We start from the raw sequence: 288,358 nt of genomic DNA, 5'->3' as shown, positions 1-288,358 counted from the left end.
AGACAGAGTTACATTGTTTGTGTTCTTGGCCCTCTGTGACTATTCAAAACCAATGAGTTCTATAACTCTGAATGAAATTGGCGACCAGGAAATTTCTGTGATTGGCCGAGATACGAGAATGACTAAAAACAAAAGATTTGCTCAAAACATAAAATAAATCGGCGAAGTATAAAAAAGAAACAAAAACAAAAACATGATGCAAAAAAAAAGCCCTAATTAAAAAATAATCCTGTTCTTGGAGTCAGTTTTCGAAAAGTATCTCTAATAATCGACAGACTAGATCAGATAATATCTTTAACATAATTACTTTTGAAGTTTGGTAAAATCTGATGGCTTGGCTGGGTGCCTATTGCTTCTGTTGTTATCAAACAGTATTTAAATTGTTGACAGTATCTTAATTCAACTTAAAACATTTTTAAAAAACCAACCCTACTTTTTCTACCACCCATTCCCAAGTTTCCTTGCAACAATCACACCCACACTAGGGTGGAGTGAGAGGAAGCCATAACTGTAGCCTTCAGAGCGGGACAAAGGCCTCCGTTACTGTTTCCATGTACATGTGTGCACACACACCTAGAGGCCAGAGGTTGATTCAAGTATCTTCTTCAGTCGTGCTCCACAATTACTGAAACAGGGCCTCTCCCAGAACTCAGTGGCAGCCTGGCTAGCTGGCATGGAGCTCAAGGAATCTGCCTGTCTCTCCCTCCCCAGGGCTGAGCTTGTAGACATGCACTAGAATGCCCAGATTTTTCCCATGGGTCCTAGGGGCCTGAATCCAGGTCTTCACACCAGGGCTACAAGCACTCTCCCAACCGAGCCAGCCCCTCTGCCCCCAGCACAACTTTCTGATGCAACACACCTGGTGAGTAGAGTGCCGGGTCCCAACAGAGCACACCTGCTGGAGGAAATTACCCATCACTCTTTAAGCTCGCTGAGTGCTACCTGTATGAAAGCCATACTGACTTGGGAGGGGAAGGGGAGAAGGAGCGTTGAGTTTGATAACATCTTGCTTTAGACAACCATAACGAGATGCTAGTGAAAGGCATCAGCTTTAAAGTCGGTACTCCTCAGGAGCCTTGTGATCCAACCGATAGCCGTGATCAGGCACCTGCTTGCCGTGAACTTCAGGGGTGTGCACAGCACCTTCTAGCTGAGGCTGATTTTGCCTGGTTCTTGAAGCTCTGCCAGCCGTGTACACTTTTGCTTGGCTCCCCTCATCCAGCTGCTGCCTCTGGTCCAAGAAGTCTGGATAGGAGTTTCCAACGTCAGTAATGGGAATGATTGGAGATTAGGCTCAACTTCCAATTGGAAAGGAGAGAGAGTGTGCTCTGAGCTGGAGGAGGCTTTAGAGCCCTGACAGAAGATTCTAGTTTGCAGGGAACTTGGTTCAAAGCCAGGAAGTATGATGGCTCTAAACAGCTGGAGCAGAGGCAAACAGGAGGTCATTCCAAAGGGTTTCGGGGGAGATTTTCCATCATGGATTAACAGCTTGAGGGAGGCAGGCTCTTTCTTATTTAGCTCAAGCATGCAATCTTATTTAAACTGCCTTCAAGCACACAGCATTTTAGAGTCTCCATTACAGTAAAATACACTTGATTTTCTTTGGCACATTAAAGCAGACATGGGAAGGGAATTGTATAATAAACACGTAAACTTTTCTTTTTAACTTGAGTCGGGGTTTTCTGTAGCCCAGGATGCCCTTAATTCCTGACCCTCCTGTTTCAGCCTCCCAAACACTAGGATTACACGCAGGCACCACCATGCCTTACTCCGAAAGCAACATGTTTCTTAAGTTGGAGAGCGCATCGAAAGTCTTATCCCATGGTCAGTTTCATCACTACTGTAACCACAGAGGTTGTGGTTCACCGTGACAAATGACAAGCAGAAGCGGTGGTGGGGAGAGCAAAGCATAGGAACCTGTGCTCAGTGAGCTCCTTCCTCAAGCAGAGCCCCATCCCCTGCTGCTCACCTCATCCACAACCATCACAGCACGAATCCATCACTACAGCCACTTAAGAAATCAGGAGCCCCGTGACCTGTCTCAGCGAATAGGCTCTCTGATACACACAAAGGTCTGTTCTCCTCATCGCTGGCATCCAGAGCCACGGGGCAGTAAATTTCCACCCAGCTTACAGAACACTGTTCCGGCAGCGCAAGTAAACTGATACACTCCACTTCTGTGAGCCCCTGTTTCCTCATCTGCAAAATGGGAATATTAAGAAACCACGCCCTTAACGGGTTATCGGAAAAGTCAAATGGGGATCTTTAACAGACGCTTTCGAAAACAGCAGGTCAATGCATCGGGCTTGCCACTGCTACGACAGTCACAAAATGCTATCTAAGTCACGCTTCAAATCTTCCCGTGAAGATTTTTAAATCTGTATAAGAACTCTACAAAAGAGATGAATCTTTTGTTGTGTACTAGTAGGCCTTCAGCCATTAGTCATGCATGCCCCGGTGACTTTTAAGGAGCATTTAAAACACTATACAACAGCCGAAGGCAATGTTATGTATAAACCTGAAATTCCAGCTCTTGGGAGGTGGATGTAGGAGAATCGAGAGTTAAATGGCATCCTCTACCTGGGGAGTTTTACACCAGCCCAAGCCACAGAAGACCCTGTCTCAAACAAGCAAACGGGAAGCTGGTATGGTGAGTCAAGAGGCAGGAGCAAGCGGACCTCCATAAGTTCAAGGCCAGTGAGTTGTAGATCTGCCAGAGAAACAGAGAGACTCTGACGCTAATAAATAAACAGGCTGGATAACAAACATCCACATACAAGAAAATTAAAAACGGCTGGACATTCGGTGATTGCCTGGGGTTGGGGTTGGAGTTGGGGTTAGGGTTGGGGCCAGGGGGTGGCTATGGCCGTGTGCATATGTCAGCCAAGTCACAAGGGTGCAAACGAAACGTGCAGGGTTGAATGAAGTAAGGTAGTGCAATGTTGCTACGTCGTAGTGCAGAGTAGATTTTCTTAGAAGGGAAAGTGTGCACCTTAGTCAAGAAAAGGAAGCTCATCCATCAGAAAGCTGAATTGAGCTGGTCACTCCCTCGAGCACTTGCAGGCGAGCTCTGAACCTGACAAACCAATGCAAAGAAAGGGCATGGGCTACTTTGTGGAGTCCGTCTTATTAAGTGGAAAAGGCACAGCGGCTCTTTAGGTGAGAAGTGCTTTCCTTTAAAAACTAATTTATGAGTGACAGTATTGGCAGTGGCAGTAGAAGGTTTAGCCTGCATGTTTGTCTGTGCATCATGTATTTGCCCAAGGAGGCCAGAGGGGCCCTGAGTCACCTGGAACTGCAGTGACAAACAGTTCTGAGCCACCATGTGGGTTTGATGCTGACAATCAAACCCAAGTCTTCTGCAAGGGCAGCCAGTGCTTCAACCACTGAGACACCTCTCCATCCCCAAGACGTGCTTTCTTTTGTTGTTGTTGTTGGTTTTGTTTTGTTTTGTTTTGTTCTTCAAGAAAGGGTTTCTCTGTGTAGCCCTGACTGTTATGGGTCTCACTCTGTAGAACAAGCTGGCCTCAAATGCAAGAGATGCGCCTGCCTCTGCCTCCCGGTGCTGTGATTAAAGGTATCCACCACCACCATTCAACTCCAAGATGGGCTTTCTTAATGGCAAAAGTTTACCAGACGAGCATCTTATCAGAAAGTCTTGCTCTGTAGCTGGCCCCGAACTCACAGTAACCCTCTTGCCTCAGTGCCCTTGCTGGGATTACAGACCTACACCACGATGGCAAATGTTTTCTGTAGAATATGTCTTAGGTTTGCTGGCCAGCTCTGGTGGTGAGCTGCGAAAGCAACTGTGGATGACACACAAATGAGCAGGTATCCCGGTGTCCAGTCATACTTTGTTAGACTAGACCTGACAAGGCTAGGGTCTGGTCACGTGCCAGTTGGCTGACCTAAGGAACAAGCAATGCGCTTTTATACATTTGGTTCTATACTGACCTGAAGCAAAATGAGAACAAAGCTCTGGATGTAGATAACCTTGACTTACAGAATTCCTCCGATTAAACTAAAAAAATTTAAATTACAACAGCCCAGATCCAGGGCTCAAACAGGAATAATAATAATCAAAGAAAGCTTAATTTTGGACAACTTATAAATTTCTATACAAAACACATATCTAGGGAGAATCTCACTAAAACAAATAGAAAACAAACAAAAAAGAAATAAGTATCCTATTTGCATCAGAATCTTACTGTGCTGTCTCACCCCCTTCTTTCAGCCTCCCCTGATTCTTGTGGCCCCTCATGGCCAATCTGGGTGTTAAACTACATCCTGCCTCCCATCTCTGTGTAGTGGACAAACATGTTGATTTGGGATCCTGGAATTCTGGAAAAAGCCAACTTAAATGAATTACAATGACTAATGTGTTGATTCTGCTTCCAGTCCAACAAAATGTTGATGTTAACGGCCCTCGTCACATGGTCCTGTGTGTTTTGGTTCAAATATAACACCCAACGGTTGAATGAGGCCACTTCTTAGTGAATGACTAAACTAAGAATATCCCTTCCTCTTTGCAGGATCTCCATCGTGTTCAAATGAGTGAAATCTGGAACAACCTTGGTCAGATCAGCCTAAAGGAGAAATCGGGACGGTGGGGCCTCTGACATCCTCAACGGTGTTGGCTCCAGTGGGCAAATGGGAAGCTCCCAACTGTAAGTGGGGTAGAAGGGTCCACTGCAAGTCACTAACTCATAAACCACAACTTCACAGGAAGGCTTACACACCACAGCTCAGGAACATGGCACCCCTCTGGCCTGAGACTTAATCTGAATCCGCCGAGATCCCACGGAGGATGCTGCTGTGTGTGCGTGTGCAGCTCCCGAGGTCGAGCTGGGGTAACTGGCTCTCTCCTAACAGGACAATGCTCTGATGGATGTTCATGCTGCACTTCTTCTCCATTGGCTGAGGAGTTCCAGAAGTTCTAACGCACAGAGCGTAGCTTTATCTTCTATACACCAATGTTAGTTTTTCATCACGTAATATGTGAGTATTTACTGTGTCCCCATTCTCTTTTAAAAGCTGTTAAATGTGTTACGGAGCCTGAACGTGATTCTCTAAGTGTTTCTCACCTACTCTCTATGAAGAAGACATTAAGGCCTTGGCTATGAACCTCATTCTGAGAGCCAGTCCTTCAATTCCCTTAAATTAATTACACACATTGACCATTGAAAGGGGCTACTTTATTAATTACCTACAGTGTGAATATCAAATTTGTTAAGGGATTATAAAATAAGGAAATCAATAATTAGAGGTCTCGTCTTTCAAAAATAAAAGAAATTTAAATTTTTATAAGGAAGAATTTAGAAATTCAGGGTCTAGAAATGGAAACTACATAGAATATATGTATTTTGCCCCTAGGTTTTAGATTCAACCATGACAAGCTGTCAGTGACTGAAATTTTTTTTTTTATTACCTGCCAGTTATTTAGGAAATTTCCATTGTTTAGCAAAGTATAATTTGGAAATCAGTAATACTTTATTAATTACATACCAATAAATTTCTATTGAAAGCATATCCATTTAAAAAAGAGTTTAAAACATCCACAGGCATATTTTTCTTCCTTATCCCGTTTGATGAATTTGTATGGATTAAAAGGGGGTGGGAGCAGACGTAGACGTAGAACTGTCACTGGTGACTGCGACTCCTTGGAAGCACCGGGATTGCTTCACCCGGCATCCAGGAGTTAGCCCCTTCCTCTACTCGAAGACTGTCCACAAAGGTCTATCTGTGGATACAACTCTTCCTTGGAGAGAGGACGGAGCTATATTCTCAAAGGAGCACAGGATGCAAAACAAAGAAAAGAAAGAAACTAAGGGGACGGGGGTTACAAAGATAACATCCAAAAGCCTGGGATGATTTTAAGCAGAAACCTACAAATACACTCTGTTCCCCTAAAAGAAAACAGAAGCCAAGTGCAGGGCCATCCACGTGTGTAGGTCACACCGTCAAAGCATGGGTATGACCACCACACACCTTCAGTCCAGCCCAGCTCAGAAATCACCCTGAGATGCAGCACTCTGCCCAACCTGAGCACTTCACCACTGGCCTGGGTGGGAGCCCAGGTGCTCAGGGTGGCAGCTGTGTTCGCCCAGAGGGCACACACCCACTTAGTTCCTAATGGGTGATGGAAACTAGACCAGGAGCAAATCCCTCTGAAACTCACCTTCCATAAGAAGGCCAGCCCCACAAGGCAGGAGCAATCTGCACTACTGATGAGTCCTCATGGTCCTTAGATGGGTTTGTACATAATAGGTATTCAGTAAGTTGGTTTGTTCTTGCTGCTGCTGCTGCTGCTGTTCTACTGTTCTTGGTGGTGGCAGTGGCAGTGGTGGTGTTTTTGAGACAGGGTATCATATAGTTCATCCTAGCCTGGGGTACCGTGAACCCCTGATCCTCTTCCTCTGTCTTCAGGGTGCTGGGATTACAGACACAAGCCACTGCAGCAGGCATATTAATATTCATCACGAGCCTCACTGGACAGCTGCTATTTATCTGAACAGCACCCACAGCTGAGAACATGTTCTGTTTGGTACCCTCTGAACTGTATCCCTCCCCAGGACACAACACAGTAAAGAGGCTGAACGCAGACCTCTACTCTGAGCACTTTCCAGGGTGTCATGTGGACATAGTCAAAGCTAGGGAGCAGTGAGACGGCGCGGCAGTAAGGATGCTTGCTAGCAGCCTGACAAGCTCAACCCCCAGAGCCCACATGGTGGAAGGAGAGAACTAAAGCCTGACAGTGTCCTCTGACTTCCTCACATGCATTGGGGCACATGCACACGCGCACACACACACACACACACACACACACACACACACACACACACATGCATACACATGCATACACACAGAGAGAGAGACTTACACGCATTAACAGGTGTATGCACATACAAGGAATAAATAAATGTAAATTTCACTGAGACCATATGGAAAGCAAAAATAACTGATGTGCTTTGGAGAAACGGGGGAGATTGAAGACAGACTCAGAAGGAAGATAATGTGAAGGGGTGTGGCGAGATAATTGTGCTGACACAGCAGTGGCTGGGATTGTTAGCACAGCCAGTGGACCTCTGACACGGATGCCCAGCCTGCCAGCTTCTCAGAGCCATGCCATCATCTACAAATCTGATATTTAAGAACATTACAATCAATCTAGCTATCAAAACACACACACAATATACACATACGCACATGCATAAACACACACACATAAATGCACACATATACACACATCTCATTATATATTAAGTTTACAGTTGTGTGTTGGTCTACATGTACTGCTATCCTGGGCTACATGTGTCCTTCAAGATGCACATGTCATCACATCTAGAATCTGAGAAAGAATCCTTCGCTCCAGGTGTCAGTTGGACACTGGCCCTTACCCACACCTTGGTTTCAGTTTTCTAGCCTGATATAACACCATGTCCTAAGCTACCACTTCCTGACTTGTTAGAGCTGTCCTTGCAAGCAATGTGTAAGGCCCCAAAATTGACAATCAAATGGGACTGACTGGTTTGTAGTCCTCATACCCTTAGCCTGAAGGTCACCTGGGATGATGTCCTTTACCACCTCACAGAGCACGAAGAGCACGAACGGCAGGGCAATGGGTGGCAGTGTTAGCTGTCTCTCCCTGGCACCACTTCAGATGCTCCCAGCTTCAACCTATTCCACTGACTACAACCACCAGCCCCTCAAAGCCCTCAGCTAGCTCCAGATAACAATGCCCCCCATTTCCAATTTTGGAAATCCCCTGAAACTGGACCTACAGAAAGCTGCGTGGTGCCGACACACTCTGGGGCCACGATGGCCTGAAAGGGACAAACACCCATGGACAAATGCCTCTCCTTTTCCAACAGACGGTTCTCAGATTCATTCCATGGGCGCCTCAGAAAGTCCTTCCCAGGTGAGCAGTAGCTTCTGCAGCCCTGCGCCAACTCTGAAAACACGTGCTTGTACATTCTTTCCCTCACCTCCTTGCTGACTTCTCACAGCCTCCTCCCCCGAGTTCCCTGAAATCACATCTTAAATGATTTGAAGCCTGCCTTTGGCTCAGGTACTCCCTTTGAGGGAATAAAAGCTAAGAGATAAAAGACAAATTCTTAAACCATTTCCATAAAAATTATAACAGTTTTTATACAACTTGAAATTACTGCCCCCCAAATATACACCAACTTCTGATCACTTAAAGACTGTGTCTTATAGAAGAATTATGTCTGTCACTTCCGGGTCTACCCTTAGAGCAGTGGTTCTCAATCTTTCTAACGCAGAATAGAAGGTATTCAACCTCTGTGAAAGGGGGTTCTTCCCCCCACAAAGGGAATGTGACCCACAGTTTGAGATCCACTGTCTTAAAGTATGTTAAATTTTTCTCTGTCCCTAGTAGTGATCAGAATTAATTTATATAAATCTCTCCTACCAATTCACTAGCCATTCACTCTCTTCCTTTAATGGTGTGCCCAGAACACAAATTTCAGCAAGCTTTCAGCTTATCTGTGCTCCATCCAGACAAGGACAGACCAGTCTAGATCAGTGTTCTCAACCTTTAAGTTTCGACCCTAAGACCATCAGGAAAACAAATTTTTTTTACTTTACAATTCATAACAATTGCAAAATCCCAGTTATGAAGTATCAATGAAAATAACTTCATGGTTAGGGGTCACCACAGCATGAAAGGGTCACAGCATTAGGAAGGTGAGAACCAGTACTCTAGATGTCTACTTCCTTAGCCACATGTGTGCAGATGCCTGCAGAGTCCAGAAGAGGGCGTCAGATTCCCCTGAAGTCAGAGTTACTGGCAGGGGTGGGTGCTGCTAGGAACCAAACCAGGCCCCGTGCGAGGGCAGCAAGCTCTCTTCACCACTGAACCATCTCTCTAGGCCCTGTCAACCTTCATTTTCAACAAACTGTGATAGTTTGGAACAACTAAAGGTATAAATGGTGGGTCTGCGTCACGGACCGCATGGCTGAGGATGTCAGGAGTTGGTGCAAGGCAGCTGCATGGCGGAAGCATCCCAGAGCAGCTGTAGTCAGAGCTGCCGAATGCTGATTGAGCCCTGGAAGGAAGCTGGCTCTCTTTGTCTGTTCCCCTTTCACATCAGTGGAGAGGTGCATTAAACACTTCACTCCGGCTCTCCCGCAGGGCAGCGCAAGCTTCTCGCAAGCGTGATTACTGTCTACCGGCAGTTCAGTGATTGCTACAGTAGTCGGCAGCCAGCCACCTGCTGGCTTCTCGGGGTGGGCTGCCCCCAGTGTGTTCCATTGTCATTCTGGGGTGAGGAGAGTAGAGAACCATTTGAAAGACTCCCACCCAGGAGGGATGGCTCCTCAAAACATATTTACTTCTTAGAAATGACTAATTACTCTTCAGGGCCCCTTATTCTCCCGCGGCAAATCACAGATACCAGCACGGACAGCGAGCCTGCATTTGGTCACCACTGAAGGTCAAGGGCCAGACTCGGGCTGCGCACCTTCTCCTGTGGTCGACACATCTGAACTCGGAGTCAACAGGATCACACATACCTCTGCTGCTCACTGAGTTCTAAGGACTCTAAAAAAAAAAAAAAAAAAAAGGCTGCATATTTCCAATATCTGTTGGCAAGTATCCTAGCCTGGTTCTTAAAAGGGAAAGCGGATTTAATAAAATTAAGAGGAAATATTTCACTGCAGACAGAATAATTAAAAGGCATACAGTAGCATCGGTAAAACTAGGCCGGCTCCTGTGGGAGTACGGGAGGGACCGGTGCCGGCCTGTGTCCACTTCTTCTCCTGTCTAACCTTTGACGGCAATGGAGCAGCCCTTCACCCAGCTGGCACCATCACCAACCTGCCGGGCAGATTTCATCCCCACCACCATATGAGAGCTGGACCTTTCAAACGCATCCTCTTTCTCTTGACCTAAACTCCAGTGCCCTAACAGGACTGGTTCACCTGTTTCTCCTCCTTCCTCTCGTGAGTTCCCATGGTCACCCACTACAGAAAAGGCTTAGTTCTAAAATGCAGATGTGCCAGGTCCAAGACCTGCTTATACTAGAGCGAGTTCGAGGCCACTCTGAGCAACCGACCAGGACCCTGCCGCCAGACATGTTCACTTCCGACTGGCATTGCGGTTCGGTTACACAGCATTTGCCCAGCATTCCTGATGTGATGGGTTCAATGCTCCATACAGAAAACCACCACAAGGGAGCTTTGGCTGTTGTTACAATACAGCACACAGAACTGAAGCTTGGGCAAACTCCCTCCAATATCCACTGGTGACGCTGTGTAATCAAGAAAGGCGTGCCAATGTTTCTAAAACTGTCAGGGTGGCCATGACAGTTGTACGTACGGCTGTCCCTCAGGAGGTCAGCTTGTACACAGGAGGTCACACAAGTATTCCTTCCCAGTGTTAGTTAAGGGTACATCTGACAAAAAGAAAAAGGAAAGAGGATAATTCTGTGTTGGCATGTATTTGAAATTGTCTACCATAAAAAGCCAAGGGGGAAAAAATGTTAAATGCTTGTCCTAGAAATAAGGTCTTAAGCCCACGGTGCTGGTGGTGGCAGCGGCCAGTGGAAGTGCATGCCTTTAATCCTAGCATTCAGGAGGCAGAGGCCGACAGATCTTCGTGTTCGAGGTCAGCCTGGTCCGAGTTCCAAAACAGTCATAGTTACACAGAAAAACCCAGTCTTGAGAAACAACCAAAAAAAAAAAAAAAATAAGGCCTTAAACACAGAAATTCTTAGTGAGCAGTCAGTCACAGGCTGCTAGGTAGACAGATACTGTGCTGAGTGGCTTTAATTTTTTTTTCCATTGACCTCTTACAAATCCAACTGCTGGTGTCTTGGGCCCCACTTCTCAGAAAAAGAAGCTAAGGCTTGGGATAAAGAATACAGTTCAGAGTCCCAGAGTTAACAAACTGGAAAATACAGAAGCAGAAAATAATAAAATAAAATAAGAAAGGATAAAAATTCTAATTATCTGAGTGGCAACCTTTAACCCAAAAGCAAACTAGAAGTCTGCATTTATTCATACTAAAATTTTACTTTCCCAAGGCTTCTCTGTTTTGTCTTGTTTCCTTAGAGGTTTATTGCGTGAGTGCGTGCGTGGATGCGTGGATGCGTGTGTGCATGGATGCGTGCGCGCATGCCTGAGTGTATTATGTGCACCATGCACAGACATGTACCAAGGAGGCCAGGGTTCCCAAGAACTAGAGTCATAAGCTACCATGTGGTGCTGGGAGCACCGAGGCCCTCTGCAAGAGCAGCAAATGCTCTACCACTAAAACTCCTCTCCGGCCCACGCACTGCATGTTCAGAGTTTCTCATTGTTAGTGTGGAAGAGGAAAGCTTCCCAGTTCAGAGGTGTTTTCCTGGGGGAACCTTCTCCATCTGCATCCTCATCCCTTGTGTGCCTCAAGCATTCTGCCCATGGGAGACGATGCACCTTGCGCGAATTGGAATCCTGAGAGAATCAGACATGCGAACAAAGCCTTGCCTCTCTTTTCCCAAACAGCATGCGCTCAGCTCTGCCTCCACGTCTTGTGCATGCACCAGAGACAGGCTCTGCGAACCAGCAGGCCCTGGCCCAGTTCGGTGCTAACCTGGCAGCTCCCTGTCTACTTCCGGTGCTCGGTGACCACTTTCTGACAGCCTGTCCATAGAAGTCAACGACAATGTGATTCCAGAGATGTTTCGTCCCCCAATTTCATCTATTGCTGGTCTCATTTCTCCCTTTGCTCATAACTCGGAAAGGAAAATGTACGTTATATGCTGGGTCTCTCTAACCCTAACACCTCCTTATGCCTTTACAGACCCACCTATGCTGAGGCTTTGCCAGTAAGAGCAAAAGTCTGTGTCGCCGAGGTATAGTTCAAACCGGTCAAGTCAGTCCAGAACAGTAACATGCTGATGTGGCACCATTAGACCCAAACGGGTTCACCAGCCACATCAGGATGGCTGGATGGATACAGTCATACTCCATGTTGCCTAGAACTGGAATACCCCTGCCATAAATTAGGACCTACATCCCAAGTGAATCTATTTCTCCAGGTGTGTTGATTTCTTGTTCTGCTTGAACACTGTAATTTTTCAGAATCAGGGGCATATCAGGAAAGCCCGTGCTCTGGGAAAGAGTCCATTGTCGGAGTCTCGGCTGTTGAACCCTTTACCCAGATGTAATTTCTTACATGTTACAACAAGTCTGGCACGCATTGTGAATTTCAGCCAAGGCTGATAAAGTTCAATAACTCGGCTAACCAACCATGTGTGCGGCTCATTAGAGGAGTAATAAATAGATTCATCACAGTGGACATGAAGAAGCCCTGGGAAAGTCAGAGGCCGTTGTCAGCACACATCATAAAAGCACCTTTTGGGTCTTAATGTAATTTTATATGTGGCTACAGCACCTACCCATCGTTTAACACGCCATACACATATTTACATGTGTGTAGTTAATAATCAGCCAGACACACTTGCAAGCTGAATGCATTCTAGTCACAAGGGTGGACCTCCTGTGGTAGAGACCTAAAGCTGCGTTAGTCTAGCCATGTTCAAGTTCAGTCCTCAACAAGCCAGACCAGCAGAAAGATAACCCAACAGACGTCATTTTTACCTGTCTTTTGTTGGGTCCGATGTGGCGAGATGTTTGGGTTTTTTTAAATAAAATCTTTATTGGTAAGTAATTCACATAGCATACAATTTGCCTGTGATATAGTCAATGGTTTTCAGTGCAGAATGTAAAGACATCACCGCTTTCACCATTAAAACAATTTGTGTCAATTTCATATATAAAGTGGGAGGAGGAATTGATTTAGATAAAAGTCATGGGTGGAAGAGAGAAATCTAAGTTCACAGAACAAAGAGATCCAACATTCAGGTGATCCATGAAGTTGGCCTCTGGCGCCTGAACACCACTAACAACATTTAATTTACTCAGATAATAAACTCGAGCTAGGAGAGAAATGAAAACCTAAACTCTCTCTCCTGTTGTGCTTTCTTGTATGCTCCTAAAAGGAAACTGTATTACAAGCATCCCCGAGAATACCAGTCCACGCTTCCCAGGAAGGAACTGTGGCATTCATGGCAAACAGTGGGCCAGGAAGGGGTAGACGCTGAAGAGGACACAAGAAGAACGTGGGGCTCATCTTCAATAGCGGGCTGTGCTCTGGGTGCTCCTTGGGAAATCACCATTCGTGAGCTGTTGCACTGCTCTCTCCTGAATTCTGAGGAAGCCAGGGGAGCATGTGCACCCTCCATTCACAGTCTACAGGGGACAGACCGCATTTAGACTGTCTGGCACACAGGGGACACCATCTCTCCTGTCCTGTCCCAGTCTCCTGTGTCAGCAACATTGTAAGTCACCAAAAATCACTCTCTTCCTTCAGTTTAATGCTCCCTTCTGACTCCTCTGTGCATGCTTCTCCACGGCGGGATTACCCTGTGACGACACTATTAATATCCTCAGACTTGCCTGCTTCCTTTCACATCTAACACAGATGAAAACAGGATCGAGCTATCTAACACAAAGGCTATGAGCTCAACTCAGCAAGTAAAACATTCTGTGCCCTTCATTCTAGGCAGCACCTAAATTATCCCTACCTGAACCTAACAATGGGGATTTTTAACTCTGCAGAGAACAACAGTAGGGCGATTTATGTTCTTAGGCAGGCAGCAACTGCCAAAATCTTCCAAGAGCTCAAAGACTGTCATGGCAGGCACTGATGTGCAAAAATAAAAGTAAGAGATACAACCCAATAGGATGAAGAGACGGGCTGAGGCTGGACTCCATGACATGAGCTAGGAAAAGGCACCAATTCTCTTCATAACAACGGACGGTGAGCCAATCTAAAGAGGAGCGCGAGGCTTCCCTGAGACTGACAGTACGAATAAAGCAGCGGGTGTTACTAAGCACAGTGTACTAGCCCATAGCTTTTCCAAAGTCCCTACTGCTTGCAGTAATGCCCAGCACTGACGATAGTTTCATTCCTAAGTAAGACTTCCGATGGCACCCAATAGCAATTGTCACTGCTAGCATGTGGATGCTGACGGCCCATGCCCAAGTTCGAGCAAAGGCTCCAGACCACATTAACGCTTACTTTTCTGTATTAGTCACAAGTTAAGTCCCCACCACCACCTGAGAACACTCGTGTGCGTCTGCATGCTCACAGACATGGAGGGGTGAGAGAAGGGGAGCACTATGTTAGCCATTCCCAAAGGAAACCATTAAGAAGTATTTAAGAAAACATATATGGTGCTCTTAATATCTGAACAAGAGTCACACAGTCTGCAAAGACCGTGGAAGAATTTACAGCCTGCTGACCGTAAATTCGGAAAGTCTTATTTCTAAGGCTACCAGCTCCAGACTGATTTGTCCCCTTGTGAGTTCAAGCTCAGCTCTGCAAACTCGTCGGTCCCCTGCCCTTGTGAGCTGGCTTCTCTATGATGAGGCTCCTGTTTGAGCAATGCAAATGGGGAGGGGGGCGGAATTCAGCCGGTGGGATCCATCTGCATTTAAATCCATCTGCATCTGCAGGAGGGTCTTAAAAATCACTTCCCTCCCAAGTACTTCTCTCCGGTGGACAGCTCAGACACAGCACAGAGTTTTAAAGGAGTGTCCTTTGAAAAGTGAAACACTTCTAAATTCTTCACGGCACGCAAGACCACCTTTATGACAACTGAACCATGAAATCCAGGTCACTCCCTGAAGATTGACTATGCTATCCTGATTTGGTTTACCTTTCCATTTATATGGCAGGTCATAAAAAGTTTGCTTGGAATGTGTGGATTGGAATAGTAGCTGACACCATGACCAGCATCTCCACAGCCCTGACAGAAGGCACGACCATGCGTTGCCGCTCCGTGCCTCTCCCTCCTGCTTCAAATCCTGTGCTCGGAAGTAACTGTAGCACTGGAAAAACGCAAAGCGGGTGGCGTCGAGAATTTACTGCAGTTATAAAACCTCCCTGTGGACTGTCAGATCCATCCGCAGCCAGCATTCGCAGAGCTCGGCTACACCATCGGGCCTGAAGAGCCCAGGGCTACGATGAACCACAGAGTAAAGCCTGGGAGCTCACTAAAGGGAAGCCGGAGAGAAAAGAAAAGGCTATCAGGCCATGAAATCAGGCAAGCGGGCCTGCCCCTCCGCCTGGCTACTTGTTCTCAGTAGGTGGAGAGTCACTGCCTAGGTCAGAAGCAGATACTTGAGACTGCTGGTGACCTTCAAAAGAAAAAGCAATGTCCCTGTGTGCTTATCAACACGATGTGGGCAGCAGAACTGTGGGGTTGAGCTGGATCACAGATCACACACGGTGTTCAAGTTCATGGTGACCCACCTGGTCCCGTCCTCTAAACTCCTTTGTCACCCCTCAGACAGACGTGGGACAAAGCCCAGGAGAACTGAAGAGCACCCACTGCTGGCAACTGTTCTCTTCGAAGTAAAGACTCTGTCTGCCTTGTGATTTCCTTGTAGACGGTTCAAGTGTGAAGTGTCTGTGTCTTTAAATGCAAAGGGAGAAGCGCAGGAAGAGGCATTCATACGCAGACATACTCAGAGAAAGCGCACACACACACCGTGGAGCACATCAACGGAAATGCTCTGGAGAGGCACAAAGATCCACCTCCCCGAGAATAAAGGCCAAGGCTGATTCTACTGAAGACTGAGCAACCAGTACCCAGGGGTTGATAGGTGTACACGGAATGCACAAAAGACAGTAAAGGGGAGTTTGTGGGTCGACCTATCCAAACTTGCCTCACAAGTAGGTCACATGAGCACACACAGCAGGGAAGAAGCCTGCAGGGGGCATCAGTGCTCAACAAGCAGCAAACACTGTCCACTGTCCACAGAGGGTTTAGTGACTGTCAGCCAGGGCTGCAGACACCTGCTACAGACTTGCTGGCTGCCTCCAGGAGCAAACAGCTTTCTTACCTCTCTCACTGAGCGGAGGAGTCCAAGGTCAGGCTGCTGGAGAGAGCCCTCATGCTGGCTCCCAGGCTACCTTCTCACACCACACTATACCCTCACTAGACAGAAAGAGAGCTTGCTCTCAGGCCCAGTCTTGAAAGGGTACAAATCCATTCACACTCCACCTTAGGATTTAATCACATGCCTAAGGTACCTATCACTTCCACTCAGGGTCACTCAGGATTTCTTTTTAATTTTATTTATTTTATGCCTATGAGTACATTGCTGCTGTCTTCAGACACACCAGAAGGGGGCATCAGATCCCATTACAGATGGCTGTGAGCCACCATGTGGTTGCTGGGAATTGAACTCAGGTCCTTGGAAGAGCAATCAGTGCTCCTAACTGCTGAGCCACCTCTCCAGCCTGTCGCTCAAGATTTTAAAACACTGTGAGCATTTGGTCCAGAACACTAACTCTGATTTCTCAAAATTCCTCAGAAACTTTAGATTTAAGTAAAATATCCTGATTTTAACTTGTTGGCAAGAAAATAAATAAATAATTAAAATAGGTCATTAGTTTTTACCTGTCCTGATAACCTGGAGCTCTGCTCTTAGCCAAATATCCCTACACACACACACACATGCACACAGACCACACACAGACACATACACACTACATACATGCACATACATACTATACACATGTACACACAAACTACACACATGTACATATACTATATACACACACACTACACATGCATGTGCCCATGCACATATGCCCATACATGTGGACACACACATACTACATGCACATGTGCATGTATACACATACCTGTAAACAGGCATCCACACTACACACACATGGACACACCACACACATACAAATGTGCAGGCACACATGCACATTCTCACATAAACGTGACCACACACATCGATCACGGGATTCCAGGGGACTCAGCAACAGATAACACAGCACATTTTTAGGTCTCTGTGGACCTTCCTGCCCTGGAGACACTCACACTGGTATAGCTGCGGTTCCAGGGGACTGCTCCCAAAGCATAACTTCTCTAGACAAAACTTCCCAGACCAGAGACCCACTGAGGAAAGAAGTACAGAGGGACAGAGGTTCTTAAAGCTGTCACAGTCTAGATGTGAAATGTCCCCCACAGACAGGTGGCTGAACACCTGGTCCCCAGCTGGTGGTTCTGTTTTGAGAGGTAACGGAGCCCTTTGGGCATAGGATCTTGCTGACAGAGACGGGTTAGCCATGAGGGACAGGCCTTGAGGACCAGAGTCCAACTTTACTTCCAACTGAACTTCCAGCAGGAGGTCAGTTTCCTGATCAATCTAGATACCAACAAAGCATATCACAAGCTCTTCAGCCACCGAGCCTCCCCCACTATGGTGAGCTGTACCCTCTGGAACCCGAGCCGAGGATCACGTCTGTCAGGATCTGTCACTATGACAAGAAATGTACCTGGTACTCTAACGCCGTTTCTGGGACAATGCATTGGCTATCCTAGGTATAGTAATGTCCCTCCTCGGACAATGCTAACATCCTGATCTTTGGGAATGTCACCTGACACAGCAAAGGGGATTTTGACAATGGGGTTAAATGAGGGGTCTCGAATGGAGGAAGGGTGATCCTGGATTAAGGGGGAGGGGAGAAATACTGAATATCATCACAGTAGTTCACAGACGGAGGCACTGAATGGCTAGACCACAGAATGGAAGAATGGGTGGCTAGAGTGATGTGCTGGAAGGTTGGAAGGTGGAGGATGGGGCTATGACCGAGGGACACGGGCAGCTGCCAGGAGCTTGAGGAAATGGGTACCCCGATCCCCACCCCAGAGCCTCCAGGAGGACCAGCCCTGATAGCACCTTGACTTTAGCCCAGTAAGATGAACAAAAGTTCTGACCTCTGTATCTGCGGCGCAGAAACTTAAGTGTGTTTTAGGCCGGCAGGTATGTGATGATCTTTCAAAGCAGTGACAGGAAATGAATACTAAACAAACAGGGAAGATCCGTATGACAGATGCCGTATATGTGTACAGTCCAGTCAGTCTCGGTGCCTGGTGATGACGCACAAGCACGGCTGGCTCGCTCCATCCCTGATCAAGGGAAAAATACAAAGGAAGGACAAAACGCGGGAACCCTGGCCAAGCAGCAATTACACTTGGTGAAAAAGGAGCCTCGTGCATGCAGACAATCAGCTCTGCAGGCAGAAAAGATGGTGTCTCTTGCCAAAACTCTGACTTGGCTCCTGAGACGTCTCTTGGAATGGATGTGTTACAGCACTCCCCGATGGATCTGATACTCAGCTTGGTAACTGTACATGATGGAAATGTCTTCACTAACTACAGATCAAGCTGTAATGGCACGGGGGTTTGTTTGGTTGGTTTTTTTTTTTTTTAATACATTGATGATCTCTCGGCCAAGACAAGCTTCTTACACCCAGCTGCCGAACTGAGAGCGTACAGCTGGTTACTCTACAACATGGCCGCGCAGAAGTGCACAATGCAGTTAGAGGACAAGATGCTGGGCGATGCAGAAACTTTGGGAGGTTCATCCTTACAGACAGGGGTGGCTAACAGTGAGGTCCCTCCTTCTGTTTGTTTTTCTTTCTCTTCCCATTTGTGAGTGTGAGTGTGTGTGAGTGTGTGTGTGTGTGTGTGAGTGTGTGTGTGTGTGTGTGTGTGTGTGTGTGTGTGTGAGTGTGTGTGTGTGTGTGAGTGTGTGAGTGTGTGTGAGTGTGTGAGTGTGTGTGAGAGGGAGTGTGTGTGTGTGTGTATGTGTGTGTGTGTGAGTGTGTGTGTGTGTGTGTGTGTGTGTGTGTGTATAAAACATCCTCCATCACTCCTCTACCATACTCACTGAAGCAGAGACTCTCAGTCCTCATAACCCAGAGCTCACTGTTATGCCTAGTCAGGCTGAAACGACTGCTGCTAAGCCCACTGGCATTGACTATGAGGATTTGAACTATGGTCCTCATGCTTGTCAGGCAACCATTTAACCATTGAGCCATGTCCCCAGCTCCTTGAAGTCCCTCCTTTAAGATTATATTCACCCTTTGCTTCTGTGATCATCAGGAAAAGCTTCCAGAATCAAGGTGGAACTCCCAATTGACCAATCAGAAGAGAGCACCCAGTTCACCAAGAATTCTGCATCTCCCTGTGCACCGGCTCCATGCTGTAGGCAGACCAAAGGCTTAGAAAACTAAAGGTCACCAGCATGAAACCACGTGGCCCAAGAACGGACAGCACCTCCACCTGTGAACTCTCAACACAACTCCCTCAGGGAGCTCCTGGATCTATGAGGAATCCCCTTCTTCCTACATCATTTCTGCTTCTGACCCACTGGATATCACTGTACGCAGGTCAACACCTGGTTAAGACTTTCTACACATGGCTACCAAACCAGCCGCATAGCACAGGCCAGTCTTCAACATCTGGCTCCCTTTCTGAACCCTCAGCACCCCTGAGGAAAAGCTATCGAGAGCTCCTAGAATGTTCCATCTACTAAAGGAATTAAAACACTCTCTCTCTTCCAACCTCAGGGCTCTTTCCTACAGCTGTGAGGTTATTTTCCTCCACAACCATAAGCACCCTTATCCTAAAGAACTTTGTAGTATCCATTATTTGATCCATGCAAAACAGGCACAGAACCAGGAATGGTGACACATGCTTGTTACTCTGCACTCAAAGTCAGCCTAAGCTACAGGACCCCATCTTAACAGGAAAATGTGGGATCACTGAGATGGCTGAGGAAGTAAGAGCGCTCACCATCATGCCTAATGACCCGAGCTGGATCCCTGGAACCCACATAGTAGAAAGAGAAGTGACTCTTCAAGCTATCCTCTGTCCATACACACATATGTATGTGCATGCACACATGCACGTACGTGCACACACACACACACACACACACACACACACACACACACAACTACAAAATGTTTTAAGAGACAGAGAAATTATAGTATCTAAATTTTACAAATGAAGAGCCTTATATTTAAAATACTAAAGTGGCCTGCCCTAGGTCACTTAACAAGCTCACTGCAGTCCTACTCGTTTTCTTCCTGCTATGTCCCAAGAGCCTCCAATCAAGGTGTGAACCTCTGGGTGCTGATAAAATTACACTCCAGCACTGACTCACTCTTGCGTATTCCAGGAGAGAGGAATAGCAACTCTGGACATTTAGTCTTAATGCAGTAGGCAGTCCTGCAAACATCAGTTACTTGAACGAGTGTCCTAATGCCAGACTCAGAAACAACTGTGATCTGATTCATACGAGGGCTCATAGTTCAAGTCCCTCCATTCCCCCGCTGACTGTGACACCCTTCTTCTCCCAGGCTACAGAAACAGCCTCATCGGATTTTATTTTTTCAGTTTTTGGGGGGTGTTTGTTTGTTTGTTTGCTAGTAATGGTACTATCTGACTTCTAACCAAAAGGGGTAAAAATCTTTTCAAATTAAAGATCAGTCAATGCAGTTGTACAAATGATCAAAAAGATGACCCTGGGACCAATGCAGAGCTCCTGTAACAGCCTCGGGAGGACCTCAAAAGCATGAAGCTTGGAAACACCAAATTAATATAAGGACTCATTCTGGGCCCTGGCAGCTCCTACAGAAATGGCTGCAGGGTTAAGTGTCTGCAAGGGACCCAGATCTCCATCCTGAACAACTGCACAGAGACAGAAAGACGGAAGGAACTATCTGTGTTGCTCATGCGCTGGAGGAAGTCACCTGGCCTGAGTCACTCAGGTAGGAAGAGGTGAGCAGTTTGAAAACTAGGTCATGCCTGCTTCCAGAGTCAGAACTCCTTGCCTGCCCCTCTCCAGACTGAAACCCGCCACCAATCAAGCCTGCCCTGCCTGTCAGCAGATCTATTTTCGGCATTGGTACAATTTCACTACGCGGGAGGCGGGCTCATCACATGAACAAGTGCACAGGAACGCTCCAGCGTGGTGTTACTAGCTTTCACAGATGGGGGGGGGGGCTGCATAGCCCGGAATCACCAATTCCTGGCTACTGTTTACCAGCCCCTCAAGCCCCACTGTGAGCCAGCCAGGGCTGAGCTGAGCGTCCCTCCTCCATTCAGTGCTCAGGATGCGAGGGGTAGGGGGTGGGCTAAGCAAGGCGAAGGGCCGAGAAGCCTAGTAGAGGACTTCACAGAGGCAGGCTGGGAAGTCAGGCCGGCTTCTCTATGAATTGCCTCTTGATCACAGGATTGAATATGTACTTAGAGTAACGGACACTGTGAGATAAATTAACTTCTAAGAGAAAGGGACATTTTGAAAATTAAATTATACTGTATGGAACGAGCAATCAATCAGCAATCAATATGTATCTGATAGCCATGCATACAAAATGAAAAGGCAATTCATAAAAGAATAAGTACAAATGGCCAGACGTGAAGAACCGCTCCATCTTAGGTGTAATCTGAGGCACGAGGATTTAATTGACAGGTTTTCTTTTCTTTTCTTTTCTTTTTTAACGCCCATCCCAAGATTGGCAGGGGCATGGAGAAACAACTGGCAATCAGATTGGTACAACAATTTAGGGGTGCAGTGTCACAAATCAAGATATTAAGATTAGTGGGTAAATCAGTTGACTCAGCAATTCTCCTTCCACAGAATAAGGCTGCAGAGTGTCACAGATGGGTACAAACATTTAATTGCAAAATGTCTGCCTCCATTCTGCGGCTATTAAAAAGCTGGCATCTACCCAAATGTGGCACACTGGGGAAATAGCTGGGACCATCTGATGGAGTACTATGCAGCCATTTAAGAGGTGGAGTATGTAATGGCAGGGAAAGATACACTTCACAGCCCAAAAGAAAAAAAAAATCACAAAGGAAAAGAGGACAGCCACTGCCTAGCATCGCAGATGCTGAATGCTAGCAACATGCTTCTCGCTGGAAAGGATTTTGAGTTGTTGCTGTTTATTTGGGGGGGGGGTCTCTATTTTCTACATTTCCCATAGAGAATACATTTAATAATAAAAATAAATCTAAAATTCGTTGAATGAGAAGACACAGAAAGCTAATTCCACGTAATGGCTTGACTCTAATGGCAGGTGTCTGAATACAGTGTATAACAATATCCAAGAAGAAAGAGAAGCTAGGCAGCCTGATACGCAAACACCATGAGACCTGGAACTGGCTCACGCCACGCACACCAGTGCTTGCCCTGTATCCCAGTTTGGCAAATCACTGTGGGGGGCTTCATTTGCTAAATCGAGGGAAATAATATGGGCAGGGGGAACCCCAACTCTGTGAGGAACTTCTTGGTAACCTATGGGTGCCTTACATTAAGAGACCCTTGAAAGACGCCCCCGTACCCCAAATGCAATTCTGGAAAAAGTTGAGAACTCACACGGGGGCAATGTGCATGGCTGAGAAGGCACAAAACAGGGTAAGACTCCTTCACACTGCCCGAGGGACAGCCAGAGGCCCCGCCCGCAAACGTCACCTTTATTATCAGGTCTGTGATAATCCCAAAGCCATCTAGTTTTAACAGTTTATTTCTTAAACAGGAGCACCTGCACTTGAGCGAACGGAACATCCTCACTCTGGTGAAACAGCTCCGCTCTGGTACAGACACACACACACACACACACACACACACACACACGGCATTTGTAGGCTCGCCCACTTTCAAGAGAAAGCAAGAAGTCACTGAGAAGGAACATACTATACACAACAGTATATGACAGAGCGTCATCCTGTCTCCCCTTAAAGTCTGAAGACAAACAGTTTATCAAGCCAAGCCTACGGTCCTTTCTTCTGGGCCACAAATGACCTGCTCAAACTTTAATGGTAATACCACCCCACCCACCGACGGTGCAGAGGACTGGCTGCCTGTTTCACAGTCTGGCTGTTGTGACTTCTTATTTAAGAAACAGACACCAAGTCCAAAAGGACGCATTTTCTTCTAGTAACAGAATGTGTATCATAAACAATCTAATTAAAATACATTATATCACACTAGATAAGACTGCTGGGCAAAAATTAAATAAATAAATAAGGTCACTGAGGCATTCTAAATGAACCTTAAACACAGGCATTAATATTTAAATATTACAATACCCACTTAGAAAAAGAAATCAGATAATTGATAGGCCAGCACACTCAAAACCGATAATGCCAAGAAACACTGTCCTTGTGTAATTTGGCGGAACAAGCTGCTCCCTGAATACAATGGACCTTTTTGTTAAATGGACCTCTTCGTCTTTGGCATTTTATACAAACAAAACAAAAATGCAAAGCCAAGAAAGAGAAAGAGAAAGATGACACCGGTCCTAGTCTTCAGCCAGGGTTCTATCACTGAGACGGACTTGCCCTGAAAGATACTTTAGGGAAGGAAAGGGCACTATTTAACAAAAGGGAAAGCCAGGCTAGGCAACCAGGGAAGAAAACCATCCAAGTTCAACTGTCTCGAAGGGCAACAGTGCCCTCTAGTGGGGAACGGTATAAACTAGGTAACCGTGGCTGCTTTTAGGTTAATTACAGAAAACAGTTGGGTGCATACTGTGCCATTCCATTACATAAAGGCAGGGAAGAAAAGAATCGCTTTAATTTTATGTAGAACCGTTTCCAAGTTTGCATGTGACACACCACCTCACCTTAATAAGGGAGAAATCAGATTTGTAAACATTTCTTTAAGTTAGGAGTTTGAGCTACTTTGTCATTTAAGCATAGCAAGAAGAACGTCACTTATTAAGCTGACACTATAAAAAACTGAAAACCCAAACCCAAACGAAAATACGGAATTACTGGGGCCTCGGAGGACAGACATATTTGAAACAGACCAGAGCAGTACCCATGGACACATATACAAGAGTACAGACTAATCTGGGGCTGTGATTGACACACGCTCTCTCTGCACCTACCCTGCTCCTAGCCAAGGTCAGCCAATTGCACCACAGCCATCGCTGTGGCTTTTCTAACTGGGCCCTGGTTTGGGTATTAAGCTTCCCAAGTACTATGATATCTAGGAATATTTGATAATTTTTAACTTTTGTGTAATGCCACTCAAGGACTTTTCAATACTATGAAAAGAATCTCAAGTTTCTGACCAGGTGTGGAGAAGACTGAGGCAGGAGAATGTCCCTGAATTGTAGGCTAGTCTGGGCTCTGTAATGAGACTGTCTCAAAGAAAAACAACTTCCAGTAGTTTCTCAGAAGAAAATAATTTCAGATCGCTTTAGCTAAGAGAACAGTTGCTACAGATATATTTAATTCCCTAGGGGTCTCGTTGATGATTTAGGGGCTTCCCCTTAGCTTAACAATAGAGTTCCCACAACTCTGATGATACCCAAGGCTACATCAGCTCTTATGTCATCAACAGGAAAAGAATAGAATTGGGAATTCCAGGACCCCAAACACAAGGATGTGGGCTTCACTCAAAAAAGGGGACTAGCAGGTCAATTCAGGCAGCCCCCTGCCTGGGCTCAGGGATCCTCTCAGTTCCTTAGAAAAGGCCGGTGCTGCTGTGTGCTCTCAAAGCAAAGCAGATGAGAAAGGGCAGGATTTACTCCGGGCAGGTGGGAGTCCATCGCAGTGACGACGTACAAGACAAAAGTGTAGCTCTAACTTTGTGTGGGAGCATCAACACTGTGCTGTCGGAGTACTGCAGGGCTCTCAGCAAGAACAGCTCCTGGGTTTACTCTGCTTTAAAGAGAACAAATTGAGGGATGATTCACCTTCAGTGTGAACCTCTTTTATCTCAGAGGGTGTGAACCTGGTGTGTGTGTGTCTGTGTGTGTGTGTGTGTGTGTGTGTGTGTGTCTGTGTGTGGGTCTGTGTCTGTGTGTCTGTGTCTGTGTCTGTATGTGTGTGTGTGTGTGTGTGTGTGTGTGTGTGTGTGTGTGTGTGTGTGTGTATGTGTGTGTGTGTGTCTGTGTGTGTATGTGTCTGTGTGTGTGTCTGTGTGTGTGTCTGTGTGTGTGTGTCTGTGTGTGTGTGTCTGTGTGTGTGTACCTATGTGTGTATGTGTGCCTATGTGTGTATGTGTGTGTGTGCCTGTGTGTGTGTGTGTGTGTGTGTGTGTGTGTATGTGTCTGTGTGTGTGTGTGTGTGTGTGTATGTGTGTGTGTGTGTGTGTGTGTGTGTGTGTGTGTGTGTGTGTGTGTGTGTGTGTGTGTGTGTGTGTGTGTGTGTGTGTGTGTGTGTGTGTGTCTGTGTATGTGTGTGTGTGTGTGTGTGTGTGTGTGTGTGTGTGTGTGTCTATGTGTGTGTGTGTGTGTGTGTGTGTATGTGTGTGTGTGTGTGTGTGTGTGTGTGTGTGTGTCTGTGTGTGTGTGTATGTGTGTCTGTGTGTGTGTGTGTGTGTCTGTGTATGTGTGTGTGTCTGTGTATGTGTGTGTCTGTGTGTACCAGCACACGTGAGGGTGCAGCTCTACAATAAGTCCTGAAGTGATGACCACATAATAGAAATACCCAGAGAAAAGCTACCTTTGTTTTGCTGGACCTCTAGCTTAAAAATCAAAACCAGGCCAGGCTGTTTCAGAAGGAGACCACATATGATGCAGCCCAACATTATAAAAGTCCAGAAGGGGAGAGACTAAGCTCAGAAAGAAACCTAAAATCAAATCTGAACCACTCCGGGCTTCAAGACAGGCAGAAGAGAGTTCTGTCATTAGCACCAAACACCACACTGGAAATGTCTGATGTGCTCATAGCTGCTGTCAGGTTTCCAACAGAGTTTACCAAAAGCCTGACTGTTCCTCCAGGAAGACAATGGCAATATATCGGTCTCTATGAAGCAGCAATCGTATGGAACCCAGATGCTCCTCTGACAAAAAGATGGGCAGCTGCTGTCCAAGTCAAGGGACGTGTGACTGCCCTTGTAGAATGTGCTGCTGGACCAGAAAGTCAGCCTGAAGGTTCAAGGAGAGCAGCTTCACACACCTCTGTGCACACACAGCCAAATCTGCTCTGGGACAGGTTTAGCTTAGGAAAATCCACAGGCCCCAGGAAGGCGGGAGACTCCCTAGTCTAAAACATTCCCTTTCCTGAGACTCCCCGGGACTTAGATGCGGTCATCTCCGTGTAGAAGCCGTTTCCTTCTTTTACAGAATCAGAGCCAGCCATGTGTAACTCCAAAAAGCCACAACCTCCTGCCCCCCTGCCCTGCTGTGCTGCACGCAGGGCAGTGAGCTTCTCCCTCGTCTACTGGTTAGCAGGCTCCGGCTCTCGATCTGCCAGCAGCAGCTCTGGATGAAGGGATGGCTCCCCCTGGAGCCTGAGATGCTGATCTCCACTGAGGTCCACAAGCTACAGCTTTCAGTCTAAGTCCTCAGGTTCAGAAAGCTGGTTGAACAAAGGTCAAGAGGAGAAGAGCGTTAGTTCCTGCGGAGACGACATTCTAATCTTGCAGCTCACTAAGAACACGGGTAGGGGTAGGTAGATACTGGTGGGACAACCCTTCCAGCTACTCATGATGTGCCGGTTACTCTTCCTGCAGCCTGGGCATCCGACGTCAGCTAAATGGGCGCAGACAAGATGCTGAGGCAACCTGCTTTGGGTTCGGCCGGACCACCCAGTGCAGGGAGAGTAAATGCTCTAAGTGCAGGCCCCACAGTAAAGACTTTGGGGGCCACATGATCCCTATTGTAATTTCTCAACTTCTGGTGATACCCTAAGTGTGCATGGCTGTGTTCCAATAGAAAACACCTACAAAATCAGGTAGGTCCGATTATGCCTGGAGGGCTGTAGTTGATTCACGTCCAATACAGAAAGCTGAATTCAGCTGACAGCGGTAAAGCCAGCTCACATCTGTAAAGGGAAGGACTAGGAGCTGAGTGTGGTGGATACGTCTGTAATCCTGGTGTTTGTGGTATGAAGATCAGAAGGTGGAAGCCAGCCTAGGCTATATCGCAAACTCAAGGCAGGGACACACAGCAAGACACTGTCTCCAAAACTAATGTTTTTTGCACTCCATTGTACTTCTGCATTGCCTCTGACTCCTCCTACATTCTAGAACCATCCTGACCTTTCCTTCCTGCTTGGAACTGAGAATTATTCAATTGCCTTAGTACTATCAAGTATAAACATTCAAAAGTCAGCTTTGCATTGCTTACAGACAATGTGAGAGTCAGGGACAGAACAGTCTGCTCAGAGCTCACATCAGAGGGGACAGGGCCCTGGGGAACCCAGTTTGTCAGTCAGGGAGCACACCCCTCCCTCTACCTCTCCTAACTCCCACATGGAGGGGAGTGTGGGAAAGGCACTGCCACAACAGCACTCATGGACAGACAAGGAGTCTGTCCAGTCACAGGGGAGCAGACAAGGAGTCTGTCCAGTCACAGGGGAGCAGACAAGGAGTCTGTCCAGTCACAGGGGAGCAGACAAGGAGTCTGTCCAGTCACAGGGGAGCAGATGAGGAGTCTGTCCAGTCACAGGGGAGCAGACGAGGAGTCTGTCCAGTCACAGGGGAGCAGACGAGGTGTCTGTCCAGTCACAGGAGGGCAGACGAGGTGTCTGTCCAGTCACAGGGGAGCAGACGAGGTGTCTGTCCAGTCACAGGAGGGCAGACAAGGTGTCTGTCGGGTCACAGGGACTGTGCTCAGCATCCATGCTCTGCTTCACAGTCTGAGGACGTCTCCCTGCTGTGGCTCAAAGAAAGGATGGCCCAGGCGGGGCTTTCACAGAGGGCAACACCAGGAGTCTTGGGAACGGAGGCTCATTCCGCTCTGCATTACACAGGCAAAACAAAGCAGCAATGGCAACTTATAAACGGGCAAGTTACACCGCTCTGGAGAAGGAAGTCTGTTATCTAGAAGCCACAGACTACCTGGACAAGGACACTTTCCAAGACTGCCTTTAAGGACAAAAGCCAACCCTGATATGACTAACAACCCCATGCCTATCAGCCTCCAGCTTCTTTAAGTCCGATCAACCTGCTGAAGAGGGAGGCTGATTTGTACACACTCCACTGCCTGCAATTTGCAATGTATTATTCCAAAAATTAAGAATCAAAATTTCAGCACTGGCCGAGTTATGCTTGGTGTCTGGAGAGGGAGGAGGAGTGACAGGCAGTTTCCTGAGGGAAAGTAGGGGCTGGAAACACGGCTGGCCTTCCTAAAGCCTTCTATAATCCATTCTTATGAGTAGCCACACCAGTGGGACACCCACACCTCCTGCAGTGTCCAGGACTGGGGCACAAGAAGGAAGTGTCAGGAGGAAGGGGAAGAGTGGAGAGGCAGCACTTCTGCCTTTGCTCCTAGGGTCTGGGGAGCCTTCGGATACACACATTTCTTCCCCACACTTCAGAACCTCCTTATCTCTCACCTCAGTCTCACGTGAATCTTGTCCCATGCTCATCCAAGCACCTGAGCTGCAGATGGAGGACAGCAGACTTAGTCAAAGGTCTCCTAGCTCACATCAGACAGAACAGGCTGACTGGAACCATCACACACCTCACTGAAGAAAGGCTATCTGGGGGCTGGCAGGACGGCTCCCTGTTTAACCCAAGTACCAACACGGCAGCTCATAACCATCTCTATCCAGCTCCAGATCCGAGTTATCAATAAGCTCTCAGGACTTTAAATGTGGTGTACATACATGCATGCCAACAAAAAACTGATGCACATGAAATAGAATAAAGTTAAAATAAATAAATAAAAACTGCCCAACTAAAAGACCAAGATCATTTCATTTAACTCCTAGTGAGCTAAGTGTTAAATAAACAAAGGGAAATTTTCTTAAGTCCTCAAATCCTTTTTTACAAACTCACTCTACAGTATCCTGGGTCCACACCCAGACCCATAACAGTGCTTCTTGGCCTGGGGAGCCAGTCACTGTCACTAGTTCTGCAGCTCCACTGACAGCGTGAGAGTTATCCAGGCTCTAACCCAAGGCAGAGACTGAAAAGGACAGACTGGATGTACTCTGGGCTCAGGATGAGGGCTGGGAAGTGACTTTATGGAAACGACTTCCCATTGTTTAAAAAGCTTTCCCTCAGGAGCAGTCTGGTCAGGAGACCTACTCTGGGATGTCAGAGTCAAGCTCTGAGAGCCTGCCACACTGCAGAGTGGCTGGTCTGATCCACTATGGTACCTCGCCTCCTGAGCTTGCTAGAAGAGGACATTGGGACTCCAAAATCAGGAAAAAAAGAGGAAAATAGAGAAAAGCTCATGAGGGAGCCCATGGGGGGCACTGTGACAGAGAGACAGATGGACAGAGCAAAACCTGACAAAGGACAAGCAGAGGACAGAGATGCAATTCTATTCTTCAATCTGAAGATACATATCCTATCCCACAGTTCAGGCGCTGATGTCAGATGTCAATGGACCAAAACAAACCCCATCCCTCGAGATGGCACAAGTGCTCATCTTGATGCTGTCACAGCACCAACCCAGGAAGCCACTGACCTCGCCATGGTCACTGTGGTTAAACAGAGGCGACTAGGAAGGTTCCTGCAGAGGTGAAGACAAGGACAAATTCTCCAGTTTTAGGAAGAAATACGATACGGTCACCAAGAGAAACCGATAGGCTCGGTGGCCAGTGGGAACCTGCAGTACCCTTGGATCCAAAGTCACAATTGCCGCCGTCCAGGATCCCATTACCAATCAATTCTGGTCTGAATAAGCCAGGTAATTGGAACACATCCATGCACCTCACAGACCGGGTCAAAACCTCTTAGCCAGAGCCTGTTGTCTCCAGTCCCTGAATACCAAAATAGCCATAGGCTTCTGCTGACTTCTCAGCTTTGAGCAACGTCAAGGTCAGGCCCCACAAGCCTCGCACTGTAACACTGGGGTGGAGAGGGAGTGCGGTTTTAATGAGACAGCAGCTGAGAAAGCTGTAAGAGCCTCTGTAAATTGGAGATTCACCACCACCATTTCACTACAGTTACATTTAAGTGGAATTCAGTGCAGCACTCACAAAACATAAATAAATAAGGTAAGACGACAGTAAGCTACAGGCCTACCTATTCCTGAATTGGCTCCGGTAACCAGGACCACCTTGCCCGTGAAGTCTCGGCCCTGCAGTATCTCCATGGCGGTGGTGCTCCCGTCGTATCTCTGTCTGGTGGTCGGCTTGGTCGGATTATCATCCACGGTAAATGCCAATCTTGGATCCAAGTAGGTAGTTCTTTTATTTATGTGGCTGCAAAGAACAGGGAGAACATTGAAATCTATACAGCAAGGACCAGCAGTACAAGATAACCTAATACTTCAAACAATGCACCGGGGCTTACTGTCAAACATGGGGAGACCCAGAACCCATTTGATCTACATTCTGGCCTACGAAAGGATGGTACTCTTGCCTGAAAATAGAGCCATGGAAACCTCTCAGGACGACCTTGAAGGTACTGGGACACAGTAGGCCTCTTGGGTCTGACAGCAGCTTGCTGAAAAGCCTCTGAGTTTTTACTGAATCCACATTAATATAAAAGCATCTATAAGATCTGTCAGCTCCTCTTGTCAATAGGTGTCCATGTAATTTCACTGGCCTGTGCTAGGGCCTAAACACACTGGTACACGAGGAGAAAATGAGATGACAGAGTCTTAATAACTATAAAGCAGGCCAAACAGCAAGGTTTCAATTGCTTGCACTGTCAGACCATAGCCAAGCCACCTATGATAAGCACTGAACTTTTGATTTGGAATTAATCTAGAAACATTAAAATATACTGGCATATAGAGATTATTGAATTACTCCTTTTAATACAGCTTTTACATTTTAAATGTAGGACCTGGGTTCAATCCCTGAAACATACATGACAGAATGGAACAATTAACTCCCAGTTGTCCTGATATCCACCTGTATGCCATGTGCATGGACACATTCACATACATACACACTCTACACATATAAAATGTAGTACAAAAGTTATGTGCGTTTTTGGGATTTGAGATAAAGGCCTTGAAATGCCATAATAGGAAGCCTCCTGAAATGCATGGGGTACTATCATTTAAGATGCTTGTATATGAGCACCATGGCGTAAGCCCTGTGATCCCAGCTACTCAGGAGGCTGAGACAGTCAGACTATGATTTCAAGGCCAGCCTGAACAACTTTGTGAGATCCTGTCTGACGACACTGATATGTGTCAGTGCTGGCTGGTATTGTGGCCTCCGCTCCCCCTGGGATTCCACCTTGGTAGCCTGTAAGTGGCTACCAAGTACTGGAGACAGTATTTGCACATGGAAACAAATCTACACTTCCTTTCTCTCAAGAGCTTGCCTTATGCTTATCCCAGCACACCCTACAGCAGGCTAGAGAATACCTAACCTTGTTCTAGCTTGCTTCCATAGTCCATACTCATTTTCCATTAGACCAGTAACTGGCTGATTCGGCCTACTGCCTATTTCTGTAATGGTGTATTAGGACACAGCAATGGCCGTTATTTTTGTGTTAAAACAGAAACCATGTAGTGCCACAGCCTAAAACATACCTGATCCATTACAAAAAGGCTAGCTGATTCCTCTCTAGAGTAGGCCAAACAAACAAGCATGCTACAGAATTCCCTAGAGGGCAGTGGCTGCCTGTCACCACCACAAACACACCCCAAGTTGAGATTCAGATGGTAGGGGTCTATGTGTATATCTAGTCGGTTCCTAAGAGCTGCCAATGGCGTGAGTCGGAGCATCCCATCTTGGAACCACTGCTCTGGGCCAGTGAAGAGGAAAGGACTCCAGAGAGCAGCTTTACAGGCACGTGTGTGCACAGGAGGAGTCTGGCTGCACAGAGCCTAAGAGTTTCGACAGCCAAGTTGTCCAAGGAAAATGCAGGAAGGGATAATTGTAGCATAAAACTAAAGAAGTGACATTCCTGTCTAGATAAGTGAAAGAACTTTTACAAATCAAGGAAGAAGAAATCCTTTATAATCTAATAGGCAGTGAAGAACGTCCACCTAATCACTTGCCAGAGAGGCTGCCCTGCTAGGTCTGCATATGGCTGCTCAGACTGCAAAGCAGGCCCTGGCCTACCTGCTCCCAGAGTGGGAGATGAAGTGGGAGGGAGCGATTAGGTTTGCTGACAAAACACTCCTCCAGGTGAGCATATTGCTACAACTATCACTATTACTTCATGGATAGTAATAGGCGAGGCCAAAACGAATTACCCAAGATGCAATCCACAGACCACAGGAAGTTCAAGAAGGATGACCAAAATGCAGATACTCCCATTCCTTCTTAAAAGGGGGGGAAATATCCATAGGAGGGGATATGGAAGCAAAGTTTAGAGCAGCGACTGAAGGAACAACCATTCAGAGCCTGCCCACATGTGGCCCATATATATATATATATATATATATATATATATCCCACCAAAACTAGATAAGATTGATGAAGCTAGAAAATGCATGCCAAAAGGGACCGGATATAGATCTCTCCTGAGAAACACATCCAGAGCATGTCCAATACAGAGGTCAATGCTGGCAGCAAACCACTGAACTGAGAACAGGACCCCCCTGGGCGGAACTAGAGGAAGGATTGAAAGAGCTGAAGGATCTTCCAACCCCATAAGAACAACAATGCCAACCAACCAGAGCTTCCAGGGACTAAACCACTACCGAAAGACTATACATGGACTGACCCATGGCTCCAGCTGCATATGTAGCAGAGAATAGCCTTGTTGGGGCACCAGTGGAAGGAGAAGCCCTTGGTCCTGCCAAGATTGGACCCCCAGTGCAGTGGGGGGAGGGGGCACTAAGGGGGATGGATGGGGGGGAACACCCATATGGGGGAGAGGGAGGGGATGGGGAGCTTATGGACAGGAAACCAGGAAAGGGAATAGAAATGTAAATAAAGAAATATATCTAATAAAAAAATGAAACGAACTGTCACTGTAGTGCTAAAAATCTGGAAGATGAAGTTCCAGAGACGGCACAGCAATTACAGAGCACTTGCTGCCCAACCCTGAGGACTGGGGTTTGGAACACAGCACCCATGCAACAGTCTGGGACCCCATGTTTGCACACCTGTAACTCCAGCTTCAGAGGCTGAGGTTCAGGGAGAGACCGCGCCTAAAGGGAGATTTGTAGACTGATGGGAGAGGAGCCTGACACCCTCATACAGCCACACAGACATACCAATCAATCCTTTGTAAAAATGTTAGGAAGGCTCAGGATGAGCAGCTTAAAGAAGAAAAGGAAGGAAAGAAAGAAAAGCAGTGGTCCAATCAAGAACAATGAAAACCCAGGGAAATCTTCACGCAACTCCCAAAAAAATCATGCTGTCTCTGAAAAGCTAAGTTTTTGTTCAACCTTAGAGGAACGACAATTATATTATATTAGGGGTGTGCTTAGGGAATACCACACCACAATCCACGTGGCAGGTGAGTCACGTGTGAAGGGCTGGGCTGGCCTGACCCCAAAACCTTAGTGTACAAAGAAGGGCGGAAGCCTGAAGACTAGAAGAAAAAAAGAAATCACAAAGCTCGAAAAGGGGGTCACTCTTGCTGGTAAAACAGGTCTGTACGGCTTCATATTTTCCTACAGTCAATGTAGGAAATTAAAACGGAAAACTCTTCTTAAAAGTCAAACTGGCTGTGCTTCTACATAGACACTTACTCAACAAAAAACACTTGTCCGTTCTCGTCGGTCTCCTGCTCCCATCCATACGGCAAGTCTGAAACACAAGAAAGATTAACAGTGTATGTGTAGGGAATGAAGCCAAGTCGCACCCCAAGGTCAGGAAGGATATCCCTCTTATCTCTGGTCCCCTAAACCCTCTGTAACAGGATGCTCTGGTCACATGCTTCAAGGGTGGCAGTCAGAGAAGACCCAGCATCCCATCTGGAATTCACATTCTGCCTCCTGCTTTAACCGAAACCCCGAAACCCCGTTACACTCTTGATCACTCTTCAGCGTTCTCTCAGCTCCTGCTTTTACACCAGGCCTCAGCAGAGGCTCCCAAAGCTCACAGCCATGGCTGCATTACACCAGACATGAGCAATGGAGTGCTGACCCAGGCTGCCTTGCGCCATGCTGTAAAGCCATCCTGTCATTTTCATGAACGAGCTCATCTGTCTTCACTTAGACCCTGAGGGGCTTCAACCCCTTTGTTTTCAGTCAATACTTCTACTCCATGGACTGTGTACTGCTTCAGAAACATCTTTCTCTATCACCTACACCTAGAGCAATTACTCCCATGGTGCAACTGCAGAGAAACCCAACAAGTCAAAGCTCCAACTGTCTCAATAAACTTTGCTGAAAGCCATAAGGCATCTTCCTGTTCATCTCAAGATCTTATCTTCTCCTTCTGCCAAACCCACCATGCTCTCAGACTGAGAGCCTTGCTCCTTAATGGCCACCCAGCAGACAGCCAGGGTTAACTGCCACCTCACCACCTCCCACATCTCCCCTAGCTGATAAATGCTTCAGACACAGGCTTCTGGGCTTCAGGCAGCATACGGACCTCCTGCAACTCGTTTTCTCTTCCCAGTTTTCGGATGTTCCCACTGGGTCTTTTCCTCGGTGTGACTGTAAGAGACCCACAATAGAATAAGTTAACACTGCTAAAATGTAGTCAGTGTACTATCTGTGTCTCTTCCTGGTACAGCTGAAGTAGTGAGAACAGACAGAAGGAAACACTCAGAACAGAAAGCTTGCTGACTACATCAGGTCAGAGGCCTCAGGTTGTAGGTCAGAAGACTCAAACCTGAAGGAATCTTGCAGGACAGGTAGGGAGCTCACCGGGAGAGCAAAGGGGACTAGGTCCCAGCTAGAGTCCACCTTACAAATCTCTGTGAAGCACAGTTCTAGAAAGACATTTTGCATTTCTTCTCCCTTTATTTAAGGATATACTGGTAATCTTCAGTATCTGGTTTATAATGATCAAATTTAAATACTAAATGCAGCTTAAATATTGCATTGTTAAAGTTTATGTTGCTTGTTCTTTTTACTTTGTTGAGTTTTGGTTTTTTGTGGTTTGTTTTGGTTGTGTTAAGGGGACAAGGCTGAACTCACCATGTAGCCATGGATGACATTAAACACTGACTTTACTGTCTCTACTTCCTAAGTACTAAAATTGCAGATGTGACTTTTAAAATGTACTTTCTGGGCTTGCAAAATGGCTCCGGAGGAAAAAGGGCTTGCCATGCAATCCTGGGGACCCCAGTTTGCTGCCTGGATCCCACGGAGGATGAAGAGATGCGGTTCCTGGATGCTGTCCTCTGACCTCCACCAATACCATGGCATGCACACAGACACAGTTACACTTACACACACACACACACACACACACACACACACACACACACACACAGACATATTTTAAATCTACATTCTGGCCCCAGGTATGACTTCCGTGTCTCATTAATCTCTGGGTCCTGAGGACATTAAGGACATTCAGAGTGTAGTGAGACAGTAGCACAGGTCACTTAGCTATGACAAGATGACCATGGATCTGTGTACACTCGGTCTGACAACACAGTCCCCACGCAACACTGCTCCACTGACTCCATTTCTCAGCCATCACTTCCTGTCATTTGCAGAATGGGGCTGTCTCAAGGGCACTGTTCAAATGGTCTCTTGGAGCAATCATTATAATAAAATGGTAGCTGTCATGCATTCTATTGGTAAATTGTCACATGCTGTCCAAGCTCACTGAAAGTAGACTCTGGTATCAAGGAGGCTCGCCCTTACAAGGCTCCAGTGTGTTTATTTCACATGCCCTTCAAAAGCTCCCAAGAGACTAATGGGCTCCCCAGTCTGTGACAGGAAGAAAGGAAAACAGCAGACAGCTAAGGGTATTAAAAAACACTTTGTCCTTGAACAGAGCTAAAAGATTCCCAAGTGCTTTCCATCAGCTACTGTTTATCCCACAATATAAGAAATGCCTATGGCTAAGGGAAACATGGAGAATGCATACCAGGCAATAGGAACTCCACCATGGCCTCAGTCAGGGCTCCCAGATGTGGCCTGATGCTGTACACACCTGACTTAAAGCTTTACTTCTCTCTCAGTTGGGCTCTTCCAGCCAGTTTCTGATGGCACTGTGAGTACTCTATTGATAATATTTTGCCACCCACGGCTTCTCTCTGTCTGCTACTTGCTGTTCATTCTTTTACTTTTGCTCGATTCACATTTAATAAAGTGAAAGTACAGCTGTAATAGATCATTCTCCTTAAAAAATGGAGCAAAAGCTAGAACCTCCTGTCACCAGTGAGAGGGCATCCTACCGTGAGGGAAACAGCCAGGCACTGAAGGAGGCATTCAAAGGTTTAGCTTGATTTCCTTAAATGTGCCCTCAAAAAGGGAGTAACTGCATTACTTCATCATCAGCTGACGAGATGCCCACAGTCTCTAGGGCTGAGACTCCGCACACAGAGGTCCAGGTAGGAGCACCCAATGCAGGATCCCTGGCACACCTGTACCACTGTACCCCCTGCTCATACAATCCGATTACGTTTGCAGAGCCATTCAGTCCTTCTGAAGACTCAGAATCAATGGCACTGCCTGGCTCCAGAACATCATGGGCTCTAGAGTTGGATAATAGGATCCGAGTCCTCGGTGAAGCACAGGAGGGCCTCTGCAAACTGATTCCTTCCTCGCCAGTCTTGGGCTTTACAACCCCGAACCTTATACCACAGAAAGAGGCCTGCCTGGGGTCTCTCCTCCCACTGTCCCCTCCACCTGCCTGACTTCCTACCACCTGAACCCACCTTATACAGCACTCTGAGACACAGGGCAAGTGACACTTCTCCTAGGCAACCTCCCTTACCCATTCACACACCTCATGCTGGACATACTGCCCTGGAACTGTATAATTACAAGTCATCTGTCCGTCTTATAGGGCTCCTTAAGAATGACAGCTGCATCACACTTAGCTGGACATCACCAGTGCCCACCAACCAGCCCAGCACTTGAATGAACGAACTCACCAAAGCTTTTCTGTTTTCTATTCCTTTCTATCTGGCCGCCAGGGGCAGCAGTGAGTATCTTTGAGTAGCTGCAAATCTCAACCTCTTAGTGGGAGACCCCAGGGCACAAACTAACTCCTAATTTGATAATAAGGCAAGAAAGCTGTCTTTTAAATTTTTCTGACACCAGGTAGGACGGTGCAAACATGTAATTTCATATCTGGAAGGTGGAGGCAGGAGGCATCAAGAACTATGTCATCCTGGTTACATAAAAAAAAAAAATTCTAGGCAAGCCTGGGCTACATACAGGAAGCACTGAGAGACAAAACTGTAGCACATGCCATTAACCCCAGAGGCTGGAAGATCTCTGTGAGTTTGAAGCCAGTCTGGTCTACATGGTTTTAAGTTAATTATTAAAAACTAAAAATACACATTATAGATGTTAGTAGAATAATTTGATTTCTGAAAGCCAAGAGATAATATACTCTCATGGAAAGCTTTTAAAAAGATTGAGTCTCCTAGCTTCTGGTGTGTTCATGCATACTCTGACCCCAGCCCAGGAGAACTGGGAGCTCAACCTTGGCCAGCTAACAAGTTAAGGACAACCTGAACTACATGAGACTCTGTTTTAAGAATATTTTACAGATACATAAGAAAATAGATGAAATATTTGAGAAGAACACCAGGGAAAGTACACAATATACATAAGAAAAAAGAGGTCGTGAAACTCAGGGTTGGAGGCAGACAGACATCTTGGAAGGCAGATAGGGAGAGGGACCATGGCTAGGTAACACGAGTGGTGAACTTCCAAGATGGCCAGCTTCTACCTCACCCTTCTTAAGTGAGTGGAACGAAAGCCTGGCATCTTAAAACAAAGTCCTTGTGGGTTTCTTCTCCTGCTATTCAGCTCCTGCTGATTGACTGGCTCAGTAAGTTCAAGGCCACAACAGGACAAGTTTGTTACCCAAGAGTTGTGGGCCAACCAACGGTCTTATCTTTTTTCAAACCAACTCTTAAATTAGGGTATGAAAACTCTTCAGTGACTTAAAACAAATAAAGGCCCCCAAGAAGAGGCTGGGTCTCTTGGCTTCCGCAGTTCCCACTCTTGCTTTTCCAGTCCTTTTCTCCATGTGTATCTGCCCTGTGAACATGATTCCTCCCCAGAGAAAGCCTTTCAGCCCACTGACTGTGCCTGCTGCATGCTGTCTGAGGTGCTGAGGAGTTCTCCACTGCTGCCTGTTCCATTGTTAACTTCCCCCTGCCTTTCAATTCTCTAAAGGGCAGAGAAAAGAAACCCCATCAAGATTCCGAGGCTGTCTCAAAACCCATCACTTTGTACATTAAATATCTAGTTGTTAAAAACGAACAGATCACCCCAAGCGTAGAGTCAGCTGCAGTCGGTTCTCTATGGAAACTCAGTGTCTGTATTGAAGACCCTACCCGGATACTGGGGGTTGGGGGTGGGATTACACAGGCCTACATACACAGTGAGACCCTGTAAAAACAGGTGGATCTGTGAAAGTTCAAGGCCAGCCTCATCTACTAAGCTAGTTCCAAGCCAGCAAGTTTACATAGTGAGATCCTGCCTCAGAAAAGGGAATATGTATGGGGTAGGGAGGAGGGAGAGACGACACAGGTAATTGGATAATTCCAATTATCAGGCCTATGCAACTTTGCCACAGATTCAGGCCCAACTAACAGAAAATACCTGCTGGCCAAGTGACCTACAACCCACTAGCCTCTCCACTGAGTGCCTTATGCACAGCATAGACTCATTCTTGGGTCAACTCATCTCACAGATAAGGAAAGCAGAAAGCCAGGGCTTTCAGTGGCCCAAGGTCACAGTTAGCCAAAGAGAAAGGCTCTGAAGTTTCCAAAACTTCCCTGGGAAACCACTGTAAGCCATCCAGGCCATCTGCTTAAAAATACAGACTGGTGGAACCTCCAACTCGGGTCCCCTTGGCGGGAGTTTGGCTTTGAAGTTTTCTCTATTTCCTCTTCAGAGGAGGAGTAAGACGTAGGAGCCACAACCGCGCGGTGCAGTGCCACACAGTGAGCAGCAGGGGGCGTGCTGCGGGTGGCCAGGTAACCGGACCTTGACCCAGACCCCATAACAACGGGGGACCCTGGGACAGGAGACTGGCAATCTGGATGCGCGTGCCCGCCCGGCTGGGCAGCGCAGGGTCCAGGCCTCGCAGGACACCGCTCTCAGGAACGCCGCTCCAGGCCGCTTACTTGGCGTAGTACACCCAGCCGTCCTTGGTGGTTCTCTCCTCCCAGCCCGGAGGCAGCTCATCCTCACTGTCCGTGTCATCCAGGCCCGCATAGCGCAGAGCTGCCATGCTGGAGATAGAAGTAGCCGCCTGCTCTCCTCAGCAACTCACTCTGGCTTCAACCGCGCTGCGCGCGTCAGGAACCAGACCGCTCGCGCCTGCGCGCTGCTCACCCAGCCGGTCCGCAGCTGCAATCCAGTTTCCTGGTTTCGCGGCGACTGGCGGGAAAGGGGGCGGAGCCTGAGAAGAGCGGTGGTGGGAACGCGGAAGAAATCGACCGGCCGTCAGGCTGGAAGGAAAAACAGGAACGGCTCAGAAACGGGATTAAGCTTCCTCAAGGGGCGTGCTCACCCAGTCACCCTGCAGGACTCTGCACGTTGCTGGGCGACCCGAAAGCACTTCCTTATTGTTTTACCCAATCCCGAATGTGTCCCAGCAATGGGGTATCCTGGGAAATGTAGTCCAAGCTCAACTAGACTCTACAAGGGAAAAAAGGGAGGTTCTGATGAGTCTGTCCTGAGCTCCAGCTCCTTTCCATGCCATGCAGGCGTGCATGCTCAACCTTATGACACTAAGACACGATACTGCGACACTGTCATATCCAAAATTTACACTGGAGCATCCCTGAATCGAATTCCAAATAAGAAAAAGAAAAGAAAAACCTCACAATGTTGAAACTTTACAACTTTTGTATTGGGTCGTATTTATTCTTATCCTGGTGACGTGCTGCCACGAGTCTCAGGTTGGACACACCCGTGAGAGTAAACATCCCGGCTTGATACTATCCAGGGATTTTTTTTTTTTTTTCCATCCACAAGATGTGCTGCTCATGTAAATGTGCCATTTAAAAAACCTACACTTGGAGAATTAAGTAATTCCAGAATTTGGGAGGCTAAAACAGAAGGATCACCACAAGTTCAAGGCCAGCGTAGGCTACAAAGTGAGCCAAAAATACAGAACACACAAGTTCTTGTGCCTGCAGATTCTCTGTCAACAACAGAATGGTCTTCCAAACATAACTTGGTTCTCTTGTTCGTAGGCATCACCTAATTACAAACTTGCAAAGTAGACTTTTAAAGCACCTGACAAAAATCCTGATTATAAAATATCCTAGATTCACAATGTGAAGCCTACTTTCAGTTTGGCCTTACTGAAGCAAGTTTCCAAAACACGATCTACTCATAACTTCCTTCCCAAGCCTGGCCCAGCATTGAGAGAATGCAGGCCTCCGTGGGAAGACTGCATATTTTATGGGTAGGTTGGGGACAATGACAATGTTGCTTTTGTCTTTAAATCCTGAAAAGTGTCACTGCTATGGGGTAGCTCTCTCCTTCCATATTCCTTGGGGACAGACCCACTTCCCTGAACATGTACAGTGAAAAGCTAACTCAATGAAAACAACATTTACTTGGGTTTCCTTTTTCTGCACATATGCATGTGTATGTGGTAAGCATGTGTATGGGAGCACATGTGTGCACATATCTGAGCCGATCAGGGCTTCATCAGAAGAATATCTTCTTCAACTGCTTATTCACTGAGGCAAGGTCTCAGTTGTCGCTCCAGGGATCCCTGCCTCAGACTTACCAACACTGAGATTATAGAAAGGCACCCACCCGACCTTTCTTCCGGTTGGCACAGGAAACACTTGAATTACAGAGCCTTCTCCTGATCCCAACCACTTAGCCCTAACAGTGCTGCTCTCCCATTTGAATAGTGTGCCTCTTTTCAAATGTGTGTGTGTTTGTATCTGGTACTTTGAGTCTACTGTGTCTCTGCCCACCCTTTCACCTCTCAACTTAGCCCACTGACTCCTCTGATATGAATAGGAAGTGTGGCCATGGAGTTCCCTGATTGGCAGAGAAAATGAATAAGGTCAAAATGAAGAGTCTTGGTGTCTCTAGTGACCTGGAACCTCTACTCAAGGCATAAGGGCTTAGGTTGATCCTGGATTGCTCTAACCAAAGTCTCTCTTGCCACCTGCTTCTGGTGGACATGGTATGAAGCCATTGGATAGTGATAATGTATCGTGTCCTGTTGTAGTTTGATTCAGAAATATCCCCAAGAGGCTCACAATTTGACCAGCTGGTGGTACCATTCTGGAAGTTTCTGAAAACATTGGTGGGCCGGGTGTAGCTGGAGGATCTGGGTTACTTGGTGGGGAAGGTCCTGGAGGGTTTATCATCCCTGGATGACTCTATCTCCCATCTCTCTGCCACCAATCCTGTTTTCCACCTCACTGTTCTAGCTAGTTTTTATTGACAATTTTACATACACAACCAAAAGTCACCCGAGAAGAAGAAAGAGCCCCGACATGATTAATTGAGTCTCCTGTCTATAGGGATTATTTATTGATGTGCCTTGATTATTTATTGATGTGGGAGGGTCCAGCTCAATGTAAGAGCCACTCTTCCTTGGGTGGGTGGTCCTGGGCTGTACAAAAAAGGTAACTACAAGTGAACCAATAAGCAGTGTTCTCCCACTGCCTCTGCTTCAGTTCCTGCCTCATCTCCTGCCCCGACTTTCTTCAGGGATGGGCAGTCCCCAACCTGGAAGCGTAAGGCAAATAAACCTTTCCTCCCAAGGTTGCTTTTGGTCATGGCGTTTTTGTTATAGCAGCAGAAAGCAAACTAGCATGGCCCCAATGATGTGACACGCCTTTCCCATTCATCGGCTAAGTCCCTAGCAATGATAAACTAATCATATTTTATCAATTAAGTTGGTTCTGTCGGGTATTTACTTCACATTGGTGTGAAGCGACAATACACACTACATCTCTAGGCAGAGTATTGGTTTCCATGGTGGAGTTCCAAGCCTCTGGGAGGCCAACCTTCTGCGGCTACAGAACGTCCTGTATACAATCCTGTAACATTGTTAATGCAGTCCTCCAAGGTGCTCCTGTCACCAACACCTGACTTCTCAACCTCGGCACTGCTACATTTGGAGCAAATCGTAACAGAGCTGCCTTGTGCATTATGAGACAGAATTATTAGCAGAATCTTTGTTTTTTTCCAGTAGCATCTCCCCTCCCAATTATAAAACAAAAAGTCTCCAGATGAATGTGTACCCAGTCTGCCAGGCCTGCAGTTCTATCACTCAGAAAACAGAGGCGGATGATATGTTCAAATCCAGTCTGAATACCTTGCCTCAAAAATACTAAAAAGACCAAAAACAAAAAAAGAAAAGAAAAAGAGAAAGAAAGAAAGAAAGAAAGAAAGAAAGAAAGAAAATTGTGTCCCTAACTAGCTATTCGAGTTCCAGTTAAGAGACGTTCTTTAAGCCAGGATGGCGGCTCATGCCTTTAATCCCAGCAGAGGCAGGCACATCTCTGAGTATAGGATCAGCTTGATCTACAGAGTCAGTTTCGGACAGCCAGGGCTACACAGAGAAGCCCTGTCTCAAAAGCAAAACAAAGCAAAAAAAAAACAAAAAGAGAACTCATCGATCCCCAGCTCCAAAAAAAAAAAAAAAAAAAAAAAGAGAGAGAGAGAGAGAACTCATTTATGTTTACAATAACATATTAAATTGTGTATTATGGCAAGTGGGATATACCAAGATTTATTTACCGTGCCACGGAGCAGGTTTCTGGCAAGAGTTTTAAAATGGTAGACTGGCGCTACCACCCCACCCCACCCTGGGTGGCTACATCACAGGATCTGAATGCAGAGTTCTAGAGCATCGTCCCATAGATTCTGAGACCTCCTGCAGGTCAGAGAGAGATGTCTGGCTGGCTGTTCGGCACTCACATACTGTTTATCTCAAACGGTTAATGTGACCTTGTCTTTTTCTAATTCTCCCCTCATCTGACTGGTTGATCTCTATTTGAAGGCTGGCATAGAAAACTATGCAGCCGTCAGCTGGGGCTGTAATTCGATAGTAAATTATGCCATTCCAAGTACTGACAAAATAAAAACCATAGGATCCCAGAGATGGCTCTGTGGGTAAAGGGAAGGTCTAGTGGTTAGTGTATTCATTAATTTTCTATTGCTGTGATAAAACACCATGACCAGTCAACTTGTAAAAGACAGGGTTTGATTGGGTTTATGATTTCAGAGAAATAAGAGTCTATGACAGTGGGGCAAAGGCATGGTGGCAGAGAGCATGTTAGGGTGGGTAAGAGGCTTCGAAGCCGCTAAGCCTGCCCCTATGACACACCTCCCCCAAACAGGCCACACCTCAGTACTTATTTGACCCCTTCTTCTCTCTGCTTATCCTGTCTGGCTCCCGGACGTTTAGCCTCAAGTTTGATCTAACACGGATCTGTCTACCTGTTACCCAGGCAAAGAAAGATTATAAAAACTTGAAGAAGTTTGAGACAAAGCCAACTCCCACATTCAAACCCTGAGGAGATTTTACGATCCGCTTGTTCCTGTAAAAACATCTGCACCACGATGGTTATTAAGTGTTTTTAAGTACCCATGCTTGTACTTACAGAGCTGACCGCCAGGTGGCTCTATTTGCCCGCAGTTTAAAGCCTAATTCCCAGCAAGGACCGCTGCCTTTGAATCTTACCCGTGTTTGTTTGTTTGTTTGTTTGTTTGTTTGTTTGTTTGTTTGTTTTCTTTTGGTTTGGTTTAGTTGGAGTTTTTGTTTGGTTTTTTGTTTGGGTTTTTTTTCAGTCAATTACTTACTTCTTTCACTAAGTAGAAATTTGCAATGACAAGATGCACTCATTCTTTCTGAGTAAAATCTGACACGACTCAAAAGAAACAAAATGTATGCAAAGGGACACAGACTTTGGAAGGATTTTCCTGGAACCCTAGCTCTATAATTTATCAATACCAGGAAGTTGGTAATTTCAACACCTCCCCCCCCCCCAGCTCTCTGCAGACCTGATTTAACTTAAAACAGGAGCCCTTGCTAAGTCAAGCTTGCCAGTTTGGTGCCAAAGTTCACATACAAAAGAGATCTGGGAGGCTTCCTGACTTCTCAGGTTAGTAAGAAAAAATATTGAAGCTTAGAGTGGTGGCTCTTGCTTGTGACCTCAGCACATGGGAGATTAAAACAGAAGGTTAGCTGGGCTACCGCAAGTATTGGTGTTTAGATAGATAGATAGATGATAGATGATAGATAGATAGATAGATAGATAGATAGATAGATAGATAGATAGATAGACAGATAGATGTTTGATAGATAGATAGATGATTGATAGATAGATGATAGATAGATAGATAGATAGATAGATAGATAGATAGATAGATAGACAGACAGACAGACAGACAGCTGCTGCTGCTGCTGCAACAGGATCCTTAGGAGAAACTCCTGGTCAGTGTGACCTGACTTATGTTTGTCACAGGTGCAGAGTTGTGTCTGGTAAGCATATGCTGGAGTTCCCAGGTCCTTGCACCTCTTAATAATGAATTGTACAAAGACGCACTAAAACTTTACAGGAATGGTGATGATTTATGAAAAACAAGATAAAGAGTTAACTGGAGATGTGCCAGGCTTCAACCTGTAGTCTGACTCCAAACCAGGAATAAACCCTAATCCTAACCCTAACCCTAACCCTAACCCTAGCCCTAGCCCTAGCCCTAGCCCTAGCCCTAACCCTAACCCTAACCCTAACCCTAACCCTAACCCTAACTCTAGCCCTAACCCTAGCTCTAGCCCTAGCCTTAGCCCTAACTCTAACCCTAATGGGCTGAAGTTAGGGCTGAAGTAGTTCATGGGCCATTAACCAAGAATCTACTTCTCCCAAGCTCAGGGCTGTTCTGGGCTTGCTCTTTTTGGTTCAAGAAGCTCAGGTAACTTAGGGGCTTCCAAACTTTCTTCTAAGGCTCTCTTTCATATGTTGATCTCTGGACCCTCCTCCTCCATGGTTTCCTATTTTCCTGTCTCAGAAATATGCACTTATGTGTACGAATTGAAACGCACGGTGCGGACGGCTTCCTGAGACCAAAGTCAAAACCAAAACAAACAAAAAAGGATTTTGAGGACAACCAGGGCTCTGTAGTGAGTATAAGGCCAGCCAGGGATACATAGTGAGATCCTGTCTCAGAAAAGATATCCCAATGCCTTGGTTTTCTTAAATTTCTAAAGAAGTCAGGGGACAGAAATACACACTGGAAATGTCCTTGCTTGCATTTATGCAAACTGGGAAGAGAAACAACTGAGTTGCTCTCCCCGCCACCTGTGGCAGTCTTACCCTTTACAGAAAACCATGAGGCAAAAGCCAGAAGCTATGTGGATTTGCTGCGAGACAGTTTTACCAGACCACTGGATGGGAGGGGTTTGATTTGGTCTCTGGTTGTCCTCACTCTCGGAAGGCTGCCTCCTGGATTCTCAGAATGGAGAGGCTGTTGTATATTATCAGATAAAATATGCACGGTGCGTCGGCGAAGGCCTGTAACCCCAGAACTCTGGAGGAAAAGCCCAAAGAATCAGAGGTGAAAGGCCATTCTTCACTGTATAAGCCCGAGTATAACCTGGGGTACTCATGAGACCGGTTCAACCAATCCACAACTGAAAATAGTTACTATGGTTACAACTAAAGGTTCCAAGGCAAGAGAGAGCTGCAGTATTAGGGTTTCCTGTAATTTGTCACTGGAGTCTAAGCAATGACATGTATAAAGTAAGTGATAGTCATCAAGCCCCAAACTTCTCTTAGCCTGTCTGAAACAATGAATCCGGGGAGCTGGAAAAATGGCAGCCTGGGGGAGCACTTACCAGAATAGATACAATCACAGCAATCCAGTTCCAGGGTCTCTGACGCCCTCTTGTGGTCTCTGCAGGCACCTACCCTCATGTGCACACACACACAGTCACACGTAAGTAAACATAAAGGACATCTTTAAAATAAGAAATTAACATCGCTGCCTTCCTCGAGCGGTATTGTTTCCGTCAGAGTTGAATCGGTAAAATAAACTAGTGTTTTAACATGTGGTATTTAATGAGAGAGTTTACTATACAGAGAATTTAAAGAGGGAATGTACTGGGGCTAGAGAGATGGCTCAGCGGTGAAGAGCACTGACTGCTCTTCCAGAGGTCCTGAGTTCAATTCCCAGCATGGCTCATAACCATCTGTAATGAGAGCTGACACCCTCTTCTAGTGTATCTGAAGACAGCTACAGTGTACTCATATACAGTAAATAAATAAATAAATAAATAAATAAATAAATAAATAAATAAATAATAATAGGGAATATGTTATCCAAAGAAACCACTGAGTTGGTTCACATGAATAGTTAGGTAAGTGTTGTACTGCTTCTTTTTAATTTTACTTTTTAGGCTTTTATTTTATCCTGCATGCATGGATGGGTAGGTGGATGAAGAATGGATGGATGGATGGATGGATGGATGGATGGATGGATGGATGGATGGACAGACAGACGGACAGTGTGCATGCCTGGTATGGAAGGAGGTCTAAAGAGGGTATCAGCCTCACCTGGAACTGAAGTTACATACAGATAGTTGTGGGTCACCGTGTGGTTTCTATGATCCAAACCAGGGTCCCCTGCAAGAGCACCAAGTGATCTTAACCTCTGAACCGACTGACTCTCCCGCCCCTTCATATTATGTCTTAAATTTTCCTGGACAGCTTTCTTGCATCTGTTTTTTGTTTGTTCTTTTTGTTTTTAACTGTTCAGATGACAGACAAGTCCCATTTGGATCAACTCCTAGGAGAAAGAGTAGCATTATTTCTTTGTTCTTTATCAGAAAACCTCAAGCTAGATAGTAATCTTAGGATCTTTGTACAGGATTTAAAAAAAAAAAATCAAGCCTATGCCCCAGGGCCAAAGATAGCACTCAGCCTCCATTCTTTTGACCAATAATCAAAGTCCTGTGGTTTCAATTCCTGCTTAAACAAGTTGCTGATTATGAGGGAAGGGCCCCTCTTCAATGGCCTAAGAACTAGTTTTATATCCATTTACTCTTATATTCAACCCATGAATTTTGAAGAGACAAAGAAGTTGTCATTAAGACTCGGGAGATGGTTCAGTAGACAAAGTGCTTACTCTAAGGTTCAGTAGATAAAGTGCTTACTCTAAAGACTCAAGTTCAAATCCCAAACACCCACTTTAAAAGCTGGGCGTGGCTGAGTGTAGGAGTGCTGCTAACCACAGCGTTGAAGTGAGTGGCAGATCCCAAGAGCTCTGGCCAGCAAACCTAGCTACAAGAGATCCCATCTTAAGGCCAAAGGTGGGGAGTGATGAAGGAACACATCGTACTATACTCTTCTGGCCTCTGGGTGCAGACATGCCCACACGGGTGCACTGCATGTGTACATGTATGCCACACTCACGATGACTTGGCCCCTCTGCTCTGCTTCCTGCTCCCTGCCAGGATGCTCATGAGGATAAGAGACCATGGACTTGTAGCTTCTAGAGCCGTGAGCCAAAATAATTTTTCCTCCTGGGTCCTGGATAAGTTTTGTTGTTGTTGTTGTTGTTGTTGTTGTTGGTGGTGGTGGTGGTGGTGGTGGTGGTGGTGGTGGTGATGGTGGTGGTGGTGGTGATGGGGATGGTGGTGGTGGTGGTGATGGTGGTGGTGGTGGTGGTGATGTGATGGTGATGGTGGTGGTGGTGGTGGTGGTGGTGGTGGTGGTGGTGGGTGGTGGTGTGTGGTGGTGGTGGTGGTGGTGGTGGTTGTGGTGATGGTGGTGGTGGTGGTGGTGGTGGTGGTGGTGGTGGTGGTGGTGGTGGTGGGTGGTGGTGGTGGTGGTGGTGATGGTGGTGATGGTGGTGGTGATGGTGGTGGTGGTGGCAGTGGTTTGGTTTGTTTGCTTTCTGTCAACTTAGCACAAACTAGAGTCACCTGGGATGGGGGACGCTCAACTGGCCTTTGGGCCTGTCTGTGGGGCATTTTCTTGATTTCTGATTGATGTGGGAGAGCCCCAACCTACTGTGAGCAGTACTATTCCCTAGGCAGGTGGTCCCATACCATTTATAGGAAAATAGGCTGAGCAAGTCACGAAGAAATCAGTGAGCATCATTCCTCTACCTCAGCTCCTGCTCCAGGTTCCTGCCTTGGCTTTCCTCAGGAATAGACTCTAACCTGGAAGGTATAAGATAAAATAAACCCTTTTACTCCAATTCGGTCTTTGATTTGGACAAGCAGGTTGCTGCTTTCCGGTGACTGAGGAGGAAGGACCATTGGGAATCAGAAATAAAGAAGATAAGAAAGGCAGTCTCACAAGATCTTTCCTAAACTATGCCATATGCCAAGCAAACCTTTTAAGAAGTATAGCATCTAGCCAGGCAAGGGACGTTCATACCTTTAATCTCAGTACTGAGGAGGCAGAGAAAAACAGATCTCTGAATTCAAGGCCAAGTCTATAGAATGAGTTCCAGGACAGCCACAGGTACACAGACAAACCCTGTCTCATGAAATCTAAAGAAGGAGGAGGAAGAGGATAAGGATGAGGAGGAGGAGAAGGAGGGGGGGATGAAGATGATCTAATGCACAATTTTCAGGGGCAATGACAGTCAACAGACAGCTGTCATACAATGGACATTTTCAATAGGAAGTGAATCAAGCAATACTGCCCAAGGGGACACAAGGTATCCAAAGTGTGTCACAGCCCAAGCATACAGAGGCTTTGGACCTATAACTCTAGTCTCTTCAAGAGGAAAAGCCAAGTTCCCAGGAACAAAAACTTTAACTCCTTTAAGGCCCTGGCTCCAGCCTCAGACTAGACCTTGCCATTTCTGCCCTTGGGCAAGGCCACAGAACTGGATTCCCTTCATGGGGGTCTCTGAGAAAGCCTTGAATCAGCCTGGCTCTCACCAGGGTTTGGTCGGTGTTTTAACCAAACTAGAACATGTTATCAGTTCAGATATTTGTCATAGAAATGAAAAGCTAGCACAGGTTGATGTCAAGGCGATACACGATTGGACAATAGAGAGTGGGGCGGGGACAAAGTTTTTGTAAATCGGGAGAGAGGAGGAGGAAGAGAGATCATGATGGAGTCTACGGAGATTGAGATTTTGGTGAACTAAGTCAATTTTATTTTGTCTAAGTAGGCAGTTTATATCTTTATCAATTGGCAGTGAATTTATCGTGTGGGTGAATTATGGATTGAGGATTGAACATGTAAATCTCATTGCTAAACTACAAGTTTCTGGAACTTTGATTTTACTAGGCTAAAAAGGACATTGTGTGAAAGAAAGGGCTGACAGGCAGTTGGAGCGTTTGGATCTGGTTCTGTTACCTGTGTGGAGAACTCACAGGGCCCAAAGAATGAGGTGTGTGTGTGTGTGTGTGTGTGTGTGTGTGTGTGTGTGTTGTTGTGTTGTTGTTGTTGTTGTTGTTGTTGTTGCTGTTGTTGTTATTGTTGTTGTTGTGTGTGTGGTATCGTAAATTCTCTGTAGTACCAGTAATGCAGAAAATGTTCACTACTTAAGCGTCTCTTTTGCTAGAGAGGAAAAGTCAACACTGATGGTCACATTACAATTGGTATGTTAGCCACAAGAAAGTAATAGCCAAGAGTGGGTTGTACTCTCAAGTCTCAAGTGTCCCTCTAAATGCCAAGGGAATAAGGACCGCTTATGGACTTCGTGGGTGTTTGCTCTAACATGTCCAGCTTGGTTCATCTAGACCTGTTGATCTTTGTTAGAAAATGACTATGCTAAGAAAAGTGTCTTGTGTTGGTTGTGGTGGTGCACACTTTTAATTCCAGGATTGTGAGTTTGAGACCAGCCTGACCTACATAGCAAAATTCCAGGGCAGCCAAGGTTACAGAGTGTGGCCCTGTTTCAAAAATTTTTTTCTTCCAAACATCAAACAATGAATTTAAATTACCAATAGCCCCAAGTAAATGAATAACTACCAGCAAACCAGACCTAGAGGCTCTCTCAAGCTGGTAGCTCTCTGATTAAAGTAATTTTGTCATTAAGCAGTAACCCATACCTACTTGAACTGCCTGTTTATCAATGGATGTTTTCTCTGCTTTTAGCAGTTGCAGTGGCTGTTGGGGACTAAGAGAATTGGCACTATAGATGGCAAAGAAAGGCAGAAGGGTTGTTCTGATGCTGAGAGCAGAGGACTCCAGGTACATACCAAGGATCCTTTAGTTAACAGTTAACAAGAAAAGGTTTCCAAGTTAACTAGGGCAATTCAACTTCTCCCAGGCCCATTTTCTCTCTTGCAGATGTGCATAAAGCCTCTCTAGGTTATTATAAGTATGCAATGAATCAGTGTCTGTAGACTGCATGGCAGGTAGAGAAGTGTATGTGCTGATGCAAGTTAGCTACTCTTCTCCTTGCCTGGGTCTTGTGACAACAAAAGTTTTACCAGGGTTATTTGGGGTGGGGCGGGGAATGGGGCAATGGCATAGAAGGCAGAGAGATAAAAAGGTTTAAACTGTCATTAGTGGCCTACCCAGCTATGGATTCTGTGAGCCAACTACCCTAGCTGTCAGATCAGACGTGACCTGTTAAGAGATTTGCTAGTTGTGCTGAGACCTCTAGAGATGCCCTTTGTATGAGTCACCACCCATTCTGGGATGGTTTATCTATAGCTTTTGGTATTTGTTCAAAATTGACTATACGTTAAGGAATTTTTTAAATCACATAAACCTTATAATGTAGTCAAAGGTCAACCAACAGCCACTCAGAATGAGTGAATGGCCACCAGGAAACATGACATCAGGGAGATCATGTCAGGTTGGCAGCTCTCTGATTAAAGTAGTTATTAAGCACTAAGTGTGCTTGTTCAACCCATCTATCAACAACAAAGGTTTGCTGTGTTTTAGCTGTGGAATTGTTGGGGACTGTGCTGGGAAAGTGTTTTTCAACTATAGAAAAGCTAGGGCCATCTGGGAGGAGGAAACCTTAACTGAGAAAATATTTCCCTAATATTGGTCTGTAGGCGAGTCTCTGAGGAATGCCTTAACTATTGATCCATGTGGGAAGACCCAGTCTACCATCATTAGTCCCACTCCTGGGAAGATGGTCTGAAGTTGTACAGAAAAGCGACTTGATTAAGCCAGGGCGAGCAAGGCAGTAAGCACACTCTTACATGTTCCTGCCTCTAACTTCCCAGTTTGAGTTCTTGCTCTGACTTTCCTTCATGGTGGGCTACAAGGTAAAGATGAAATGAACTAATTTCCTCCTCAAGATGCTTTGAGTCACGGTGTTTAGGAAAGAAACAGAAAGCAAATTTAAAAATTAATAAGCAAATAAAAGATTTTAAAATTAAACGAGCACAGAGCACTGATATTCAGATGCTTAAGTGAAAGAGGACTCAGGGCTGTGAAGGGAAGGAAACTATGAGATAATGGTTGTCTAACGTGGGTCTGACATCTTTCCAGCTTTCCATGGGTGTTGATGAACCAAAAGAGTCACTGTTGGATGCAGATACTGAGCAACATGAGTAGGATAAAGGAACAACAGAGACAGTAGTGAAGGATAAGTATGCCATGTGTTTGGAGGAAGGACTTTGGTTTCTTTCGAAACTCAGAAATGAGAATAGGTTTTTTGTTTAATCCCAACGATGGGGCTGCTTCACAGCTGGTGACTCTGATTTGCTTCCAACACTGACAGAAGCATGGTTTTGCCAGCTATAGATAATGTACGTGACTACATGACGTTGGGGACTCTGGGGAGTTTTCAGAGGGTATATAAACTCTAGGGCCCCAAGAGGTGAAAGTGAGGGGGTTGCTGTTGGTTGTGGTTTGTTATTATAACCATATGCAAAGAAGAAGAAGGAAAATTAGATATCCTGACGCTGAAGATCAAACTTTCCCTAAGAACTCAATGCCCCTAATCAGCAGGAAGTAGTCTAACCATAATGCCGCTCCCTTCCCCTATGTCCTTTTTTTATCTCCTATTTAGTGCTAGGGGATTGAAAGGGTAGAAAAAGAGAAGGGTTAAAGAAAGAAGAACTACTAACTAGCCAAAGTCTGGCCGTGTGTGTGTGTGTGTGTGTGTGTGTGTGTGTGTGTGTGTGTGTGTGTGTGTTTTCCTATTCTTTAACATGCTCCACAATGTTAGATATCACAGTGTGTGATAGATTGGTTTCATAACTCAGGAAACATATTTTCTCAAAAGGTACTCTTTCAGTTTACTTACTGTTGCTGTGATAAACACTATCATCAAAAGCAACTTGAGGACAGAAAAGTTTATTTGGCTTATATTTCCAGGTCATAATCCATTATCCAGGGAAGCCAGGGCAAGAACTTGAGGACAACAAGTGAGTCAGAGGTCATGGAGGAGCACTGCTTACTGGCTTGCTCCCTTAGACTTGTGTTCAGTCACCTTTTTTATATACCCCAGGCCCACCTGCCTAGGACTGGTACTGCCTACAGTGGGCTAGACCCTTCTTCATCAGTTAGCAATCAAGAAAATGCCCCAAGAATATGCCTAAAGCCAATCTGATAAATGTAATTCTTAAATTGAGATCCCCTCTTTTTTAGCTGTATGAATTATAAAAGAAAGCATTTAGTTTGGGCTTGTGGTTTCAGAGGGTTAGTGTCTATGATGGTGGAGCAAAGGCACAGGAACGGCTGAGAGTTCACGTCTTGATCACATACAGAAGGCAGAGAACACATGCTGGGAATGGCACGAGTCCTCTGAAACCTCAAAGCCTGACTCCAGTGACACACTACTCCCATAAGACATACGTCCTAAAGTACCATTACATGGCGGCCAACTGTTCAAATGCCCCAAGCTATGGGGGACGTGTATCTTTCAAACCACAACAGTATGGTGATTTCAATAAGAATGATCTCCATAGGTTTGAATACTTGGGTCCCAGTTGGTGGAACTGTTTGGTAAGGATTAGAGGGTGTGGCTTTATTTGAGGAGGTGTGTCACTTGGGTAGGTTTTGAAGTTTCAAAGTTCCTCACCATTTGCAGTTTGCTTTCTCTGTTTTGGGCTTGTAGTTAAAGAGATGCTAAAACGATGATAATAATTGCCCACTTTTGACTTTTTGTAATATAATGAAGAAAAAAAAAATCACTCTTAACTTTATCTGTTCTTGTTTCTCTCTGAAATGCAGAATGTCCTAGGAGGCAGTATGTGCTGCACAGCCTGGATTCCTCCTCATAATTCTCCTCCTTATCCTCTTGACTGCAGGGATTACAGGTGTGAGCTTCAATGCTTATCTTGACACTTACGTGTGTGGGTGTGGGTGTGGCCTGCTTGTCTTTTTGTACACCACTTGCATACAAGAGCCCATGGAGATCAGAAGATGGCATCTAGTCCCCTGGAATGGTGTTACAGGCAATTGTGAGCCAGTGATGTGGGTGGGAGGAATCAAACTTAGGCACCTGGAAAGAGTAGCAAGCACTCGTAACTACTGAAGCCATCTGTCCTGTCCTCCATCTTGGGTTTTTAACCTAAGTATTTCATGCTATAAATTTTTTCTCTAAATGCTGCTTCATTTCAAACAGTGAATTCTGATGTGTTGCATTTTCATTTGAGTTTATTTTAAAGTATTTTCTAATGTCTCCCAAACTTTGTTTTACCTGTCCTTTGTGGAGAAATCTGTCATTTAATTTCCAAATATTTAGAGATTTTTACAAGAATTGTTCTGTTATTTCTTTCTAATTTGATACCACTGTGGTCAGAGAACGTACTTTAAATGACTTCAATGTTTTGAAAGTGTAGTAAGTTTTGTTCTGCGGTCCATTCGTGGATGGTTTCTGTGCTCTTGAAGAGAAAATGTATTGGTCAAATGAACTCTTCTATAAATGTCCCTGAGAGCCAGTTGATTGGTTGTGGTGGTTAGCCCTCTATTCTTGCAGATTGTCCTCCTGTTTTATCAATTACTGACAGTCAAATGGCATCATCTCCAGCAGTAAATGGGGGTGCTCTGTCTGTCTTCCATTTCTAGAAGTTTTTTCTCTATTCATTCTGCGGTTATGTTATTAAAGTTAACATCTCATTCTGCTAGAGTTCTAAAAGTAAAGTTTGTTTTGCCTCCGTGGCATCCATAAATACCTTCATTGTGATGTTATGTATCTTTGACCTCTTAGCGTTTTCTTGGCTTCCTACTCTATCCTGACACCATCTTTGCTCCGTTTGGTGGTTTCTCTCTGCATCCTTATATGTTGTTGCATTTCAGTTAAGAATTCTTCTTTGACTTGTTGCTTGATTTGGTTTTCAAGTTTTACACCTTCGTGGACTTCCCCATTTTGTTCCCCTGTTCATTTCTTGACTCTCTTGTGGACAAGAGAGGAGGGATTGTGTGATACCAACATTTTAAATTTATTGAGACAAGCTGTGTGCCCTCAGTTTAGCTGCATAGAAAGGGGGAATGTCAGATACACATCTGTCAGACGTAGATGGCTTACAGCCCTGATCAAGTCTTCAGTGCCCACACTGAACTAAAATCTTGGTATTCTACATAGATTGTTTGCAGAAATATTTGGATTTGTCCCTCATGTGTTTTCATGTTCATTTTGGGATCTGGGTAACAGTTACTTTTCTTTTGCTGTGATAAACACTGTGACCAAGGGAACTTTTAGAACAAAGAGCTTATTTTGACTTGTCGTTTGTCTTAATTACTTTTCTATTGCTTCAAAGAGACACCACAATCAAGGCAACTTATAGAAGAAAGCATTTAACGGGAGCTCGCTTACACTTTTCAGAAGGTTAGTCGTAATCATCATGGAGAGGAGGATGGCGCCAGGGAGGCAGGCATGATGCTGAAGCAGAAGCCAAGAGCTTACATTTGATCTACAGGCAGAGAGGCAGAGACGGAACGAGCTTGGGTCTGACTCACAGTGATACACTTCCTCCTCCAACAAAGCCACACCTCCTCTGACAAGGCCACACCCCTTCCCACAAGGCTTGCCACCTAATCTTTCCTAACAATCTGGGAACTAAATATTCAAAATACCCATTAATGGGGGCCATTCTCATTCAAACCATTGTGTTCTGCTCCTTGACCTCTATACTTTTATAAGCCATCATAATGCAAAATACAATTTGTTCAACCTCAAAAATCCCCTTAGTCCTTCACAGCCTCGATACTGTTTAACAAAGTCCAAAGCCCATCTCTTCTGAGCCTTAAGGCAATCTTTGTAACCCCCTGTAAAACCAAAAAGCAAATTACATACTTCCAACACAATATGGCACAGAATGTACACTACCATCAAGAAACGGGAGGAAAGTGGATACAGTAAAAGAATTCTGGACCAAAGCAAAACTGAAACCCAGTGGGGCAAACTCCAAATCCCGCAGCTCTGTACCCAGAGTCTAGGGGCTTAGGTGGCTCTTTGGATCTCTCATTCGGTCCAGCTTTGCTGATCGCAGCACACTTCTCTTGCTCTTGGTCTGGTTGGCTCCTTGGCAGGTATCCCCCAGCCCTGGCACCTTCACTAGCTTGGCATCTCCAACACAATCCAGGCTTTACCTTCTCAGCTTCATGCAATGGCCTTTCTATATCCATTTTGCAGATCAGAGGTAAACTCAGCTACTGCTCTGGCACCGTTCCTGCCTGGCACAAAGCTCCCTATCATGACGATCAAGCAAACTACCAATTTGGCGATATATATATATATATATATATATATATGTATATATATATATATATATCATATACATACACATATATCATATACATACATACATCATATACATATACACACTATATAAATATATTTACATATTTATATATTTATATAGTGTGTATATGTATATGATGTATGTGTATATGTATGTGATGTATATGTACATGATGTATATGTATATGATATGTGTGTATGATGTATGTGTATATGTATATGATATATATGTGTATGTGTATATGCAAGTGGTGCATATGTATATGATATATATCTTGCCTTGGTCACAATGTCTTTTCACACAGTAGAACAGTAACAAGTAACTAACACATCCTTCTATAGGGAGGAGTGACCATCACCACAGGGAGCTATGGCAGCAACCATGCTGGCAGGAACAGGAAGCTGAGAGCTTATCTTCCACCACCACCATGAAGGGCCGAAGGGACCAGATCAGGGATGCTGACGAGGGTGCCTAACGGGTAAAATTGTGTTACCAGCCTACCACCACTCTACACTGGCTTTTCTCCAATCTGCTCCGGACCCCTGACACCATTTCTGGTCCAGCTCCTGCCTCCAGTGATGAAGCATAGTAGGCTTCTAGGCCCTTGATCCTTTCTGTCCCTCTGTCTTCCCTGAGAGCAAGTTTGTCCACAATCCCTGTATCTCTTTTGACTCCCCTTTCTCACTCTATTTCTCCACGTAGGGCCTCTTGGGGTTCCCACACACATAACTGAAGACCGTAGCTGAGGACCCTCCAGGAGTCTCCAGCACCAACCTCCCCTGCTTTCTTTACTTCTCCTCTAACCTGGGCCCTAAAGAACTCCCTCCTACCCCAGCAACTCACGCATCTGAACACAACACGCTGGATACAGACACAGCTCCCTAATCTGACACTGTGGAGTCCTCTGCCATTCCCCAGACACCACACCCTGGCTTCCATGCAGCAGGAGTTGGCTGAAAACATCACAGTTTCCATCGCCCAGTGACACTTAGGGCTCATCCATCCTAGGGTCACCTCAGACTTACATCTTTTCTTATTTATAGTCAGTCATTCGTTCATTCATTCATTCATTCAATGTACAAGTGTGCTCATCTGCAAATACACCTGCATGCCAGAAGAGGGCATCAGATCCTAGTATAGACGGTTGTGAGCCGCCATGTAGTTGCTCCTGGGAATTGAACTCAGTACCTCTGAAAGAGCAACGAACAGTGCTCTTTTTTTTTCTTTTCTTTTCTTTTTTTTTTTTTTTTGGGAGCTGGGGACCGAACCCAGGGCCTTGCGCTTGCTAGGCAAGCGCTCTACCACTGAGTTAAATCCCCAGCCCCCACGAACAGTGCTCTTAACTGCTGAACTATCTCTCCAGCCTGGGCTTAAACTTCTGATCCTCCTGCTTCATCCTCTGGAGTGTGGGATTGCTGGTGTATGATGTGGTGCCCAGTTAATGCAGTGTTGGTGTTCAAACCCAGGACTTCCTACTTGCTATACAAGTGTATCCTACCAACCTTGCTATAGCCACAACTCCAGAATTATTATTATTATTATTATTATTATTATTATTATTATTTTATTTATTTTCATGTGTGTGTGTGTGGCGTGTGCAGCGTGTGCGTGTGTGCGTGTGCGTGTGTGTGTGTGTGTGTGTGTGTGTCTATGTGTGTCTATGTATGTACAAATGCCTGCATGTGTCCTTGGAGGCCAAAAGAGGGCCTCAGATTCCCTGGAGCGAGAGTCATAGGTAGTTGTGAGCCACCTCATATGAGGGTTATGATATCCACATTTGCATCCTCTGCAAGAGCGACACGTTCTCTTAACCACTGGGCCATCTTTCTAGTCTCTCCAGAATTATTTTGATTGCAGGTGACACATCCCAACTCACAAAATTCCCAGGCTCTTGGAGTGGGGCTCTGGCTCAGTTGATGAGTGCTTGCCTAGCACGTGTGAGCCTGCATACATCTGTAATCTCAACACTCAGGAAAGGAAGGCAGGAGGATCAGAACTTCAAGGTCATCCTTGGCTACAAGGGTGACTTGAAGCTCACTAGTCATCCAGCCTTGGCTACTAGGCAAGCTGCAGCCAGTAAGAGAGCTAATCTTACAGAGAGAGAATTAACAAAAACAGTAGGCATTGGAATAGCATTTGAGGAAGGGCACCCTGATGTCCTTTGACCTCCATAGACATGAGAGGGAGAGAGAGAGAGAGAGAGAGAGAGAGAGAGAGAGAGAGACAGACAGACAGACAGACAGACAGACAAAGACAGACAACAGACAAAGAGAGACAGACAGTCAAAGAGAGGCAGACATACAGACAAAGAGGGACAGACATACAGACAGACAAAGAGAGACAGACACACAGACAAAGAGAGACAGACATAGAGACAGACAGAGGGACAGACATACAGACAGACAAAGAGAAACAGGCATAGAGACAGACAAAGAGGGACAGAGAAAGACAGACAGACAAAGAGAGACAGACAGACAGTCAAAGAGAGACAGACAGACAGACAAAGAGAGACAGAGAGAGAAAGAGAGACAGAGAGACAGAGAAGAGGAGAGAGAGAGAGAGAGAGAGAGAGAGAGAGAGAGAGAGAGCAGGAGAGAGAGCAGGAGAGAGAGAGAGAAGAGAAGAAACCAGCTCATACATTTTTACTTAACTTTCAAACTTTACTTAAATTTTTGTTTTCCTTAATCTTCAAGCTTACTATAAATTATATCACTTGAAGAGCATAACTTAGAAAGTTGCAGGTTCATATACACAGGCACTGGAGACACCAAGTGTGACTTTCTCTGAAGAAGTCTACACTCACGTCTTAGCATGTATACCTCGATGACTCTCTGTCTAAACAGTTAATAACCACGAACTGCTCCACTCTGGATCACCATGATAGTCTTTCCACAGAGCAGTCAAGGATCTCGCTTTAAGTGAATGGAAGTGAGGTGTGGGAGGGGGAGGGATCCCTCCAGCATCTGGTGGCACTGGCTGTTGGGTTCCAGCTGCTGTTGCTAAGACTTTGAGTGCTTGCTCCTTGGGAAAGGATGATCTTGTCCAACACAATGTTTAGGGATCCAGACTCTGCCATCTACACATGTCATTGGCTCCTTAACCTGGTCCTTGTGAAGGAGTCAAGGACAGCAGCTTCAGAGTCAATGTCTTCTCAAGGCCAAGTGCTGACCCGAGATGACGAATCTGCCCCATCACCTGTTGGGATCCATTTCACCAAGTCACAGCCTCCACGGTTGCCAAGGGTGTGGAATGTTGGCCACTGCTTCCAGGCATGAGAATTGGGACAGCTGTCACTTCTGTCATGAGTTTTTTTTCCCCATATAATAAAATCTAGAGCTGACACTCACCCTAGTGTTGTTCCGAAGAAAATTGAGAAGTATGTTAAACTTAGTGCGGACACTGGGATGGAATGGATACGGGTTGTACACTCCTGTTGGCTCAGTTCATGTTTCCACCCAGTGTGTGTGTGTGTGTGTGTGTGTGTGTGTGTACATGCAAGTATACGTGGTACATGTGTGGAGGTCAGAGGATAACCTTGAGGGTTGGTCCTCTGAAGCCTTTCCCCACTTCTTATGAGGCAGTATCTTTCATTGGCCTGGAACTTGGCCATGTAGACCTGGCTAGCTAGGCCACAGGCTTCCAGGAATCCCTCTGACCCCATCCTCCATTGCATAGAACTGGGCTTACCGATGTTATGCTGCCACGCTCAACTTTTAATATGTCTTCCTGGGTCTGTACTCAGGTCCTGAAGCAAGCGCTTTAGAGACTTAGCTACCGCCAAGCTGTTAATGTCGCCTTTCAGAAGACAGTGGTGATGTCAGGGCTGGCTGGACTCAACCAAATATAATTGCAAGTGTGGGATGTTTAAAGTCTCCCCTGCTCCCCCCATCTCCCTCGCCCCATCTCAAAAGTGCGCTTCTTCACATACTCCAAATACAGCACTGTCACCAGGCTCATCAGCTCCAGGCCTTTTCCCTTTTAAATTCTGCCCCGTTTGATATAAATATCTTAATCTGAGTAAATGTGATCAATATCCAAACACATCCACGCTGATCAGATTTGGAGCTTTATTGTGCGATGGAAAAAAAAAACAAATCTAAAATTTGATTCCAAGCATATGTAATTTAGCTCTTGGGAGCAGGGCATTATTCACAAAAGAGAAAAGATATTTATTTGAAGGACAGAATATATTCAGACTTGTTTATTCCTACAAAACCCATTTCCCCTAAGCCTTAAATTTATGCTGCTGTGTTTAAGCAATGAAGTTATTTTTATAAAACCTAGTTAAGCAATTTAATGGGAATAGCATCGTTAGAATAAAAAATTACACATATGCGTTACTCTGAAATAGTATTATTTGAGTCCAACTTTCAGCTTCTAGTGACAAATTGCCCTTCATAGACTGAGATGCATAATGATAGTTGAAGAAATATATATGTAAAGAAAGTAAAAATACATTGCTGTCATATATAAAAGGAGACTGTAAGGATACACACATGAAGGAAAGGGACATTTTTCTTTTGTCCTTGTTGTCTAGATAGAGCCTCACGGAGCCTAGAATGGCTTTAAACTTGCAGTTCAGTTGGTAGGGCATGACCTTGAACTCCTTATCCTCTTACCTCCACCTCCCCGGTGCTGGGATTATAGGCTTAAGCGTCCCATTCTTGTGAACCCAGCTCTTCCTGCCTGCTGACAAGCTCTCTACCAACTGAAGCACCCCCAGCCCTGCTTCTTCTTTCTCTAGTTTCTTTGACCTCACCATCTGCTGCTCTTCTCCAGCCTGAATGCTGCTCATTGGCTAGAAGCTATTATAGAATAAGAGGAGAAACTGATCAAATATGTATGCTGACTTGGGGAGTGGGGGATGGGGTCCCAACTGGGAACCTTTAAGAAAGCCAGAGTCCAGGAATTTCAAGAGTCAGATGAGAATTTTGACAGCCATCCCTGCTCTGATGTGGCAAGGAAGAGGCGCATCCCACCAGGGGATGTGGCCAGCAACTGAAAGTGAGGACCACAGGCTAAGAGGGTGGAAAAAAAAAATCAACATCGTGCTAGAAAAGCTGTGGATTGTTTAGCACCCTGAATCTCTGACTTCAGACATTCTCATCGACCAAATAGAGTCACAGACGGCACAGTATTTTGACTACAATAAACTGCATATTTGATGGTAGTCCTGTGAGGCTGCGATGGAGATGTCAAACTTCTGTTGCCTAGAGATGTTGTTGGTGTCCTCGTGTAGTAAATTTTATGCGTGTTCTGGGTGACAGTGGTAAAGACAGTTTTACACAGTGATGAAGCACACACAACTCACAATCCTTGACAACAGCGACAATGTGTTGGCTTATATGTTTAGCATATGCTATGTCTGAAGGTAGTTTGCGGTCCCCGTCAAGGACCCTGGTGTGGCAATTTTGAAAAGCACTGTGTGCCTGGAGCGGGTGCAGCCATCCAAGATGTCCTTGGGTGACTTGGGAGACACCGCTTTGAAAGGAGACCGTGCTCATCCTATGTTTGCTCTGCATTGAGATGTGACTACTTGTTCTTGCCACGATCTGCCACCCTCGCCGTTGGCCAGTTCACTGGGGTGGCTTAACTTTTGACCTTGAGTCACTAAAAGGACAAGCTAAATAAACCTCACTTTGTTTCGCACATGTCTGTGTCAGCTGTCTTGTGATAGTGATGGTGAGAGAGTACACTCGGCTGTGTTTCCAATGGTTGCTTTATTATATACTTAAAGAACTATATTCTGAAAGCCCGTCACGCAGAAGCCTCATGCAACTTGTGTCTACTACGTGTCTTGAGGGCACCTAGAGGCCTCCTGAAGTTTTGCTCCTACAACCTCAGGGTTCTTTCAGGTAGGGTATACTACGATGTTCACATAGCCAGAAAATTAACCAATGACACATTTCTCAAAATGTATTCCTACCATGACTAAATTAAGAGAGATCTTTCCGGTAGCCCAATCTTGCTTTTTCTGTCTTGAAGAATCATGTGATTATTATTATTATTATTATTATTATTATTATTATTATCATTATTTTTAAGTAGGTCAGGTCTATTCACCTGAGAGGCACAAGGAGAGTGGGAAACAATTTGACAGCCCATTATCAGAAGTCCCTTTCTTACCATGTCTGGGTCATTATTGTCTGATTCCCCTTTGTCACCTGAAGAGTAATATTACAATGAGTTATGGTAGAAACATGGTCTGTCTCTGCGTACCTATGAGTACCAATACTGGCATTGCGATTCTGCAACTAATAAATGTAATCTGAGTTTGTTGAGGGGGGACTACCATTGTATTTATCATGACCTGTCTTCCTTGGGAGGACACTGAGGAGGGGCTTCTTAAGGGATGATGAACTCACATATGTACCGCTTGCTACTGCGACAAGCCTCATCGCTCCATTTCCCCTGAGCTGACTGGGAGAACAGGACACAGTTTTCCCGCTTGCCACCACTTGGCTGGGCACGGTCCCAGTTGAGGAAGGAGACAGCGAATCCGTGGACGTCGAGGAACTTGCCTTCTGTGACCATGTCATTTATGCCTAGCCAAAAGTCATTGACACCTGGCAGACTCCTCTTACTGTAGTCTCGGAGGGCGTTGATTTCGTCGGAATTCCTGGGGACAACCAGGGTTCCTCCCTTGGAAATGCAGTCTTCGTTGGCTTCGTGGTAATGCTTGAGGCCTTCCGAAGCAAGGTAGCACTTCTTATGAACTTTGGTGCCTCGAAGACAGACTGTGAAGACGGAAGGGTTGGTGATGTCAGAGGATGCCTTTTTGGGTGTGATATGCCTTATACTATCAAGCACTGGTAAATGTTTGTGTAATGACTAATGGGTTGACAGTCATGACTTAGCCATTGATGGGTTTGTTGGTGCCAGACAGACACACAGTAATAACCACGTCATGCATCTTCAAGCAACCCCACGACACGGTGGTGCTATCCACATCTATCAGGTTTTTTTTTTTTTTTTTTTTTTTCAGAGCTGGGGACCATTTAGATGGCTCCCTTAAAGTCAAATATTACCACATTCCTGTGGCTTTTTCCATCTATCAGGTTTTTGAGGCTTAGAGAAATTGTTACTCACAACTTAGGGAGCATATAATGAATTCACAGCCACCTAGGACTCAAAATATAACCTTAGACCCTGGGCTGCTTCGATTTAATTTGTAGCCTAGTTTATGTTAAAAAAAAAAAAACAACAAAAAAAAATTACTTCCTGGTGGGTTCCCTTTGGACTTTTAGAATGGAACAAAATTTCATAATGAAAGAGCAAACACAAGCCACCTGCAGTGGCACATGCCTATGATTAGAGCACCTGAAAGATGGAGACAGAATGCTCGATGTGACTCTGAGGTAAGCCGGATCTTCCAGTTCCAGGCCAGTGAGCCCTACATAGACAGATCTTACCTCAAAAACAATGACCAAAGCCAACCAGACAAAACCAATAAGAAAGGAAGGGAGGGAGGAAGGAAGAATGAGAAAGGAAGAGAGGACAACAGGTAGGATTCTATTCTCTCCTTTCATTATGGAACCAAACTCAGGTTGTCAGGCTTCGCGGCAAGCACCGTTCTTTGCCTGCTGGGATTTGAACTCAGTTCTTTATGCTTTCACAGCAGGTACTTTGTTAGCTCAGCTATCTATTCCTCCAGGCCCTAAAACATCCTCTGAAGGGCTCAGGATTTCCCTCAGTTGGTAGACTTATTAGCATTTGCAAAGCCCTGGGTTAGATCCTCTGTCCCACCAGCACAAGGCACTGTGGTTCAGGCCTGCAGCCTTAGCACTCTGGAGTTGAAAGCAGGAGGATTGGGAGTTGGAAGACATCCTCCTGGGCTGAAGAGATGGCTCAGTGGTTAAAAGCAAAGGCTGTTCTTCCTGAGTTCAAATCCCAGCAACTACATGGTGGCTCACAACCATCTCTTATGAGATCAGAAACCCTTTTCTGGTGTGTACAAAGACAGCTACAGTGTACTCATATCTAGAAAATAAATAAATCTTTTTTTAAAAAAAGAAAGAAAGTCATCCTCCATCACATAGTGAACTCTGGGTCAGTCTTGGAAATATGAGAACCCGTCTCAAAATATTAAAACTAGGAGCTAGAGAAATGGCTCAGTGGTTAAGAGCACTTGTGGCTCCTCCAGATTCCCAGGACTCACATGGTGGCTCACAAGTGCTAATGCCCTTCTCTGACTTCCATGGGTACTGGCATGTACATGGGAGAGAGAGAGAGAGAGAAATAATATATGTCTATATACACATATGTATATATATATGCATGTAAGCAAAATACCAATACACAGAAAATAATTAAAAATATTTAAATTAAATAAGTAACATGTACTCTTAAGCTACCTCCCCCCACCCGACCCCCCTCAGCCAAGACAGGAGTTCTCTGTGTACCTCTGGCTGTTTTGGAACTCCTCTATAGCCCAGGCTAGCCTCAAACTCAGAGATTTGTCTACCTCCAAGTGCTGGAATTAAAAGCGTGAGCCATCCCCCAATAGCCCCCAGCAGCTGCCAAAGTTTATGTGTGTTTCTTTCTTTCTTTCTTTTTTTCCCTACAAGCGGACAAACACAGCAAGCCGTCTGGATGAGTTCCATCCGGGACAATAGCCGTTTCACTTCTACTACCCTTCAGGCCCCAGGCGCTGGGGAAGGGGACCCCTCACCTGTCTGCAGAGCTTGCATTTCCTTCAAGGCATTGACTTCCCGCCACAGCTTTTCAACTTGAGACTTCAGGTCACCATCCTTTTCTAGGGGACATTGGTAGGGTGGGGTGGGATAGGGTGTGGGATAGAAAACACTTGATTAGAACGAATTAGAAATGTTAAAAAGGAAAAAACAAGGCACTTTGTAATGCAGAATCCAAGGCAAGGCTTTGATGAAGCCAAGCCAAATGCGCATGCGCACTGAGAAGAATTCAGGACGAGAACCTGCTTGAGAAGTTCCCCCCGGGAATTTGAGGATGGCTTCTGTTCTCCACTCTGTTTACCAAGTGTTCTGAGAAAGCTTGTCCACCCTTGACAATGGCATTCTCACTGTTAATCTTTCCTGAACCTTCTTCACTTATTTTATTTTCTTTGCTTGGTTTCTTTATCTACGATTTCCCCTATGCTTGATGTGCTCCGTTTGGGGCATATACTTTGTGGGATATAAAAAGGTTAAAGTTATTTGTTAGTGGAGAATGAAGGTGAGAGCGGTGAGCTAAGGATTTTGGTGGGTTAGTGCCAGGAACCATACTTTCTGGGCCTCACCTCCCTTCACTCTGCGTCCATCACTGATGATGTCTGGTAGAGGTGCGGTGGCTCTTGGCTTAGGTGAGTTTATAAAGGACCATTGAGAACTTACCTATGGGGGCATCGCCACCAACTATTTCTCCTTATTCCTTGTTCTCCATCCACCTAGTTTTCTTCCTTCTTTCCCCTTCTTTACACTCTTCTCCCCTCTCCCTTTTTGGCAATATTAGAGACTAAATCCAGGCTCTCATATCTTCTGCATGCTAGGCAAGGGCTCTCTCTGCCAACTCTCTCGATTCCTAGTTCCAGTTATTTATTATTGAATGTTCTTAGATGGGACCCAAGACTCAGCTCTAAGTGAGTAACTGTGGCTAAATCTAGATTCCAGAAGAGTGGGGACTGTCTTAGTGACCACTAGGAACTGTGATAAGTCATACCAAATATTACACCTAAATATATTAAAAGACACCATACATGATAGGCCATGAGATCAAGTCTCTTGCTGTCCCTGAGGTAGACGCTCAGGTCTAGAAGCTCACAGAAGAGCATGCAGAGAAACAGAAAAAGCTGAGTCCATCCACTGAAGGTCTCCCGTTGGTAAAAGACAGAACTCAAATGTGGGCAGAGCTCAAACGTGGGTGTCTCTGGTTTCTAGCCTGTTCTCCCTAACCCTCTGATCTGCTTCTGCAGAGCAGCTGACTTCCCTCTCCCCTTTCTCCTCAGCGCATGGACTTAGGGATGACACGTAAAGACGGTTATGAAGCATCTCCAGCTGTCTCACTATGGGCCTGGCAGATAGAGACTCAGTTTTGTGGGCTAGGAAGGTGGCTCAGCCGGTAAAATGCTTGCCTCACAAAACAGGAGAACCCAAGTTTAACAAACAAAGCTAGGCAAGGTAACACGCTTATAATCCCATCTTGGGAAGCAGATACAGGCAGATCCCTGAGGCTCCCTGGCATGTCAGCATAGCCTACTTGTCAGAACTCCTGGCCAAGAAAAGAGGATTCTTTTTTTTTTTTTTTTTTTTTTTTAAGGTGGAAGTGGGTGACACTTGAGAAATGATACTCAAGGCTGTCCTCTGGCTTCCACATGCATGTGCACACTTGTGAACACATACCAACACATAATGAACAGGCACACACACACACACACACACACACACACACACACAACACACAAAAATCAGTTTTATGTCCCTGTGGTTTTTCAGGACAATATAAAATCCACTATCTTAATTCCCTGTCCCCTAAACTTGTGCTTCACAAGCAAGATGCTTCCACATTTGGGCTAGGAAACTGTCTTCTAGGGTACTCAGTACCCCCTCCCGTCATCCTCTATTTCCCTTGACATTGTACATCAGTCGTTAAGTGTCCAACAGCTCAGCTCAGGAATACAATTGCCCAAAGATTTTATCCTGCGAGACCACTCAAATGGAAAAAACATAGGGGGCATTTAAGATGTAAACCCATCAGCTCTCTGGGGCCAGGTTTGCAAAGCCCACTGAGGGCTTGCTTCTAACTTCCAAGCTGCCAGCTAGACACATTTCAATCCCCTTCCTTCCAGGTCGGCTTCCAGCTCTTTTGTATTTCAATAAGTAGCTGTAAATGCTATCATTAGCACAAAGATACACATGTTCCTATTAGGCTCCGGGGAGATCATTATGGCAGTCATCTTCTGGGTGACTTGGTGGCTTCCACTCTCTTCCAAATCACCCTTGCTCAGGTGGATGAACAGAAGGAATACCAGGAGGAGCTAGCTCACTCTAAACGGCGTATTTTATTCATTAGCGGAACTCGTAATTTGTTGAGACCCAGGAAGTAAGTACTTAGGGAACACTTGTACTTGGTGTTTAACTGCTGTTGCCATTTTGAGTCTCTTAAAAGGTCTCTCTCCTTTTCTTGGATGATTGTGGCTACACAGTATCAGATTGAGGAGAGGAAAATGCAACAAACATTTCCAGTGGAATCAGGGTAAGGGGTAGAGTTGAGTGAGAAAGGCATGGACTGGCGCTGCCATTTGAAGAGACAATTCAAGATTAGTTCTGATTAATGGCGTGCCATTTCTAGAAGGAATAACACAGTATCTTAGTGCCAGGACGGGCATATGTGCAGAAAGGGACTTCATGGGGAACACTGTGTCAGAGAGGGACATAGCAGAAACTACATAAAAGTTGCTGAGAAAGAACCAGTGAAGTCAGAGACTCCCCAAACAATAGAGGAACATATCCAGCTGTTAAAAGGAACGAAACAAGCCTACATTTACAGCTAGCCAAGACTGAACACGTGAAGTAAGTTTATTTACCTGTCAAATATTTGCAATGTCAATCTGAGATGTATTTGTTTACTGTTATTAACGGTAGATAATTCTGGGTAAAGATTGGGGTGGGGTTGCCTTTTGCTTTTTCTCATTGTTGTTGTTCGTTTTGCATTTTTGAGACAAGGTCTTAATGAAGCCCAGGCTACCCTTAAGTCTGTTTATGCTCTTCTTGAGTTCGTGGCCCTCTGCCTCTATCTCCAAGTGCTAGGACTCTAAGTATTCATGGCCACTCCCGCCTTGCCATTCATATTTGGTTCTATAAACTTTGGTCTTATTTTAAGGAACTCATTTTTTTTTTTAAGTGACTTGGTGAGGGAAAAAGGAACCAGCAAAGCTAAGCCGACTGCTTCACTCCCTGTAGACTAGACTTGGATTAGATCTGAAAGCAAAGACTAGTTATTACTTTGTGTGTTGGGTGGGGGTGGGGTGGGGAGGACAGTGTGTGAAGGTTACGATGTGTTTGTAACGGATTGGAATGACATACCTGCTAGGGGGTGGGTGCTGGGGGAGGAGAGAGATAGAGCAAGAAGGAGCTACAGAGATTGAGAAACTCCCATACATTCTTATGCCCTCCTATTTCAGGGAAGGAGAGACACAAACCCAAGCCACACCGTTCCCTGTCTTCTCTCTCTGTTCTTCCCCTGTCCTCACGTACTATGATACACTTCACCTCTGTATGAGAGATATTTGAAGCTTTTGTTTAAAAGGCTTGCAGGGAGAGGCGATACTTTTAAAGAAGAACATCTCTGCTTAAGAAACCTTCCGTGAGACCAGACTTTCATAAATGCCCTTGGGAAATGGCTCTTGAGACCCAGTAAAGAAAAAACATAAGTGGATCCGTCAGCTGCTGGTGACAGGTGAATGCAGACTTTACTGCTTTTTGTGTGTTTGCTTTTGAGATAAGGGCTCACATAGTCCAGACTGGCCTCACCCTCCCTAGCCAAAAGATGACTTTGAAATCCTGATCCTCCTGCCTCCACGTCCCAAGTGAGCTCGCCACCCCTTACTGCTTGCTGTTGCTTTGAAAAGAGTGACCTTGGTAAGGAAGCCATGTTATGAGATTTGTGTTGTAAACGCCCTGTCAGGAAAATGCCTCAGAGGTCGAGATGAGGCATCACTGGGTCCCAATGCATTTCTCTTCCACTTAGCTTTTAACCTAAAGCAGGTGGAGTCCCATTGTCTTTGCTCTTTCAAACTTTGAAGTTTTTCTGACTCTTGGCCTAGTTTAAGCCCCCTCAGATCCAGCTTTGCTCTAGGAGTGAATTCTACGCCAAAGTATCTTTAAGTTCTATCTGATTGTGTGTTAACGGGTTCTTAAGTTAAAGAGACAGACAGTGCTTCATGATGTGAAAGATCAGATACCCGGTTTCAACAGTTTTCCCTGGACTGACAGAGATGGGGAAATAAAGCAACAGGATAGGCAGGGTCAGAAGGAAGCCACAAATGCCCCCTGCCATCTCATCTAATGAGATTGTAGTGGGGCGGAGGTTACAAATATATTTGAATAAGTTTGATACCCAGGAGATCACAGGGCATCATTAATTAGTGTATTGTTTTCTTATCATCCACAAAGGCAGATGTGCACAGGTCGGTGTAAGCTCTCGCTCAGAAATGTTCCACAGTATCAAAGCTCAATGGACAACAGACATACACAGAGACTTTTGTCATTATAAGAGATTATTTTCAATTAAAAAAAAAAACCACCCTAGTACATGTCTTTCTTTAAATAGCAAACTCTCCGGAGACTCCAAAGGTCACCGGATCCCTTGCAAAGCCATACACCCACCCACTATGATATGATGGTCTCCTGGTGCCGTTTGGATGTGAGCCTTGTCCAACACCTTCCCCACCCTGAGTAAGCCTAGGGTTTTGCGGGGCAGCAAAGTCCCGTTACCTTTCACTCGGCGTTTGCTGTGTTTCCTGGCTTTCGCTCGGGATGGGTAGCTGCTGGTCTGGTCCAGGAGTAAGCTGGCCACCAGGATACAAATGACAAGTCTGTTCTTTGCCATGGTTCTGGGACAGGCCAGTCTGGCCAATTTGGTCAGCAACGCTAGAGCAGCTAGGGAACAGGGAGGCTGTGAGGCCACATCTTGCTCTGGGCTGCCGGGGGCTGGCTTTATATAAAGGAGCTGCGAGGTTGGCTAGAAGCCTGCTGACGAAAGGCTGGAATGTTCCTCTAGTCATGGCATAAGGAGGCCTCCTGTTCTCACTCCTCACGCTGGGCTCCAGACTCATTTATTTTTATTCTGTTTGCATTTTCCCACTGGTTTTCCTTCTCACAGTGTATCTGAGTTAAAGAAAGATTTGCCTCTAAAAGAACATTGATATATATCTAATATATCAAATACATAATATATTTGATAACATCTATCAAATATATAATATATTATACATACATATATGTGTGTATGAGTGTATGTCAACATGTGGAAAGCTTACAATCTCTGGAAAGATCCAGTCTAAAAGCTTTCGTTTCAAAGCTCTGAGGTGTATCTAATATCTGGAAAATAGATTCAATTCAGTTTTAAGAGTTTTAAAAAGAAAATGCGGCCAAATCGTTTGAGGATGTAGCTCAGTGACACAACACTCACTTGGCAGATGTGACACTCTGGATTCAACTTGCAACACCATAAAATAAAGTTGACACCGTGATGCCCCAGTCAAAGAAAGCAAGCTGAAATCCCATCAAGGTAGTTTCTGCATACGTGCTGTGTGTGCTTGTATGTGTGTGCATGTGCCTGGGCGTATGAGACTGTCAGAAACACACATGGAGGTCAAAGGGAAACTTGCAGGAGTCGCCCCTTCCTTGGTGTAGGTCCCAGGGATCGGACGCAGGTTTTCCATCTTGGTGACAAGCACTTTTACCTCATGAGTTATCTTCCTAGACTATTTAGTTTTATTTTTAAAACTAAAGTCAGGTGGCTGGTAGTAGCACAACTTTTATCCCAGTGCTCGCCAGTAAGAGGCAGGGAATTCTCAGTGAGTTTGAGGCCAGACTGGCCTATACAGAGTGAGTTCTAGGACGGTCAAAGCTACCCAGAGAAGTCTTGTTTCGAAACATTTAAAATTTTGTTTTAGTTTAACTTTAAGGCAGCATCACATATGCCAGATTGGCCTCAAACTTGCTAGATTAAAAAAAAAATGACTTTGCTATGGTGATCCTCCTGGTTCTGCTTCCCAGGTGCTGGATTAGAGATGTTTGCTACAATTTCCAATGCTGCTGTACAATGAAGTCAAGTCTGAACACTTGTGTGTCTACCCACTCCTGTATCTGCGTTGCTCTGGTTGAGTTCAGGCATCAGACTTATGGCAATGATAAATGTAGATACCTCATGATGAAATATAAATTTGCCTTCTATTAAAGTTTAGTCAATGCATCAATAACTGTATTTCTAAATTGTACCGTGTGGGGATAATCTTCTTATGCACTGTGTAAAGGTTGTCTCTGCATTATTAAAGTGTTGACTTCTATACCAGCAAAAAGCTGAATCCTGTCTCAACGCTGGTATTATTTTTATGAAATATCTCGTCTTTTAGTGTCCCATAAACATTCTCCATCACCTTCTGGTTGGTTTAATAAAGAGCTGATGGCCTGTAGCAGGTCAGGAGAGGAAAGGCAGGACATCTGGGCAGAAACAGAAACTCTGAAAGAACCAGGAGTGGGGGAGGAAAGTATGTGGAGGGAGAATTCAGGAGTCGGGTATTTGCCAGCCAATCACAGAGGAAGTTGGACGACATATGGGGATTGAATAAGAGGTCACAGGTCACATGGCAAAAGTAGATTCGTATAAACTGATTATCAAGTTATATAATTGGTTGGGAACAAGCCTAAGCAATAGCGCCTAAGCTTTCATAAATAAATAAATAAAAGTCTCGGTATCATTATTAGGAAGCTAGCGGGTCAGAGACAGTCCAACGATAGTACCTGGTGGCTCAGGTCTGTAATCGCAGTCATTTGGGAGGCTGATGAAGGAGGACCACAAGTTTTAGGCACAACTGGGCCATAGAGTGAGTTCAAAGCCAGTCTGGGTAATTTAGTAAGACTCTGTCCCCAGATAAGAAGTAAATATAAGGGCTGGGGTTTGGGGAGATGCCTCAGTGGGTAAAGTGTTTGCTACCTCAAAGTGAGGGCCTGAGTTCCTATGCCCAGGAGCCTTGTAAAAACAGACTAGGTATTGGGCATCTGTAACCCCAATGCTCCCACGGTGAGATGAGAGATGAGACAGAGAATGCTGGGAAGGGAGAGGGCTAGCTAGCCCAGAGCAGTCAGCAATGAAGAACAAGAGTCATCATCTCAAATAAGTTGAATGGTAAGAACTGATCCCCAAAGGGACAGTTATCCTTTTAACCCATCCCCATATGCCCACACTACACACACACACACACACACACACACACACACACACACACACACACACACACAACACTAACTCATAAACCAGAGATTTAAAACAAAACAAACCTGGGATATGGCTCTGTGGTAAAGCACTGGCTTACTATATGCAAGGCAGAAGGTTCAATCCCCAACACCACACACACATACACAACTATACTCCCAGAATCAGCTTAGACTCAAAAGAAAATAGTCATTGCTTCTATAAGAACTAATACAAGGGGTTGGGGATTTAGCTCAGTGGTAGAGCACTTGCCTAGCAAGCGCAAGGCCCTGAGTTCGGTCCCCAGCTCTGAAAAAAAGAAAAGAGAAAAAAAAAAGAACTAATACAAAGTATTAATCATGGTTCTCTCTCAAATCCCTAGCATCGAACACTTCTTCCTGCAGCTTCTCAAGACACATGAACATACACTGTCAAGAGAACTATATAAGAAGTAGAGGAATGCATTGAGGGACTGCAGAGAATGTTCTGCAGTTAAGAGTGCTTACTGCTCTCTCAGAGCATTCATCTCTGAGAGCCCATGTCTGGTGGCTCACAGGTACCCATGACTCTAACTCCAGGGGAGTTGTGCACATATGCACATATCTTCGTAGGTAGCTATACATGTGTGAACAAATCCTAACATACATAAAAATAATAAAAAAAATCGAAAGTAAGTAGAGAAAGACCATGAAAGGGTATAACTATTCTTAGCTGAATGATTAATCAGTTATAAGAATGTTATGTAGGGGTGGGACAGGGGCAGGATGGCGTTGATGGTGTGGGCAAAATGCTTCCTGTACGAAGACCAGAGTTTAGATACTGTACTGGCTGGTTTTGTGTGTCAACTTGACACAAACTGGAGTTATCACAGAGAAAGGAGCCTCAGTTGAGGAAATGCCTATATGAGATCCAGCTGTAAGGCATTTTCTCAGTTTAGTGATCAAAGAAGGAGGACCTAACCCATTGTGGGTAATGCCATCCCTCGGCTGGTGGTCCTGGGTTCTATAAGAGAGCAAGCTGATCAAGCCAGGGGAAGCAAGCCAGTAAGTAACATCCCTCCATGGCCTCTGCATCAGCTCCTGCTTCCTGATCTGCTTGAGTTCCAGCCCTGACTTCCTTTAGTGATGAACAGCAACATGGAAGTGTAAGCTGAATAAACCCTTTCCTCCCCAGTTGCTTCTTGGTCACGATGTTTGTGCAGGAATGACTAAGACAGATACCCAAGACCGGGTAATAGCAAGTGAGTTGGGTAGCCCACCTGTAACCCTAACACAGAAGTAGCAACAGGAAATCCTTAGAATAAACTGCATGACCAAGCTTGAACAGAATGGCTTGTCAAAAAACAACAGGCTGTTCTACAGGCATAGTCAAGATAGAATCTCAGAGCCAGGGAGAGATTCTAGATGCTCTCCTTGGTTAGCAAACGGAGGTCTGTGTTACTCATCTGCAGTATCAGAAGCCTGGTCCAGCAAGAAGTGATTCCTCCTCCCCTGGGTTAGTGAGGAAAATCGATCCAATTCTTCACCATTTCCTGCCAGTAACAGCTACTTTGTAAGAGCCTATCAGTGCTCAGACAGGACCACATGGATGGAAAAACATGGCAGCTTAGCACTGTAAGTGTACAATAAAATAGAAAGTTGTCACCCATAACGCTGACTCGACGGGATTCATGTGTAGCATAGGAGGGCACCGGTGGACTGCAGGTTGAGCTTCTCATTCTACTGTGAACCATTTATCAGCTGTGCGACCTTGGGAAAATCACCTTTTCCAGGCTTATCGATGGGGCTAGGAATGCTTCCTTACAGGCTGGAGGAAGGGTTAGATGAGGTCACAACTGTAAAGCCCTTAGCACGGTATGTAGCATGGAACTGTCTCAACGGCAATCACTAGACCCAACTTACAGAACGGAATACTGAAGATCTGTTACCCTTCAGCACAGTGTGTATGAATTATGGAACAGAAAGCCAGCTTTCTGTTTTCAGAGGTTGGGATCAACCCCAGAAACTCATGGGCTAGGCAAATGCTCCACCACTGTCACAACTCTATATATTGCTCTCTTAAAATTTTATTTTTATATTATGTTTATGGGCTTTATGCTTACGTGTATGTTAGCATTCTGTGTAAGCTCCACCCCACAGTTACCTGGTAATAGCCAGGTATGTCTAACACTATAAAAGGGGCTGCTTGCCCCTTCCTCCCTCTCTTGCTCTCTTGCTCCTCTCTTGCTGTTGCCTTTCTGTCCTCACTCTCTCCTCATTCTCTTTCCCCACCTCCATATGTTCATGGCCGGTCTCTATTTCTCTTCTCTTCTCTTCTCTTCTCTTCTCTTCTCTTCTCTTCTCTTCTCTTCTCTTCTCTTCTCTTCTCTCCTCTCCTCTCCTCTCCTCTCCTCTCCTCTCCTCTTCTCTTCTCTTCTCTTCTCTCCTCTTTCCCTCTCCCCTCTGCCTTTCTATGCCTATACTACCCTCTTAACTCCCCTCCCCATGCTCTGAATAAACTCTATTTTATATTATACCATCGTGTGGCTGGTCCCTCATGGGGAAGGGATGCCTCAGCATGGGCCCACCAAGGCACCCCTTCTCCCCCACATCACTACACCTCCACAGAACATATCCCCCCCTTATCTTTTTATAAGCACATCAATGTCTGTGCACCATTTTCATGCCCGGTACAGATGGGTACAGGTGACAGGAAACAGCATTGGATTCCCCGGAACTGGAGTTACAGATGTTGGCGAGCCATCACGTGGGTGCCGTGAACCAATTCTGGGTATTCTGTAAGAGCATCAAGTGCTCTTAACCACTGATCCATCTCTCCAGCCCCCACACATTGCTCTTTTTTGAGATGGGGTTTTACTATGTAGCTCAGGTTGGCCTGACACTGTGTACTCCAGGATGGCCCCAAAGTCTGTGAATGAGACAGGGACTCCCTCTGTTGCCTGTGATTGAAAATGAATCTAGAAGGCTGAGTGGTCTTGTCCATCGTCACTAAGGTCCCCAAGGGCCTGAGATGACACCATAGTCTCGTTTTCACTGACTCCAGAAGGCTTGGGCTGTGAGAAAGAGCATCGATTGAATGGGGGAAAGATCAATGTCTAAAGCAAACATTGATTTCACAATGGATCCAAATGCTCTCTGCCATCTTTTCAGATCTTTCCCTCAGGAAGTAATGAGAAGCTCAGTCTGCAGTGGAGCCAAACGAGGATGAAGAGCGCGGTATTTGTCTTAGATCCTGGAGCCGCGCTGCCCTCCCACAGCCCTTGTAAGCTGAGGTATCTTTTTTTTATCCTAAATAAATGTATAACGTTTTAAGGCTCTTGGTTCGTTTCCAGGAAAAGCTTCCAATACCTTTTATACCTGTGTCTGCTTTGTGTTTTTTGCTTTTCTGAGTCTGATCCAAAATTCTGTGCTTCTGTCTCAGTTAAGGTTTTACTGCTGTGAACAGGCACCATGACCAAGGCAACTCTTAAAAGGACAACATTTAATTGGGGCTGGCTGACAGGTTCAGAGGTTCAGTCCATTATCATCAAGGCGGGAACATGGCAGCATCCAGGCAGGGATGGTGCAGGAAGAGCTGAGAGTTCTACATCTTCATCTGAAGGCTGCTAGAATACTGGCTTCCAGGCAGCTAGGATGAGGGTCTTATAGCCCACGCCCACAGTAACACAACTACTCCAGCAAGGCCACACCTACTGTAACAAGGCCACACCTACTCCAACAAAGCCACATCCACCCCAACAAGGCCACACCTACTGCAACAAGGCCACACCTACTCCAACAAGGCCACACCTACTGCAACAAGGCCACACCTACTCCAACAAGGCCACACCTACTGCAACAAGGCCACACCTACTGCAACAAGACCACACCTACTCCAACAAGGCCACACCTACTCCAACAAAGCCATACCTACCCCAACAAGGCCACACCTACTGCAACAAGGCCACACCTCCTCATAGTGTTACTCCCTGGGCTAAGAATTTACAAACCACCACAGCTTCTTTCTTTTCAAGTTGGTAAGATTCATTTATCTTGGAATTTTGAAAATGTTTTTAAGTTTTAAAAATTACTGTTATGTGCACAAGTGGTTTGCTTGCACATGCCTGTGTGTATCATGTGCATGCCTGGTACCTACAGGAGCCAGAAGAGGATGTTGGGTCCCCTAGAACTGGAGTAACAGCTGTGAGCTTTCAGGGATTCGAACCTCCATCCTTTGCAAGAGCAGCAAGTGCTCTTAATCACCGAGTCAACTCTCTAGCCCCAGTATTTTTTTTTTTTTAAATAGAACAGAATTAAATTTACAGAAACGTTGAGCACGAACTACAAAGACTTCCCTCATGTCTTGGTACCTTCCTTGTGTCTGCCATCATAGTTTTCCCTACTGATAACATTTTAAATTAGTGTGTATTTGTTATGCTCAGTGAATGAGCACTCACATATCAGTGTTAACTAAAGTCTGGAGTGAGTAGTATCTGGAAGGATTTGCTATGCATTAGTAGTGTCCACTTTGTGGGTGTGAACAAACAGAGTCGTGTATTCATGGATATAGTTTCCTACAATAGGGCTTCACTAAAGCTGACCATCTTGGTTCATTAAACTATCTGTACTTGGATGCTCAAATCCCCTAAACAGAGGGTCTGGACTTACAGGTTCAAATGCTTTGGGAGTTGAATGACCTTTTCACAGGGGTCACAGATCAGATATCCTACATAGCTGACATTTACATTATGATTGGCAACAGTAGCAAATTACACTTATGAAGTAGCAACAAAAATAATTTTATGGTTGGGGGTCACTGCAACATGAGGAATGGTGTTAAAGGGCTGCAACATTAGGAACGTTGAGAACCACTGCCCTAGATTCCTTTACCCATCGCCAGCTCCAACTTGAATCTCCCCATCCCAATTCTTACATCTGGTTTCCCATAGGACACCTCTCTCTGGTTTAGGGTCTTAGAGGCATTTCAAATTTATGATGGCTAAATTTTAATTCTTTTGTTTCCTCTCCCTGTTAAATGAAATTAATTTAATTAAAATTAGAATTAAAAAAGAAAGCCTGTCTTCCCTGCACAGTAAATGTCCTCATCATCTACTCAATGGGCCAATCAGAGCCCTGGGGATTATCTGAGTCTGGCCTTAGCCCTCAGACACTCCAATCCCACAACCGTCTGAGCATGCTGTGCCACGACGCCCACCCACACAGTCTTGTTGAGACAGATCTTTCCATTAAATTAAAAAACTAAATCAGATATCCATTGCTGTTTATGAGGCTCATCGGCCACCGACGTCTCACCTAGCTCTTCAAGGTGACACCCTCAGGTCACAGAGAATGCTTTATTTGTTTTCATTAATTTGAATTACATCTGATGATCACTTTCGTAACTGGTGGTCTACTTCCCGACCCTTATTGAGCCTTTCAAGATACTTTGCCTCTGGCCTTCTACCTCCCCACCACACACACACACACACACACAAACACACACACACACACTATTGTATTCTGCTGTGACTGTGGCTGGTTCCTCCCCTTTTGGGTCAGAATTCAATGTCACCTCTGCTCCTGAGCTTTCTATGTGAAATCTAAGAGGTCCCTAACCGGCTACTTTCCATCACAGTGTGATGGTCCCCCAAGACTTGGTTTGTTTAATCGACCCACTTGCTGGATATGTACAAGCTAGATCCTGGGTCAGTGAGCTTGGGTCCATATCCAATACAATCCCTGCTATGTGGCATTAGCTTAATAAATAGTTAAGAACATGTAGAAGGCAGCTGTGATTCTGTTTCCATCCAATTCTCCCTCCTTTCCAACCTATGAGGATGATGAGTTGAGGATTACAGCACCTCAACCCACAGATGTACCCTGAGACTCACTGGTTTGTCCGAACTTGGAATCCTGCTAAGAGGACTCTCTGAGATCTGGAGAAGCTCTCAATATCTGAATGATGCTCTCAGCCCTGGGGCCAGACACAGCTGGAAATCCTCCATCTTTATTAACTTGGGTTTCTTATTTACATCCCTCCCCCCCCCCCCCAGCTGGGGACTGAAACCAGGGCCTTGCGCTTGCTAGGCAGGCACTCTACCACTGAGCTAAATCCCTAACCCTTATTTACATTTCAATTGTTATTCCCTTTCCCAGTTTCCGGGCCAACAACCTCCTCCCCTTCTACATGGGCTTCCCCTCCCCATCCTTCCCCCATTACCACCCTCCCCCAACAATCCCGTTCACTGGGGGGTTCAGTCTTGGCAGGACCAAGGGCTTCCCCTTCCACTGGTGCTCTTACTAGGATATTCATTGCTACCTATGCTGTTGGAGCCCAGAGTCAGTCCATGTATAGTCTTTGGCCCATACATATACAGCCACCAAACTAGATAAGATGGATCAAGCAAAGAAGTGCAGGCTGACAGGAACCGGATGTAGATCTCTCCTGAGACACACAGCCATGCGAATGCCAGCAGCAAACCACTGAACTGAGGACGGGACCCCCTGTTGAAGGAATCAGAGAAAGGACTGAAAGAGCTTGAAGGGGCTCGAGACCCCATGTGAACAACAATGCCAAGCAATGCCAAGCCGCTACCCGGCTTTTGTTTTAAACGTATTTAGCGTACCTTATGGGTACAGGCATTTTGCTTTCATGTATTATCCTAGATAGAGTCCTCGCATTTGTGATGAAACACAGTAACCAAAGCAGCTTGGAGAGGAAAGGGTTTATGGGGCTTACACTGCCAAATCACAGTTCATCACCAACGAGGAAGTTGGGACAGGAGCTCAGGCAGGGAAGGAACCTGGAGGAAGGAGCCCATGCAAAAGGCATTGCAGGGTGTAGCTTACTGGCTTGTCCCCCCCCCACCCCATCCCCACCCCCATCCCCATCCCCCCCCCCCCCCCCCCCCCCCCCCCCCCCCCCCCCCCCACCTCCCGGCCCAGGCTTGCTCAGCCTGCTTTCTTATAGAACCCAGGACCATCCTCCCAGGAGTGGTCCTTCACACAACTGGCTGGGCCCTGTCCCTTCAATCATTAATGAAGAAAATGCTCTACAGGCTTGCTTGCCTACGGCCTGATCTTAGGCAGGTATTTCCTTAATGATGGTTCCCTCCTCTCATGAGACTTCAGCTTGTGCCAAGTTGACACAACACCATCCAGCACATGTATGTATGTGTACTACCTGCGTGCCTGATCCCGAGGAGACCAGAAGAAAAAGGTCAGATCCCCTAGAACCGGAATTACAGACACAGGTGGTGGGGAGCATCTCTGTGGGTGTTGGGAATTAAACTTGGGTCACCCTCCAAGAGCAAAAACTGCTCTTAAATGTTGAGCCATTTCTCCAGCTCCCAATTTGGCTCCCCCTCCCCCCACTTCTTGCAAAGATTCCAAGTTCATCCCACCCCTTCAGGAAAATAAGTAGATTAACTTGCTGGATGACTGGCTAAGGGGAGGAGACGGGGGTTGGGAGGATGGGAGCAGTGGAGATCTTGGGAAATATTGAGTCTGCGTGTGCTTTCGAGCAAAGGTTTTTATCCCATCACACACAATGATCAGGCATTACCTGTCCCTTTTTGTAAGTTCTTATCTTCAAAACTTCAATAAGAGATCTAAATTTAAATTTTGGGGGTCCTAAAAAAACAAAAACAAACAAACAAACAAACAAAAAACAAGCAACCAAATGAAACCCATATCAATACAGACATCATGGAGAATGGGACCGGTGGTCCCTTCAGCCTCCCTTTTCTTAGAGGCTGAGCGGTTCTTTTTTTGTTCATCGGAATGATGAAATCCGCTTGTGTACTGGGTTGGGCTTCTGAAAGGGCTATTTAAGAAGGAACACACATTTATAGGCAGGGAATAGGAACTATAAAAACACTGCCTTCAGACAAAAAGTGTTTTGATGAGGATTTTAAAACCATCACCGGTGTTTTATTTTCCTGAATAAATGTCTGTTTGCCACACATCCTTGGCCACCCAGTGTCACTGCTGTGTTTGTTCCCCAGTTGCTATTTTAAAGTCCTCTCTAAGCTGTTTTCCAGAGTCTCGGATTCTAACCAGCAAATCCATCCGGCCACATTGTGATTTCATCTATTAATACTTGAGGATGGACAAGGCTGTGTCCAGAGGTGCAAGGGCTTCATTTAGGGAAGGTCATGGAATAGGGCTCGGCTGAGCTAAAATGCACCGAGAAAAGGCTGTTGGGTAGATGTGCAAAGTGCCTTCTTTCCCTTGTGTCTGTGACTCATATTGGTGACTGTCAGGTTTAAAGGAAGACATTAGAAGACCATGCTACACTGGGGCAGCATTGCCCATGGGATTGAACAAGACCTTTGATGGCCTGAGAGCAAGTTTCAGAAGTCACTCATTGGCTGTGGGACAGTGGTCAATGGTCCTTTAAAAAAAAAAATAATAAAACACTGCTTCCTTAGCCACCTTGCAGAAGGATCAAGCAAACTAGAACACCAGTAACAGTGTGCTGTCATCATAGTTGATGATCACCCGTGAGATACCCTGGCTTCTGCTTGGCAAAACAAGTCATCACACCTGCATAAGGCTCTCAGACTCACTCTTGCTCTAAAACCAGGTTCATAGACTTAGTCCCGTGTGCATCACACGAAACATACTTCTACTATGCTTGTGACTGCATAGTTGTAGTCCAGGCCCGCCTCAGACCTGCTGTATAGTTAATGATGACCTTGAATTCTGGCCTTTACTTCCCCAGTTGCCAGAGTTATAGGCGTGGACCACCACACCCATTTTGTGTTCAGGGATCTCAAACTCAAGGCTTCCTGCATACAAGGCTAGCATTCTCCTAGGTAAGTAAGCTACTCCCTCAGACTTCCATTCTCTGCTGATGTTCTCAAACCAGTGCTGTCAGATACAAGGGCTCAGCAGCACCTATGCCTAGCAGATGCCACATTGGTTGGCACAGTTCTAAGGCCTGCTCAGATGGATACTTAGCTTAGTGGGTTCATAATAAACACACATTACAGGAAATGGTTCCATCGGGATGCTTTTGAAGCAAAAAGATGGTGACTTAGATTCTGTTAATCCTAGGTGCTGGGATTTTTTTTTTTTTTTCAAATTAGTCTTGGATGTTGTGATGAGTTTTTTTTTCCCCAATGTAAATCCAGTAAGGAAGTTATTACTATGTAGTGAGTTTTCTTTTCTCAACCTATAAATGGTCAAACCTGGCTCTTTAAACAACTAGAGCTCAGCTAAGAAGCAACACTCGCACGGAGTAGGTGAAAGGGATGGGGGGCCTCCTGGGGTTACCCAAGAGTTCAATGTGGAAGTGTCTGATATAGTCAGGACAGGAAGATGAGCAAACCCGAGTGTCACATTTGAGAGATGCAGATAGTCAGCAGATATATTATATGAGTGAGTACCTCAGGCTGTACTGGTGATTGGCCGCTGTTGGAACCTTCTTTCCTAGGATACAGAATCCACTACTCAGCAAAGTAGACAGGCTTCTGCTTTACTCCTTCGCCCCCCTGCTCCCGCTGCTTCCCCACCACCCTACTCCCCCCCCTGCCCTCCCCTTGTCTTTCTCCTTTCACCTCCTTCGCTGTTGGGATAATATCTCTGTCCTTCCTTGCCTGCCTAAGGCACCTTCTAATTGGTTAAAATGAAAAGCCTTAGGCTTATAGCAAAAGGTATAATAGAAGGTGGGATATCCGGTGGAGAAAGAGGAACTCTGGGAAAGAGGCAGACTAGAGATGATTGGCCGCCGAGCCTGGGAGGGAGTTCGATTTATGACACTGAGGAAAAGTACCAGCCATGTGGCCGACATAGAATAGTACAGAATGGATAATTGAGTTACAAGCTAGTGGGAAACAATGCCTACTATAAGGCCAACTGCATTTATCAATAAACATAGGCTCCGTGTCATTATTCCGGAGCTAGGGCAGGCATAGAAAGGCCAGTGGCTACACTGTTACCTCTCTGTTACCACTTACTATGACTCATCTTCTGTCTCGGCAACTTCGAAGGAAGAAGACAGGGCTAGGAGATGGCTTGTTGTGTAAGTACTTGTCTTGCAAGCACAAGGTCTTGGGCTTCAGCCCCAGAATTTAATGTTAAAAAAAAAGCCGAGTGTGGTGGCACACATTCGTAATCCCAGCTCTGGCCCATTCTCAGTGAGGGAATGTTTAAAAAAATGTTATTATATGATAATCAAAGTAGATTGTACTTGACGTAGTTCTCTCGCCTTAATATACAAACACATGTATGAAGCACCCCTTCCTACATGTACGCGCACGCACGCACGCACGCACGCACGCACGCACGCACGCACGCACGCACGCACGCCTTGCAGGCTCTGATTTAATTCACTAAGCCTGCCTGTTTCTGTTGTTTCTCCCATCACCGAGGATGACGAGGTTCTATTTGCCCACTGGTTTGGCTTTTTCACTTCTCTGGGCTGCTTTCTAGTTTGTGACCTCATCTTAAGTCAGTTCCTCCTCCTCTAAGGGTCAGATTTTCCTGCAGCACCTTTCCAACCTGGCTACTTAGGGCTCTCAGATGAAGTGCTAAGGCCGCTGTGTCCTTGGCCCTTGAATACCCAGACCTGTCGCTCTTTCCTCATCCCCCACATCAACATGGAGCCGTGGAAAAGGCACAGATGACATCATGTAGATTAGGGCCAGTCTGAACGTGTCTCTCCCATTTGCTGGCTCTGTGAGTTGAGCAAGTTTATGATTAGAACAATCCCTGTGCTCCTACAACATGGGGATTATATTTACCAACGAGGTGGGGAAGATTAAAGATTCCCTGAAAACTGCCAATATAATGCTGATAGCAGATTATTCAATACGTGGTTTTACTGCTAGGAATGTAAGGACTATCATCATTATTAAAATGATATTCAAACTCCTACTACCCTTCCTTTTGATATTCACTCCTTTCCTACCAACTAGCCTGTATCTTCTCTTCCCATCCTCCAGGCACTAACTCAAACTGAAAGCTCGTTTTTAAAAGAAGGCAAACATTCTGTCCATGTTTTTCCTAGGTGTACCAATGTCTCAGATTTATGGTGAGACTTCCCTGGTACCACTGCCAAGATGGTTAAAGAATACAAATAAGTCAGTATTCCTCCCGTCCTCTGAGAGCATGGGCCGACCACAGTGGAAAGACCTTCACAATCCCCGTCTGTGAGGCCTCCCAGAATTGGAGCTGGTAGAAATGGTTTTCAACTGTTAGGTGCCGGCAACAAACAAAGTTCTTGTTCCTCCTTGGAAGTTAGCAGTCAGCGGTCTGTTACCTCTTCTTGCACTGGAAGCAAAAAGATGGCAACCAGTTGGGCAGGCTCAGTTTTCTGACTGAGTAAATTTCCTGCTGCTTCACGGGTGCAAAGTCAGTGATGGGGCATTGACAGATGGGATCCTGCATGGTTTTCATCTTTATTTGAAGCTTCTGTCTGTCTTAGTGGAGCAAGGGTCCATTCTGGAGGTTGTTATAGAACCTCTGCTTCTCTCTCTCTCTCTCTCTCTCTCTCTCTCTCTCTCTCTCTCTCTCTCTGTGTGTGTGTGTGTGCATGTATGTGTGTGTGTGTGTGTGTGTGTGTGTGTGTGGTGTGTGTGTGTGTGTGTGTGTGTGTGTGGTGTGTGTGTGTGGTGTGTGGTGGTATGTGTGTGTGTGTGGTGTGTGTGTGTGTGTGTGTGTGTGTGTGTGTGTGTGTATGTGGTGTGTGTGTGTGTGTGTGTGTGTATGTTGTGTGTGTGTGTGTGTGTGTGTTGTGTGTGTGTGTGTGCACGAGTGTGTAGGATGGAGAAGGTATCGAATCTCCTGGAACTTGAATTACGGAAGGTCGTGAGCTTCCTGTCATGGATACTGGGAACCAACTTCCAAGGGCAAGAGCTGTCTGTGGTTTTCAGTGCTGAGACATCTCTCCAGCCTATTTTCTTAGAAAATGTGATATAAATAGATTTATCAAAAGATACTTAGGCTAATGCTCAGCAGCACGTTATCCTGGATTGTTTGAGGTCAAATCCAGTCTGTGCTGCACTGTGGTCAGTTTCCTCAATCTCTGCACAGCTTCCTTTCTCCAACTATCAGAACGGGAGATGGTGGTACTTGAAATCCAGGATTGTCAAGGGGCACAAAGGAACGCATACTTGTAAAGCACTTACTTAAAAGTGTTGCCCAGGTCATAGTAAGCACAAATAAACTGTAATTACTATTGTTGGTATTCTAAGCTCTACCCCCACAGTTGCCTGGCAACAGCCAACTGTGCCTGACTGTATAAGGGGCTGCTTGTCCCCTCCTCTTCCTCTTTCTCCCTCTTGTTCTCTCTTGCTCTTCCTCTTTTCGTGCCCTCTTTGTCCCTGTACCTGTCCCTTTTCTCCTCATTCCTCCCTTTCTCCCCGCGTGCCCATGGCTGGCCTTTCCTCTCTTCTTCTACTCTTCTTCTCTCATTAAACCTTTCCATGTGGAACCATGTTGGTTTTGTGTGCTTTGTCTGGGCGAGATTTAAACCCCAACAACTATCACTGCATGTAAGGGAATTCTTAGCACTTATTACTAATCATATCCAATGGGGACGAGGAGATGGTCTTAGCCAATATCCTTTTCACAAGGAGAGGGCTGTGACTAGATTCCTCAGCTTCCAGGACAAGGAAAGCCAGAGTTTTCTCCCCCCTCTCTCTGCCCCTACTAGCCTCTTAACTCCCCTCCCCATGCCCTGAATAAACTCTATTCTATACTAAACCATGTGGCTGGTCCCTCAGGGGGAAGGGATGCCTTAGCATGGGCACACAGAGGCACCTCTTCCCCAACACCTCCATAGAATATATCCCCCCCTTTCTTTATCTTTTTATAAACATATCAGGCTCCCCTAGAACTGGAATTACAGATGGCTACCAGCCACCGTGTGGATGTTGGGAATTGACTCCAATTCCTGTGCAGGAACAGCCCGTGCTGTCAACTGCTAAGCCATCTCTCTACCCACCTCCCCTCACCTTTTTAAGTAAACTTTGTTTCCTTTTCAGCCCAAATCTGAGATATGCAAATATGTGATATGCAAATGTGGGTGGGATATGCAAATGTGGGCAGGATATTCAAATGTGGGCAGGATGTGCAATCCAAATGGATACTGGCAAGACTCTTAAGATGTAGGCCTGGTCCAACCAATATATAGAGATGCTGAGTTTTGGGAGAGTCTCCCATTGGGCAGCACACTTCAGGGTGCCCTGCAGTAGGGTTTAAGACAGCTGCCTCTGTATTGACAAAGGGGCTCCCTGAGTTCACGGCCTTGAGCATGAGAATGGTAGGGTAGCTCAGGCTGGATTCTCTTCCTTTGGTCCTCCCTGTAATTTCATCTCATAATAGCCAATGCCGTTTTTATTTGAAGGGAGCGTGCCAATTCTCTGGCAGGGTTGGGGTGGGGGGGACCCAAAACAGAGCCCCAGAGGCACCTATAACCTTTACATCTTTTTTAAAAAGGTCTTGAAAGCCCTTCAGGTTAGTGGGGAAAGATGCGACGTCAGAAAACACTGCCTCTTTTCTCAGAGTTGAGAGGTTTTAGGGCTTTAGAACACAGCTCAACACTTCTTTTCTTTCAGGAAGCCTCCGGCGCATTCATTCTGGACACGGGTAAACACCGAAAGGACTCCTGTTGTTTGGTTAGTGTCTAGTTTTCATCTCGGGAGTCTTTCTCAGCTTCCGTTCTGTGCCAGTCTGCAGAGGGCCAGGCAGTTTTTACTGGCTGCTGATGTTTGCCTACTAACGGGTTCCTTCAAGTTGAAGCCAGACAGGAAATGCTCCCAGCCCCGGCCATTGGGGCGTGGAGACAGCAAGTCCAGGAGACGGCTAAACGTCTCTAAAAGTCCCTCATTCACTGGGCCTGCAGCTTCTTCTGATTTATTCCCGCCAAGGAGACGAAGCTGCATCCCAGAATACATACTTGATAGCTGAGGTTGCTAGTGAGAAAGGCCGTGCTTACCTTTGAGTGTCTCTTACTGGAAAAAAAGAGCAAATACAGTCTGGGTCTGAGTCTGAGTCTGTTGATGGGTGTTTATCAAGAGATGGCAAAATAAATATTTTTAATGACGAAACTTACAAGAATATTTCTCAAAACAGGTGAATATATTGGGCTTTGAGCATTACTGAAATTCTACTGTGATTGGATCTCGATTGACAGGGGAAATGTCTCTAGTATTGTGTGGTTTTGTTCACTTTACAACTTACTTTTATTTATGTCGAGAGCAGGATGGATTCATGGCATGATGTGTCATGTAGAGTTGGAGGACAACTTACAGGAGTCTGCTCTCTCCTTCTACCGCATGGATTCTGGGGATTGAGCTAGATCTTCGGGCTCGGTGGCAGGTGTTTTTATCTGATGAGCCTTCTTCTCCTGAGCTCCCCGTATATTTGTAAGGAAGACAAAGTTTTAAAACTGAACACACGGAGTGAGAAATGGCGGACTTGGAGGAGTTGGGATGGATCGCAATTATAACGGTTGAATTTTTGAATGTCCAGATTTCTCTTTCGGTTTTCAGAAATCTTTTGCATAAAACATGTCAATGTTCTCCAGATTTTGACATTTTTCGTTTTTGTTTTTGTTTTCAGATGAGGTCTCTCTACCTACCCTTGTCCTGGAAGTCACTATATAAACCAGACTGGCCTCAAACTTTAAAGTTGTTTGGAATAGTTAGACTGCCATCCTAATGAATCCTAATGATGTGTGTGTGTGTGTGTGTGTGTGTGTGTATTTACACATAATACATATTAATGTGTGTATAATACACAATATACAAGTATAAATATATTTACACATAAATTATATTTACAAATACATATATTTACACATTTATTATATTTCTTCTCTCTGTTCTGTTTCTCTAGAGAACCCTGATTAATATACCCATAGATTTTTATTTGTGAATCTGCCCTAGGGATGTTCTTTTGACTTGATAGACACAACTGATTAATAAAGTAAGATGTCGGTTTTTTAGCAAATAAAATATTCCCCTCTTTAATGAAAAGTGCCACACTGGGGGAATTGGATTTCCTCCTTGACTTCGTGTAACTGACAAGGCTTGATTAAACATTAATCACACTCTCCTGCAGACAGCGCTGAGTGTGTTAGACTTGTGGCTACCATAGCAGGATCACACTTCCTCTTGCCTCTGGGATAATAGCACCATCCCCCTGGTGCATATTAAGTCCTGGAGACAGACAGGAAGGGACAGAAACACAGTGCTACGCCTACTTAGTGTGGCCACAAGTGAGTTAGACCATTGATTAGTTCTGACAGGAATATGTCCTCTGAGTTGAATATCACTTAGCCCTTCTATGTGCAGATAAGTGTTCTAGGTACAGGATGCAATCACGAGCCAGATGAAATTCTCGCTCTCACGAGGCTTCCCTCTACTGTTCAGGAGTGAGTCTGTGTGTTCTTAATGAGTGTTCATGGTGACCTGTGACATACAGTTTACTATCTGCCATGGTATACGGTCAGCCCATGCAGCCTTTGACTGTCTAACATGGTTTTCTCCTAATTAAAAAGATTCTGTACTGTGAGAAAGGGACTTCTCAGTGATTGGGTGCAGATGAGTGTTTCTCCTTCCATGGTTCCAGAGGTGGACAAGCAAGCTAGGTCTGACCATGGAAAGGAGCTTTTCTCTAGACCAGACCACTGTCCTCCCTGGGGCCTGAGAAAGAACTGCAGCAGGACCGAGCCCCTTGCTGGGGTTGCCAGATCCGTTCTCAATGGCCAAAGTCCACATGCTCAGGTGAGTGTGGTAAGAGGAAGCTTGTAAACACAGCCTTGAGATGCTGAGGCAGGAGAATTACCAGAAATTTGAAGCTGTCTAGGCTATAGAAAGCCAGACCCTGTCTCAAAAGCAAAGCAAAACAAGTCGAAGAATTCATAACAGGCTCTGTGCCAACCACAAAGGACCTTGATCTGCCCAGGGGGTCTGCTGCCTCTTAGCCTCTGCCTTCCCGGGAAGGTCTCCTGGGTTGTGGGCACTTCCTTAGACACACTTGAGTGTACGGCACTGGTCTGGGGTTGTAACTTAGTGGTAGAGTATGTTCCTCTACCGAGGTACATCTCAGCAAAACCCCTAATCAACAAAATATCTAATTCTTTTAAACTCATTATTTTATTATTAGTGTATGGTGTGTGTGTGTGTGTATGTGTGTGTGTGTGTGTGTGTGTGTGTGTGTGTGTGTGTGTGTGTGTGTCTGTAAGTGGGGGACAACGTTTGAGGGTCAGTTCTCTCTTTCCTCGGTGGGTTTCAGGGATCAAGTTGTCAAGTTCACGCAGCAAGTGATTTTACCCACTCACCATCTTACTCATTCCAAAATACCCAGTTCTTAACCAGTTGGGAGTTTTGTAAGCTCACCAGTCTATTACTGACAACAAGAAATTGACCAATGCGAGACCCTTTTATTTCACAGCACACAAGTGAGCAGCATCAAACATCTTCCTTCCTTCCTTCCTTCCTTCCTTCCTTCCTTCCTTCCTTCCTTCCTTCTTTTCCTTCCTCTTCCTCTCCCTCCCTTCCTCTCTCCTTCCTTCCCCCCTCTCTTCATACTCCTCCAAAACCTCCTACTCTTGTTTTTCTTTTGTTCTTCCTTTCGCTCTAGAGAGTTGGTCTCTTAGGGTTTTACTGCTGTGAACAGACACCATGACCAAAGCAACTCTTATAAGGACAACATTTAATTGGGGCTGGCTTACAGGCTCAGAGATTCAGTCCATTGTCATCAAGGCCGGAACATGACAGCGCCCAGGCAGACATGGTGCAGGGGAAGCTGAGAGTGCTACTTCTTGTTCCAAAAGCAAACAGAAGACTGGCTTCCAGGAAGCTAGGACGAAGGTTTTAAAGCCCAGGCCCACAGCAACAGACTTCCCCCAAGGCCACACCTATTCCAACAAGGCCACACTTCCTAAGAGTGCCACTCCCTGGGCGAAGCATAGTCAATCCACCACAGTTCTTTGCCAGAGCACCCAGTGTTAGGAGCTCCTGAGTCCAGCCACCTCAGGAAGAGTTCCACCTTGCTGACAAGGATCTAAACTGAGTTCATGCTCCCAGGCCCCAGAACCAACTCCTGTCCTGCTCGTTCCGATGCTTCATGCTGGTCTGTTAACCAGTAAGGGATGTAAAGAGGGAAGATGCTGCTATCCCATCATCCACACTAGAGCACACAAGTCATACCTGTGCTACTCGTCTTGATGTAATTGACCGTGTACAGCTCGCCCTCTCCTTGTTCCCTTATTATCCTAAATTCCAGGTCAGAGTCCTGGAGGGGACCTGACTGCAAAAGCTGACTCAGGACCCTGGAACCAGGTGACCTGGGAAAGGCCCAGTCACCAATGTTAACTTCCTTACTTAACCCCTTGTGTCAAAGTGTGGCAACAGCCACCCCCACACCCTTGCTTTGTGTTCCCATCCTATAAAAACATTGTACAGTCTCCCTTTGGGGACTCAGTTCAGATCTGGAACTGGCCACCTCCCTGAGCACTCAGAAAATGAAGTTTCTTCTTTTTTAAAGATTTATTTATTTATTAAATATAAGTATATTGTAGCCATCTTCAGACACCAGAAGAGGGCACTAGATCTCATTACAGATGTTTTTGAGCCACCATGTGGTTGCTGGGATTTGAACTCAGGACCTCTGGAAGAGCAGTCAGTGCTCTTAGCCACTGAGCCATCTCTCCAGTCCCAAGGCTTCTATTTTTAAGTTTCCATGTGAGTGAGTTTTCTTGGCTTCCACCCTGAACCCACACCAGAACACCGATGTGAGCTGTGAGAGCATTTGAACCTGAATGCTGTATAAAGGCATCATGAACCAAAAGAGAGATGTGTGTAGAATTCCACAGGACACTAAGAATTTTGAAGACGTTGGGCTGCTTCTTATTTCCCTCTAAAACTGTCCCTTCTCCATGCTTTAGGACTATGCTGCTCAAAATACATATTAACATTTAAATGCATGACCCTTCAATAGCTGCTCCAGGCTGCAGTCAGCCCTCTGACCTTGGCCCGATGTCCAGGGTCAGCCCAAGCAAGCAGGGTTCTGAACCCTCAGGGTTGAAAGTCAGTGTTGGTGTCTTGTGTCTGTGTTTTAGGGAGCACATGGGGAAGTTTGTAGAGATTGTAGTTGTTTTTTTGTTTTGTTTTGGTTTGTTTTGTTTTGGAGACAGGGCCTCAGTGAATAGTCCTAGATGGCTGGAAACTTATTATATAAACCAAGGCTGTTCTCAGATTTGTGGCAATTTTTCTGACTCCAGTCTGGATCACAAACAAGTGTGGGCACCGCCTTTGGAATTTGTTTGTTTGTTTATGTTATTTTGAGACAGGACTTGTCTGTGTACCCCTAGCCATCCTGCTAACTTTGGAGTTTATAAAGTGTATTTGCCCCTAGGGAATCCAGCATAGATTTCCTAACTATGACACTTCACAAATGGACCCCTAGAGAGATAACTTCAAAATATGTCCCTTCCCTTCCAGTTGATTCTGACTTACACCACTGTTGCCTGTAGGAAAGATCATTCAAAGCGATCCATCAAAGAGCTTGACGCTGGGTCAACAGAAAGAATAGTGAAAGTAAGGAGAAATTAGAAGCATGTCCTTGGACAACCACTAGGTGGCAGTAGGCTTCAGCCAAGTCCAAGCCCAGTTCGTGGCTGTAGGGGCCAGCTGTTTACAGGGGGGAGCCTTGGATGTTCTTCTGGGCTGTGCTTCATCATGGAGCAATAGCTATGGAAGCAATGAGAAGGCTCTTTCACAATAAGCTCTACATGAATTTATGTTGCCATAGAAATTCAGATAGAGCCAGGAGGTGGCGGCCCACATCTTTAATCGAAGCACTTGAGAGGCAGAGGCAGGCGGATCTCTTAGCTCAAAGCCAGCCTGGTCTACAGAGTGAGTTGCAGGACAGCTGCCCAGAGAAACCCTGTCTGGAAAAACAAAAAACATACAAACAAACAAAAAACCCAAACCAAACCAAACCAAAATCTAAGAAAAGAAATTCAGATAGAATTTCAAAACTTTTCTTGAAATACGATTTGTATGGTGTGTGTGTGTGTGTGTGTGTGTGTGTGTGTGTGTGTGTGTGTGTGTGTGTATGGGGGATGTGGTGGTGCATACTTTTAATCCTAACTTTCAGGAAGCAGAGGTAGGTGGATATCTGGGAGTTATAGGACCCCTGATGCAGACTGATTAGAGCTACATAGTGAGACCCCGCCCCGCCCCCGCCCCGCCCCCCCAAAAAAAACCCAGACCAGATTATATTAAAGGCAGGTGTATTGGGAAACTGCTCTCGAGCTGTGAGCTCACTGGCCCACCGAAGGAGGCCACCGTAGAGAGAGAAGAGAAGGGGAAAAGAGAAAAAGAAAGAGTGCAGAGGCAGAGGAGAGATGGGGAATGACGAGAGACCAAAATGTCTGGATTATAGAGAGAGGAGCCTCTGAGGAAAGGGCAGCCTGCCCAGCTCCTGGCTGGAAAGTTCAGGGTTGGGGGCAGGGTATGCCGGGTAGGGACTGAGGGATGCTGGGAGAACCTGGAGGCCAGGTCCGTTTTGATATGTAATATATGCGCCTCCGACCTCAGGTCTGGGAACCATGTCCGAGTCAGGATGAGCATGCGCGGAACTGCGGGGAAGTCAGAAGACTTCTTAGGTGCTGCTCTTCTACTCGTTTGGTTCAGACAGGGTTTCTTGCGCTGTTGTTTCTGTCAGGCCTGTGGTGCCTGAAGGTTCCAGAGATTCTCTTGATCCACCTCTCATTTCCTATCCTGCTGCAGGAGCACAGTAGGTCACTGGTGTCTGAGTTCCCGTGGGTTCTGGAAGTTCCAATCCAGGGCCTTGGGCTTGTGTGGCAAGTGATTTACCCACTGAGCCATGTCCCCATCCCAAGATCTGTGCTTTTCTTAAATTCTAAAGATTTATAAACAGGGACTGGAGTTCTTCCAGAGGACTCTGGTTCAATTCCCAGTGCCCTCAGGGTGGCTCACGGCCATCTGTAACTCCAGCCCAAGGGATTCGGTGCCCTCTTCCGGTCTCCGTGGGCACCAGGCGGGCATGCAGGTGTCAACGAGGGTGCAGAGGGTACCTGGAAGAGAATGGGGGACAAGAGATGCGAAGAAGGACTCCAAGACAAGAGTCTGAACAAGGCGACAATTTTGTTTTCCCAAGGCTGAATTTATACCATAGTAGGGATAACAGAGGGAGGGGGTAAGTGGGAAACATTTACGCAGGCCAAGGACACAGTATTCGTGTAGTCAGCTGATGTCAACAGGATGTTGGTTTTTCAGAAAGGTTACAGGTCACCACATTGGGCATCCTGACATCAGATGTGTTTCTCAGCAAGGTCAGAGCTTTATCATATCATTATTCATCCTGACCACCAGGTTTGTATTAGTCTTCTGCAGCTGGCTGGGGATTTTCCATGAACCCAGTCACACTTAACTCTAACTATACTATTAACATCAATAATGGAGGGTTTTAAGGGCATCGCTCCCAACATGTAGCCAAACACTCATACATGTGAAATAAATACGTTCTAAAAGTAAGTAAAAATTTAGAAACAATTTCAAAGCAGCTCTCCCTTTAGGGTTGCTCCCACATCTCCTGATCCACAGGGCCAGGTGTGGATTGACATTGGGCCTTTCCACCCTCAAGGCTCATCTGTATTACAGGTTCCTACAAAAGCTTTCAAAGTGCACAGAGGAATCACCTTGGGCTGTGTGTGTAAATGAAGGTTCACCAGGTGTCACCAGGCTCCCCAGGGAATCCAAGGATCTGCATTTCTTTGAGCTCCTTGGGATTCTAAGGAGCAATAGAAATGAGAAATTATTCCCCAGTATTCCCCTGGCATTCCCTAAGGGTTGTTCGGGACTCCAGCCATGTGTACCTTTACACACACACACACACACACACACACACACACACACACACACAAAGGCACACATGCACACACACACACATGAAAGGCCGCTTTTTTGTTTACTTTGGGGATCACAGCATGCAGGATGATGCATTTTCATTGTACAGATCTGAGGTTATAAAGATAAATATCAGGAAACTGAAATCTTCCCTATTGTAAATCAGGGAGAGTGACTATTTTACTAAGTGTATTTCATTGACTCTAAACTTGACCCCTCTCTTCCCTTTAAGTAGCTACAATCGGTACTGTTTCCCACCAGAAAGACTCCTCACACACAAATTATAAGTGTTCAAACCCACTTAAAAAATATCTCTGGGGCCAGCAAGCTGGCTTAGCGGGTAAAGGTGCCTGCCTCTAAGCCGGATGATTTGGGTTTGGTTCCTGGAACCCACGCTATGGAAGGAGAGTGCTTGATTCCTCCAGCAGAGAAATTAATTTATTTACTAATTTAATAAATTAATTTGATTATAGAGTAAAAGACAGAGATTCTAAAAACTTTATTATGGTTTATTTATTTACTGTATGAATGCACACATGGCCACCCACTGTGAGTGTGGAGGTTAGAGGACAACTTGTAGAAGTCAGTTCTTTCTAGAACATGTATTCCAGAACTTAGGGTCACATTGTCAGGCCCGGTGGCAGCACCAGTCCTCATGAGGCCTCTGATTACTCCCCCCTTTTTATTTTGTATTCTTTATTCTTCACTCTCTCTATTCTCTCTCTCTCTCTCTCTCTCTCTCTCTCTCTCTCTCTCTCTCTCTCTCATGCTCTCGTGATATCTCTCCAGCTCTTGCTCTTCCTTCCTCCCTCCCTCCCATCACCCCTCCCCTCTTCCTTCCTTCCTTCCTTCCTTCCTTCCTTCCTTCCTTCCTTCCTTCCTTCCTTTCTTCCTTTCCAGGATGTCATGTAGCTCAGGCTACCCTTGAACTTGCCATGGAGCTGAGGATGACCTTGAACTCCTGGTCCTCCTGCTTCTGCCTCCTGAGTTCTACGATGACAGCGTTGTGCCAGGAAACATTCGTGAACCCCCAAAAGACCACTAAGGAGCCGACCCCGATGTAATCACATTAAGATCTCTTTATTACAAACGTATCCACAACACAGGAAGTTTGGTGAACCAGCCCCTAACTCTCATCGGGACAAGGTCTTATGGGAAATGGGAGCAAGTGAGGGTGCCACCCCTGCCCACCCCCCCCACCCCTAAGCACTTAACTGAATGACTGTTGTAAGCTGACAGGTGGGCACTCTGAAGCAAGACTGTGTACAATCACCAACCATCTGAAAGAACATCTGAAACAATCTAATCTTTGATTAACGGTTGCTACAAAGTTGCTAGGGAGTAACTCTGGCCAAGGACAGCCATGGGATCCTTCCTGATACTTGGTTGCAGCTTCTATTCAGCTGTGGGTCAAGCTCTTAGGCATTTTTTTCCCTTTAAGATGGAGGTGGGGTCCCAAGATGGAGTAAGTTTGGCTTTTCAACAGGAGTATGCTACTGCATCCACTAGTTGATGGCGTTTGAGATCTTTTCATGAGACATGCACTAAGCTGAATGATTCAGTACTCATTAATTCTTAGGACAACTCAACAGCTGGTATTTATTATGGTCCTCATTCTGCCATTAGGAAAGGGATGTTGCTACATGAGATCGTGGTAAGCCTGCCCAGACGACTCGTAGTAAGGCCTGGGTTTGCAAAAATCCATGGGCTTTGACTATATAACTATGTCCTTAGTCACTACACTACAGCATACCAGCCCTTCAGTTTTTATTCTCGGCTGCATACGGTAAATCATGGTTAAGTGTCTACTATTTGTAGGGGAGAATTGACAGCACCTTGCCTATTACAGAGGATTGTTCCTGGGGCTGGAGAGATGGCTCAGCATGTAGGAACATTGACAGAACTGTTCCTTTAATCCTCTGAACAGTATTGCAAGGTGGGCAATGGTCTTCTCACTTTATTTATAGTTGAAGCCTAATAGTCCGATAGGCTGAATTCTAAACTGACTCCCCACCCCCCATGCACATTTGTGCCCTCCATGGAACCAGCACTACCAGGCCACTTCAGTCTTGGCTCCATCTCATCCAGTGACCAAATGAGAATCAGGCGAGCTTCAGCAATAGATCATAACTTGAAACTGTCTACAGTCTTCCATTTCTTCCTTCAGCCGTCTCCCCTCCCTGGCCCTTAGTGTTGAGGAGAAACCCTTTTAGGATTCTAGTTAACCACACCTGGGAATAAGTCCACTGTGCTGGGTTGTTCACCGGAGCAAAGGAAAGAAGGCGCGGCCTATGGGCGATGAAACCCTATCCAGGGCAGGCACACCCTCCCCACCCTTTGCCATAAAATCCCTTCGCTCCTTAATGCACAGGTGCAGAGACTTGAGGGAGAGTCTCCTGTGTTCCTTTTCGGGATCAGCTTTAAAGGAAACCCATTTCCTTCCACTGATTTCTGTCTCCTCGATCTGTGATAAAGCTGCAAGCCTTGCCCAAAGAGCCATTATTATTATTATTATTATTATTATTATTATTATTATTATTATTATTCTCACCATCATCATCATCACCACCACCACCATCATCATCATCATCATCATCATCATCATCATCATTATATGAGTGGCTGTGGTTTAGCCATGGGGGAGTGATTGTAATGAGGTCCTATAGTCAGGAAGTTGTGTCTGAAACTTGTCATGGATTTGAGAGGGAAGATTCTACCTTCTCCAGCTCATGTCTGAGACCCGGTCTACATCTGTGTTCTAACCCTGTCTGTTCCTTAATTCCCCATGGAATTTTCTAGAGCGTGTCCCCACCACCCACTCAAGATTCCGAAGTTATCTGCCCATAGATTTGTGCAGGAAGGTTCCAGATCTGGTACAGTTAGTCCTGTGGTCTAATAATTATACTCGTTATCTTGTGAGCCTGGGTTTGTAGGTTTAGATCTTACTAGTTGTAGGCCCCAACATCTAATAAATTAAAATATAGGCTGGATCTCTAGTGGCACTGTGACTTAGATGACACATGGTTTTTTTTCTTTTGAGACAGCTTCCAACTTGCCACATAGTCAAGACTGGCCCCCAACTGGCTGAGTGGTCAAGGATGACCTTGAAACTCTGATTCTCCTGTTTCTACCTCCTGAGGGCTGGGGTTGCAGGCATAGGCCATCTTGCCGCATTTATCCAGGGCTTTGTACTCGCCAGGCAAACATTCTACCAGCTGAGCTCCCTGTGCATCTCAACAGCTACACTTTGGATATCAGATGTCTCATATAGTATTTAAGACATACACCCAAAAATGTTCTCTATATGTCTGAAGGTCTGAACAAACTGGGATTCCTGTATTTTATGTGGGAGTCCACCAGCAAAGTGGAACTATTTTTTTTCTGTGGAGTTCCTTATCTTGGTGGTTGATGGAGATTTAGCATGTGAGCTCTGTAGCTGAATGATGAGAGTGTAAATCTTGGCAACAAGTTGCTGCCCGTGGAACCAGGGTAAGTTACTTGGCTTCTGGCCTTCGCTTATTCCTCTGGGAAATGTAGTCTCAAATGGTGAGAAAATTTAATAGTCCACACAATTCACTTAGCAGTGGTCTTTCCTGTCGATGATGAATGTTGGATTTGATGGTGGGGTGGTTTGACTAGGAATCCAATGGGAATCCTAAGGCCCTCTAAAGTCTCTTAGGGAGGTGTGGCCTTGCTGGATTATTTGTGATCTTGTTGGAGGAAGTGTGTCACCTTGGGGACAGGATTGGGGTCTCATATATTCAAGCTAGGCCTAGTATGGCATTCAAGTCTGCTGCCTGTGGATCAAGATATAGAACTCTCAGCTCCTTCCCCAGCACTAGGTCTGCCTGGACGCTGCCATGTTTCCCTGTCATGATGATAATGGACTGAACCTCTGAAACTGTGAGCCAGTCCCAATGAAATGCTTTCCTTTATAAGAGTTGCTGTGGTCATGGTGTCTCTTCACAACAATAGAAACCCTAAGACAAGTAGCTTGAATGAAAAGGTTCTCATGGTCTCAAGTATTTGAACACTTGGTCCTGAGCTGTGATGCTGCTTGTGGAGGTTATAAATTGGGGTGACCTTGCTAGAGGAAGTACATTATTGGGGTGTGGTCTTCCTGAAGGAAGTACATATTTGGGAGCTGGCTTTGAGAGCTCACCGTCTCACGTTGCTTCCAGTGCAATCTTTCTGCTTTGTGCTTGTAGTTGAGGAAGTGATCTCTTCTCCACCTGCCTCCATGTCTACTTCTTGTTGCCATGTCTCTCCACTGTGATGGACTCATCCTTATCCTTCTGGAACTATAAGCCAAAAATAAATTCTTCCTTCTGTAGTCTTTTATCATACCAAACAAAAAAGGAATTAATACACTGAGGATCCTTTCTTTTCCCCCAAGTACTTTGTTGAGCGCTTTTGGTGCCACTTCTAGGAGTTTGGCATCTGTCACTGGGCTTGGACCAGGAAGTAGGCTCAGATAAGAATAACAGCGACCAAACAGGGCTTTGTTTATTGCTTTGCTTAATTATTACCTTGTGTGATCCTTTTGCTGACTACTCCACCTACTGTGCTTAATTACTATCTGGTGAGATCTCCTTGTTTACAACTTCCCTTCATGACTTTGTCTTTGATCTAAGAGCTGACCATGTGTTTTGCATGTACCCAGAATGATATAAAAGCAGGCTGGAGAGAACTAAGGCAGCTTCAGCCTCAGTACTGGCTGGAGTCGTGTTATAATTTGGTCTAATCTTCCCTGCCTCACTTGAGACCCTGTTGACTGACTGAGCTGCCTTGATCAGATGGCACTGAACGTGCAGCTCAAGTAAGGGGGATACAGTGAAGGACACCGCTGAGAGAGCAGCGCTCGAAAAGGAAAACGAAAGGTAAAGGAAAATGAAAGATTTGGGCCAGCATGGTGATAAACTTTGTAAAAGAAGACAAGATAATGGTAGAATGTAAATGAAAGATAAAGGAAAATAAAGCAGATTTGCAATAAACTTTGTAAGAAAGGGGCAAGGTAATGGTAGAATGTATTCTGTGTATGTGTTTAGAGTTATGACAGAATATACAGGAGCGAAGATACTTCTCATAGATGCTTTTAGTCTTTGGATCCTGATTAGAGATAGTTTACATGAGAGAGAGAATGGGTTTCGGAAAAGTAGCCATCCCTCCTGTCCGGGTTGCTTTGGCAAAAGAGAAGGAGCATGAATGTAAGCTGTTCCCAGAGCTCTCCTAGGGACAGGAGGAGGTCGGGAGACATCCTGCTTCCTCTCTGGCTACCACTGGGGGGGGACTCTGAGTTCTGGTTCTGGGTCCCTTAGGTAAAAATATCTGGATCCCTTTGGCACATCTAGTTCTCTTCCCTCTCTGTGTACTGTCTGTCCTTGGTGCACCAATCTGTCCATGTCCGTCAATTTGTCTGTGTTTTCATTTTATTGTGTGATTGTTGCTCTGTGTTTCATGTTCAAAAGGAAAAAAAAAGGTTAAATCTTTATCTGCTGCTGGCTGTCTACCCCTTGATTTAGTTTTAACTCAATTTAAAAAAAAAAAAAGTGGTCTCAGTTGACACAACAAAAACCGATAAGTTGCCCTGCGCCTGTAGGTAGGAGCCTAGCATAGTTGGAGAAGCCATGCCAGGAGCTGGTTATCTGCATAATTGATCTTAAGGGGGCCAACATCGTCTCAGCTTCTGTGGTAAGGAATCTGATGGTTGTTTTTCCTACAAAAATCTCTTGATTGTGATTATTGGATTCAGCAGGTGACAAGGTGCTGCTCCTCTGAATTTAAGGCTAGAAAAAAATTTGTCTAGTCTAAATATATAGGATGGGTATGGCCACTCCATGCTTGTTTCTGGCTGGTCTTAAATGTATAAATGTGTTCTGCATGTCTTGGTTATAGATTATGGGGTTATAAGTTATTGGGTATGGTTAAATACTCTCCCTACCTCAGTGATGAGAGCTTTTGCAATGTGCATAGGGTTTTGTGCCAAACCCTCAAGATTGTCAGAAAAATAACAAAGAAACATGACTGGCTTTGGGCATCTAGGTAGTAGGGACTCTTGGGGAGTGTCAAGTATATTCCACTGACTTTCCTATGTTCACACTCTTTTCTTAGGCACCATGTTACTAGTATAGAATACCCCCAAGGTCTCCCATGGGCTTTGAGCCCATTTGGTTAGAGTTAAACCCCTAACAATATATGGGGACAAGTTCATGTTGCCAGGGAAGTTCAGGTACAGCAGTCAAAAGGGCCTCACAAGAACAAGGGTCTTCTGTGCCAGCCTCCCACTGAAGCATTTTTTGTATCTGATTCATTTTAACGGGCACCATGGTGCTTTAATGGTAAGAGGGCAGCAGAGACTCAGAGCTAAACAACTTTGCAAGCTCACACAGCTGGCAACTAAGAGTGGGATTCAAACCCAGGCTATGTATCTTCTGGTTCCTTGATTGAACTAATAGGAGTATTGTAACTTAACAGGCCCCCAGACCTTAGCATAACTGACTCCATGATGGGAGTGCCACTAGGCCATAAAACTCAGCACACGGGCAGTAGCACCTGCCAAAATAAAAACAAAGCCCTACTCCATCAAAGTTCATCGTTCTGGGAAAGTCTCTAAATGTTCTAACCTTGCCTTCTGGCTTCTGTAGTTCCGCTTCTGTTCTTGTTAACTGAGCTGTGTCAACCCAGAACCTTTTTTTTTGTGCTTAAAAGCTCACCCTGAGAAAGGTTCAGTGATGCACTGGGCTCCTGAACACCCTGCATAGTTGCTGGCTGGCTAATAGATACCTTCTAGTAGCTTAAACCCATGTCAAACCACTCTTCTCTGGTAGATACCCCAACCCCGCAACAGACACAACTGATTCTTATCAAGAAAGCAGAGTGCTTGGGGGCTGGAGAGAGGGCTCAGCAGTTAAGAACTCCTGCTTGTTGGACTCAAGTTTTGTTTCCAGAACTAATATCAGGTGCTCACTACCACTTGTATCTTGTATCTCTAGAGGATCTGAGGCCCTCTTTTGACCTCCTTGGGCATCTGCAGGCAAGTGGTACACAGACGGATACTCGGGTAGACTTTCCTACACATAAAATTAAAAACAACTTTTAGGAAAGAGAAAAGAGCCTGTTCACCATTCCACACCAACTCGTAAAACTTTCCAGTCTTCTGCTTTCACAAGCGTCTCCCAATTTTGCACCCCAGGGTGCCATTCAGCCTTGCTTCTCCCCTCAGGGCGCTGTTCATTTACCCTCACCAGCTCTCTCCTGTGGTTTGTGTTTCTGCCTCCCTCTCTCTTCTAGACAATGAACTCTTATCTAGGTTCTGTTTGTCTCTGACTCCTTTACAACATGTAAAGCAGGGCCATGCCCACAGCGGAAGCTTAGTCAATATTTGCAGGAGCGAATGAAATCTCCTTCATAACATTTGCTTTAACAGAGTGACAAGAGTTAGAGCCTGAGTGAGGAGCATTTGATGTGCTTTTCAATTCATCTAGTTAGCAATTAGTCACTTTACGTGTCAACTTGACGGGGCGCTGATTTCCTGCCTTACTAATTGATTAATATCAAAGAATTATTCAGCTCTTCACTTGGTGATAGCTAATCTAGATTGTCATCTTGATGAGATATAGAGTCCCCTAGGAGCCAAGGCTCTGGGTAAGAAGGGTGTCTGTGAGGATGTTTCCAGAGAGGTTTGAGAAGAAAAGACCATACTGAATGTGGGTGGGCAGGGCTCTCAGGTTTTATATAAAAGAACATTCACCTTTCTCTTCTTCCTGACTGGACTCATGTGACCAGTTGCCTAACCGCCCTGGCATCAACCTTTCTTACCATGACAGATTGTACCCTCAAACCATGAGTCAACATGAACCCTTCCTTGTTGGGGTACATTCTGAAGATGTGTCTCTGTATATTCAATTGTTAATTCTGTACCAGCAGAGAGCTAAATACTGGCAGGATCTTGGCATTGTTATTTCTATGGTTCTTCACTGGTCTCATCTTTTATAAATAGTCCTCGTTCCTCACTAGCCTAGAGGCAATCCAGAATTGAGAATTGTATCTGATTGACTGTAATAAAGTTCTGATGGTCAATATCTGGGCAAGAAGTGGAGGGCAGAGAGAAGGAGAGGGAGGGAGACAGAAAGGGAGGGAGGGAGGGAGAGAGACAGAGAGGGGAGGGAAAGAGAGATGGAGGGGGAGAGGGACGTAGATAGACATGCTGGGAGAAGAAATGAGACACAGATTTGTCAGCAGTCATGGAGGTACTCTGAAAGACCAGAGTCCCGAGCAGAAAGGTAGAACTAGCCAAGTGGCAGAATTAGTTGGATTAAGTTAGATAGCTGGATTAAGTTAGACTATCCTAGCTAAAAGGCCTAAACTTTAAAATATTAAAAAGCCTCTGGGTCATTATTTATATCGCTGGTGGGTCTGAGAAAGTCCTGCTACACTTCTTCAGTTGCTTTTGTTAGCTGTTTTGCCACAGCAATCCAACTAAAAGCCAAAAATGTCCAGAAACAAAGAGGGTTTTTTTTTGGGGGGGGGTGGTAGTGGTGGTAGGAATTGAACCCAAAGCTTTGCCCATATCACACAAGTGTCGTACAGTTGAGCTGCAGCGACCTGTGCTCTGTAACTGGGCCTCTAGGCTTGTTCCGCAGGGGGTGTGGCGGGCACAGGTGCTGAGGGTTCTTCGTGCTGGTCTGATTCCGGGTCTCACAGCACAGCCCTTTAATTCATCAGGGCTGTTCAGCCCTTGGCCTCAGGTAGAATTCTCCAGAGCTGGAAAAACAGCTGTAATCCCTTCTCACTCCCTGGGGAGACTTTTGGAAAACAGAGAGAGAGACTGGCACCAGGAGACGCAGTAATGAGGACACCCAGTTTAGGGTCTGAGTAACTGTTTCCAGTGTCCGAAGCAGCTGTGCTTATTTTCAGGGACCTGGGCATTTGGGAGAGTGCAGCTTGATTTCCTGAGTGTGACTTGTGGAAACCAAGTCACTGACTGTATTGTTTTGGATATTTTATTTGATATCTCCAATTTGTATGTGATCACTGAGAAATGGGGATGGCCGCATGGTCTTCATAAAATAGAAGTTCTCAAATTAACATCTAAAATGCTGTTTTTATTTGGATTTATTCCAAAGGTGGCTTAAGCTAAAGTGGTTTAAGTGGAAGGAGATGTTAGGAAGTAGGAACCAGGGGGATGGGGGACTGTCCGTGCCTCTTAACCATGGCCCAAGGGTGCTGGGTTGGGTGCCTATCACCAGTCTCTCCATCTCCATTGGTTAAGTCTGCTCTTTGGGTGCTGGTCCCCCACTCACAACCCCTGAGTGCTTCTCTCCTGTGGTGTTGGAATAAGCTTGCAGGTGGAGAAGAACAAAGACCAATGGAGAAGCTTCAGATTGGGAGCTGTCAGCCTGCCAAGAACTGTAGCCTGCCAAGAACTGTAGAACAGCTCTATGTGGATTTTGGTACAGCAAGATTGTATGTGGTGGGATTTGGTGGGAGCTCAAATGACTAGAACATAGTGAATGATCAATACATTGGAAATCTTGGGCGGTTGGTTTATGTGGAAGGAGATGTCATGAAGAATAAATAGGGGAGCAGGAGAGTAAGATGAGAAAGTGAGAGACCCCCAAAGACCATTAAAGAGGAAGTCACTCTTTGGGGCAACCTAGATTTGAATCCTTTCCTGGTGACCCCTTGAAATGCTATGTAGACTATGCCTTAGAATCATAGCATTAGTGGGAAAAGGTGATTTCTTAGGGTTTCTATTGCTGTGAAGAAACACCATGACTATGGCAACTCTTATAAAGAAAATGCTACCTAGAGCTGGCCTACAGTTCTGAGGTTTAGTCCATTATCATCATGGCAGAAGAGTGCAGGCATACAGGCAGACATGGAGAAACAACCATCTGGAGCTCTACATCTGGATCCACAGGCCAGCAGAAAGAGAAGCCACTAGACCTGGCTTGAACTTCTGAGACCTCAAAGCCTGTTCCCCAGTAGCACACTTCCTCCAACAAGGCCACACTTATTTCAATAAGGCCACATGTGATGGTTTGTATATGCTTGCCTCACGGAGTGGCACTATTAGGAGGTGTGGCCTTGTTGGAGTAGGTGTGTCAATGTGGGAGTGGGTGTGGCCTTGTTGGAGTGGGTGTGTCACTGTGGATGTGGGCTTTAAGAGCCTCATCCTAGCTGCCTGGAAATCAGTCTTCCACTAGCAGCCTTCAGATGAAGATGTAGAACTCTAAGCTCCTCAGGCACCATGCCCGCCTGGATGCTTTGATGATAATGATGATAATGGACTGGACCTCAGAACCCATAAGCCAGCCCAAATTAAAGACTTGCTTTGGTCTTGGTGTCTGTTCACAGCAGTAAAACCCCAACTAACACACCATAACTCTTATTAGTACCACTTTCCATTACCTATGGAGACCACAGATGGTTTAACTGGCCAGCGTCCCTTCCTAGGAGGATCTGTCCTTCTGTCACTTGACATGGTTCTTGAACAGCTGTGTTCCAGCCTCAGCTTGATATGGGAATCCTGAGACAGGGGGTGAGTGGGAACAGCGCTGATTCAATAACAACTCAGTCAATAGTGGATGCAGCTGTCAGTTCAAGGGCCCTGTCCTTGCCAAGGATTCTCATCATTCTTCCTTCTCCTTTCTTTTCCCTTCTTCCTTTTTTTTCATTCTTTTGTCTTCTCCCAACCAGAGAGCCTGAACCCAGTCTTTTATTTACTAAAGCTATACCATCAAGGTTTTGGCCATTGATACGTTTCTTAGAAATTCTTAAATTTACATAAATTCTAAAAATCCCAGATCCTTAGTCCCAACCCCCATGTCCTTTAAAACAGAAGCTAAACACAAAGGAAAGGCACATTTCCTTATAGTTTTACACAGCCTGTTCTCAGGTATCTGGGCACAGCTCTTAAAGTTTCCTGGTACAGCAGACAGCAGTCTTTAGTAACTGTTTTCATGTGAGAACAGAAAGGTGACGGACTACTAAGGTTGAAATGATTTCTTTAAAAGTTTTAAAATTTATTCCTACTTGACTGTAGGTGTTGTCTTTCATCCTTCAAGTAGCTGGGAGGATGACGTACTAACTTTTTATATGTGTGTATGTCATCTTTTAATTCTCTAATCTTTGTCCTAGCCATTCAATGCCTCCTTACTCCCCTTCTAATACTATTTATTTCTGGTTCTGGGTCATACTCAAGTCTCCCTCCTATAAGATAAATCCATCTATCATTGCTGGTTTTCTATAGATTCCTTTTTTTCTATTCGTACCCTTTCTTCTTGAGACCACTTTAGCTCTCTATCCTTGATGTCCCCAAGTTTACCCTGGCTAATTAATGCAGCAGCTGTTAGACCAGAGAGTCTATGTGCCTCCTCACTAGTTCAAGTTTAAGGACAGGTGTCCCAATGAGCAATTTCTACAAAGGACCATGTAGACTTTTAGGGCCACTGTGGTTGTGTTGGTCTAGATCCTTACCCAGGGCCCTAGAAGCCAAGCAGAAGGTCTGTTTCTCCCCCCACAGCCTCATGACCACCTCTGTATCTCATTCCTGAGAACCACAGCTGTTTCATTTATTATGGAGTGATCATCTCTGAGTAATGGGGGGGGTATATTCCCTAGAAAGAGAGATTTGTGAAAGTAAAATAGCAGATCAACTTCAGGGCAACAGCAACCATGAGCGCACATACTATTGATGGCCTGGTGATGCCCCAGGGGCAGGGACTGTGTCGGTGTCACACAGACCCTTATGCAGCCATGTCCGACCCAGCATTAATCAGATTGTCTGAGTCTACCATGGTTAGTCTCTGGAGTGGACACATGCAGCCAGGCTAGATGATCAAAAGAGCCATCCCTCTGCTCAGTGGTTGGCCCACAACGTAAGCTGGGCTAATGATACACTTCCTGAGAATACTGCTTTGTGCCAAGTTTAGTGAAGAGGAAGTTATTGCTCTTTGTCAAGTGTGGGGAATCTTCTTGTGAGGGGGATAAATAGGAATTGCTGGACTCTATTGCCCCTCGCTACTGGAAAGAGCTTTTCTATTATATAGAAACTTGAGTTTCAAACTAGAATCCTTAATTTTCTTGACAGAATGATTGTGGACAGGCCATCCAACCTCTTTGAAGTTTGGTGCCCCGACATAGGGTGGGATGATGGGTTCTTTTCAAGATATCTTTGCATCCCAGCGTGGGTGCACTAAAATGGCTGATAAATAGCAATTATTGGTAAATTTCATGGTTTGTTTTGATTTAGTTTCATCCTATGGACATCTAACTTGGAGTTGGAACAATGCCTTGTGTGAACAAGTCTGGTTTTTTGAACGTGAGTCCTAGTATGAGACCATGCCATGTGGGTTGCTGCCCTACATTAGTTTTAACTTCCTCACATGATGGTTTTCTTTCTGGAAACTTCTAATGGAACAGACTTTCCAGATTCTTAGGAAAAGCTGTGCCTGGCTGTACTTTTCTTGAGATAAATATTATCCCCGTCATAACAATTTAGCAGCCACCCTAAAATGTGGCCAAATAGACCATGGACAGATCCTGGGAAATTGATCAAAAACTCTCATTCCAATATGGTACCCCATCTGTTCTGCTTCCCATGGTTTTCTCCATTCTTCAACAGGATCTTAGCAATTTTTTCATGTTTAGTATATCATTTGAAACTCTTGGATTTCATAGATAATCCATAATCCTGTCTTTCCCTCTCTCTCCTCTCCCCTCTCTCTCTCCCCCCCCCTCTCCCTCCCTCTCTCTCCCCCCTCTCTCCCCCCTCTCTCTCCCCCTCCTCTCTCTCTCCCCCTCCCCCCTCTCTCTCTCCCCCTCTCTCCCCCCTCTCTCTCTCCCTCTCTCTCTCTCTCCCTCTCTCTCCCTCTCTCTCCCTCTCTCTCTCTCCCTCCCCCTCTCCCCCTCTCTCTCCCCCTCCTCCCCTCCCTCTCCCCCCCCTCCCTCTCCCCCCCCCCCCCTCCCCCCCTCCCCCCCCCCCCCCCCCCCCTCTCCCCCTCTCCCCCCCCCCCCCACCCTCTCTCTCTCTCTCTCCCTCTCTCCCTCCCTCTCTCTCTCTCTCTCTCTCTCTCTCCCTCTCCCCCCTCTCTCTCCCCCTCTCTCTCCCCCCCTCTCTCTCTCTCTCTCTCTCTCTCTCTCTCTCTCTCTCTCTCTCTCTCTCTCCCCTCTCTCTCCCTCTCCCTCTCTCTCTCTCTCTCTGTGCTCTCCTTCCACTCACCTGGTTTTCCATGGTCTTTATTTGTATAGCTCTGGTGGTCTCTCTTCTCATGGTACACACAATGGCTAGGCAGATCATTCCATGAACTTGCCTTGTGCTTCTCCACTCAGAGTACCTAATGATAGTGAGTCTTCCTGGAAAGTTATCATACCTACTCCTGAAGGAACCTTTTTGTGTTACAGTCCCACTCTTTTTTACTCAACACATACAAATTCTCAGTATCAAGGGAAGATTCCTCAAATAAATTTGCCTCTCTTATAAGAGATAAAACTTATCACAACATTAAACTGACAACTCGTTGATGACTGAAATTTCACTCTTTTTCTCAGCTAAAACACTGAAAAGATTACAGCTGGATCATACTAGGCATGTGTTTGGTCTTTGTGTCTTCTAGAATGGAACTTCTGGGTGCTGCTTTCAATGGTGTGATGTCTATTCCCAGTTGTCAACTTGACTATATCTGGAATTGAACTACAATCCAGACCTGGAGGGCACACCTGTGATCTGAATCTTGAGGCTGGGAGACAGGCTTTTGATACAGCATTTGCTTCAAAATATGGAAGGCTTTGATTGGCAGCACTGAGGATAGTTCAGTTTAAAAGTCATTTCCTAGTATGCAGGAGGCCCTGGATTTGTTTCCTAGCATGGCGTAAACTGGACATTATTGTAACCTCAGAACTTGGGAGACAGAAACAGTAGGATCAGAAGTTCAAGGTTATCCTCTACTATGAAGCCTAGCTAGCATGTCTACTGGAGACCTTATTGAAACAAAACTAAAGAAAAGTCATGGGGGTTGGGGATTTAGTTCAGGGGGTTGGGGATTTAGCTCAGTGGTAGAGCGCTTGCCTAGCAAGCGCAAGGCCCTGGGTTCGGTCCTCAGCTCTGGGGAAAAAAAAAAAGTCATGATTATCTCAACATCCTCTCTACTTTGTAAATTGAGATCTATCCACATAGCATATGGATGGGACCTTGAGATAACGTCTCTGGTTTGTCAGTTCCCTGTTGAGAATCATGATGAAGCTCCCAGCAGCCTCCAGGAGTGAACCCCATCTTTCCCGAGATTCTGGCCCTTGCAGGGGTGTTTTTCTTGAAAAACCTTGAACATTTTAGATTGTGAAAATGAATATCCTTGAGACATGCAAGCTTTAAAACCAGACTTTCCTAGACTACTTGGGTAGAAGGCCAGGAGAGGAACAAAGAGCTTCTCAACACACATTTGTCGATGCAAAGCAAAGCAAATTTACAAGCACAACCTTGAAATGGGAGGGAAAACGGATCCCTGAAGGAGTTCTTAGGGATGGAGATTGGAAACCTATCCTGTTACAGCTGCTATGAAGGAAATATAGCAGTGGGTATCTGCAGGGGAAGCTGACACTCGGTTCCCTTCAGAGAGGTTTGATAGCATGAAGGGGCCCCAAGGCCATCATGGGGTCTTATGGTATGAGGTAGCATTGGACAGAAGCAATATCGGGAGATTGATCTGAACAGATGGGGCCTTAAAGGGAACGGGAGGCTTCCCACTGAAGCTTGGAGAAGGGAGCTTTATTGAGTGGGGAGGGAAAAGGACTACGGGTGAAGGGTGCAGAGGAGCTCCTTCAGTGCCAAATCCCTCTAAGGAGCCTTGAGCCAAACTTGAGTCCAGAACAAAAGAAAGATTTGACTATCTATCTATCTATCTATCTATCTATCTATCTATCTATCTATCTATATATATATCTATTATATCTATATATATATATAATCTTTTAGGGCTAAAGGGAAATTTCGCGTCATGTGATTTTAGTGGAGCATAGCCTTCATGATAAATAGTGTGGAGGAGGCGGGTACCATGAATTGAGAGCTGCCAAGTGGGAGCACAGGCTGCTACTTAAGTTTCCATCCCAGAGAAAAACTACAAGTTGGTGTTGCCTTATTTCTTTTGGGCTTTGGCGTCTGGCCTACTGTTGCAGCCAGGGTTGAATACCACAGTAGTAATTAATGTACTGGTGTTTAAAGTGTGACACTGTGTGATTGGCAGTTCAGAACATAGGTTCTCACAGTGAAGGCCTGGCCGGAACTTGGTGAGTGCTGGACTCATTTACTAGCCACGTGACCTCAGACTAGAATTGATGCTTCGCCTGCTCTGGTCTCTCCATCCAGGCATGGGTGTCATAGACAGTACTGAGCACTGTTGGGAGAGTCAGTGACTTAGCACATGCATTGTTCTTTCAGCTGCATTCAGTAGGCGTCTCATAAATGCTTGTCATCCTCATTGTTGTTACTTGCTACATATGATGTTAGATGCTGTCATTGGTATCCTCTGCATGCAATTTTATTGTGAGACGGCGACTCATGTAGCCCAGGCTAGCCTCAAAGTCGCCATCTTCCCCTCTCTGCATACTGAGTGTGGGGAATTACAAGCTTGCCTTGCCTTGCCCAGGTAATCGGAATTCATGCAACTATTTATGGGGTAGTAAAGGATGCCACAGGAGGTTATGCTATGCTGAATACTTTATTTATATTTTCATGTAAACATAATTTGCTTTATAGGCACAATATAACAATATAACGAAAGCTCTGAAGCCACAGACACATTAGACGATGTTCGGTTCATTCTAGTAAAGCTCAACCTTCCAAGAAGCTTTCGAAGCTCCCTTAAGGCAAACAGACAACACTCTTCACACTTCCTCCAGGAAACGATCATAAGAGGGGAAGGAAGGTCCATGGGACAACTGACTGATTCCAGTTGTTCCTCACCCACCCACCCACCCACCCTCCTGTTCTTCATGGTGATGCTGCTCATGCTCCAATGTTCTTTCTGTGTTCTCTCAGGAGAGGGAGAGGTTTTTCATGTGTGATCTATGGTTTAACGAAACAAACGGAACAGGTTTGGGGAGAGATGACTTCCCATGATTCTCAGGTATATGACAACACCATCTGGATTCTGAATGTGGGTCAGGTTCTGTGTCCCCTGAAGGTGAACCTTCCTAACACAACTCTTAGCCTTTCCAAAAGGCTATTCCTACATACTAGTAATAGCACTCAAGAGTGTGGTCCTCAGGTCTACCCACCCTTGAGCATGGTTACGGTGGAAATGTGACTGATTATGTGGTATTTAGCAACAGGTTATCACCTCTCTCGACAGCATCTCTCCCCAGGGGTAGGAATTAAGAATCTGTGATTGGCACTCTTTCCCATAGGCTCACCCCTTGGCTTATTGGCTGGCAGCTCCTTTTCTCATCTTCATATTTGACTTTCCCAGTCACAGTGAGGAAAGACTCCCTTCAGGTGAATATTTGGCATGAAGAAGTCATCATCACAAAAATCAGGATGGAGATAAAGGAACAGGACAAATGGCGGGAGACTGGCTACAGAGACTTTGCAAACCAAGCAGGGAATTGTGGAGCCATGTTCCCTCCCAGCCCACACAGAAAAAATGGTGCCCAACTTAAAGCATTAAGTGGAAAAAGTGGGCAACACCAGAGCCCTCCTAAGTCTTCAAGGATGTTTATAAATTTAGACTACCAACCCAAGGTCAGGGGAGCCCACTTAGGTCTTTCAGAAGACAAGATAAGTTCAGGGTGCTAAATTGCATGGGTTCCTTTTTATATCAAGCTTGGTTTGTGAGTGACAGTGTGTGACCTCTTAGGACAGAAGGGCTGGGGAAGGCGATAAGGAGCCCCACTTCAGAGGGAGGGAGAGGTCTCTTCCTCTATGGTAACTGATGTCCCTTCAAAGCCTATTAGAAAGGACCAGAATGTTTCTTTCAAGCTGGAAAATTGAACCAGGGTATTTGATCAAGCAGTTTGGTCCCTGATTTCTAAAGCTGCAAATCAGCACCATGGTTTCATGTGTCAGAGAGGAGGACCACACACTTGGCATCAAGTGCTGGGAAGCCACCATCTGTATCCCTCGTGCGGGTTACACGTTAGAAAGTGCTTTGAATAGGCAAGAGAAACCAATGGACTTTCAACCCCCAAATATGGTCTTCAAAGGAGTGCTTCTTTGGGAAAGGTGTTCCCTGGGTAGGAACTTAAAAAATAGTAGGCAGTAATTCAAAGGCCGAGAGTAAAAGAACCCAGGTGAGTTCAATGACATTTGAGTTAAGCCTACAATTTGGCAAGTTTTCTTAGGATTTCAATACATCATGTGTGGGCACAGGAAGGACTTTGCTCATGAGATATGGTTTCAGAGGAGAGGTCTCTGTAGTTGGTCCTCAGATAGATGCTGTCCACCCATCTCTATCCAGGAAAGAACCCACATCCACCTCCCTGGGTTTATAAATAAGAACCAGGGAAGAGGGTTAAAGAGAGACTCAGACCTTAAGGTGCAGAGACACATGCAGGGACATAGCATTTAAGGGGGAAAGTGACAAAGTACTGCTTGGAGAATTCTGAATGTATGGGACTGTGAATACTCCTGGCCTACTCTCTTGCCACTAGCTAAACTGCTAAGCGCCATAATTGGAGGCATGGCTGGTTGCTGGCAGGCAAAGAGTGTCATTGGCCTGAAGAATAGTGGGATCTGAACAGGGCTCTGTGACAACACCTTTCAATCCAAAGTAGCCTGGTTTCTGACATCGGGCCCTGAGGGCTAGTAATAGTTTGCAATGCTATTCTAGAACCATCAAGGAAGGACCCGAAGAAGGAGCGGTTTGCTTCAAGGGAGAGGGGAGAGCGTGATACATAGACCAGAAAGGGGCACAATACTGCATGGAATGGGATTGGCACTTAATTCCAAACACAACAGTGATCAACAGCTTCTTAGCTTGGCTGACTGCAGACAAACACGACACACACTGGACTACAGCATTTGTTCACTGGGGCACAGAAGAGGTCTCCTGGCGGCCATCTTCTTCCCAGCCATCCTCCACCTTCTTGGATGCGAGGTCTGGCTTACTGGATGAAGGGCATCCTCTCTTTGTTCTCGCTGTCCCCTTCATGGTCCTCTTCTTCCTCTCCTGCCTCGCTGGTCTCTGTGCTGTCATTGGCCATCTGCAATTCAACAGAGGTCATGATGAAGGACATGTACCCACTCCCTTACCATCTCTGAGCATTGGATGGAGCATCATGGGATGGACTGAAGCATCATGGGATGGACTGAAGCATCATGGGATGGACTTCTTTCAGACTGGTCATTCCTATAGAAGGAAGTACCTCTGAGGATCCCTTCTATACCTTTTACTAGTCCCTGCTAAGGCCCTGTTGCTGCCTTTAACATCACTTAATAGCCCTGCAGGTGACCTCCTTGGGTCCATCCTGACTCTCATGATGTTCTGGATTCATCTTGACTTCGTGTTGTCTTTCCTTCAATTTTAGTCTTCCATCCAGAAGGGATGAGACATCTTCCCTACCACGGATGCTTCAAATACCCATTCTTCACTGTCTTTCTTCCTTTGGGTGTCAGGGTAAAAACACTCCCAGAAAACAGGAACAATAACTCAACAGGATTAGAGCTGAGCTCTTGGCCCAAGTTGGGAGCATCTTTTGGGCTTAACGTGATGGGTTCTGACCCTTGGTCAAGTAGACCTAACCCTAGACCAAGGAGCAGCAGAATGTCGTGGGTTCATGGAGACAGGCAGTGCCTTTGCATGGAAAGCCAGTGCCAGATATTTTAAGTGCAATAGTTGGTCAGAGCAGCTCTAGAATCTTCTATGCATAGGATTGAAAGAGACCTATTTATGTAGATCACAGTGTATTTGCAGGGGAGTCCTTGGGCCTTAGTCCTTTCTCCCTAATCCCATGTTATCATTCCGCCTCCAATAGTCCTGTGACTTCGTATTTTAAAAACCATATCCATATTGTTATCAGCAGCTTAAGTGGCACAAAATGCCCCTCCCTTTCACTGTCTTGTCTGGAGTGAAGTGACCATTACAGCTGAGCTACAGAAGACAAAGGTCTGTTTCTGAAAATGTACACCTGGACTGAGAGCCATGGGTCGTTTTATTTATTTTACTTACATTTCTTGAAAATGACAGATACTGCTACACGAACCTCCATACTTTTCTTTGTTTTGCTTACCTAGAACTTATGAGTGGCCAGCCACACTCAGCGACTGTCTTTCTAACTGAGAAGTACCCGTCAATGTCTGCCTAAGAAACAGGATCAATGCTGATGGGCAAAAGCAACTTTCCCAGGTTGCCAATGGGACTGAGTACCAGGCCTTGAATGCAAGCAGTGAGAGACTGTGTATTAAGGGCTACATTACCCGGTACCTCTCCCCCAAAGCAGCTAGTTTGGGGACAGGTAAATCTGATGTGCTGTATTCTTGTGGATTGCCTAGATATTAGGGTTTCCTCTCAACGAAAGCCAGTGAATTCAAGAAGCGTACCAAGAAGCATCCTGGAGGGCAGTGGGCACCATTCTGTTAGGTCCATGCATCTACATTGTTTAAAATTAACCAGGAAGCGTTTCCATTGGTGCCTAGAAATAAACAGCTGTAAATGTAAACGCTTTTTTTTCTACCCATTTTCTGTCCCCACTCAGCAATTTTTCCTGTCTTTCTCAAACACTTTTATTTTTCTATCTCCACTTTCCTTAGTCCATGGCTAATCTCTCATTCTGGCATCATGTGATCTTTGAAAGTTTGTAAGCTGCCTGTATTTCCTTGGACGCAGGAGTTTTGTCTTTGGTGTTGATCTGGGTAGTTTCGCCAATATTCCACTTACCAGAGGAGTTGGGGTCTTTTCCACATCCAGAATTAACTTCCCGATGTTCCCTCGGTCGTGAATGCGCTGCATGGCCTCCTTTACCTGGGACACAAGGTGAGGAGATGTTAGTGAGATCAGGCTCCTGGAAAATGTACCTGAAGAAGTCAATCCACTGGACCTCCACCAGATGGCGGTGCAGCTCAAATAGTGGTTCAGCCAGCAACTTTTTTGGGTCGCAAATCTATTCAATCACCTCCTGTTAGTTACACACGCTGACCTGTAAGTCTTCTGGGTCTGAAAAGTAAGGGTTGCAGTTTTCACAATGAGAGGATGAATATATATCTATTTTGTAAGTCAGAATGGTCTGGCGGAATGTTAATGGAGCATTTATGAGGGTCATTTGAGATTTGCCTTCTTAAGTGTTACGTAACCCTGCTTCATAATTTGGCTCAATCAACTGGTCACCAGGGCTAAATTGCATTTGCGAAATCCCCCATGCTTTCTAATTGCTGGGATGAAACTGCTTTCACGTAGCAGGCATTCTCTACAGAGGAGCATCCTTCCTAGAAACGAGGATCTATGGTTTCCTTTCCCAAGTCCAGGCATTCCTGGGAGGACTGAAGGGACCTTGATCTTCTGCAAAAGGAAAGCCCATTTGTTCTGAGGCTTTCCTTCTGCTGCTATGCAGAACGTGAACTGCAGGGGGCGCTGTGAGTAGTAATGGAGAAGACAGGGAACCTTGCCTGCCCTCCACATCTCAAGTGAAATCCAAACAGGGATGCAACATCCTTCGCCTCACAAACGTCATTTTGTAAAAACTTATAACAGGTTGAGTCTAAATATTTTTTGTAAAGTCTCACAATTTAAAATATTCTTGTTCCTTCAGCTTCAAGGCTAGATGTTCTGACATTTTTAAAAAAAAAAAAGTTCAGACATCGTTAACTGTGTGCAGGGAACTGAGCCTGTAGCTGATGGAGAAATGTTTGCTTATTTGAAAAATCAAAGGCTTCTATTCATTTGGATCCAAACTCACAGAACCATTAAAAAATGTTTGTGTTCAAATTGCTTTTCTGGGACTTTAGCGACACAATTCCATTTATGGGAGAAAACCATAAAAGATAATGACTTCGTCGCGTTTAGTGGCAAAACACTGAAACAGCTTATGTGTGGCAGTAAAGGGATGGGTAAATAAACAATGGCTTTTTACATTCATCTGCTGAGTGGGGATGTTGCATAGCTGTTAAGGAAAAGAAAGATCTATGCCGCTAATTATACAAGAGACACACAGCAGGATCGAGTGCTTTTGTAATCTTGCTAAATGAGGAAACCTAAAGGAGTACTTTTATTCTTTTATTTACATCTCTATAAAAATGTGGGTTTCCTAAAAAGGCTAGGAAGGCTTGCTGGTGTGCCTTGAAAGTTAGGAGGGGTGGGCATTTGACTCTACCATTCAAATAATGTTATGTAGTCACGTGCTATCAAATCAACACTGTATATAAATTCAATGGGTTTTTGTTTATTTTTTGTCTCTTCATGGTGAGGAACAACCTGTCTTTTTTTTAAACTGATAATGTCAAGCTTTTTTTTTTTTTTTGACCCTGATAAAGCACTTGAATCCTTCCATTTATGTGGTAACTTCTGAAGTATTTTCACACTTGGTCATAAAAACCGGTAACCATGGTTGTCCCTGGGCATCGGTGGCAGGTCGATTCCGAAGCTCCGATTCCAGCATGGTGGCTGCTCTTGTATAAGGCGGTGCAGTATACATCTGCACTGACCCTACACGTATCTCCCCATAGACTTGAGTTTTTTCTAGATTATTTGTTCTGTCAAATACCACATGATACCGTGCTCTTCTACCATAGAGCGAATCCCGACAGCAAATCAAAGTCTTTACAATTCAAAGCTCATGCAATTCCCCCGCCCTCCAAATATTTCCTCATCAACATTTGCTGAAGCTGCTGATGTAGAATCTGTGGACGAGGCAGGCTCACGGTGCTTACTAAAACGCTCTGTCCTGACAAGATGGTTACTAGTCTGGCTCTCGGCCCCTTGTGGGAGTCATACCCTTGGGTTACTTCTCCTTGATGTAGGCTGGAGGTAAGGGACCCGTGTCCCTGCAGAGCACAGCAGATGGGATAGACTCTCCTTTCCAAGATGAAGTTACAAAAGGCCACAGCATCTAAACTGCAGTGACTCTGGAGAGGCTACTGCAGGAATGGGGGCTGCCCTGTGGCATCCCTACATGACAGAGACCTAAGATGAATTCCATCCAATAGCCAGTAAGGAACTGAGACCCTCAGCCCCTCCGAGGAACTGAATCTTGCCAACAACCCCTAAAGAACTTAGAAGTAAATACTTGTCCTCTCAAACATTGAAATGAGATCAATACTTCAGCTGACATCTTGACTGTAGCCTTGTGGGAGCCAAGGAACCCAGCTTAAATCATACCTGGTTCCTGGCACTCCATCTCGAGCTTATGAAATCACAAACGTTTTTACAGTTCACTGTTTTTTTTTTGGGGGGGGAGGTGGTAAATGAAATAATAAATTCTTAACAGACTTCTACTTTGCATATATAATGCTTAGCTTGCAAGGTTCATATAGTACCCATTTTTGAGGATAAGTGTCTTGAAGCCAAAGAACGTAAGTAATTCATTCAAAGATGATAAGGCTACAGGGGACAGAGTGTGGTTCAGAATCAGGTTGGATAGAGTTCAAACCCAGCATTACCCCTGCAATTTTACCTAGAGCAGACTGTTCCGCTTGGTTCTCAGAGGTAGAAGGACTCTCACAATGCTCCTTGTGGGTATTAGGAACTGTGGGTACCTCCTGAACACCAGCCAAATGCTCTACTACTGAGTCACGCCCCTAAGGGAATTTACCATTCATGGTAAATTCTGGCAAAACACTTGACCACTGCCCCCTGTACCACACTGTCAGATTCTAGGCAAGCGCTCTACCACTGAGCTATATCCTCACTGGTGTATTCTGACTAAGCACTGGACTACTGGGCCATGTTCCTAGACCTTTCCTGATGGGTTCTCTCTGGGTACTCTCCTGCTGATCAGACTCTAGTCCCTTTCTGACAGATTGTAGGCAACTGGTCTACCATGAGCCAATTCCCCGGTCCCTCCCTGGTATGTTCTAGGCAAGTACTTGACCACTGAGCCACGCCCCAGTCTACTCTTTACTTTTGATGTTGAAACATGGTTTTACTAAGTTTTCCCAGGGTAGCCTGGAACTCAGTCTGTTGTCTAAGTAGACAATGAGTTTGTAATCCTCCTGTCTCAGCATCTTGGAACAACCACGATGACAGCCAGGCAACGCTTTAAGCTGCTTCTGTACTAAGCTGGAGTCCAGTGGAAAAAAAGCAAAGAGCTGTTTTCTCAACAGTTGAAGTGTGAATCATGATGCTTGAGGGGTTAGGAGAAGCCCCCTGTAGGGTTGCCTTTAATCTGCATAGTTTTGAAAATTTCTCTCTGAAACGTCGCCTTGAAGTTCTGTCTGTAGAAAATGGATAAAGGGCCAGGAGTAATCTCCAGAGGTCATTTAATTACCCCCACCCCAGGCCTGCTGTTAGATTCTCCATGCTCTTTTAAGGATGCTCCTGGAGTTGTGCGGGAGCCCCACTGGCAGAGGCTTGGAAGGAAGGAGACGACTACTTTTGATCAATTCTTTATCAGGTGCAGTGTGTAGCATTTTGCACGCGTGAAGCTGTTTCATCTACACACTGAGCTTCTTGGGGTGGGGGGAATGTTTGCATCTGCTTTTCACCGTCCAGGGAGAAACAGAAGGAGGAAGCCTCTGAGAGGTTTGCTTCTGGCTGTCACTTAGAAGGGAGAGCAGAGCGGAAGACCTGAGTGCCAGTCCCTTCTCAGGACTCTGGATAAAACCCATTACAGGGTTGTGCTGGCCACACCCCAAGAGTGTGCTGACACCCCTGCCTGGGCAAGGCTGAACACAGTCTTTGCTACAGATTATCAGCTTATAAAAGGTCCCCCAATAGGTGGTGATCTCCAGATGTTTGATAGCGCCTGGGGAGATTTGTCTCCCCAAGCATTTACTGGAAAGTCCCCAGAAAGACTTTTTTTTTTTTTAATTGAGTATTTATTTACATTTCGAATGTTATTCCCTTTCCCGGTTTCCGCAAACATCCCCCTAATCCCTCCCCCTTCCCTTCTTTATGGGTGTTCCCTCCCCATCCTCCCCCATTGCCAGCCCTCCCCCAACAATCAACGCTTCACTGGGGTTCAGTCTTATAGGACCCCAGGGCTTCCCCTTCCACTGGTGCTCTTACTAGGATATTCATTGCTACCTATGAGGTCAGAGTCCAGGGTCAGTCCATGTATAGTCTTTAGGGTAGTGGCTTAGTCCCTGGAAGCTCTGGTTGCTTGGCATTGTTGTTCATAAGGGTCCTCGAGCTCCTTCCAAGCTCTTCCGTTCTTTCTCTGATTCCTTCAACGGGAGTCCAATTCTCAGTTCAGTGGTTTGCTGCTGGCATTCGCCTCTGTATTTCAGAAAGACTTTTCTAATGCCCCTTTCTGTTTGAAACCAACATTGCCTTAAAAAGAGAGTCATGGAGGCTTGCCTTGGCTAACACGGTAGCCCCAGATCATCTCTGACAATAGCCCTTGAATGTCGTAGCAACTGCCACACAAGGTCACTGTAAAATTTGTACCAGACTTCAAAGACTTAGTAATTATGAGGCCACCTGCATGCAAAAATGGTGGCCAGAGAGGCAGCTTAGGGGTTAAGAGCCCAGGATGCATTTGCAAAGGATCAGAGTTTGGTTCCTAGCACCCATGCTAGGTATTTTGGGTGGCTCACACTGCCTGTAACTCCACCATTGGTGGGATTCGATGCTCTCTCTTCTGAACTCCATGGATATCTGCACACACACTACATGTGCATACATGTGTGTGCTCATGTGCATATATGTGTGTGCATCTGCACATGCACACACTTAAAATAAACCTTATAGATTAAAAAAAGTGTAAGATACCTCATTGAGAATTGCGGACAATGCTTAAAGATTAAAATTATAATATTTAGACACTGGCTTAAGGAAGACTCATTCTTTTACTTCGGTTTTTTTCTGAATGTGACTGCTGAAACATTTCAAAGCTTCGCTGGCGGCCTGCCCAGTGTTCTGCTCCGCTCTTGATGGATGCCCCAGGAGCGATGTCTGTTCTCCTAGCGGCCAAAATCCTTCTCAGCTCTTGCACCCTTTACCTCACAGCTTAAGACGTGCCTGAAGCAGGCTGTCTGCCATGCTTCTGCATGCTCCCGGTCACTTCCTGGAGCCTCCCCAGTCCTGTCGCTACCTCAGCTGACCGCTCAGCTGCAAGCTCTTCCAGGCACTTGTTCTGTGCACTGTGTGCTTGACTTGGACAGTCTGGCCAAGTACTGAGGGATCCTAGCATGGCGGGTTGGGCAGTAACATCAGCGTCATCCCTGGACTTGGATCCTCTACACCAGCCTTCATATTGTAAGCCTCTACAGAATGACACAGTCAAATACAAACCCAAAGCCAGCTACAGCTACGACCAAATGGTTTCTAGTTAGGCACAGGAAAAGACATGTCAAAAAGCAGCTACTGAAATTGATTCAATAATGTATTTTACCAAATTATGTCTCTCCTCCTTAGCTTTGACTGTCAATATCCTGGTGTCGTGTGAGAAGGGAGTCTTCAGTAAATAGGTTGCTCAGAACAGATTGATTTGCCTGTGGGCAGGTCTTGGGCTTGTCTTGTTATACATAGGAGGGCCCAGACCACTGTGGGTGGCACCATTCCCTAGGAAGGTGGTCCTGGCTGCATAGGAGAGCTAGGAAAGCATAGATCTCGTGAGCCAGTCCACCCCACACTGTTCCTCCACGGTTACCACTTCAAGTTTCTGTACCAACTTCTCTCAATGATGGACTCTGACTTGTGACTAGAAACAAACCCTCTTCTCCCCTAAATTTTCTTTTGATCCTCTGTCGCAGTGACAGACTGTCACTGGGACACTCAACGCTCTCCCATTTCAATATGCTCAAAGTGAAAATTAAGTCAACAGTGTGTGTTTGCTCTGTGTTTTAGGAATCTGGGGTATATTTATAGATTTACAGGGTATCTCAAGTCAGAGTAGCCCCTCTCCAAATACTCAGAGTCTTCACATGGCTTACAAACCTCTTGAGGGTGTCTACTGGAGCCCCAGTGCAAAGGAAGGTCAGCATGTGATAACTTACAGAATCCATGTCACTAAATGGACAGTGGATATGTGGAATGGTTGAGATGCTATGTGGCTTTCTGTCTTGTGACTACCCCATTTCCCAGAGTCGGGTAGCTGTCTCTTGGTGGCCTGCTCAGTGCTTCCTGGGTGGCCCGGAGGAGTCTGTTCCTAATCAGAGTTGTGTTTCCCATACCCTGTGGGAGGCAACAGCTTCTGCTAGTTTTTAGGCTCTCCAGATGTGTCTCAGCAGCTGGGTTTCCCAGGGCCGGGCATTCTGGAGGTTCTCAGGCCACATCCACCAGTAGTAGTTTTTTTTAATCCACACAGTGGGGGGGGGCAGGGAATCCCCGTTGTGTCATTCAGACTCCTCGGTATGTATCCTGAAGTCACGTGAGCCTTTTCTGGCACTGTTCTTCACGAGGACCCAAGCAGAAAGTGGTAGTTCTGCTTCTTCTTGGTAACCCTGTTTGTCGTTCTGTGCTTTATCCTCCTTGTATGTAAGACAGCAACACCTATGTTAACCCACTCCTTTCCATTTGGCCCAAGTAGAATGGATGTACTCCATTTTTTTTTTTTTAAACTTTATTTTCAAATTCTTGGGTGTATATGTGCACTGCATGTGGGAGTGCTATGCCCTTGGAAACCAGCAGAGGGCGCCATATCCACCTGGAACTGGAGTTACAAGTAGTTGTGAGCCCCGCCCTACTGGGAAACAAACTCTGTTCCTCAGCGAATGCTTTTAACTGCTGAGCCATCTCTCCAGCCCCTGCTCCACTTTGAGGGAACTTCACTTTCCCCTCTTTTAAACAGGTTAATCATAAAGAGAAACATCTCATGCCCCCCTCAAAAATGTATGTACTCAAAAGGGAGAGAATGATGTTTGGTTAGGAAGAAAAGAGGGCAGAGGAGAGGGGCAACCTGCTCAGTAAGACAGGGACAGCAGACCTCCTCAGTGTCCCCTGTCACCCCACCCCCAGCATTCCCTACTTATGATCTGCCATTCCTGAGGAGATTCTAGACTGCTTTACAAAGCCTCAGGACCTCGATTGGAATCTGGACTCCTGCAGTCATGGTATAACTGTGTTACCTAATGCTCCTGGCACACTCTCCCCCTATGAAGTATAGGTAAATTTTGCATACATTTGCTCTCCCTGATGTAAAATTACTCATAGCATAGTGCTTGAAGCACAGATTTAATCTATAACTCTGGGGTCATGAGTCAGATGTGGGTCCCACTTGTCTAAAATCAAGGTAGGGTTATGACTGTCTCTCTCTGGAGGTTCAAAGGGGGGAACACATTTCTTTGACTTTTTAGCTTCTAGAAACCTTCGTCTCCTTGCCAGTATGTTCTCCCTACCGTCTTCGAAGCCAATAGGGTAGAATTTCCTCATCTCTCCAGCTTTGTCCCTCTTGGCTCTGACTTTTGAGGACACTTGTGGTTTTCCAGAGCCCAAAAGATAATCCAGGATAACCCACCCATCACAAGATCCTTAAATTAGTTTCACCTGTGAAATCCCCTTTGCTTTGTGAGGTCACATGACCTCAGGTGTGGGGATGAGAATGCAGATGTCTTGGAGGGAGCTTACTCTGCCCATCACAAGGTTAGGGCCGCCACCTGGAGCCATCATTGTAGAGTGACAGGGATGGCAGGCATTTCAGGAATTTGGCATAGGGGTTGGCCTAAATCAATTTAGTGTGATGTCTGCTCAGGCCCAGAAAGATGTTCTTTACCCAAAATTACTCTAGGAGGAAACCTGAGGTCTCAGAACCCTTTATTGGAATTCTGAAAGATAACCAAGTTCTCACACAGAGCCCAGGGTAATTCATTCATTCATCCTTTCTTTCTTTCTTTCTTTCTTTCTTTCTTTCTTTCTTTCTTCCTTCCTTCCTTCCTTCCTTCCTTTCTTTCTTTCTTTCTTTCTTTCTTTCTTTCTTTCTTTCACGCACACACATATGCTCATGGACCCATGTGCCTGTATCTGCATCATGGTGCATGCACAAGAGAACAGAGGATAACCTGTGGCACTTTGTTCTCTTCTTACACCATGTGGCTCCCAGGGATAGAACTCCGGTGGCCAGGCTTGTGGCAAGTGCCTTTATTTACCACACTACCTCTCTGGCTCAGATGGTTTATTACTTTATGGGCTGCCCCTCCCCCTCATAAAAGGTGGACTCCAGTTGGGTTCTGTCTGGTGTCCAGAGAGAGGTTATCCCCCTTGAGGCCAGGAGGAGGCCTTCCTCCCTCTGTCACAGTCACATCTATAAAGACGTCGTGGGGTCAGAGGCTAGCCACTCAAAGACAACAGCTGCCATCTACACACATTTTCCCACTGGCTTCCAGGTTTCTCAGTTTATGTTGCTCTCAGACCATGCCTGACTTTTCTACCTCTTCTAGTGGCTCAGCTGGGACTTGAGGGTGTGAGAAAAGTGGCCACTCGTGGGCTGGATGCCTCTGCTCATTCTCTTGCCTCTGGCCCTGCACATGTGACAATCAGACGTGGCTGTGACACCGGGATCATGTAGGGTGACTGACAGGACCTGGTAATTGACCATGGAGACTGAGGGCACGGGAGCTAAAGATAGCTCATGATGGTTCTCTAATACATGAAGAAGTCAGAAAGGGTGACAATTGATGTGACATCAACACAGGGATAATGGTGATGATAAAAAAAAATGTACACTGATCTGAGGCTCCCAGTGTCACCTTTGACCTTCGTTGCTGAACAATGCAATGGGGTGGACAGCCGTTTCCTCTTCCCCTGTCCAGCCCTAAAATGTGGATCTGAGACTGAGCAGGCCTCAGGATCCTGAGATTCAGGACTTGGAAAAGAGGGGGGGTATGGGAGGGGGAAGGGGAGCAGGGGGGAGGGGGGAGAGGGAGAGCGCTTAGAAGGAGGAAGGTCAATGGGAGACAGGTGCTTTCTTGCATCCTGGATCCGATGGTGCAGGGGGTTTAGAATCAGCAAAGCTAAGCCAAAGTACACTGACTGAGAATGCCCTTAGTGGGTATCCTGTGCCTCTTATCACTTGCAATTCGCTTTTTAACAGACTCCTAGGCAACGGAAAATCTTGTTCTCCAAACCCATCCTCTAGCATGCAAAGTGTCCTAGCAGTTGCACCCAGGGTTAAACATGGATCCTCATGGAGGTTGCGGTCTCCTGATAGAGGTTCTCAGAATAATTTATTTGAAATGTCTTCATTGTGTGCAGGTAGCCTTACTTGTGCATGGGTCATGGTTTGTTTGTGTAGCCTCTGCACAGCAACCTAGCATAGTTCATCTGGTTCACGCTCTGCATGAGGTCCATTGTACTTAATAGTCAGGGCATGACCCACAGGGAGAATTTAATTGGCTCACAGCAGGTAGGAGTGGGGAGAACTGTGGAGCAATTACAGCCGACCCTGTTCATTTCTATCTACACCATAACTAGGAGAGATGAGGCTTCTGGAAGTCTAGTAAGGCTGACTTGGGGATGGCACCCTTGCTGTTGTGTTTATTCTCAAGATATTGGGCCTCTCATCCATCCATCCTCCGGCCTCTTTGTTCATTTCTCTGCCGTAAGAGACTCTGACAGAACCGTAGACCGGAGCGATAGTTAGTGGAGGCTTCCCCTTGGTTATCCCTGCCTTGGGGCAGATTTCTGGCAGGAGCTAGGTCTCTTTGTAACTGCAGCCATTGTGGGCTCCAGCTTCCTCTCTGGTTTCCATCAAGATATTTTACAGAGACATCTGTGCCCCTTCTTGTTGGCTCTCAAGACTAGTGAAACAAAGTAACTCCTGGGAATTGGCCCCAGAGAGAGGTGAGGCTTGTGTCTCAGGAAGGGCTTTCACACAACTTTCACTACTAGACATAACTCTAACCATACAGGAGAGCTTGGAGCTCAGACAATGGAAGGTTTGACCCAAGCCTCATTCCAGGACCCTGAAGAAGGGACTGTGGGGTGTGGTGGTAGCTGGATCTCTTTGTCCTTCTTCCCCAGAGTGGCCACAATGAATACGCCTCCGTCTCCTGGCCTTGCTTCTTACTTCTTCGTTTTTAATTGGCTTATGAAGAGTGGACAGACTAGCATAGCTTTAGAGGTTCTGTCGGGGATCAGGCTTTGAGTCCCACAAGCTCGGTAACGCTGATGCTGCTTTCTCTCGAACCTTGAAGCTGGGAGGGACACGCCCTTTCTGCCCTTGCAGGTTTCATTGTCGTTTCCTTAACTCTGAAACCCCTCAGTGGCCACGCCTCCTCGTTCTAAGTCTCCAAACTCGTGGGTTACCCTGCTGCTGTTACATCTAGGCACATTTCAGATTGGCACATTTAAAACCTTCGCCAGTTTTCCTGAAGCCGGGTTATCCTTCGAGGGAATTGCTGCGAATCTGAGGCCAGCCTGGGCTAAAGTGTCAAGCAAAATGTGTTGAATGTACAGTCAGACTCAGCTCAGGGAGGGCTGTAGTAAGCACATGGTGTCTCCCAGAGTTCCTGCCCGTGTGGCCCTTACAGTCATACAGAAACACAAGCCTAGATGCGACATTGCCATTTGCTTGTGGCTCCTGGGTGTGAGGGCAATGTGGACTGGGGTGGGGGTGGGGAGGGATTCGATGTCGCTGAAGGACCAGGGAGAAATCTAAAAAAAAAAGTAACTGAACTAGGGTTTAAAGAATGAATGGAGTTTATTTGTAGTGAAAGGGGGATTGGTTAGAGAAGGATGATTCCAACGAATAGGAGAATGTGGAAAAAGCCTTCTCTCCCCACCAACATCAGTGGCCCTGGGGACTAAAGGACAGAGTTAGTATAAACGTAGATGCCAGAAAAAGGTGTGTTGGGACTTTCTGGGGTACGTATTGTGGCGGCTAGCTTTGTCAATGTGACAATAGAATCGCTGGGAGGAAGAGTCTCAACAATGGAGGCTTACACTGCGTTGGCCTGTGATACACCGGTAGGGAATTGTCTTGACTGAGGTAGTTGACCTGGGGAAGCGCCAGCCCGGTGTAGGAAGCTCCCTTCTCTATGTGGAAGGCGGTGTGAGAGCGGAAAAATCCAGCTGAACTGAGTGAAAACTGCAAGCTGCATGCACACATTCGCTTCTCTCTCTGCTCTTGACTGGGCCTTGACTGGATGTTTGAAGTCCTGTCAACGTGGCTTCCCCACCCACTGTGGCTTCCCCACTGTGGCAGGCTGTAACCTGGAACTGTAAGCTGAAATACACCCCTTTCTCCCGTAGTTGCTTTTTTTTTTTTTTTTTTTTTTTTTGGTCTGAGTATTTTACAGCAACAGCGGGGAAAAAATTAGAGCCCGAATCACACAAACAGACCCATCCCTGCGTCCCTGTCCGCTACTTGAGTGGCTAGGTCTTTCATACTAGGGCAAGGAGAGTTACAGAAAGCTTTGTTTGGGGTTTTCATTTTACTGCTTCATATTCAATTTTCTTTTGAACGGTGTGGAAGGCACAAAGTCATAAAGGTACAAATGACACCACTTACTAACTATGGAGCTGAGCTTGTGTTATGGGTAGTAAGAAGGACTGTCCATCTGAGATAGGAAAAGAAATGAAGATGGATAATTCTATGAACCACCATGCCTACTAGATGATAAATTAAAAGCTTTGAAGACGAAGCATTGAGAAACATCATGAGACTCACCAGCAAGGTCATCTATATCGAGTGACACTAACCAGGCCCATTTCTGAGAGGGACCAAGGATTTCTTAAATCCAAAAGTGGGCATTTAAGAGCAAAATAATCACAAGGGCCCATAGGATCTCAATTTCTTGGTTATTCTGGAGACCATTTCCTGGTTTCAGATATGAAAGTGATTTTAAAGTTAAAAAATTTTATTTTTAATCGTGTCCATGTGTGTGGATGTATATGCAAGTGTAAGTATCTTCGGAGTCTAGAAGAGGGCATCAGATCCTGGAGAACATGGAGGTAAAGCCTGAGAAAGCCATGGACAGGAAACGATTTCTCATCTGGAACTTGAAGCCTGGTTAGAAATCTAGCACTCGGCCAAATGGGAGGAGAGAAATAATCTGAGAAAATACTGTCCTACCTAGACAATGGAGGCTAAGGTAATAACCCGAGCTTCTGACATTTAACTGAGCTTCTGATATTTGTAAAGTTCCCCAAGATAATGGGAAACTATATTTAAAGCTTATTCTTGTTTTGGATATTTTAGAAAAAAATCCCCAAATCAGGAAAGAGATGCATTAAGGAGGCAATGAGCTCGATGCCACATCACATGGGTTTTAGTTACTCAAAGGTGAACAGCTGTCTTTCCTTCCATGCCTGAAAGTTTTCACCTGGAATTATCAAAAGATTTTTGTGGAAAAGGTAAAACACTGTAAGAAGTCCAGGGCCAAGGAGATGGCTCAGTTTAAATAATTAGCCATGAATATGAATATCTGAGCTTCATCCTCTGACCCCAAGTGTGATGGTTCGTGCTAATCTGTTGCTGCAGAAGTGGACACAGGAGGATCCTGTGGGCTTACTGGCCAGCCAGTCTATTCAAATTCATGAGCTCAAAAAATTAGGTGAAGGCAGTGAAGAAGACACCCAAGACATGACCTCACACTTACACACATGGGTACATGCATATACACACATACTACACACTTGTACCACACACACTATACAAACAATACCCACACTATACATGCACTACACACATACTATACATGCATATGCACACACTACAGACTATACACACATGCATACACTATACATACACAATATCCACATGCATGTACACACACACACTATACACATGTACTGTGTACACACCACACACTATACAAACAATACACACACTATACACACATGCACATATGCACATGCACACACTATACACATGCTATACACTCACATGCATACACTACATACACACACTATTCACACTATATTCACACGCTATACTCACATACATATACTATACACACACACTATCCACATACTATACTCACATACATACTCCACACATACACATCACACACACACACACACACACACACACACACACCCTGTTAAGGAATCCAAAGATCTTTCAGGGCCTTTGGAGTTCTTAAATGCTTAGCCATATCTAAAGGGGATGACAGTGACTCTCAACGACATTGGATGCTACAGTTTAGTAGGCACAGATGACTTTTTCCTTAGCTTACAGACAGAAGGCAGGCATGCAGGGAATGAGGGCACATTTCAGTACTGAAGGGGATTGAGCTGCACTGACCTAAGAGGGAAACAAAAGACTGAATCTGTGTAAAAACCATTTAGAACAAAGCAATCCTGTGCAAAGTGCTCCTGCCGAAAGCTGGTCCCTTCCCCGTCTGATGGAGGGGCGCATCTCTGTTGGCTCCTTCCACTGAGAGGAAGAAGGGAGAGCTCTGGGCTCTGAAGAAGCCCATGGTGATATGAGTCACTGCCTGACAGGTGGGCTACAGGCAAGAGCTGAAATAAAAACTTTGGTAAGTGTGAAGGGGACAAGGCAGAGGTGGGTAAGTCCCTGGGGTGGCAAAGGACATCACATGGTACAATCATAGCAGCTGACACGTGACAGGTGCCTGCCAGGTGCTGACACCAAGCAGAGCACCTCATATGCATTCTCTCATTTTGTTGCCTCAGTTCCGTGAAGCAGGTGGGAGGCTGTCAGGCTGTCACTCAGAGTTATATAAAAATACTTCCGTTTTCTTTTTCTTCTTCTGAAGCCTCTGTCACTTGTGGAAGAGGGTTGAAAGGAAAAGGTCATTTATTGAGGTTAATGACTTGCCCAAGGTCAAACAATAGGGTAAGGGAAAACTAGCTCTGTATACACAAAGAGCTGGCGGTATTGTTGCAACTTGAGAGTAGGAAAGCTCTGGGGACGACACAGGGATGGGGAGGAGGACCGAAGGCTGAAGGATGCTGGGGGCTGCAGCACGAGCATCTGTGTACTGTTTCCTCTGGGCCTCCTTTTCCAAGGTCATTGCTTTTGTTCTGTCCTCTTCGGAGGGATTGTTCAATCAATGACATTTAGGGTCAGATGCTTCTTCACTGTCGGAGTGTTCCTGTGCCCCACTGGACAAAAGGTAACTCTTGGTTCTACTGCAGCATTGCAGGCAACCCTCTCAAGTGACAAATGTGTTTCCGGGCTTTCCTGAATGCCACTACTCTGCACAACCCTCTCCAGTTAAGAACTAAAGCATTATGGGAATGCATTATCCATAGTCCATTGGTTAGTGGACCTGTTTTTCAAAACAATATCTTGACTCATTCTAACTCCATGTAATAACTTGGACAGGGACTTGCCTATCAGAGATTTGGTTCTGTTTTGTCCCCGGTACTAGAGAGTATGGTACAGAGTTTGGGAGATGGCTTAGTAGCAGAAGAATGTAGTTTGGTTTCTGACTTCATGTGCTCATTGGTTAGAATGTTTCTTAAGATTTAGAATGAAGACAGTCTTACTCCTGGTGCTTGAAAGAGTGGTAAATTTGTTGCCTTAGCTCCTTTTTCTGTTGCTGTGATAATAAAGTACTCAGAGGGAAGTAACTTAAGGGATACAAGGTTTATTTTGGCTCAGAGTTCAAGGGCACAGTCCATCATGATAAGAAAGAAAAAGGTAGAAGCTTTGAGCAGCAGGTCACATCGAATCCACAACCAGAAAGCAGGAGAGTGTGAGCCCATGCCGCCCTTCAGTCCCCTATCTCCATTTATACAGGACTACAGCCAAGGGAATTGTACCACCCACAGTGGTGGGCCTTCTACCTTAACATTAACATTAAGATAATCTCCAACAGCCAGAGGAGAGTCTAGATTCTGTTGACAGTTAACATTAACCATCGCACCACCTGCATGTCCCCAAGGCTCTGAAATTCCAGAACTTCTGAATTCATACGGTGTAGAGAGCTGCGACGTGCTGCGCCTCAAAGATGGCGCTGGTTTCCGCCTTCCACCCTCCCAACGGTGAGCGCTCCTTGCAGTAAACAAGTCCTTATTTGGCTATGTTTGCCTGGCCCGCTAGCTTCCGCATAGTGACAGCCTATCTACATGACCCACATGGCTTGCTAGGACTGGCCAGTGCTAGCTATTTAAGTGTGGTGCAGGGCGTTCCCCGGGGAGAGAGAGCCAGAAGAGAGAGAGGTCAGAAGATTGAATCAAGGTTCCTGAATAAAACTGCTTGAAGAAGATCTCCTGTGGTCGTGTCTTCCTTGCTGGTCGAGGTTGGGCGCGGCAATACGGGGCTTCATTTAACAAACAGTGCCTGTCCATCATGAGCTGTGCTTGGCTGATTCATGGGAAGAACAAAGGAGAGAAGTCTCTGTCTTGGCTAAGATCCCCACAGAGGGTGAGATGATAAACCACTGGATGAGGTCTTGTTCCTGCTTGGTCCAAGCATCACACCATATTGGGCATCAGCAGAGAGCAACAGTGACAAGTCCTTCTACTCTAGGCCAGCAGAGGAGGAACTGGATCTGGGACTGTACTGTTTAAGCATCAGATAAGTACATTTCCACTCAGTGCAGAAAGAGCCCTTCAGGATAGTGTACTGTTAATGAAACTCACTCACCATCTCTGGTCCCTCAGAAGACCCTTCAGAGCTTCACCTGCCTATGTTTGGAGGGGTCGATCTGAATGATGATGGCAGGGAGGAATTGAAGGATGGGTATCATGAATTAGAATCACAGGGTTAGTAGAATAACCCATAGCCCAAATGGTTATGAGACTGATCTTACTGATATGAACTGAACTATACATGCAGGAGCCTACGGTGGGAATGCAGCAGGTAGGCCTGACTCATTCTTTGGGGGGAAGTAGGAGCCAGTATGAACTGAAGGTTTGTAGGAACACACATCTTTGCATTACAAAACACAAAACAGGGCTGGGAAGATGGAACAGCACTTCAGGCAAAGACACTCGCTGCCAAGATGCATGACCTGAGTTCAGTTCCTGGGACCTACACGTAGGAGGAGAGAACTGACTTTTGCAAGTTGTCCTATGACCTCCATACGCATAGGAGGAGAGAACTGACTTTTGCAAGTTGTCCATATGCAAAGTGGTATGCACATGCATTTGTGTGTGTTGTACAAGTGCACATGTGAATACACACATATATTAAAATAAATGCAAAAAAATTTAAAGAAACAAAATAGTGTTCTGCCAAGTAAAAATTTAAAAAAAGGCAACCAAACCAGTGTAGTTAACATTTGGCTAGAATGATAGTTAAGTAAATTATTACATAGGCAAAGGAGATATATATATATATATATGTATATGTGTGTGTGTGTGTGTGTGTGTGTGTGGTGAAGTGTGTATATATGTGTGTGTTATGTGGTGTGTATATATGTATGTGTGTGTGTGGTGTGTGTGGTGTGGTATGTAATATGTATATGTGTGTGTGTGTGTGTGTGGTGTGGTGTATATATGTGTATGTGTGTGTGGTGTGTGTGTGTGTGTATGTGTATATATGTATGTGTGTGTGTGTATGTGTATATATGTATGTGTGTGTATGTGTGAATATATAAATGTATATGTATACGTGTGTATATACCTTTAAAAATTACATCCACCAGGAAACTTATCAGATTATAGCTAACTTTCATTTACTTCACTTAAATTCCTCTGCTTTTCAAAATCTCCATTAAGGGGCAAGATCTAGGGAAAGCTTGTGGGGTGTAGAGCCTAGAGTCTTTCTTTGGAGATGTGTGGGCCAACCCCTACATAAGCAGAGTTGCTTCTTGTTTCCTCCAGGGCAGAGTCCGCTTCCTGTGCCAAGTCCTTACCAGAGTCCCTATCATAAAAACACTCCCTGTTGCACCCAGTTGGTCAGAAGGCTCTGTGTCACTTAAGGCCTGCTCTCTCTATGGAGCATTCCTTAGCCTCCTGCTAGACCCGTCACTGTCTTTTTCCGGTCTCGGCTTGTCCCTGGTTCTGCTGCCAGTTTTGATGACTGGTGGGTACAGCCTTCTGGTTTCATGTGTGCGGTGCTTGGGATTTGCTGTGGATTCAGGACCCAGTGATGCAGAGTTCATCTACAGCCAGTTAGACCTAAGGAGCATTCTCTAAGAGGCTGACGTTTGCCAGGAAGCAGTGGATTTGCTGCACTTTAGAACCCAGTGAATGAGGGGGCAAAACTGTGCTTACTTTGCATACATAGAAAATAGGAGACAGGGAGGCGAATCTGCCCATGGTTGTTGACGTAGTAGAGAGAAGAACTGGGAGTTCAACTTATATCTTTGATAAAATATGTACATTTGGGTTCTAGCAAGGTGGCTCAGTGGGTAAAAGTTCTTGTTGCACAGACCTGGAGACCGAAATTCAATTCCCCAAACTTAACTCATGGTGGGAGGACTTGTCTTCTGACTTTTACATATGTATCACGCATGCGCGCTAGTGCTCTCGCGCTCTCTCTCTCGCTCTCTCTCTCTCGCTCTCGATCTCTCTCGCGCTCTCTCTTGCTCTTCTTCCTTCCTCTCTCTCTCTTTTCTTCCCTCCCTCTTTCTTTCTTCTCTTCCTCTTTCTCTTACTTTTTTCTTTTACTCACATATGATGATGATGATGATAATGTGCATATGGGGTGACATCAATACCCGAGACTTATCTTAAATACTAGGGACTGCGAAGGAAGAAGGCATAAGTGACAATCACTGTGGGAACCAGGGTGTCAATATTCCATTATTGATGCTTTTGAATATCATCTGAACATTCCAAAAAGGTTTATAAAAAGTGAGCTTCGGCCTTTCTTCCCAAGCAACAACTGTGACAAGGACTTGAGGACCCACGTTCTCACCCACACTGTCAGATTGTGGTGATGAAGGTTTTGGGCTCCTTACACATTCAGTGCTTAGAGACGTGTTATTCCCACCTCCCCAGAGAGAGACATGCCTTTTCCCGTCAACCAAGTCCATCTTAGCCAAGGTACAAACTTCAATCGGCTCTCAGCCAGGCAGCGTGCGCAGCTGAATGCTTGCCACAGCAGACCCTGGAAAAGCCCACAGGCTGGGAGAGGAGGGTGGGGGCCGAGGAGACAGTCAATTCCCACAGTGTGGGAAGAGCTATGTTCTCTGAATGAATGAAGAGGCGTGGGAGCCCAGGGGAGGAAATGACTCAATTTGGAGAAAAGTGGCGTTCGTGCTGGGGTTTCAGGAGTGGAGAGGCGTTTCCGGAAGAGGAGTTGTGTACAATCGGAACAGAGTGCTGAAGAGGAGTAGGTGGCTTAGTCAGGGAAATGGGAGTGGGGGTGGCACCATGCTTCCTGGGGACACTGTTGGACGACTGCAGGGGTGGCTCTGTGAGCAGCAATAAAGAGCCATGAAGGTCTTGGGAAGATTTTCCTGAGGGCAATGGCAAGGGCAGGTGGAGAAAGGCAGAGACCAGTGAGGACAGGATGTGAGGGATGCTGGAGAGGCGGAGCTGACGCGATCTGACGTGTACTACTAAACCCCTTTAGGATCGTTTTATTTTAGGTAGTCGGACAATCCCCCCAAATGGTGGAGAGGATTCTCCACAGTGACGTGTTTTGGAAGGTCCTGTCAGAGAGATGAAATCTAAAATCATTTGGTTTATTTCCATTGGTTTCGATTAGTGCTGGAAGCAGATGGTCTCATCAGCTTTACGTTGCCCCTGTCAGCATCTGCGTGACTCCGAGGTCTAATTTTTAATTATCCCTGCCCATTTGCAGGGACATGAAGGGGAAACGGGAAAGTTCTAAACCTTAAAAAAAATCTTTCCCTTTGCGTCTTTCCTGCTTGCCTATCAGCTTTTTTTTTTTTTTTTTCTCTTTTAACCACCGAGGAATATCTATTAGCCTAGGGTCTATGTTGCTATGGTAACAAGACCAAACCAACCTTAATATGTAGGGAATCTAAGGGTACAGTCACAGGAGACACCGTCTTCCAGCAACTGGGCAGTGTGTTGGGCAGAGCCTTGTCTGATCAAACTCTGGTCCTAAACTGGGATTCATAGGTGGTCAGAGCCGACGGCGTGTAAAGGCATGGCTGGTGGGCAGTATGCAGACAGGCCCTCTGGAGCCATGAAGAAGAGCAGGTTTGGGAAATTTCACACAGTTCAGAGTTTGGTGGAAATTGTTAGGGAGGCAGGCAGTAATTCCTCCACACTAAGAAATGAACCACAGCTACTCCAAGCAGAGTTAGCAGCTGTTTGTGGGGCTAAAGGGATTGCTCAGCAGTTAAGGGGAGCTTGCTGATCTCAGAGCATCTGAATTGGGTTCCTAGCTCCCACATCCAGCAACTCCAGCCTCAGGGGATCTGGCTCTATTTTCTGGCCTCTGAGGGTACCTGCATTGCATGTACACACGCACACACACACACACACACACACACACACACACACACACACACACTTCCTGATAAATTGTCTATGTTTTCAGAAAGTATAGAGATGGGGTTGGGGATTTAGCTCAGTGGTTAGAGCGCTTGCCTAGCAAGCAAGGCCCTGGGTTCGGTCCCCAGCTCAAAAAAAAAAAAAGTATAGAGATGAAAGGTTCTTGGAAGGAGGCACTTGTGTGTGTGTGTGTGTGTGTGTGTGTGTGTGTGTGTGAGTGTGTGTGTGTGTGTGTGTGTGTGTAACAGGGTTCCATGTCGATCAAACTGACCTTGCTGAGTATGACTGTGTGTTCATGGTTCCTCTGCCTCCCCATCCTAAGGACTGAGATTACAGGTTGGACCCCCCATGCCTGGTTGTGGTGGTTTGAATAGGAATGGTTCTCCCTAGACTCATGGATTTGAAAGCCCAGTCACTAGGGAGTGCCACTACTTGAAAGGATTGTGAGATGTAGGCTTGTTGGAGGAAGTGTGTCAATGGAAGTGGGCTCTGAGGTCCCAAGGACCCACATTAGGCCCAGCATCTGTTTCTTCCCACTGCCCGTGGATCTGGATGCGGAACTCTGAGCTACTTCTCTGGTACCACATCTGTTTGTGTACCACCATGCTACCTCCTATGGTGACAGTGGACTAAACCACTGAAACTGCAAGCCAGATCTATTTAAATGCTTTCCCTCATAAGAGTCGCCATGGCATGGTTTCTCTTCATAGCAGCAGACCCCGTAAGACACCTGGCTTTAATATTTTTTAAAAATCACTTCTTTATAAGATATATTTTCAGTTTTCGACTATCTTTCATACACAAAGGACTGCTTTTGTTCTGATACCCATCTATTTTGTCATACTTTATTCTTATTCAACCCTCCCCACCCCACCCTTTTTTTTTTTAACCATCTCTGCTTTATAGATGTCGGGTCTTCACCCCCACCTGTATTGTAAGCATCCGAGCAAAGCAGATGCTTTCATTGAATTGCTTGTGCCTGCTTACACGAGACCGTCATTCTCTCAGAGTTCCAGATGCCGTTCTCTGCATCTGCATGTAATCCTATCCTAACTCACATGGCCTTTGGGGAGGGACATCTTGAGAATATAGGGTTGATGGGGGGGGTGGTTAATTGAAGAGGGGCTCTATCTATGGAGCAGAAGCTGAGTGAACATTCTCCAGGACACCTGCTTTGGGGTCTCACATAGCCCCTCATCCATGTTCTGTCATCGAGCCTAATAATCTCATTGATTCCCCAGAGTGAATTTTGATGGAATCATACTTCAGTTGGTTGTTGGAACTTTATGAGGGGGAGGTAGATTTTTTTTTTTGTGTGTGTGTAGATTAGGGAAGGATTTCTCCAAGAACCCCAAATAGTTCCCCCTTCTGCTTTTATGACGCATCCATTCCATTACTCACTCTTGTTCCTACTTTACCCCTCTCCCCTTTAGATTTCTTCCTCACCTTTCATAGCAGTGGAACCTGCCTTCGTGCAGGAAAAAATTTAGGCCTAGTGAAAGATATACAGGACCACATGATTCTGTATCCGTCTTCATTGATTTGTCAGATGAGTTCTGCTAGCTTCTGGATGCTTCTAATCTTGTGTTGTGCTCTGCTCTGTATGAACACGGAGGCCTCTGTGCAACGAAGGGTGCATCCTTAGTCTCCTCGTTCTCTATTACTTTGGGATTTCACAAATTCTGACTTAGAAGAACATTCTCTTCACTTTCCCCCTCCCTTCCTCCCTCTCCCTCCCCCCTCTTCTTTCCCTTCCCTCCCTCTCCTTCTTCCTCCCTCCTCCCTTCCCTCCCCTCCCTCTTCCTTTCCTCCTCTCCCTTCTTCCCCTCTTTCCTCCTCCCCCTCCTTCCTCCTCCCCTTTTCCCCCTCTCCTCCCTTTCCCCCCTCATGTGTGTGTGTACATGTGCGTGCACACACATGCAGATAGCATTAGGATAAACCCACCCAGTGAAGGTTCCATCTGCCATTGTTTTCCTTTCCAGTCCACAAAGTCTTGGCACAAACACTCAGATACACAGTCACCCACAACTGTTCAAGAAACCAGAATAGGCCTAGAATAGAAAAGCCTGGGTACAATAGGCATTTGAGTCCTGAGGACCACAGGCAATAGTAGTAACGAGGCTAAAGATGGCAGCTACTGAGTTCTTAGAGCACACTGGTGGCAGCCGGCAAGCTGCTTTAGAGGCCTCCTCTCCTCGTCCTCACAACTTGGTACAAGGCAGGCACGTTCTGTTAGCTTTGTGGATGAAGAGATGGGGGATCCCAGCTCACACGCAAGGTCACAGGGTGAAATGTGGAAGACCTAGGAGTTAAAGATGGACAGAAGGGTCCAGAGAGCTTCTCATGTCTGCCATAATTTTGCTATTTAGGGCTCCTTGTTAGGAGGAGGAATCATTACAGTGTGTGTGTGTGTGTACACTCTTTCTGTGAGCGTAAGTGCTTGCAAGCCTCAGTGTGTATTCAGCTCTGAAGATGACTGTGTGTGTTCACACCTTCTCCTTTGAGACCGAGTCTCTTGTTCACCCCTGCATATGCCCCCATTAGAAGATGCTGGAAGACGTGAAGGCAGGGAGAAAACGTTTGTTTGTTTGTTTTTGATTGAGTATGGATGTATCATTGAGATAACTTAACATTAGGATTTGGATCTTGGTATGGTACTAGGGATTAAACCTAGTGCCTCACATGTGCTAGGCACATAATTTATCACAGATCTATAAGCTCTTAAGTGAAACAGTGGCGGTGTTTGGCTTGGCTTGTGCTAGCTCCCAGGAATCCGCGATTCAAGTCACAGGACTCCAGCAAAGAAAGCAGTTGATAGCAAGCTAGTAGCTTGGATTTCACCAAGCTGGGACTGCTTATACCACGGAACTAGAAAATACCATAAATCCCCACTCTTCATATCCGAGTGGGAGAGCAGCCACTGGCCAAAGCTTCTATGATTCTTTTTTTTTTTTTTTTTGGTTCTTTTTTTTGAGCTGGGACCGAACCCAGGGCCTTTGGGTTGCTAGGCAAACCCTCTTCCCCTGAGCAAAATCCCCAACCCCTTCTATGCTTCTTTTATTTTTTATTTATTTATTTATTTATTTTTTGGAACTGGGGACTGAACCTCTATGCTTCTTTTAAAACTCAAAGGCATTTATCGTTGGAGACTTTGGGGGACGGGTCCATTCCCCCCCCCCCCCCCCTCAGAGAATTGGCACGGCAGAGTTGAGATGTAGTCAAACAGCTTCCTTAAGTCTCACGATCTCATTTCCACTCCATCTCGAAGGAGAAACTACTGTGGAGAAATGTGCTGTAATTGATGATTGCATATAAAGCAGAGGAAGCAGGCTTCCTTCCAGCCTATACTCTTTAATGAGCTATTTTAGTGCTGGCCCTGCTAAATGTCTGAAATTTATCATGCTCTGGAAACTCACCAGTTTCTGAGGGTGTCATGACTATTAGGAGAAGAGAAAACACCCCCTAAGATATAAGACCTAATCAATCGAGTGCAGAGATTTTACTCCCTCCATATTACCTCAAGTTACTGCTGTTTCATTGCACTTTTCTGTGTGTGCACTTTTTTCTTCCCCACAGAATCTCAAACCTTTGGTTTCTAACACCCAGGGAGTAAGTCGGGGACCAAATGGAGATGAGTAGACATAGCATAATGGTCATGGTTTTGGAGTTGTGCTCCAGGGTGGCTGACTGCCTTCAGTACATGCGCTGTCATTGGTGAGGTGGTAAACGTGTTGGTTGGCATGATAGTTGTGATGATTTTTATATACTAGGTCCAGGGAGTGGCGCTATTAGAAGGTGTGGCCCTGTTGGAGTAGGTGTGGTCCTGTTGGAGTAGGTGTGGCCTTGTTGGAGTGGGTGTGGCCTTGTTGAGTTGGTGTGTCACTGTGGTGTGGTCTTTTTTTTTTTTTTTTTTTTTTTTCGGAGCTGGGGACCGAACCTAGGGCCTTGCGCTTGCTAGGCAAGCGCCTACCACTGAGCTAAATCCCCAACCCCTGGGTGTGGTCTTTAAGACCCTCATTCTAGCTGCCTCAGTCTTCTGCTAGCAGCCCTCAGTTGAAGATGTAGAACTCTCAGCTCCTCCTGCACCATCCCTGCCTGGATGCTGCCATGTTCCTACCTTGATGATAATGGAATGGACCTCTGAACCTGTCAGCCAGTCCCAATTAAATGTTGTCCTTATAAGAGTTGCCTTGGTCATGGTGTCTGCTCACAGCGGTAAAACTTTAACTAAGACAATTGTGAAGGTCCAAGGTAGGATGCTTCCAGTAGGGGGAGCCCTGATTTGCAGCACTTGCCAATGTGTGATGCATTCGATGTAACTAGTTCTGTCTGTGCTGATTTCCGACTGTGAAACATTAACTGATGTGTGCAGTTGACTCTGAGGAGCTCCTGCCCAGCTCCGTGTTGCTCAAGTAAATCTTCAGTCTGTAGTGCTTCATAGGAGAGTAGTGAGTGAATGCGCAGTCCTACAAAGAGATAGAAATAGGTACTTTTCCACAGTTATCTGGGAGAGGTAAGGGGTAGACTTCAGCCAGCATTGGGGGCTACTGCCATTCCTGTCTATGGTTCCAAAAGAACCAGCAGGGGGCAGCAAACGGCGCTCATGGTAGGAAGCTGCCTGAAGCCCAGCTCTGAGCATCCTGGTGTGAGCATCCTGGAAGGATCCAAACCTTCGTGAGGAGTGGGATGTGGCTCCAGAGAGACGGCAGTTTGCCCGTGCTCCGAATCCCCTCTTCCTTCCCCATAGTGTTCTTAGTATGGGTCATTTGTTCATTCTATTTGTTAGATGTTTTTCCGGTGTGGTAGAAGGGTGTGAATAGCAGTGACTAGAGTTCTGGAGGGATCGTTCTTCTCGCCATCTTTACACTAACCCTTCCCAGACAGTGGCAGCGCTGAGTGGACCGACGTAGGGCATCTGGTCAACCAGATGTGAGTTTGGCTTGTCTATTCAGTGCATAGACTCAGGTCCATGTTAGCTTTTGATAGCTTTTCTTGTGCTTATCATTAGCATCAGACTTGGTCTTGAGATCAACACTTTCTATTTTTTAAAGCTGTCTGAGTTGCTTTTCTATTGCCAGGAAGAGATACCCATGACCAAGGCAACTTATAAAAGGAAACATTTAATTTGGGGCTCATGGTTCCAGAGGGTGGTGGAATTCCTGACCATCATGATGAGGAGCCTGGCAACAGGTGTCCAGGAACAGCACTGGAGCAGCAGCTAAGAGCATCTATCTGATCAGAGAGAGAGAGAGAGAGAGAGAGAGAGAGAGAGAGAGAGAGGTGGGGGGAGGGGAGGGAGAAAGAACTAACACCATCTGGGAATGGCATGGACCTTTTGAAACTTCAAAGCTTACCCTTAGCAACATATCTTCCCCCAATGAGTCCACACTTCTAATCCTTCCCAAACAGTTCCACCAGCTGGGGCCCAAACATTCAAACATACAAGTCTAGGGGAACCATTCTCATTGAAACCATCACAGAAGTGTACTTCCCCCCTCCCGCCCCCCCCCAGTTCTTTCCTTTCTTTTTATTAACTTTTCCTTTGATACTTTCTTACATGTATTGGTTACTTTCTCCCCCACCTATTTTTTAAATCTCCTTCCCAATCCTGTTAATACTCCCCCCAGAGCTCCCATTTCTACCAGTCTCTTTCCTAGATTCATGATTTCTAGGTCTGTTTTGTGACCCATTTGATTTACCCAGGGAGGTGTGTGTGTGACCCATTGGGTTGGAACTACCCCCTGGAACCTGGTGAAGGACACCAGTAAGCACTCAGCTAAACGCTATGATTGCCCCTCCCCCGGATCTATCAGTAGCTAATAGTCCAGCAGTGGGAGGTAGGGTCCCTGAGCTCCTCCACCTCCATCCTGACTACTGTGGAGCACATTCCTATGTAGACCCTAGGGTCTACATGCTCAGCCAGTTTGAGGTCATGACTGCAATGTCTGTGTCTTCCCAGCAGAGGGTGTGCTGCAGCTCCTCACCCTCTGTCCTCTTCCCCATGTCTGGCAAGCCCACAAACAGCTCTCCTTACTTCAATTTGAAGGATGAGAAGTGCAGAAGGGATGGACAGTTTGTTTACGGCCATTCCGATAGTTCATGTCATAGACGAGCCTCAGATTCTAGCCGGCTTAATATCACTACCATTAGCGACATTCCTCAGTTGACCCTTCCTCCAAAAACAGTTGGGTACATAGTCCACTCTGAATATCATTTCCGTATTTCTTACTGCGCTACTCTCTAACCTTCGTTCTCCATCTCCCTTCCCCCCATGTCTTTGTCTTTTCTGTGATCTGAGGTAAGGGTTGGTTTTCTTCACAACCCACCGCTGAGTGGAGAAAGGGAGTAAGGAGCTCAGGTCCCACTTATCAGAAGGCATTGAAAAATCCTGGTACCCTAAATATTCATCTCCGTTTTAATTCTCCGAAGGTTGTGAAGCTGTAGAATATAGATTCTATTACCCGAACTGCCAATTTATTCTATTATCCATAATAAGTAGTAATGACATTTCTTAATTGCTCTCATAAAAATCTCAATAAGACCACGTTAGAATCTTGTCACAGTAGATGAAGATCCAATTCCATACAGCCAAAAAAAAAAAAAAAAAAGTTGCTCTCTGAATGGATCTCTCATTAATTTTTCAGAGATGCCACATATTCAGTGAATCGCTTTGCTGGTTTCAGGAGAGATCCTAGCCAGGAGGAATGAGTACCAACTCACAGGAGCAAAGGCAAGTGACCTGTTTGGAGAGACAGTCCACTGTCCCGAGGAGAACAGAACACCTTTCATACCTTTTTCTCTTCATCCAAAGACTAAAAACTAGATCCGAGTTCCCTTTCAGAGGCAAAAGAAGACGGAGGTTTATCAAGCAGACATGGAAGTTTCCCAGCCTGCAAACTCAGCCATCATAGCCTGCATCTTCCCCATCCCCCCCCCTCCATCATCAGATGTAGCACTTGGCTATAAATTGATGTCTCCCACCCGTCGATGCAACAGAAGATAGCACACAGTTAAGCACCTTTCCGTTTTAAAGTTAGACAATAAATCTATCCTGTCTCCCTCTGTGTTCCCTTGGCTGTGATTCCTGGTTTTCTGTGGTGGTCACTGTGTGGTGTTTTACGGGCTCCAAATAATTGATACTGATTTTCAACTGCTGGTATAACAAACCATGAGCCTAGCGGCCATCACCCAATACAAATTTATTATCGTTCGGGAGGGCAGGAATCTGAAATGGCTTTCAGTGACCTAAAATCAAGATGTCAGCTGAGATGTGTTTCAGCTGGATGCCTGGGGGGAGGGGGAGTCTGTTTCCTAGGATACCACCTGAGGTTTTCAGCCTCTTGCTGTGGCCTTGAGCTCCCCTCTTTCAATCACCTCATAACTCCAGCGGGCCATCTGGATATCCTGGATAGTCCCCCTTACCACAAGATCCTTTATTTAATCACACCTGTCAAGTCCCTTTCTTCACATAAAGAAAATATATTCGCAGGATCCAGGGACTAAAACAGACATCTGTGGGGATACCAACCCATTCACAACAGCCACTATCCAATTCTTGTTTCTTTCCCGTACTTTTCCTGATTTTTTCTTCCTTCAAGGCTTAACCTCTGATTGACCAGCAAGGGACTCAATTTTCCAAGCATTCCTCAAGTCTAACACTTCCTACTTCCTGTCACCTCTGCCTACCTAGGCTAGTTTCGTCATTGGCCTGGATGGCTCCAGAAACCTCCTTTTAACTTGATTTACTTCTTTTCCTTATTCTTCCTTTTCTAGAACACGTTATTATACACAAAAGAACCAAAATCAATCAATCTCAATCTCTCTCTCTCTCTCTCTCTCTCTCTCTCTCTCTCTCTCTCTCTCTCATCGCTTATGACGCTCTTCAGGACGCCTTGCGCATCTTGATGCTTTTATGATTCATAGACTCCCTCTCTTTCCCTTCCTGTTTAGATCATTTCTGGGTTTGCGGCTGATCTCCCCTGATTCTGTTCCATGGCACCCGTTTCTCCAACCTCAGGGATTGCTGCTTCCTCATTTGTTTCCCCACTGTAGTACACTTGCGGCACTGATGTTTTTATAAAAGCAAACAACTTGCTCCCATCTCCTGTCTGCACTAGCTGCTTCCTCTCCCTCGGGCTCTGCTTGACTGCTGCTCGGTCTCTAGACCCTACTGTCTTTGTCCCCCCTGACCTGTAACATCTGCTGTCTTTCTTTGTCTCCTTATCCTCCGCCCCTTAAGGTGTTGTATGTACTTTTCTTCTCAGAACCTGTCATCACCAGGAATTATTTGATTATTTCTTTGCTTATTGTTTTATTCCCATACAAAGTTCGCTTCTGTGTGGGCAGCAGCTGCCATTTCCTCCAAGTCGCATATAGCAGCTGGGTACATGTAGGTGTTTAATAAATATTTGACGGAACGAACGGCATTCTGGTTCCCTTGACTCTCCCACCAGCCCTGCCAGGTAAATGCTACTGGGAAGATGTGGGTTTGAGCTTAGCTTTTGTCACATGTCAGCTGGAAGAGTCTTAGGTGAGCCACCTAAAGCAACCCAAGCACTAATTTCTCAACTGAAAACGGGGAAACTCAGATAAAGTGCAAGGAGCTCTTTGTCCAAAAGGGAGAGAGCAATAATGCTTAAGGGTGAGGTGGGTGAACCACCTGGCCACACCTTTTCCATCTCTTGGCTACTGAGAGAACATGGAAGCTTGGTACTTATATCTGTTTTCCTTTTTTTCTTTTTCCTTCTTCTTTCTGGAGACTCAAGAGGACTATACTTCCCAACTGTCTCAGTTATATGAGGCCATGTGGCAATTTCTGAGCCAATGAGATTTGGGGAGGGGGAGAATGTTTCCTAAGTCTTTGGGGACTGAGGACCCTGTTAGGGTCCAGCTCTAATATGTTAGTCCTAGTATGTGTTCTCCTTGAGCTAACACAGCATTTTCACCCAAACAATAACAAACACTTTGTTTCTCCACCCCCACCCTTGGATTCCTGTGAATTTGTAGAGGCAAGCAAGAAGGCAGGCAGGCAGAGCACAGGAGGGATAGCCTGGGGTGCTGGGGCAGCATGAAGGATAAAGGGTTGCATCTCAAGCATGGTTTTCTCAAGCATGGTTTTCTCAAGCATGGTTTCCTCAGTAGGAGGCGGCCCCAGACACTGTATCTACTGCGGGTTCCAAATGGTGGAGAGTAAGACAGAGTCTGCACAGTCAAAATTCTGAAAACACCACAGACAGCATCAACACGAAGTTCTGCAGGCCAGAGGCCTGCTTAGCTCTATTCCCAAGTGCTTCTTAAATCTCCTGGATGTTAAGCTTGCCGGATATGCCTCCTGAGAAACCTCCCACATTACAGCAAAACAGTGACAGCCCAGATGTCCCATTATATGCCCGGGGATGGCTGAATAAATGAAGACCCAGGGTACAGGGTGATGTACAGTGACCTTCTTAGTCGTCCACGACAGACAGACAAGCAATACAAAAGAGCATGAACGAGATGCAGCTTTTTAAAGGTTACACGGACTGCGTGGGGGCCTGGGTGGGCGCACATGTGTGGAGGTCAGAGGGCAACTTTCAGGGGTCAGTTCTCTTCTTCCACCAGATGGATATAACGGGTCCTGGTTGTAAGAACCTTGATCTGCTGAACTGCTTTGCCAGTCAGAGAAACAGCTTTTTGACGCGATATCAGATGTTTTAAGTTCATAGAACTTCATTTATATATATATGAATATATATGTATATATGTATATATAGAGATAATATATATATCTACTCACAATATATGAACTTTAATATCTTACCACTAACCCTACCATGTATCAGGCTTTACCAACATCAATGCATTCTGTTAGCTATGTGACTTCCCCCCCATATCCCATAGCAGTCTATAAGTTATCATTACAGGACCAGGCATCGTGATTTCCTTCTAGGATCCCACCATCCAACAGTCTACATTGTGTACGAATAAATTATTCTTTTCTTCTGTAAGAGCACCGTTAAAAATGGTCGATGAAATGTTCTTTCTTGCATGCAATTTCTGTACAAAGTTAGTTTGTGCTTCATATAACTGACATTTTTTTCATGCATCAGCAAATGTAGTATTTCACACCTCAACTCTTCTTTTCCTTTTTCTGAAGTATTTCTTAACGCCTCACCTCTTCTGTTTTTCCATTAAATACATCTTGGAAATTTTTATGTGAAAGTTAACTTTCTGTAGCCTATGGTTACTTCCCAGGTCTTTGGGAGCAAGATCTTGATTTTAACTAATTTCTTCTCTCTTAGTCCTGGGTTCTTTGTTATAAGAAGTGTTGTTGAAGTTCTTCTATCCTACCATCCCTTTCCTCCAATATGAGCATTCTGTGCCTCCTAACCTCATTTTATGTTAGGCTAAGCTGCTCTCCTAACCCTTCTCTCATGAAAGAATGACTTTAGGATTCAACAATTAGGAGATACAATTTAATGAAACAATGCATCTTCTGGCCTCAGGAATAGACTAGCTTAGGTTCAAATTTTGGCTCTCTGATCACATGGTTATGAACCCCTGAGGAGCTGCTGTTTGATCTCATCTGTAAAATATGGATAGTAGGTTATCTGATGCTAAAGAACCAGTTTTTGAATGTAAGAGAACTTATGACTCTAAGTTTGGTGTTAGATACATCATAAGCAGGCAATAAATTATACTGATACCACATGTCAAGCCAGAGAGAACATAGGGTCAGAAGACCGGCTCCCTTGTGCCCATCTACTGTTTCTAGAAAAGAAGACACCTTGGGAAGGAAAGACGAAGTGATAACATCTGCATGCTCCACTGGACAAAGGTGTTCTATTAAGGCCAAGAGGAGAGAGAGGGATGCCTCCTGGTAACAAGAGCAAAGAGTTTCCTTAATGAGGCATAAAACACCTCGAGATTAGAAACTATTTAAACAGTAAAGGGCAATGTATAGTTTGCAGAGGATTTTGTTGAGTGCCAGGAACATAACCCTGAGGCCGGAGTACAGAGCCCATCTCAAAGGTTGGATTGGGGCTGGGAATGTGATGCTGAGTTTTAATTCAGCAAAGTGACATTTTGATGATGCTTCCCTGGGAACTGTCCTATTCCACCATGGTAGAAAGGCACTCCAGGGCAAAGCCAGACAAAACTCTTATTGGCTCTCTTTAGTGTTGGCGAAGGCAATAATGGGATAGGAGGTGGTGGCTACTGTGGGCAGTGGTGGAGCAACCCCCCTAAAGAAAACTGGTGGCAGTAACAGCCAGGAATATGTAATGCAATGGAGATAAAGCCAAGTGAAGAACACTCGACCAGCATACAAAAGGCCCTGGGTTAAATCCTCTGCTACACACACACACACACTTCGAGGTTGAGTATGGCCATAGAAAATGGACTGTATTGGCTGACTGTGGAACGTGGTATGTTATTTTGAGGATGATGATGGTCTAGGGCTGGTCCTGGTGTTCACTCCTAAGAAGTAAGGAATGTTGGGTGAGGGGTAGGTTAATAGTTCGTTACATTAGGAAGAAACTGGGGATATAGTGTGGATTGGAGGTTCATTGGGAAGTGAGGTCCCTTTCTGGAAAGAAAGGCCTGCAGCAAGCTGAGTAAGCAGTATGAGACAGGAGAGTGGCTTTGAGTGCAGTTCTGGAGACTCTTTGCTGACTTTGGATACCAGTGGTACCATTTACCAGCTGCTCTCCTCAGATCACCTGCTGCAGCTCAGGGTGTTTCCTCCACAATGAGATAGGCACAGGCGTCCTTCCTACCCCCTGGTGAATACAGAGTGGGGCTTCTGTTTCCTTCTATAAGGTATTTCTGCCACTAAGAGTTCCTATCCGATTCCTTGTGTGCTTTTCCTCCATTCTGAAAGCATCAGCAGCTTGGGGAACGTTGAGGATTTGGGGAAAATGGGGTCCTTCCCTCCTACCTGAGGCTTAGTTTCATGTGCTCTCTGAAACACATGGGTGATCTGCTGGAGCCAGGGACAGCTTTAGTGCTTTATGATCAAGCACTGAATGTTGAAGGAGATTCAGCGTGCTTTCTGACACCCTCTCTAGAACAACATGACTGTGTGTACTTAAAACCCTATCCACTGCTTTTCCATACGCTTAAAGATGCCATGAATCTTTCCCCCCACTGAAAGCCCTGCCTGGAAGAGAGGGTCTCATTGTTTAAACACCACCGAGCCAGGAGTCCAGTAGCCAAGGGAGTGAAAGAGCTGGAGGGGGATTTCTGGAGACAAAGGAGGAAGTCACATTCCATCCATCTTGAGAATGCAGGGCACACAGAGCATTCAGTGTCCCTTGGCATAAAAAAACGACAGAGCGTTTCTGCTGCAGAGACCCAGTAGGCTTTATTACCCATTTAACAAAGCATTTCTTGCTCTCTAGACTTTTCTCTCAAGCTATTAATAAGAGAGTCGATGCAATTGTTTTGGTAACTAATCTTGGAAAGTCACATGGAACACGTTTTTTCAAGAGGTCATACATGGAGGGAGAGTGTCCTCACACAGGTCATACATGGAGGGAGAGTATCCTCACACAGGCACACTGTAAGAGGTGTGAAATACAGCTATAATGTCTGGGTAGAAAACAAAACAATGCTTGTAACCCTAACCCTGACTAAAGTCAAAGTGATGGATGGAGAAATTGTAGTTACAAGAGTCCTTGGATTAGGGTGGTACTGGGGAGGGCCATGAAGTTTGCCTTTGTTTTTTAACATAGGCTTATTTTGAGATAGTCTCATTTATCCAAGGGTGGCTTCAAACTTGCTGATGTAGCCAAGGATAATCTTGAACTTGCAACCCCCTACTACCACTTCTTGATCTTGAGTGTTGGGATTACAGCATGCACTACCATACCTTTTGTTTTCTTGAGTTTGTGTGTGTGTGTGTGTGTGTGTGTGTGTGTGTGTGTATGTATGTATGTATGTGTGTGCATGCGCTCATGCATGCACACGCATGAATGCCAGATGTGTGCAGGAGTCCATAGAAGAGGGCACCGAATCCATTAGTGATGGAGTTTATAGACCATTGTGAGATGCCCAATGTGGGGGCTAGGAACTGAACTTGGGTCCTAGGGAAGAGCAGCAGGCACTCTTACAAACTGAATTCTCTCTCCACTCTGTTTCCTGAGTTTAGCTTTAATACTTCTCAGAAAACCTGACCACATCCATGCACCTAACCCCACTACATCCATGAGTGTTGCTTTTCTCTTTTGCCTTAACGGTGGATCATTGGCAGGGAAGGATCAAACGAATGCGTTGTGCCTATCATCAAAGGACCAAAGACAGCATCCAGTCAATTTCACGGTTAAGGTCTTTCAAAGCAAGAAGCCGAGAGAAAGGAAGCAAAAGCTGCTACTGGCTTTTTAAGTTGTTTTAAAGATTCCTCAGAAGGCATCATTCCATGACCCAGCAACAACTCTGCTGGGGTCTCAGATCTATTTTATTCTTTTAATCTCCTTCCGTCTTTCCTCTAGACTTTCTGCCATCCTCAGGGTCAAGGACAAAGTGAAATTGATTTTAGAATGGGGAAGCTGTAAAAAAAGATGGCTCTCGGTTAGTCTCTTTTCCTGCTGAGCCCATTTGATTACAGAAAATGGGACGAACCCTAAACTAGACCCCTGAAGCTGAAATGGTTCCTTTTGCTTATTTGACTCTGGGTAGAGGAAAGCCACATTGAAGAATCCCTCAATATCCCCAGTGTCCTGTACCCTTATGAAGTGTATTGGCCTAGCTTTATAGATACACAGCAGACAACTTGATCAAGACCAAGTAATAATAATTTAATAGAGGGCTCTCAAGTTCATATCAGCCAGATAAAAATTCCAGAAAGTACCCAGACCTTAAAAATTAGCTGAGAACCAAGTGCTCAAACACATAGAGCCCTGGGGACATTTCCCATTCAAACCACAAGAGAAGGCACACTTACTTTTGATTAAAGTAATTTTACACACCACAGTTGCTCTCTTGGAGATGGACACATGATCAGAAAAATATTGTTTTTATGAAACAAGAGATCTGGAGGCAGAACTTACTGTTATAGGGCTTGGGAGGGTGTATGTTGATAGCAGATCTTGAAGAAAGAGAAATTTCTTTGTAAGAAATAAATCAGAAGGTCTCAGAGGCTAGCTTGAAGGGGATGAAGAGAAGGAGAAAGGGAAGGAGTCTTAGAGAAGAGATTGGCTATCTTAGTGTGCTGTCTCCCTGGTCTCTACACTCAAGCTTAATGTGTCTAGTGTATTTTGGGGTTTGGGGGGGGATCTTCTAGGGGCAGTGAAGGTGGTAACAGGTAGATATTGAACAGAGATCCTACGTACAGCTACTGTCTCTGATACACAGAGAGGTTCAGAAAGGCAGTCAGTGAAGAAAAACTCCAGAAAAAAAGATGGGAGACCCAGCTTCTGGTCTATTTGGTTTATGAGCTATGTACACAGGCTTTCTGTAAACCAGAAGGCTGGTGGGAATCATGAGGGACATGTTCAGGTTATGAAGAAGGAGCAGCTGGAAAAAGGACCCCGTCTCGCTTGCATGTAGGATGCTAAACTTACAGGCCCTATCTCAGGACGGCTCTTATAGGAACCATTCTTCCTTCCAGCAAAAGTTGTTAATAGCTGTGGATTCCAGTCAGAGTGAAACTTCTTTCATCTTGCAAAATAGGAAATTAAGTCCCAGAGGAGAAAGCCATGTGTCCAGGCATGAGGACGCCTTGTGATAAATGCCAAAGGGATTCTGCAGCTGCAGGCAGAGCACAAAGCAAGGCTGAAAATGGTGGCACTTTGTTTTGCTTACCTTTTCTATCCAGGGCTGTACAGGGATTCTAGGGTCTTAGTCTAGGTCTTTAGTTGCTTCCTTTAATGGTGCTATAGACTCCTGCATGGTTTCTAGACCCTATCTCCTATCAGTGGTGCTCAGAAAGCTCCTAGCTGTCCTGTCTGCAGATCTGTGGAAGCTGAGATCTAGAGTCTTGCATGAGGAAGCCTATGGGTTGGAGAATCTTCCCAAAGCCCACCACTGTGTCTAGGAACTTGGGGCTTTGAGAGGCCTTTAGGGGGTAGCCTAGTGGCTCTTAGGCTATAGTCCAGACAGTGATCAAGTCAGGCAGTTCTTAGAATACTATGAGGTAAGGTATAGTGAGAAGGCCACAGGTTGGGAAGCCAGGTCGGAGCCCAAGTTCCTCCACGGGGGAGGAATCTCACTCCTCTGCTTCTCACTTTTCTCATTTAACAACAGCAGAAGTTTTGAGTGTGCAAAGTTTTGAGTGTGGTGTGTGGTGAGAACATCATCAACTTTAATGCAGCTGCCTCCCCCTGTGCCCCTACTTTCAAGGCTGACTCCCCCTCCCACCCCCCACATAAGTAGGATCCTTGCTGTCACATGCCACATCTGTGACTCCACATCTCTTCCACTCCCAGCTGTGACAAGCCACTAGCAGCCGCCTATCTTTTCATTATAAAGAATTAATCTCCTTTCATTCGAAGGCCAAGGCAGGAAAAGAATGCACTCCTGCAGCCCATAATAAGAAGCACGTCCTACAGTGGCCTAGATGCCTTTGTCTGCTCAAGTGAAACATGTCTAACTCTGCCGCCTGGCCCTGGAACTGGCCTTGGTAATTACTGTAATTGTGTGGCTCTGAGTGGCTCAGCAGGAGCAGAGTGCCTTTTAATTCCAGGACCTTGTAAGAGCCTTGTGGATTTTAAACACACACACACTCACACACACACACACACACACACACACACACACACTCTCTCTCTTTCTCTCTCTTTCTCTCTCTCTCTCTCTCTCTCACACACACACACAGGATAAGAGGGAGACAGCTTTAACTAGTAGAGTATTTACTCCGATTACAGTCTGGGATGGTCCTTACAGGCTTGCGTGTCAGTAGTTTCTCTAGATGGTTGAATTTTGGCAAATCATTGCATTCTGAGGATTTAGGCCCAGTCAATAGTTTAATCCCCGGATGTAGTAATGATGGTGTAATTGGGAAGTGCTGGAAAGAGAAGATAGATGCTCACTGGAGAAAGTAGGTCACTGGGAGTGTGCCCTAGAGAGACAGGCTTTGCTCCTTATCCCATTTTCCCTCCCACCTGTTTCCTGGCCACTGTGAAGTAAATAACTTTCTTTGCATAGTGTCACTACCTGGTGTTCTTCCCCACCTATGGGTCTAAAAGCAAAGGAGCTGCTGACTGACCATGGACTTAAACCCCTGGAGCCATGAGCTGAATTACACCTGTCCTTCCATCAGTTGCCTTTCTCAGGTACTAGACACAGGTACACAATCATTGCTAATACAGCACCCTACAGTTTTGAACTCACTAGACAGCAGCATCTTCTTGCAGTCGGTGCTAATCTGAAGTAGAATCATTTTATTTTTTCCTCAAGAGTACAGAATTCTCTGATTGTTACTTATTCAAAGAGGTCTGAGGTGACTAATGTCTCACTGTCTCAGAAGTAGTCAAATTAGGGCAAAGAAACGCTTGGTAAAGCCAAGAAATTAAGGGGCGAGAAAAGCAGATAAAAGAAACACTCATGTATGTCCACACTGGCTCTTTCTGGTTTTGACTCTTTCAGGAAAGGAGGAGTAGCTGAACTGTCACCTTGACAGAGGCCAGAGTCACCTGGAAAAGGAATGTCAACTGAGGAATTGCCCAAATCAGATTGCCCTATGGTTATCTCTGTGGGAGGTTATCTTTATCAATTGATGTTGGAGGGCCCAGTCCATAGTGGGTGGCAACATTCCCTAGGCAGATAGTCCTGGGCCATATGAGAAAGCTAGCTAGGCATAAGCCAGAGTGAGCCCACCAGCTGTATTCCTCTGTGGGTTCGATTGTACCTCTCTAGCTATTAAATGCATTCTGAGCTCAGAAATAATGCCTGCCTTTAAGTTCATTTTCTGCCTGAAACTCCCTCACTGATACACTGTAACCTGTAAACTAAAACAAAGCCCTTCCCCCCTCTATGTTGTATTTGGCCATGGTGTTTGTCACAGTGATAGGATGCAACTAGAAGAGGACGCATAATTTATTACAGGATTCATCTGCCTCCAGAAGAGGGGAGCAAACCAGTTTCTTAGGAGACAGATTGTTCCCTTTCCCGCTTTGTTTCTTTCATGGGTCCTGGTAGATAATATTTATAGACTCCCCTATGAGACACCCAGGAGATTCTATAGCACTTCTTGCTGCAAGACAGAGAGTCACCAACACACTATTCACTGAAAGCAAGTCCGTGGTCAGTCAGAACAGTATCTTGATTCACTGCATTCTTAGGCTCTGACTTGCTCCAGCTAGCTAAGAGTAGAGGACGTTTACCACCACTGACGGCCCCTCCCTCCCGTCAGGAAAGATTTAGCTTGGTCATCCTTCACAACAGATTTCAGGTGGCCATTTTTGGGACCCGTACTGGAGGGCGATGAAACAGATGGCCGATTCCGATCCAGAGCAGTAGAGAAGGGAGTCACTGTCTGTAGGTGTATTTGCATATCCTATCTACATACAGGCACTTCATATATTATATACACTCATATGCATACTATACATAGACACATTATGCATATAAACTTCCGAGTGTAATTCAGTGTCTCCAAGTCTCAGTGAGGGGTGTAGAGTTTGTTCCCAGCACTAGGTATATCTTGGTAAGTCTCTAACATGGCATTTTGGAAATGTTCTCTGTTTCCTGCTCTTCCTTTAACCCAGGTGATTGCGTCCAGCTGAGCTCCCCCTCTCTCCTGGTTTCCTCCGCTTCTAACCTCTAGATGCCATACGACGTCTGAATGGAAGCAGCCAAGATTCATGATGGCTGCCATTTTGTAGAAATCCAAGTTCCCGGGAGCTGAATGAAGTCTTGCTTGACTAGAACTACATTTGGGCAGCAACTACCTTGCTCTCCCTTCTAGAGTTTTGACTCTGTCTGGGCATGGTTTGCCTTTTAGTTAGATGATGTACAGTTGACCTAGCAGGACCTTCTGTATCAGTGACTTTTCTCATCGCTAGGATTGAATAGCTGAGGAGAGGCTACTTAAAGGAGGAGGGGCTTGGCTTATATTGGCTTGCAGTACATGGAGTAGTAGGAGTGTGGGACAGTTGGTCACACTGTGTCCACAGCAGGATGCATAGAGATAAGAGCTGGCTGCTATTAGCCTAATTTCTCCTTTTTAATTCAGTCTGGTACCCAGCCCATGAGATGGCACCAGCCACATTCAGGGTTAATCTCCTACTCTCAGTTAAACATTTCTGGAAACATCCTCCTGGATAAACCTAGATGTGTGCTTCTTTGATGATTCTAAAGCTAGTCAATTTGGCAATGAAGATTTTCCATCACTCCAGGTATCCCTTGCTTGCTGGACTCTCACTGCAGTCTCTTGGTTTGCATACCCAGAAAATTTACATTGGATGGTGATTTTTCTCTCACCTTTTCCCTATTTTTAGAATAGACTCACCTTAGTGCATGTAGCAAGCTCATGCAAGGATCCTGGATGATTCTGCATCATTTGTCAGATTCATCCTGCCCCTCTTCCCAGCCCTGTTAAGCCAGGGAAGGGGGAGTATTTAACAGTTCTTAATATTTCCACCTTTCATTAATTTTACATAGGCTGCCAGGTAATACTGCCATAGAACACTTCACATTCCAGTCTCTATTTCTGCTAACTGGAGAATGTCTTGTTTCAACCAGTCAGCCTGGTATCTACCCCATAAAAGTATCATCCCAGTCTAGATATACCATTTTAGGGGTCTCTTTGGTTCCTGGTTAATGTCTGTTCACTAGAATAATCTCTCTCTCTCTTTCCTCACCCTCTTCCCATCTCTTCTTGCTCTCCTTCCGTTCTCTTTCTTACATGCACGCGCGCACACACACACACCATCTCAGAACTCTTAAGAGACTTACAATCTTTTACTGTTAGCTAGTTGTTTTTAATATCCTTCCCTTCCACTTCCCCTTAGCATAGCTCTAGGGTGAAAGGAAAGATGGATGTCTTAGAATTGCTTATCTAGCCAAGGCATTCTTGAATAAGGAATAAGCTAGATAGGAATGAGTGATGGATGATTCCTGTCTTCTGAGCAACTCAATTTTAACTACCAACCTAATCTTATCATGCGCGACGCAAAGCGTGGCAAAGTGCAGCGTGTGTGTGTGTGTGAGAGAGAGAGAGAGAGAGAGAGAGAGAGAGAGAGAGAGAGAGAGAGATTGATTATTCTACTCAACAAACATTAATCAGGAACCTATACACTCTGAGCCCCAAGATAAAGTAAGGCTCCTGTATTTGAGGCTAAAATTAAAATAAAAAGGACAATGGATAAATTAACAAAAGATGGATATGATCAGTTGGGAGGATGGATGCATCTCTCTACACTTTTAAACCTTCATTTTCAAGGAGGGGAAGGAGCTCTTGAGAGATAACTGGAAGAGGGTTTTCACCTGTCCTATAAAATACATCAGTCAAACATACAATGGATAGCACTTAGGGTCCCAAGCTGGTTCTGGGACCTGACACTTCAGTGTTAGTCACAGCACGACAAGGATAGCAGAGGTCATAGCAGGCCATAGGAGACATGGAGACTAGCAGTTCATGAAGGAATCTAACAAGAAAGATGGCCAATGAAATTACTCTGGCTTCTGTGGGACAACAGGAGAGGGCTAGCTTTAAGAAACATCCAGAGGGAAGAATGGATAACACAGGAGTTGGAACGCATGTTGGAGGAGGAGAAGAGATCCCACCCTTGGCTTCCTGCATGGATTTCAATAACATTAATTGGGGCATCACAAGAAAAACATTTCTCATTGAGTGAATCATACTTAGCATATTGGACCCATTATGTTACCTTTGGCCTCTCAGACCACAGAGTAATGAGCTTCCTCAGCCAGATGGCATGAGGTTAGTGAGGAAACCCTGCATTTTGAGCCAATTATCATATTGCTTAATGCCTTTGCCTCATATTTTTGTATCTCTCATTCACACACTAACATGAGTTTCTTCAAAGCGTCTTTTGATAGTATGCTGGATAGTATATATCAACTTGACACATGCTAGAGTTAGAAGAGGGCACATCAATTGAGAAGATGCCCCCCATTAGATTGACCTATGGCAAACCAGTGGTGAATTTTTTTTTATTGATGATTGATAGTGGAGGGCTTAGCTCACTGTGGGTGGTGCCAGCCCTGGGCTGATAGTCTGGGGTGCTATGAGAATAGTAGGTTAAGCAAACCATGAGGAACAAGCTAATAAGTAGTACTCCTCCATGGCCTCTGCGTCAGCACCTGTCTCCAGGTTCCTGCCTTGAGTTCCTGTTCTGATTTCCTTTGATGATAGAGCATGACCTGAGATTTGTAAGCTGGAATTTGTAACGTTGGGCTTTCCTCCTCAAGTTGCTTTTGGTCACAATGATTTATCACAGCAATAGAAACTCTAAGACCGAGAGAATTTAGGTTTATGAACCAACTTTGTTATTTCTTTCACCAGATGTAGGAGCCAAATAACCAGTGTTTTCCTAAGGAGATGAGAAGAGGCATCCTAGATCTGGAGTCTTTATTGGGTATCAATTGATGTCTACTACTTGGGGTTTCCAACAAGCAAACACCTGGAAGGACTCTTGGAGTTTAGCATTCTTTTAACCCATATATTTCTTCCTCAAATACAAAGTGAATCTCTCAAGTACCTCAGTGTATGTCATGGCTTGAATACAAAATGCCCTCCACAGCCTTGTGTTGTTCTCCAGCTGTGTTGTTCTCCATCTGATGGCACTCTTTTGGGAGATTATAGAAAATTTAAGAGGTAGAGCCCCACTGGATTAAGTGGGTCACTGAGAGGTAGGTTCTAAAGGTTATATAGGCTGGTCCCACTTCAAGCTTGAGTTCCTTATCTGATGAGATGTAAGGAAGTCACCTCCTGATCCCATCACCATGCCTTCTTACCATGATGAAATCGTACCCCTTTAGACCATGAACCAAAATAAATTCTTTCTCCCTGAATTTGTGTCTGAGAGGTGTTCCATCCCAGGAAGGAGTAAAGTAACTAATCCACTGTTGCAGTGGTTTAAATAGGAATGGTTCCATAGACTGATGTGTTTGCATACTTGGCCCCAATTGGTGGAACTGTTTGGGAAGGATTAGGAGGTGTGGTCTTGTTGGAGGAGGTGTGTCACTGGGGGCAGGCTTCGAAGTTTCAAAAGCCTCATGTAATTCCCAATTGCTCTTCGCCTTGTGCATGTGGATCAAGATGTGAGCACCCAGCTGTTCCTACAGCCATGCCTTTGCTCAGATTGTGTATTCTAACTTTCTGATACCAAAAGTCCAGTTAAACACTTTCTTTTATAAATTGCCTTGGTCACTTATATTTGCAATAGAAAACTAATATTTCGTAACCATCTCCTACTTCCAGAGATACTCATTTCAGACAAAATGGCAAGGGGCTTGATGAAATGGTCTTTGGATTATACAGAACAGAAATTTAATCCATCCTCTATAAATCTTCTGTCCCTTGGTCAATAGTCTTATCTATAGCCCTGTAAACTCTGTGTTAAGGGAAGCTCTGGACAAACAAACCCACAACATTGGCTTAATTTTTGATTCTGTTGAAAAGTACCTTCGTGATTGCAATGATTTGAGGCTCAATAGGGATCTTTGGGACTGAATTAGGTTGAATTTAATTATCTCTGTTAAATTTGCCATGGGACCCAAGTCCCTCTAGTAATTTTTATTTTTCAATATTAAAAATGAGATGATGAAAGACAATACTTTAATAAAAGCTAATATCTTTGAAATTATAAGTCACAGACACACCTTTCCTTATAACAGCTACGGCTTGGGCGTTCAAGAGGACTAAACACGCCTTTCACTCTTCATTTCTCCTTCCCTCCTGGTATCTCCTCTCTTAGCTAAGAAGATGAGTGTAAGTTTCCTCTAATCTTGTCCCCCTTTCCTCTCTCATCCTTCCGAATTAGTCCTTCATTAAGCAAGTGATGTTTTAATGGGACTTGAGAGACTTAGGTTCTATTTGGAGTCTCCATTAGGCCAAGCGGGTAGATTACTCAACAGTATCTCTCATCTAAATCCTTCAAGCTCCGGTGGCTGGCTTATCAACTTTGATTTGCTGAAGAATACACAAAGATGATTTCTCTTAAATCAAAGCAGTGCCTGTTATCACTCCTGTGTGGCTCTGCTATTCTGTAGAAGTGAGCGATGTGGTTTTGAGATCAATCGCCACTAACCAAGAGGGTGCTCTTGGCGCAGGATGGCAGCAACAGTGGGAGGAATGATAAAAGGTTACTTTGAAAACATGACTGAATTGTTTAAGTGTAGGCAAAAATCAATGTGGCATAAGAAAGAACCTTTTTGCAGTACATTTACAAAACAGATGTTATCATCTTTGTAGCAGATGCCTTTAAAGCTTTGATATTTCTTGGTCAATGTCAAGATATAAAAGTATAAAAATCCTCAATTATAAAACAGCTTCATTTACATATGAGCTCTGTAGATGAGCACACACATACATATAAAGACATATATGCTTATACCTATATCTAAATCTATATATATTATCTATCTCTCTATAGAGTCACATCTGTCTATATCTATATCATCTATGTCTGTTTTGTTTTCTGAGCCAGGGTCTCACTATGATACCAAGGCTGGCCCACAACTGACTGCACCTCAGAACACAGCCATCTGCAGAGCCTTCCCTGATGACTCCTCCTAGATTCTTGCGTGGGTCTACTCCTCACCAGACATTTTTGTAATCTTTCCCAACCATATTAAACAGTGTTTTACAAACAGCACTCTATTTTCTCCTCTGTGTCGTTTGCTTCCCCCAAATAGTTTCCAGCTGTCAGGATCATGGTCACAGGTAGTGATGAGGTAGCGAATGATGAATAACTGACTTTCTGGGAGTGAAACGGTCCTATACATTCATACATACAAACATACACTTACATACATCATGCATTCAAACATACACATACATGCATGCATGCATACATGCATGCATGACACACATATATACATGCATACATATATACATACATACATATATATGCTTGCATGTATTCAAACATACATGTACATGCATGCATACATAAATACATCCATGCACACATACAATATACATGCATACATACACATGCATGCATGCATACATACACACATACACATCTATACATATACACATAGTATACAATACAGTCATATAGACATATATACACATATATACATAGTACACAATACAATCATATATTCATACAGGCATACACATACATACATGCATATATACATACACATAGTATACAATACAGTCATATAGACATACATACACATATATACATAGTGTATACATGTACACATATGTACAATCATATATATATATGTGTTTATGATAAATTTTACTGGCATAGAAAATGTGTGTTTGATAATTTACCAACACTAATAGAACACACAATACTTCTGTTAAGTCTGCGGGAGTTGACTTGTTCTCAAAGGACAGTTTTGTTGATTTTTGCCTAAGTCTTTGATCTGTAGCCAGCCCAGGGGCACTATTCAACCATTCTTAGACAAATTGAGTTGCATCCCAGTCCAATTATTCCTCACACAAGAAACTTGGTGCAGTTCAGGGCATTGCATGTTTGGTATTTGATCTATGGTGAAGCGATTTCTTACTCTTAGACAAGTTCTAGTTAATACTCTAGTCTCTTTTGGCTTCCTCACCAAGCAAGGCAGCTTTTAAAGATTGATTTACGTATTAGCATCTTCTTCATTGGTGTTTCTTTTTTGGCAGTATTAAAGATCGAACCTATGGCCTTATACATGCTGAGCAAATGCTTTACCACTGAGCGATTTCCCCAAACCTTCATTGCTTTCCAAAGCCTATTAAACTATTAATACTACGTCAAGCTCTGGTTGGACATTTGCCATTTTCTGTGGGTTAAAATTGCCATCAATGTGTAGGTGTTAATTACACTTCCACCACACAGACAAGGTAAAAGCAAATAAAAGTAAGAGCATATATAATCAAGTAAAGGAAATGATTAAGAGCTAATAGGTTTTTAAATAGTAAGTACCTTTGGTTTCAGTAACTATTTTAAACGATAACTTTATATAATGTAGCATTTAATACAGTAGCTCTGTTGGATGACTGGCTTACCAAAGTCTCTTGCCTATTTAGCAATCCACACTTGAGAGCTGGTAGGAGTCAGTTCTAGTACAGTTCTGTGCCTTTGTTTTATAATCCAATGTCTTCTATGGCTCTGGGCTGCATGCAGTAAGAACACTCAGAATATTCAGAGTACGGCGTGAGGACCTTTGCGTCAGATGGCTAAAGAGCTTAACAAAGAAGGCATCCCTCTGACATCTTCTTAGCAAATGTTGATGAAAAAGTCTCAGGGTAGAGGGAACCCTGGTGTCCTCATGAGGCCCACGGGCTGGTTCCCTCATCCTTCATCTCCTTCCACTGCTTCTGAATCTGACTAGGAGCCCAACCTTTGTCTTAGAGGTAATGGTAAATAGTGTCTTGACCAAATCTTGCTTATTTCTATGGGTACCGTATACACTGACTCGGTGGCTCTGTGTCTTCTTCTAGTAGAAACTAGAATATCCCAAGATGGCTTGTGATGTTTGCATCAGAACTACTCTAAGGATCACTGAAGGATACAGGGCGGAGACAAAGGCAAGCATGGGAACGTGCGCATTTCCAGTGATGTGTGTTCAAGACCAGCTCTTCCACTGAGCAGGTATGTGATCTTGGAGAAGCTGCTGAACCTCCTTGAATTAGTTATTTTTCCCATTGCTATCACAAATTATCCGACAAAGGCAACTTAAGGAAAAAAGGTCTCTTTTAGCTCACAGTTTAAAGGCACAGTCCATTACTACACATAAGCCACAGAGGTGAGAGTGAGGCATCTATTGCATTTACATACTGCATTTATAGTCCGTACACAGAGAGCAATGACTGCTCAGGCTAGGAACTCAGTCTATATTCCGTCTAGGAGCTCAGCGCATAAAGGTAGTTCTTCCCCTATGCCAGACAAGTCTTCCCTCTTTAGTTAAACCTATCTGGAAACACTTTCATGGGCACACCTAGAGGTGGGCCTCCTAGGTGATCTCAAATTGCTAGAACCCGATTCTAAGACAAGATTTAAATATTTATGGCTTCACCATGCATACCTTACCTCATGGCTTTGGTCAAGGTTTTACTACTCTGTGTCTGAAATGAGAATAGATAATGTTGTCTACTTCTGATGGGGGCTGTGAGGATTAAATGAAATATGGTCTGTATAGGGTTCTTACAACAGGGGTAAGTTTATAGTCAGAGTCCAGTGTGCATTGATTTCTATGCCTGTTATGTTGCGATTATCATTAGACTCTTGCCTACATAATCCTGTGTACTCTCAATGCCATAGAAGCATTAAGAGCATCAGTTGACCCACCTATGCCTTTGCAGGTTCAGTCAGTTTTGGCAGGAATGAGTGTGGTTACTTGTCTGTGGGGTGGATGTGTACATGGGGTCAGTCTTTCTCAGCTGCTCTGCAACTTATTTTTTGACCTAGGGCCTTTCACTGAACTTGAAGCTCAACATTTGTGTAAACTTTGTAGCCAGCAAACCCCAGGTATCGTCCTGTCTTCCTCCTCAGCACTGGGGATTATGAGCCTACAATACCGTGCTTGGCTTTTTATCTGAGTTCTGGGGGGAAAGAGCTCAGGTCCTAAAGTACTTTAGGCAAGTACTTTACCAACTATGCCATGTCCCCAACTGGGTTCTTGGCTTTTTTCGGAAACTCCAGGAGCTCCTGTGACCTTGGCTATTCACTTGAAGATAACCATCGAAAGCCTTGTCCTGGCTTTTGACTGCTGTCTAAAGCTATTATAGGAGAATCACTCATTGCTATTCTTGCTTTTCCTTCTCCCTAAGGAGACATTAAAATCATCGATGGTGAAAAACATAGCCAGGAGCTTTCGCTTTTGCTGGACCTAAACTACCTGGCTTGAAGGTAGGGTTATACTTGGCATCACTCAGCAAAACTGTGTGAGAAGGGAAGAGTTTCATGTATCAAACTAGCAAATTAGTGTGATGGTGTGAAATGAAACACCATGCCTGGCCCCACCTTTGGGAAACTTAGAGCTGGGTGAGAAATCAGGAAAATAAATATTCAATTATGCCTCTTTGTTACAAAGATATCATGCTGAGAATTCAAAGCAGGGGCTAGAGATGCAGGGATGTTTTCCAAGACACAAGTGCTAAAGCAAGCCCTAAAGAACTGAACAGAAGCTTACTGTGGGGAAGCCTGAAGTCTGGTACCGTGGAGAGAGGGTCTACCTTGATATTCATTCTTAAGATACAGTTGGTCCTCTAGTCATATTGTGCAAATAAATAACTAGAGTTTCTGCAGACAAAACTAGTGAAAGCGAGCTGTATGCTGGTCCAATCCACCACTCAAGGGATCAAATTGTCAGCCAACCTTAGGGACTATGCATCATCAGTGCAAGCCTGAGAGTGAAGGTTTGCATGTTTCCCCAGACCTGTGTTTTCAATGACATAGTGGTGAGTGTATTTACGCCATCAAAATTGGCAAATTTGACTTTTTTCCTAAGGCGCATGTCTATATTTCATTCTGCTAAATAAAATTTAACCTCAACCCATTATATTGAAATCTTTGTGCAACTACTGCTGTTGGGACCTGTTCTGCATAGAATTTGGCCAGAAAGACTGAGAATTCTTGCCTGTGAGGTCACCTTTGACTCAGGGGGAGTGACATTTAATGACAACTGTTCCTTGCTCTGGTTTCCCAAGAAGGCAGTTCTGAGATGCATTCCTAAGTCTCCCCAGGGACTGGAGTCAAACACCTGGGAGGTGACATTTAATGACAAATACTCTGGGCTCTGGCTTTCCAGGAAGACAGTTCTGAGATACATTTCTAAGTCTCCCCAGGGACTGGAGTCAAGCACTCGTCACTCACAGCAGGAGCTACCTTTGAAAACAATCTTTTCTTTTCTGAATATTCTCTTTCCATTTCCCTCATTTGCTCTGGGATCATTGCCCAGATCGGCATCTCAGGAAGAACACACCCTTCAGCTAAGTCTGTTGACATTTGTATGTCAATCTCGGAACTGTCCTGCTGTATTAATAGGTGATAATGAGGAAATGACCTATGGTGAACAATTAGTCCACTGTGATGTGTTAGAAGCCTTGCCTGGTCCCCCAGGGACCAATCATGCTTTGCTCCCGTGAGGAATCTTTGGGAGCACTCACCACATTGTAAGGTAATTAACTGATGGATTAACACATCACATTTCCCTTCCTCTATGTGTTTGACACCAGGACAGTGGGGCCTTGACTCCTTCACCTTATAGCATCCCCTTAGCTCAGACTAGGTACTTGTAAAATGTGGGTGAGCTAATGGAGTAAGCCCTTTAAAGACATCTTTAGCATATCTGAGTAGAGTCATTAAATACTAACTATGGGTGGATGGTGGAGAAATGAATTACAGGTGTGACTCCATCCAACATGCAAAGAGTGAAAAGAAATAAAATAACTAAGGCTTTAGCCTGTTGTCGCTGCAAAATGTCCCCTGTGGGCTCAGGTGTTTGGGCATTTGGGTCCTAGCTGGTGCTGCTGTTTTGGGAGGTTGTGGAACTTCTGGGATTGTGGTCTAGCAGAAATGAATGACTGTGGGGGCGGACCTTCAGTGATATCTGCTTCTGATTCCAGCCCAAGCTCTCTGCTCCCTGGCTAGCCTTTCTGTGAGCACTGCTGCTGCGAGCTCCAGCCATCTTGGACCAAGTTGCTGTACTATGTATGCCTTCCTCACTGTGACGGATTGAGTTCCCTGAACCCACGAGCTAAATCACACCCTTCCCCCTAGTGAGGTATTCTTATCCCAGAGAAGAGAAGATGAGAAAAGTAGATAATACAAAGTCCGTATTTCCTAAGTCGTGTGTGTGTGTATGTGTGTGTGTGTATATGTATATGTATATATGTGTGTGTATGTTATGTATGTGTATATGTGTATATATGTATATATATGATAGATATATAACAGATAAAATAAACTAAAGCGACTGCCAGCTAGAGAAGCAGAAGCCACCACTACTGACAATTTTTAATGTCGATCTTCAAAAATGCATCCTTTATCACCAGAAGCCTGTGAGACATTTATAACAACAGTGAGGGAGGCAAAGACACAACGAACCACGTTTGCAAACCACCGAGGATGAGCACAGGTACAGTAAACCTAAATAACACATAATGCTACAAGCACGGACTAATGATGTGTAGAAACTGGAAACCCACCCAGAGAATGTCCGCCGGTGTACAGAACGGCACTGAGCACCGAAAAATGGCTGCCACACAGAAACCAGAAGCAAGGGGGCAAAAAGCAACATAGAGCTGAAGTGAAAAATGATCTTCGAGGGGGGGCAGGTGGTCCCAGAATCTGCTCCTCAAGGTTTCTGCAGGAATTCTCTATGGAGTCCTCCGTCTCAAATTTTCAAGTGCAGAAGCCTCTAAGGAGAGAATCTTGGCAGAAAAAGTAACATCAGGTGTCTCCCCTCAGCTGCTTCCTTTCTTTTGTGCTTTTGCCTTGAACTCCTGCCTTTAAGATTAGGAGCACACTAACCAGCCAGTTCACAGTGCCTTCCATTCCATTCCCCCCACCCCCATTTTTAAGCCATGGGGTATTTCTAGATTTAGAGCATATTCAAGCGTCTTTACAAACTGTCACTAATAGTCATATAAACAGAGCCTCACCTTTTGACACTAGAGGGCAGCTTTGGAGGGCCACACAGGGCAGTGGGGAACCCCCTTCTTCAGCATCAGTCATTCTGAAGAACCCCTGTCCTTGTTGGACTCACAGCTCTATTTATTCCTCACTTTACTTTGCAGCCCCTCTCTTTGACTCTGTCTCCCCCTGACCTCAGCCTTAGGAGACAATTGATGCTCAGTAAAGGGCAGGAGTTTTACAATTAATGACAGAAAAATTACAGGCAATGATATGTAAACAGAGAGAGAATAACATCTTTTGAAAATTGAGTGAACGGTAGACTGTGTATGCCACTTAAATAATATTTCAATTACATCTGTTTATCTCCAGTCCTTATATTAATTAGCAAAGGAAGATTTATCTAAGTCTTTATACTCATTAGGAGAAAAAGTTGATCTAAGTCTTTCCTTAGGGAATGAGAAGTAGTAATAGATTGAGTGACAGTGTCTTCTAAATTCATATGCTAAAGCCACAAACTCCATCAAAGAACAATGCTATTTAAAGATGGACTCTTTGGGAGAGGTATGTAAGGTTGGATACGACTATGGAGGAAGAAGGGGTCTAAGGATGGGGTTAGTGTCCTTTACTACGAGGCTCCACAGAGCTTTATCCCTCTCACTCCCCTCAGTGTGAAGACACAAGGTGAAAGAACCCATTTTAGAAGCCAGAAAGAGCACCCTCATTAGGTCCCAATTAACACCCCGATCCTGAAACTGTCAACGTGAAGAGCGAGCTGTGGGAAGTAAATTGCTGATCATTAAGGCTATCCAGCCAATGGCATTTCGTTCTGATAGCCCAAGAAGTCAGAAAATAAGGGGAGAAGCCAGGAATACTGTTAAAAGTGAAACCTATTAAGGATAATGTGAAGCCCAGAATTCAAGAGGTGAAGGCAGGGGAGTTTCAGGTTTGCCTGGTCTACAGAGTGAGTTACAGGACAGCCAGAGCTATACAGCGAGACCCTTTTCACAGAAGTAAGTAAATAAAGAAATAAACACAGGAAAGAAGAAAAGAAAGGAAACGATAAAGTAGAATCTAAGTGAATTAAACCTAAGAATAGATAGGTAAACGGCACTGTGAACCATTGCTGTCCTTCATGATAAAAGAACAAATCAATAATACTAGGAACAGAAAGAATACTGTAAGGGAACACATACAGGGGTGGTTTCAAAAATCTATATTTTTGTACACGTATGAGTGTTTTTCTACATGTATGTATGTATGTATGTATATATATGTATCACATGTAGGGAGTGACCATGGAGACCAGAAGAGGGTGTTAGAGTCACGAGTGAGCCTCGTGGTTGGGGGCATCATGTGGGCTCTGGGAACTGAAATCAGGGCCTCTGCTCTAACTCTGGAGCCATTTCTGCAGCCCCAGAAGTGAGGTTTAATGGTAACACCGCAACCCTGTTATGCACCAAGAGTCTTTTTGAGAATGACATTGATTGCTCCTAAAAGTAGCCACACCAATGTCTCACGAGCCAGAACATCAAAGACTCGTTAGTGTATGGGCTGTCACCACTTCCGTGTGAGACACTGGGACCTTTGCTTATTTTCTCCCAATTGTCTTTACCTTGGGTCGGTCTGGGGCTCAGCTTACAAGTCTTCAGGCGGGTAATAAAGTTACCTTTTTTTTTTTAGTAGCTACTAAAAGTGTGGACAGATTAATTCTCACTCTCACAGAACACCAAGCTCAGAGACACAGAATTATACATGCTAACTCCTCACCGCAAAGCCTATTTCTAAAATCAATTTACATAGCGCATGCATCTTTAAGCCTTAGACTTTGCAGAAAAAGATCAGGATAGATTGAAGGTAAGGCTTAGATTTCTCAGGAGAGAGCAGATGATGTCTTCCATGTCCTTGGTCTGTGATATATCAGGTGGTATTGCATCCAAAACTTACAAGTGAGGAGCCTCTGGTTTAATGTTTCTTGCCACAACCTTATTTACTAGTAGGCAGGTGTGCGATTAAACAGAGGCCATATCTACCCAGAACAGAGATGCCCCCTTCCTAAACAGGCTTCTAGGAGTAGCATCATGTTGCCAGGACACAGTCTCTTCATCCTCTCGAGACCTTATTTGCCTATTAGCACTTCCTCTTCTGAGGACTGTCCCAGTGGTCCACAGCTTTTCCAGGGTCTCACGCCTTTACCCAGAATACAGCGCTGTTGAGCATTTTGGTTTTCATCTCTATTTTAGAAAGATGTATCAAGTTCATTATATGAATAAAAGAAACCCCTAGTAATTAAATCAGAAATAGTCATTGAGTTTCATCAAGTGCTGTGGCATCTACTGAGATAATTACACAATGTTGTTATGGAAATGGGAGGGATTATATAAATAATTCAGATTGCTGTTGTCCTCTGACGTGCACAGGTGAGGTTAATTGTGAGAAGGAATGTCAGCATGCGTTTCTAACTCTGCCCATGGGCCTTGCCCTTATTAGATGAATGGCGCACAGAGGAAAAGAGGAATACGATGAGCCCATCAGCTAGGACCAGTGATGGCTGTGTGTATGCTTTTTGATTTTCAATAGAGGACAGTTTTCCTTCTATTGCCAGCCCTTTGCATCCTGGTTCTATATCTGCAGACGGAAGCAACCATGGCCTGAACGTCATTTGAAGCACGGTTGCATGGGGACAGACCGTATAGAGGCTTTTTCCTTGTAGGATGACAGGTGGGGATGGCCAGTGTGGCTCATTGAACATAGTCTTTCCAGGTAGAAGCGGAGCTCCCTGGAATGTGGAGCTGGGAGTCATTGAATAGGGAGATGAACCAAGTGGAAAAGACAGATTGATTGGTGGAGGATGGCGGGGGCTGGGGAGGGAGCTCAGACAGATTGCGCATCATAGAGCTGGCTCTGTCCTGTCTAAAGGGAGTACAGCCACTTGCTCTGTTCAGGGGGTGATCTGAGCACAGGCATTTGATAGAATTTTGGTGACAAGTATCCTAAGTGATTCTGTGACTATAAAGGCATACAAAAGACAATGCCCCATGGCTTATGAATCATATAAATCGCATGTATGCTACGTGCATAGGTGCCAGCTTGTTCCCAAATGTCAATGTCACTACTCCAGTCCCACCTCTGACCCCTCTGGCTCTGATCTTGCTGTATGCTCTTCAACCCAAGTCCTTACATCACTCTCAGTATCCCACAAGTATAACCTTAGAGATAAATCTCGGTCCTCCCCTTGCTCTGTTGATAATGTGAGTCCAAAGCAAACACCTCCTCACCGAGTTGTGACCTTATGTCTGGCATCACACATACTCTCAAATTGCTTATACAGACTCAGCAGAAGACACTGGGCACCCACAGTTAAGGCTGTGGGCAGCGGGAGAGTCATAAAAGAGATGTGCTGTAATAAAGGCTGAAATGGGCGCCATTAAAACAAGAGCTTGTTTTCTTTAGGATAGCACAATTCTGAATGATCTCTGTGGCCCTTTAAAACCATTGGCTAAATGGTGGACATTGTGGTCTTGTGGTATTTATACACTTTTAATATTCTAACTGCAAAAAAAGGAAGTAAGGGAAAAAGGCCAACATGCACAAAAGCATAACACACTCAAACACATGGATACACGCACACAGACACACACACAGACACACAAACACACAGACACATATACATGCATACATACAACCACACACACAGCCACACACAGAAGCACACATGGACACAAACACACCAATACACATGCAGACACAGACACACACACACATGCACAGATACATACAAACACAGACGAACACAAACAGACACACACAGACACACAAACATACAGACACACAACTACACACACAGACACGCATAGACACAAACACACCAAATACACACACAAACAAATACAGACACACACAGATGCAGACACATACACAAATACACAGACACAAAAACACACAGACACATGCACAGCCACACACAGAAGCACACATAGACACAAATACACCAATATACACACAAACAGACACACATGCACAGACACATACACACAAAGACAAACACACAGACACACAGACACCTATATATATATATACACACAACCAGACACAGAAACACACATAGACACAAACACACATACAAGCACACCAAATACACACAGACACACAAACATACAGACACACACAGATGCACAGACACATACACAAACACACAAACATATAGCCACATACAGAAACACACACACACAGATACAAACATACACACACAGAGACATACACACACATAGAGACACACACACACACACATGCACACACACATGCACACACACAGACATAAGTACAGACACAGAAAACACACACAGAGACACATACACACACATGCACACAGATATACACACAGGTACAAACATAGATATACATAGAGAGACACACACATATAGACAGACACACATACACACACACAGATATATACTTATAATATCCAGAATAAGATGACTTTAAATCCTACTCCTTTATAAATCATCTGTTTGTTTTTATGAAATCTAATGAGTCTGGTGGTGGGTGGTGGTATACCCCTTTAACCCCACCACTCAGGAGACAGAGGCAACTGGATCTCTGAGGCTCAAGGCCAGCCTGGTCTGCAGAGCAAATTCCGGGAGAGAGAGGACTATATACTGAGACCCTGTCTTGAAAGAAGAAGCAAAACAAAATCAAACCAACCAAGGGAACTGTGGCCTCACTGTGCACATGTCCTCCACATAGGGCAGATTATAGTCTACGGACAGGGCGTGCCTGGCTTTCTCTTTCTCTTGTCACCTCTGCACTTTCCAGCGCAGCCCTGCATACCGTAGCTTAGAAGATAAAGTGCTCATTTGGAAGATGTCCAACTGGTGAGCAAAGAAACGCAGCGAGACTAAAACAAGTAGCTGACGATTTGCAGGAACTGGGGGTGAGGCCAAGTGGGTGGTAGTGATGGGGTTCAGGCCCTGGCTTTGGACTGAATTAAATCTGTGCTAGCAACAAGAGTTGCCTGTCTTGGCAGAGCACCAACTTTTATTTTCATCATGTCTGTCTCATGAGAAATGCGGGTTTAGATCCCTTAGCATAGAGGGCAATGTGAGTGACTCCTGCTGTCCCTTCTAGTCATGGCACTAAGGTCTCACCTCCTGGTCCCTGTCCTTGGCCAGTTCTCTGTGGAGTAAACTCATATATATGTGAAGTTGCTAGGGAAACTATCAAAATGAGGCAGTTAAAAGAGACGTGGAAAAAAAACCCACTCTGGCTTTTAATCTTTTTTTTTTTTTTTAACACTTTGTTTTGTGTGCCTGTGCATGTGTGTGTACATATGCATGTGCGTGCTCATGGCCAATGCACATGGAAGCCAGAGACATCCAGTGGGAGTGAACTCTCTCCTTCCTAGGGATTGAACTGGAGTCATCAGGTTTGGCAACCAGCTGGTGCCTTTTCTAGCTAGGTCTCTGGCTTTTATCCCCCAGCACCCAATTACCAATTTGTATATTGATATGCAATGGCTTTAGAACAAGCAGGGCTTCATTGATGCAGAAGCAAGATTTAGGATGTAAAATCCTCAGTAATTAGAGAAGCTAGGGATTGATGAACCAGGGTATTGAAAGTCGTCCTCTCCCCTCCAAAAAGCCCTGAGCCAGGATGTTTCAATAACAGAAGCTTTTGGGAGAACCAGAGAGATGGGCTCAGGGCAAAGGCATCCTTACTCTTAGAGGGAATCCAGGTTCCTGTTAGGAGCACAGCCTCAGAAGACCGTGAATCTGAGAGCCAAGTTTGGCTTCTCTACTTTGCAGTGTGACCACAACTAGGTCATATAACCCCTTCTCCGAAACTCAACTTTTGCCTGTAAAATGGGATAAAGAATTGTTCTTCCTTACGGGACCACCACGCATCAGCCACATTGATGTATTTTAAGGTCTGGACGCCATGCTGGCTCAGGGCCAGCATCGTATTTCAGCCATTCCTGTTACTCTGTCATCCATCCAGGACTTGGTAGGCAGCTGCTCACTTACAGCTTATTGAATGACTAACGGGCACATGGCACATTCCTGGCAGAGCCTTCCAGATAAGCTAACAGCTTAGCAACCAGAGAGGAGTTGGTTGAGGGAGGAGAAAGGCGATCAGTAGCACGTGCTTATCATGTGCGCTGCTAGGAGATTCTGCACCCCAAAAGCGGATCCGCAGATGCCTTTGGCAAGGACCAAACAACAGAAGGCAGGGGTGCTAATGAGCCTCTGGTCCCTGTGGTGGCACCTTGGAGGAAGCTGCCACAGGAGGGCCAACTGCAGGATCAGAGAAAGACGTGTTCCCATTCCTCCCTTCTGAAGAGCAGAGGCCCCAGGGACTTTATACAAATCACTTCTGGACACAACTACAGCATCTCCACCAAGTATTTCCTTTCATTTTTATGGAGGACAGAGCAAAGCCTGGGTAAGAAGAAGTAAGGTGATTTCCTAACAAACAGGAGGCTGAACCTGAAAGAAGGAAGATGGAAACCTCTTCTAGAATCTTCCCTTTGAATTCAGACACCCAACTCTGTCTCTTCAGATCTTTATGGTCCACAGTGCAATTGTGCTTTCCCACCAGTTTGGATTAAAAAAAATTATCTGTTGATTTATGTCCTTCCCCCCCTTGCCTGATAGGTTTTCAGCTACAGGCTAAACAGGTCCATGAAACTTCTTTCTTACAACCGCATTTGATATGAGAAAGTGAACAAGCTCCCTACTAAGATCCCATTTGCAAATCTCTAACCCCTCAACAGACTCCCCTGGTGGCTGGATTCCAAGACACCACCAGCAAGTGGGATTTTCACTTCCCCAGGGAAGTTTACAGACCTCAGGTTGTCAGAACCTGGGATGGCAGAGAGCTATCTGCTTGATGAGTACACCTCAGGGAGGTCCTCTCCCTGATGCTCAGTAATCAGAGGCAGCCTGGCTGCAGGCCAGTGCTGGGTACCAGTCAACCTCGCTAGGTGACATGGAACTTACTCCCTCTCTCTGAGACCTAAGAAGGAACCTTCACTCTGTCTTGTGGGTTTGAACTCTCCTCAGAGTTCCAATGAATACTATCTGTCTATCTGTGGCACTAATACGTTTCTTATTCAAAGGGGCAACCTTAGGATTCCCCCATGAACTGCTAATTCTGAAGCCTTTTGTTCCTTCTGTCTGTATGCTGACATCCCAAAGCTTAAGACCTTATGCTGTGACCTTTTCAGATGCAGTTTGTTAAATGGACAGACAAGGAATGCAGAAGCTGGTAGGTTCTGTCTTTATAAAATGGGGAACTTGGGAGGTGGATGTATATAGGGCAGCCATCTTGTGACATGAACACAGAGACAGTGGTGATAGGTCTACAAGCTGAGGCACATTGAGGACTGTTAGCAACAGCAAGACGCTTCAACCAGCACAGACAGATCCTTGTTCACAGTGTCTCCTCAGAAGGCGTTAGGCCTGCTGACATCCTGGTCTCCCCCTTTCTGTTTGCCATATTGAGAGGCCAAAGGTTTCGATTGTTTAAACTGCTCCGACTATACTACTTTGTTATGGGACCATGAGTGAGTGGCCACTCAGTTCCTCTGGAAAACAGGAACTATAAATTCCCCAGTTTTTAGGAAGATATGAACTGAGAAATGAGGTGTTGGTGGGGCAATAGCTAGACAGTGAAGGGTTGAATACGGCTACCTGTTGATTCAATAGCTCATACTATGTATTTCAAGGTTTGATCACAGTTGAGAACAAGTCTCATGCTAATCGAGTGCTTTGCAATTAATAGTTCAGTACGTTGTGGAGTGTACAATAATAAAAACTCTATCATAATTACAGGAGTGTGGCAGTATCTCTCTCCCTTTACTTTTGATTATGCATCGAAATACTTGTCCACACACATGCACATGGAAATCAGAGGCCATTGACAGATGTCTTCTCCAGTCACTCTGTACCTTAATTTTTAGAATAAGGTCACTCACTGAACTTGCAGAGTGCTGATCCAGACAGCCAGGCTGGCTAAGAAGACACAGGGACCCTCCTGGCTCTGTCTTTCCCAACACTGGGAATATAAATTCGTCATTGCACGCAGGTTTTGAAAAATGGGGATTATTAAACTTCATGCTTATGCTTCAGAGCAAGCTCTTTCCTAACTGATCCATCTCCCTAGCCCCAAGCATCTCCGTCTATAATGTAGGAAGCAGAGAGGGTCAGAGAACTGTTGATAGGTTCCTGAGGATGGAGGGTGTCCACAGGCCGGGCTGTGGCCTTTACCCTGGAATAATCTGATGTAAATGTCCATGCTAAGGTACAAATGACTCCTTATCTGCTGTATAGCAAGCCCTCCCATCTGTCTAGAGAATAAATCAACCTCTGCAGACAACCTTCCTCTGTAGACACCTTGGAAAATACTTAAAATGATTTCCATTGCTCTCTTGCCAGTAAGTTGTGTAAAAATAATTTCTCTATCGGCTCCAAACGTGAAGAGAACATTTCTAACCATTGACATCAGCAGAATATAGTCCCAAATCTTTAAACACCACACCCAGGAGCTGCCTACATCAATGGTTCCTGGGTGGCAAAGAGGACAAGCTTCTTGATATATTTTCCACCAAGTGACAGGGACAAAGGCAAAGGGTAATTATTTTCATCATAGCAGGAATATAGCCAAGCTGAGCGTGTGGACTTCAAACAGGAGCACTGAGCTGTGCATAAAACCCTGAGGTCTGTGGTGTAGATAAGAGTTGTTTGGAAGAGGTCTGAATGGGAGATGCTGCAGTGGCCATTAGAAACACATGCTCTGAGATCCGGAAGTCTCTTGAGTTCTCCTTGCCAGCACCTTGACACCGTAACTCTTGTGGTAGAGGAGCAATGCACTTAAATGGCATCTAGGGCTTGGGACAACAATGGGCTAAGCACTCTTTGTCTACTGGGTCATTTAGTTTTTCCGATTAGAAGCGACCATTGCTCTCCCCACTTTTCACAGGTTGTGGGTCATGAATGAGTCAGTGAAGGTGAGCCTCTGGGCTCTGAAGGCAGAAACTCCTAACTCAAGGGATGGGGTATTGACAAGAGGGAGGGAAGTGTATTTTTAGAGTAGCTGATATCATCTTTCCTGAGTCTTGAAAATGGCCAGCAATTCTTTAGGCAGGCGAGGAGAAGGAAAGGACAGGCACAGTAAGCACAAAGGACACAGAGGGCACAGTGAGAGGCATCCACTGAGGCTGGAAAAATGAGGCACTTGGGTATCTGACATAAGGGCACTCCTACCCATCTCACCTGATCTCCCTTCTCTCAAGGTCAGCTTCCCCATCCTCCCCATCATTCTGTGTTTAGCCTGACAAAATTCTCTGCTGTACATGGACGTGTCTGCCCCCTCTGTCTCTTTCTCCAGCTCCTTAGCCTCTGCTGGGTTGTAACACAGACCCAGGTCTCACTCCTGATCAACTCTCTCGTCCCATCATTTTATTTCTTCCTTATAGAATTATACATTGTCTTCTGCCATTCTGCCTATGCCTTATGTGTAGGTCCAGGCCTCCAAAACAATGGTTTCCAAAGCTTAGAGACTGGTGTGGAACAGGCAGCTACTCTAGATATATTTGTGCTTTCAGCTTTACTTGGATGAGTGAGCAGAGTTAGGGCTAGGAGATTTATTTGCTCTGATGGACAACGAGGAACAGGGAACGGGCAAATGCATGAGTTGAGAACCACAACTCACAGGTATGTTTGGGTAGCAGAAAACTGCTGGAGAGAGGCAGTATGTATGGCATAGGGGGTGTTTATAGGGTCTGTTCAAGGGGATACGGTCCATCATATTACAGACAGCATGGTGGTAGGTACGTGAAGTGGCTGGTCACACTGCATCTATAGTTAGGAAGCAGCAAACCATAAATGTGGGTGCTCAGTTCATTTTCTCCTTGTTATTCAGTCTGGGAACCCAGGGCAATGGTGCCACCCACAATTAAAGGTAGGTCTTCCAACCTGATCCAGACACCCCATCACACATATCTCCAGAGATGTCTTCTAGGTGATTCTAGATCCTTTTAAGTTGACAATGACAATCCACATTAACCAACCCCCCTCTCTCCATCCATCCATCCATCCATCCATCCATCCATCCATCCATCCATCTGATATCTGTATTATGGATTTCAATATAATTCAAGTTAAATTTTAGAGTTCATCCATTCAAGGTATACAACTCCATGATTTCTAGAATAATCACAGAGTTGTGCAATGACCACTGACCACTACCACTTACTGTAGAACACTTTTATCCCTCTAATAAGTCCTGGGCCTGTGAACAGCCCCACTCCATTTCTCATAATCCTTCACTCCAGGGAATCCCTAATCCAGTTTCTAAGCAGCCCTCCTCCAGCCTTGGCTCCTGTTGGATATCTTCCAGGCCCTAACTGTCCAATGCAAAACAGCAGGCTTATGCTGGCTGTCAGTCTGCCTTACCCACTCATCCTCCTGGCCCTGGCCTGTTGGATCTTTACTCTTACCACACCACTGAAATGGTGAAAAAAAGACTATGAGCTCTGGGTCTAACTCAATACCATGTCCTGTATGCACACTTGATAGTGAGTAGCGGCCAGTGGTGATGTCCTATCATAACTAGCTGCCTAACCCGTGACACTGCCTAAGCATACCTCATTGGAGTGTGACTGCCAAGTGAAGGGGGAGGGGCATGTTAGCTTTTCCAGGCAGAGTGGAGAAGTTAATGATCCTGCCTTTCAGAGTTCTCTATGTCAAAGTTCAGAGTCAGGCTCTCTGTGTCTCAAGGTCAGCTGAGATACATACAAGCTCTGTGATCTCCAGAAATTATCCTTGTATGCCTCCATTTCTTACCTGTGTCACAGCTGTTGTCATGGTAACCACCACTCAGGGACCTCATGAAGATTAAATGGATGTTAAGGCCTCCACAAGTATGTGGTACAAAGACGCCTTCTGTGCTGATTCCTAATATAATTATTTAGCTCATTCTTTTGTTCAATGAATTTGCTCATTGCCATTTTTTCTAACAATGTCTATGCTCCGAGGTTCAAATGTCCCACAAATTCAATTAAAGGCAGGGACTTCAGGCAGTGAAAATTCTCCAGTAGCTCATTTTTGTGATCTTCCAGAAGAGTGTAATAGCTCCCTGGGTCTTTGGGTTACTGGAGAGTTTAACCGAGTTAATTCATGAAGCACATTGAATGATACCTGGCACATCTAGAATCTTCCAGAGACATTGATGGGAATTGCTGCCCAGTGTCGTCCCTTGCTTCCACACGGCTGTGTGAAGTGGAAACTTCTGGTTTATTGGAAAGTCAGTTATGTCAAATGATGCTTTCCTGGGGGCACACAGGTGAAAAGATGTTTTGCTGGAGCAAAGATGGGAAAGAGGCTTTCCAGAAGCAGGCACAGGTCAAAGGATGTTTTGATCTAGCAAACATGTGAAAGGACCCATGATGAAGGAATATAAATATGACCCCCAGACAGTGGGAGAGGATCATTGAGCATTGGTTTGGTGTGCTCTGCCTCGCTCTTCTTCGCTAAGGATACACATGTATTGGTTCGCCTTACATAGCATTGTTGAGCTCAGTTTGTGATAAGGTCACTCTTGAGAGAAACTTGCCCAAGAGCTGCTAGTGAGGTTCCTGTGGCAGCTTGCTGCCTCTGGCTGTTTGGTGACCCTTGTGGCTTCTTCAGGATTGAACTACAGCTGCTGGAGCATGTGTGCCTGGTCTTCAGCTGCTGAGTTGTTTTTTGGTGTTTGCTATAGGACTGAACTGCTGCCAAAGAAGAGTGAGCTCGCCCTCCAAAGAACTATTGCTAAACAGGTCCACTTCCCCCACATCCTAATAACTTTTCTCTTCCACTACCTCTGCTGGGCAGTGAGCCAGGGAGAGGTTGAACTCTTACTAAAGTGGTTTGTGGAAAACGTATGCCTACACTGTGGGTCTTAGCTCCTTGGGGACATCTCTACAGACTCTGTTTTCCTTAAACAAGATTCACATCTGAACTTAGAAACATCTTCACAGAAACTTCTAGTTTGTATCTGGGCACTTGTTTCTACAAATTGGTGGTCTAGTGCAAGAGTTGTAGCCTACAGCAATTTTAGGATTGTCAATCATTCCTCCCTCTGCTCACTCTGTCCCTGGGTCATGACACTGCCCTATGACTGCTTCCTCATACTAATTCCCCTGTATCCAGCTATTCTCTCATCTCAGGGCATAAAAAACATCCATGAAGTGCATCTATTCTTTCTTTCCTTCCATTCACGCCTTTAGACAGACCTGTATCTGTTTGGTACTTGTATTGGCTTCAGATGAAAGACACAAATATATTCAAGCCATGACTATCTACACAGAGCTAAAGTGCAGGCTATGCATAATGAGAAATTCAGGACACACACATCAAATAAGTGACTCTGTTTGGGCAGTGACCTTCATGATACCACAGCAAAGGGAGAGATACATGGAAGGGCGCAATTAACATAATTGACTGAGAGGCAACCAGGCCAGAAGGCTACAGAGACAAATTGTTCCCTGCCTTCAAGCAGAAGGATGACATCATCGCAGAGACCAGCTCTGGTGAGGCTTTTTACAGTGATGGGGATATTCTAAAACCACCTCAGCTAGTATGGCAGCCACTAGCCACATGTGGCTTCAGAATGCTTGAAACTGCATTTTTAATGTGACATAGTGAAAACTTAAAGAGCCACCTGCAACTACAGGTATCATATAGGAGATTACAGCCAGACTCTTACTGAAATCATGTTGCAAAATGCTACACATGGTTCCTTCAGTGGAGAACTTACAAATAGATTGAGAGCTGGGAAAATGGTTCAGGTTCTAACTGCTCACTGTTGGGAGTGCAAGGATTTGAGCTAGATCCCTAGAACCCAAGAGTCTATGCAAAGAAGCTGGGTGAGGTGGTGCGTATTTACAACCTCAGTGCTAAGGAAGTAGGGACAGGTGGATCCCTGGGGTTTGCTAGCCAGACAGACTAGCAAACTTGATGAGTTCCCATCTAGAGGTTCTATCTTCTAAAAATGTAGTCACTTCCTGAGCAATAACAGCCAAAGTTGTTCTTCAGCCTCCACAAGATGCCCTCATAAACATGGGTACTGTGGTGGTTTGCATATGCTTGGCCCAGGGAGTGGCAGTATTTGGAGGTGTGGCCTTGTTGGAGGAGGTGTGTCACCATGGGCATGGGCTCTGAGACCCTCGTCCAAGCTGCCTGGAAGCTGGTCTTCTCCCATCAGCCTTCAGATGAAGACATAGAACTCTCAGCTCCTCTTGCACCAGACCTGCCTGGATACTGCCATGTTCCTGCTTTGATGATATCTGACTGAACCTCAGAACCTGTAAGCCAGCCCTAATTAAACGTTGTCCTTGTAAGAGTTGCCTTGGTCATGGTACCTGTTCACAGCAGTAAAACCCTAAGACAAGTTCCCATGTATACACATATATACCTATTAAGATCTCATGCAGCGTCCCATGAGCTTTTAATTGTCAAATGGATAAAGTCCATAGTGATATAGTCTTGACACATTCATTTTAGATTTTATTGATGTTTGTTTGTTTGTTTTTAAGAAAGTGTCTAGTAAAGCCCAGGTTGGCCTCATAATATATATAGCCAAGGCTGGCTTTCAACTCCTGATGCCTTCATTCCTTGGAGCTTTAGTTACAGATGGTTGTACCACATGTACATGCTAGGAACTGCACTTGGGTCTTCTGCAAGAACGGTTTATGATCTTAACTCATGACCCATCTCTCCAGCTCCTCTGTACGGATTCTCTGTCTCTCTCTTTATCTCTTTATCTTACCATGTAGACCAGGCTATCCTGGAACTTACTTTGGAGCCCAGACTGCCCTTGAATTCACATTCCTCTGACATCATCCCCATGTATGCTGGGATTATGGTCTGTACCATGAAACCTCACCTCAGGTGCATGCCAGCATGGTGATGAGCCTTAGGGCCACAGTTGAGCCTCTCTTAACTGAGGATCAAATGGTGTCATTCTCTCTCATAGCAACCCCATCAATCAGATGTCAATACCACATCTTCCAACAGGCAGTGGTGGAGGTATCTTATGATTTGGTTCCATTTACTAGGCCTTATTTCTTCCTCCATGTGGAGTCTGGAGCTTTCTCTACGCTCATCTACCTCAGTCATGCCCTTGATTTTGATCACATTGTCCCTGCGGTTTTATAGTATTTTTGTGGTACCCAACATCAGTCAAATGATTTCTCTCCTTTTAGTGTTCACCAAACCATATTTATTTGTGTGTGTGTGTATGCGCACCTATGTATACAGGTGTTCACAGGTGTTTGTGTGCATATGTTTATGTGTGTGTGGAGGCCAAAGGTCAACACTGGGTGTTTTCCTTAATCATTTGCTCCTTATTTTATGAGAATGAGTTTCTCATTGAACCGAGAGCTCATTGATTTGCTTAGACAAGCTCACCAATGATCTACAGGGATCTGCCTGGCTCTGCCTCTCCAGCACTGTCATTGCAGACTTAGGCCACCAAGCCCAGCTTCCGTGTGTACACTGGGAACATGGACCAGGCTCCTCGTCATTGCATCGCTGGAGCTTCCTTGGTGGAGAGAGACATCCTCCTAGCCCCTTTCCCTGTGTCCTTCTTAAAAACGGTGTCTGAACATTTCATTTAGTCTCAACTTTGTTCTCTTTTGCTTTCACGCCCACTTGCAGCTGAAATTGATCCCCGGTGATTGATGATGATTCCTCTCTAATTATTTCATAGGTTTGTTGAAAACCCAAGGACAGGATACAGATTACCTATAATCCGTGTAGACTTGACAGCTGAAAATACTTGGAGCGCACAGTAGGTGCCTGTCTCCTGACTTGTCTAATGTTTGACAAATGTAACCTTAGAATGAATGACTTTAGTTTTGCTCCATCCTGGCAGGGAGGCCTGGTATCACTGGGAGGCAGAGGAGCATCACTGGAGAGAGAGAGAGAGAGAGAGAGAGAGAGAGAGAGAGAGAGAGAGAGAGAGAGAGATATGCTTGCTAGCATTCAGCTACCTTCCTCCTTTTCACACAGGTCGGGACACTGGCTCATAGGACAGTGCTGCCCATGTTGCTGCCCTTCTCTCCTTAGGTAGGCCTGCCTGGAACTGTTCTTAGCGACATACCAAGAGGTTTGTTTCCATGGTGACTCCAAAGCAAGTCAAGTTCACTGTGAAGATAACTACCACAAGTACCCAAGGAAACAACAGCTGCTTGGGTGACAAACATAAACGTTTGTCCCCTTTCCAGCTTGAAACTGCAAGCTTAATCCACTCCCCCCCCACCAATGTAAAGTACAGCTGTACATTTAGCATCTGAAAGCAAATGGGATACTCCCGACTCCCCCTCACTCTGCTTTTGCGTATTAAATTTACAATAAAGTCTCAGACAGATGGCTAGAAAGAACCCTTAATCGTGTCTGATATTATTAAATCTTCTTGTCTGAGGGCTCAGAGAGCCCAAGAAAATTTTCTTTTAATCCCTGTGGGCTTTATATTCTATAAATGGAGTTACAGAGCTGGTCCGAGAAGCAATTTTGTGTAAGCCCTTACCAAAAGGGAGGGGGGAAATCATTACAGTCTTCCCTCGGAGGTTCTCAAGCAATAAGCATGCCGTACTCCCTGGAAGCCCAGAAGAGCTGCGTGGGCTTGATGGAATTGCTGCATTTGGCCCAACTGCAGCTCTAAACAGATGTCTGTAAATATTGTAGAAAAGAACCCTCAGAAAAGTTGGTGGGTGTCGCTGATGAGAGGCTGTGGCGGCTTTGTTGGCAAACAGGCGGCAGCCGTCTGTCTCCCTTCTGTGGAGGACCAGCCTGCTACACTGAGTATAGTTCCTTTGTTTTGCTGGTGACTAGATCATCTACCATAGCTTTTTTGTTGCTGTAGCCTTTCCTGGCTTCTCTCCTCCTTCTCCTCCTTTCCCTAACCGTCCCCCCACACCCAGAGACAGGGTATCATGTACATCAGGATGTCCTCTAACTCACCATATAGCCCAAGATGACCTTGAATCTCTAGTTTTCCAGCCTCTTCCTCCTGAGCGCTGGCTTCACAGGATGCACCACCTTCCCTGACAAGCGGAGCTCGAACTGGAGACCGGTACTTCTGGCAGTAAATGCTGACCTGCCGAGCTACAACCCTGATCCCACGGCTTCTTTTCAAACTGGGATTCTCAGCCAGAAACAGCTTTTCCATCACCCTTGTCCCACTCAGTGGCCCAGGGGACATATGACAATAATGAGAGATCACTTAGGGATCAGTCATTTTTCAACATTGCATAGAGGAGCCCCTCCTCCACGAGGAATTAGCCAAAGCGACACATGAATCAGGCCCTAGGTTAAAAACCATGACTTCTTTCTTTTTTTGCTTAGAAACAGTTTTAATAATAATAATAATAATAATAATAATAATAATAATAATAATAATGTCAGTACCTGATATTGATTGGATTCTTTTTTTACATTTTATTAAGTAATTCTCTCTCTCTCTGTCTGTCTGTCTGTCTGTCTGTCTGTCTCTCTCTGTCCTGTCTCTCTCTGTGTGTGTGTGTGTGTGTGTGTGTGTGTGTGTGTGTGTGTGTGTGTGTAGATGTGTAGATTGGAAGACTGCTTGTGGGAGTTGGTTTGTTCCTTTCACTGTGTGTATTCCCACTGTGTATGCTCTCCGGATCCACCAGTATTGGTGGCAAGCACCTTTATTCATTGAGACAACTTGCTGGTTCCTGTGAAATATCTTTGAAAAGGCAGAGCTTGCTTACTTTAGGTCATTTACTCATCTATGTGTTCAGCAAATATTTATTACTACGCATAGCAAGTAGTGTCCAACTGGTCACATTTCTGTGTGGTGCTGGGCTCGTGCTCATTAATTTATTCATACAATAGCCTGTTTACTGAGCACCCCCTCTGTCCACTCTGCCCGGTACTGAAGGCTGCAGGCCTACATGTATGATCTTCCTCACATAGGGTTTAACCTCTAGTAGACGAGAGGCAAGGGTCAATGCATAGCCCAATCAACCATCAGGGAATATAGCAGAGACCACCAAAGCAGGAGAAAAGGGGAGTGACCAGTGGCTTGGTTGGAAGATATGGGTAGAGAAGCACAGACATGAATGATGGAGAGGATGTGTATTTACTATAGAGGAGATGACTGCCTCAGAGGCTCAAGGTAGGGAGAGTGTGGTGGGAGGGTGTGGTGGGAGGGTGGGTCTAAGACCAGAAGACTGGACGTTGCTGAAATGTGGGTGGGAGAGGGTGGGTGGATGCATGGAACTCAAGAAAATGGTTGGGAATACAGTTGATCAGGACTTGACTTATCTTGAGAAGACAGATTTAGGCTGTTTTTGAGCTACTGTGTATATATGTCTGTGTGTGTCTGTTAATACTCAGGGGACAGTGGGGGTGGAGGCGAGGATGTCATGGTTACTATTCTATTGCTATGAAGAGACACCATGACCAAGGTAACTCTTATAAAAGAAAGTATTAATTGGGGCTTGGTTACAGTTTCAGAGGTTTAGTCCATCGTCATCTTGGTGGGGGGTATGATAGCATCCCGGCAGGTGCTGGAGCAGTAGCTGAGAACTGTGTCCCGATCATGAGGCAGAGAGGGGAAGGGAGGGGAAGCGGTGGGGGGACAAAGGGGGAAGAGAGAGAAAGAGAGAGAGACAGAGACAGAGAGACAGACAGACAGAGACCTAGCCAGGTATGGGCTTTTGAAACCTCAAAGCCCACCTTGGGCAATATACTTCCTCCAACACGGCCTCACCCCCTAATCCTTCTAATCTTTTTAAATAGTGCCATTCCCTGGTGACTAAGCATTCAAAATATAGGCACATATGGCAGCCATTCCTGTTCAAACTACCGCAGAGGATCCTGTACAGCCCACACAAATAGAACTGGATCTGGTGATAGAAGGAAATCTGGAAACTCAAGGTCAAGTCCCAGACTTTCTAAGCCCCAAGTTCTCACACAGCTCAGTCAAGAGAGGTGCCAGCCATGGGTTTCCTGCTGCTGGTTAGTGCTAGAACTGAGTATCTTTGCCCAGCAAACCAGATGAATTCAGTTTTCCATCCAGTCCTGATAGCATTCCAGCACGCACTCAGATGGGGCAGTGCCCTAATGGTGAAAGTGATTGCAAGTCCAGTTGTCTTTTCTTAGACGCTGCTCACGGACGCACAGCTGCCCACCAGGCTTGCCGGCCTTCAGTTCATCTTGTCTTTCCCATTCCTCAGTTTCATCAAGCCCTTCTGGATGGCATCGTTGCCCAGGATCCAGACTAGCAACTCCAGTTCCTCCTGAGCAGATCACACCTTGAGGACCAGGAAGCAGCCCCTCCTTCCCTTGACCCTCTCGGTACTGGGAGTTAATGCAAGTTTCTGTCTGGCCCATCCTTGCTGCCCTGTTTAGGCTCTCTTTGCATCATCTCATCTTGGCTTAGAATAATTCACCTGTGCAACTATCCAAGATGCTCTGCTCTCAACTCTTTGTTTTGGGGAGTGTCTTGCTCTGAAATTCTTTTGGTTTAAGGTTTTTACTGCCTTCAAGTACCTTCTCAAAGGATGCTACTCCAAGAGACCCTTGTTTGAGCCACTCTGCAGTAGGTACTTTCATTGATTACCATATTGCTTCCAAGAAAGAAAGGGTACTAAAGCGCAAATACATGTGAATAACACACACACACACACACACACACACACACACATACACACACATACCATTAAAATTTTACAAAGGAGAAAAATGTCCTTAGAGAGGGAAGCAATTATGTGAATGAGTTTAGGGATCACTTCTACATGGGAACTAAGTGCCCATCACCACAATTTATTCCTGTTATTGCTTGATTCTGAAATGTGTCCCCCACGATCATATTTCAGATATTTCCTTAGAGGTTAGCGATGCTATTTTAGGAAGCTAGATCCATCTGGTAGTCACAAGTCACTAAGTAGGGACCCCTGGCCCTAGCATTGCTCTCTGCTTCCTCACTGTTTATGACTAGCCAGTGCCACTTTCTTCCACCACCGTGCTCTGAGTGAGATCATGATCTGCTGTGCCTTCCCTTCCATGAAAGATTGAAAGCTTCTGACACTGTGAACCAAAGGGACATTTTCATCTCCGGTGGTCATGGTGAGAACATAGCAAGCATGCCCCTTCTAAAAGCTATTACAAGTAGCAATTTTTCCGTGTGCCATTGCCTACTTCAGTGTTTTCTGTTCTCTCACAACGTTCCTTTGAATATAAACTCTAGGAAGCCCAGGAATATTATCTCCCTATTCTTGGCTGTATCTTCAGCATCTCCCCAGAACCAAACACACACTCATTACTCAGTAGGTATTTAGAGACTCCAACACTGCTGTGAGCAAGGAATAGTGATGAACACTAGCAGAACTCCTGGGGCCATCTGGATCGCTGCCTCTAAGACCTTAACCCTCACAAACTACCAGATTTGCTGGGTCACTTTGGGTACTAGGTCTAAACCTAAGTCTCCTCTGTGACACATGGATGAGAGTTGTCCCCGATGATTTCTGTCTTTCTCTAGCATGCCGCACTGAACATTGTACAGATATCTGCTTTCGACAAGCCACACTGAATACTGTACAGATATCGGATTCATTAAGCTGAAAAGATTTTCAATAAAATGATGACAAGAGGCTAACCATTCTGGCAATTACACAGGACAAAGAATGCATTATTGTCTGATTTACTTCAGGAATAAATTGAATCACAATAAGCATCTGCAATAGAAAAAAAGACAAAAAGGAAGGAAGCCGGAACATTAATTGCATTATCCTTCTCTGGAATGTGGATGTGCCCTTTGTCGTCTACTTATGCCGGGCTGATTTAGGAATGTCCTGCACTGAATATTTATTTCAGTTATCACAACAAACAAGGCCTTTGGGTGGCTGTTCTTTTTAAAAGGCTGCTCATTATAACTCAATATTAGAGTGATGTAGATGGGTATAGTTTGAGTTCATTGGCCTTGGACCAGCTAATCTGATGTCATGATTGTTCCTCACTCAAATCCATCAGCAAACAGCAGCACCTTCACACACACACACACACACACACACACACACACACTTCTGATCTACAGAACTTAGTGTTTGCAACATAGGTTGCAAAGGTGTCTGTGACTCCCCAAAGTTTCAAAGCACTTGGCCCAGGGCTGAGAAGATGGCTCAGTAGGTGACATGGGTGCTGTGCCAGCATGCAGACCTGAGTCAGGACCTCCAGCATCTATATAGAAGTTGGGCATTCAGGGGCCATCTGTGATGGAGGGTTGGCAGATCTGCACCGTGTGCTAGTTCTTAGTCCAGTTTCAATGCCAAGCTCCATGTTCAGTGGGTGACTGTCTCAAAATGTAAAGTGGACAGCAATTGAGGAAAACACTCACTTTTTTATGTCTGGCTTTTACACGTGCATGCATAGGTGAGTGTACCATACATGTGTGCACACACTCACAAAAACCTCAGATGCACAAACCCACACTCCATCAAATACTTGTTCCCGAAGGCACCTCATCCATGAAAACAGTGAAAAAGAAGTCAAAGACAGCTCATGCCACCTTAAACATCTTTCTAGGCCTCATGACAGAGGGAGATTTGACATGTCATCCAAACACCCACATGCTTCCCCTGTTCTCACAAAGTTCCTATACGCTCCACCCTTCTCGTTTCCTGAAGGATTTCTAGATTTGAAGATTGCCTTCCTCCTTGAGTACCATACAAATTGATCAAATCAGTTCCTGCTTCAGCATCCTTGAAGGTTAGTTTGTTCATGGTCCAAGAATGTGTTCAAATACTAGACCCTTTGACAGACCACCACCATCATCAACACCACCACCAGATGCAACAAAACTCCAAATCAGTCCAACACCAAACCCAACAGAATTAGTGTCAACTATGACAGCTGACAATGTCTTAAAGGAGCATAAAACATACCCCAGTGTCTGCATATGATTCATTCCCATTTGTGAGTGACTTTGAGCTTGATCTCTTCTGTATCTACAGAGTCACAATAGGCATGACTTTCTAACAACATGCACACCCTTCTATAATCAAGGTGGATGGGGAATATCCATTCACATTTGGTGTCTCCTGAAAAGGAAGGGTTCATATACAAACGCTAGAGCTGGACGGTTTGAAAATCTCTTCGGAACTTGAAATGGTCCTTACGTTTAAAGCACCATGATCCAGATGTGCCAGACCTGTGGGCCACATGTGGCTAAAGAGAGCTACAAATGTAGTCCAACAGAAAACCATGAGCTCACTTAAAATGATGTGAGATTTTGGGGGGCATGTGTGATTATTTTCTTGGTGCTCAACTATGAGCATCTTGAGTGTGAACTTGGTACATGACAATGCTGAATTGTGACGTCTGAGGTTGGCCTCACCTACTTTAGGACGTTTGTTTCAAACAAATCTGGAGAAGAAAAGAGGTTTTGAAAAAGATTGCCTTGGATGCTCAAAGCTCCTAGAGACAAACTCAAAAGGTTGCTTGCTTACCTCCTCCAGGGCCCATAAAGAATCCACCACAGGCTTGATCTTCTTCTGGTTGTACAGTCCTATGAGCTTCTCTACTACCCCTCGGATGAGGCCCGAGCGGCCCTGCTTGAAGAGCAGGTTGAGGAGCGAGAATCCCGCGATGACTTTGTTTTCTTCATACAGCTTGATGGGGTTCACTTTCTCCACCTGCCACCACTGCAGTGAGAGAAGGTTCCAGGTTACAATGTTTCAAGATGGGGTTATGTCATGCAATATCAACTATGACATGGGACATCATGTACCCCAGGGAAGCAAAGTTTGAAACTGAGTAGAGTTGAGTGGACCAGTCAGTAATCCTGGTGATACAACTTTTAAGCATCTATTTCCGAAATCACTTTAGTTGGTACACAGTAGGTATCCTAGACAGAAGTGCTGAGAGAAGGATCTAGCTTGGAGGGAGTAATAGAGGGAGAGAGGTGATACCATGAAGGGATGCTAAAATACTGTCTATGCTGGGAATATAGCTCATTTGGGATAGTGCCTGCTTACTACACACAGAATTCTGAGTTCAAATCCCAGTATCACTTAGAATTAGCAGTATGGAGGTACATACTTGTCATCCTAGAATTGGGAGGTAGAGCCAGGAGGATCAGAAATCCAAGGTTATTTTCAACTAAATAATGAATTTTATAACAGCCTGGGCTACAACAGAACCTGTCTTAACATACACATGCATACAGATATATAGACACACACACAGACATACAGACATACACATGCCCAAATACATATTATAAGACTTAGATTTTATGACTTACATGCATATAAGAACCCTCACAATACCAGTCCAAATTCTTGCCCCCATTCATTTGGATAAAGTTCCTCAGTCTATTTGAGGCCACAGGTTGATAATAGTAAGTCTGTGATTGAGACCATTGGCTCTAGAGTTGATCCTAGATGTATATGCCTCAGTCCTCATTCATTCTTTTTCTCTGAATTTTGACCTTCTCTGCTGACTTGACTGAGGGGATACGCTGGTGTCTTCCAGGAGGGTTCAGGGTAAAAAAGCCATTGACTCTGGGAAAGGTTGTGGGGCTGATGAAAGAGTTGTAACACAGAGAAGTTTACAGAGTAATAAAGTATTGAGGGCATGGGATGAGTAACCACTCTGAGTACAAGAGCCACCCTCTCCCCTTTAGTAGAGTGAGTTGGGGCAGATAATGCCAAGAATATGGGGCAGGTAGGTAGGAAGGAAGGGTAAGTTAAGAAGACAGCATTGCATGGGTTGATAAAGCTAGGGGGTTGGGACTACAAAAATGGCTGTCATGTAGGTTCAGCCTCTGATATGTGGTAAGAAGTTAGAGGTCAAAAGAATAGCTCTTCTTGATCTGCCCCACTCCTAGCTCTGCTAAACGTGCTTAGGTGAAGAACTTCATGTATGTGGCTCTGGGCATACCTCAGTTGCTACAGTGTGTGTCAGGCATGCATGAAACTCCGTTTTTGGTCAACAGCAGCACAAAGCACTGGATACAGCAGCGCCTGCGTAGAGCTTAGTGTTACTTTGCACACTGTCCTCCCTACACTTGCTCTCCGAGCGGAGTGTCCCAACCTACGAGTTCAAAGGCATGGGTCCCATGATTAGGCTTGATACCTGCACATTGGTAGGACCTCAGTGCATGTTTGTGCGCATGCCATGCCAGATGATGCTATCATCATTGCTCAGCTGTGATTCAGGGCTCTGGAGATGGACCAGTTGGTGCAGGTGTTTGCCATAAGATCCGAAAACCTGAGATGGACCTACATGGTGAGAGCAGAGAACCGACTTCTGCAATGTGTCCTCTGACTTCTTCATGCATGCCATGCCTTGTGTGTGTGTGTGTGTGTGTGTGTGTGTGTGTGTGTGTGTGTGTGTATGTGTACACTAATGTACTCAAAATCTTTTTTTTTAATTTCTAGAGTTGAGTGTCATTTGACAGCTGTGAAACTCTAGGCAACTTACCTAATCTCTCTGGTCAGCTTCCTTACCATGCCTCAGGGAGAAGGAGGTCATTGTGCAATGTACATGTGCTCATACGAGATGTATGCCATTGTGGCGGGATGTATATACCACATGTATCAAGCATAAGCAGATTTAATTGTCATCTTAATCTGAAAGCCATGTTTTGGATTTACTGAGCAAGAGCTTGAAATTTGGAGTCACTTTGCTCTCTAAATGCTAACTTCATCTGGAAGAATCATCCTTAGAATGGCCCGAGAGTGAATGGCAAGTCTGACAAAGCACAAAGCACTTCATTCTGCTGAAATCTGAAGATGGAAGATAATTAAGATAGCAGAGGTAGAACTCGCTATATGATTCTAAATGTGCCTTTCTTGATTGCAGAGAATTTTCTTCCTGGAGCAAAGCCATTATTGCACTTCTCAGAAAACCTGCTCTTCAATTTACTTCTAACCAATCAGCCTGCTCGGACTGGGCCTCTGATAGGGAATGGCCTTTATTCATGACCTTTAGCTCCAGAGCGTAATGGTACTCATTTGGGGAAGAGGAGTCTGAGTTTCTATCCAGGCTGTGTTGTTATAAATACTTCTGCAAGCACGAGCACACTGTAATTATTTCATTAGCACTGTGTTTGGAGGTTGGGCATTAAGGGTGAGAAGAGGGGAAAACACTTCTTACAGTTAGTTGTATATAATTTGGGGCCAGCATGATTCTGCAGAGAAGTCTTTCAGCATCTTGCAAATTGTATCCACAGCAACAAAAGAGCTATGAGTGGTACAGAGCCTGTCTTCAGGGACAATCAGTTGATAGCATCTGTCACAAGTCTCTACCCTTTCTTCTATGAGCCCTGGTGTTCAAATGATTTTTGACCTACAATTTTATTAAAATCCCTTATGCAAAAATTGCAAAAAGCTGTCCTTTAAATTTTGATCTCATGTATAAAGGGAATACTGTCATTTCCTGATTCAGCAGATGTTTGAGGATAAAATTTGAGCAGTCAGTGTCTGTGTAAAGAACATATAAATACTCCTGGCATGTTTAATACTGACTGTCAACTTGACAGCATCCAAAAACATCTTGGAGACAAATTTCTAGGCATGTATGTGGGGAGTTTCTAGATTGGTTTAGCTGAGATTAGAAACCTATCTAAATATGACCAGTACGATTCCATCATAATATACAGAAAGCAAATTCTAACATCCTTTTCCTGGCTCTCTGATCGTGGTATTCATAATGCCTCCACTCTGTCCTGCCTTCTTCCATTCCAGAATCCTGTTTTATTCCCTTTCGAGGTTGGCTAGGCATTCACAATTAGGTTATTAACACTTTCCTTTACAGTTGGGTTCGTCTGCTTCACAGAGGGTAAAGTCACAAGGGTTATGCATGCCTCTGTCTCAGCCACTGTGAGACCTTGATGTCCTCAAATGCTACCCCCCCCCCAGTAGATGCTCAGAAAATGGCTGTGTAGTGATGCTTATTGTTAGAGAACATGACACTCTGAGCAAAACAGCTGCCATATTCATCTGAGTGCCCGTGTCTGTGCACAAGTAGGCTTGCTGACTGTTGACATCCCCTCAGAGAAGGAGAGGGCAGAGAGGATCATTGAACCCCCACCTGAGATTCCAGATGCTGCTTCCAGCCACTTGTAAAGCAATTCTGCCCTAGTTGCATGTGGCTTAGCAGTCTCGGGAGGTACTATAGAAGAACATAATCTGGGTAAGGTTAAAGAAAAGGGTACCATTTATCTGACTATGAAGAAGCCATCACCCACAGTGGGTATGGACTCCCCAGTGCAGTTGCTTTGGGGTCTCCTACACTCCTTTCAGTATCTCCTTGTCCATCCTCCATGGGTAAAGGCAATAATCTCAATGGCTCCTTGGGGTGAACTCTGGTGGAATCATACTTTGCTTTGTGCTCAGGACCTAACGAGGAGGGGAATGTTGTTTACATCTCTCCAGGGAAGAAAATGCTCACAACACTTACATGTGCATTGGTTGTACCAGAGTCGGGGAGCATAGTGACAGAAGCTGACACTAGTGAGAAACAGTAGTTTTTTGCTCTAGTAGGTGGGGGTAAAATTGTAGCCTCAAGTTAGTTTAATTCTAGCACACAGATATCTCTGCACGGGAATGTCCACGTGAGTAGGTACAATGAGGGCGAGTGCTCCTTAAAGGCAGATGAAGCAATCACGGACTTGGAGATCATTTCCTATTCTCTTCTCCAACACAGTAGGATGGGGACAAAGAAATCTACTGTTCTCCCAGAAGCCCGGCCAGAACATGGTCAGAATAAAAGACTGTCTACTCCAGGGGGCAACCACAGTGCAGTAACTCCAAGGTCACTTCTGACAGATGGTTGAACCAATCTCTACTGAAAGAAAAAGCTTTCCAAGGCTTCACTGATGCTATCACCTCTCAAGTCCTGGTCCTGCCTGCCTGCCTGCAGTTAGCAGGGAATGAATAGGGATTTATTGGAAATGCATGATGCAGGTGACAGATCAGCAACTAACCAATGGGTTAACTTTTTGGACAGGGTTTCTCTGTGTAGCCCTGATTGTCCTGGAAATCCTTCTATAGACCAGGCTGGTCTCAAACTCAGCGATCTGCCTGCTTCTGCCTCCCAAGTGCTGGGATTAAAGACATGCATCACTACCCATCTACTGATGTCTTTAGGTGGGGTTTCACAACATGCAAGTCAGTTTTAACTACCATGTGGAGACAGGCACAGATACTTACTGACTTGGCAAAACTAAAGAAACTCTTGGTCTCTCCAGTTACCATGTTGGATGAACCTGCAAATGAAAGATTCCCAAGTCAAGTTCATGAAAATCAAGATATCTTACTATGCAAGGAGTGTGGCAGTTGTTTCATTTGTATACAAAAGCGTAATAACAACACGTTTTGTCTTAGAAAAAGTAGAGGTGCTGGGGCGGGGCACAAAGTGGGACATTTGGTTAAGTATCATCAACTCTTAGAGGAAGGGACATTTCTCTTGGTTTTCATTCCTTTGGAAGACCAGGCATGTAGCAAAGGTGATTAGCCCAATGTTTTACTAATATAAGACATCATCATTCTGTCTATTGAGAATAAATGAACTTCTTCAGGAAGGTTCTATATAGATTCAAATTTGATTTACTAGTAAGTTGAGAGGCGTAGGACTCTGATGTGGGCTGGGTATTGAAGGATAGGAGGGAAACATGGATGGACAGGAAAAAGGAAATAGAGGGTAGAGGAGAGAACGTAAGCTCAGAGGTCCAGGGAATGTGAGATGATGATTTGTCAGCTCCAAAGGGGTCCAGGCAGAGAGGTTAAAAAAAATCAAACGTAAAACTTTAGATCAAAGGAATATTGGAGAGTGAGTGTTCACAATGGGGCCCAGTGACAGATGGGGGTGGAGGTGAGAAAGTAAGCTAAGATGCTTAGGGAGAAATGGCCCCCTTTCAGGGTTCTTGGCTGGGAAGGGGTGGGATAAATGGAGACTATTACACTACACTGTCCAGTTTCATGGACTTCCTGCTTGCCACCAGGTGTTTGGAAGTATAAGTTTTTCTTAGAGAACAGTCACGGACTTTAAAAAAAATTGCATATTCTAAAATTGATTATTCAGTGTGGGGTAAACTATTACCCAATCAGTAAAGCATTCCTTTATCTTCGATGGGGTGATGACTCCCAGGGATCAGAGCACCAGGCTTCCATTACATTATAACTAAGTGATCAATATATAATTGATGAATGTATCCAATCAACTTGGATAATTGTGAGACAATCAAGTTGAAGGTCACCCAAATGTCACCATGGAATTGAGGCAAAAATAAGCCTCTTGGATAATGAGGAGGAGGGATGAATAAATTGTCTATCTGCCCATTAGTCGTGTACACTGTCCTTAAAATAGAGCTGGCCCTTGTAGGTTCCCATCAATAATATTAATCAATTATTTGCTTTTCAGGAAATACGTGGTCAGGATAGAAATGACCAGAGTACATCTGCAAAAGAATGCTGCCCTCCTGATTAATGAGCTCAATTCTTTGCAGTAATGATCTGATAATGATATTTATAACCCTCAAATATCTCTTTTATAAAATGAATTAATTTCTTTAGTTTTCCTTTTTGAACTACTCAGAATTAAGGCTCAATTTCTATTGCAAGAACCTGGCACACAGGTTTTAGGAATCTTAAACATCAGAGACGTCAGTATTCTGCTTTGGAAGATGGCCTCTGACTTTATATATGCCTTTTGGAATTTGTGGGCACCAATGTTTAAATGTGTGTGTGCGCCCGCGCGCATATGTGTGTGCGTGTGTGTGCAAAGGGGGGGTCACACAGGAAAAGTCAGGTGCTGATTTAATTTTGCTATAGAAAATTTGCTTCTAATTTTCATAGCTTTCCTGAATACTCAAGAGCATAGTAGATGTGGCCAGGCATGGTGGCTTACATGTGTATTCCTGTCACTCAAGAGGTTGAGGTAGTGGTAGTATGAATGCAAGGCCATCATGGAGTATACAGTGAGACTGTGACTTGAACAAAACACAACACAACAAAATAAAACATTAAAAAAAAACGATGGTATAGGGAATAGGGCAACAAATAAGTTAGTTTTACAATTTATGATAATAATATCTACATAATAAGTATACTAAAAAGCTAAATGATTGCATGTTTGCCCAGTTTGTTCCTAGTATATTAATGTCTTTTGTCCTGCAGAATGTGGTAAACACAGTGGGGTACTTTCTGCTCTTGTTGATCGTGCCCTATGATGCACTAACTCACCATATAAAATGTAGGTCCCCAGAGGTTTGAGGAGACTGAGCCCCTTGCCAGTGTTGTCCCCACAAAGGCAATCCAAAACGATGTCCACACCTTCAGCTGAGATCCTGCACAGCAAGAGACAAAGCAAAGGGATGTCACCTGCCAGGAACCAAGCTCTTGTGTCTTTCCTTTCCACATCACATCATCTGATTTCCAGAAGACAAAGTGCGAGTAGTCCAGGACCATCCTCCTCATTACTGACATTCTTCATTCACTCACTGCAGATGCTTCCTCATAAGTCCTCCATAAGCTGATAATATCTTAATTTGAATTGTGTTGAATTCACCTAACCTAATACCTGCTGTACCCCAGCATTGCAGTACACTGTGGCAGGCCAGTGGTTTAACCTCATGAAGACATGGCTGCTTTGGTGCTGTCCCCTCCCTCTGACATTACAGGAAAATTTCTATGATGTATTGGAAGCTCAGGACAAGGTCAAACCCAACATCTGAAATATGTTATCTATGGAGAGTAACTGCTTAAAAAAGTCTTCTTCCATTGAATCACTGTGAGTCAGGTACTGTCTCTAGGAGCATTTAATCAAAGTGGGAGGCAGAAAATATCTCTCTGAAGGGCTATCCTGGAGTACAATAGTGAAGTGAACACTGGAGGAAGAGGGTCTGAGATCTTCTAACTAGCTCAGTGGTTCTCAGTCTTCCTAATGCTGTAACCCTTTAATACAGTTCCTTATGTTGTGGTGATCCCCCTACCCCAAACCATACATTTTTTCACTGCTATTTTATAACTAATTTTGCTGCTGTTATAAGTTGTAATGTAAATATTTTTGGTGATAGAGGTTTGCCAAAGGGGTCATGACCAAATGTCTGAGAACTGCCCATTCAAATTCTCCAAGCCTTAGCTCTCTCCTTTGTCAAGCAGTTAATGTGTTTCTTTGCAGGGGAAATGCAGTGAGAAAAGAAATAAGATATTTGGTCTAGGCTTCCCACATATCAAGTCAATCTCTTGGCTAATAATAATTTTTTTAAAGGAATATGGCTGATGGGTAGGGTGCTGTCCAAGGTACTGAAAGTCTATGGAGATGCTAGTTTAGCCTGTAGGTTTCCATATAGTTTTTCCATACACTTTTAGGTTTCCCCTTCCCATTCCTCTGTCCCTGCACACCCCATGCCTGTTTCAGTTTTCCACTCCCAGAATTCCCACTCTGTTTTCAAAGCAATTATATTACAATATCCTTTCTCCCTTAACTCCTTTCTATGTGGCTAGATTCTCCAGATGGTCCAAGGTAAGCACATAATCTTAAGATTTCACGCTAGGCTCCACACATGGGAGGGTGTGGCATTTTTCTTTCTGTGCCTGTGTTACTGCTCTCAACCTATTTTGTTTCCAATTTCATTACTTCTGCATTTCATAATTCCATTTTTCAAAATCAGATAGAGACACACACAAAAACTAATCCCCCTGGTGAAGATGGTTACAAATTTCACAATAAAATGCTTACAAACAAATCCAGGAACACATCAAAGAGAATATATATCATGACCAAGGTGGCTTTATTCCAGAAATGCAGGAATGGTCCAACACACATAAATAAGTGTAACTCATCACAGAAACGGCCTTAAGGTTTGTCTCAGTAGATGCAGACAATGCCTTTGACAAAATTGAACTTAAAAACTCTAGAGACTGGTGATGAAAGAAATGTTTTAATGTAATAAAGACTATAACAAATTTATGGCCAGTATCATGCTAAATAGAGAAAACCCAAAGCTTTCTAAATACAATCAGGACTAAGGTAATGGTATCTACTCTTCTACCCTATGTTATCATAGTGCTTGTTGACTTACCTAGAGCAATAAGACAAGAGAGGGCAAAAAAGGGATACAAATAGGAAAGGAAGGAGTCAAAGTATCCTTACTTGCAGATGATACAATTCTATACATAGGGGGTCCTAAAGACTCTACCAAAAAAGGCTTAGACATTTTAAACACTTGAAGCAACATGATGGGGCATGAAGTCAATATTTAAAAATCAGTGGCCTTTCTATATATTAATGATGAACATACTGAGAAATTAGAAACACAATTCCATTCAAAACAGCCTCCAAAATAGCTTGGAGCAAATGTAGCCAAAGAAATGAAGGGCCTCTACAATGAAAAGCTTAAAATACTAAGGGAAGAAATGGAGAAAGACACTATAAGATCAAAAGGCCATCTATGATCATGGATCAGAAGTATCAATACAGTGAAAATGGCCATCCTATCAAAAGCAACCCATAAATTCAGTGCAATCTCCATTAACACCTCAATTCTATTTTTCACTGAAATAATAAACAACAATCAATAAACAATAAACAACATGGGAATGTAAAAACTCATGGGCAGTGGAAGTAACCCTCAGCAAAAGAGAACTATGCTGGGGGCATTACAACAACAGGTTTCATAGTATTTCACAGAGCAATGGTAATAAAAATGGCTCAGTACTAGCATGGACATGGACACACATTGTGTCTTCCCTAGGCCAACTATCCACTCAAGATATATTCAGGATACACATAGGGCTATTAGCAGCCATGAGAGTGGAAGCTAGATGTCCTTAACCTTTCCAGGAGTGTGCTATACTTGTATTTATGAACATTTATTATGCCCCAGGCTGAGGAATGTTAAGTCAATACCATTTGTGCCTCATACCACTCCTGGGACTCCAGAACTACAACTATAGTCTCATTTGATGAAGGAAGAAAATAGGGATTTGTCAGATCAAGGGACTTACCCCCAGAGTTCCTTTAGAGAGCAGGAGGGACAGTTATAATTTGATCTGTCATACCCAAAAACCAGTTAGGGTTTCCAAATGCAGAAAGGGGTTTTTCAGGATAAACTGTGGTCAGCTCCAGGGTGACCACCATTGTCCCCTCTAGTCTTCCTGTAGGAAATGAGCCAAGTCAGGACCTAGCCCTCTGACCTCAATGTTAGAAAGTGATCACGGGCCTCCTCTGTATTTAGGAACCAGCCTTCCCACACTTTTTTGGAATCTTTTGAAGTTTGTGGGGATCAAAGAAACCATATATTTCCCTTTGGATCCCATTGCATCCTTTTGAAAGTCAAGATTTATGTGGGTGTTATAGGGAGGAGAGAAGCAGAGTAGAGACAGATGACATCTCTGGAGGTCTAGGGTACTGGGGTTTCGTTATTTCTGCTCAACTGTTAAGCAGGCATGCAGAAGAGCTCTGTCCCCTGGAGATGATGTAGCAACTGCCATATTGAAATCAGAGCAGTAACCTCACGAGATTGGGGCCATTAACCTTCCCTCATAGAAGGCAGAGGGTTGGTCAGCCCCTTGCCTGAGACTCTAGCTGCTCCCTTCCTCCTGTGACATCGTTTTGGTTGTGCGCTGTAGTATTTAGGAGACTGGATATCGACTGGGGTGGGAAATCCAGAGATTCAAATTTTGTAAGTTGTCCCCCACATTGGGTTGGGCTTTTCTCTGGTATTGCTGCACACGTGAGTCCCTCATGTTCTTTGGAAGTAATGGCTCAACTAAAGCTCCATGAGTAACACTCAAAACCACTTGGTCCATCAAAGCAGGCATGGGTAGCATTTGCTTCTTTGGTCTGTGATTGGGAGCATTCCTATACATTGCTCCTTTTCAGGGTGGAGACATTCCTTCGGGGAAGAGTTTTAAATATAAAGAGTACTGCCATTTCACCCTATCACTAGGGTGAAAAAAAAATGGACGCTATTGAATGGAACCTACTAAAACTAAAATTGGGCTCAGGTCTAGAGAAAGTGTTCCAGGTCCAGAGCTAGTGATGTAACTTGGTAGAGAGCTTTCATAGCACAAAGCCCTGAGTTTGATCTTCATCACCCCATCTAATGTATGGTTGCATGTGCCTTTAATTTCATCAGTTGGGAGGTGGATCAGAAGTTCAAGGGCATCCATGAGTGTGTAGAGAGTTTGCAGTTATGGTTCACACAAGACACTGTTTTACAAAAAAAATGTATGAGGTCCAGAAGTGTCTTTAGGATGGGCCTGGTCACTGTCAAACTCAAAATAAAAGTATTCTTGGCTGTCTTTTTCTCATGAGAGCGTCAGGACAGTCATTGGCATCAGGACCATCACCAGCAGAGCCAGTCAGCTCTAAGAGGCTCAAAGCCCGCCCACATTTCTCATCTTCCCATTTCTAGAGGAGTCACACTGTGTATACATAATTTCCCAGCAGCAGAAGTGGGCCAAGGGACAAGGTAGAGGTTCCTCTGTCTTGTTCTGTTGCTTCATGAATCTCTGTGGATTTAAGATATCAGCAAACCCACCTCAGGGCCTCTCTGGACCTGCTGAGAAGCAAGATACTTTAGAATTTCTGACCTAGACATCAGGGTTGGTTCTGTTATTTCCACTCCTGGTCTCTCCGTGGTGAGTGCTGCCTCTTTGCTTTCTAGACACATGGGAAAGGGATTTCTCTGAGTAGGGTGAGGCTCCCTAAGGGCCATTACTGGTGTAGAAAGCCTTTGACCCTGCCAGGACATGCATCTTTTTTTTTTATTTCCTTGGCTCTGCTGAGCTTGTTTTTTCTAGATGCCTTGTGATCTGAGAACTTGCCTGTGTCATAACTTCCATATGCTTGTTGCCTAGTAGGTTTCTTACAGAATGGTTGGCCATAGTAGGCTTATCCCAGAGGTCTAAGTAATCATACCTAGCACTGGCACGCTCTTTACAGAGTGTTGAGCATGGTGCCTGGGAAAAAGCAGCTTCTAGAGGGCTAGCCACAGTGCCTGGTATATTGTAGGCTTCTTGCAGGGTGCTGAGCACAGTACTGAGGTTTTTCACAGAGTACTGGGCACAATGCTTAGTGCACAGTAGATCTCTCATAGGTGCTAGGTGTAATGGCATGTACACAGTAGGGTTTTCAGTGGGAAGTCTGGCCACATAATAGGCTGATTTAAGAGCCCAGAACCTGGAATCATAGGCTTCCCACGTGATACGGAGCACAGTACTGATACACATTAGGCTTCTCTCAGGATGCCTAGTGTTTGGTGCAGAGCAAACTTCTCATAGAGTGTTTAATGGAATGCTTGGTACATAATAGTTTTCACATATGAGTATGTCAGGCACACAGTAGGTTTTTCACAGGGTACTGAGAACAATACCTGGTTCACACAGAGCAAACTTCTCTTGGAGAGGACTAGTCACAGAGCCTGGTGCACATTGGGCTTCATACAATTGCTGGGCATGATGCCCAACACACAGTAGGCTTCCTACAAGGTGCCAGGCATGGTATCTCATGCACAGCAAGCAGGCTTCTTACATAGGCTTCTCTTGGAGTGCTAATCGTAAGTGCAGATGCACGTAGGCTTCTCAGGAAATGTATGCTACTGGTGGTTTGTGTGTACTTAATAATATTCTTTCTGGAAGTCACCACTCAACCCGACTCCCTATTCTGTCCTAGAAATTTATTCTAAATAATTTCCACCAGTAGTTGAGTAAGCATCTATTATGGGCCAGGTACTGTGCTAAGCACCGAGATGACCAAAGGCAAGAGGGACAATCTGCTTCTTCTGAACTCACATTTCTTAGCTCCAACCTTAACCTGTGTCTGCAGACTCACGATCCATGACCAAGCAGCAGACCCCTCCAATGAAGCTGGGTTCTTCCCACTGGATCTGGCCTCCTTCATCTGGCTTTTCCTCAGTTTGGCTCTCCAGTCAGTCAGCAAGTGACTGCAATCCAGGTTCACTCCGTCATCCCCGGAGGCTTCATGCTAAAGAACATCCCAACAGCTCCCGAGCCCACGGCAGCTGAAGCACAAGTTTCTTTTCCTCTCATGTTTTTCCCCACGGTCACTGGTCACCATGTTTATTTTCTTTTCTATTTCCTACGATGTGTGCACACACGGATGAAGCCCGTAGGTTAACCTGGGGCATCGTTCCTCACACTGTCTACTTCATTTCAAGAGAGGGGAGCTCCTCTCTGACCAGGAGCTTGCCAAACAGGCTACACTGACTAGCTGATGAACCCTAGGGATTCTTTCCATCTCCCCAGCATTGGTATTACACACATGTGCCATCATGTCTAGCTTTTTAATGTGTGTGCTGGGGTCAAACTCAGATGTTCTCGTTCATGCAGAGAAGCAATTTATGAACTGATCTGACCCCCAATTTCTATTCTTGTCTTTTTGACTCAGTCCGTTCCTGGTCCCTGAGTCCCAGACTCATCTCCCATAATAGCTTTTAACTGCCTTGAATCTGCAAAAGATTTTTCAATGTAATCCAATTTTAACTCCATCTAAGGGCTTTCAAGAGCCTCATCCATGTAGCTAAGAACGCTATCTTTAAAATTTTTATACTTTGGGGTTGGAGAGATGGTTTGGTGGGCAAAGGTGCCAATCATCGAGACTGACAACTTGAGTTTGAGGCCTGAGATTCACACAGTAGGAGGAGAGACCTGACTTCCACGTTCCCCTATTACTTCCATGTGTAGACCATGACACATACCTCTCCAACCAACCAACCAACCAACCAACCAACCAATCAACCAACGAACCAACCAACATTTTCATGTGCAATAATTACATGTACTTACAGGTCACACAGTGATATTTTGACACATGCATATAAACCACAATAAGCAAACAAATCTGAGCAATTAGCATATCCACTGCCTCAATCGTTAATCATTACAAGGTTGCTTAATTGGGAGCTATTTGCTCATGGCCCTGCCTGGGTGATTTCCAGAGATGGCTCACATCGTCACGACTTGGAGGCTATGGTGGGTAGCAGCTAACATCTATTACATACCATTGCACAGACAGGATGACTCCAATCACAGAATGACTTAAAGGGTACCCAGTGCTGGGACTGACAAGCCCTGATCAAGCCTTTTCCTGCCATCTCAGCATCTCACACAGCCACAGCCTTCCAGTTGCATGACTTGGTTCCCTAACTGAAGTGTGGGGTTGGGGTGGGGGAAACCACCCCTATTGCCTTTGGGAGAGTGACCATAAGTGGTAGAAGGTTTAACAGCTGGGTAAGTCCTAGTGTGTGTAGATATGTATAAGGTATTCAAACCTTCTATCCTTGCCTCCTCCCTGAAAAATTTCATCATCAAATTTGCAAGGACCTGAAAGCGAGCTCCTTGTGTGCTTTTGGCTTTCAGTCAGATGTTGCTTCTGTGTGTCACCTTAATGCAGGTCTCTACTAAGGCTGATGTAATCACTTATTATATGAACTGTGACTACTACTTTGGAAATTTCAGGACACAAGGATGTGTGTGCCTGGGTCACTATTGTGTATGCGTACCATATTTGTAGGCATCAATAATAAAACAATATATGAATGCATGAATATAAGGTCTTAAATGATATTGTGCACTATTTCTACCAAATGCTTGATTTTTAAAGGTACCTTTAAGCATTCTTATTGAGTTACAATTGATGGTAATAAAGAGAATGCATTTAAAATGTCCAGTTCACAGTTCAATGAGCAGAGGTAGTCCACACCAGTGACACCAGCTCACGGTAATGGACTCCTCCTTTTGGCTCAAATGTTTCCTCAGGTCATCTTGCAAACCATAAAGAACTGGGGGGAAAAATGGAGCCCACAGATTTGGATGGCAAATCTGGCGCTAAGCTTCAGTCTTCTCGCCTGTGAAGTGGGATGCCTTTTGCACTTGTAAAAGGTGCTTGTGGAAATGGTCATCTAGCTGAAAGGAGTCCGAGCATGGCCGCTCTTGTCTGCCTTGCCCTGTCCCAGCTCCTCTCAGGTTTGTTCTCACATCTCCTGCCGAGGTGCTTTGCACCCTCCCAGGGTGCCACGGGGCTAACTGTGCATGGGACTCAGGCTTCAAACGTCTTGGACCATGTTCATCCCCTTTTAACGCAGATAAGAAAACCAGTGCAAAGACGAAGTCTATATCAGAGCTGTTTTTCCCCCTCTAGGCTCAGGAGATGGCTCTGCTGTCAAAGTTCATGCCCCACAAGCAGGAGGAGAAGAGTTAGGTTCTCAGAACCCAACTGAAATTACTGGGCATGGTGCACAGGTTGGTAGTCCCAGTATTTGGAAGGCAGAGGGAGGACGAATCCTGAGGTTCTCCAGAAAGCCAGTCTAGTTACAATGGGCTCCAGACCAATGAGAGACTCAGCCTCAAAGAGGAGTGGTGTCAATATTCTTGAATGCTATCCTTTGACCTCCACATGTATGTGCACACATATGAGAGATCACCACCGAACATATAAAAACATGCATAGCCACACACACATATATAGCACATGCATTAAAAAAAGAACTATTTTTTTCTCTAATTTCTTTCTCAGCTTAGCAGAAATTCCAAAGAGGCCCTCCATTGGTTGGTCTGTGAGTTTTTATTGCAGGAAATTTTGTCGTCTTATTTTTTGTAGTTTGCTGTACATAGATTACTGTAACTGTATTTGCAAGGAAAAGCACCAAAAGGAAATGACTCTGCACAAGGCTTTACTACATGTCAGAGAATATTTTCCCTTTCATTTTACATCCCTGTGCACAGAGAATTTGAATCAAGTTGTGATCACAGTCTTGATAGAATTTGGCATTCTGTTTTCATCCCTTAAATTCCACCACAGACATTTTTCTCTTTTTTTGTGACACAGCCTTCATAATTATAATTTTTAGGGGCTGTGTAACACATGCATGAGGTGTAGCAAAAATCACGGCCCTGCTTGCCTTCTGTTGACAGCAGAGGCTGGGTCGGATTGCCGCTGCTACAGACAGGCCTATTATAATTCACTGTCAACATAGGCTGAGCGCTGAGGACCATGGGGAAGCAGAGCTCGACTGAGCAGCTTTGCGCCTCTGGCATTGATCTTCCTCTGGATATTTCCTGCGGACGGGATTGCTTGGTAGAGGCTATAGTTACAGTCACAGCTCCTGGCCATTTCCCATATCTCCTGGGTCCCTGCTAAAAATGAGCTCTTGGAAGCCACCTCTGAAGGCAGGTGGTAATGAGGTAGATGCCAGTCACTGTTTCCTTCCGTTCTCCTAATAATAGAAACCACTGATGCAGGCTCTGAGTGGGGACCAGGGCAGGGAGGGGTTGTGATGGAGCCGCTGTGTGGGAAGTGAGGCAGGCAGGAGTCCCCTAGCTGTGGGCTTCCATTTGTTGAGAACAGCTGTGGTGTCCTGATCTTCTGTTCTTACTGCAAATCATAACCAGACATATTTGTCTCCTTTCAGAACCCTGAGTTTCCCTAGTACCTCAGCCATGCTGTACCCCTAATCTAAAATGCTTTTCTCCCTGGAACTTCTCATCTTTCAGCTTTGACCTAAGACTTTTACTTACATCAGTGTCACATCTGAGTTTTCCAAATCAATGTATTCTTTGAATAGTTTTTTTCTTTTTTCATCTCTTTTCTTTCTTTATTCTTTCTTTCTCCCCCACCTTTTTTTCCTCTGTCTCCTTCCCCACAACTAGACTCCAGACTCCATAAGAGGCTCTATAAGCCTCTCTGATTGGTTGTTGCTGGATCTCTTTGGCTCAGATAAAATACCATCTCAGACCCTAACATGTTTATTAAGCGGTAGGTAGTTGAATGCAAAATTATCAGTTAAGGATGATAAAGAAAGGATTATTGAAGGAACAATAATAGTTAATATTCAAGACCACAGCTTGAGAAATTGGGCAAAGAGAGGTCTTTGAGGGTGTCTGTTATCTCTACATCTCTGAGGAATGGGGTGGACTTCTAATATTTAGTTTTAAATAAAAGCTCCCTTTTTACATCCTACTGGAGATAGTGGGACATCCTTACATTACATATAACTCTGTGTTTGTGTGTGTGAGTGTGCATGTGCATGTGTGTGTGCCCTTGCGTGTGCTTACATGTAGAAGCCAAAGGCTGACACTGAATAGCATCTTCAGTTTTTCCCCACCTTAAGTTTTAGACAGGCTCTCCCTTGCAGTTCTTGATAGACTGGAACCCATTCTGTAGACCCGGCCAGTCTTGAACTCATAGAGGTTGTCTCTGCCTCCCAAGTTCTAAGACTAAAGATGTACACCACCATGCCTGACTTTATTTTAGTTTTTGAGACTGGGTCTCTCATTAACCTTGCATTATACTCGACTAGACTGGCTGGCCACCAAGCCCCAGGGATCCTCCTTTCTCTGCCTATCTAGTGTTGGGATTACAGTTATATGCTACTGAGCCTGGCTCTTTTACATGGGTGTAGGAATTGAACTCAGGATCCTCATGCTTGTCTAACCAGCATGTTAAAGACTTAGGCATATCCTTATCCAACAGCTCTAAAGCCTTTACTCATCAGAAAAATCTCCTTTCTAAAAATAGTCATCAGAAAAAGTTTTCTAAAAAATGTTCCACTTAAAAAATACAAAAAAACAAATCTAGTCTGAATTTCTGCTTGAACAACCAGCTTTGTCCCTCTTCGTCTTCATTTGTGATTTGTAAAGAATAAAGTTCCTTTCTCATGCTGGCCGGGTGACTAATTACATCTCAGCTTTATAATTTAGTGTTAGACTATGAAAAGAGAAAAATAACAGCTCTTGGCCACTACCGAGTCTTCCCGAAGCTCTCAGTTAGAAATGCAGAGACCTTGGGTAGCAGCCAAGTGACACACACATACCATCTACAGACATGCTGTCACCTGGACTCTCCGTGCAAATCCCTTGTAGACACACATGACCATAATCAATAGCTTCCAGATTAGAGGTACACCATAATTAGACTATATAGTCAGATAAGCCTGGGCTTACATCATGTTGAGTTTTGTTGTTATTTGTCCTTAACCTTTGAACCTTTAAACTCATAGCTCAGTGTGCACATAGGTTCTTACAGGTACTTCTATCTCTAAAACATTCTCTTTCAGGCTCCCCTCTTCCTAAAGGTAACTACAGCTCAGGTTCAACTCTTTAGAAAATCACCCTCTATACAGGGAAAGCATGAGTTCACAAGCCAGAGGGCCTGGTATGAACCCCGCTGCTCGCCATTCCATGAAGGCCAGTTACTATTGCCTACTTATTACTATATGATTAGGTAACGGTTTTCAGTTTGCTCCCAGAAAAGTGTGCCCAAAGACCTGAACATTAGCATCAAATTTGGGCAGCATCTGTTTATCTATCCCAGGACTGACTAATAAAAGCCTCCCATGCATGGTCTATTGCTATTTTCCCATCTTCTAGGTAGAACCAAAAGATCAGAAGACCCAGGACAATGATAGAACCAAAATATAAAGAGCCTGGGTACCAGAATCTTCTTACGGATGAGCATCTATTTTGAGCTTTTTATGTGAATGAATGAGAGTTAAATTTGCATGTGTCAAGACAGTGTAGCAGCGGGGAGCGAACACTAACACATTAATTCTGCGAGTTGTAGGACTGGCTTCTTCCTTGGGGATAATAGCAGGGAGTTTGAGAGTACTTGATGAGCTAACACCTGTGAAGCATCATGCTAAGCGCGAGCATTAAGCGTTCACTATATGTTTACTAGCGTCACCATCACTAGTCATCTTTTAAAGATTTATTTTTTATCTTATGCATATGAATGTTTAGTCAAATGCATGTATGTGCAGTACATGAGCACAGTGCCCAAGGAAGACAGAAATGGGCATCAGATACCCTGGACCTAGAGTCATGGCAATTGTGAGTGTCTGTGAGGTGCTAAGCACTGTTCTGCAAGAACAGCAAATGCTCCCATTGCCCTCTCTCCAGCTCCACTATTATTCACCTTTTAAATGAATGCTAATGATCGTCAAGAGACGAGCAGGGGGCTAGCCCAGTGCTCTGCACAGTCACCCTCTTACCTCTTTACTTCTTGCACGTAGTCAGCATTCCTGTCAAAGAGGTGGGTCACAGAATCTTTGATGGCCTCATGCTTGAAAGTAGAGGCTGTTCCAAAGACGGTCACATTGGGGACGGTGGAACACAGCTGAGCCACAGCTTGACCCTGGAAATGACACACAGTATCCACATCACACTTGCACATCCCCATTCTGAGAGAAGAATTACATAACGTGGGTCAAGAACCCGGCATAAAACATGACACTTATGGACATAGTAAATCTTAATTATCTAAGAGCCAGTCTTGCTGGGCAGAAAGTAGAATTTCTCAACTTTGGTATAGTTGACACTTTTAAAGCTTGGATTTATGTTTTTCAGCTAGGGGTAGAGGATATTTATCAGCACCCTTGGCCTCTACCTTCTTGAGGTAATGGACATTTCCAGATTGACTGTGACAGCTAAGTATGTGTTCAGACATTGCACCACGTATCCTGAAGGACAGAACCTTGACTTCCTTGGCAACAACTTGTGTGTGGGGAAAAGTCAAGAGGAACCAGAGAAAACCCAACTATTATTTAACCCCACCGAGCTGAGTCTCAGCAGTAACGCTACCTGTTCCACAGCAACCTTGGAGGACGTCTTACTTTGGCTCTAAGAAGCAGATTCTGAGCAAACACCTGAATATAAATGTTTTATTTGTAAGATAATTTTAGACACTAACAGGATTAGACCCAAACATGGAGTCAGCAAAGGGCACGTCCTATAAGTGCATGGCTTACACAACCAAGGACCAGAGTTTAACTCTCCAGAATTTACATTCAGAAAAAGGGGTGGGAGGGGGACGAAGACAAGAAAGAAGAGCAAACAGTTGGTCACGGTGGAACATACTTGTAACCTTAGTGCCGGGGGCACGAGAGACAGGAGAGTTCATAGGGCTTGCTGGGCAGCCATCCTACCCAACTGAACGTGTTTCAGGCCAATGAGAGACACTTTTCCAAAAGAAATGTGGATGGCAAACTGAAGAACAATATGTAAGATTGTTCTCGGGACCTTCCACAAAGAACATACATGTGCACATGAGCCTATGCACACACACACAAGTATAAATATGCACATATTCCCCCTACATATAAAAAGACCCAAAAGAAAACCATATGATTTAACCCAGTTCAGTGGCTCAGTTCAACAGGAGAGAAACAAAATCCCCCAAAGAAAGAGTTATCAAATTAATATCTGCCATGGACATCCAGAACTCAGTCTCTGACACTTCCATGATAGGGAGCACACCCAACCAATTTCCATCTAGCACTGATGAATAACTGCTTCTGTAGGAGTAATTCTTGACATATCTGGTGTGTCCTCATGAGGCAAATGTGTTCTATGGCTAGACCGAGGCACACAGCAAGGCATAGTCAGCATGTTGTGTGTGGAGCAGATATGGCCGACTGACAGACAGTGTTCCATAGGGAGGGGTTAAATGAGGTATTATACTACACTGAAGACCTGGGACAAAATGTAATTCTGACTAGATACTCAATCTTAATCATCTATCCCCCCTGGGAGCTTATTATATCCAGGGCTAAAGATGGCCAGTCAAATAAAAAGGTCAACATGGACTTTAAATGGTAAATGGTCTAGGAGGGGATTACAAATGCAGTTAAGACGTGGGTGATTTGTGTCCTCTTTACCAATACAGTCAACATTTAAGACATTGAACAAAATTATGTGAGCATGTGCATCTTGAAACTTTCAAGTAAAACCCAATTTGCTGGTAATTAAGATGTATTTATATAAAAAATAAGCTGCTATTGTTCTCCAGCATCCCATTTACCATTTGAGAGAGGGAGATTTTTTTCTACCACTACCATTTCTGCCTATCATCTTATTTTCATGTCCTCGTGTTGGTAGATAATTCGAGTTGGCAGGTCAATTTACAGAAATGTTATCTTACCACCTTTCCCAATTAAAGGCAAGATGGAGAGATCCGTAGAATGTCAGAGTTGGAATATCACCCCATGTCTCCTCCCCAACACCACCTTATAGGCGAGAGAAAGGTCCAGGTCTCTCAGTTTTTTAGAGGCATGACTGGGACTCAAATCAAAGGCTTCCCAACTGCAGTCATTTCCATTTTCTGTTCTTCTAGACTTATTTTGACGTTTTAAGCTAAACAATTTTAAGCTGCTGCTTACAATAGACATGGCATGATCCCTGGAAGGTCAACATTTCAGAACATGGACATCAACCTAAGACTCTACACAGGGCACAGTTCTTTATGATAAGTATGGCTTTGCTATTTATTTAATGTTTTGTCCCAGATTCCATAGGACAACCAGGGCTCTGTCTTCTAAGTGAGCATAAATATAATCAGCCATACAGTAACTCCTTCAAGTTCACTGACCTCATGTCAGCCTTGGTTACATCTCTGACGTGATATGGCTTGAGCACACTCTGACAGTGATGGGAGAGGTTACAATTAACTTTAACATCCCTGCATCCCCTTCTTCCCTCTGTCTCTGGGCAAATGTGACGTTTATTCATTCAGCTATTTTCCAACTCCCTATTGTTTAGTTCAATGCTATTGATATCTGTCTCCATCTGATCAATTCCCCCAGACAACACATCAAATTCATCTGACCCAAAACACAAGTCATGACCACCTTGAAAATGGAATTTAAATCTTTAAATCAGGTTGTGAGGAATGCTGCAAGGCTGACATGATTCACTGGGTGGCTCTCATGATAGAGGCTTCTGTTCTTACACGCTTGTAACTCCTTCCAAATCAAGATGTTGACTCTTCCCTTAGGTTATGTGAGGGGGATTTCTGTTCCAGGCTGCATTCCTTGGCCTGCAGATAGCTACCTACTGCCTCTGTCTCTTTACTTCATTTTCCCTCTGTGCCAGTTTCTTGTGTACAAAATTCCCCCTCTTCTGAGGATGCCACTACCTTGGGTTAGGGACCATTGTAAGGATCACACTTTAATTTGATGGCTACTACTACTATAAAAATCCTGCCATGATTTGAATTAAAAATCTGGCAAAGGTGTGAGTTCATGGCTTGTTTCCAGGACTGCAGTGTGCTTGAGAGATGGTATCACCCTGAAGGTGAAGCTATGGGGGAGTGTCCATGTCATTGTCAGTAATGGTGGCCTTTGAAGGGGATGTTGGGACTCTGGGCTTCCATCTTTCTTCTTCATGACTGATTATGGTATAGACAGCTTTATTCTACCATGTGCTCCCACCATGATATTTCAGTTCAAAACAGTCCTAAAATGGCAGAGTCATAATATTAGGGGACTAGGGCTGTACCTGAGATCCATTGACTAAAATCAACAAACAGGCATGAGTCTACATAATGTAATATGCATATTATAAATAAAATAATATGTGTATATAGCATATATTTTTTTCATCTTTATTCACTTGGGTGTTTCTTATTTACATTTTGATTGTTATTCCCTTTCCCTGTTCCTGGGCCAACATCCCCCAGCCCCTCTCCCTCCCCTTCTATAAGGGTGTCTCCCTCCCCATCCTCCCCCCATTACCGCCCTCCTCCCAGTAATCACGTTCACTGGGGGTTCAGTCTTGGCAGGACCAAGGGCTTCCCCTTCCACTGGTGCTCTTAGTAGGCTATTCATTGGTATATAGCATATATTACATGTATGGAACTACATAGTTAGAATACTGTATAATTAGATATTGATAATAAATATAATGCTGTATACATAAACACATATGCATATAATAATACATAATATAGAACATTTAGGGGCTGGAGAGATGGTTCAGCAGGTAAGAGTGTATCTTGGCCTCCTCTTCTTGCCTCCTTGGGCACTCTCATGCACATGCACAGACAGACAGACAGACAGACACACACACATACACTTAAGACCAATCTTAGAAGCATAAAATAGAATATTTAATTAGCGATTGATAATCAAGATTCTTTTAATAATATCTGTAAACTGTGTAAATGTGCATATGGTATGGCATTATGTAAGTAAGAATGGCTGGAAAGCAGAGCTTGAGCTGCTGGTAGTCGTTTAGCATCCCATCAGTTCGCTGAGATGATTAGAGACCCCTATACGATCTCAATGATTTTCTTAAAGGTAAATACCGCTCCGCGTTCAGTAGTTAAGCATTTTCCCTCACAGTTATAGGAAATCTGTCCTCTGCTTTCTCTCGCTCCCCAGGTAATGCAAGATCAGCAGCTCATTCATTCTTCCTTTCCCCAGCTAGCTGAGGAATCGCAGGGACTCAATAAACATTTGTGGGAAATAGAATGACTTCCCAATAAAAAAGATTTTGCAATTTGCCTGCAGACCCGCGGCATTAAATGAACAAGACAATCCATGTTCCTGGCAGCAGCAATAAGCGGAGTTGTGCACATGCCTGTTTTAATTGACTCCCCTTCCCTCTTAGGGACATGAGCATTCTGCTCCAAGCACCTCTGTCCTTCTCTGTGGCTAACAATGCAACAGTAATAGCAGTTGCGCTTCCTTTTGTCCCTCCATGAGCCAGGCACAAAAGGCTTTGTTAAATCTTTAAACCTCTCTAAAGCAATTTTTGTTTCCTATTTAAGCCTCAAAATGGGCATTCAGAGGGATGGGCCTGTGAATGAGAAAGCCATGTGTCTGGACTCTACGGTTACCCACTCTGCTGTTAGTTTTTCCATCTGTCTATCTGATCATGTAGGCTGCTGACCCAAGACCTGACCTTTCAGCAGTTACATATGTGTTTGACTGCATTCCTAATTATCCTCAGATGCATTCAGTCCTTGCCTGAGTTACCAATTAAATAAACCTAGCTGGGATTCTTGGAGATACTGTAGTCTTGGCCTCAATCTCAAAGGTTTCACTGGTCTGCTCTACAGAATGGGGCCTCAGGGTACAAGGGTGAACAGGTTTCTATGTCTATTTCCATCATTCCACCGTCACAAGGTTACTGGAGCCTCCCAACATACCCCAAAACAGAGAGAACAGAAAATCCACAGACAACCATGAGGAAATGTTTCAGGTCTCTGTGACTCTGAATAACAAACACAAGGGCAATGCAAGGCAAGATCCTGCTCCAGAAAAGCCAGGAGCAGTAAACAAATGGTTAGAGGAGCGGTAGGATTAGCCTTTGGTGTGGTCCATCCTGGGTGCTGAATAAGCAACAGCCTTTAGTTATAGTTTTGGTGATGGGAAGAAGTCAGTAGGATTCTAAAAAGCGAGCATTGAAACCGCAATCTCATCAGAGCACCAAGATTCAGGATCAGCACCAGAGACTCAACCGTACAAAACACATGAATGGGTAGGTCACAGGAGACTCTCTAATGCAGATGTCATCAACCTTCCCAGTCTTGTTTCTGACCATGGGGTTCACTAGAATTCTGGCTTTGATTCTAGGGAAAAATAGCCACTTCTTCCCAAGGGTTACCCTGTCTCTCACCATAGGATCTTTGGTTACACAGTCACTATTCCTTGGAATCCTCTTCCCTGTCATTAGTCGGAATGATTCCATATCACTGTTTATAGTTCAGTGCCCCATGTCTTTAACTCGTTGAATCCTGCAGACGTAGCTATAATGGCTGTTTGCTGGGTCCTTTGCGAGAGGTCCCCAAATTGCAAAGCCCAGTTGCACATGGCTATTCTCATCTTGGATTATATATTTTAATGGAGGAATGAGCAGAGTCAATGTACCATTAAAAAAAAGTCCGGTGACATTCCTAAACCAGTTCCAAGGAAAGTCATGGTTTAAAACCCAATGGTATATATGCTTTTGTACGGACTCAGAGAATAAGAGGTGTGCATTAAGGAGGAGTGTATGTGCATCGAAGGAGACTAGATAGCGATCAAAGAAGGGCACCCCTCCCCCCATGTTATGTGCCCTTAATTAAATGGGTCCTGTGACTGGGGGCAAGTTAATCTCTTGGTGTCACAGTTTTACTGTTTTGAAAATGGGAACTTAGGAGGCTGGACAGATGGCTCAGCAGTTAAGAGTGCAGGCTGCGTACTCATGAGGAGGCTGGAACTCGGCGTGCAAATCACAAGCCAGGTGTTCAAGACATTCCTATACGCCCGGTTCTATAAGGGGTGGAGACAGGAATTACTGGCTTTCATCCAGTCCAAGAAAACAGGCACAGGTTCAGTGAGAGACCATGCATCAAAGGAGTAAGTGAAGACTAATAGAGAATATCTACCTGATACCTCCTTCTGACCTGTCATAGGCACACTAACCTATGCATATGCACAGAAGTGGATATACAGGGACACAGACACACATTAATTAACCCATCAATCAATTTATAATGGATGGCTTTTAAGGTCATCCAGTTTAAGAATTTTGCTCACACTAACTTATTCTTCATCGGAACCCCAGAAAGTCTATCTGAAGACGTTTCTTTGAGACAGTGAGAGCCAAACTAGACCTGAGGGCACAAGTTATTCATCCCAGCTACTTGAGAAGTAAGGGCAAGGAGAATACAAGTTCAAGACCCGCCTGGGATACAGAATGAGTTCAAGGCCAAGCATGCTGGCGGCCTTGAGTCTAGTCCCTGAAACTATTGAACTATTGAAAATAAAGCAGAGAGAGAGAGAGGAAGTTTCTATCAGCGTCATAACCACTTCTGAGTTCACTTCAAAAATAGACTTCAGCTTAGCTGCTCCTAAAGGTTGTTTTTACTTTTAAACAGCTTATGGAAACCACAGGCCATTAATGTGGTCAGAGAATAGGAAAATAAACTTAGCATAATGAACCTGTGTGTGCACCAAGAAAATGCATAGAGGAAATGGAGAGGAAAGATTTATTCCAAAGACTCAGAGGCTGGTGTTTTCCATTCTCATCCATGCACAGAGGCACAGTCTTGCAAAGGTACTACCTGGGCCTCTGGGCATTCGCACTTTCCTTAAACCTTTCTTGTATGACAATATAAACTCTTATGTTGGGGACTTCACAATTGATGGCTGCCCTTTGCCTGTTCAACAATTTAGTCCGTTCCATTCTGGGAAGAACATGATATATTCAAACCTCACCTTGGGGACTGCTCTCTGTGACCCACCACTAAAAGCAGCAACGTGTATTCTGTGGGTCCACCCACTGCTCTCTAAAGATTCGTCAGTCTTTCTTTTCCTTTGGTGTATTCTTGCAAAGTTGTTGACCTAAACATGACACTAATTGTAGCAGGCAGGTGCTGAGAATCTCAATGCCAAGAAGTACATGGACAAGGTAAAGGAGAGGGAGAAAAGTCAAGAATGAGGGAATATGAGTTTGGATCTATTGTAGAATGCTGTTTTTGGAGTGCATCAGCCATTACCGGCTTCATCAGAGCAGCTGTGGCTAAAATCAACCTTCAGGATTGAACCTGTCACGTTCCTTTGTAGAAGGAGGGGACCAGGGACATTGCTCAGCTCTTATTTGATATCCCACCATGCCCTTCCACACCCATTGCCATGTAATTCTTACCTGGGTGCATATGGTCTTGTTAAGTGGCAGAGAATATAGAAGTTGGAAGGCTAGTTGGAGGGGGAGGGGTGGGGCTTCATTTGTACTGTATCTTAGTTTGGGTCACTATTGCTCTAATGCAACCCAGTGACCAAGAACAAGTTGGGGAGGAAAGGGTTTATTTGGATTACATTTCCACATCTCTAAATCCATCACTGAAAGAAGTCAGGGCAGGAACTCAAACAAGGGTGGGGACCTGGAGGCAGGAGCTGATGCAGAGACCACGCAGGGGTCACTTACTGGCTTGCTTCTCAATGGCTTGCTCAGCTTGCTTGCTTATAGAACTCTAGACCACCCACCCAGGGGTTTCCCCACTCATAATGGTCTGGGCCCTCTCCCATCAATCACTAGGAAAATTCCCTACAGGCTTGCCAATAGTCCTATCTTATGGAAGCACTTGCTCAATTGAGGTTCCTTCGTCTCTGATAACTTCACCTTGCATCAAGTTGATATAAACTAGCCAGCAACTAGTACCACCCACTCTCCTTTTTTGGCGTCTCTTGAAAGGCAGATTCCCATTGCTTCTCTGCCTTTAGGCTAGATCAGCTGAAACGCAGATTCCCAGGCTCCACGCAGACCTTTGGTAGGAGAACGGTCCAGATAGGGAGTTGTAGTCTGAGTTTAACAAGTCTTCTTGTTGAGTCAAATGCACACAACTCTGGATGCAGGTAATCCTAAGTAGCTGTCATCTGCTCTATGGGATGTAGGTAAGAGGTCCACCCAACAGACTTGAATGGCAGGATTCTGTTCAAAACCCAAATAGAAGTTGGTTCTTAGTACATCCTTTCTATGTTCCCTGGGGATTCTGAGGTGCAGCAGTGCTGATCTACTTCTTCATGATGGTTCCCCACCTCTAATGTGTTCCATCATGACCCTGTCACTCTCCATTTCTTCTTTGCCTAAGTGAGGTTGACATCACAGCCACTAACAGGCCCAGTGTGTGGGATCCTGTCAGTCAAGAAAAACTGATGTAGGCTTCTATGACTCAGACACAGAAAGAGGAAATAAGTCCTTAGCACCAAGAGCAGGGCCCGAAGCTCTCAACCCTTTGGAGGTGCCTGACCTCTGAGCTACTTGGGTTGGAGCCACAGAAACTGTACACTGAGTTTCCCAAGAGCTCTGACTCATGGTCCAATTAGAAATGTAACTGTCCTGTAGCTATTTTCTCTGAATGTCTCCCTCCTGAAAAGGCCTTGCAAGCCTCAGGAAGGGGAATGGAGTAAGTATACACTTTTCTTCAGCCAGAGTGCTTTGAGCTCCTCTCTGAGGCATGAGGTTAAGGGGTAAGGGGGGGAGGGGAAGCTCGCAGCCTGCTGTGCACCATCCAGGCTTTTATGTGCTCTATAACATCAATTCTCTCCACCTTCATCAAGAATTCCACTGTGCACATACCAACTACTCCTCCTCATGGGGATGAAAGAACTGAAGTAGAGAGAAGTCAGGGAACCACCACACTAGGTCTCAGAGCTACAGACACAGGCAAGATCCGAACCACCTTTGTCTTCTTTGTCTGCTAGGCTGCTATGAGAGAGCAGTGGGTATGTGGGCTACAGTAGGCTACAATGGAGAGAGAGAGAGAGAGAGAGAGAGAGAGAGAGAGAGAGAGAGAGAGACAGAGAGACAGAGAGAGACAGAGAGACAGAGAGACAGAGACAGACAGAGAGACAGAGACAGACAGAGACAGAGACAGACAAAGAGACAGAGACAGACAGAGAGACAGAGACAGAGAGACAGAGACAGACAAAGAGACAGAGACAGACAGAGACAGAGACAGACAGAGATAGAGACAGACAGAGACAGAGACAGACAGAGACAGAGACAGACAGAGACAGACAGAGAGACAGAGACAGACAAAGAGACAGAGAGACAGAGAGAGACACAGAGACAGACGACAGACAGACAGACAGACAGAAACTCTTAACAGGCTAGTTATTTTCATCAAACATTGTGACAGATGCTTGCTGCCATCTCATGCTTCTGCCCAACCTGTCCTTGGTCCCCACCATGTACACAGGCTCAGAGAAGAGAACTGCACAGCTTCAAGGTAGTTCTGGACGTGATGGGATTTACCCCATTCCCCTGTAGTGCCAAGGGCAAGCTCTTGGTTCTTTGCTACTGACTTTCAATGAAACAAAAAGGAGACAATAGGTGGCTTGGCAAGGTGAAGCACCCACTCTTTGGACAGAAAAAGTCCAGGGGGAGGAGACAAGAGAGGTAAAAGGGAGGGTACCTATGATCAAGCTACCATATATACCTGTATGGTTGTATCAACCCAAAAATCCAGTGATTTGTACAATGAGTATGTATTCATGACAATAATAGGGGCTACTGTGGTTCAGTTGCTAGAGTACTTTCCTAGCATGCATGAAAGCTTGGGTACAATACCCAGCACTGCTTAAAACTAGAATTGTGGCACAGGTCTTCAATTCTATCACTCAAATGGTAGATGGAGAAAAATCATGAGCTCAAGACTAGTCTTTGTTTACTAGCTAGCTTCAGGCCAGTCTGGGTTACATAAGACTCTGTATCAAAAAAAATGTGATAAGGGCAGGATGTGTTGATGCATGCCTTTAATTCCAACACTTTTGAAAGTCAGAGGCATGCAGGTCTGTGTGAGTTTACAGGCCAGCCGGTCTACATAGCAAATTTCAGGCTAGTCAGGGTGACATAGTGAGACCCTTTCTCAAAAAAGAAAATATATTATGATAAGTTTTGAAAAAGATGGAAGGGAGATGGTCATAAACCCCTACTCCTGGTTGAGGATCTTTTGACAGTTGATGGTTTCTCGGGGTGGGAGAGTCAGGATTTTTTTCTTTTTAAGTATGGTACCTGGTAGGTTGACCATACTCCAGTGGAAAGCCCCACATCTGAGAGTTTATGGGCAACACAATTAGACTCAGTGAGTTAAATTAAAAATCAAAAAGGAGCTGAATATGATCAAAATACATTGTATGAACGCATGTATGAAATTCTCAGAATTGATGGAAATATTATAAGGCTTTTTTGTTGTTTGTTTGTTTAAATGAAGCCCCTTGGCTCCAATTCCTGGTTTCTTTCCGGACTCTCAATCCCTGGCTGACACCTGGACTCTCACTGCCTGATTGAATAGAGGTACATGGAGGTGAGCTGAACCTCAGAACTCATTTTCAGATCTGGGATGGTAATGACTAACTCATAGGCTCTAATGTGGATCAAAAGAGGTAACTTCTTTTATGCTGTGATTTACACAGGGTCAGACCCGAGCAGGTGTCTCAAAAAGCGTCATTATGAAGCACTTTCTTGCATCTGAGACCAAATTCCTTGAAAGCAGCTTAAGGAAGGGCAGATGTATTTTACTTCTTACTCTCAGCGACTACAGTCCTACACGGCGACGGCAGCATGCCAGCTGAACAGGCCTATTTGTAGTGGCAGGGGCATGCAGCAGCAGGCTTCCCATGATGCTAGACGAGGACTGGAAACAGCACGGAAGGTATGACCGTGATCTAAAATTCGCCAGCCTGTTCCCAGCAACCCACCTCCACCAGCTATGTGCTCTGTTCCAAATGTTTCACAACCTCCTGGAACACGGTCATTAGCTGGGATCCAAGGGTTCAATGAATAAGCCAGTGAAGTACTTTTCATGTTCAAACCACAACTACTCCCCCCCCCCGCCTTCCCAAACCATTGCTTCTGGAATATTTCCCAGAATTCCCTGGAAGAGTCAGTATCTTGTGCTCTGTCAGCATGCTCACTCACAGCCTTAGAATCTCCATTCTCTTCTACCCATCCCCCTTCGCTCGTCTGACTTCTGCCTTCCTACTATTTTTTTATGTTTCGCTCTTTTTTGAGACAGGATCTGACCTGTAGTCCAGGATGACCTGGTACTCACAGCAATCCTCCTGCCTTAACCTCCTGAGTGCTGAGATTACATCTGTGAGCTCCACCCCCCTCCACACACACACTCACACCACTGAGTCTAAATGTTCTCTTCTGTGCACTTGAGAAAGTCTGACTACCCCAGGGGTGGGAAATGTGCTCACTGTGGGAGGGAGGAGGGGTGCTCAGCATGGTGAGTACCCAGACCAGGAGCACAGTGAATTCCAGGCTTTTTACTCTTCTTATCCAAAGCATGATTTCATTCTTTGCAATGATCTTCGGTCCAGTTATTCCAGGTTAAAAGGCTTTTTCTAAGGCATTCTGGGACCTATACTTGTCAATTGCGGGGCAATAACCTGGGTTGGAAGGGTTCCATTTATAACTGTTGTCAATCAGAAACGACATCTGGCTAGAATTTTATGTGAATTGGGAAGTTAACCCTGCCCCCACATAGGTGAGAGTCTGGGCAACTGAAGTGAGGAGAGTCTTCGCTTGTCTTCATGAAGTCGGTGTCCTTGTGCAGTATATACCCTGCCCAACTGAATATGAGAGCCCTACTAACCTGCCTTTATAGGCATCACACCAAGTCTTGTGTCTCTGGCGAGCAATACTGTCCAGGCTGTGAAGGTTATGCACAGTCACAGGAAGAACCATAGCTCACAGATTGCCTCTTTGCCTCAAGTTGGACCGTAGTAACTATGTAGCTAGAATCCCGGCCAAGGAGCAGCCAGCCCACCAGATGGCAAAGTCCCCTTGCTGGACTCTAAATCACAGAGAGTCAGAGCCCTTCCAGGCTGACTGCCTTCCATCTGGTGCACCTGGACAGATTTCTGGGATGGCTGCATTTGCATAGTAGGGATGCCAGGTTCCTGTTTGCAGCCAAATGACAATGTGTACCCGTTTGTAGCGGCGGTTTTTATAAATTCACCTCTTTCAACCCAAACCAAATTGAATTACAGTCCAGTAAGGTGACCAAGTACACCATATAATTTATGGTTGACATGGGAAAGTGGGAAATGCTATTGTTAATTTTCCTTGCTCAATAGATATAAATTACAAGGGTCCTGGTAAATTGGGTCATACTGTCAGGCTGATATTGAGTCAAGAGAAAGAACTTAGAAGGGTGGACAATCGGGAAGAGCCTCAGTGGAGTCTGATCTTTGGGTCTATTGCACATTACTTTAAGGAATTGAATGCTGAATGGATGGCTATATTCATACCCCAGACAACCACGCGAACAAACTAGACATAGAGGTATTGAACCTGTGAGGAAACACATGCTTATCTCTCTTACTTTGAGCTGCAGTCTACCCAGCATCTCCTCCCTAAGCACAGGCATTTGTGAACCAACTTGCCATTAAGTGCTCTTCCTTGGGATGTGATTTTCCAACTCAGCAACCCACCTTCTGCCCTGCTTTCAAGGTCTGCACTCGCTCAAGGTATTTCATTAACCAGAGTAGTAGACTCCAGCTGGAGCCCAACCCTGGTTTCAACACTTTCTGATGTGATGCTAGCATTTCATCTGAGAGCTCCTGCCCTGGCCATGAACGTTTCCAACTCGGACTGGTGCTTTGATCCTGGTAGCCTTCACAGATCAGTCATTGGGACTCTTTCTTGTGACTTCAAATCCTGAGGCTGGGGTTCTGAATGGGGCAGGTCAGGACCCGTCACTGCTGGAGGTGACATCTGAGGCTCCTAGATCAGACTAGTCCACCGGTAAGTCCTGTAGGCAACTGATGTGCAGTGGATCAGAATCCAGATAAGGTTTCCCACTGGGGTGCTTAGGCTTAGCCACTCCGTCTTTCTGGGCCTTTATCTTTGGGCTGGCTCCTTGCAGGGCAGCAAGCGTCCCCGAAGCTCTTTGTCTTGCTGCTTCGTTTTAAGGCGAAACTTACAAAGTTAACTGGAATGCTTTGTGGATACCACCATGAGCAAAATGATTTTGTCCTTAGTATTGTTTACTAAGCCATCTCCCTTACTTAAACAACGGCATTCTTGGTATGTCCTTTGTCACCTCTTTTTCAAGAGCAGTGGGGTTCAACCTTCCTAATGCCATGGCCCTTTTAATATAGTTCCTCATGTTGCGGTGACCCCCAACTGTAAAATTATTTTCATTGCTACTTCATGTGTAATTTTACTAGTTATGAATAATAATGTAAGTATCTGTGATTTCTGATGGCCGTAGGTGACTCCTGTGAGAAGGTAATTCAACCCTCAAAGGGGTGGTGACTCACAGGTTGAGAAGCACTGATCTGGAGCCCCGACATAGCACATGGAAGCTATTCATAAAACATGGAGCAGGTTCATCAACGAATCTTTCGATTTTTTCCCTTCTTTGCCATATCTGTAAGGCCGCATTGTTCCTGCCTCTGGTTCCTCAGCATCTCACAATGCTTTTATTCAGTGCATGTTTTATTTAGTAAATATCGTTTCATACATGTGTCTACTCTCTGATGGGCAGGCAGAACAATGCACCTAGTTGCATAAAGTCAAAAGGGAATGTGGGATTAGGGGCTAGGGGTATAGTTCAGTGGTTGAGAGCTTGCCTAGCAGATGCAAGCCCAGGGTTTGATCTTTAGCACCTCCAACAAACACACAAATATAGAAGTTCACTACTGACCTAGCATGTGGGAAACACAACACAATGACCATTTATCTGAAGCACCAAGTTACCTGGAAGGGGGGAGGTGGGTTTGTCACTGGTCCCCTGTATCCCCCCCCCCCCCCACTCATTGCTATACACATAGATCACAGTCACCAAAAGAACTAAATGTGAGCTACTGTAATCTCTGTTTCTGATATGACCTTCATTCCTAGAAAGTAATTGGCCTCACAGGAAGCCAGGGATTGTCCTGCACAGCAGAAGCTCTGAGCCTAAGAGTTATTTCTCCTGCTATGTGCAGACAATGGAGAAGGAAAGGTACCATCATACCATGGTGCCAATCTCCATGGCCTCCATTAGGCTCTTTGCAGAAAAGCATTGTTACCAAAGCAACCCACATTTGTGGCCATTATAAAGAGTTACATTCCAAAGCTCCAAAAGGCTATAGAAACCCATCAACTCTAATGGCATTTGTCAGAGATAAGCACTCTGTCCCTTTGGCTTACTTCATTCTTGTTTTCTGATAATGTGTTTGCTTACCCATAGACTTGGAACTGGGATGAACGCCACTGTGAACTTTTGGTGTATTTTTTTTAATTGCTAAGCTTACATTGTATTTTTGCTGGATTGTGAAAAAAAATCTTAACAACATCATTTTCTGAATAGAATGCTTCTATTGAATGGCTAAACTTTAATTCTTTTGAGTAAATCTACATCTTACTTGGAATTTTAATGTGTACTATATTAAACTATATTTAACTGACTACCTTTGTGAAGAGACCTCTGTTATCTGCAGAAGACAGAGTGTCTTTTATCTATAATATATAATTCGTATCCAGTGTGTTACTTGACAGGCTGTAAGTACCTGGTGTTTGAATGAAGAGTGGTTATCTGTGGTTTTTTTCCCTTTCCTTTGTGTGTGTGTGTGTGTGTGTGTGTGTGTGTGTGTGTGTGTGTGTGTGTGTGTGTGTATGTCGGTCCACGGGTCCTTGTATGTGGAGGCTGGAGGCTGATGTTTGAAATTCTTCTCAATCGCTCTTCTCCCACATTCACTGAAATAGCACCTCTCAGTCAAATCCAGAACTTGCTGACATGCACAGTCTTGTTAGCCAGATATTCTAGGGATCTCCTGTCTTTATCTTCCAAGGACAGAATTACATATGGGCTGAGATACCAAACCCAACCTTTAACGTGTGTCCGGGGCATCTGTACTCCAGTACAGCAAGAATTTAACCATTGGACCATCTTCACAGATTCTTGATTCTAGTTTCTTTAGGAGAGACTGCCCATTATTGAAGTTTTCTATTATTTCATTTGATTTTAGTTAGTTAGTACTTTTTTCTGTAGTACTAGGGACAGACCCAGGGCTGTGTGTGTGCTTAGCAAACTCACCAAGCAACATCTCAGCACTATGCCCTATATTTTTATTCAGCAGCCTGACCAGCAGGAAACTGAGTTCAAAAGACGCAGTGAAGTTTTGCAGAAAGGATTTGGGGCATTAAAACAAAAATTTCCATCTCTTTAGCCTACAGAGGAATAAAGTAGGGCCCCACCAGGAGGTATTTTTGCTTTGAAGAATATATTTCAGTAGTGGGAAATCAAATACAGTCACTGGCTTAATGGTTTACAAGCTGTTTTAAATAATGAAACTGTCCACATATGGCTTGTGTTTGATGATAACATTCATTTATGAATTCCACATACTCTGTGTATCCACTGTCTTGTAATTAAAATGCTCATTATCAGCACACAGATGTTGTCCAATTAGAATAGGTGAAGTTCATCAGTTTAATGTAATCCAACCCTTGCCACTCATTCTCTTCCTTATGGAGACAGTGCTACTCATTGGAATCACAGATTGCCATGTAGCCCAGGAAGATTGATGGGAAATTGCACAATACTCTTGCTTAGCATACAAGGGCAGTCAATACATAGCTGCTGGTGGGTGGACGCATTAGTAGATAAGTGTGTGTGGATTATCTGGGTGGGTGGATGGATGGATGGTTGGATAGGTTGAGTGAATACATGGATGTATGAATGGATAAATACCTGACTGGAATGGATGACTAGGTTGATGACTGGGTGTACAGATAGGTAGGCAAACGAGTGAACAATTAAAATGATGGGTAAACAGATGGAATCTGGTGAAGTCAATATTAGAAAGGCAAAGTAGTGTGCAGAGGGAGAGAGGCAGAAGGGTTTTAGGAGGAGGTGACCTTTGAATGAGATATAGAATTGTCCAGGTGGAAGGTCAAGTGTCGATGGCATGTGTTAGCACTTGCAAGGCAAAGGGCAAGGCCATGTCTCAAAAACATCATTTTAAAATAATGAGCAGAAATTTTAAAAAGAAATGTCCACAGTATGTCAGGAATGAGGTAAGAGAAAAAAGTCTCTCACAGAGCTAAATTGTTCCCAGCAAGGAAGGCAGAAACAGAAAGGCAGGGCTGGAGATGAGAAGTTGATAGACAGCATTACAGGGAGAAATAATTGTTTTGGTTTCTGGTTGATCATGGCAGATGGATTCAAGACCTTGGGTTCACTTCCAAATGCATCGTAAGAGAAAGATAAAGGTGCATATAGTTATCTCAAAGTAATCTTAGGAGTAAGGAGTGAGTCGAGGAAGCTGGAAAAGTCCAGAAAATGGTGAGGAATACAGCTCCACTCCAGTGGAGACCCTTTGAGAGGTCATATAAAATAAAAAGCCAGGCTCATGTTTCTCCTATCAAGAGGAACTGATTCTCCAGTTCTCATGTGGCATTCCCTGAGGGATGTTCCTGGGCACACTAACTTCAGAGTCCTTCTAGCCTAGCCCAAGCATGCACCAAATTGCACAAGAGTAATCAGCCTTGGGCAGTAAGATTCAGGATTTGCTGGTAGAAGATGGCACTGTCTTGCCAACCTCTGGATAAGAATCTGGGTCTGTCTGCTGCCAGGCTCAATGATATCTCTGTGTCCACAGCTCTGCAAGCAAAGATTGGTCCAATGACTTCAAGCCATGAGCAATGCCTGCCCCGGTGTTTGTTGTGCCCTAAGGCCAGTGAGGAGCCTTCCCCCTCTAAACGTTTCCAAAACTTCTCAACATAGCGCCGCCAACTTGGAACCAAAGATTCAAACAATGGACCTTTGGTGGTGCTATGTCGAGAAGTTTTGGAAACATTTGGAGGTAGTGTCTTGCTGGAGGGACTAGGCTACTGGTAGATGGGTCCTTGGTGGTAAATTATCACTAGCCACTTTCTGGCCTTGTCCTCTGTTTCTTGGTCTGTTTTGATTTGAACAACTGTTTCTTATCATGGGCTCCCCATGATGCTCTGTGAAAAGCACATGGTGTCCAGCAACTACGCATAGAACTCTACAAAAACCATCGACCAAAATAAATAATGCTTCTCTTAAATTGTTTCTTAGGAGACATTGCCAGAAGTCATAGTTCGTTAAATTAATCAATTAGATAATTATTTTTCTGAAGTGAAGGACCTTGTGCATGCCAGACAAACTCTCTACCACTGAGCTATATATCCCCAGTGCTGTGTTCTATGAATATGTACAGCAGCCAAACTAGTAGGAATGTGAGTTAAAAGGCCTATAAAGTTCAGAAGAGATCTGAGGATGTGTATGGGTAAACATATGTGTGTGTGTGTGTGTGTGTGTATGCATATGCCATTTGGCTATATGTCAGTCCCTGATGATAGAGTTTGATTTATTCCAAATACCTGCCTAGCATGCTGCCTAGCTCATGGTAAATAATAAAGACCTGTGGATAAAGTCTACAACGCACTCCATGCACTTTCTGTCAGAGGAAAGCAAAAGCATACTTGTCCTTCCATTATTCCCTTTCCCTCCAGGATGTCTAGGCCCTGGGCTACCAGCAAGGAAGGAGTCCTAAGTAACATAGTGGAGTGTCCACTTCTACTTGGCCCTCTTGACAGCCCAAGTCTTAGCACTGAATGTGCAGCCTCTCTTTCACCATGGGGGTGAACAGGGCTCTCTCAGTCACTGCTCTTGAGGCTTAAAATATTTGCCTTGCTTAATGCATTCCTGACTGGACCTGTCTCCTAATCACCTCAAATCCAGGCTTATTGCCTTGCGAGTGTAGATAATCCACTGGAAGGTCCAGAACTTTCTGTGGGAAAACTCACAGTTCCCTGGGAAATAAAGATTACCAGATGAAGTTGTATTTGCTCAATTTAGTACGAGATAGATTGGCCATCTGTTGAGGCTCTGGAGAAGGGGAAGTACCATACCTATCCTCAAACAAGTGTGGCTTGGCGCATGCATCTTTGATAGCCTGATGCACTTCTTTCCTGCTCTCTCATGCTCTGAATGTCTTCCTAGAGGCCAAAACAGTTACTATCAGGAAAGATAGCTTGTAGCAAGGTATTACCCATGCTCCAAAAATAGGTGAGTGGTCAGAGCCATGAGCAGATGGCTAAACCTGGACCTTCTGTCTCCTCCCTTCTTTTCTGACCTACATTCCTATTTTAAAAGGCTGGCTTTGAAGAAGACCCACCCAGTGTGGATTTCATCTCCATCTTTGCTACCTATCCATTTCGGTATGTGGCTTCACTTTAGTCAAGCTTGAGTATTTTAAAATTTCAAACATGTCAGTGAATTTGTAGTCTGGTTACCTGAAGTTGTTAGGGATGATAGAGAAAGAGCCCATAGCAGCATGCTTGTGTACAATTGGGCAAGGAAAATACATTAAAATATATATTTTCCAATTTACCTAGGGTGATTTTTTGGCTATGAAATGTTCCCCCACAGACTCATGTGTTTGAACAATTGGTCCATAGCTGGTAATTCCATTTGGGGAGGTTGTAGAGACTTCAGAAGGTATATCTTAGTGGGAGGAACTGTGTCATGGGGAAGGGGGGTATGTTGTGTAAGACTTCATCTTTGTTCAGTGATATGTGAGCAGGCTGCCTCATGCTCTAAACCACAAAGACACTTGTTATGCTTTCTCTTTGCTGGCAAACTCTGCCCTCAAACCAAGAGCCAAACCAAGCCCTTCCTCCCTTACATTGTCTCTTGACAGGCATTAGGTCATACCAGTGAGAAAAAGGTAATATAGGAAAAGGCGCCATTTGTTATTATTTTGATACCCATTTATCCATTGGTTTAAGATCAAAGATTTTGTTTCAATAAAACTTAATTGGTGGATCTGGAAGTGTGGAAAGGCCTATATTATAGGGATAGGAGAAGGGCAGGTCCCTCATGATGTGTCATCAGCCAGCTTTCTCATTTGTCAGGACATGCCTTTTAACCTTGGCCCTTCCAATGCTTACAGCTCTCTCAAAGGATGATGTGATCTTGGGCTTCTGTGCCATTTCTGGTTACTTGAAAACTCTTTCTTACCCTTAAGAATGCTTCATTCCAAGCAACTAATCATTTTCCTCTGAATTTCCATTGGTTCTATCCTTCCAGCCTCACTCTATGTCCATATGTTTGCTTTCTCATCGGTGTCCTCCACAGATCCAGAATCCATCTAAATGCAAGGCCTGTATCTTCTAACCTCTGACTCTACAAGGCCTTGTACAGGATATGTTCCATTGCAAGCATCCATCCCTTTAAATGTATTCCAATGGACTCTTAGGTTCATTCTGCCTCAGACATTATTTTAGATAATCCTTGCAAAATAGAAAGTAGCCAATTTTGAAAAACCTAGGAGGTAGCTTCCCTTACTGCATCCAGGCTTGGGTGCCACTATGTATATGAAATTTAGACTTGTTCTTACATGAGGATGGGCTCCCTTTTTGCTATGATTCTTCAAACCTGCGTGAACTCAGGTTGGTCATCTCCAGAGGAAGAGCTCTCAGACTCTCCCAGTTATACAAGAAGCCCTGTTTTCTTCTCCTGGTCTAAACATCTGTCCTAACTACCGAGATTAGGGTATCTAAGGAGCAGGGTGACTGCTTAGTGGAGTGCAGTTGTGCATCACTAAGTCCTACTCACATCTATAATCTTCATCTTAGAGCATGTGTTCAGTTCTGCCTAGGAGAACAAAACACTGAAAATCAGTCACAGTTATAAAACTATACCATTTGGTACTGAATATATTTATTCATGTGGTAACAGAGGACTGTGGTTAGTGCTCTATACTTAGCATATGAAGGTTCAATTTCTGGCTCTACTATTTGTTGATTTATAGCCTTTCTTGTATTCTCTAAATATCAGCTCACTCATTTGTAAAATGAGAAAACCCAGGTAATACATACTAAGTAGGCAGTGAAGGGCCTGGTGCACAGTATTCTCTTAGCCATTTGTGACTGTTGTACTGAACGTAGTCTTGTTAGACTTTTCAGCATGGATTTAAAGAGGCAGATATTATATATACATGCTTGTTTTACTTTTTTCCCCCCTGTCAGGTTAAATTGGGTTTACAATCACTCCAACTTCAAACCTTACACTATGTGAATGTAAAACTTAACTGTCCAATCAAATGGCCCTGTATGAAGCAGTAATAAGTTTCTCAGAAGCACTGAGAGATACTCATACAGAACTCCGGCATCGTCAGGGTTGCCCATTTGTATTCCAACCTTGTTGCCTCATTTTGCTTAGCACGGCTTTACATCCACTGCTTTCCGTCTTTGGGCAGTAGAGAAGTAAATTCCCACCTCATGTTCTCTCTTATGAATGCTGGTGCTTGGCAGGGGCATGATTTTGCCAGCTGCAGATAGTTTCTGCGACTGTGTGATAGTTGGAGTTCTGGGAACTTTTATGTAAGGGTATATAAAAGCTTGGGCCCTGAGAGTCAGGGTGGGTTGTGGGTTGTTTGCTGTTGGGTATGGTTTGTTATGTCATCATGTGCAAAGAAACAAGATATCCTGACAAAGAAGTTAGATATCCTGACAGCCAAGCTCAAACTTGCCTCAAGGAACTTGATAACCCTAATTAGCAGGAAGTAGTCTAAAGATAACATTGCCCCTTTTCCCTTTATCCTTTTGTCTCCCTATCTAGGATTAAGGCATTGAAGGGATGAACGAAGGAAGATCCACAAAGCAGCACACACTAGGACACACAGTCTTATCTCTCCCTGCTCTGGGAGATCTTGAAAAGGGTACTCTGGAATGCAGTCCATTTCAAAACCACTTGGTTCTCGCACTAGCCAGATCTAACACATTCATACCCATGTCAAAATGCATATCTATTTGAAATCTTCTAAGGATTCCATATAGGTTCAGAGGAAGGTTATCACCCTCAACTTGACTTCTATGAACTCAAGTGCCAGGCCATTTTTATTGTTACTCTCTATTCTCCTCCTCTCTGTCATATTATGTTCCTACAGCATGTCCAGGTCGTGTATTTGCGGCCATTCTTGCAATACTCTAGTTTTGTTCATTTTATTCCTTTCTTTCGCTATGTACTCCCCATCCTAGACACCAGTTCTAAGTTTAGTTCATATGCAGTCATGTGTGATGTCCTAGAGTCATGTGTGGTTTACCCCTCCCCTCCAAGGTTCTATTGCTCTGGCCAGTGGTAAAGAGTGAAAAAAAAAGAAAAAAGAAAAACAAAAACAAAAACTGTGTCATGCATTTTATTTCTCAGAAGGATTGGCTGATATAAAATACCCAAAGACCAACACAATTAAACACAATTATTTCTAATGCTCATACCTCAGAGATGTTAAGGAGAGGAGGAAAGGTGAAAAGAGAGGAGGAAAAAAGGAAGATAGAGCAAGACAAGGGAGAAGGGATACAGGAAAGAAAAATGAAGAAAAGAACAAAAGACAGAAAAAAGGCAGAAAGAGGCAAGAGGAAAGGGTGTGAGGCAGAAATAGGAATGAGAAGAAAGAGAAAGAAACAGAAAAAGAGTATGGGGGTGGTGAGAGATGAGATGTCACAGTGGGAAGAAACAGGATGAAATGTTTGGGGGACAGTTAGGGAGTTTTGTCTGAGTGTAGAGTAGGGAGAACTCTGGGTTGTGAGGAAAAGGGGAGACTAATTTCATTTCCTTCTTCTGGTGTCTAATTTAGGGGCACAATTATATCTTGAGCAAGGAGGAGGATATGTCAGGAAAGAGCAACTTGAATTTACCCTGGAGTGAGCTAAGAAGAAAGTGGCCAGGATAATCAGAGGTCATCCTAGGAAACATGGTATCTAGGACTAGGGACAAACAGCCCAAGAGTATCAGCTGGAACTTGGACTATGTTCCTCAAATATGAAAAGGTTCTAAATTCTACATACCTCATTTACTCCTCTCTGAGCCAATTCGTTTTCTTAATAAGGCAATACTACTCTGAAAAGCAAGACTGACCTCTTAGGTATGTCACCGGGAAGCTGATAGGTCCCCAGTGTCATCCAAACCCAGAAAAGACTAGTCCATTTGGTTGAAGATCTTGGCAGGTGTTCAAGGGCCTAGAACTCTGAAGATAACTTTTCCTTAAAGTTTAATGACCTCTTCGGTGTTCAAGGAAACTAATGTGTGGAAAGGCACCAGTGAGACAATTTGACTAATCCAAGACATTCCAGTGCCCTAAACAAACAGTTTCAGGAACGATAAATGAAAGACGGCATGGACAGCCTTAGCTGCCCTTGTCTCAGGTGTCAAAAGCTAACATCTCTCAGACTGTGCTGTTCATTACTCATCTGCTTCTGGCTGTGAGTGCCGAAGTACCACTGAGTATTCCTAATTGGATGATAATGATGATATTGTGTTGGTAATAATAATATTAATAATGGAACTAGCTTATACATTTTCTCTATGTTGGAGAACACAACAATGTCCTCTTTATAACAGCAACACATGAGAAGCACAAGACAGACATTATAGCCACATTCTTACAGATAAAAAACAGTGTCCAAGGAAATCGATCAATCTGCCCAAACCCCGTGTCTTGCTTGGAAACTAGAAAGGCTAGGGTGAACTCCAAATCTGGCTTAGAATCTAGACTCTACTACAAAAGCTTCTCTTTACCCTTTAAACTTTTTGACTTTTTTCCTTGTGATTTCTTAATACTTTCTCTGAATATTCGTCAAGCTATGTGCTTGATGTGGCTCAAGGGACAAGATGCAGGAATGAAGGAGTGGCACTGTCTTTGCCTTGGTGGATGTGGCAGTTGGGGGTTCAATTTCAGATGGAACATTACAGTCAAGGGAAGATCCAGTCTGGTTTTTGCCAGATTCCGTGAGAAGTAATCTGTTGGGTTTTCCCTCCTCTTGAAAATTCCTCAGCTCCTGGGTAGACCCAGATTATTCTCATTTTACAAGAGGAGTACCCAAAACAAGAATCAAGGAGGAGAATCCATCTCACCTCACTCCAAGTGGAAATAAGGTTTCTGTTGGCATAGCCCAGTCATCTACACAGCCAATCCCTTTCAGACTTTGAACCCCTACACAGAGAGTTCACATACCAGTTCTCATTAGTCCCACAATGTAACCAACCTCAACCAACCAAGACACCTTTCTATGCCTTAGTTTCCTCTACTGAAATAGAACTGTAATAGTTTCTGTCTCCCAGACAATGAATGGGAATTATAGAGCTCAATCTACTTGAGTATGTCTACTCTAAAGAGCTGATATATTTATTCAGCTAATATTGAGTGAAAGGATCCTGCCTCTGAGGCCAAACTCAACCTTTACAATATTTATGATAAAGATAGTTCTTCAAGTTAATCATGATTTATGTGCAGGAGTTAAAAGCAACTCTACAGCTCTAGGAAGGCTTTGCTAGACCTGGACAGAGCTTAGAAGAATATATAAATATTCCCCATGCCAGTGAATTGTTTAGATCTAGCACATTTAATGCCTACATATCTAATGTGTTTAATATCTATCCAATATAAATCACATTTGTGGCTTAAGGGATCCATCCTCAATTTTGTCATCAAGTGTTTCTGAGGACGGAGAGTGGGGACCCTGTTCTCTCACCTATCTCAGGAGCATGTTGGACATTTAGGAAAGCAAATGCTTGTCTCCCAGGGTTGGCAGTTAGAGGAGGTCTCAACCTCAGTCCTGGCCCTTTTTGCTGATGTGAAGATGCAGTTAATTCTGGTGACGTCAATTATTCATGAAGGACATGGCAGGGCCACTTTGTTCTCTTTAAATTTTTAGCAGTTCTGTTTCCTATCATTGAAGGCCCTTAGGGACCAAGTGTCTCACCAGAGAAAAAGCTCCCTGTTCTATGGCACAAAGTGAGGCAGGCAGAAAAGAACAAAGAGAGATGAAGGTGTTTCTAAAGCCACTGCTGGTGGGGTAGTGTCAAGAGCACTGCTTTGGGAGTTCCCAGCCCTGAATACTTGGGCTCAATCTAACACTCTGACTAATGAACTCCATGGCTTTGTAAGCATCATCGATACTCTTAGTCCCAGTGATCACAACAGCTAAACTTTTGTTGGTGTTGACGGTATGACAAGTGCAGATCTAGGCTCACCAGTAACTGCTAAGGCAGACAGTAATCTTATTCCAAATTTACAGATGACGTGGTTGGGAAGATAAAAGAACTAAACAGAGGGATTTGAAACTGAGAGTTCACATGCTCTTTTCCTTGGTGTTACAGAGTTCAGCAGAGAAAACTTAATAGGAAATAAATAAATGTTTCAAAGCATCTAGTGCACAGAGTGACAGAAAATGGTAATGTCTTTTCCTCCTTCCAATTCTGTGACTATTTGTACATAGCTGCAGTTTAGGTCCCTGAATGATAAGACTAAAGATGCCAGAGAGGTAGAGGGGTGATGGGAGGACAGGCACAGAGTCCATGAGAATGGGTCTCATTCACCCACTATACATACTAGATGCAGTCAAAAAGGCCTTAGAAAAGCATTGGCTGGCAGGATCAAGAGCTCCCCCAAACAGCCTAATAGATTAAATTTGATAAGAATTCTTGGGATGTTATTTTTCCTCTGGGATTAATTCAGTAACGAACCTCTTAGCAAACAGTTCATCTTAGAATATTTTTTTAAGTGATGAACTTTTTGGTATATGACTATTTACTTATGAAGCATGATATATACAGAAAATAATGAGATATGAATTTTCTGGATGGAGGGGATGGGATGAGGCAAGTTGACTCTCATTTATCATTGCCAATATGCTGTGCCTGGTCTTCTGAATTGAGCATCGGCTTGTTTAGCACAGATAGAGAGCTTCTGCGTAGTATTGTTATGATTCATCATATAAACGAGGAAACTGAGACACTAAACAGTTGTTCAAGGGACTGGGTTTCCAACCCAGACTACAGTGCTCAGGTTGGAATTATTAACCATGGTTGGGAAAGCTCAAGGAGAAGGAAGATATAGACTGGGAGGAAGAAACACCAGACTCAACCTGTTAGGACTTCAGGGAACAGAGGTGACTGGAAAAGGAGATCCTAGGGAATTGGGAGTGGTTTATGATGGTACCAGTTTCTCTTCTTCCCCTTACTTACATGAAATTCATCTTTAGTGGGGGCGGAGAATGGATGGGGCTGGGGAAGAAGGCGAAAATTATCAAAATTCCAGTTTAATGGAACATCACCAGGTTCAAAATGTCTCATGGGTTGAACTCAACACCTTCAAGAAACTGGGGAGAAAAATCATAGGAGATTCTGCTGGAAGAGACAGATGTGGAAGTGGTGTGCACTGTGGAGAGTCTGGCTGTACCCCATCGTCGGCCCAACATCAGCACATCACCCCAGTTAGATCTGAGGGTGAGGTGTAGCCAGGTCAGCTTGAAAAGCAATCCCTGGCTGTGTGGCTTTTCATACAGAGGAGAGCACAGAGATGGGTGTTCGGCTAGCCATCTTTCCCTTGCCCTCTTTGGATGCTAAAGTCCTCCTGTTTCATGGAGATAAAGACCTAAGAGAAGTGGCCAGATAGGAGCTTCAGGAGAATCCTGAAAGTATGGGCAGCACACAAGAGGGTAAGGATATCGAGCTTAATGTGAGAATGACTCCTGTTATTACCCACTGTCCCCACCGATGACTACAGTCAAAGGTGTAAGGGCAGATTGGAGGGCTTTAGAGCCATTCTGGCCACAAGCAAAGAACTAGGAAAATGGAAAGAGGTGGGGCTGGACACATATTTTTGTGGTTAAAGTCCATATCATGTAAGCATTGTGACTTAAATCTGAGTCCCCAGAATCAGTTTAACAACCAAGTGTTGTAAGTATGGTAGGATACACCAGCCATCCCATCACTCCTATGGTGAGACAGCAGGCAGAGGCAGGTGAATCCTCAGAAGCTTATGTGCCAACTAGCCTGGGGTATTCAGAAATGAACAACCAAAGAATGTTGTCCCAAGCAGTGTGGGAGACAAAGACTCACTCCCAAGCTTGTCCTCTGACATCCACATGCTTACCATGGAGCACACATGCACATAGCCACACATGCACACACATACATCATACACAGAAATTTAAAAAAATAATTAAGCTAGCAGCAAACCACTGAACTGAGAACAGAACCCCCTTGGGGGGAATTAGAGGAAGAATTGAAAGAGCTGAAGGAGATTGCAACCCCATAAAAACAACAATGCCAACCAACCAGAGCTTCCAGGGACTAAAGCATTACTGAAAGACTGACCCAGGGCTCCAACTGCCTATGTAGTAGAGAGTAGCCTTGTTGGGGCACCAGTGAAAAGGGAAGCCCTTAGTCCTGCCAAGGTTGGACCCCAAATGTAGGGGAATATGGGGGCAGTAAGGGGGATATATGGGGGTAATACCCATATGGGGGAGGGGAAGGGAAGAGGATGGGGGCTTGTGAACAGGAAACCCGTAAGGGGAATAACATTTGAAATGTAAGTAAAGGAATATATTTAATAAAAAGTTAAAAAAATAAGAGGGGACCTTGTGAGCAGGAAATGGTTAAAACACTGCAGTAGTAACATAGGTGAGTGGTATTGGGGACATAATGCGATTGCAGAAGGATGGGCTTCGAGTTAGCTTCGGCTGTAACTTGACACAGCCCACAGCTGTAGGAAGGAAGCTCAATTCAAGATGGGGATAGCAAGTCCACAGGAAGACCAAGAGAGTCAATTAACTTAAACCTGTGGGGCTCTCAGCATCTGAACCACCAAGCAAAGAACATACATGGGCTGGACCTAGGCCTCTCCACTCCCATGTAGCAGATGTGCAGCTTGGCCTTCAGGGGCGTCCCAAACAATCAGAACAGGGGCTACCCCAAAAGCTGTTGCCTATACTTGGGATATGTTCTATCAACTCAGTTGCCTTGTCTGGTCTCAGTGGGAGAGGAAGCACCTAATTCACAGAGACTTGGATTACCACAGTGTGTGTGTGTGTGTGTGTGTGTGTGTGTGTGTGTGTGTGTGTGTGTGTGAACCATCCACTCAGAGGATAGGGGATGGGAATGGGGATGAGGGAAGGATTCTAAGAGGGGTAACTGGGAGAAGGCAGTGAGCGGGATGTAAAGTAAATACATAAAAAATAAAACAAAAATTTAAAATATTGCTTCAATCACATTGGCCTTTAGCCATGTCTATAAGCCATTCTTTTGACTGATGAGGGTGGTCTCAGCTCCGGGCAGGTGGTCCTGGGTTGTATAAGAAAGCTGGTTATTGATAGCCATGGACAGCAAGCTGGTAAGCAGCTTCCTCTATGATTTCTGTCTGAGTTTTACTGGCCAGTGAAGTTCCTGCCTTCCTTGAGCTCCCACTCAGGCTTCCATCACCAACACATTTTAACAAGATGAAAAGAACCTTTTCTCCCTAAGTTGCATTTGGTCATATTTATCACAGCAACAGAAACCAAGACAAGATGGATGGGGAGAGGTTGGTGGAGAGGGAAATATGCTGTTGTCTGGGATTCTCTAACCAAAGGCACGCATGCCCCCTGCTTCTCAGGAAAGCCCAACCCACCTCCATTTCTAATAAAGCTCCCTGCCCCCATCATCAGCTTATCCTAAATGTGCTTTTCACAAAGTCTCCTGCTTCCACCATGATCCAGTTCACCCCCATGAAGAGGTAGCTTCCTGATTCCACACCCGCCTCTCTCCCAGGTCTGTTCTCTGTTATAAACGTTCCTGTTAGCCTGCGTCTCCTTCCGAGCCCACAACCAAGCTATCTATGGGATCATTTTAATGCATATGTCTGCTTTTGATTTATGGGACTTCTCACTGAAGGGGAGGATCTGTTTTATTCCTTGTTCAACTTCTAGTGCATAAATCAAGGTCTTGAATGAAGGGAATTTGCACAATCTACGTACTGAATTGTATGAGTGAGCAGATGAATGAATCCCGGGATTTGGAAAGGACAGCATATCAGAGAAGAGCTTGTTACAGTTCTTAGGTTGGAGGCTTGAGCAGTTGTGTCAATGCTGGTGCCTTTCATTATCAATCATGGTTTTGTTTTCAACAAAATACTCTTCTAAGCTGAAATCTGCCCAGAGAGAATTCTCTCTTGTTCCCTGGCTGCTGGGATCTCTGCTCTACCATACCCTCCCCATCACAATGCAATGAGATCTTTAGAAAGAACAACTTTTCCCCATTGAAAAGAGTCCTATATCAAAACTGACTCTTGCTGAAATAGTGTCAATTGTCCATTTGACAGAACCTAGAGGGGGACAGCCCTCTGGACCTGTCTATGAGAGATTATTTTGATTGAATTAATATAAGATGGGAAGACTTGTCACTGTGGGTGGTACCACTCCCTAGCTAGCATCCTGGACCATATAAATGGAGAAAGGGAGCTGACAGCGCAAACCTGTCATTCTGTTTCCTGATTGTGGTTACGAGGTTACCAGCTGTTTCCATCTTCTGCTGCTACGACCTTTCCACCATGACAGACACTACCCTTGAACTCTGGATCAAAAAACCTCTCTTTCCCTTAAGTTGCTTTTGTCTGTCTATTTTTAAAAATCAGGGCAACAAGAAAATAAACAGAGGTGTTACCTTACATACCTAAATTCAACACACGATGCTAAAGAATCACGAATCTGTCATTTAGAGGGGAATCACCAGTGCTGGGCATGTGGGATGATTTAGTGGATACTTAGGGTGCTTCAGGAAAGAATCCCCATTCCCTTTTGTGGTTGCTTCTCTTCAAAGGTTCGAATGATATGGGGAGATACTTCATTCATACTGAATGGAGTGCAGTCATTGAGCTGTAGTCAGTAAGCTAAAAATTTCCCTTTCCAAGATCCATGGACAGATAGCTTTTCACAGCTTGCTTCTCTCGTATTCTCTCCTAGTCTCTCCCTCTCTCTCTCCCCCTCTCTCTCTCCCTCTTCCTCCCTCTCTTTCCCTCTCTCTCCCTCTCTCCCTTCCCCTCTCTCTCCCTTACTATTTCTGTCTCCATCTATTCTTCTTTCTCCTCCCCTTTCACTTTTTTCCTCCTCCTTCCCCTCTTCCTTTCTCTCCTCCTCCCTCTCCTCCTCCCTTTCCTCCTTCCTTCCTCCTACTCTTCTTCCTCCTAATGTCTTGGCTTAGAGGCCATGCATAAAACCTCATTCACATCTAGGAAAGAGTTGCAGATGCTTCATCCAGTCCTTCTAATTTGCAACAAAAGCCAGGATTGGTGGACATCTAGTTGTTTTCTCTAAAGCATTCCTTTGCTTGGGAAAATGAGAGACTGCTGTGACAGGACTGAAGAAAATACAAAGACTTTGAAAATCCATTTACCTTAGCCAAGAATCCCCTAGCTGAAATTGTCCACCTTTCCCCCTCCTCTTTACAATAGAATAGTTTTGGTATTTTAAAGAGGTAGAAAAGAGAGTATAGAGACTTTTCATATAACCATTGCCTTGCTGTCCTTAATGGTGATGCCTTCCACTGCAGGGTACATTCATCTGAAGTAGGCAATCAATATCATATTAGCTAAACTGGAGAGGTTCTTTGAATTTCACCAGTTTTCCCTTTCGGCTGTACTCTCCATCCTAGGACCTGATCTAGGGTGCCATATTGTACTTCCATGTTTTTCTAGTTTGATTTCCTGTTGCTTTGGTAAAACACTCAAAGGCCATGTTACTTACCGGCTCCCTCAGTCCGATCTCCTATGTCATCCAGGCCCTCTTCCCCAGGAATGACACTATGCCCAGTGGGCTGGCCCCTCCCACATCACTCAATAAGAAAATCCCCCCCACACTTGTTCATGGGCCACTCTGATACAGACAACTCCTCAGTTGTGACTCTCTCTTTCGGAGACATGTCTAGTGCCAACACGTGAATCCTGTCCTCTTTGTCCCTTCTCATATGCGACTGCTTCTGAGGTGCTCTTTGCCTTTTTAATTTTCCTTTTCTTGTCAGGTTTGGGGAGTATACTGGTTAGATATTTTGAAGGGATATTCTCTTTGATCTGAGCTTGTATGATGCTTTGTGATCAAACTATAAATTTGAGTAGAAGCGACGTGTCTGTCGCTTATTTTTAAAAGTATGATATAAGAATGAGAGTAAACCTTGGTTTGCATCAAATATTTGCCAGAAGTGATAAGTTATTCAGCCATTCTTATTCCTAGTACTATAACTATAAGGGTGAGCTTCTCTGTATCTGTTCTCTCCTTCACTCCTTCCAAATCTCTATGCCTTCACCATCCCTTCTCTTTTTCTCTCTTTCTCTGTCCCTACCGCTTCATTCCTCTCCCTTTCTCTGGGGAATTAACGGGCTTTATGTCAAGCATAATTTTAACCCATTTTCTCCTTTTCATGTGATGTCATAAGACAGACAATGGCATTTCCACTTTATAGATTTTTAAATTGCTCACAACCATCCAGACAGATCTGTTTGTTGAATTTATGGCTTTTGACCACACAACCATCCATGCTTTCTATTAGATAACAGCTTAGACTATGAAACACTGCTCAGGAGAAACGTCTGAAAGGAAATCCTTATGGCTATAAAGATTCTTCCTAGCAGTCACAAAAGGAGCTGCCTAGACACGGACTGCTGCATGGCTTCTCAGAGGAGGTGACATACGAGTCATGTAAGAAGATGATTCTGGAAAGAAGAAATAGGATTGAGGAAGCACAGGTGTTCAGAGTGCTTGGCCTGCTCTGAGGAAAGTGAGCAGGTCAGCATGGCTGGAAGGAAATAGGGGAGGGAGATGTTAATTTGGCACCATCTTTTCCTGGAGTCCTTTACTGAGGAGCTCTGTAAAGATCAGAGGCCAGCCCTTCTCATCTCCTTGTCTCTCTGATGCTAGTGGCAAGTTGGCTTAGCATCAAGAGCGTGAAGCACAGGGGTCAAGAGGATGGGCGCGCATTATGACTCGGACATGGATACTCATATCACGCTCTACCCATCAGCTCCTATATCTGTCAAATGGAGACGACACTCACTGGTATCACTGCTTAGATATGATGGGGAAAATTCAAAGTAGAGAACATCCAACCTCACAAGTCGATGCAAATGGCTTCCCAGAAGATCTGGCTTGACTATGCCACATCCAGAACTGAAGCACACCGCGAGTCACAATGCCCAAACTCAGAACTTCATCAGCAAAGCATTAGGAATGGGGTTGGAACCTGCCCATGTATTTCCTGACAGGAGTCCCGCACCATTGCTTATTTTGTTACTTTCATTTATGGGCTCATGAACCAATTTTCTACCAGTTTCTCAAGATTTGATTAGGGGCATTACCATCTGCAGCCATCTGGTCATTCTATAGTCAGAGGAAATTGATGTGTCTAAGGCTTTGATGGAGCAGTGGCTACATTTGGGCCACTCCAGTGACCACACATCCTGCTCTGGTCTGAATTATTTCCCAATGCCCAATTATAGTTCTGTAAAATCACAGCCTAAGTTGGTGTTCTTTATGAGCTATCTGCAAAATTTCCACCCCAACCTTTACTGCAAAGCTGACAGAAATCTTGGCACTAGTAAGACTATATTTTATAGAAACTCAATTTAGGCAGTTTTATCCTGATGAGGTTTAATCTTTCCAATCACATCAATAGCAAGCTAGAATATATATATCTAAGCCACGGTCTCACAGCTTTTTAAATGTCTATATTTATTCCTGAAAGTTGACTAAATAATTGTGTGTGTATATATATGTGTGTATGTATGTGTGTGTGTGATTGTGTGTGTGTGTGTGTGTGTGTGTGTGTGTACATATGTGTGCATCCATGTGGAGGCCAGAGGTCATTCTTCAGGAATTCTCACTGGCTTGGAATTTGCCAGGTAGTGTGGACTGGCTGCCCCCAAATGTCCCTGTCTCTACCTCCTTGACTTCAGATTTTTTGTATAGGTTCTCAGAGATCAAACTCAGGACTACATGCTCACATGGTGAGCACTTTACTGACAGCCATTTTCCCCAGTCCTGAGTTTCCTCAGTCTGGGTTGCTGAGTGGAGAAAGAATAGGTTTAGGATCATCCTGATAGGGTACAAATTGTATCTCTTCGGTTGTTTTACGTTCTTTTCTTAAGTCACAGTGGTATTTCCACTGTGAGGGGCAGTCCAGGAGAAATGGCTTCTGTGACACATTACTACATAGTTAGGAGCTCCCAAAACATGTCTTTCTTATAGTATGCCTCTGGAAATCTCACGTCTGAAGTGGATTTCACTCAGCTGAAACCATAATGTTCGTTTCATTCCATGGGCTCAAGATTCTGTGTCTCGCTCAGCATCTAGAGGCCATCCAGTTTCTTTGGCTTATAGTCCCACTGTCCCTGACTCTTCAGCTTCTCTCTTCTAGCTTCAAAAGCTCTTGAGATTAAATAGGGATCAGCCCCAATCAGATAACTTCTCCATTTCAAGCTCTTACCCTAATCAGATCATTAAAATTCCCTTTAGTATGTAAGAGAAACACATTCAAAGGGGCCAGAGACTTGGGTATCTTCAGGTATTATCCCGCCTATCACAGCAACTGTACACCATGTGGCTGGGACAGTATTGGGGAATACTTCCAGTTCTTCTCCAAGGGTGTCACAGATAGTGCACATGAACTTGAGGAGGCTTCCAGAGCATCTGTAGAGCCGCCAGACACTGTCTAAGGAGAAATCTGGTTCTGAGTTGGAGGACTCACTCATCTTTCTGAATGTGGGATGGAGGTAATCTAGGCCTTCCCCAGGCCAGTCTTCATTTCTTCAAGACAGTGTCACCTTCTGTAAATATGTCCTCAGTCCACACTCTTTCCTTTAACAGTGACCTTGAATTGTGTCACTACGTCTATCAATTTGGTTTGGGAAAAATGTCCTTCAAGAGGCCTCCCTCAGGAGAGACAGGAGACCCAACTCCACCTTTAAAGATGAAGCCAGACTGCATCTTCTTGGTTCTCACTTGTTGACTCTCACTGAATTTTATTTTACTTCAATGCCATCAGACAGTCTTGGTAGCACAGCATTAGGGGAGTTCATGGGAATACAGCACGTGCTGAAGCAGCTCTACAGAAGAGTCTCATGGCTTCCCCACATACGTTCTTCATGAGGAACCACAGAAGGACAGCCACATAGTCTTCAAACCAGTATTTTTCTGGCTAATGGGTTGGGTTCCATCAAACGAGCATAGATTTCTTTCATCAATGATCATTTCCCTTACTTTTAGCAGCTATTAGGAGACCAACAGAGAAAACTGTTGTCCATCTCAAACAAAGCATTAACACAAATTATACATATTGTGCCCATTAACTTATTTTCCTCCTCCTAATGTCCCTTTACTATAATCTCTTCACCTCTTTCTCGTCTTAGTTATTGTTGGTAATATCAGCAATCTCAGAATGAGGCCGTGTAAAAATCACGGTGAGTTTCCAAGAGCTTCTTTTCACATAGGGGAAATGTACTCTTGATGTGCGTCCATTTGTTCTCAGTGCGAAAAGAAAGAGGAGAAGAGAACCAGTGCTGCTCTATGCAAATGGGATGTTCAGGTTTGCTTTCTGTTGCCATGATAAAACATTCTAACCAAAGGCAGCATGGTAAGAAGAGGTCCATGTGGATTACACTTCCAGGTAACCATTCGCCATTGAGGGAAGTTGTGGCAGGAACTCAAGGCAGGAACTCAAGGCAGGAACTCAAGGCAGGAACCTGGAGAGAGGAACTGAAGCAGAGACCACAGGGGAATGCTGCTTGCTTGATAGCTCAGTCCATAAGACTAGGCATCTCAGCAGTCCCAGTTCGAAGGCCTTGAGGATTTCTGGGGACCTACTGCTCTTCAGTTGACATTGAAAGCCTAAGAAATTGGTTCTACTATCATAGGAAAGAATGTTGCAGCAGTAAGAAAGGTGGACTCTCAGCAAGAGTGCAGGCAAGAAGGCAAATGCAAGATGCATCTTCTACGTCTTTTTTTTTTTTTTAAATCTTGGTTGCTCTTGGAAGATGCTGCCCATATTTAGGGTGGCCTTCCTGATTAAAATAGTCTGAATAAGAAAGTCTCGGTAATAGCCAGGAACTGGTATTTTAGTTGATCCCAGAGCCAACAAGAAATTGTCAAGTGAGTGTAATGAACCATCATACAGCCCTTGCCAGAACTGAAGCCAGCATCACCATACAGATGGGTGCTTCCGCTGGCAACATAAAAATATCCTCACACTCTGTACGCAGAACACACTGAGACCGTAAATGCCAACTTTCTAAACAGCCTTGTTTAGAAATTCTCAGCAGATTGCTGGAATGGAAATCCATCTCCTTTCTAGGGGGCACTCAGTTTTATTCCATTTTCACTAGTGGCCAGAAGAAATCAGTCAATTTGTGAGTGAGATTAAAGATCTCTTCCTAAGATGTTCGGAAATTTCACACCCTTGCTTTTGGTAGTGAAGCTATAGAAAATGCATTCTGCATGTGAGGAAATGTAGAAATGATATTAATGGGATGGAAAAACTACTCTGGTAAGGCGCTTGTCACACAAGCATGAAGGTCTGGGTTCCATCTTCAGCATCTGTGGTGGTTCGTATAATTGAGGTGCAGGGGAGGTAGACAGGAGGATCCCAGGGCTTGCTGTCCAGGCAGCCTTGGTAAATAAGGGAGCATCAGGTTCCGTGACAGACTTTGTTTCAAAAAATAAGGTGAGGAATAACTGAAGAAGACACTTGATGATCCACTGTCAACCTGTCTCCCTCCCCCCCACACGCGCGCACACACACACACACACACACACACACACACACACACAGAAAGAGAGAGAGAGAGAGAGAGAGAGAGAGAGAGAGAGAGAGAGAGAGAGAGAGAGAGAGAGAGAGAGCGTGTTTGCTTTACACTTCTGAAAATTCTGGTAAGCGTCAAAAGCCAAGGTTTTTATTTTAAATCAGTATTAACAAGTTTACAATTACAATATCTGGGATAGATTCAATCATAAGGTTTCATATCAGAGGCCATCAAATGGAATCACAACTTTAGAAACCTCTCAATACTTTTAGATTATACCTTCTCTTCTGAATTTATGCATCTATAGATTCTAGAGCATGGCGTGTGCCTAATGACTACTTGTTGAGTTAGTAATACCGCCTACTCTCACAAAGATGAATGTTCCAGTCAATCCTCAGTAGAGCACGCCAAGTCTAGTACTTGTCCACACGGAGACATACAGTATGCATTGGACATGAACACCAGCAAATTGAAATCATAGAAGAAAAACCTACCGTTCCTGAACTATAGAGGCAGAAATTGATTTCCTTCATTGACCCACTTAGCAAAGATACTTCTGAGGGATTGCACATAGAATACTCCCATGTATGACACTCTCCTGGGTGACCTAAGGGTCATGTGCAATTCTCAGTGTGACAGGTTAACCTATGTCCTCATTTTTTGCATTTAGCAACATATACCAGAGCCCAAGTGCATTAGAATGTTACTACAGGAATCATGTCAAATGCTGCAATTAGTTGAAAAGGATATTACCCACTATCTTGGCATTTTATGTGGTATTGGTAGGAAGTGAAGTGAGTAGGTATCTTGTAATGTTCAACACAGCACTTCATTATCAGTGTCTCTCTACAAAAGCCACACCTGAGACCACTGTGCCCTCACATGACATTCTGAGACCACCCTAAGCCACAGAGAACATCTCTGAGCCTTAATCTAACCCCACTACAATAACCTATAGAGGCTTTTGCGATTCACCCAAGCGCCACTCATATTGTAGATCATTCCTACCAATGACCACAACTCGAATAAGAACTGCATTATCAATTTCAACTCCATTGCTACCATCGTGACTTTGAAGAAATTGAACCATAAGCAGCAAACTTACCACACCACCGCCAGCTGAGTGCACGAGCACAGACATCCCTTCACGGAGGTTGGCAATCTCAAAGAGCATCGTGTAGGCGGTGACAAAGTTCATGGGGAAGGCAGCGGCCTCAGAGAAACTCATGTCATCTGGGATCTTGTAGACAAACTCCACTGGAGTGCAGACCACCTCAGCCCAGGCATTGTAGTTGACAAATGCCATAACACGGTCTCCAATCTGGGAGTAAAGAAACACAAGGTTAAATGGGGTTCTGAGGAGGACCAGAGGCATCGGGAGCTGTCCATGGTACACATTGCGCACCGTGTTTCTCAATATAATACACATAGACCGTTTCTCCCAGTGCATATACACTGTGAGCTTCATAGAAATCCTTACGATTTTTATATTTATTCTTTGATGAAACAAACTCTTTTGTATATATTTGCAGTTAAAAACTCAAGTCAACTGATATAAATATTATTATTATTTACTGAGCCATTGAGAGCTCTGGACCTCTGGATCTGGAGATCAGGAGCTACCTACCCATCTGCCCCGCTGCCATTTCCTCTCACAACCACAAATTTGGGGACAGTCATTCTGTTCCTGGAATAATTCTCCTCTTCTTCTACCCTTTCTCCTCTTCCTCATCCTTCTCCTCTTCCTCCTCTTCTACCTCCTTCCTTATTTCTCCTTCTCAAACCATGGCATGTACTCCAGGATGGCCTAAAACTTGCTATGTGGCTGAGGATAACCTTGAACTCTGATTCTCCTGTCTCCACCTTCCAAGAAGTGGTATTCTAGGCATTCAACAGAAGATCTGCTTTTTTTATATAGTGCTAGGGACTTCAAATCAGTATCCCCTACATGCTAGATTAGCATTCTATTTAACTGAGCTGTGCTTTTGTCTTCTGTCACTAGAATTCTGAAGATTTTTCTAGGTGTGAGTAGAGGCTGAGCTGTATTGGTACACATGATAAAATAGAAGGACCATACAGTTCTCCCTCTCTCCTTCCCAAACCGCCATCTGCCTGCACCATGTACCCTTACTTTAAGGCTTTCATTAGCCCTCACATCCAAGTGCCCCCGGACTTACACCCTGGCTTGGAAACTGTCTTATCCAAAAGTTGTTCTATTCGTGCATTTGATTATAACAAAAAGGAAACATTTACTGAACAGAAGTAATTATATACTACATACTAAACTCTAATTTTCATATTACATTGGTTATTTAGTCTCCATGACAGCTTTCTGGGGGTATTCGTCTCACTATGTACATGTTGAAACTGAGGGTGTGTTCTATCTCTGGCCCGAGGTCACTGAGGCAAAGAGCTGTCCATCATATAATCTTTTCACGACATCACAATGTTCTCCTGCCATGATTGTTTATTAAAGCCCCTTCTCAGTCCTTGAGTTCCAAGAACAGGCGATAGAATGGTGAATGAATTACAATTCACACTCTTCAATTGTTCATATTCTCTGAAAAACTGCAGGTGGCAAATACTCTGAGTGGCAGGGCTTAGGAGGTAATTCTATTTGGAAGGAATATCTTAGTGGAAAATAAGCTCTTAGGCTGATGGCATGAGAATGTGGGTTGTTTCAAACATTATTCCAAAGGAGTAAAGACCATGTTTTCCTGTATGAAAGGGTTGGTGCAGTGCAAATGATTCCACAGTAATCTGCTTCCTAAGACCAGATAGCTCTGTGTATTGGGAATAAGGTAGGTATAACCTCACTTTGTGAATTCCACCATGCTTATAACAACATATTGATGTATCCTGGCACCTATCAGACCTGGGTTAAGAGAAGCTCAATTAGATATGTCATAAGAACTATAGAGGTGGGAACCACACTTATAGTGTTCCTCACATCTCTGTCCCAGAATCAGTGAATCCCTGCAGGAGCTGAGATAGCTCAATTCAGGAGAGATATCTGAGTCACCAAACCCTGGTAGGCTTACCAGCAACAGGACCAATATAGAGCAGGTCTATTTGCTCTGAGACAGCAATTAATTACCACAGTGATCTGATGGCTGGGCACAGAGGAGTGTCTAATATTTCCATCTTTCCTTTTTCTCAGGAGATTTGGCTTAGACACGAATGGGTTCTCCTGTCTCTGACTCCTCTCTGGTCTAGACGGTGAGAGGTCCTTGATCAAACTTATCTGTGGCTCTAGCTCAAACTTGCTTTCTTTTTGTCTCCTTCTCAGGTCTGTAAGTACTCCCAGACTCACTGAATGCTGGATAGAAGAAGAAGTTCTCCACTTTGATGGACATATTTTATATTTCAAGTTTAAACATAAATATATTTGATAATTTTGGGGGGTGGATGGGTTCTGGAATTAGAATCTCATGGATATTAAAATTTCCCTCCCATAAAAACCAAACCTAACATCTCCAAAGATACTTATGTGTACCTCCCAATTCCAAGACACTTTTGAACCTCTGCAACCAATGTATTAAAATCTTCCAAGCGCCATGGAGTCTAGGTTCTATCACCCTCCCTCACCCTCCACCAAGTGACATGTCATGCACTGCCAGTGTCAAGGTACCTTCTGACTCAGATGTCATCTAACCACTCTATTTTGGTGACAAGAGAATCAGATAAGGCAGGCTGGTTAAACTTCTCCGAGCACTAAGCATAGGACTAGGAATTCAGAAAACTCTCATTTATTTATTTTTCATACCTAGATAGACTCCCTACCCATCTAGTTAATTGTGTTTGTGTCCAACCAGACCCCAGGATTATTGATCCTCATGGACATAAAGCCTGGTAGAGAGCCAAAAGAACACATAGGCATGAACTGAACAAGAGAAATTAGGCTTCGGGTGAATCAGGAGAACAGCACTAGATGGGAACAATGATGAGCAATGTGTACTGGATGTAGGGCACATGGAGGCGTTTTCCTAAAGGTTTCCTGTGGTTTGATGCATGCAAAACATTGGCGAACCCCATGAAGGCACAGGTAGCCGCTGCACTCCTATCAATAGTTGGCCTATGCCAACACTGTGAAAAGGGAGAGGAAAAGAGCAATCTTTTTGGTTTTGTTTTTTAAAGCAGCACATCATTATTAAAGATGAATGGGAACAGCAGAAGAAACACTTAACAGTTTGTATGAGTCACCAGGTGCTAGATAAATGCAAACATTTGGGGATTTGAAACATGAGCTCTTTGTATTACAGCTTTCGAATGGAGCAGATTTGTTACGGTCAGTGTCATTTCCCAAGAATGAATGGCTTTCCTAAAGAAATGGTTCAGCTTTCTACATATTTTTCTTCTAATTGATTCTACTATTTGATTTTCCCTATACCTAAGTGTTTGCTTTCTAACCTCATCCCACAGTAGCAGTGACTCCTTTAAGATGGGTTCCATCACAGCCCTGATGTACCAGTGAATGGCCATGAATATGTTCGTTTAAAGGAAGCCAAAGAAATATCAAATCAGCATCAAAGGTCAAGGAGCAAGAGCAGCATCATGACTGGCATCCTGGTACTTCAACTCCAGACACAAATAAGTAACTCACTGTACTTGACGGAAAGTGCTATGAAGAAAGCATACTGTGCTTGATGAAAACATACACAACAGGAGAATCTATGATGCCATCCTCAATGTGACTATTTAAGGCCCATTCCTCATCTCTGAAATGGACACAGTACTCATGAAGTAATATAGACCCAGTGCACACAGCACAGTGCATGGAAAACAAGTAAAGAGCAACACGTGTACGTTTTACAGAGAATAAACTGGTTCTGAAACTCAGCCATGCACATGTCAATGGCACTCTGGTAAGCACAGACCTGCTCCGCTGCATGAAGCAGAAGAAATGGATGCCCAGTGATGAAACTGAGAGAGAGAGGAAAAAAAAGGCCACCCCACTGGCAGTGACTCTGTTAAGCATTGTCTTCAATGTAAGCATTTGGACCAGATCACGATGAGAGCCCAGCACTGGCTGCTTCTTCATAGAATTGTGACAATGGGGGCACACACTCAGTACCCCAGAGGAGCTAATGGCCTCTAGCATCCACATGGAGGGCAATGAACTGAATGTCTCTATATGCCTCCCAGTGGAAGTGTTTGACCACTCTCAGTGCTTTCTCGCTCAACATCAGTGTACCATTCATGTATTTCTTTCCTTCTCTAAATCACAAGCATGACTAGATGACAGGATTGGCATACACACAAATGCTCACATACATGTGAGATATACATGCCTATTTATCCAATTAGTTGATTCTAGTAAGAAAACTAAAATCAGCCCTGAGACCATGAGCCCACATTTGTCCTTTACTGATGGCCCCTGGTGGCAGCTTTTCAATTCTTTGCTATCGATCACACCATGAGTCACGTTGCCGCATACATGGGATTCCATCTCCAACATTAAGAATCTTAAGTCAGAATCACGGGGAATGTATTCGTGTCGGCTTTCTCCCAGATCACACTCTGTATGGAAACATGCAGGGCCCCTTTAAAACTATGCACAGCTGAAAGGCACTGGCAGAGGGAGGGGCTGACAGGAAGGCTCAACATTACTTTCAAGCCAGGGCTGACTAGAAGATAAGCTATATTTAAAGAACGAACGCATCTAATTGAGAACGTTAAGTTATCCCTGTAAATCAAGGCCGACAACGTTTCTGGTAACTGATATTTATCCAATGCTCATGGCTAACAGAGCAAGCAGACTGAGATTTTCCTCTGGGGCCATGTCGGAGAGCGAAGAACAAACAGAGCCATGTAGATGCAGCATTTCCAGGGAGAGATGTGTGCCTTAGTGAACTCTCTACTAGGGACAGAAAAAGAAAAGACATATTCAAAAGTCAAAAGTTCATTTTGTTGTTGTTCTTTTCAGGGCTATTCTCCTACTTTATTTGGAAATCTTTGACAGAAACATCTCTACATGGGATGAAGCTTCCAGATGCTCACCACCATCAATTTGGGACATTTGATATTTTCAGGTAGAGAAGTTCCAGCTGGGGAGAGGATGAACTGCAGGCTGAAAGTCAAGTTGGAGTGAGCTTTGACATTGGGTTTTGCAGGCTTCACCTTCATTTCCTCATTCTTTGTATGTATTTTTGTAGCATTGTTGGTAAGGGTGGGAATATGGTTAAAGGCCATGAGACTGTAGGAAATGTCACATAGCCTGGGTGACGAGTCTGGGATGAGCTTCCTTTTTTACTTCACAGAGAACTACTTCAGTTGAGGGACTAGTAACAGCCTTTACTGAGCATGTGTGTATGTTGGGTGGGGGGTGGATTCCTTGTGATTAGAGAAAAGATGACTTCTCTGCAAAGCCGGTTATGGTGAGTTCTCAAATGTCGGTCACCCAGCCTCCCTGCTGAGATCTCAGTTATGAGTGAGAGCCCTTGGATTTGATTTGTAGTGAGTTTTCAGATTCTAAACTCACATTTTTTATACAGCTGATGTTGCAGAGGTGTTTCATTAGATTTTTATTATATCATGAGTGTGTGTGTGTGTGTGTGTGTGTGTGTGTGTGTACACTCATGTGTGTTTAGAGGACAATCTGTCGTTCTCTCCATTGACCATGTGTGTTGTGGGGATAGAATGCAAACCATCAGACTTAGTGGCCAGCACCTTCATCCACTAGCTATCTGGCCAGCCCCAGCACTTCAGTTTTTATAGATTAAATTATAGTTAGTTTTTAGGAAAAGTCATCCATGCATTCTCTTTATGAAATTAAATGTTTTCTCATAGAGAATTTCATATGTGAAATATGAAAGCAGAAAATGGAATAAACCACTTACCTGTCGCCCTCTTCCAAAACCATTAATTCAGTACCAATGCTATCTGACCTTTGACTTAAGGTGGATTTTTTTTTTTTGTCATTTAAAGTCCTGCTCTAGCCATTCCTAAAAGGTATCAGCTAAGTGAGTACTTTAAGGAAGCACATTATAAACCAAGTAACTCCCTTACTTCTGTGTTTTGTAGTTGGTTAGATGGTGGGGAATAGTAGCCATAGCCGACAGAAGAGGATACACTTAGTTACTATAGTCTTAATAGCTATAGTAATTATGAATAGAGCATATAGCAGCACTTGTCCAGACTACTTCCCCAAGCTGTTGCCAAGAGCAACCAAGACAACATACAGAAAAGAAAAAAAAAACATAAGAAATAAGCAAAAAATGAAGTCACGAGATTCTTTTTTAGTTGTTTGGAAAGTCCTATCATTACAAACATGGTGAATATTATGAAATAATAAAAAGATGACAAAACAAAACATGGCTGTCATTATCTGGAATACGTTTTCCCAGTTTTACTGCCTCACGGGCTCTAGATGATTACGGCTGCTGAAGTCAGACTTGACACTTTACCTCGTATCCTTTCACGCTGTCCCCCAGAGCTTCAACAATGCCGGAACATTCGAATCCTGGCACCAAGGGTGTCTTAGGAGGGTTGTCGATGTTCCCCTGTCGCACCATCAGGTCAATGAAGTTCAAGCCACTGTGAATAGCAAGCACACCGAGATTCAAAGTGAGATTCCCCTCAAAACACTGCTCTGCGTTTTCTTCCCTTCCCCTGCCTTCCCCCTCCTCCCCCTCCTTTCTTTTCCTCTCCTTCCTTTTGTAAAAAATTTCCTTCTTGCCAAAGTGTCCCTAATAGTAATGCCACTTAGCTAGATATCAGCAATAAAACAAAATTCAATTATCTCTGTGCGGATAAGTAATGCTTTCCTGGCAGTAAGATAGCTGCAGCTCGCAGTCTAATTCCTCCCCTTTATCCTCCCTCAGAGTCTGTTCGCTCTTAGTCTGAAAACATATTGACTAGGATTGGTCATTAGACATTCCAGCTCTTACTCAAAGGTTTAAAACTTATACTAGGGAATGGTTAGAAGTAGACACAAGGAAAGCAGCCAGATGCGATGGCTACCAGTCTATCCACGAGACAGAGAGAGAAAGGATACCTAATTTAAAGGGCTCGAGACAACCAACCATCTCTCCTTAATCACCACACATATTTATGCCCACACTGTGCATAAACAGCATCCACAGTAATCGAGGGAGGGAGCCATGGAAAGACTGCATTGTTTCCTACAGGAAGGAGGTAGCTCAAAGAAGGGATATCAAAAGATGGCCCCAGGGATCGGAGAATATAGAATCTAAGTCATATCTGCATGAGAGAAGTTACAAGGTATTTTCTGTTAATGCATTACTTTTAAAATGAGACAGGTATGAAAATTATGTCTAAGTCATCGCCACAGGAAATCACATGCTCAATTTCATGGATGCCATCAACGTACCCAGTGGCTTTGTGTTTTAGGTCTATTCTTGGAGAAGCATTTAACTTCATTTGCTAACCGCCTGGAAGAACACATTTCATTGAGAAAGATATCTTTTATCAAGGGATGCGGTTCTTATGAGTTTCTCATTTTCATTAGCCACCATCGGAGAAAACAAACTGTTCCATCCAACAACCCAAGGTCCGTTAGCCTGTGGCCAAGCAAAATGAGCACAGTGAGGCCACTTTCAAGCCAAAGACACATCTAATTCTACCTGTGTCCCCTGCTCTTATGCATTGGTCTCATTACACAGAATGGAGGAAGTCAGAGAGGATGACTTGCATGAAGGATGGGTTGAAAGTCAATGCTTTCTTGAGATTTTCCTGATCATGAGTGAGGTGAGTTCCCCATCTTGCCTCAGATGATATGGATCTTTTAAGGGGTCCTTTGGAAGGCATTCCTATGCCTGGTAAAATGTATTTGTTTCTATAGTACCTGCATACAATGGTCCCACAGTCATAGACCAGGTGCTCAAATGATGTGGAACAAAGGAATTGTCACGAATATGTAAAAGTTTATGTTTCTGGCTTGAAGACTAATTCTTTTCCAAACTCTTGCATAATGGAAACATTTTTGAAATGGACTTTCATATTTCCTATGATGGTTAATAACCATTCCTGCCATTTTTTTTTAACCAAAATTTTCTCTGGCAATAAGTTCTGGCTCTTAAGGGTCTAGGGAAATGAGTTCAAGTCTCAAGTTTACTACTTCTAACTACACAACCTTGAATAAATCAATAACTTGGCTTCTTTGTCCTCAGTTTCCACACCTGCAGGGCCAGGATGAGGCAGCCCATTTCACAAGCTTGTTGTAAAAATTACTTAGGTATGAAGCCCTGAAATGTGGTACCAGATCTCAAGAAACACTGGCTCAGAGCACACGTCGTTGGTTAAGAAGGCAAGAAGTATGTGGACGTTTTAGGAAGCCACACCCCCTCTTTTTAAAATATAAGAGGGAATGTGCTAAAAAACCATTTCAGAGCTGACACAGGACAATGTCAGCTGTGTACCAACTTCACTTCTGTGAAAAGATCCATTGTCCAAAGTGTCCCTGGAGAACAGTAAAAAGAATTTCTGTCTCAAATCAAGCACTTCACCTCACCCCACGCACAGTTCAACTCACTGCTTCCCTTTGTGCAGTAACTTATGGGTTTTCCAAGACCCTGACAGAAATGCCAGAAAATATTCACTCAGCCTTTCTGAAAGCACAGCTTCCCCTGGAGAAGGCTTCATACTAGATACCCATTACATGGCTTAGGAGTGTCGTCCTCAGTCACCTTCAGCATGAAGTGGGTGTGGTGAGCTGAGATCCAAACTACTGAACTCTCAGAAGGGCCGAGACAGACTGTCCTTACAGTAAAATATTCAATGATTCCATCAGGCCATGGGAAATGCCCACGTTCATCAAGTGTCTGATTTGTGGTTGGGACCATACTGAGTATTTTCATTTTCTTATTTTAAACTCAATGACATTGATATGAGTAATGAATCATAGTACCCATTTCCAAAGGAACCAGAAACATACAGATATAGTCAGTATTTTCTTTAAAAAACATGGAAGAATTTGACTTCAAGCATAATATAAACTTGAGTCCTTACAGAATACAGTGTACTATGTGTGCATATGATGTGTGTGTGTGTGTGTATGTGTGTGTGTGTGTGTGTGTATGTATGTATGTATAGTGTATGTATGTGTATACATGCTTACATGAAGGCCAGAGAACACTGGGTAGCCACCTTTATCCCACTCTAATTTATATCTTTGAGTTAGTCTCTTCTCTGAATTTGAATCTAGGCTGGCAGCCAGCAAACCCCAGCATTCTTGTGTCCCTTCCTCCCTTAGTGCTGAGGTAGGGTCACAGGCTTGGATGATGTCATACCTAGCTTTTCACATGGATTTGAACTCAGGTTCTTGAGCTCGTAGAACAAATGTTCTTATCCTCTAAGCCATCTCCCCAGGCTCCCAAATATGCTCCCCCTTTATGGAAACTCCTCCACCCACCATGCTGGGTGATGTGGCATGTTCAAGGGCAACATCTGTTACTCTTTGTCTTCCCCCTCATCAGCTGCTGAGTGTGCCAAAGGGCACCCAATATTGGAGGAGTGGCCGTTCACAGCCCAAGCAGGAACTACTCCTTTTCAAAGGAAACAATTTCATTGTATTCTTAATAATGTGTATGTGTTTGTGTCAGCATTTGATTATGCTCATAGGCAGCAGGCAGCTGATGGTCTGGAGGTGTGGATGTTGGGAGTTACAGGCAGTTGTGAGCCACCTGATGTGGGTGCTGGGAATGAAATGGCTCCCCACAAGAGCAGGGTACTATCTTAGCCACTGACCCATGTTCGTGTGCATGTCTGATGCGGATGGAGGCCAAAAATTGTATGGAATTTCCTCAGACTGTAGTTACAGATGGTTGTGAGCTATCGTGTGGGTGCTGGGAATCCCACCTGGGTCCTCTAGGAGAGCAACCAGTGTTCTCAACTACAGAGTCATCTCTCTAGCCCCAGGAGTCATTTTTAATGTGAGCAAATACTATAACCCAACAAATGGTTGCTCTCCAAAAGTTGGGAAGTGAGACTATTCTGAAGAAAGCAACTTGATGTCCCACCATGCCTCCTGTCTCCTGAGTTCCTTGTTATTTACACATCTTCCTGTTGGAATCTGTTTATTTGAATCCCCTGTGTGGTGTTGGTCTCATAAAACCAAAAACTATACATTAGGCAAGTACTAGCATCAACCATCCATTTAAACATTCTTCTTTTTTCTTTCAGACAAAGCAATGCTATTTAGAACTATGAAAACAAAAGCCATTGCCCTTGGTGCTTTCATTTTCCATGGCTACGAAAACAAAACAAAGCAGGGGTCAGTCAAGCCACATGGTTTCATAATTACTGTTTCTAGTACTCTGGGAGATAACCTGATTTTCGCCTGGACACTGATGGGGGGAGTTGTTGAAGACTAGACATAAGCACCCAGGTGCACATGGGGGCTGGGGTGGTAGTGGAGAAAATCTCTAGATGCCTCTCATACTGACTTTTTTTGGAATGGAAGAACAATTTATTTTGACTCTCAGTTTGAGGGTATATGGTCCATCATGACCTGGAAGGCCCAGTAGAGTTTGTGGATGCAGAAGCATGTGGGAGAGACTTTTCACATCTCTCACTTGCATTGTATAGTACAGCTTTCAAGCATGTGATGTCATTGCAGAATAGTGGTTGAAAGAACTTATTAATGTTCTGATATAATCTTATCTAAAAGCCTGGCATAATTTTAATATATATTTACTTTTAACATATTTAATATACAACATATTAATATATAACATAATAATATAATTATATAATAATTATATAAATATATATGATACATTATATTCGTAACCCATTGTCTTTCCTCCCACACTAAATTGCTAGTCAGAAATTAGGTATAACAGGTTATTACTGATGCATAGTAACCTGAAGGGCTGAAGACAGTCATGTGAAGAAGGTATCCTGAAGAACCGTAATCATAAGAGGAGGGTGCTAAAGTCATAATAGGAAATATGGAGGCATTTGGGGACATTCCTTTTAAATAATATTGCCTTACATTTACCTGGCATAGCAGAGCTCACAGTAAGCTTTCATGCAAGACTCTATAAACTCTATAACAGTTCCAGAGAAACAAAACATTTAAGTATCAGTTCCCCCATCAAATAGATAAACATGCTAAGAATCACATGAAAGAATTGAGCTGTCAAAGGCACCACGTGTAGTATGTGGCAGAGCTGAGACTTAACAAAGGCCTTCAGACTCCTTTCTTACTTTATTGCCCAAGACACTGTGAAATGCAAGATCAACCGAAGGCACAAAACTCAAGGTTTTCTGATTCAGAGGCAAGAAGACTAAGAGGAGGCTGTAGTGAAAGGGTGTGTAGGTTTGAGTGAGACCCTTCACTTCACTCTATGCATTGCAAACCATCACAGGGTCCTCCCCAGCTCTCACAGTTCTCTTCATGGCCCTTTATCCTGTGGTTTCTACTTAAAATGATGTTAGAATTAATGCCCAGGGAGATAGGGAGACACTCTGGCCATGATAAAGATATGGACTCATCATAGGAGCTAGACTTCCTTGGCCTCTATAATTTTTTTTTCTTTAGTGAGGCGTGTCACCTCGGAAGTCTCTAGAGTTACTGAGAGATGTCACACTGTCCACACCATGTGGTTGGCATCAACAAGCACTGTTTCCATCAGGAAGACACTACCTGTGAGTACTAAGGTAGGAGCCATTTTATTCTCCCTGTACAAAAGAAGAGTGAGATCATGTGGGACTCAGTACCCCATCCAGGACCATATTATAGGACCTGAGTAAGCATACACATCCTTTCTCTGTGACTTCTGAGCTGGAGTTTTAACCACTAAATCAATATCTTGTTATTCACAAACCACAGGATACTGTTTTGCACTCTCATCTCTTGTCATTTTGTGATGTGCTATTTTTTAAATGCTAATTTTTCGTATGTTCACAATCTTAACACAGACACAAGTTGCAAAGATTGGTATTCCTTAAAGGGATCCACTAAGTAAATAATGGACCAGTCAGCCCAGTCGTGGTGTACTAGTTTTCCAAATTAGAAAGGTTGACATGAAGGAATTTTAGGGCTTTTGCCAGCACACTCTTTTCCCAAATAGTAAACTCAACCCTGAGCATGGGGTCCAAACGTTTTGTCATTCCGCAAAGACCACCATGGTGAAAACACTCCTTGTACCTATATTTACACCGACACGAATCACAAAGTCTCCACCCTGTACTCTGCCTGAACTCTCCTCAGACGCCACAAAGCTTGTTCTGCCATCGGTGCAGTTAAGAAGCACATCACTAAAGAAATCACCTTCAGAAACCAGTGTCTGGTTACGGAAGGACTATTGTTGACTGTGACCTGGGATAGTGCATAAACTGATAGGGGTTTTGTTGTTATTGTTGTTTGTGTTCTTTTCTTTTTCCCTTCCATTGGTGGTTTACATATCCTATGGCTTTTATTCCCTTTTTAGGAGGAAGTATGCGTGTATGTGTGTGTGTGTGTGTGTGTGTGTGTGTGTGTGTGTGTGACACACACACACACCCAAAGGGAGGCCCAAAGCTGGTATTGTGTATTTCCCTAGTTCACTTTCCACTTTATCTACTGCGACAGGGTCTCTCCCTGAACCTGGAGCTCACCAACTCTGCTAGTCTGGCTAGCCAACCTGCCTCAGAGAGCTCTTGTCTTTGTTTCCTTCATGTGCTGATATTACACAAGGACTTCCATCCCTGCCTGGGGTGTATATGGGTGCTGGGGCTCAAAACTCAGGCACTTCTGCTAGTGCAAGTGTTTTATTCACTGACCTATCTCCCTGGCCTTGATTCGGGAGCTTGTCCTAAAGCTGTACTTCATTTTAACTTCCTGGAGACTTATAAATCTTAAATATACTTAAATCTTATAATTTTGTACAGTTACTTATGAATGAACTTACTTGTGTTTGAAGGTGCAAATATATGTCATGGTGCATGTGTGTATGGTATGTGAGTGTCTGTGTGTGCTCTTATGATCAGAGATGAGTAGTCAACCATGGTACACAATCCTTCAGGGATTGTCTACTTATTTTTTTGAGACAGAATTTCTCCCTGGTACTGAGACTCCCTATTCAGCTAGGCTGACTGATTAGCAAGCATCAAGGATTTGCCTGTTTTTTTTTCATATATGGAGTAGGGATTGAATTCAGGTCCTCATGCTTATTGGCAAACACTTTATCAACTGAGCTCTCTTCCCAGCCCCAGTTTGACATTTTTATTGTGTATTAGAATTCCCATGAAAGCTTGTTAGGGTAGATTGTTGGCCCCTACCTCTGACTCAGTAGGTCAGTGCTGCCAGGCAGTGGACAGTGCTTGGAGAATCACCAGCATATGTTTCTAAGCTAATAATTCAAGTCCTTGTTGGGATGAGATAGGGTAAGAATTACTAGATGGTCATTAGATAGATATGAAAATTTCCCAAGACAGTTGAGGTTTCTGACCTTGGTCCAGAAGATTATATTTAGCCTTGTTAAATGTAGCCTTATGAGATTAGTTTCATTTGTCTAATTTGTCTATCTCTTTTTTGGATCCCAATTCTTTGACCCAAAATGTTGGCTTGCCTTCATGAACTTCTGTTCTCTGAACATGTTGTCACCAAGCCATTACTATCTAGGTCCAAATTGCTGATGAAAAGAAATATTAGATCAGTTGGCACATCCCTGCTAAATGATATTTATTAAAAAGCCAACAAGAAAGGTTGTGATGGAAATGTAAAATATAAACTGTATCTGGAAGAACCTCAACTCATGGTTTCTTCTGAGTCTATGAAATAGATTCAAGACACCTTGAGATCCTGTGCAGGGAATATTCAGTACAGAGACTGAGATTGCCTGGCCTGTGGTTTGTAGCAGTTAGTGCCCTCTCCCACTGCAGTAACCCAGATTCTGTATCTTTGGATAGATGGCAAGACCTCTTCAAGTCTTTTCTCCATGTAAGCATGACTATTCTGCCCCGGATCAGAGGGTCTTTAGTTTAAGTGGTATAGATTGAATTTAAAATGTGACCCCATGGAGTCATGTTTTGAATGTTTGTTTCCTGGCTAATGATGCTAATTGGAAGTCTGTGGGACTTCTAAGATATAGGCCAGAAGTACGTTAATAGGGACAGGCTCTCACTCTCTCTGTTTCCTGGTTTGTTTCCATGTGAACAGCCTGTTTCATGCTCATCGAACCATGAACTAAGCTGCCTTGGCTTCCTTGCCATGTTGAATTGAAACACTCCAAAAATGAGAATCAAAAGAATTTTTGTCAGAGATTGTTGTCACAATGGTATGAAAGTAACAAACATGACAGGTCAATCCCATTGCCATAAGGGTCGCAAGGCACTGCAATGATGAGTAGTGTCAGCCCTTCCCATGCAGACGGAAAATCAACTGATTCATGCCTCGTGAGTATAAAGACTACAGTTATGAGGCACTTCCTGCATCTGGAGCTAAGTGGCTTATATATGTGCTATCGTTTACTTTATACGATGCCCATAATAATGCTAAGAGATAATGATATCGCCCCAATTTTACAAAGAACAAAACGGGGTCATGCTGAGAATTCACAATACCAAGATGCGGTTGTACAAATGCAGAACGTCCCCACTTACTTCTTTTAGAAGATATTACCCTGCATTCCCAGTTACAAAGATTAAACCCGTGCATTCAGCACACTGAACACCTGATGTTTACCAAGCAGTATGCCAGGTCTTGGAAGCCCAGAATCACCATATTGGAAATCCTCATGGGAACAAATTCCTGAAGGTTCGCTAGAGTATGATGAGATGAGAACTTTTAAAGAACATAGGAGCAGAATACTTCTTGGTCACCAGGGTCGTGCTGAGACTGAAGGTAGCAAGGGAGTCAAAACACTGACACCAAAAGGTTTTATCAAATATGTGGTCCAGAGGTCTTCTGCCATCCCTGAAGATGTATCGAAATCCTTCACTTTAATTTCTCCTTTCTACATGAGTAGATACCTTGACTTCCTTGGGCACTGGGCATTCCACTGGTCATAGTGTTGGTGCGGATCTAATGTCAACACAACTTGTGATATAGAACTGGTCTCACACAGCAACTGCTCCATAAGTGTGAATTGCTTCTACCCCACCATTCTCGTAACACAAAGAGGGTATCAAAGGTCAAGTTTGCTGGGAAATAGACTCTGAGATTGAGATTTTCATGCATTCTGACAATAAGTACTCTAGGGAATGATGATTGGATCATTGCAAGGGAAGATGGATTGGGCAGAGGAAAGGTTGATTTCTAACGTATCATACAGAGGTCTCTGAGTCCATGAAAACTCCTGTCCTCTTAGCAGTTCTTAGTCAAGATAAGGGGAGTAGGCTTTATATTTTGTACTGAGTAGTCATAGGTTGAGAAGAGAGAGAGAGAGAGAGAGAGAGAGAGAGAGAGAGAGAGAGAGAGAGAGAGAGACAGAGAGACAGACAGACAGAGACAGACAGACAGAGACAGACAGAGACAGACAGAGAGACAGAGACAGACTGACAGAGATAGACAGAGATAGAAAAAGATAGATTCTGGACAAGGGCGGGGTCTCTTTAGCTGAAATTGATCCTTTAGAAGGAAATGGGCTTTAAGTTGTCAGTAGCCATAGTACCTAGTAGCAGGATGACTAAAGACTGGGGTCCTAAAATAATATTCCAACATATATTGGAACCCACTAGAAGAGCAGTGGTGAAATACCTGCTTTTAAGTATCTTATTCCCCCCATGCTCATGGAACAGTTATTATTTGTGAATATTTAAGGGGTCCTTTTTGTGGTGGGCCCTGAAAAGGAAGGTCTTAGGTACCCTAACAACTAATTTTATACAACTTGAAATTAGAACAGGATCATTAATTAAGGATGTGAAACAGTAAGAGAAAAGGGAAACAAGGAATCAAGGAGATCAAAGGACAAAGGAAGGGGCAGAGACTGAGGGTGAAGAAAACAAAGGGCTTAGCAGGCAGGGCCACCAAAATACTTGCAGGATTTACATATTTCTTGGCATAAAAATTGGAATTAAATTATATCCAAGTCTGAAATCACAGACTGCTGCAGAACAGGTGGCATCAAGGAAAACCCCTTCAAATTCCAAGTGGAATTTGACACCCAATGGTCACCAAGGACTCCTGCATATGGGACAGCCTCTACCAATTAGGGAAGGGAACAAGCATATTTGATGTGAGGCTCTGACCAAGCAGAAACAGCCAAGAACGGGAGCCACTCATTATTCTGGTCTTGTTTTACTGATAATATGTTCATCAAAGCACTTAACTCCCATCCAGGTAGGGTCAAAGAAGCAAACGTTTGATTCATTTTATTTCTTCAGAACTATGGTTTTGGTATCTGTTTGTTACTCCCAGCTGGTAGCATGTGCGTGGCCAGGAAAATAGGTATTGATTGATCTCAGAAAAATCTTGTTCGTATATGTTTTTTTCCTTTCTTGGCTTTCTGAGCACCTGTTTTGATATCTCAAGACTGTGAAAATAATTTGCTGCTGGAAGGAAAATTATGTAAAGCAAGCACACCTTGTATGTAATGCTCAGAGTATCTTATTTGAGGACAGCCAGAACTGTCCTGCGTGAGTCACAGTATGGAGGAGACCCACGTTCAATCAGAGGTTGGAAAGACTGTGTTTTAGGTGGCCCCTCCCACTTCTTCCTACTTTTCTTGACCACAGTCCCCTGGGAGTCTGGATCCATATAACTCTGCCCACCCTCTTTAACCACAATTGTTAAGTAATCAGGCTTTTACATCCATATGATAAATAAGGAATTCCCCTATCCATCTGATGTTTTTTCATAGCCTACCATTTCCTTAAGTAGACAATGGGATTGTTGCCCTGCCCAGATCCCTTTCTCTATAGCATGAACAGTGATGATGGATGCTATTAGGAAAGCATATAGCTGCATGAGTTCTTTATTGCTACAGTGTCTGGGGAAAGAACTATATTCAGATCATCTGTCTAAGTTAGTATTCAAGACACACTACTCCACTGGTATTTCCACCACGGAATAAAATAGCCAAAGAGACATATTGAGCATGTAAATACCCAGAGCCAGTTTTCAACAGACACAGACACGCATGGCACAAATAAACTCTCTTCGATGCCAAGACTAACGTTTCGATTTGGGAGACTGAGCTGTTTATCTACTCAACCCCTGGGAGAGGCAGGAGGTATTCGTTCCTATGACGGTTGCTGGAAAGGTTAACATCTCTATGCTCCACGCTGTGTGCTGACCAAGGCGTGAGCTCCAGGAGGGTTCTTGGCAGCAGCTGCTTGGATAGAACATTCGTTCTCGTCCAATTTAGATGCAACAGACCCTCTGTGTTTTGGGGGTTGGCTAGGCAATGATGCTACGACACCGACAGTGACATCTGTGCCTCCCAGGAGTTCAAAGATCAGCAAATAAATGACTACACAGTGTGACAATTCCACAAGAGGCTGCTCTACAAGGGTCACAGCTAGCATGGGGAAAGTAACTATTAACTTGTCTCGTTGAGATTGGGTGCTTCTCAAAGGAAGGAATTGCTTTTACATTTATTCTCCAAACCCTCCCACCCTAACCCACCTCTCCATGGAGAAGAAAAGGGTTCAGAGTGACCCCAGCTTGATTCCTTCATAAAGCTATCAAGGGCACGGGAGTCCCAAATAGGAACAGCCCACTGCTGCTATAGTAGGACAGTTATTTCTCAGGGCGCTGCTGCTGATTAGCAAGACATGGAGAGAGGTAAAGACTAGCACAGATATGTCTCTGTCATCCTAGGGTAAATGGGAACAGCCTCTATCTAAGCTAGTCAATATGGTAGTCCCTGGACATATACACATACGGATACCAAACTCTTAAAATGTGGTCAGTGTGCCTGAATACGATATTCATTTTTATAGCTGATGTGACCAAATACCCATAAGTTAGGAGAAGGAATGTTTTGTTTTGGCTCACATTTATAGATACTCAGTCCCCAGTCAATCACTCCATTGAGTCTGGGTGTGTTGTGAAACAGGCTAGCATGGTAGTGGGGACATGGAGAAGGGGGCTGTTCACTTCATGGTGAACACAGGAAGTGGGGCAGTAAGGAACTAGGAACTAAATGATGCCCAAGAGGCCCTCTTTCTCCAGCTAGGTCCCACCCATTACAACTTCCAAAACATCCCAAAATAGTGCCAGCCGGTAGGAACCAAGTGTTCAAATCATGAGGGGGGAGATTTCAAACTCAAACCATAGCATTAAGGAACTGAATTTCAAATGTTGTTTCATTAATATTTAAGTGTCATTAGCTTAAAGAGGAGATAGTAGCAGGATCACGATGCTTCTCCCTTCCCATAGATGATAAGCAATTCCAGAAGTCTGTCTTTCAAACATGCTTAGTACAGGGTACATCAAAGGCCGGCAGACAATGTTTCTTCCACTGGAGACTCAAACAGGAAATCATCCCAGAGTTTTGAGCTTTTCCCTTTCCTTCCCTTCTCTTTATCCTCCCAGCTCTGCTAGGCTGGCAGCTTAGGCTGTACACAAGTGTAACAGGGAGAGGGAGAACCAGGTAAAGCAAAGACTCGCTGCACTGAAGTGTGTTGGGAAGAGCAAAGATTTACCCCCGGACAGTGGAAGGAGGAAGGTGAGCAAAGATAAATTTGAAAGACCAGAGAGTAAGGACAGAGTTTAGAATCTGGCAGAGGGACCAGGGAAATGGCTCAGCTGGCAAAGAGCTCTGCTGCACAAGCGTGTGGGCCTTATCTCAGAGCCGTAGCACCCATGTGCAGAACTGAGTATAGCTATCTACCCTTGTAATACAGCACTGGGGAGGCAGACAGGAGTGGCATGAGGCTTGCTGGTTCTAGCTGAGTCTGGCTGAACTGGGGAGCTCTAGGCTCAATAAGAGACCCTGTCTCAAAACAAAACAAGCGAATGAATGAATGAATGAATGAATGAATGAATGATGTGGAGGTAAAAGAAGAAGACACTATGCAAAGCTCTGAGCACACACACACACATACACACACACACACACACACATGCATGCACATATACACAGAAACACACACAGAGGGGAGATAGGAGGAGGGAGGGAAGGAGGGGGAAAGAGAACAGATAAGTTGAAGAAAGCAGGAGACATTTGGGGATATCAACAGGAAAACTGTTTTCATGCCCTTTTTCAAGCTCCTTTCTCTAATGGATCCCCCCAATCTCTTGTTTTCTAGAGGATGCTGGGTTGACACAGCTTTTCCATTATGTTTCCAGTTTGATATCTACTCAGGAGAGAACAAGCCCAGCTATGCTGAGGAATGGAAAGAAAAGAACGTGACTAGGAAGGGAATAGCAAACTGCTCAAGGAAGGAGCCAAGTGTCACTGGCTGAGAACACGGGCCTGGCAGGCTTGTAGAGAGGAGGGAGGAGGGAGGAGGGAGGAGGGAGGAGGGAGACAATGGCCTTTGCTATTTATCTCCTCTTGTCCTCGAGGTGCTAGCTGTTCCCCAGGTCAGATCAAGAAGACCCTAACAAAATGAAGCTTCTGTTTGGGGGAGTGGGAGGTTACATCAGTGCCTGCATGAAGCGTTCTCCAGTTCCGACTGCAAGGCATGAGTCAGAGTGTATGACAAACCCCCCAACGGAACAATTTTAGTGAGTTTTGCTGGGAGGATAAAAAGAATCCAATTACAAAATCACTCAGACCAATCATAGGAACGGTGGGCTTAATAGCTCTCCATTAGCTGACTGAACCACGGTAGCACAGATAAATGAAAAAGCAATTCTCTTTGATCCTACGCAAGGCCTGCTTTTCTTCTCCCACCAAAGACGACAAGGAATAACCATTCTGGGAGGAAAGAGGGAGCTATGGAGAAAGTAGTGAGAGTTTCATCAGAGTCCACACAAATTCTGGATACAAATTATCTGCGTGGAGTGGGGCACTGCTCATTGTGTATCAATTTCCTTGAAAAACAACTGTGTCCTCTAAGGAGATAAAAAAAAATGGGCAAACCGGGTGGGAGAATCTAGGAATGGATGAAGACAGCTATAATGTATTAATGTTGGATTTGTCACCATTCAAGCTGTTTTCCCACCTGGCTCAAAATCTAAGCTGTCTTAGTATCTGGGTGGTTATTGTTTAGTTCTTTTGTGGTGCTGAGGTTGGAACTCAGGGTCTTATAAGCACTGAGCAAACAGTCTACCACCGACCTAAAGCTAAGATCCTTATCTCAGATCTTAGCAAATTTGTTCACCTCTCTGATCCCATTTCTTCATCTGCTGTCCTAGATATATAGCTACAGGACACTTAGAATAGTGCCCGTAACACAAAAGAAGGCTTCCATGAGGGTTATTATGATATGGAAAATGGTATAATGATAATAATTAATAATAATAATAATAAATGAATGGCATAAAGGGAATGATGATGGCATCCTTCTGTTATCTTCAAACCATGAGGATATGACTCTAGGCAGAATAGACACAGCATGCTTCGGGGGTGATGGGGGCCAAAATGATGACAGAAAAGGGTCATAATTAAAAGGGTAAATTAGGAGAACTATATTCTGAGCACCCATACAACAGCCCATAGGAAACATGTCCAACTATTTGAAGACTGAGGAGAGGGTATTGGGGGGGAGTGTGTAACCAAGAAAGATGGGAACAGAGTCGTGAAAAGACAGGTTCTTTCCAAATTCTGCTGTTGATACACAGGCTTTGAGGAATGTCTGAGTGAGTGCTCCTGGAATAACAGTTATCAGAGGCAGACCCCAGGTTCCCTCAGACAGCCCTGGCCTCCAGCACTTGGTGGAGACAGAGGTCAATAGCGAGAAAATTACAGAGTATCCTCAGAGCCCAGAGCCCCGCATTCGCCAGCATAGAGAAGGTAGTTATTAGAGATTGGGGAAGTAACTCTAGGTTCCACAGTCACACGGTGTGTTAAGAAGAAATAAAATTCTTTGAAGATGTATTTCCTCTGGGGTTCATCTAGCCCTTACTCAAAGACCCACCAGCTGCAGATCTTTGAAGAGATTGCCTTTCTTGTTGGGTAAAATTGCTAGATAGGCAAAGGTTTCTTATTGATGAGGGAGGGAAACTTAAAGCTACATCTATCCTGAGTGGTCACTGACTATGTTACAATAGCCTTGATTATTACCTGCACAGTCAATCATTTATTTATCTATCCTGTGACTACTTATTGAATGTCTATATTAACCCAGGTATATAATTGTTCACTGGTGATGTTAGAATTTTCAAGATTATTAAACAGGTATGAAAGACTTTATTCTATATTAGTTAATAACTTTGAAATAAGAAATCTAAGATCCTGAAAGGGAATGAACAGGGATACAATTCCAGTCCTTGCTATGGTCTCCAATATTTTCTGGATGAGAGTCTCTCCTAACAGGGCACGGTGGTATGGACCTGCAATCCCAATATTCAGGAAATTAAGGACTGTGAGTGTAAAGCCAGGCTGGGCCACATGGTGAGTTCAAGGCCAGTCTGTGCAATTTGGTGAGATCTTGATTCAGAAAACACAGAAGGGAGAGAAGGGGTAGAGAGGAACTGCCATTGTAACCAGTTCAGTAGGGTGCTTTTCTTTCTCTTTAAGAAGAAACTTCTATTTTTTGAGATGATAATATAATGACATCATTTCCCCTTCCATTTCCTCCCGCAAAATCCTCCCATGTGCCCTTCCTTAATCTTTCTGAAATTCATAGCCTCTTCTTAAAATTAGCTGCGTGTGCAGGCATGCACGCGCACGCACGCACGCACGCGTGAACACACACACACACACACACACACACACACACTCCCTAAATACCTCAGTACAACCTGTTTCATTTGAGTATCTTTTACATACACACATACATCACACACACACATACATATCTCTCTCTCTCTCACACACACACACACACACATACACACACACACACACTCCCTCAATACATAATTACCCCTGCTGAGTTGTATTTTTTGTAGTTCTTACCTATATCATTTAATCACCATTCTCTATTGATTTTGGAGTATCTACTCCTCCACACACGATACACTCACACAAGCATGTCTGCATGCCAGCTCCCTGCCCCCCCCACAAACATTTCAAGTGGGCTGTTAATCCCACAGTCATATTATTTTAGGCCAGTGTAGGAGAGAACAAGGCAAATACAGTCTAAGTTCTTTATTCCTCTGGGGACGAGAGAGAGAGCGACCGAGGGAAATCTAGAGGCTGCCAAGCAATGGCCAATCAAATTCTTTCCTAGCTACGTGAAAATCAGAAGAAAACCATTTCTGCCGTTTGGAGGCTTACTAAAACCTGTACAAGACAGCCAGAGCTAGAGGTTGACACCCTTGTCAGTCTTCAGATGAAGTCCTTTAGGAGCTAGCTAGAACAGGGACCTGTCACAATGATCAGCAGAGAAGTGACAAAGGCAGAAGTCAGGGAGGAACTGGTTGCTGGTCCCCCTGAAGGTTCCTTAGCTTGGTTTAGGTCCTGGCACCCTACAGGAGCTCAATAAATCTGGGTTCTACTTCTGCTCTTGCTTCAGGAATCAGTCTTGGTGCATCCTTCCAAGGCTTCTCTAGATCTTGGGGTGTTGCAAACTTTTGGGGAGATTTGTAGGGGCTGAATGGTGAGATCCCTCCAGAAAACCTTATAAGGGAGGGACTAGGGAAGCAGCTCATGGAAAAAGTGCTTGTCAAGCTTGCCTAAGGTCCCAGGTTCTATCCCTCGCACTACACATAGGAGGAAGTTTTATGGAGTATTGGAGACCTTCTAATGTATTTCTTTGTATCTCTTCCACACCAGTAAGATCTTTTCAACACATACTATGTGTCACAGAAATCATCAATTCAACAAACATTTAATAAACCAATAGCACTGCTAGGTTCTTTAGATCCACTACCTTTCTGTGTATGTATGTGTGTGTGAGTATATTATGGATGTCAATGTGAGAGCCCGTGTAAGTGCATGTGTGGATAAATATCTACATCTATGCTTCTGTCAGAGGAAACTAGAAATCAACCTGGGTTGCCAGTCCCCAGAAGTTGTCCGCTGTGTTTCTTGTTTTGGTGGTGTTCTGTTGTCTTATTGTTTGAGACAGTCTCTCACTAGGACCTTGGGCTCATCAAGTAAGGTACAATGGTTGGCCATTGAGTCTTGAGATCTACCTGTCTCTACTTCTTTGACGCTGAGATTACATGAAGCCACCACACTTGGCTTCTATGGGAGCTGGGGACTGAGTTCAGGTCCTTATACTTGGGCTTGCAAGCGTTTTACCAACGGAATCATTCCCAAAGTCACCATTATCTATTTTTATCCTTATCCAATACAAAAACCTTATCACACTGGTACTATTATGCCTGTATCCCATATGAACAAACTGGGGCTTCATCCCATAGTTACACAAGTTTCTAAGACAATCAGAAACTTTCATGGCTTACATCCACGCCTACTTCACTTCAAATGGAGTATTTTACAACCCAAGGCTTGCACACGGTGCCATTCCAAGATATGAATCATTATGCTTCCTTGCATAGGGGATAATTATCTTGCACTGAGCTCTGGGGACCACACTCATTTAGCGAAGTCAAGAGTAGCAAGACCCGATGCTCTAGCTTGCTAACAGGGTTTTGTTGGGGAAGTGCTATTTGCCATGCCCTGCTCCCAGCCAGGGCTGAAGATGAGACTAGATGAAGGAAGAGTCGGGAGGTCACTGGCAAAAGAAGATTAAAGGCAGAAGCTGACTGCATGCTCTTATGAAGAAAATATCACATTCAAAGACGGAGCAGCGCTTTCCACGGGAGCATCGATGCTGTCTCCTGAGCCTTCAAACATGAAACTCAACTCATTTCAATGCCATGACTCCAGCCAATTTCCTGTATGAGATCACATACGGAGGAACTAATTTGAGATTACATGCCTGCTGCCCTTTCCTATGAGGAGTCTCTTCTGGCTCTAATTAAACTTTTTCTTCTACGACAAATGCCAAGATGTCAAAAGGATTCATCTTAGGAAAGAGAAGTGCTAGGAACTTGGGGCTATAAATTCCTGTGCTGGACTGAGTTTTGTCATTAGCACTGGATGCCACTGATCGATCCGAAGGTCATCGGATTTGGAATCCTTTGAATTACAGTGAAACAAACACTGAGGGATCGATTATCCATGCACACTCAACTGCCAGTGAATCCATGCCACTACCCATGGATGCTATGCAAGGGCTGGGGTAATGGTAGTCATAGAACAATGTTATAGAGAATAGAATAGTCTATCCCCAACCCTAGGAATAAGAATCGAAAGCCAACTTCCTGACCCTTGCTGCCAATGTGGTTCAGAACCAAGACATATCAATTCAAACCCAAGAGTCTCAGAAAGGAAAATGACCTTAATTGAGTACCTATTGTGGGCAAGGTATTTTGGGAGTTGCTGTAGTTTTAATATGAAATGTATCCCCAAAGGCCCATGTGTTTGAGCACTTGGTCCATGCTGGTAGTGCTGTGTGGGAGGGTTGTAGAGCCTTCAGGAGGTAGAGGCTTGCAGGCAAAAATGGGTGGGAGGCTAGAGGTGAGTCCTAAGGTTTTATATCACAACCTCCATTCATTCTCTCTTTGCTTACTGTCAATGCAGCATGAGCAGCTGGCCTCCTGATCCTCCCACCATGCATTTCCCACCAGATTGGAAGGTATCCCCTCAAACCATAAGCCAGAAAAACATTTCTTCCTTAATTTGCTTGTCGTTAGGTATTTTATCGCAGCAATGAGAAAACCAACTTAAAACAAGGGCTTTCATAGACTCTTCCAATCATCACCATGCCTAACATCAGGCATTGCTACTAGGATGAGTTCCAAGTGCTATTTGCTTTGGATCAAACAGCCACAGTGAGGTAGAGTTAGAATCAGAATCCAAATCCACAAGAGTTTCCCAATATTTCTACCTAACTCCTAACTCCCAGTTTCTTCTCCTGAAAAACATGATTGCTAATTCCTGGGCTACTATCCTTCCAGAGTGGGAAGGATAAGACTAAAAATAATGATGTGTCTAATGTGCTTTGATCCCACAAGGATGCTTCAAGAAGGGGACATGGTGGTCATGACTGTCAGCCATCCTTCTCCGTGCCCATCATGAAGTACCTTTGGTTTCTGACCAGTATCTCTCTAATTTGAGCTCTGGCTGCTGCTGTCTCTGGGGACATAGTACATGTCAGATGTTGTTAGTTTTCATCTTCGTTTTATATGGAAGGCATAAGCTAAGCTCATGCTCAAACACGTGTCTAACAGAAAGAAAAACAAGATACTAAATCTAGGCTACCTGTAACCAAAGCCCAGGCACTTTCCATGGGCAAATCTGATTCTTGCCCAGCTTGCTTGGCTACCAAAGAGGGTTGACCAACCATCTCCAGCTATGCTTTCTAAAGGGTGAATGAAATAGACTGATAATTGCTCCGTTAAACCCAGAGTTTCGCGGGTGCTATTCCAATGCTCTACCACTGAGATACATCCTTCGTTCAGAACAAGCTCTTTCTGGGTGGACTCCTTGTTAGTTTCTCTTGATCTCACACGACTTGGAATCCCATAACATTGACTTCAAGAAAGTTTAAGGACATGCCTGATACCAGAACGTAATCAAAATTATGATATTGGTGACTTTCAGCGCATTAAAAATTCTAAACGGCATTGTTAAGCTAATTGAAATTGACTTTGTTTTTATTTTTAGTGAAACTATTTCCACTTGGATGAATCTTGCTCCACAAAATATATGACTACAAATTTTCATTTCTCAGTCTTGTAGGTTGTCCACTATAAATTTTTCCAGCTACTGTTTCTGTTATTGAGGTTATGCTTTGACAGCCATGGGTTGTTTTATCATAATGGAAACAGTTGGAGGAAGAGAGGAACATTGTGATTCTGAGAGAGGAAGGAGGAGCAAGTATGGAACAAACCAAGATTAAAGTAGTCTCAAAGAACAAGATGGCTCCCTTTAGTTAAAATCACGGAGCGAAATGTGATAGAAGAGCCAGCATGATACAGGCGAGACATTAAATGTCTCCGCGAGGTTCGCATGTTTAAATACGTGGTCTCCAGCTGATGGGGCTATTTTGGGAAATTGTGGAACCTTTGGGGCCCATGCATGGTTGTTTGAGGTGGGTCACTGAAACCAGTTTAGGTTTTCAGGATTATAACCTGACCTCATTTCTGATCTCTCTGCTTCCTGATCCGCTACTATGCAAGCCAGCAGCAGCTGCCAGCTCCTACCACCATGGACTGAGCCTCTTCAGCCACCTTGCCTTGTCTGCCATGATGAACTGTGCTTTCTAAACTGTGAGCCAACATAAACTTTTTTTTTCCCCTCTTAAATTGCTTTTGTCAGGCATTTGGTCTCATGGGTGAGAAAAGAGGCGTGCAGATTTTGTGTTCCTTCCTAGTCGAGGAACTTATCTAAACTGGTAAGATGACACAGATTCCAACTTTGGAGGGCTGAAGCAGGGGGATTGCAAGTTCCAAGCCAGCTGGCGATTGCCTATTGAGACCTTGTCTCAAACAAAACGACCCAAGAATTTCCATCTTATTATTGGACAAACAGGAGCCATCCCTGTCCCCAGCCCTCATTAGCAAAGATATTAGGTGATGAGGAAACAAGAGCTTCAGTAGAGGAGAGCAGAGCCACCCCTGAGCTGGCAGCCAGGTCTGCTCATTACCAACGGACTCTTAATTATGAGTCAGCACAGAGGCACAGAGTCACCCTTTCATGTCAAGCCCTGCTTCGTTCATTCAACACAGAGGAACTCGGAACACTGTAGCCCAGTTTCCATGCCAGAGCACTTTTCAAGTTGGGCACTGGGAGTTCTGAGCATAATTCCTCAGTTTTATGATCGGCTGTGTCACTGAGCCTCCAACTGCTTACTCGAACAAACTCAGAGCACATCCCTGCCCATATTTCATCCCATCAACCTCATTAGCGACGGTTTAATGCTGTACTGATTTAGGACATCTCGACTTCAAGTTGTCAGTGTTTGCAACGTGTCCCGTTAATCAACGGAAGCAAGTGAAAAAGAAGTTCTACTACCCTGAGTGGTTCCAAGGTTTAATGAGCACGAGTGTCCTTGATCAACAGTCCCAGTAACTTTGTCCTCAAGGTATTTTATACCTCAGAAACACAGAGGAAACAGAAGTGGCATAATACAAAAGGGCATCTTGGGGCAGTCACTATGCAATTTTGAGTCTTGTCAGTTCTATGTCGAGTGGATAAAAATCCATGGAGCTCTCTCTGCATTACCCATCACTGGGTCTGCCTGCCTCTCCTCTCTGTCCTATCTTGTTCTCTATCTTTAGCATTATGATCTCCAAATCTCTGGTTCCCAAATGTAAGGAATCCAGGAACAAAATGAACTTGTTTTTGTTTTATTTGTATCTGTCTTCCACTTGGAAGTCTGAAGTCCTGACAAGTCTTTCTTAGAGTAGAGTTAGTGACGCTGACCTTGTGGGTCTACAGATGCATTCAATTTCTAGCTCACAGCAACTCTTCAGCAAGTGGACATTCTTTGCCTGTCTCCTACATCCCCTCATGACATATTAGAATTCTACCTATCTTCTGGCTTGCTTCTGGTGTGGCCTGCCCTCAGCCCACTTTTAGATCAGCCAATAGGGCCAGGAGTAGCCTGAATCACTTTTTATCCAATTGGTCTCCTTCCAGCAGTTTCATATGGCCTCTTGCTGTAAATCACTCTGGGAAAATAAATGTCCCCTATCCATTAGTGACTTTCTACCACAAGCCAATTTGAGCCACAAACTAGACAAGGCTTGTTAATGGCCACTTAAATACATTCCTACAGTCCAACCTGGAGACCTTCAGCCAGCCTCAAACCTTACCAGCTCTGTTCAAAATATATGACAGCAACAAGGTCACAGGTCATCAGACCCTTATTGGGCAGGGGAACCACACCCCCTGGTTTGTCTAGGATCCTTCTAGTTTGCCACTGCTATCCTGGTGTAATTATTGATCATTTCCTTTTCAAAAGAACTCCAGTTTGAATGATAAGACTATAAGGCAGGGATGGCAATGAAAAATAATTATTCAGATAGTAAGTCATTTATTAACCATTAGTTGTACAAAAAGGTCTTATGTGTCGTACCTCATTTCAACTCCAATACAGTACTAATAAAGAAGGCATCACAATTATCCCCATTTTGCAGACCAGTCCACGGAGGTTTAGGGGAGCTAGTCAGCAATGCCAACCAAAGAGTGAGCTTGTACTTCATCTAGATCCCTTCTGGCGATATTGGCTACTTATAATTCCCTAGAAAACTGTGCCCTGCTGTATGAACACCTACCCCTGCTTATGAGAACCCATGCTCCCCTTAGCAGCTCAGCCATTGACCAAAAGGCTTACACAGTTTCTTGTTCTTGTGAGGAACTGACTCTGCAGAGGGATCTGACTGAGATCATACCCTTGTTTAGCTCTCTCTCCCTGGCCTATTTGCATTGCTCTCTTCTCTCTTAGTAAACTGCTCAAGGCCACCAAGGTCACATAGAAGCAAGAATTGAGGCTCAACCATATACCCAGGTCCACAAGGACACACCCATACACACTTACATACACACTCACATACACACACTCACTTGCTACTTGGGCCCTTAAACCTATGTTACATAGCCCATTTCAATGCAGAGTTTGTGAAATGGGTTTCCCATTGGCTGACATTTTTAGAGGTTAGAATCCCCTGCCTTTCCAACCCTACAGCACAAAGCAAGCAATGGCTCTTTCTAAGCTGCATTTGAACACATATATCATTTCCAGAGAAACATATTACTCTGAGAATAACCACAGAGTTATTCTCAGAGTAAGTAATCCCCTTAGCTATTCATAAGCACAATGGGTCCATATGTATTAAAGCAACAGTAGATGCAACCACACGTCACAGTCTAGAGAGGCAAACCACATCTGCGGTGTTTCTGAGGGCCACACAATAGAGTAAGAGGGAAAGAGTAAAAGCTCTCCCCGCCACATCAGGACATGCAAATACACATCCTAACTACTGGTTGTGTGATGTTTTTGACAAGTCACCCAATGTCCCCAATACTCAATTTGTTCTGCAAGGAAAATACCTGCCCAATCAATCCTCAAATTGGAGGGTAAATGAGATAAAATACCCCCATTTCCTGCTGCTTCTTGTCCACTTTTATCATTAGCGTCACTAACCTGAACCCTTGTCCTAGGTCTAATTGTAGTTCAGATGTGCCGTGTCTTGTTTCCAAGCAAAAAGGACATCCTATTTGATAATAAAAGGTTTCCATTAAAAACAGGGAGCAGAGGAAAGGAGGTCCTTCAGCCTCAAAGCCCCAGTTGATTCATAAAAACATGGAATGAGTCATGTTGCCTCTCAAGGCTGAAACTTAGAATCAATGGAACTCGTTGACCAGCCATTCCCAGCCCAGTGGAGGATGACAGGCCCCGTGGGCCATCTCCACACAGTGTTCCATGCTGCCTTGCAAACTGATTAATTATGGTTCTCACTCCGTGGAAGAAAAACTCAATCTGAGCTCACTGCCGTACTATATTACTAGTACAGACCAGGTCTGTGTGGCTTTCTGAGTAAGCAGGGCTTCTGTATAGAGGTTGTGTGTGTGTGTGTGTGTGTGTGTGTGTGTGTGTGTGTGTGTGTACATTTTTAGGCTCCGTTAAAGAATATATTTGTTTGCCAGGCTTTGAAAATCACCTCTCTGCCTCCTTACTTTTATCTGGAAAGGATTTCAAAACATCCCTTCTCCTGTAGGCATTTTCTGGCAGTTAGCATGAGGCTACAAGATGCAGAAGCTGAAGAATGCAGACTGATTTTTTATTACAGATGAAGATCATCTTTTTTTTTTTTTTTTAAATTGTGGCCCTAACAGTTATTCTCAGAATACGTCCTCCAGAGTCCTAGACCTCCATCTTCACTGTGAATGAAAGTTCACAAGCCCCCCCCCTCTCTCACACACACACATACACACCCCACTCATGTATAAATGTGTATATATAGGTGCATAATATTTTTGATGAGGTGGTTATTCATACATGGTGATTATACTAGGTCGATGGTCTTCTATCAATAAATAAGGAAAAAATGACGACCTACAACCCCCCTCCTAGCTATGCCCCCTCAATCCATTCACCCATCACCACTTAGAATATGCAGTGTGCCAACCGTGCTAGATGCTGGTGATTTATTGGTAAAAGGGGTGGGTAAAACCTTTGCCTGCTGAGATCAATCACCCTGGCTTCCTAAGAGTTAATGAAGACAGTGTAGGATCCCCAGATCGCCTGAATGCTTCTTCTCTTACTCTGAAATCCTCTGTCCACTCCGCTCACCGGAGAAACCCCAGAACACTCTTTAATGTCAAGAAGGACCAGTTTCATATATGAAGAACTAACCATGGATCACTGCTCACTGCTCTCACCAGCTGCCTCCTGATCTGGCAAATGAAACCCACCTGCTGTCAAGGTGGTGCAGGGGCCAAAAGGAGCTCTTTGCATTTTTTTTTCCTGCCTTCAGGTTGTAAGATTCTGGCTTTCTTTCCAGATCTGTCCTAGGCAGGTTTGAGTATGCTGCAATTTTTAAGAAGTAGAAACACTGGGGGCTTAGGAGATCCAACCAACAACCCTTGTAAGATTCATGGTTATTATAGAATGCTGTGTCCAGCAAGCAGCTCCATCAGTCTGCACTCCACTAGAATTCAGGGGCATGACAGTGCAGCGCCCCCCCCCCCCCGGCAGAGAAAAGCTTTCTCACTTACACACTACTGGGAAATCTCTGCTGGTCTAGGCGCAGGCACGTTTTCCAAAGAGAAACCTCTTAAGAGTGTGAGCTCCTTCTGGGGCCAGCATTGGAGTTCCTAAGGGACAGGACGGGGGCTTTCCCAGCCACCAAGAATGCAGAAGATGCAATAGGGGAGAAAGGGTAGGCTGTATCCCTGGCCTCACCTTTCACCCAGCTTAGAGGCTGAGGATTTAACCCTCTTGAGTCTCAGTTCCTTCTCTCACTGTAAGTATGGGGAAGGAGACATACAAGGGTGTACCTTGTCCTCAGCCCCATCTGGACGCATAGAGGTGAAAAGGGAGATCAAGTGTCAAGTGGCAGCCAGACCACTTACTGGCAGCTGAGTGATCTTGGCAGATCATTTATTCTTCCTGAACCTCCGTTTTCTCATCTCTAAAGCTGGGCACCTGACTTACTGGGTCTCAGGAAGTATTAAACGGGATCGTATATGTAAAACTCTAGGAAAAAAAAAAAAACTAGCACCAGGAACTACGTGTAAATATATGGTGATTGTCATTTTTTTAAAACCACGCTAATGATCAAGTCCCACCCTTATGTCCCTCCCAGTGTTAGCTGCTGAGTTGCCCAAGAAGAGGGACACAAAGCAATTTTCCAGACCTCAAGTCCTAGGTGCCACTATCATTCCTGTCACCCTACATCTGGTGTAAGGAGAAGGACCACTCTGAGCATCCTCCCCAGGCTCCCGTAGCTTGGGCTACCCCGGGAGGTTCTGAGAGCCAAGTATGAATGCAGAGAGGGTGCTCGCTGACTGTGGGTGCTAGGTACCTGGGCAGCATCTCCAATCTAGGCTCCCCCACCCACTGCCGGTGCGCCCAGCGCGTAAAGAGAGAAAAACCAAAAAGTCGTGGATACTGGACCAGGCTTTGACGCGGATCTTGAGCTCGCCGTCCTGTGGCTCCGGCATGGCCTTTCTGGAGAGCCTCAGCTTGTTGAGCCCGCCGAAGCCGGCCAGCACCACAGCGCGCATCTCCTGGGCATCCCCGAGGCGGTGGGAGCCGTCGCCGCCCTCAGCAGGCTCCTTGCTGGTCTCCTTCTCGATCATCTGTTCGGTCTCCTCCGCTTTCTCCACGCCTTCCTTGGCCATGGCGCGCGAGGTGCTGCGGGGTGCACAGGCTGTGGTTGTGAAGGGGGTCGAGGCTGCTCTCCCGCGGGTTCCTCCTGTTGAATGTGGGATGCTCTTCAGTGCAATGGCTGCAACCTCTGTGAGCGGAGCCGCGGTCCACCGCCTCTGCCGTAATCCTCAGAGGAGCCGCGCCCTAGCGCCCCATCCCCCTCCCTCACATTTCCTCCTACTTACTCCAAAACAAATCTCAAGTACACCTTTTGTGTTGATCCTAAATCAGGCTATTTGTCTTAACCTTCAAAACAGATTTCCCCAAGACTCTTGAATACAAACACACAAGGAACGGCCGGCTGGATAACCCAACCCCTCGCGTGGGCCAAATACTTGGGTATATACGGCACAGACTCTGGCGCCTTGAAATGGACAGAGACGAACGTCTGGGCCTTGAGGATGCTGCTGCGAGACAAGGTTGCCTCTTCTCCCGCGGGTAGTCAGGGGTGGGAGGGATAGCTGGGAAATTGGGCTGGTTCCCATCTGCTGGTTCTAAGTGGAGCGTCAGGGAGGTGCGGGAAGTTAAAGATCCATCCCAAGCAAGGCTCCAAAGAGCCAGGTCCAGTCTTTTCCCCCTGGATGCCCCCTTGTCACCAGGGATGCTCTTCCTGGGCTTCTGTGGCTTCCTTGTGACAACTAGTTCTCAGGACCAATGCTTTTTCTAGCAAAGAGCTTCTCCCAGAAGAGCTTCTCTTTCCTCTTGGGACCTCCAGAAGAGCAAGTTTGTTCGTGTTCGTTCTCTCTCTCTCTCTCTCTCTCTCTCTCTCTCTCTCTCTCTCTCTCTCTCCCCCTCCCCCTCCCTCCCTCCCTCCCTCCCCTGCTAGTCTCTCCTTCCATCCTTTCATCCCCCCTCTCTTACACACACACACACACACACACACACACACACACACACACACACACACGCCTTTTGTTTTGTAAGCTCACAGAAAAACGTGTACTTTCCCCAGCAGTGTTTGGTGACACATCTGTAGTAAGGAAGCTGAGGTAGGAGAGAAGCTCTGTCTCAAAACGCCTAAACAAGAATTTATTGCCAGGCACAGAGGTGCAATGCTTTAAATTCCAGAATTCCAGCACCCAGGAGGCAGAGACATGGATCTCCTGTGGATTTGAAGGTAGCCTGGTCTACATAGTGAGCTCCAGGGTGGTCAGGGCGACATAGTGAGACCCTGTCTCAAAACAAACAAACAAACTCCCCGAACTACAGATGCCATCCAAGCGTGTCCATCACATAAATTCTGATCTTACAAAAGGTCACTTGTGCTGTCTGAGATAGAAGTTACCTTGTGCGGTTAAAGAAATCCAATTTCTCAGTTTCAGAGCGCATGTTTCAGTGTAGGCAACTCTTATCCTTGAGATCTCAGATGACATTTACTCTTCCTGAGCCCCAATACCAATATCCACTGTCCTAGTGGGGGTTGCTTATTGCTGTGATGAAACACCATGGCCAAGGCAACCTGGGGAGAAAAGGGTTGTTCTCCCCTTTTACACTTCCAGGTAACAGTCTACCACTGAGGAAAGTCAGGGCAGGAACCCACACAGGGCAGGAACCCACATAGGGCAGGAACCCACACAGGGCAGGAACCCACACAGGGCAGGGATCTGGAGGTAGGGGCTGATGCAGTGGCCATGAAGGACTGCTGCTTACTGGCTTGCTCTTCATGGCTTGCTTAGCCTGCTTTCTTGTAGAACCCAGGACCATCTGCCCACGGATGGCCCCACCCACAATGGGCTGGACCTTCCCTCATCAATCAGACGTTTAGAAAATGGCTTACAGCCAGATCGTATGGCAACGTTCTCTCAATGGAGGCTTTCTATTTTCAGATGGCTCTAGCTTGTGTCATGCTAATATAAGACTACCCAACGTGTCCACGAAATGGATGTACTCCATTTGTATTCTCCACTGTGTAAAGGCCTGTGGCAAAATGACCTCACGACAGCCAGTCTCTCCTCCTCCTATTACTCCTGTGCCACTGTTTTAAAACTTTGGATCACCTGGAAAAAGTCATCACGTCCTCCACATTAACTCAGGACTCTGCACCTGCTATGCCCTTCACTTTCCATGCTCCGCCCACCACCATTACTAGGGTTAATTCCTAAGCCAGAATCATCCAAAGCATCACTTTCTTGTGCAAAGTTCATCAACTCCCAGGCTGGATTCTTCACTGTTAAAGTGTGTGTCAGTTTGTAACTGTAATAGGATTTTTTTTGACATTGTCTGGTGCCTTTGCCCAATTTAAACTTCAGGTGGGCAGGAGCTGTGGTACTTTTGTCCAACCCTGTCTTCCTGGGCCTAGCTCATGATTGGTCCATAGTCAAACATGTTCGGTGAATGATGGAGCCCATGCAAGCAGATGCTGTTGTGGAAACCCAGAGGATGGAACTATCGACTCATCCTGTGGGGTTGTGGGAATTCTCAGGAAAGAGAGGCTGTGGGCGCTAGTTCTGTAGTCCAAGTAGGTTCCAGGCTCACTGAGGCACATACAAAGGTATCAGGTGAAGGTGTTCAGACTGCTCATCTTTTCTGTGAGCTGCAGGCCTTGCAGAGGAAGCTGAAGAAAACAACAGTTGGGGATGGTCTCTTAATCATCATCATCACCATCACCACCATCACCACCACCACCACCGTCATCATCATCATATCATCATCATCACCATCATCATCACCACCACCACCACCACCATCATCATCACCATCACCATCATCATCATATCATCATCATATCATCATCATCATCACCATCGTCGTCATCACCATCATCATCATTATCAACCACCAAAAGCTTCAAATACGAAAACAAGGGACTTGAATTACCAGAACTGCATTTTGGGGTAATAATGCTGGCAACAAGTGGACAGCGGGAGACTGAGGTGATCGCTCCCTGGAAGCACAGTGATCAGTCAGAGATGAGAGTTGGGGCAGAAGCAGATGATGCAAGTGACAGGCAGTGGCTATGCACAGGAGGGCGAGGGCAGAGGGAGGCAGAACAGACCATCTCCCTTAGTAAATTGAGCTTTGCGGTAAACCCAATTAAGAGCCCCGTTCACTTTGTGAGATTGGGTATTTAGACTGGATTCAGTCCTAGAACAAGGATTGGCTGCCCATGGTTTATTTTGGAGGTAATCCCAGGAAGCTTTGGCTATGAATTAGGAAAGCGAGACAGAAAAGTGATGCAAGTCAAGACAGGGTGCATTTAAGAGCAGATTACCACAATGGATGAACGGAGTTAAAACCATAGGAGACCTTTGGGATACATTGTGGATGAAATAAATCCCAGAGTTGTCTCATTCAAGATGCAGGGAACTTGCAATTTATTCACTGAACTCTGTGCATGGTTGGGCAGTAGCTGTTCCTGGAAGGGTTTGATCTGTCTTGCTCTAGGTGTCAGCAGAGAATCCCAGGCTGAGAACTTCCCCTACGCTCTGTGGGAGGCTGTCATTCTGCACATGGAGTTGAGTGGGGATCATAAGTAGAGGTGGCTTTGTTGTTGATAACAGAACAAGGTACTGCGCTGGGTGGGCCATGTCTACTGTTCCCGATATTGGGTATGATATAAGATTTGATTATCAGAATCCCCTCATGATGGAAGGATGACCGTTTCCAACACCCAGAAGGAAAGTTGAGTCTTAAGTAACTCACCAGGAGTGTGTGTTAAACTCAGTCAAACCAGTTCTGCCCCTGGTTAACATTACTCAATGGGATTTTAAAATATATCTCTATTTCACCAAGGCCCTTTGTGTTGTTTCTAAGTATTTCCTTTGACACAAGGGAAGTAAATCTATTTTGTAGTTCACACACCTCCTATTTAGGAGTTGCTGTTTGTCGTATATAGTGTGTTAAACTATAAAATAATTATTCCCCACAGGTGAATCTTCTGGCTCTTAAAAAAAAACCCCAGATTGAAACTGGTAGGCAGCTGATTGTCCCAACAACCAAGAAGGGACACATCACACTGTGAGCGACTTGGAGAAGAATCAGTCCTCCGAGTCCTACATAACACTCTAAGTAAGCATTTGTAACGTTGTTCCTCTCCAGTAGAATGTGGCAAGAGCTATACTGGCATATCTCCATGTAACATAAGTCAGCTTTTATTTGTTGTAAAATGGGTTATGCTAGCATTTTCTCAGCGCTTCCCTTGCAAAGTATCTTACCATGAAGAGCAATGTCAAACACTGGCATTGTACCGCGGTTGGTATAATGGGGTGTTGCAGTTCACCGCTAGACCAGGAAAGAGCATTATGCATGTGTCTGTGAGTGCATTCATGCATCTGTGCAATGTGGGGTGAGTGTGTGTGTGTGTGTGGGGGGGAACAGAGATAGAGAAAGGGAGGGGAGAGGAAGGAAGGAAGGAAGGAAGGAAGGAAGGAAGGAAGGAAGGAAGGAAGAAAGGGAAGGGGAAAGAGTGGAAGGGAGGAAATGGGGGAGGGAGGAGAGGAGGAAATGGGAAAAGGAAGGAGGGAATGGGGTGAAGGGAGACGAAAAGGGGAGAGAATTTAACTTCTCTAAAGTTCCATTAGAGAGGAACAGTGTCCGGTTAGGTTTAACAGTCTAGTCCAACAGATGTATACTGAGTTAGGTTGGGCTGCCCAGAAGCAGACTTTTCTTAGTGCAGAGAGTAAAAAGATATTTAAAAATTGAAAAATATTAATATTAGTTTATAAATGACTAACTGAATAATTTGAGATGACTCGTCAATTTTCTAGAGAAATAAACCACGTGTGCGATGACCAATGCATTCAGATGTGCCTTTAATCATGTTTATCCCACGCATTATCTTCAACCCAGTTAGAATGATTCGTTATCTATCAATCACAGTACTTACTCTTTGGGATAATCTCGTGCCTTAGGAACCAGTCCTATTCTACAGAGGAGTTATTTGAATACGAGCTGAAGAGCTTTGCCAACATCACCGACTTGCTGTGGCATCGCTGGGCATTGAAATGGGAGTCATGCCTCTTTGAAACATGATTAACAATGTCTATAGTGTTATGTGGTGGTCCATCTTTCTAACTTATTTGTTTTATGTACACAGGTTGGGCACACCTGCCTGCGTATACCCACATGCACACAGGATACCATGGAGATCAGCAGAGGGCATCAGAGCCTCCAGATCTGAAGTTACACACAGTCGTGAGCTGCTATGTGGGTCCTTGGGATTGAACTACAGATCTCCACAAGAGGAGTGCCCACTCTCAACCACTGAGCCGTCTCTCTAGGCCCCCACATAACTTTATTCTTAAGGATACTACTTACCTCCAGCGGGCCAGAATCTAGTCTAGTTTCGTCATATCCTCTTGCAAAGGAGGCTGGGAGTTGTAGTTCTCAATGAACGAAATGAGAGAATCCCATGAGAAAATTGGAGTTCAGTTATTAGTGGTAGGGAAGAGATGATATTGGAAGTAACAGAAGGACCTCCCTCAGATGCCACTGTGAGAAGGTGGATAGAAGGTTTGGAGAATAAAAAGAAACCTAGGCTCCTCTGTTGAAACACAATTATCACCTACATAACCTTGTTCCTGAGACTTGATGTTATTTTCCCTCAAATTCCTCCCAAACATTTTTTTAAAAAAGTGTGTATGTGTGTGTGTGCGTGTGTGCATGTGTGCGCGCGTGCGTGCGCGCGCCTGCCTGTGTACAGATGTGTATGCAGTCGTCCACAGATACCAGAAAAGGGGGTGTAAATCCCCTGGAACTGGAGGTGGGTGCTGGAAACCGAACTCTGATCCCTGAAAGAGCAGCAAACACTTTCAGCCACTGAGCCTCAGATATTCATTTTTTTTCCTGTTTTATTTTTTTAATTTTTATTTTTTGGAAGGTTTTTTATATATGAATATGCTGTAGCTGTCTTCAGACACACCAGAAGAGGACAGCAGATCCCATTACAGATGGTTGTGAGCCACCATGTGGTTGCTGGGAATTGAACTCAGAACCTCTGGAAGAGCAGTCAGTGCTCTTAACCACTGAGCCATCTCTCCAGCTCCCTGTTTTATGTTTTTATCTCCATGGTTTTCAATTGAAGTTTATTGATATAAACTAATAAGAAAACCCTATCCTCTTTGCATAAGCTGGAGGTACTAGCCCTAAGAAGAACACTGCAGGTCCTGTATTTGCCTGATCCTGAACGATTAAAATCGGGACCATTTTACCTGCTCGGTTTTCCCCTTTTATTCACAGGTAGCTATTGTCTATGGAGAGATGAATTTTATCGATTGTTTTGTATCGCTTAGTAAACATGGTTGGCCAAGTGTGGAGGAGAATATACCACACAGGACCAAGTGAGGAAATTTAAATGAGGCCGTTTATGGCTTTGAAACCTCATTCATGCTACAAGATTATTTCTCAGTGATTTCTTTTATCCCTTTCTGCATATTATGGGAGGTTTTCCCCCAGTGCGAGGCTGTGTGATTTCTTCTATGAATTATCACACAATAATGCTGTCTCGCTCCTTCCAAATGCTGCGTACAGATGTGTTTCCCCAAAGCACTTTGATATAGATCATTGTGAATAATGGTAACTGAATGGGTATGCAAAATCCAGGTTCAGAAGCAAATACAACCTTGACTCCTCAGATAGGGTCCATTAGAAACTAGATGTGGGGGAAATTCCCCCCTGCTCGCATCTGCTCTCCCTTATTTCCCTCCTCCCTCCCTCCTTCTTCCCTCCTTCTTCCTTCAGCCACCCCTTTTTTTCCTTCTTTCCTTCCTCCTCCCCACCCCCACCTCTTTCTTTCTTTGTTTCTTTCGAGATTATTACACCACACACCATGGTAGCCCTGCAGCTACCTCGGCCCTCTTATTTCCCTGACATGTCCACATCGAGCTGAGCCAGGGTTTTTCACAGAGTGCTGCTCCTGTTATTATTTTATTGGCCGGTATCCAGTTTGTTGGCTTTTTTTTCTCAGGGTCATGACTGTGTAAAGCTGTGAGGTCTGGATACAGCCGAGAGTGGGAGAAGGACACACTTGGCCTTTTCTTCTCTCAGGTTAAATGGCTTAATTCCCAGGAAGTGGGAAAAGTTCTTCAGGGAGCAGAATCCCACCCCTTGCCTCTTGTCAAGTACCTCCTCTTTATAGAACTCACATAAAGGAAGTGGGCTAGGAATTTTATCCAACCATCTGTCACTGAGGTATCCTTCCACCCATGCTCCAATCCAGCTATCAGGTCCCTGTACTCTTAGCATGCACTGAGCAAGGCAGCCGTGTAAACGATGTTCCTTAACCTTTCCTAAAGAGAACCTGGGCGGAGGTTATATATTTTACATTTATGGGAGCGCATGCTTGCTGTATGCATGTGTGTGCCTCCTGTGCACGCTTCATGTGCGCAGAGGTCAGGAAACGGCATTGGATTCCCTGAACTGGAATTATGGATGACCGTGAGCCACACTGTGGGGTCTGGGGTTCAAACCTGCTGGGAGCAGCAAGTGCTCTAAATCGATGAAGTGCGTCTCTCTTCCCCGTCAATCTTTCTTTGTAAAGATCTGTTTGTGTGCTGGGTGAGGTCCTGTGTGCACGGTGCATGCAGGTGCGTGTGTGCACGTGGAGGTCAGAGGTCAACGTGAGGTGTCTTCCTCAGTCACTTTTCCCTTTAAAAGGCAGTGTCGTTCATTGACCACCGGCCTAGAATGACTGACCAGCAAACTGGTGTTTGTCTGTCTCCCTCCCGAGTGCTGGACTTACCACCTGAGCTCTAGTGTTCTGAACTTTACCACCTGAGCCAGCTCCCCAGTGCGAGATTCTTAGCCTACATGGCTCTGTCTCCCAATTCGTAAAATGCGAATGTTGATCGCTTACTTTGATCCCAGCCACCGTTCACATGTCACTGTTCCCACTTCCAAACAGCGTTCGGTTTAGGCTCTCAGAGGCTAAGACAGTTTGGCCCGTGAAATGAGAATAGATTGATGCTAATGCATAATGACTACTCTTTTGCTCCCTTCGGGGAACAGGGGCTGGCACCTTCCGTGTGTGTGTGTGTGTGTGTGTGTGTGTGTGTGTGTGTGTGTGTGTGTGTGTGTGTTAGGGCTGTGGTGGTGGGAGGAGACAGGTAAGTCACATGCTGTGATGCTCCAAGGATGTGGATGTTGATTCAGGCCCAAGGTAGGCAGAGGGAAAGTGACTAGGTCCTAGCATTAGACTGTACATCCCAGTCCTGCTTCGGTTGACCTCTTCCCAGCTGTGAAACCACTGGTGGCACGCCTAATGCTTTCTGCTTTTTTATTGTTTAATTTGCAAATCGTGTATATTGATCACGCTGTCTTCCCAGATTTGTGGGGAAGTTTAAAAGAGGCAATGCAAATCGATGTGTGTTCTTGGAAAAAGCGTGCCTTGCTTGGAACTCCTTTTCACTAGATCACTTAGTATTTCAACCACCGCTTCACTGGGGAAGGTTAGGGCTCCACATTAGCCTTTTCTGAAGTCTGCCGAGTTGTGCTCTTAGGATACTGATGGATGCAGGGTTAAAGGGGATTTAATAGTCAAATTAACTAGGGACAAGGGTCAAGTGCAGGTAGGCAGCTTTCTTTAATGCGGGTTTCTAGCCTAGTGCAGTGTGATTTTTGACCCTCCAAATGGGGCTATGAAATACAGCTTCATCCAAGCATGCTTGACTTCCAGGCCTTTCCTACTGAAGTGCACATAGGTGGCAGCCTCAGGTGTCTTGTGGGGAAAGCCGGGCTAGGTAAATCAATCCGTACTTACTTCTGGGTATTTGCTCAGCATCAGACACCGTGGAAGGGCAACAGCAAAACATGCCATGACCTGGACTTCAAGTTTCCGAGAGGCTTATTAGGAGAAAACAGAGCCAAACAGTTTTGAGAACGTGTCACTCTAAATTCGGAACCAGGATGCTATGAGTCAAATGAAAATGGCTCTTGTGCGGGGTACGGTAGGAAGTGTAGGGGACTGAGGCAAGCGGGAGTGCAGAGGGCATTCTGAAGGGGGAGCTATCAACTCAGCTGTGTTATTTTGGTTTCCTGTTGCTTGACAGATACTAAGAAACTATTTGAAAGGAGAACAAACTTGTTGTGAGTTTTGGTTTCAGAGTTTCCAACCTTCTGTCAGCTTCTCCCTCGTTTCTGGATTGTGGACAGACAGAATATCTTGGTGAAAGGGTGTGGTGAAACACGACTCTTCCACATGATGGTCACCTGGAAGCAGACACAGAAAGGGCCAGTCACTCTTCATTGTCCCTCTTGCCTACTGTGGTGGTTTGAATATGTTTGGCCCAGGGAGTGGTACTATTTGGAAGGGTGGCCTTGTTGGAGTGGGTGTGGCCTTGTTGGGGGAAGTATGCCACTATGGGAGTGGGCTTTAAGACCTTCCTGCTGGCCACTTGTAAGCCAGTCTTCTCCTAGCATCCTTCAGATGAAGGTGTAGAACTCTCAGCTCCTCCTGCACAATGTCTGCCTGGATGCTGCCATGTTCCCACCTTGATGATAATGGACTGAACCTCTGAACCTGTAAGTCAGCCCCAGTTAAATGTTATTCTAGAAGAATTGCCTTGGTTATGGTGTCTGTTCACAGCACTAAAACCCTAACTAAGATACTTACTCTAATGAAGCCATACCTCCTAAACTTTCTGCTACCAACTGGAGACAAAGCCTTCAATCCATGAGCCTGCGGGGACATTTCATATTCAAACTCTAACAGCCATCATTGCCAGGTAGGGCTGTGAGTTTAGGATTGCCAGATCTTTTAAACATTCACAAGAATCGAGTAGTCTGGATTTGTTTCAATGCAAAATATACCACATTTATAAAAATCCTCACGAATATAACAGAGGAGGAACACAGTGTATCTGTGAACCAAATTTAGCCCACATAGCTCGATTTTGCAATCTTTGGTCTTTGCCAGTCATCCTCAGGTGGGATTTATTTGTTCCTTGGAACATCTGCCAGTGTCTGGGTACGTTTTCATCACAACTGGCGTTACAGGCAACTGAAGGGCAGAGGCTGCTAAATACCCTTGTCAACAGAAAACAACTCGTACATCTATGATGTTAATAACGCCCGAGGGAAAAGAGTTCACTCTAAGCCACAGGGCCTCAGATGTTGGGAATGTGTGACCCTGTGGCTTTGTCTTCCTGTCTGTGTGACTTTGGAAATGTCCTTGTTCTGGTTGGTCAAAGAAGGTACTCGGACTAATTGATGCTCCAGGGACTTTCCATCCCAGGGCCTGAGGTCATATCAGTTACCGTATTGGCAGTGACCTGGCACAAAGGCTCTGTGTAGAAATGCCATTGATGGGAAATCATAGATATGGATGAGACAACAGGCTAGGAGCGTCCCCAACCCAGAACACTGTTTGTCCTTTGATTGAGTTCCGAAGCTCCTTTCCCTCAAATCTTACTCCAGACACTGGGGAAATTTGAAGCTGACGTTGGAAGGCTCCTAAATCAACCCGTACAGTTTTTGTTCTTAAAGACTATTCATTATTTTCAATGGGGGATAAGAAAATCAAAGGGCACGCTCTAATTTAATACGCCACTGTCCTTCTGAATAGAGACAGCCTTTCAGATAGGGACTCGGAGTCTCCGCATGGCGTGTGCCTCTGTATCTCCTTGGCTGTCTGAGCAAAGTGATTTCTTATCTTCGGGATTTAATTCAATTGTGCCCACAAAGAAAACGAGGCAGGGTGTTAGATGAGGTACGCGGAGAAAGGGTGGTGCTCAGGCCAAGAGGAGGAGTGATAGACAGAAGGCAGATGATGCAGCTTGCAGACGCCTTGGCTCGCCTAGCTCACGGCTGGGCATGATCATCTCCAGGCAGCCTGAGTCATTCTCTGGCTGCTGGCTTAGCTTGGGATTACAGAACAGCATAAACTGAGTGGGATCGTTTTATAAATAAGAAAGATCATGGCTCCACAAGCTGGGTATCTAGGATGAAAGCGGCAAGGGATCCAACGTCTGTTGACAGTCTCTCTCCTGATTCATACAGGGGGCGAGGGGGGCCTTCACGCTTCACCGCCCTTCTGAGGTAGTAGGATAGAGGCTGTCTACTGTGAATACCTCTTATAGGGATCCTGGACCAGCTTCGATTGTGTTGTTCTAATAAAACATTCTGGCCAAACAAACCTCCTGGACAAGGTTAATTTGGTTTATTATTCGAGGACATAGTCCATCACCGAGGACAGATCAAGGTGTGAACTTGAAGCAATCAGTCGCATCACATCCACGGTCAAGCTAAGGGTGAATCAAATGGACACACACTTGCTTTTTTGACTGTTTCTGATCAGCTGGTTCTCTTCACTACTGTATAGTCAGGGTCCAGTGCATGATGCAGCGATGTCGCTGGTGTTCAGGGTGGACATTTCCACCTCAATTAACAACTAAGATCCCTCAAGGATCTGCCCACTGGTCATCTTGATCTAGACAAAACCTCAACTGAGACTCCCTGTTCAGGTCATTCTAGCTTGGGACAAGTTGTCGATTAGAAGCTAACCATTACAGAGAGTAACCCCACTTGAGAAAAATCTTAGTCACGTCCCCCATGACCCACCTGTCAATATGGTCACCTCAGGGGTGAGGTTTTCAACACATAATCTTGTAACATTCAATCTTCTGTATCACTCTTGTTGGCATCACTGCCTCTTTTTTTTTTAAAAAAATATGCTACAAGAATTTTCCAACTGGGATATGTTTGTTGGGAGGAAGGCCTTTCTGAGCTGCTGAAGAGACAGGGCTGCTTTTTCAGGATTTCTGGATATGAACCCCACCAACCTTCCAAGAATGTATGTGGCTTTAGTGATGCTGAGTTTCCTTCAGGGTCCCAGGGTCTGTCAGTCTATAAAATTTGATTTAACAGCAGCATACGCTTCAAACTGCTATGGCAAGCTTTTCTGGAATGGTAGTGTAAACCTGAGATCCAAGGGTCATGACAAAGCAGACCCCTGCCCTGGATGAAAAATAGCACCAGTATTTGCTTCTGTGTCCCTGCTAGGGACTCTGTGACCCAGAGGCATCACGTTAAACATTTATGCCTTCCCTCGTTGGGCAGCGACTGCTCTTCCAGCAGCTTCCATATCTTTCTCTTTTCAGGTTAGGAAGTGCAGTGTGGCAGCTTGATAGGCAGGTGAGCAAACATAGGTAGCCACTTCTGCAAGCATGCACATTGACATGCAGAAGTGAAGGACAATGGTGACTTCTGGGTAGTCTTGGTTTTGGTTTCCCTTAAGACAGACAATGCTGGAGTGGATTCCAGGGTGCATTGTAACAAAATGGGGAAGCCAGATCTAGAGTGAAAGGAAACAGGGAATAGGGATATTGTCTGTCTGCCTGTCTGTCTGTCTTTCTTTCTTTCTTTCTTTCTTTCTTTCTTTCTTTCTTTCTTTCTTTCTTCCTTCCTTCCTTCCTTCCTTCCTTCCTTCCTCCTTTTCTTTCAACCAAATAGATTATGATATATAGTCAGCTTGTTTGTTTTTCAGGCAACCCAGCACTAAACATATATTTACTATGACAAAATACATGAACTCTCAAATGCTACCAAATAAACTAAGTTGTAGGACCTGTCATCTGTACTTTCAGGATTTTGTAATCTACCATAAACATTCAAGTTTGTTTGCTATTAATTTTTGGGTCAGTTAGAGTAGAAAGTCTTAGAAGATGTTCTTTTATTGCCTACAAATGATTTGATCAAGAATATACTGCAAAATTTAGGGCTAGCCATATTCTAAGAATTCCAAATTCCAAATAATATGTTAGTAGTACTTTTGAAATAAGTTAACCAAGTCATTAAAATGAGAAAATTGGACTGAAAAGATGGCTCAGTGGTTAAGAACACTGACTGCTCTTCCAGAGGTCCTGAGTTCAATTCCCAGCAACCACATGGTGGTTCACAACCTTGTGTGATGGGATCCAATGCCCTCTTCTGGTGTGTCTGAAGACAGCTATAGTGTATTCATATCCATAAAATAAATAAAACATATCTATATCTATCTATCTATATATGTATGTATGTATATATCACTAATGGAAGAGGAGGAAGAAGGTGATGGTAAAAAGATTATAGAATTTGGAAAGCTTTCAAATGATAACCAAGAAGAATATTTTTCAAAACTGTGGTGGAATAAGGTAAATCCTAGAGGCACAGGGATTCGTACCAGGGAAATCCAAATGCTCCCTGAAGATGGCCATGCGGGTGAAGCCAAAAGGAATAGGACTAGATGAAAGGCTGTATGAGGGGCTGGAGAGATGGCTCAGCAGTTAAGAGCACTGACTGCTCTTCCAGAGGTCCTGAGTTCAGTTCCCAGCAACCACATGGTGGCTCACAACCATCTGTAGTGGGATCTGATGTCCTCTTCTGGTGTGCGTTTGAAGATAGCTACAGTGTACTCACATAAATACAAATAAATAAATAATACTTTAAAAAAAGTAAAAAAAAAAAAAAGGCTGTATGAGGAAAATTTCTATTTTACAGATCAGTTCCACTACATATCACAGCAGAGGCCTGCCCTTTCCCATTGTGGCAAAAGACCAGAAAACATTTGATAGATTTGTTTTTTTGTTTTATAGGTGTTTTTTAATTGAAAATAGATTCTTTTCTCATATAGTATATCCTGATTATAGCTTCCCTTCCCTCTACTCCTCCCAGTTCCTCCCTCTTCCCCTCCCATCCAGATCCATTCCCTTTCTGTTTCTCATTAGCAAAGAACAGGCATCTAAGAGATAACAACCAACCAGGATGAAATAAAATATAATGAGATGAAACAAAAGTTTCATATCTAAGTTTGACCCAGCAACCAATGAGGAGAAAGAGTGCCTAGGACAGACACAAGAGTCACAGGGGAGCAGACACGTTTTCAAACAAGTAGGTAGCTGGTTCTTGACTTTGCAGAAAGTAGATCATGTTTTTTTGAACTGCCCCAAATGGCCGCTATTGAAGCTAGCATATTTGAGAACCAATATTTTCCTGTATCAGGTATTGAGCATTACTTTCTGAAGAACAATTTTCCAAGAACCCCAGTCTTGACTTCCTTAGAAGTCAAGCAGATTCCCATCACTGAAGCCCTCAGGCAGACCATGGCAGGTGTCCAAAGCAAGCAACTTCAGGACCTTAGTGAGTGCAGAGGAATGCACGCTGGGACGGGGCGATGCTTGCTGTAGTGTATTGATTTAAATTGTTATTATCATTGTAGTACTTAGACGAAAGCCAACTGTAATATTCTTATGTTTATAGCTCGTAACAGATTGTGCTAAGAAGCAAAACATGCTCGAATATTACTTTTTCAAAGCAGTAAAACACAGTGCAAGTCAAAAATAGCAATACCTTGATGTGATGCATAGTGTACTTTGGCCAAACAAGATGAAGATTTACAGTGCAAATACACTGACTAGCAAGAGGCAATTATTCTGAAATCTACGTGGCTAGATCCTGTGATAACTCTAATCTCCCCTGCAATGTTGTATTTTATTTGATCTTTTTCCTACTTGCCGAACAAAAACCACATCTTATAGCTATGAAGTTCTCAAGTCTTCACTCAAGCACATCATTTTGTCTTCTAATTTTAACCAGATGAGGCTCTCAATTAAAATTAGTTGACCTAACACGTTAAGGAAAAAGATCTATTCGATAAGGTGGGGTCTGGGGGAGTGTGGTGGGTGTAGAAGTCAACCTTGAGAAGGAAAATGTCGAGTAGAGAGAGCAAGAAGGTGCCACTGGCTCCTGTAACTCCTCGAAGAGTCCTCATCTGCCTCATGCCACATTAGATCTAACATGGCTCCCGGCTCACTGGTGAGAAAGCAAAAATGAACCCAGGCCAGGGTGGTGACCACTTCCTTCTGTTTTCACGAAAGTCATCACAGATGACAATACTTCCCCCTCCAAGTTGCTTCATCAGGCAAGGCTTTCATTGGAGCATAGTGACATACGATTGGCCAATGACTTAGGGGCTTAGGGTTGGCTCAAAAATGTATCTAAGCTTATATGCTGTGCAATAAACTCAGATCTGTATCCTGATGCTTGTCTTGGGAGTTGGATTTCCTAAGATTCATCACATGACTCCGTTGCCTCTCACTCCCAATCCTTGGTCCTGTTCCCACAAGCTCAGTAGGTTAAAGTGCTTGCCGTTATGGCTGATAACTTCAGTTCAATCTCCCAGGACCAACAAGGAGAGAAACAACACCACAGGTTGACCTCTGACCTCAACACTGGTATGGTGGTATGCATGTCCACATGCAGACACATCCAAGCAAAATAAATTTTAAAAATGCAGGGTGGGGTGGTGGATAAGGATCTAGTTTCCTTATACATGTAGCTCTCCTGTTTGGGCAGCACCTTTGGTTGAAGGTGCTGTCTTTCCTTCGATGCATATTGCTGGTCTCCTTGTTGAGAAGCAGGTGGATGTAAGAGAAATGTGGGCTTATATAGAGAAAGGAAAATGGAAGAGTTGGACATGGTGGGTGGCACATGTCTGTAAACTCTGCACTTGAGTAGTAGAGATAAAAGTATCTGAAATTTGGGGCTGGGGATTTAGCTCAGCGGTAGAGCGCTTACCTAGGAAGCGCAAGGCCCTGGGTTCGGGCCCCAGCTCCGAAAAAAAAAACAAAAAAAAAAAAAAAAAAAAGTATCTGAAATTTGAGGCCAGCCTGGCCTACCAAACAAGACTCTGCATTAAAAAAATAAATTCAATCTATTGACACAAATGACGTTGGGCAGCAAACAGAATCCCAGGATCCCTGAGACTGCAGAAAACATTGAAGAAATGACACTGAGGTTTAAACACAAAGGACCAGGTGTTTTCTACAATTCATACGTAGTTCGAGTGTGTTTTCCTGAAGCTTCACATGCTGATGTAGAGGTGTTGAACCTTCCAAGAGGCTACTGGAGAGCATCTAGATGGTGAAGCACAAACTCACCAAGAATCTATATGGGTTTCTTGTGACTGAGTTCTCACAAGAGATAGATGTTATAAAGCAAGGCTGCTCACTCATCTGGTCTCCTCTGTGTTTCCCTTTCCGCTTCTGTTGTGATGCCATCAAGGGAACCCTCACTTGAGGATGACTGAGGAGGAGACTACTTGGTCTTGGATTTTGAGCTAGAAATCTACAGACTAAGTTAATTTGTAAAATACCTAGCCTCTGTTTTTCCATAATAGCAGCACAAACCAGGTTGAGAGTAGTAGTTATATGAACACCAAGGTTCTACAGAGGAAGGAGTGCTAGGGGAATATTCAAGAATATCTTGACTTTCCACAGCCCCTGCTCTGTAGATGAGCTGAAAGGACATGAGTTCGGGAAGATTATTTGGGCATCTGGTTTCATCTACTTTGGTTAGCCGAGCAGAGTTTCTTGTAAGAGAAGATTGAGGAAGACTTCAATCATGATGGGAATTCATGCCTGGTACCGCATACATAGCCAAACACTCATGGCTGGTGAGGTAATGGATTCTAGAAGAAAACCTACTACTACCACTTTCCTAAACCAGCATGGCTTTTCACTGTGTTCTACCTCCTTATATCTACAGGCAAGTGTATCTCTTGCCTCTTATCAAGGAAGCCTCTTCTTGTAGCAGAGGGACCATTACAGAAAGCCACAACTTATCAAAAGGAAGAGAACATACAGATGTTTAACCCCAGTTGATACATCTGTAACAATACCTCAGGCTCAAGGACCCTCTAGAGGAAGGAATAGGAAAATTGTTAGAGCCAGAGGACCAGGACATCAGATGTCTATATATGACAAAGGTGTTGCACCATGAAATCAACAATATGGTCGCCTAAACAAGACCTGAATGATGCCATCAGATGATATGGCAATATGAGTAGAGGAAGTCTCACAGGTCCCTTCCCTAGATGAAGAGCTACAGCCAACTAATGGCTGCTAAAAGGGGGGAGATTTGGCCTTCTTCCTGCTCTTTGATGTTATTCAATCCCAAGTGATCGTCTGTAAACATACATATATGACCAACACTAAGTGGACTCAGTAGCTTGTATTTTAGTATATATGTATGTATGTATGTATGTATGTATGTATGTATGTATGTATGAATATAGGTAGGTAGGTGTCTATCTAAAGAAGATGAGGTGTCATAAATTTGAGAGAAATTTGGGGGGCACAAGGGGACATAGAGGGGAATGGGGATGGAAATTATATAAATTCAATACACTTGTATGAAAATCTTTAAATAAATAAATAAATAAATTGAAGTGAAGAAAGGAAGAGAAGGACATGGAGATTGTATTGCTTTGATAGGGAGTCACCAGGTTCCAGGTACATTTATTTGACCTACATTTCTCTAGTCACAGTAGAAGCATTCCCACAAGAAGGCTATTAGGAATGGATGAGTTGTAAAAGTCCATTTGAGATTATTTTCTATCTGCATTTATGGTCAACTGAGTCTTAACAAGGGATTTCATAGTGAGGCATATGTTTAGAACTGTAAGACTTTTTCAGTCATACAAAGCTCAAGTGTGTCTGTCTATCCCTGTCTGGTAACCAGGGTCTAGCTTTCAGTTGCTGTGCTAAATACAGTGTCCAAAAGCAACTTGGGAGAGCAAGGTTTTATTTAGCTACATAGCTTGCAGTCCGTCACCCAGGGAGCCAAGGCAGGAGCTTGGAACAGAAACCATGGAGGAATGCTTCTTACTGGTTTGTTCCCTCTGGCTTGCTCAGCTGTATTTTCCTACAGCCCAGGCTTATGGATAGGGATGGCACCACTGTCAGTGAGTGGTACTCTCCTTAATTAATCAGCAATCAAGAAATGCCGAACAAACATGGCCGCCACATGCTAATCTGATAGAGGCACATCTTCAACTGAGGTCTCCTCTTCCCAAGTGTTATCAAACTGATGCCCAAGATTAAGCATCACAATCTGAATGCCTGGAAAAGGCTCAGGACAAACATCAAAACAGAGCAGCCATGTTAAGAATGTCCTGTGTATGGCTAGGGGGCAAAAAGAAGGGAACAGACTCAAATGTATGAAAATTCAAGTATTGCCTTTTTCTTCTTTTGCTGCTAATTTTTTCGGGAGAGAGGTGTATATGTGGTGTTGTTATGCATGTGGATTGAAGAACTCACAAATTAATAAGATATTTTTGGAGGTGTCAAATGGTAGAAACTGTTTGGGAAGGGAATTTGGGCAAACTAAACCAAAACCTGAAAAAGATGAACTTTTCTCATCGTAGTGAGAAAACTGTCTGTCTCAGGGGATAATTAAAGGTGTGCACACACATTTCAGCTCCAAGTATTTTCACTGCTGTATTAATTAGAAGACACCAAACCTAGATCTCTAAACCCATAACAGACTAGGAGTAAGAGATTTGGTTTTGTGTGTGTCCATACATTTTAAAACCACAGGACCTTTGAAACCATTACCAGCAGAAGATTTTAAGAAGGTTAACGCGCGCGCGCGCACACACACACACACACACACATCCTATACACACTTAAAATACCTTGCTGCTTATTTGCAGCTAATTTTTTTTCAGTCCTGGTTTATTTTCCTCATGTATTTTTGTTTTTTCATTTTCCTACATTTTAAACATAATTTGTTTTCATTTTTGTTTGGTTAAAACAAGTTTCTCTAGGTAGTTTTGGCTGTCCTGGAAATTGCTCTGTTGAACAAGTTGGCCTCTTCCTGTCTCTGCCTCCTAAATGCTGGCTGGGATTAAAGGGGTGTGTCACCACCTCCGGAGAAAATAATTATTTCCAAATGATCATGTTTGAAGATAAAAAAAAAAAATCCCTTCATAGTTCTTCGGTTTCTAGCTATGTTGATGAGAGAAGCAGATGATATTTAAACAATATTCTTGTGTGTGTGTGTGTGTGTGTGTGTGTGTATGTACATTTCATGGTGTGTGTTTGGAGGTCAGAATACAGCTTGCAGGAATTCCTTCTCTCCTTCCATCCTGTGGGTTCCAAGGTCATCAGGCTTGGCAGCAATGGCCTTTGACTGATGGGCCATCTTGCTAGCCCAGAGTGATTTTTAGTAAATAAGCAAATAGTTATAGTATGTGCAATGTTTTGTATACATCGTTTCATGAATGAGCCTATGAGCTCCTATAAAGTATATAATGGTACTGATACAATGTATCGTATATTAATACCTCTGCTTGTAGGAAACAGAAGATGAAAGCTTACATGATTCTAGACAGTGAAGAACTTGAATTCAGCCCATTTCCACAGGTTCTCAAAGCTGATATGATTCTCACCACACCAGCTGACACCCACGTTCCAAGGGAACTTCAGAGTGACTCGCCTACCCCTGCTTTTCATTGACCAGACTTCTGTCCTCAAATTGGCTTTGAGAAGCCATTATCTCTTCAGGTAGGCAGAATCATAAGAGTGTAGTCTATCTGATTTGAAATACTAATGACCATTGACACATGGGCCGATATTAATTTCTCCCTTTCTCTTCTTCCTTGAATAATTTCACTTATTATTAAAATGATAGTGTCTTAGTAATAGGATACAAGGTAGAAAAAAGGGCAAGCTCTTTTGGATAGCCTGGTGGTGGGAAGGGGCTTAGCCTAGGTAGGGTAGAGTTCAAGGTCCAAGGTAAGCCTATGTCTCTAGTCTAGTGGGCTCGCCTCATGTAGGTGAAAGGAATGAACACATAAATGAATGAAAACTGACTCTCCATTTTCACTAGGATAGAGCAGCCAAAGGGTTAAAGATACCAACAGCCAAAGAGGAAGGAACTAGAGAGAATTTGCTAAATAGAAAGTGCTATTTACTTTATAACACACACACACACACACACACACACACACACACACACACACACACACTCAATGATTTAGCTTAAGATGGAAGATTTACCTTGCATTTAATTGCTGCCAAACCAAAGAAAAGGGAAGCGTGATAGTGAGCTTTCATTTTCAGTTTGACACGATCAAGAATCACCTGAGAGAAGATTCGCAAGAAAGGATTGTCTACATTGGGTTGGCCTGTGGACATATCCACGAGGTGTTGTATTAATCAAGCCACCTGACGTGGGAAGATCCCGCTCACCGTGGGCAGCACTATTCCCTAGGCAGGATGTCGGTCCTGAACTGTGTAAGAACGGAGAAGCTGAGTACAAGCAAGCAAGCATGCGAATATGCATTTTTCTCTGCTCTTGACTTTGGGCTGATGTGCTGTGACTAGCTTTTGAAGTTCCTGCTGTGACTTTCCACAATAACTTACTGAAACCTGAAACTGCAAGCAGATAGACCCCCCCCCTTTCCCTTCACATTGCTTTTAGTCAGTAATTTTATCACAGCAACAGAAAAGAAACTAAATCAGGGGGCCACTGGGCCTAGCTTGGCATGGGTTGCAAGATACATTTTGACTCAAAATACTGAACAGTTTGACACATGTCAAAACATCTGTCCTTGCTTGTTGTCCCTGAGAGGCTTCTCCCAGCAACTGACTCAGACAGATACAGACACAGCAGGACGGTGGA

General features: G+C 44.6%; 3 protein-coding genes across 3 annotated transcripts in view; all 3 read right to left on the bottom strand.

Annotated features, from left to right (window-relative positions):
• The window catches only part of Wwox (WW domain containing oxidoreductase), a 914,000-nt gene extending 874,836 nt beyond the window's left edge, over positions 1-39,164 (bottom strand). The window contains exons 1-4 of the mRNA XM_032888027.1: positions 38,941-39,164; positions 34,260-34,324; positions 33,413-33,470; positions 29,827-30,005 (exon numbers count right to left, since the gene is read on the bottom strand). Coding sequence (XP_032743918.1) covers positions 29,827-30,005; positions 33,413-33,470; positions 34,260-34,324; positions 38,941-39,047 — 409 coding nt within the window. The 5' untranslated portion in view covers positions 39,048-39,164. The remainder of the gene's footprint in view (positions 1-29,826; positions 30,006-33,412; positions 33,471-34,259; positions 34,325-38,940) is intronic.
• A 20,316-nt stretch (positions 39,165-59,480) lies between these two features.
• Positions 59,481-69,043, bottom strand: Clec3a (C-type lectin domain family 3 member A). The gene is made up of 3 exons (XM_032887675.1): positions 68,876-69,043; positions 64,099-64,182; positions 59,481-62,164 (listed from the first exon to the last, which is right to left on the bottom strand). The coding sequence occupies exons 1-3, from the start codon at positions 68,988-68,990 to the stop codon at positions 61,773-61,775; spliced, it is 591 nt and encodes a 196-aa protein (XP_032743566.1). The 5' UTR covers positions 68,991-69,043; the 3' UTR covers positions 59,481-61,772.
• Positions 69,044-107,923: 38,880 nt separating this feature from the next.
• On the bottom strand, positions 107,924-268,081 carry Vat1l (vesicle amine transport 1 like). Its single transcript, XM_032887555.1, has 9 exons — positions 267,728-268,081; positions 242,551-242,680; positions 236,250-236,465; positions 200,297-200,439; positions 188,526-188,629; positions 186,495-186,550; positions 181,785-181,979; positions 112,098-112,181; positions 107,924-110,424 (listed from the first exon to the last, which is right to left on the bottom strand). The coding sequence occupies exons 1-9, from the start codon at positions 267,952-267,954 to the stop codon at positions 110,326-110,328; spliced, it is 1,254 nt and encodes a 417-aa protein (XP_032743446.1). The 5' UTR covers positions 267,955-268,081; the 3' UTR covers positions 107,924-110,325.
• Positions 268,082-288,358: the final 20,277 nt, after the last annotated feature.

The sequence above is a fragment of the Rattus rattus genome, chromosome 17, assembly GCF_011064425.1.
Source record: "Rattus rattus isolate New Zealand chromosome 17, Rrattus_CSIRO_v1, whole genome shotgun sequence".
NCBI classification, from domain to species: Eukaryota; Metazoa; Chordata; class Mammalia; order Rodentia; family Muridae; genus Rattus; species Rattus rattus.
Note: the sequence above shows the minus strand (reverse complement) of the source record. Positions and strands in the feature narration are given on the sequence as shown.

What these genes read in the sequence shown, in the direction of transcription:
- Clec3a (XM_032887675.1), bottom strand. Translation starts at nt 68,990, where the DNA reads ATGGCAAAGAACAGACTTGTCATTTGTATCCTGGTGGCCAGCTTACTC. An exon ending in CAGCAAACGCCGAGTGAAAG is followed by an intron (nt 64,183 to 68,875) that starts GTAACGGGACTT and finishes AATGTCCCCTAG; the next exon opens with AAAAGGATGGTGACCTGAAG. An exon ending in AATGCAAGCTCTGCAGACAG is followed by an intron (nt 62,165 to 64,098) that starts GTGAGGGGTCCC and finishes CCGTCTTCACAG; the next exon opens with TCTGTCTTCGAGGCACCAAA.
- Vat1l (XM_032887555.1), bottom strand. Translation starts at nt 267,954, where the DNA reads ATGGCCAAGGAAGGCGTGGAGAAAGCGGAGGAGACCGAACAGATGATC. An exon ending in ACTCAGCTGGCGGTGGTGTG is followed by an intron (nt 200,440 to 236,249) that starts GTAAGTTTGCTG and finishes TGTCATTTCCAG; the next exon opens with GGTCAAGCTGTGGCTCAGCT. An exon ending in GGGGACCTACATTTTATATG is followed by an intron (nt 186,551 to 188,525) that starts GTGAGTTAGTGC and finishes TTTCATTTGCAG; the next exon opens with GTTCATCCAACATGGTAACT.